This window comes from Plasmodium brasilianum, chromosome 13, assembly GCF_023973825.1.
Source record: "Plasmodium brasilianum strain Bolivian I chromosome 13, whole genome shotgun sequence".
In the NCBI taxonomy this organism is placed as follows: domain Eukaryota; phylum Apicomplexa; class Aconoidasida; order Haemosporida; family Plasmodiidae; genus Plasmodium; species Plasmodium brasilianum.
The window spans coordinates 2,031,898-2,271,282 of record NC_090126.1 but is presented as its reverse complement, the minus strand read 5'-3'; the positions used below and the strand labels follow the sequence as shown (position 1 = coordinate 2,271,282).

Here is a 239,385-nt window from a genome sequence, read left to right as displayed (position 1 = left end):
ATATATATATATATATGTATGAGTATATATATGAATAGTGCTTAGCTTGAACTAAATTTCTTTTAATAAACGTACATCTTTTTTTTCTTTGCTTTTGATTATCTAAAATAATTCCTTCCACTAACTAAAAACTATACTAAACCATAACTACCGCTACTGACAAACGCACGTTTCACATGTCCTATTTTTTCGAGTATGTAAATAGTTCAACGGAATACTGAATTTATGATATATAATAGTTATATTATATATAACTTGTTATATAGCATTTTATATATTATATAGTATATACGTTTAGTTATATATTATACGTGTATAGTTATTAAAATATAATACTATACAAACATATGATAATAATATTAGATAAGCTTACAGTAATATAATACCATATATTATATATATGTATATATATTATATACATGTATACATATATTTTACATATTCAAGTACCATTTACCACGAAAAGTAAATATGTAAAACTTCCAAATTGTTTCTTACTTTTTAATGTATTACTCAATTTTGATCTTTTTTCCTTTCCATTCGCGTTGTTAATAAAATAATATATTATATTATGTGTGTATAAAGTAATAAATTGTTACTTCTTTAAGGCGAGCAAAATTATACATAATATTATATACGTTTATATATATATATATATATGTATGTTTTACTATATTATTATAATTTTTTTTTAAGAAAATTATTAGTTATTTTATTGTTCTCTTTTTTTTTTTTTTTTAATGAAGATAAATATTAACGTTTACATAAAATAATAATATTTACATTTAACTCCATTACTTCATTAGAAAATTGTAGTAAAATATATTGTGAGAAAAATAGTAGTAATAAGAATGTTATGTTATTATACTATATCATATTGTTTAATAAGATGTGTAGTTAAAAGGAAAGAAATATATATGACTTAAAAGCCACAAGGATGTATGTTGTGTATATATATATATATACGGAGAAGCATATCCAAAGAGAAAGCGGGAATGGTATATTAAATATGTATCATTATTATATTTCCCTTTAAAAATAATAAAAAGTTCTTCCCTATATGTTAGTAAAATTTATGTTGAACTCAGAATATTAGTAAAATGAAATTTAATTTTTAAAGAGGTAGAATTTCTTACATGTAAAATTTGATGATTATTTGTTATTATATAAGCCCTCCTCTATTATATATATAGTATATAACTTCGTTTTATTGACCTTACGAAAATGTAGGCATATGTACATATACATATACATATATATATATATATATATATATATATATATATATATATCCACATAAGTTCCTCTGTATAGCATTGCTTATATAAGACATTTCATTGTTGCCCCAATGCACATAGTACGAATAAATGCCATTATTATTTTTACTAGCTTTTCAAGAAAGTTAAAATAACTACCCCCATTTTATTATATATGTTGAGCGAGTTTATTATATGTTGCTTATTAAATTTTACAAAGCGTTACGGCTAAAATGCATATATAAGTGCTTCTTATATATATGGACTTTATATTTATCATGCCCATTTCCCCCCAGGATAAGTCGAAAAATATCTATTTATTACTCGCACACACATATAGGAGTGTGCAATGATTGAAGGTCTTTGACAAAATTTTGCATAAAGCTTAACATAAATAATTCAAGTCCAATAGTACTGTTTTACCGTATGAATTGCAACAGATAATCGTAATCGTACGGATGATAAAATATTTCTTCCGTTATACCTTTTGCATTATTTATGCCATGCCCATTAACCACTTCATACCATGTTTTGTTTAACAACGTTGCATATTTTATTATTTTCTATTATTAATATTTTTTTATAGTTTTATATATATATATATATATATATATATATATATATATTATTACGCATAAAAAATGCGGATGTCATGGGCATAATGTTGATTATATATGTATGTATATAGTGTATGTATGTATATATATATATATATATATATATATATATATATATATATATATATATATATACAATATATACAGGTGTAACAAAATAATTATAAGTGTACTTCGTTACGTATAAAAAATCAAGGAAGCGTGTAACATGAAAAACTGCCATTGACTTTTTTGTAGAAATTTATAAACAAAAATTATCATAAAAAAAGAAATTTTTTAAAGGTATAAAAAAGGAAAGACGTTAACATCATTACATAAAAAAAAAAATAAAATAAAATGTATAAAAACGGGCATTACTTACTTCTGCACTAGGTAATTTCAAAGAGCCTTCGCTCAGCGGTCGAGTAGGGGGGTGAAGCGGCATGCGCAGGAGTATATATATATATATTAATATATGCACACATACATACTAATTACGCGTTCGTATTTATATAATACCTACTCGTATATATGTGTACAATACGTGCAAATATAATATATATGTATAATACACATTACTACTATATACCATCCACTATATTTTCACTATCTAATTATAGTAACTCCAAAACGGATAAAAGGAAAACAAAAAAGATTCACATACATAAACGCACGAACTTTTCTCACTTCCCCTCCACCACCACTTTTCCACCTAACAGTCATAAAAACTTTTCATCTTTCTTTTCCTTTTAGACTTTTTGGATGAACCATGAGTACTATTAGTTACTCTCTTTTTTTCTTCATTTAAAAATTCCTTTATATACTCCTTTTCCATTTGTTTTCTATATGCAATACATTGTTGTTTAACATTTTCAATTTCTTCATAAGTCATGTTTTTAGTAACTAGAAACCTTTTTGCTCTTCTTTTTCCTCCACTAACTTTATATTGTGCTGTCCAACTGCTTCTACTTTTTTCAAAATAAACACCTGATACTCCTGTAGGTCCAAAAACTTCTCTTAACTCTTCTTGATCAACACTTGTAAATTTCTCTAACTTCTTAACCCTTGGTGATTTCATATCATAACCTTGAGAAGAAACTTTTGGTACTACCCTACTACTTGTACTATTACCCTTTTGATGATCTATTTGTTGACTTTTTGTTAATTTATTTCTCCTTATATTTCTTAACTCTCTACTTGTTAATGTTTTTCCTGCATAATCTTTACTATTACTACCTTCTGTTAATATTTTATTTTTATTTTTCCCTATATATTTGTTTTTCAAATCAAATTTACTAGTTCTTCTACCTCGTCCTCCTCCTTCCCCTGCTGCTGCATGTGTTCCTGCTGTTCCTCCTTCTTCGCCCTCAAACATGCCATCTCCATGATTCATATAAATTATTTCATCTATTGCTCTGTTCATCTTTTCTATATCTTTCTTTTTTAACATATAATATTCTTCATTGGTCATATCACCATTAAAACAAATTTTATAATTACAATTATCATTTATATTTTCATTTTGAAAACTGTTTATATTATTACAATTACAAAAAAAATCGCTTTCTTTCATGAACACTTCTATCTTTTTATAATTATTTTCTTCTGAACTGTTCAGGTTATTTTCAAAATTATCATACTGAATACCTGAACATACTGAACAAAAGCTCCTGAAATCGACGGACGATATTTCGATGTTGTAGTACTCGTCCTTACTATTTCCATTACAGTTACCGTTACTATTACTACTGTTACTATTATTATTATTGTTATTCAATCTGCTATAATTATTGTAATACTCCTGCATACTATTCTTAATATTGCTGTTATTATTGTGGTATTCGTCTCTATTAATGCTCCTATAATATGCTGATTCTTCGTCTTCCTCTCCTCTTTCCCTTTTTAAGTTTTTATATATGTTACCTGCAGTTTCCTCCTTCTCCCTTTCTTTCTCATCCTCCTTTAGATTAAATAGTAAGTCCTTCCTTTGACCCTCTTCTTTCAGTATCATGTTGCTGTCACAGTAGTGTATATATCCATAGTTCTTAACGCCGCAATAGCTGTTACATACGTTGTTATATACGTTGTTACACACGCTATTATATACGTTGTTACACACGCTATTACACACGTTGTTACACACGCTATTACACACGCTATTACACACGTTGTTACACACGCTATTACACACGTTGTTACACACGCTATTACACACGATATTACACATGCTGTTACACATGCTATTACACATGCTATTACACATGCTACTACACACACTGTTATACACACTGTTACACACACTATTACAAATACTGCTGCACGCGATATTACTATTCCTGCTTGCAGCACAAGGTACTACCAAATGTTTGCTGTCTCTACTATTTTCCAAATAATCGTATAACTCATTTAAGTCCGTTATCAGTATATTTAGGCTGTTCAAAATTATGTTGTTTGGAAGATAGTTTTTATTTAACGTGTTCAGTCGTTTATAACTTGTGTTGTATACTTTATCATTATTACTATTATCATTATTATTGTTATCATCATTGTTATCGTCATTGTTATTATTATCATCATTATTATTATCATCATTATTATTATCATCATTATTATTATCATCATTATTATTATCATCATTATTATTATCATCATTGTTATCGTCATTGTTATTATTATCATCATTATTATTATCATCATTATTATTATCATCATTAATGCTATCAACATCATTGTTGTTTTCCGCTTCAGATGAATGCATGTTACTTTCCCCCATAAAATAAGAAGCATTTTCGTTATGACTATTCTTCCTCTCCTTAACTGCTTCATTTGTATCATCACTATCAACGCGATTGCAATCGCTATAGTTTGTTTTCATATAATTGTCACTACTCCCTAAATCATTGCTACTTCCTAAATAATTTGTACTTAACGCGGCATTGCTATCTAGATTATTATTGCTACTTCCTTTGACCATCTGAACTTCACTAAGTGCAACCATATCATAATTAACATTGTCATTAAGATTATCATTTGTTATTACTGTATCTTCACCACTTGCATTTTCATGAATAGTGCTTTTTTCAATAGACTCCTCCTCTATCATCCTTACAACACTGTTCTTACTAAATGCATATTCTTCCAAATCTTCTCTTAATTTTATATTGTCCTTTTTATATAGATTCCTATTATCCTCCTCCTTCTCCAACATATCACCTTCATTCATTTTATTATCATTACCTAAATATATATTTACATTATTTAACACTACATTAGTATTATAATTAACACAGCTATTTTTTTCAACACTCATACTGACGCTCTCTTCCTCCCTAGTCATTTCTACTACATTATATATATTATTATCATCAGTCATATTACTCATGGATATAATTTCTTTCCTTTCATTTTCATTTAATGAAAATAAACTATTCATAATTTTTTCTTTATTATCACTTGGAGAGTCGTAATTACTTTGTGCACCGTCTAATATTGGAACGTTATTGCCTCTATCGTTGTCATCTTTCACTTCGCCATCTCTCACTCTATCATTCTTTACCTCCTTTTCCTTTATATGCCCCTCATTCATCCGCTCTTTCTTTTGACTTTCCTCCCTTTTCTGCTGCATTTCCCCCCCCTTTGCACTGCTAAGTTCACAAAACGTTTCAACAAACGTGTGTATAAACTTTTCAGTACTATCTTTTTTAAAATTATCAAAGGATGAGAAATTCATGTTTTTGAACTTTTCGACAAATGAAGAAATTTTATTTTTATTTAAATAAAATGAATTCCATCTCTTTGTAATATTTATCATAGTAGGTGAATGAGTATTAATAAATAACTGCAATTTTTTTTTTATATCTGCCTGATCTTTATCAAAGAAATTAAAATAACTCTGACAAATGCTAATTTTATTTTCATGTAAATGTTTGCATGGGTCATATATAAAGTTTAGTATTTGAGCTTCTTCGTTTTTGTCATTCTCTTTATTCAATTCATATATCCTGCTATCACTATTACTATTACTGCCACTACTACTACTACTTCCACTACTACTACTACTACTACTACTACTACTACTACTACTACTACTGCTACTACTACTACCACTATTGGGATGTAGTAAATTATTCGCCCGCTCCTTTTCATACTTACAGTTTAAATTATTATCTTGGGAAAGGACACTACTACAACTGCTTTTTATCTCTTCAATCGGTTTCCTCTTCCTTCTATTTGTTTCAGAGTCTCCGCTCTGTATCACTGATTGATGATGCTTCGTTATGTGGTCAGTTATGTGGTCAGTTATGTGGTTTGTTAAGTGATTCATTATATGTTTCTCTGTTAAATGCTCAGTTAACTGCTCCTTCAACGGCTGCTTCCCTTGGTTACGTTTTTGTCCATCCTCTCTACCATTAACCCCCCTTTCGCCCGAGGATACACAGTAAGAATTCTCGTCTTTTTTAAACCCATCTTTGTTTAATCCATCTTCCTTAAATCCATCCTCATTCGATACATTATTTCGATTAATTATTTTTGTAAAGTCATACAAAATAATATTTTCTCCTCTGTTTGTGAAGGACGAAAATATTTTTATACTGACCAAGTTGAAATATATGTAACAAGAAAAAATAAATTTCTTTAACAGAAAAAAGTACATATATATATGATCTTTACTACATAATATTTTATATAAATGATAATTAAAATTTGACATAGGTCCATTGTTTGTACATATATATATGGAACACCACTTCTTTTTTTCTGTATATAATAATTGATATATAGTCAGACAGTTTTCTTTTATCATCCTAATATCTGAGTCAAAGGGGTTGGATGTATAAATAAAAAACCTACATGAATTACTTAACTTCTCTTCATAATCATCATATATACTTTCTTCTCTCATTTCACTACTTGTGTTTATAAATAAGGCATCACTACATTTCGTTCTTTTTTTTTCCCTTTCCCTTTCTTTCCTAATTTCATAAATAGAATTATTTCCATTACCATTACTATTACTATTGTTACTGTTACTATTACTATTATTATTATTATAATTATAATAATTATTATTATTATTATTATTATTATTATTATTATTATTATTATTATTATTATTATTATTATTATTATTATTATTATTATTATTATTATTACTACTACTACTACTACTACTATTACTATTACTATTACTATTACTATTACTACTATTATTACTATTGTTGTTATTAACAGTTCTAGTAGCAGTAGTATTATCATTATTACTACTATTATTATCTTTATTATTATTACTACTATTATTATCTTTATTATTATTATCACTATTATTACTATTATTATCTTTATAATCTTTATTATCGTCATTATCTTTAATATAATTATGATTATACCATTTTTCACATGACTGAATACCCTTACCCCTCGCTTCACTATTCACATCCTCCTTGCACCTGTTGTTATCTATGTTAACTTCTCTACCATAGTAGTAACTGGTTTCATTGTAATCATTGTAAGTACAAGCCACATTTGTATCTATATTTATAGATTCACTACTAATTTCTTTTGTTGTGTCTTCTTTATGTGCTTCATTTACTTCGTTACAAACTTCTTCATAATCTGTTACATTCAAATTGCTTGTATTCATTATGCCACAATCAATATTGTTGTTCTCTTTTTTGTTATCCCTTATGGATTTATCGCTAGACATACAACTACTACTGCTACTGCTGCTACTGCTGCTGCTACTGCTGCTACTACTGCTGCTACTACTGCTACTACTGCTACAGTTTATATTTAAACTCAGTGTTTCTTCTACTCTTCCTCTTTCTTCTTCCCCCACTTCTTCACCCTCTCCTTCTACTTCTTCGTTTTTCTCGTTTCTAACAACCGGGTCAACCCCTTTTTTACTGTCAGCTCTACTGATTTTTTCATTTGTCGAATTTTTATCATTCATAATACCCCCAACATTGTTCTCTTTTACCATTGTATTCACATTACTACTACTACAACTACTGCTAATAGTACCATCTTCACCAGTATTATTTTCTTCTAAATATTTCCCTTTAACACTCTTAAAAACGTTTAAACATAAATTTCTTAAATTACCTGATCCATTTATCATTGTTCTACACGCTTTGCATTTTTTTTTTTTAATTTGCTTCCTTATCAGATTGAATGAAGAAGCAACTAATTAAATACATTGGCGTGGTTGGGCAGATGAGCTCCAAACTTATCTTCTTTATATATATATATATATATATATATATATAAATACAAATACAAATATAACTACAGATACAAATGCCCACGGATGTACATACATATACATATATATATTACATATACGGTTACATTTATGCATACATATATATATGGTTATATTTATGTATATATAAATATTCGATTATATTTACGCATACATGCTTCCTTACATATATATATAAATGTATGTATTTGGTTATACTTCCGCATTATACATATATATATATATATATATATATATACTCATACGTTCTTATAGATATGTAGCATACCCATCAATGCATAATTCATTATATGTATTATTTATATAAAATAAATATACAAATAAATAAACTTCACAGGAAAAAAAAAAAAAAAAAAATTTTAAATGAAACCACAATAAGTTGTTTCTCCAATTTGTTATGCTACCTTATTTTTTTTATTTGAAATGTGAATATAAAAAAAAAAAATTATTCTGCTTGTTTCTACTTAAATAATTCCTCTCTTAAATCTTTCGGTTTAAGCAGCATCAGAACTATGCTACTAAATAATATTTTTTAAATGTAATAATATTTATAACCGTTATTATTAATTTTTTTTTTTTTTTCTTCTTTTGTTTTTATCGCTACATACAATTTTTAACTATTTTGGAGGGTGGAGGGGGTAATACATATATACAATTTTTTCTTCTTTAACTACATCTAGTTTGCTATATTATATACATATATATATATACCCGATGATCCCTCGATTAAATCTTAATTATATAATATATATATGTATACTATAGATGTTAAGCGTATCGTATAGTACATAATTCATATACATATATATGTATGTACATGTGAGTATAATTATATATATATATAAATAAATGTAAATATGAATGTATATATATGTATATATATATATATATATATATATATATATATATATAATGCTACTTGTTCACTGTTTTTTTTTTTTTTTGTTTTTTCATTTTTCTAGTTATTTAATTACTCCCTTTTTTCGCTTTAAATTTACAGATATTAATTGCTGTATCTATATAATAAAACAACTTAATTATATTAACTGTATAAATAAAAAAAATAAAACCTAGGTTATACTACGTGAAACCGCACGTTTATGTATACATATATATAATATATATGAATATTTATGTATACTTGTTTATACATATACCATATATAATATATATTGCAGTGGCAAAAAATACGTAGAATGAAATGCTCATATAAAGTTGTATCAGTGAGGGGGTACGAGGATCAGATAAAGATGAAATGCTAAAATAAAAAAAAGATGTAGTTAAAAGGTGATAAAATATATAACTATATGAATATATGTTTACATATGTATATGAATATATATATATATATATATATACATACATATATACTAAATAACAAAACGTATTTTACAAATAAACCTCAAAAAGGTGTTTTTAAAGCTATAACCACAATAAAATTGTATATAGTTATAAAAAAATTGTAATTTAAAAAAAATATATGCATTTTGAATCACTACATTTTTATTTTTTAAAACACGTACAGAGCGAAAATCGGTACATATGTAGTAAGTATATATATATTATATATATATAATAAAATAAATGTCGTTTTTTTTTCTCTTATAAAATATAGATAAAAAAGAATATATCTCTGTAAAAATAAAATATGTACTTAAATTGTATAAATTTATTATATTATTTTTTATTTCATATATTATTTACTTTTTTAATTTATATACATATATATATATATATATAATATATTTGCAGTCCATTAAATGTGGTTGCAAGTCTTTAAACGAGTAATTACCATTTTAATTAAAAAAAAAAAAGCATATAAAAGAAAGGTTATAGAAAAAATAGGCTTATAAAAATAAGGATATAAAAAATAGGATATTATAAAAAAGGACATAATAAATATAAAAAGGAAATATTAAAAAAGTACTTACTAATTTAAAGCTATTTTCAACAGTACGAAAAAGCACATATACCAGTTAGTATATAATAACATAAAACAAAATTGTATTATAAAAGATTACTTTGAATTTTTTAAAATTGTATTATATAAAGAAAAAAAAATAAATAAATAAAATAAAAAATAAAGTAAAAATGTGGACGTGATAGTATATTAAATATAGCAAAACTACCAGCTAATGCTTCAACATACTATGCATGTGGACATAACACCCACCAATTTTCAGTGTTTGTTTATATATGAATAATATGCGTATTGTATTTAAACCGTATGTATATATGCATGTACGTATATTATATACATGTTGTACACGGTACAACAAATAATTTTTCTCTAGTTTAATGTAAAAAAATAGAAAAAAATTTACATCCTTTTAAAAAAAAAAAAAAAATTTCTAAAAGGGTTCATGTGTAATGCATAACGGAGAAACGAAAACATAAAAATTGCAACATGGCATGCACTCATAAAATGTATGAGGACATATAAGTATGTATATATATACAAGCATATATATGAATTTGTACATATGTATATATATATATATATATATATATATATATATATAATACAAGGTGGATATATAAATTAAAAACCTGCTGAACTGACATTAACAAGTGAACAAGACGAAATATTAAGGAGTGTTATAAGATGGTATATATAAAAATGCATATAAACATGTATACAAGTACTTAGCACAGGTTATAAATAAACCTAGAGTAAATTCAATTACATTCGTATTTTTAATTTCTGTTATAATGATATATATATATATATATATATACGTTCAAATTAATTCTTTTAAATAAAATAGAACGTATACATACACATACGCAGCACATATAGCGCAATGAGTTTGCATATATTTATATGCATATATATGATATAAACATGTATATATTTTTGTTCGTATATATATGTACGTATATTTAAATGTATGTATACGTACATGATACTTTTAATTTTCAATGTCTTGATAGAACATTAGATATGTAAACTATGTAAGCTACTTCCCACACTAAGCTAATAAACATTTATAAAGAATTAAATTGTAATATGTGGAATATTATTTTTTCTTTTTATTTTCCTTCAATATCGATAGCTTAGATAATTAAAAGTACTCTTTCGAATATGAGTTAAAAAAATATTACAATAAAAGTCGGACTATGTAAGTATGTACGTAAATATGTATGCGTGTATTTTTGCATGTATGTAAGTATGTATGTATATATATGTGTATATATGAAAAAGTATGAAAAAGACCTCTTTGAATCGGTTAAACATAGGTGGTTAAAACAATAATGTGTACAATGGAATAATACATTCTATATGTTAAATCATGAACTTGGCAAAAATTCCTTTATTAACTGTATGCACAAGTAACAATCAACGATACTAGCGGAATTGTAATATGCTCACTTATGTGTTATTCGTAAGCATGCGTACTTACATAAATGCAAACATGAACGAGAAAAGGATAAAGAATATGTAGCATTAAGCAACATACAAATGAAAAAAAGCGCAAAACATATATATATATGTTTATATATATGTATTTATTTATGTATATTATGTATTTATTTATGTATAAATGTACTTATTTATGTATGTGTCAAGCTTTTAATAAAAAATAAAACATAAAATTGAAATTATGAGGGTACACAGCTATACATATGAAGATCCTTTTATTGATACCTATGTGATGTGTAGTATTCATTTTTATAAATTATAAAATAGCATCATGAAAAAAAAAATTATTTCCTCTTGACGTTTATTTATTATTATTTTCATCGATGTAGGACATCAAATAAATTTACAACTCATGAAAACATGCTTATGGTTATTCGTATGTTATTTTTTATATGGCACAAGAGGGGCAAAATTGATGTGCTAACTTTTGTTTTAGCATGAGTATATGCATATATATATGAATGTAAATAAATAAATAAATAAATAAATAAATAAATAAATAAATATATATATATATATATATATACATATTTTCATTACCCTCTCGATCGAATTAAATTAAAAAAAAAAAAAAAATTTGTGAAAAAAAGCTAAAAAAAAAAAAAAAAAATACTATATAAAAGCAAAATGTTATAAAAAAAAAGAGGGCAAAAATATTGATGTTAAAAAAGTATTTCCATACATGAGAGCAGTGTATTCTTAAAATTCTCATAAAGGCTGGTTATGTGTGCATGCATTTCTAAGCACATATATTAGTGTATGTTATGTATTACTACGAATATGTGCACATAAATATTTGTATATACGGACCGAAAAAGGGGTACTCGTTTTACTGGGTATACTCGAATTCACTCTACATAAGGAAAAAATTATACACTCATAATATTGAAGTTTTATAGTTTTCCTTTTCCACAGAATTATTATGAACGTAATTCAGACAGCGCGATTTTTTAATAAAAACAATCAAATGCAAGCGAAGTCTCACTAACGCACATATGCTTGCCCCTTGGCACGTTCGCTCTTTGCGTGTATAACATATATATTTACATTTATGTGTAAACTCAGATTTACATAAACTTTTACATTTACATGTTTCGTTAAGTACTCATTAATTTTATATGCACTTTCTCAAAGATGATGAAAGAGAGAAAATTTAACAAAAAATTGGCACAACGCTATATTTTAAAAAATAAAAGGAAAAATCATTTATAATATTAGTACACATTAATAGTATTTTTTATTTAATATTTATTATTATTTAAAATTTGTTTTGTTTTGTTTTTTTTATTAATTCAAAAAAAAAAAAAAAAAAAAAAAAAAGTATTATTATATATGACAGCTAGAAACATACTACTATTTAATGTTTTAATGTGAAGATGTTAATGTTCATTTATATTCTGAAAATTAAACGTCTATTCAAAGCAAGTGACGTCTCTTGTGGACGACCATGAAACGGGGGAAACATAAATATGTAAGTATGTACATAAATATATACTTGAATAGGTGTACATATAAATATGAACATATATATATATATATATTTTTATTATGCGCATTTACTTTTATGTCGTTCTGGGTGTTCCCAACTTTTTAAAAAAGTAAACCGATCCAAGTTGATTGTTTTCGTAACAAACAATAAACTGTTTAAAACTTAAAAGTATATAAAATACTTGAGGGTCGCTAATAATTTTGCAATTCTTTTATTCTTATAAATGATAGATCATCAGCTTAAATGGTGACTGTTTGTATGTGTACGTGTACATGCATACATATATATATAAATATGTATATATATATATTTATATATATATATATATATAAAAAAAAAAAAAAAATTCTCTTTTTTCACGTATATATGCATATGTACATATGTATGTATACGTAACTCATATAGACAATAGGAAGTTAATCATTTCACCCTTCGCGTTTTACAAAAAATATAGAGCGCATTCTTGCACAGATGTAAATATATATATATATGTGTGTATACGTATATGCGTATATATGTTTATGCACATGCGCGTACATATATATAAGTTTCTATCCATTAATGGCAAGGTGCATGTACTAAAAATAGCTTTTTTTTTCTTTTTCTTTTTCTTTTTTTCTTTGAAATACGTTCAGTTGTCTTAGTAGATATAATTTACGTCTTTTAAATTCTAAAATTACAGAGAGGGTATTTATACATTAAGCATTTAATATAAATATGGATCTTTTGCCTTTTATTAATTGCAATTATACATGAACATTCATTAAAAAAGGAAGTGTTTTCAAAAATAAAGTACATAGCACTTTTACTATTTGCTTTTTTATTACTACAAGAGAAAAAGCTCTTCTCATTGCATTAGGAAAGGTTTCTTTTTTTTTTTCCCGACTTATAAAAGATTATCACGTTTAACATTTCGTTTTCACACAATTTATTCGCTTCACTCTTGCGTTTTTTCGTTATTCGTTTATTTGCTTATTTATTTATATTTTCATATGTTCGTTTGCTTAAATGCTTGTTTATGTGCTGGTTTTTTTTTTTTTTTTTTTTTTTTTTGAGATAAATCACATTTTCTCATTATGTATATGCAAAATAGATTTTCGAAGAAAGATGTCCATTATGTCGTTACAATAATGCTATGTGAAGTTAAGTCAGAATAAAGGAAGACTTGCGTTTTTTTGACGTGATAAAAATTTCGAAATTTTAATAAAGAAAGGTAAGAAAGGATCTCTAATTATTATATATAATTCTTTCTTATTAAATAAGTTATGTAAAATTTGCACAAATCATTATGGTCATTTTATGCTCGTTGACTTCAGACATAATACAGCAATTTAAATGATGTGCGTATAAATACATGCAAAATGGAAGGTCTAGAAAAATAAAATAAAATAAAAACTACTAGAATACATGACAAAGCATCATTTTGATTGTAAGTATTTTGTTTATCATTTTTTTTTTTTTTTTTCCCAAAAAATTACTCCTCATTATTAAGGTATTAATATTTTAAACCAAACAAACATGGCAACATTTTTTCCTCTCATAAACTGATTTCACAGGAATGTTAACTGTATGTAGTTCTCTTAAAATATGCTATAATAAATAGTTAAACGAAATTGTAAGCCATTTCGAAAAAGCATAAAAAGATCGTAATAATTTACTCATAAATATATTTGCAGATATAAAGATACATACGCATACACATACAGACTTAAAAATAGGCAAATAAATTATAAATCTGAACAAAAAGGGTCCTTATTTCTCTTTTCTTTTACAGCTTATCATATTTTTATTGCAAAAATGATTAACCTCTTAAATTTTTCAAAAATCAGCTATATGATTGTCATCTCACTATTTCAAAACTATATTTCAAATTAAAAAAAAATAATGTATGTATAAAAATAACAAGTTGTGTGTACGTATTTTTTTATCCTAACATGATTTAATATTTTTTTTTTTTTTTTTTTTCTAGGGATTTTTTTTTTTTAACAACTCAGAAACGTTTTAATTTTATTTACATGAAAAGTCGTTCAATTCTTTTGATATGCATGCAGGGAAGAAAAGAAAAAATAAAACCGACAAATCAGATGGAAAAGACAAACCAAATAAAGCAAAAAAAAAAAAAAAAAAAAAGTAAAAAACATATTTTAAAAAATAAAGGGAAGCTAAAAATAAGAATCACTAGTACGTCAAAAAGTTCATATAAAAAATGCTAGTATTTGGTCACCACATATGTAATGTTTACTGGTAAATAATTTTTGTTTTTATTTTTTTTTATATATTTTCCACTTCTTTCCTTTTTTAATATAAGTAATGATATTATTTAAAACTTTGGTATATATATTGTACATGTGCTTTACCCTCATAAGACAAGCAGAAAATAACCCAGATGAACGAAGCGTTTAATACTGTTCTACTATGCACATATATATATATGTGGTAGGGTGTATACATGCAAACATAACATATAAGCGTTAAAATAAAGGGGCAGAGTTTGCCGTTATTATTTTGAGTTAATTTATGGAGTGACGGACGTCTCCTTTATACTTGGTCCTTTCGTCTGTTTGACTGTTTGTTCATATGTATATAAATATATATGTGTATTTTTTTTTTTTTTTTTTTGGATAAGAATGTTTGATCATCTCTGCCTATTTTTGAATTGAAGAATGACCTTCTACTTAATTAAAAAAGTTTGCTCTTTCGCTTTTTTCTATTTCAATTTCTTCGTCTCCTTCACTTTTTCTGTCTTACTTGAATTGGTAAAAGTTTTTTTTTCGATTGAAGAAATATAAGGAGAGACAGAAAAACAAACAAATTTTTTAAGTAAAAAATCATGTAATTTAGCTTTAAATATATTTTTTTTATACTTTTAATTTTTTATTCTTTTCAATTATGAGTCTGCTGATGTGAACGGGTTATTATATGTATATGTATGTGCAGGTGTATATATATATGTATGTATGTACGTATGTATGAATTTATGTATGTACGTATGTATGAATTTATGTATGTACGTATGTATGAATTTATGTATGTACGTATGTATGCATGTATGTATGTACGTATGTATGTACGTATGTATGAATGTATATATGTATGTACATATGTACGTATGTACGTATATATGTGTGTATGTGTGTATGTGGCTACATATGCATATACGCGTTCGCACTTGCAGAACAACTTTTTTGAGAATATTAAAAAAAAAATATGTTAAATTCCACCATTTTTAATTTTTTTTTTTCTCTGTAACAAAAAAAAAAAAAAAAAAAAAATTAATGGCTTATGCAAAAGGAATAACATTGCATTCATTATCAGAAAATAATTTAAGTTTAGAAAATATTACAGAAAATACTTTACGAGAAAGACAAAAAAAAAAATTTCTACAAAAGTACGAGAGTAACAGAGAAGGTAATGATGGAAAGGGGAAAACATACTTTTTTTTGTATGCCATTTTATTTAATATATATATATATATATATATATATATATATATATATATATATATATAATCCATATATTATTATTTGCGTCGTTTTTGTGTACACATGCGTAAGTATACACATGCATATAAGGGCACTTAAATGTAACACTATACTTGTGCAGATGCCCCCACACGCTACACGCAGATGATAATAAATGAAGGGGAAGAAACGATATTGACTATTTTTTTTTTTTTTTTTTTTTTTTTTTTTGTTACTTCATACATCACATTTTCTTTCTTTTTTTAGATATTCTGAGAAAAATAAAAAATAGTTTAAGAGAAAAGGAACCAATTATACCAACTAGAGATAAACTTCATCAAGTGTTGGCGCAAGATAAACCTGGAGTCATTTCCGCGCATACAAATGATAATTCATTTTATGAACAAGTTAATGCGTTATTCGAAACATACAGGTAAAATGCGCAAATAAATATGACCAGTTATGTGTTATTATCTACAAGTCGACCATACCCCATAAGTTCAAATGAGTATATTAAGAATTAATTTTTTTTTCCACTTTTTTTTTTAGCCTTCTAAGTTTATTCCTTTTATCCTTTATTACCATCTTTCTGATTTGTCTTTTCATACTGTTAATAAGAGTTATGTATAGAAAATATATAAGAAAGAGAAAAAGACGGATGGTAATCATTTAAAAGACTAGGAAGAAACAGTTCATTTGTGGTTTTATCGAATGCGCACTTTTATAAAAAATTGATCATTTGTCTGCTCATTTGTCTGCTCATTTGTCTGCTCATTTGTCTGCTCATTTGTCTGCTCATTTGTCTGCTCATTTGTCTGCTCATTTGTCTGCTCATTTGTCTGCTCATTTGTCTGCTCATTTGTCTGCTCATTTGTCTGCTCATTTGTCTGCTCATATGTCTACTCACTTGTCTACCCACTTGTCTCTTCATAATATATCTTCTCATTTGTCTTCTCACTCGTTTGTACATCCGCTCGTTTTGTTCTTTCTCTATGCAGCTGCGGAGTTACAGCGAAGTATCAAACATAAACGAGATAGTGTAATTTTTCACCTTCACCATGAAAGCGTTACCTCCCCTTTAGAAAATAGTACAAGACATATTTCATTTTCGAAAAAAAATAATTTATACAACAATGCACTGTTACGTTTATATAATATTATTAAATTATCTTTTCCAAAAGTGCTGTAGTATTTTATTAATTTTTTATGTATATTTTTTTAATAAATTTCATATATACACTTTTTTAAAAATATATATGTTATTTAAAAGTAGTCGAAAGTGTTGAAAATTATTATTTTTTTTTTATTTTTAATTTTACGTCTTTGAACACAATAACAGCAGTTGATATTTTTCACCTTTGGGTACCTTTAATAACCTGTTTAAATGCTAATTTTAATTTTAGCCTCAACATATTGGTTACATTTTTAGCTGACATTTTTTTTTTCTTTTTTATTTTGCATTAATATATGCTTATGTAATATGGAAATAGTAAAAGAAAAAAAGGGGAAAAATCTTACAATTTAAAATGTTGCGCTTGGGTAGATGAAAAAAAAAAAAAATTCCTGAAAATTGTGTTATAGGATATGCCACATTAATATATATATATTTGTTTTGGACACATACAAAAAAAAAAAATAATAAAATTAATAATACGATAAAATGATAAAAAAAATTGCTACTAAATTGATAATAAAATGTAAATTGGAAGCTAAAACGGTTAAAAAAAAAAAATTACACTTAAAACGCTTTATATTTTATTTGGTAAATTAAAAGATATGCTTGTACATATGGGGCTAATACAGTAACATGCACTTACGTACTTTTCCATAATTCGTAAAAAGGAAAGGTGTTTCAGAAAAAAAGCTTTAATTTTTTTATTTTTTTTTTTTAAAGCAAAAATGAACGTTAGTGGTGCCAATAAAAATTACCACAGTAGCAACAGTTCTCTTAAGCAAATCCTCCATCTACGTGGTATATAGAGGACCTCCAGCATGCATATACATATATACTCATACATGTACATATATGAATGCACATACACAAGGACGACATATATTTTTTCCAATTTTTGCACCTGTCAAGGGGCGGGTTTTGCACCGTGAACATTGCACCTACATATCACAGCTATATTGAAATTATTTTTAAAACCCTTCTTTAGATAATCTCAATTTTTTCTAGCCTGTAATTGTACACATAGTTCTCTAATTCATTAAAATTGTTTGCCCTTTCCTTAAATATCTTTTGAAGAATAAAAAAGCATTTTTCTTTTTCTTTTGCTGGGAAAAAGTTGTTAATCAGTCTAATTAGCATTTGCCATATATCTTTCAACTGTTGATCATTCATAATATCATTAAAAACTACGCGTGTCTTTTGTTTTTCATCCTTCCCTTGGAATGCGGCCCCATCTACAAGTACATCTACATCTTCATCCCCTGGCTGTTTTACTTTTTCCCCTTTTTTTACTTCAACAAAATTCTGAACGACCAACCCAAGTATGTTATTTATTAATATCTCATATTTATTTTCGTTACTTTTTTTCTTTGTATCTTTGATAAGCTCGAAAAATTTGTCGTATATCTCTTTCGATAAAATTTCCCTAAAGGATGAAATGAGCGACTTGGCGCTGTCTAACTTGGAGGTGTTTTCTTGTTCATGTGCTTTGAAAATATTTTGCTCCTTATCAATATGATTATCATTATGATTGTCATTATGATTGGCACCATGATTATTATTATCGTTGTCTATGTAAATACTTTTTTCCTGGTTTTTCCCCTTCGTTATATTTTGTATCATGCTAAGAATTTTAGGTTGATTTTTCATTTTTTTGGAAGGGTTAAAAACAAATTTACTTTGAGAAAAGTCATGTTTATTTTTATTCGTTTTTTCATTTTTAATATAACAATCTTGAAAATTTTTTCCTATTTTTCCCAGAGCACTATTTTTATCGTACTCTTCCCCCTTCTCCTTATTACTATTACTGTTACCAATATTATTATTGGCACAGTTCGTGTTGTTACTATTATTACCATTGTTACTACTATGCATGTCCTTATTATCCGTCGAGCTGTCGTTATTCTCCATCATTCGGTTGTTCATCCCTTTGAATAATTCAAAAAATTTATCAATATCACTTTGTATTTGTTCAATATCTCTATAAACACGAAAATGAGTCCTAACCCATTTTGAAATTTCTTTAATTCTTTGACTATTTGAAAATCTGGAATCCAAGAAAAATATTGAACCATAATCATTTTTATGCCTTATAACTCTGCCTATGGATTGGTTAATAGATCTCATAGCTTCTTCATTATACCACTTATTTCCTTTAGACGACACAGTATTGTATGAACTAATCGAATCAGTGGTAGAAGGAGTAGTAAGATCTTTATTTGTGGTCGAATCGTAATTAAAATTATCCAAAAATTCTTTTTTAAATATTATTTTACTATCATATATATTGCCATATGGGAGGCCACATATTATAACCCCCCTACAACAGTCATCTTTAAAATCAATGCCTTCTGATATTTTACCTCTACATACACCCATAAGAATAGCTCCCTTTTTTTTTTTTTTATGATATGTTCATACTCAGTCAAAATATCTTTCAAATCGTTTGCTTTATTTGGTTCCACAAATATCTTTTTGTATGAATTTATTTTATCAAAAATTTTCATCCTCTTCCATACATTCACTGTTTCAGTCATTGAGCTGTAGGAAGAAAAAAATATTAACACCCCAAACGGTATGCATATAATAATATCAAATATACAATTACCTAATGCTCTTATATAATTTTCATTAGTCCTATTTTCATATGTTGACAGTAAAATTTGATTGTTATAATGAGTCATACATCCAACAAACAGCTGATGTGATTTAATAACATGATCATTTTCTAAAATATGTTTAAAAGAAAAGTAATTACCACTTAGCTGTTTGGAAAATGGTTCAATAGGTGATAAAGTACCTGAGGTTACAATAATAGAATTAACTTTTTCTTTAATTATTCCACATAAACTAGCTGTAGCAGAAAAACATAATAATGATATATTTTTACACATGGTAAAATTCTGTTGATCGTACATAATTTTTGTTTTATTTTTAGAGAATTTCTTCATATTGTCAAATACTTTATTTACATCACTACATTCGGTGTAAGGCACTTTTTCCTCATTAATATATAGTTGAAAATATTCTATACAATTACTTACAATATCACTAAACAGTATACCCAACGATTTTCTTATACTATCTATTGAGGATATATATCTATTAACATTTTTAATATCCATTTGGGATAATTTGAAATCGTTCATATATTTATTTAACAGTTCAACCATAGAAGTTAATAAAGTATTAAAATTTTCGAAATTTTCCTTGGTTATATTTATACTATTATTTTGAAATATTTCAAATATATGTTTTCCTTCATATGTTTTATGTTTTTCTTTAATTTTTTTTCTTTCATTTTTTTCTAATTTTTCATTGTTTAACCACGTAATTAAACCTATTATACTTCTATTCAATATGAACAATTCATCTACATTTATTTTCTCTTTCGCTTCTTTATCGACATCATTCACCTTGTCCAGTATTGTCAATGTAGCTTTTATTGCTTCTAAAAATATGTTCAAATCTGAATCTCTAATTTTAAACGACACAGCATCTTCTGCAACGTTTTCAATGTTGTGTCCTTCATCTATTATTATGATACAATTCTCCAAGTCCAATTTTAATATCTTCCTAGTACTTTCTTCAAAGAGATAATTATAAGGTAATAAAATTACATGACATTCATTTTGAATTTCTCGAGTTGCATAGAATGGACAAAAATGAATATTCTGTCCAACAGAATTTCCTTTTCCTATTTCATTTAAGGCCTCTACATCCATTGGAGTAGTAAATAAATGTTTTATTTTATATAAATGCTTCAATCCATTGTGATATGTACATTCCCCACTTTTCCTTGTTCTCTTACACATATTATTTAACAATGTTCCTTTATATGTATAATTAATATTATGAACACATAACTGATCTCTTGAACCTAATATAGTTGTTAATAATTTATACTTTTCATTATTTTTTATAAAATACACATTTTTTAATTCTTTTATTACTTGCTTTAACTGACTATGGGTTCTAGATGCATATATAATTTTTGGAAAATCAGTCTTTACTATTTTATTTGGACTTTCTTCATTATTATTATTTTCCTTAAATTCAAATGATACATTTTTATTATTTTCACTGATATTTATATTTTCCGAAAAATACCCTTTTTTTTCTAAAACATCAACTAAGTAACTTATACTTGCACAAAGCAAACATAACGTCTTTCCTGTCCCTGTAGGTGATTCTAAAATTGCATTTTCTTTTTTTTTTAAGGCATTTAATACACTTAGCATATAATTATATTGACAATCATACAATTCGTACGGAAAATACACTTCTATATCGTTAATGGTATATCGGTTATTCACTTCTTCCTTCTTTACTATTTTGTATCTCTTATGAATTTTTTGCTCTACCTTATTCATATTTACTCACACTGATATACATTTACAAATATTTTCCCAGTGTCATCCTTTATTCTGTAGAAGCAACCTATAACGCGTAAAATTATCTCTTCTTACTGTCCAAAAGTTGGAAGGCATATCCCCGTAGAGTTAAGTCAAGAGAGATGTGCACACACATATGCATATACATATACATATACTATATAATATATATATATATATATATATATATATATATATATATATATATTTATGTGTTTGTCCTTATTTACATATCTATTTAGGTACGTATGACTGGAATTAGAAGTTTTTACTTAGGCGGCTTTTATAACTCTTGGACATGTACACGCATTGACGTTAACACTTACAGGCGTATACATACATACATACATACATATATGTATGCATATATGTAATACGCAGTATGTACATTATTATTCTCTCTGCGTCAGAGAGGGGAGGAAACTAATTTAAGATAATTTTAAAGCTGATTAATAATATATTAAAAATTAATTAAAATGTAGCCATAAAAATGTCGATAAATTTGCATATTGTCTTTTAAAAAAAAAAAAAAAAGGATGGAAAGACGCATAGTTCATACGAAATGAAGAAAGAAAGACTTGAATCCGCGTCTCGCGCTTAAAAAATTATGCACGTCTTTTTCTCTGTTCGCATGTCTCTTTCCTCTTTTCCCTTTTCGCTTATTTTATATTTTTTTTTTTTTTTTTTTTTCTGCACAACGTGCATAACAAATTTTCATTCACTTATTTCCTTCAAAAAATTTAAGGATATTAAAATTAAATAAAAGGATGAAAACGTTAAATAGCAATATTTTTTAATACTATACATATAATCATGTTTTGAGTGATATTTTAAAACAAATAAGTGCATTATTTTGGTATTATTTTAAACGAATTTCATAGATAATTATGAATTAAAAAAAAAAAAAAAAAAAATCGGGCCTTCAAAAATTTTCAAAATATTCAAGCTTCCCTCTGTTATATAGCTGCCCTTTCCTTAAAAGAATAAAAAAATAAATAAAAAAAAATTTATAAACAAATATACTTCTTTGTATTTGTAGCAAAAACATGGTTGTTTTTTCATCAAATTGGAATACTCTATATAATAAGCAATAAGATGAACAGAAGTATTTTCCATTCTCCCATTGTGAATATAAACATACAATCATAAATATGATTAATTCACGTTGTTGCTAAAATGTAAAGCAATCTATCAGGTTAATACGCAGCTAACTAAATATTCACGTACGAAGGTCCTCACACCGTCATATCGTTGGCTCAAATAGAACTCGGAAAAACAAATCATAAAATATCATAACATATAATAGCATATCATAAAATGTCGTAACATATAATAGCATATTATAGCATATCATTACATATAATAGCAAATCATATAATAACATAACAAAACAAAACAAATTTGCGTAAAACAAAGCTGTCCTTCAAAAAAATTCATATTATCATAAGAGCGTAAATAAAGGACGATTCATTAAAACGAACAAAACTGTATTAACGGTAGCTACTTTATTATTCAGCTTATTATTTAGTACATAAATTATTATGCGAAAAATGGGAAAACAAATAAAATCCTTTTTTTTTTTTTTCTAATAAAAATTGTTGGCTTGAGCATGTATGCGCTGAATATAAAAAAAAAAATAATGAGAGGGGTAGCTTTATTTAAAAGCATTTGATATTACGTAAAAGATACAAATATATATATATGTATTGTGTTTGTACATATATATATATATATATATATATAATGAATTTATTTTTTGATTGTTAAGTACGTTCTTCCAACTTTTTAAGATATAACATATTTACGTAGGTCATATCACTTCTTTTTTCGTAATTTATTTTTGACCTGTTTATTCGAAAATATTACATTCATTTATTTTGTTTTATTTTAATTTATTATATCTTTTTACACCTGAGTTGTAATTTTATTTGTCATTTTATATGATCTTGAAACATTTAACAAAATAAAGAAAAGAAAATCGAATATGTACAAAATAACTTCACAAATTCAAAAGCGCTTGTTCAGGCAGAATTTTAATATAACCTCGAAAGGGATAACACAAATGGGCGGTAGTGAAAATATTGACAACAATAATAAAAATATTAACAGTGGTAGCAATAGCAGCAGTGGTAACAATGGCAACAGTAGGGATGGTAATGAGGAAAATGAAGCAGGAACAACAATTAAAGGGGCTAATAATGACGAAAAGGATAATATTTGTCATAATATAGATTTAAAATCAGATAATATAACTAGTGGGTTAAGCAATATTATTCTTCATTGTGATGATGAATTGGAGTTCGAAATAAATAAAATGATTGAAAGAAATGTTGTATATTTAAATTTAAAAAATCATGATGAAAAAGTTCGTAAAAATAATACTAATAATAGTAACAATAAAACAATAAAACGAATAAAAAAAGATAAAAATAAGAGTAAAAAAAATTTTAAAAACAGTGAATTAAAACAATTAACACAAGCAGGAAAAGACTTGGAAAAAAAAATGCTAGATGAAATTAGTGAAAGAAGAAAAAAAAATAAAATAAAAAAAGAACAGAAAAAGGCTAAAAAACTAGAAGGAGAATTAAAAGTGGGAAATATGACTGTCATTAAAGATATTACAAAAATTCGAAAAAAGGATAAAAAAGCCAAAAATAAAATTTATAAATTGTCATCTGACGTGATACATAAAATTTTAAAAAGGAAATAAGAGATTTTTCAGGAATTAAAATATTTTTTAACTGAATTTTTTTTTTTTTTTAATTTATATATTTTCCCCTTTAGACGCAAATTGTGCTCCATGTGTACACTATTTATGTAAATACATGTATACATTACACCATTTCCAAAATGCACAATGTATTTGTATATTTTATCAATATAAAGAATGATAGTGTCCACTTTGTTTTTTTTTTCCTATACAAACTTATAAGACCCTTAACATATTTTTATATATTTTTTTTTAATATACTTTAATTTGTTATTAAACATATCCTTATTCGTACCATCAGTTATATATACATATATATATATACATACCCACATACGTACATATAGTATTATCAGTATATATTATGTATGATCAAAAAAAATGAATTGCCAAAAAATTCGATAAAAAGCATATTTAATGGAACATTAGATACACCCATTTCCTTATTACATTTTTATGCTCATGTTGATGAAACTGCTGAATTAAAAGAAAAAAACCCCTCAGCACTTAGGCATATTATTCTCAATTTAAACATGCAAAATAAACATGTTAAAAAATATTATTATTCAAAATTGCTACATTTTGCAGCTACTTTTTGACATCAGAATATATATATGTATGTATATATGTATGTATGTATATATATGCAATACAATTTCTTTTAACTTTTCCAATGTTTTTTTATACCCCACAAATCTGCTATTTCTATAATATATATATATATTATATACTTTGTTGTATATCTAATGAACGATTTACAACAAAGTACAATGAAAATTAGTAAAAAATGTAATAAGGAAAAATCTCTGTGTGGATCTTATTACGTAAAAAATTTAACAAGTTCACTCCTACTTTATTTTTTGTAGCCCATTTTAAATGAGCCTGTTAAAAATTTTAAGTATTCTGCAATAACACTTATTATTTTTAAAAAAAAATATGAATTGGTAGGTATATATGATATAAGTATATTATATATTCCCATAATATATATATTTGTATGAACATAATATTCGTAATTGCTCCTTATAGGCTGTCATCAGTCTTTAACCCCCTCAGGTTACTACTGCTCTTATTATCACTTTTAGTAACGCACTGCTTGAAGAACTTGCAAAAATGCAAGCATAGTAGTCATAATATATTATATCAATTATTATAAGCAAAACGAAATAAGAACAACTTTGCCAAAAGAGTATAATAAATGTGAGTAAAATACTTAAATTAAAAAAGTGCATTACCCTCTTGTAATTTTATATAATAGCTCTATATTTAAAACATACGTATTATGTGTATACATATACATAATTTACGTTTGTAATTATTTCTTGAGTGTACAAAATTATATATTTTATACACCTTTTTTGTTTTTTGTTTTTTTTTTTTTACTTAAAAATAAATTTTATCACATATATGTATATATATATATATATATACATACATAAGTAGGATACAATAATTGTATAAACATAAATTATATTACATATGATTTTACATCATTTGAAAAAAAAAAAAAAAGTATAATTTATTTGTTTTTTCTAAAATATTTAAAAAATTCAGTTCTTTTTTAAAATTATGAAATTATTTTATTTCACATTTTGAACGAATTTTAAAAAAGATTATTAATTTAAAATACAAAAATTTTAGTTACACCTTTTAACTTTTTATAAGGTAATAAGAAAAATATATGATTATAAAATATACGTAAAATTTATATATATAAAATGAGAGTATAATATAATAGAGAGTTAAATTTCAGTAAAATTTATTTATTGTTGTATATATGTATATATTCGAATAGTATATTCACATATATATATATATATATATATATATATATATATATGCATACTCTCGTATATATATTCATACGTATGTATGCACATATGTATGAAGCATTATACGTGTTATTTAACATTTATTCAAGTTATTTCTTATATAATGTTTTGTTCTTTTCTACTTATCTGCAAATAGTTCTGTGACTGTTCGTTTATCTGTTGTTTACATACAATATATGATTGCAAAATTAATGCTTATTTTTTTTAACCGCCCTTATAATTCAAAAATAAAGCGTAAATTTTTGCATATACTTGTAAAAAACATACTTTGAATATAAATGTACCATAACATATATGCATTTGTACATGAACGAAAATGTGCCTAGTTATTTTATATATGTTTATACATACGTACGTACATATGAACAGAAATAGTAAATAAATAAATATATATATATATATATATATACTTTTAAGTGTAACAGAAAAACGGAAAAATCATGTTCGCTTGTCATTTTAAGAGAATTATGTGCATATGAATTTATATGACTTGTTCGCAATAAATGAAATATATATATTACATGTTAATGTAAAGTATATTAGCATTATGCATATATATATATATATATATATATATATGTATATATATATATATATGTACACGTATCCACCCACATGCATACATATATGTATTTTTTTCCCCCTTCAGATGGGTATTAGCAGAGATGGTCGACATAAACTTCGCTTAACTGGTGGGAAAAAAAAAATTCACAAAAAAAAGAGAAAATATGAATTAGGTAGACCACCATCAAATACCAAGTTAGGCAGTAGACAAGTTCATGTTGTTAGAGGAAGAGGAAGGAATTACAAATTTCGTGCAATTAAGTTGGATTCTGGTAGTTTTTCTTGGTCTAGCTTCGGAATATCCAAAATAACTAGAATTATTGATGTTGTTTATAATGCATCAAATAATGAACTTGTCAGAACAAAAACATTAGTAAAAAATTGTATTGTTTTGATAGATTCTCATCCTTTTACGACTTGGTAATGAAAACATTTGCATAATTTAGGAAAAAAAAAGAAAAGAGGGAGAAATGTAAAGAGAGAGAGATATAGAAGAAATTAAAATATGGAATAGAATAACTGCACATTTGCGTTATAATCTTATGCATATTCATTTTTTTTTTTCTTCATAAATGATGATAAAAATATACACTGTTGAAATATCTTAAAAAAATGTTGACCAAATAAAATGTTTATTTGGTTGTTATTACCTCCACAATAAATAATAATAGAATAATGAAATGTGAAAGCATGCGATTTCAATATATTTCACTTATCTGAAAAAATGGGAACGATTGTATTAAATAATTTAAAATATTAACTTGATAACTGTTAATGAAAAAAGGTGTACGTAAAATATTGTTGTGCATGGAAGCGTATTTATATATATATATATGTATGTATGTATGTATGTACGTATGTATGTACGTATGTATGTACGTATGTATGCATTATATTTATGAACACTTATATTTGATGTAGGTACGAAAATACATTTGGTGTTACACTTGGAAAGAAGAAGAAGGTAAGATCTGACGAAGATATTAAAGAGGAGAATAAAGCTGATACTGAAGAGAATGAAGAAAATAATAACGAAAAAAAAGACGAAAAAACAAAATCATATTCAGTAATTAAAAAAATAGGAAAATCAAAGCAAATAGATCCAGCATTACTTGAACAATTTAAGCAAGGAAGAGTTTTAGCATGTATTAGTAGCAGACCAGGTCAGTGTGGTAAAGCTGATGGATATATAATTGAAGGAGATGAATTGTTATTTTATAAGCGTAAAATGGACAAGAAAAAAAGAAACTAACAAAAAATTATATATCTTAATAATAAATATTATTCCCCATCAGACACAGGCATATAGTGCGTGTATTTACATATATATATATATATATATTTTTTTTTTTTTCCTTTCTCCTTTTTAATAAATAACAAATGATATTATGCATTTACTTGCATAGTTGTTAACCCTTTTAATGGATACACAATTAAAACTTCTACAGTTCAAGAGAACATCCACGTCCAACTAGTTTTCAAAGTGAAAATTTTTTATACTGTATACGTGTATGTATTTATATATATATATATATATATATATATATATACAGGTATATGTTTATATATTTCTCAAAAAATGGTAAAGAAAAAGAGGGAGAAAAAAAAATGCACTATATGATACGTTTAATTTTTCTTCTTCCCCCTTTCTTACTAGCTAATGTAAATATAGAAGAGGAATGATTTTGAAAAATTTTAAAACGTCGTAGTTTATTTAAAAATATTATATAAACAAAAAAATATATGTAAATGTGATAACATAAATAACGAAAAAGTTATTACTGAACTGTATTAATCATAAATAACAGTTGCACACATCCTTCTTTTATGCTTAGACGAAACAAAAAAAAAAAAAAAAATTATGCATATGGAATGACAAAAAGGAGGTATAATAATATGTAAATATATAATGCATACACATATTTAAGTATGTACATATATATATATATATATATATATATATATATATTTTCCGTGAACAATGCATATTATTAATGATTTTATAATGAAGCAGAATTGAACAAAAAGAATTAATGCTCATCTGAATAACGAAGTTAGTGGTAGGTAAAATTTTAAAAGCTTCGAGGTATTACTTCCCACTCAGAAGATGGCTCATCCTCTTCACTAAAATCTTGTTTCTCGTCTCCCCATAAATTAAAGATATCTTCATTCACTGATTTTATTTTTTTCATTTTGACAACAATGTCTAAAGAGAAATTCCTAAATAGAAATTCTTCATAATTTTTGTTGTCCAATCCGTCTAAAAATGAGGTGTAGAAAAAAAAAAAAAAAAATGAGGACAACATGGAGAAACATTTTTGCAAAGAGATACAAAGCATACTTGTACGAAAAAAAATAAAATATAAGTAACAACAGCCACAACTGCTACTGCCACTAATACTACCGCAATAACAATAACAAAACAATAACGACTATCACAGAGATGGGTACAAGCTTCTTATTCTTAACATTTTTCAATCTTTCTTATTACTGAAAAAGTGAATGTTCAACGAACTGAACACCCCGGAGTTGTCAATCGAAAAACTATTGTCAGAATAGAAGGTAGCATATTTCTTGTTTTGAACATTTTTAACTAGAGATTTTGGAACTGCTCTAATTTTGTTTAAAGGGGGTTGTTGAGGCCCGACGGTTGTAATAAACCCTAGGAATACTGTACTTGAAAAATGAGCAGACGAGAGAACTGGTTTCCATATATGAAGGCACTCCTCTACATTTTTTATAGAATAATCTTCATGCCATAATAGTAGATATTTTTTTGGATGAGGGAAGAATAAATTTAAAACTTCTTTAGCAGATGCACTTGTATACATACTGTTTATAGATACATCTGTCATTTCAAGTATTGGAAAAGTATTATCCATTGCCTTATTTGATGCATAATGACCAAAAAGTATTTTGTGTTTATTTTTACTCATCATTCCTCTGTCCTTTGGATCCGTGTTTTCTGCCTCGTATATATAAAACTGTTCAGAATTATTTACAATATATTTCATGTTTCCATCTAACTCTTGCTGCTCATATTTACTATTACCTATATGGATACTGCTTCCATTGACATTGCTACCATTGATACTGCAACTATTGACGCTGTTAACATAAGCATTATTATTAATGCTGATAATATTGTTGTTATTATTGTGAATTTTGCTAAATCCAAATATATCGCTCAGCAAATCGTTCGTTGATGAGTTTTTATAAAAATCCTTTTCATGGGTACTGATACCATTATCATCGTATTTCTCTGTATAAGGAACCTTTTCATTACTCATTAAAATCGTCTCCTTTTTATTATCTAGAGCAATATCTTGTACAATTCTCTGATTGGAAATTTTACCTGACCATATCAGCTTAAAATAAGTATGATCTGTTAAGGAGAATTTAAAATTTTTTAAACACATATCCACTTCTTTTATGAAATCCTCATCATATCTTGCTTTTTCATCTACATATAGATCTTTCTGGAAATCCGATTTTTTCATATTTTCTGTTGGATTAAGTGAAAAACATAAATCTTGAAGAGATACATTTGATCCTAATATATCAAAGAGAACATTAACTGAATTATTATCATGTATATTTAAAAAGTCAAATAAAATTTTTATATCTTCCCTACTACATGTGTAATCTATATCTTTATCGAAAATTTCTTGCAACGTTAACTGTTTCTTTTTTAAGCTTTGTCTCACTTTTTGTTGCATAATTTTAAACGCATATATATCCCCATTTCCTTCGAATAATTTTTTTTCGGCAATTTCTAGTTCTACATTTTTAGGAATAAGCACATGTTTTTCTAAACTCTTGTAACTATAGCTTTTATTTAAATTTTCTTTCATCATTCTTCTTAATAAATATAACTCATTAAAATAATTAAATCGATGTTTTGGAGAATTAAAATTTAAATACTGTAATAGTAAGTTAACATGAGCATCTATAAATTTTCTATCCGAGTTAAAAAACTTACACACACTATAAACTATTTGTACCTGTCTTGATAAATATTTTCTCAAATTATTTTTGTCTGTAATTTCAATAGGCGTAAACCAAAAATGGTAATTGTATATATTTATATGTACATCTGAAAATAAATTTTTCTCTTCTGTTTTTCGCGTCCTCATTTTTTCCTTTTCATATATATCCAACAGTTCCAAATTGTGTGTTCTACCAATAACCTGTTTACTACTGCTATTCATTGCTACTATGTTAGAAGAGTTCTTCTTTTTATTTTGAATTTCCATATCTTCGAAGATTAAATTATCATTCGTACTGTTAGCATAATTAGCACTACTGATACTATTGCCTCCATTGTTACCACTAACACCATCCACATTATCCTTATCCTCCAACGATATGCTCGAAAGATTGTTGTTTAATCCCCATCCATCTGTTATAGATACATCATGTGATATGTAGTCCTTCATATTATTACAACTCTCTTCAATTTTCTCGCTGTTTAGGTTACCATCTGCCCCTATGTTGCTATCCCCCTTTTTGTCAAAAATGTCAAATAAGTTCATATCCACATTTGTTAAACCGATATTTGATGTATTATCATTAAAGGAGTTTAACACATTTGAACCCATGTTATTCTTTTCTCCTGTACAATTCTCATTTGTACGAGTTTGCTTCCATTCGTTATTCATTTGTATTCCACCATTTGTGTTACTTCCAGCTTCGTTAGTTGTGTAGCATTTATTTGAAGATAAACTTCTTTTGTGCTGGTTCATACATATAGCCCCTATATCATCGGCTAGGGCTTTATTTACCTTTTCCATGCTATACCTCTTATGAATGTAGTATCTCAATGTTTCTGCTTCTTGCAAACTTACAATTATATACTTTTTATTTTTACTACTAAAATACAATTCAAGTTGATTTAATATGAATGTAAAATTTACAAAACTTGCATTTTTATTTTTATTTTTTTCTAGATAATCAAGTATCAATTTTGTCAAATCGTAAGAATACTTAAAAGGGTTGATATCTAAAATGTTGAGAATTTCTTCCATATTATTTTCTTGTAATATATCCCATATACTTTTTAAAATTTCTTTTTCTGAGTATATATCATAATTATTATTTTCCGTAAAACGAATATTTTCAACTTCCTTGTGCGCACATTCGATTACAAGTAAAATGTTTTTTACCTTCTTCACCTTCTTTGTATTAATAGCATCCGAGTTTATAAAATTTTTAGATACATATACATACGACGGAAAATTTAAGAATATGTCGTTTACACACATTTTATTCAGTGGAATAAATAAAGGACTATCCCGAATTCTCATAAACGTTTCTGTAACTTTGTTATTTATTAAAGAAATAGTATTGTACGTTTCTTCCTTTTTATCATAATTTACTTGCTTCTTCCCCTTTTTTGCACCAAACAAATCAGTATTAATATCATCAATTGTCCATCTGTATAATTTATATTCATCTTTTTTATACTTGACATTTTTCTTTTTTTGATCTTCAGGTATTTTTTCCTCTTCTTTTTCCTTCTCCTTCTCTTTTTCCTTCTCTTTTTCCTTCTCCTTTTCCTTTTCCTTTTCCTTCTCTTTTTCTTTTTCTTTCTCCTGTTCATTTTCTAAACTGAACAGATGGTTATCTATAGAATTGTCATCCTCCCCATTGTAATCATTACAATTACTTCTGTAGCACTTTTTGAAAGACAAAACAGAGTTGTCCTTTTTTATCTTTTTTAGCTTTTCAAATAAATCTAGTATAATTTGGGGGAAATTACTTTTCATAAAATCCTTACGCGGAAAAAATGCATCAAAATACATAAAAATTGTTTTATTTGAAAAATCATAGTGTAAACAGAAATAGCGATATAATATATCTTGTAAAAATAGTTCATCTTCTTTACTAAAAATATTTTGAAATTTTTCTATTAACTGAACAATACATAATAAAGAACTACTTTTTGATGGCACCTGATTCTGAATATCAAAATCTATGCTCGTGTTAAATATATCTAAATAGTCCCTATAATTCAAAACACCAATATTTATATAATTGTCTATTAACATTTTTATGCTCTTCTTCTTTATAATATTCACTACTCCATGTACACATAAGAGTTCACTCTGTTTTATATTGTTATTTATATTATTTAAAATTAAGTAATGGGTCAACTCTTTTAAAACATCCCCTTTTGTATTTTCGTCCAAATAAATGCTATTATAACAATCAATCATCAACATGCACTCGTCATTCTCATTAATGAAATTGTAACTTCTTCTATCTCCATCCTCTCTTCTTCCTTTTCTTCTCATATTCATGCTAAAACTGTTTTTATCGTAACTATCTCTTTTCTCGTAACAACCATTGCTATAACCATCCTTGCTATCATCACCACTGCTCTCATAATCACTGCTTCCACTGCCCCCGCTGCTTCTATTGCTACTGCTAACTAAAATGGTATCGCTCATGTTGTGCTCCGATTCGGTCTGACTGTCCTCACTGTAATTTTTATTGCATGCTTGGAGCATTTTCTTCTTTTCTCTTTTAAATTTTTTAAAAACATTCTTGCTATAAATATCGTTAAGTGGCACTTCACTACTACGCGCATCGTCTGCATTACACTTCTTAGAGGAAAAAATCATATCCTTAAACAGATTAGTATTTATGTTCATCAGTTTAACTAAGCATAAGGGGATTAAGAAAAAAATTTTCTGATTGATACCTATAGACCTCAATCGAAAAACACCTTGACTAAATGACGAAATGTCATTTCCGATATTTACTGTAACTAGACTGTTTGCATTTACATACTGTTTTATATCTTGTCCAAAGGTATTTATATGATCAAAATAAATAAACCTCTTTTTAATCGGTACATAACAGTCCTGTAGAGGTATAATTTCCACGTTCATGTTGAAACTATTCTCCATGCCAGCACTTCCTCCGCTATTGTTATTACTGCCTCTGTTTTCCGTAATGTTATAATAGTTTCTGTTATTGTTGTTGCTACGTTTGTTGTACTTTTTCTTCATCCACATGTTTCTTTTTTTCTTTGCTTTTTGTTCCCTTATACATGCCCCTATTCTATTGTTTACACTTCTATCCGCCTTACTATTTTCTTCACCATTTTCAATAGATGTCTTGATAATTTCTCCTTGTGTAACCTCTTCCATTGCTGTAATCCCTTCCAAATGCTCCCGTTTTGGGTTTTCCTTGTGTAAGATGTGTTTGCTTCCATTTTTTTCCTCTCTTCTTCTACGCCTAGTTTTTCTTTTTTTCTTTTCCAATGGCAGCATGCACATATGCTTCCCATTGTCAATATAAATGCAACAATCGATGTAATCCAAAAATTGCAAAATATAGTATGCTACTTTTTTGGGGGAAATATTATTAATTAAATATCCTGTATCGATAAGGCTATTAAATTTAATTTTAGAATAACTCAAACTTTTTAATATTTGAATAGGGGAAATTTTGGATGGCAAAAAAATAAAATTCACAATATTTGTGTCATTCAAAATGTTGATAATCGATCCAATTGTTCCCTTTTCATATTTACATTTATGTATTTCTTCTGGTAGTATATCATTACTTGTTCCACTATATCCTATTACATATTTAAATAAGACATTATTTGTTAAATCCTGAGAATTTGAGGACAACTGCTTTTCTGTATGCTTTATATATTTTTCTAATATTATACCTAATAAAAAATAGCTAATTAACAAGGGGTTTTTACGTGTTAAATTGTATAAATCATACAGTGTTTCATTATCATTCAGATCTATTTTATCAATTGTGTCTACATAATTTCCTGACTTTCTTTTTATATTTTCTGTTCTCCTTTTTATGTTATTATCATAAAAAAAGAAATTATTATTATTTATATCCTTTTTCGTTTTTCTAATTTTAGCTCCACTCGTTTCTATTATTTCTTTGTATAGATAATACATGTTTTTTATATCCTTTTTTTCCCTTCTTTTGGTGTCTTTTCCTCTGACCTTCCTTCTACCATTTGCACTAATATCATTTCTGTCATTCTTCTTCCCCTCCTTAATGCTCTTATTTTTAGTACTATTAAAGTGGCCACCTTGTTTATTCTTTTTAGCACCATTTCTTTTACCTCTATCCTTATGTGATGCAGCATGTCCGCTTGCTTCTCTGTTAGAACAATTTCGTTTTTCATTTTCTCCATTGTTAGCCTTTCCCTCTTTGTGTATCAACCTGCTGCATTTAACCGATGTATTGGATGATTTATCGCTCTTAATTAGAATACTAGAATACGAGCTGTTTTCCTTAACATAACTTGTATTAGTATAACTACTGTCATCATCCATACTATTTTGACTATTTGTTTGTGCATTATTAGTATGTTTCTTATTTTTCTTTTTATGTATATCTTTGTTTTCCTTTTTCTTATGGTGACAGTAACTTCCTGCTACACTTTCCTCATCACTCAAATATTCAGAACAAATAGATGAATCATCTGATTCACTTTGAATATGTTCATAATCTTTTTCCAAAGAGTAATTATATAAAATGTTTTTGAGGGAGAGTATAAAATCAAAATATCTCATACCTTGATACCTATATGATAATATAGTAAAAGAAACAACAATATCTACATTTGTGTACTCAGACATATCGGAAGGGGTATCTTTACCTATATATGGCACAGCTAGAAAATACCTGCTTTTACTCATAATTATTTGGCACTTATTAATTTGTTCAGCGGATAAGATACCATAATGCACAGTATTAATTTTTGAAAACACGAAAGGTAATATGCCATTTATATATAAGCGACAGAGATTTAACATTTTACAGAATACATATTCTATGGCATTAATTTTTTCAAAAATTTTTAAGTGATAATCACTAGAGAGTATATGCATTTCACCCATGTTCATATTATCTAAATCAACTGCATAATTGTCGTTATTAGTGCTATACTTTGCATTTATCTTCTTAATATTCAACAGTCGTCTAATGGTGGAGTTACTTAAAACCGTTTGATTATTCGACTTATTGTTCACACATATATCATTATACCCAATACATAAAGGAATACATAAATAAGATTCAACCATTTTTTGGGATACTCCCGTAATTTTATAAGACAAAAGAAAATAATACACATAACGAGCAACTAACCAAATTATGTTATTATACCAATTAAAGTTAATAATATGAAAATGAGGTATTATAGAAATGTCATGATTATCTATACCTTTTTGTACTTCTTTATCAAAAATAAGTAGTAATTCTTCAATATAATCTGTATTAGTATTAAAACAAACATTCATAGGTATAGTTAATTTCTTACACACAGGATAAAAAAAAAAGTCAATTAATACCCAACTTAGTTTGTACCTGAACAGACTTAAGTCGATATGCGAGTAGCTATGATTCGTTTCTGCGCTGTTCACCATTTTCATAGATCCGTACTTACCCACAGTTTTTAAAGCACTATTGTTAACTACACTCAAATCATTGCTGTCTTCTTTCCTGTACGCATGTGTACCATATGAGATGTTCATACTTTCCATTACATTTTTACTCTTACCTTTTTCCCTAGAAAACGCGTTACCATCATACGCGTTGTAACTGCTGCTATTGTAATTGCTGATGTTGTAACTGCTGATGTTGTAACTGCTGCTATTGTAATTGCTGCTATTGTAATTGCTGTTATTGTAATTGATGTTGTTGAAATTACCACAGTTATTGTAGCTGTTCCCATCGTTTCCGCTATTATCGTGCGTGCAATTTACCCGGTTTGAAATATTTCTTTTTGTCTCCACCTCCTTTAACTGCTTAATATGGGCAGCCAAATTGCTCCTAACTTGGTTTCGGTTTACAACTGATATTTTGATATTCTTTATATCGACGTCATCATTTTTCTTGTCATATAAAAATTTTAAATATGGGTTATTCATAAATACATCGGTAAAATTCCTAACAACGTTAACTAAATCTATATCTCTATTTATACCATATGGCCAATGTAGCTCGCTTTTTAAAGGATGTAACACATTGTCAATTTCGTCTATTAATAATATACTTTTATTTAATATATCGAATATTCTTACTGACAAATCAAGTTGTTTTTTCAACATATTATAATCCATTGATGATGAACCATATCCACTGCTCGCTCCTTGAGTAGATATATTTCTGTTTGTGTTTCTAAAGGACACTACATTAGCTACACTAGTCATATTAGTCATACTACCTACATTTCCTAAATTCGCCACATTTGTCAAATTTGCTACATTCGATACACTAATAGAATGATCTTCATTTTGGAAACCCAAAAATTTTGTCAATGCGTCCGTGATATGCGTTTTTGCTTTTTGCTTTATGATATCAAATGTTTTAATATTATTCAACTCCTGAATAGTATTAACCAATTTTAAAAATAAGGATTTTATGCATGTTGGACTAGTCACTAATATGTACTTATTTTCTAATGCACTACATAAACTTATGTACAAATCTGTTGTAATATTATTATAACGACTAAAATTAAAATAAAATATATTCTTTCTTATGATTGATGAAAATCTTGAGCGAAATGTATTTATTGTAAAGTGTATTAACGGCTGTGGACACATATTAAATATTAAAAAGTAGTTAGAAAAAATTAAAAAATATAGAGGAGATAATACAGTCGTCTTACCTCCTCCCATTATTATTTGATAACAGTATTGCTTTTTCTTTTTTAAAAAATCTCTTTTTAACTTTTTTATCATCTTTACTTGTTTTTTTCTAATAATTAAATTGTTCGTATATTCAAATATTAGTAATCTGGGGTCATAAGTATAGTAACAATTATCATCTCCTTCTTTTATCTCAATCAAGCATTCTCCTTTTTTACTCTTCTGCTCTTCTTCACCCATTCCAAGATTAGCCAATTTGCATTGTGAAGAAGTCATATTTTTTTGATCCTCTTCATTCGTCCAGCTAATACCCCAATTTTCTCCCAAATTACTTGCCCAATTACCCAATTCGTCAATTGTATTTCCATCCGCTTTATTTCTCTCCTTTCCTTCAAACTGTGCCACCTGATCCACTCGCTTGGACCGTTCCACTCCCTCTTCATACTGATCGCTGGAAAAATAGCACGTAGATACATCGGACGAATCCGAGTCGTGCATCAAATTTTTATAAACTATTTTTCGATTTTTGCATTTGCTTCTCATTGTGAAATAATGCCTCTCTGTTAAGGTCAATTGCGTCAAATTCTTTGTTCCCAACTGAATTGTATTAATAGCTTTATTTATTATTTTCTCTTGTTTATTCATCAATCTGTTCAACAGGACATCTGAATTAACATCACTACTTGTAGTTGATTTTATATATTTCTCTTTTTGCTTTAAAATTTTTAATTTCAAATTGTATACCTTAAATATATTTAGAATGTTTATTACACTACTAATACATTCATGTAGAAACATTTTCCTGTTCATTATTAACATATACAGCAAAACGATGTTAATAAATTTTTCCGAGTTTTCTTTTTTTAAATTTGGATTTATCATAATTAAATATTCGTACGCATATTTTGACATAAAACAACTTATTAATATTTTCAAGTTTATCTCCTTTTCCGCTTTTCCTAATACTCCGAATTTGTATAAAAAGTAATTGGTATATGCCTGCGCATCGTCCCTTAGATGACCCCCGTCTAGCGTATTAAAAATGTTATCATAGTTATTTTTACTAGGATCGATAATATCACTGCTACTTACATTGTTATTACTACTCCTACCAGTATGCACACTTCCCCCTCTCGTATCATATACACCAACAGTGTTACTTGTAGACAAATCTGTAACATTACCGGCATAACTTTTTCCACTCCTTGGGTTCATATGATTGCTCCTCATTTGTTCACTTTCTTGACTATTGTTTACATAAAACATATCAACGTTTTCAGCTCTTCCCAAATTTTGATGGTGAATTTTGCTGTTCTCCATGTTCAATATGTTTCTATTTGCGTTTTCCGCTTCCTCCATAAATTCATTTATACACTCAAGTAATTTATTATCGCCTACGAATATTTCTAATAATATATCCTTTATACTTACAAACATATTTACATACTCCTTCAACTTTTTAATATTGCTAAAAGTCATTTTTATTTCATTAGCACTGAAACCAATGAATTCATAGTCTACTTTTTTTTTTTCATATTCTAGGTGCCTGTTATAGTCAACTTTCATATTCTTTATGAAATTTTTCGAATACGTATTTTGACAAGATAAATTATTCTCTTCAAAATCAAAATTTAGAATATTCCTTCTGTTAATACTATTCTTATCACAATTTTCTACTTCATTTTCGAGCTTTATATTATCGAACTCGTCCCCCCATCCGTCATCTCTATTATGTAAAGCGCTCTCACCCTTGCCCTTAGTGTTGTGCTTTCCACCATGGCTCCTTCTTCCACTTCCACCTCCACGACTTCTACTACTAGTACTACTACTACTACTACCACCAATCCTACCAACACAATTTCGTTTAACCTTCCTCAAATACTTGTACAACTTCTTAAAAGGACAAAAACATAACTCATTGAGTAGTTCACTACCCACATGAACGTTATTCTTAATATGGAAGGGATAAATAATTCTCTTTTCACACAAATAATCATCTACATTTATATTAATTATCAGACGGTACATAGTTACATCGGAGGTTGAAATGGTAATGTTATTGTCTACTACTAACGGAATGATATTTTTATTTATTTTTTTTTTTTTTTCTTTTTGAAGGTTTTGGACAAATTTAAAAATATCATTGAAAAAGGTAAAAAGAGAATCATTGGTTTTAAAAAAATTCAAATAATTCTTTTTTAATTTTTGATCATCAATTTTTGGTAACATACTTATGACTTCCTGATGGTTAATAATAAAAATAAATATGTAAATTATTTTACTATACTGACTAATATTATAATTATAAAAATACAAATATCTTGCCAACAAATTGCCATATAAAAAGGTGTTTTCTCCCTTAACCATTCTTATATTCAAATTATTCATAAAATAGTTATAGATAATAAAAAAATTTTGTATCCCTAAGGAGTTTATTAACGAGTTTAAGTAGGTTAACGCTTCCACATTATTTTTATCTTCTACTTTTTTATAACACATATTGTTAATTATATTACCTATATTGTCGTACAGGTTTATGTTCATAAAAATGTTTTCATCTATGTTGTTAATATATTTTACTGTTTCAATTTTCGGAATATTAATAGATACAACCAAGTGATCTTCCTTTATATGCTTTTCTTCTTTACCATTAAATGAGTTCTTCAAGTGGGTTATGTTATTTTGTATACTCTCTAGATTTAGCACATTGTTGTAAAGCTTGTTTTTCCACGTGTCATCATTCTTTTTAATACCATATTCATCATTATAACCACCTCTCTTACTATTAGTAACTATTCCTGTATTACTGTAACTAGTATCATCTAGATGCATATGTATCTTTTGATTCGCATAGCTGCTTTCAATTCTACTCCTTTTCCTATATTCAATTTGATACTTTTTCATCTTGTTCTGATTTTCTATTTGCTTCTTTTTTAATATATTGTAAAAGAACAATGGATTGCAATTATCACTGGTGAACTTGGACTCTATTATACTATTTAATATTATATATCTATTGTATATTAATTTATATTTATGTATATTAATACTACAATTTTGATATAAAAATATTTCTTCATCAATGGTTAATTTGCACTTTGCTTTAATGTATATTAAATTGTTTATATAAAATAAAATGTCTTTAACTATATCCCAATATATATACACATTTTTACTATTATCTGAGTTTTCATAATAAGCTGTATCCCTTTCATTATACGATTTTTTTTTCCCACTTTGTTGATGATGATCTTTTTTCTTACCGCTTTCTGCATTTCTTTTCTTCTTATTCATTTTGTTTGTATTACTTTTATGACAACTAGTGTAACTACTTTGATTTCTACTATCATAATTATTATTACAATATTTATTTATTTTATTTATTTTTTTTCTATTTCTTCTGCTCATGTTTTCCTTACCCCCGTCCTCATCCCCTACAATAATTTTTTCCTGCGCATTAAGTTCCTTTTTTTTATTCTCCTTTTCTGATGACACATAATTGCTATCATAGGATGAGAAGCTATTTGACGACGAGTAGTAACCACCACCCTCACTACTCCAGCTGCTTCTGCTGGTATCACTATTATCATGTGCATCGCTAACATTTCTTCTTTTCGTACTTTTGGATGTTTTACCATGTGAGAGTAGTAAACCCTTCATATTAGTAGTATCATTATCATCCTCACTTATATTCATATCATTACCACTAGAGTCTTCATTTTCTCCTGTTTTTTCAAAATACCACAACGATTTTACATAATTAAAAATATTATAATAATCATCCATATTCCACGCATTTCTTTTTACACTAACTCTATGTCTTTTTTTTCGGAGAGTTACTTTCGTTTGTTTTGATAGGGTCAAAAAGATTTTCAATCTGCATGCACAAGAATCTACATCTGAATAAATAGTATTATCACAATAATTTAATATATTTAATAAATATTTTATTTCTTTAATATCTTCTTTACATATACTTAAATTGTTACAATATTCCATTACTTCCTCATGATCTTTGTTCAGGTATTTATTGACAATAAAAAAAAAGCAACTATATAAATTTCGAAAATTTAAAAACAGCTTAGAACTATGAACAGACAGAATAATATATTGCATTGAACAGTTATTCTTTTCTGTATTTTCATTAAATACATCCACATTTTTTTTAACAGTTGTGTTGATGTTAAAATTATGGTAATAAATAGTAACGTACATATAATTCTTCAACAGAACATTAATATGTTTTTCTAATAATGTGCACAGGTGAATATTTTTCTTGTTGAACTCTTTATACAAATTTGAAATATTCAAAAAAAAAGGTTTATTTAATAAGGATACCAAAAAAAAGAGATCATTTTTGCTATTTTGTAATAGTACTGTGTTGTTCATCTTTTTTATTACGTTATAAATATACGTGTACTTTTGCATGCTCCCGTTGTACAAAAACATGTTCAGTTCCTCGAAGTAGTATTTGCAGCCGTCCTTCTTCTTGCCACTAGGGTTGGCACTTCCCCCAATGTTACCATCAGTGGTTCCATCGATTGTTCCACCACTATTTCCATTTTTACTGATTTCCTTGATGCCGTCAGTACTTCGGTTCTTGTTACCCTCTCTTTCTTTATTGCTGCTGATCTTTATGTCTACGTTATTCCTCCGCAGTGTTAAATTTAACCTAGGAATTTCGATTAAATCGACCGTAATAGGAACATTTTTAACAATACCACTGCAATGTGGTCTCCTCTTATCAAAGCTAACATCCGAGGGGGAAGGACCCTTTCGATTATCAAATAAAGGTGGAACGTTTAACGTATATATTAATATGTACGTTATATGATCAAATTTCATAAGAATGTTATAAAAATCATCATAAACTTGATTGTTTTCATAACTTAAAATATTAATAAAAGTTAAGGCTTTATAATCTTCATTTATCCTTAGAGATGTTATTTTTTTCGAACTTTTTGGTCTATTGAATATTCGTAATTTTTGAATAATACCATAAGGAAAATTATATTTCGGCTTCTTATCATGTTTGAACAACCCATTTTTAAAAATATTTAAGCATTTAGTTCCTTTGGTGTTTTGTTCATTTGATACGTTATTATTATGTTCCTCTTCCCATGCATCATTACTAAGATTATTAAAGAGCTTTATGTAGATAATACAATTTTTATTCTTTTTATTTTTCTTTGCATTTTTTATTTCTCCTATTAAACTATCATCATTATTATACCAAAAGTTGTAGTACTGAAGGAGAATATTAGGAACAAACGTAGACAGATAACATGGATTCAAATAAGTCTGTACTTGAATATTGTTATAAATATTTCTAGATATAGAAATAGTATATTTTTCATAACTCTCTTTACTGTTATAGTAGCAAAGACGTACATTATTATTTTCAAAATGGTAAAATAAATTCTTGCATCTGTTTATACTTGTTGAGAAATATATCTTTTTTACATCACTACAGTAGTACAACTTTTTTATAAATCCATTCATATTAAAATATATACTATAAATAAATATACAATCCATATCTTTTCGATAAATTATTTCTTTCAATCCGCATTCCTCCAAATCGACACTATTTTTTTTTCTATTTTTATTTTTTTTCTCTAATTCGTTTTTATCAATATTATTAATAGCACCTTTTACCTTACTATTCTGTATATTTTTATTATTATTTTTATAATATATTGCATCTGTTATTTTTACTCCCTTGACTGAACCACTTACCATATCATTCTTCTTTTTGTAATTAATATCATTCAAATCTTCATCTAAATGTGCAGAAATATCACTACATAAACTAGTCTCATAAGTAGCAGATGAGCTAGGACTGCTTCTAACCGATTTGGTTACTACCATTTTCTCATCTTTCTTATTATACTCAATGTTTTCATTTGATAGTACCCTAGTTTCGTCACTAAAGGAAGATTCCTCAGTAGTATTAATTAAACTGCTATCATACTGATTCTCTTCATATTTAAAATTAAATAAACCCTCAATATTCTGTGTTTCGTAATTTATATTGAATGATTTCAAATCGTAGTAATCTTTTTTGCAACTATTATCTTCATTTTTGTCCAACGCATTTTCCCTTGCTTTATATTCCTCTGCATTCATTTTAGCACCTTTCGTATCATGCCCATTAATTTTATTTAATTCATTCGTATTATATTTCCATATGATTCTTATATATATATCATTATTCTCCTGTTCGTATAGTACCCCGTTCTTTACCTCACCCGACAGGAAATTATAGAAGCTTGTCATATTCATACTTCTGTTGTTAAACTCATCTCCACCTTCCTCATCATTCCTATTCCTATTACTAACACTATTACCATTGTCATTACCGTTACTGTTACCAATATTGTTACTGATATTATTGCTGTTATTGTAACTGCTCATATTACTGTTATTGTAACTGTTAATATTACTGTTACCGATAATATTGCTATTTCCCAAACATTTCATGTTATTTAGAAGACTAGTACTTTTGATGTAAAATATTTTGGACTTGTCATATTCATAACTCATCAAATTTTTCATTGTCACTTTTTTCGAATTTCTCCATACTTCTAAGTTATGCTTTTTCCCTATAATATTAAATGTGCAGAAATTTTGGTAAGACTGAGTAATAAGCACTTTAATATTTTTTTTCATTTTATGTACTTTTTTTCTCCTGTCCGTGTTCATATAATTCTTGCTGTACATAAAAACATCTCTATAGCTTTTAAACTTCTTAATGTTTTCATTTAACGTGATAATATTATTATCTTTGTACGAAAAGGTAAATAGCTGTAAATTAATTAAAATATTCTTCTCCTTTAAAATTTTTTTAATATACGAAATGTACTTGTTATTACTTAAAATGCTATCCTTCTTCCTCCTTTCCTTTTTTTTTTTCCTCTTTTCATTGACCACAGAATTCTCATTATTTTTAAAAAACGAAGGAAAATTTAGTATATTGTTCTGCGTGTTGTTGTGCATAGATTCCGTATCGTGCAGCGGGTTCACCCCTGCATTCTTCCCATCACTCCCATTGTTGTTATCGCTACGTTTAGCGCTGCAGTTGTTACTATGATATATGTAACCATTGTTATTACTGATGCTATTGCCCTGATCTGCCCAGTCCATTAAATATTCGCTGTATCTTTTTTTTTTTCTACTCCCTTTAAATCTGATAGCCATCTCTTCCACCCCATTGTCCTTTTTGTTTTTCTCTTTCTTCATCTTATCATTTTCCTGCTTTTTAGAACATACTTCCTTACCTTTTTCCCCCACAACATGTTCATTATTACCCTCGAAAATAGTAATCATTTCACTATCTTTCATCTGTGTGCTTATAATGACATTATCATCATCCTTATTTGTTCCATCTCCCATCTTGTCAAGGGTGCCAGATAACCCTTCTCTTTTTTCAGCTTCATATTCTGGTCTAAGATCATTCCTAACTCTAGCATTATCGACAGAGAATGAAAATTTTTCATTCCCCTCTTCACCTACTACTTCCCTCTCCCCCTTCTCCACCCCTTTGGACATATAATCAGCATCATCATCATTGTTTCTATGAAACGATCTAAGGGACGAAGATGTATTGAACGTATCGACTGAATTCAACGAATCGAAGGAAGCAGACGAAACGGATGAGATGGTCGAGGATGGCGAAGTGGAGGACGTGAAATAGTAATTCGTGTTAGTCCCTCTGTTTTTATCCACCTCAATTTTATCTCTCTGTTTTTCCTTCACACGTGTAGCATTCATCTCATTATGAGCATTTTCTATGGTATAAATTCCAATGTGCTTAAATTTATGCGCAGGTAACCATTTTCTTATAACATTTTCATTTGAGTGAAAATTTAGGAAGATATTAGAATTGTATTTACTAATTGTACGATTATACACATTTTTATTATTTTCATGAACACATGCGCATATGTGAATAGTATGTTCAAATATAACATTTCGATCCATTTCATTTTTTTCCAAATATTTTAACAACATATTTCTTTGTTTATGTATTGAAATAAAGATATCACATTCACATAAGGAAAAGGTTTTAATCAAAAGAGAAAAAGTATTCTCCTCATTCTGTTTATTCGTATCATTAAGCATATCCTTAGGTGTCCTTTCATACTTCTTAACCATTTTTACAGTGTTCTCAACATGATCATTTGTATTAACAAAAAGGGAACCTAATCCATATATATTTTTTAAATCAGCAGAATTCGTTTCAGCAGTAAAATTATAGTATGTTAAGATAAAAAATATGGAGGATAATAAATTCTTTGCATTACTTTTATTTAGCTCTCTAAACTTTATGTCCTTATATATTAACAAAATACATCCATGATAAATACAACATGTGGTTATATCATTCTTCTGTACACATATTCTAATATATTTTAATAAAATTTCTATTATTTCATTTTCTAATTTTGTTTTTATTTTTTTATAATACGTATCTAGATGTAATAAAACCTCATCCGAACAGTATAATTCATTTTTTATGAGTTTTTTTCTAAGCTTATTCAGTGTACGAATTTTTCTTTTCATTTGTTTTTTCCTTTTTCTTCCCCCTCTTCCTGCTCTTTCGTTCTTACTTCTATTTCTACTTTTAGTTCTACTTCCACTTGGTTCCTTGTCTTTACCACAACGAGATAAAATCTTCTCTCTGTTGGCCAACCCAATCTTCACAAGTATATTTTTAATGTTTTCCAAATTAAATCTGATTTCCTTATTCGTTTCAACGATTAATTTTATGTACGAGTTGACATATGTACATATCATGATGATAAAAACAATATTAACTCTTCCGCTATTACTATTTTCCTTATCAAAACTGAAGAGTAATTCCAGATATGTGTAAATACTACATAAAATATTCTTTGGGCTTAGAATTAGTTCATTAATTAATAGACCGTATTTGGTTGCAAATATATTTCTATCCTTTGAAGGAATAAAATTATCCTCTTGAATAGTTTTATATTTATTTTTAAATATGTACGGTTCAAACAAAATACACAATAATAATTGTTGAATGTCAAAAGACTGAAAACTTTTTATTCTCTTTTTATCACAAAAAAATTCTAAAATTAATGGTATCCTAATATAAGGTACAGTCAAATATTGAAGCAAAATTTCTACATCCCTTAAATCTAAAGATGGATGAAAAAAAGGTAAATCGTTTACATACAAAACATCTAGTTCATTTTCAATATAAGTATTTGTGTACATATTCGGATTGGAATATGTTAATATGCAATTATTTTTTTTATTTTCATATGATTGCATAAATTGATAAATGAAGGAAAAGAAATTTAACTTGGTATCTTTATTCTGACACATATATCCACATATATCAATTTTCCTATTAAATACACTAATATATAATTTATTTTTATAAGTAAATTTCAAGTTAATATCATCATATTTATATACCCTTACAGGAGGTAATTTGTCAATATATGGACACATATAGGACTTAAATAAGAATAGCATATCTCTTAAATGATAAAACTCAGGTACTAATTGTTTAAATAATTGATTTTCTCCACAATAATATTCTATTATATTATTTTTTTTTCTATCTAATCCTAGATCTAAACTTATATTCTCTAATATTTCTATTTCACTAGTATTTATGTCCCCACTTTTTTCAAACAAAAACAACTGACTGTTCTTGTTAATTTTCTTTTCATTAATTTTGTAAAAATATTCAATAACATCTGATCTTATTATATTCAATTTAGGGTTTATTATTAAAATATAGTTACTAAAGCATTCTAATACCGATATGTCAATACAATAGCCTGACAGTTTCAGGGAGTCCTCAGTTTTATGCATGCATTCATCTAACGATGAGTAGCTATCATTATTGTTTGCATTACTTTGTGAATATTTGCCTGCTACGTTCAAACTTTTTACACGAGTTTGCACACCATGACCACTCTTAGAACTGCTACAAGGTATACTGATGTTTAACTTATTCAAATTGAAACCATTGCCATTACCATTACTAGTACCATTGCTATTGCTAATGCTACAACTTGGACTCAATATACCAACATTGCAGTCGTTAGCGGATCTTCTTTCCTTTTCTCCATGGATAAAATGTTTTTTATCCCCCATTCCCTTTTCCCGATGATTCTGCTGCCTATCCTTTGATCTACAATGGCATATAGGTCTACTAGGTTTAGACGAAAATCCGTTATAATGAATTGAAAAAATTGAACAAATATCAACACAAGGAATCCTTAACAAAAAATCGTATAAAAATAGTAACATGGAACAGTTAATAATTTTATACATTACTATTTGCTTATTTTCATTTATGGAGCATGTTATAAAATATATGTTATTGTGCATGTGATATATTTCATTAAAAATGCTTGCCTGTAAAGCTTTATTCATTGTGTGAAATTTTGATAAAAAAATAAAATGTTTAGGAGATGGTAAAACATTATTTATTATGTGACTAATAAAAGAAAAGGCTAACAAGTAACAATGTCTTATATATCTTTTTTGATTTATTAAAATATTTGTAATTAAATTAGTTTGATATAATATAATATATAAATCATTAAATGTATTAACAGTCCTTTTGGAAATATAAAAAGATATAGGAATATTAATATCTTTTTTAATTTCAATTTTACGATAATTTTTATGTAATTCTTCTTCAAATTTTACATACATAGGAAACTTTATAGAATTGTTGTAGTTTCTATTTATTATAATATCAACATTTAATGTTAAATCTGAATATAATTTTACTTCCATCTTGTTATACATATATTTCACAAATAACACCTTTTTCAATATATCATTCAAAATATCACTATTAATTATTTTCTTAATATCATATATACCTACTTTCATTTTGTAAAAATATATATGGAAAAGCACACACAACTTTCTTACACTCATATCCAGGAAAACAAAAAAGACACGATCTATCTTGCTGTTGCTACTCTTCCTTTCGTTGTTCCTACTGAAAAGGTTTTCTGCTGCGTGGGAATTGTACTCATTGGTATTATTATTATTTCCACCATTTCCATTGGGAAATCCTCCTCTGTTATTAACAGAATTGTAGCTCTGGTTGTTGCTGTAGTTATGGCTGTAGTTATGGCTGTAGTTCTGACTCTGATTGTAATTGTAAGTGTCGTTGTAGAAGTAATCGTTACTGTAATTACCTTTACCATTGAAACTGCCATAACTAATACTATCGTACACCTGATTGCTATCGTTATTGTTATTGCTGTTGTTATTAGTGTTAGTGCTGCTATATTTCCCATCACTACCCCTGCCTCTATTTTCCGCTTTTGCTTCTTTCCGTTCGGTTTGATCAAGCCTGAACAGGTCATCACATAACTTCAAAACAATACTATAATATATAAAAATTTTACATACCTCAATATCTTCCTCCTGAATGTTCAGAACTTTCAACATATATATTATAGAATAATATAAACTCATTGAAAAGGAAGTAAATTTATTTTTATATATATTAACATATATACCTCCATATTTATCATTTTCTTTTGTTGTCTTTCCTTTTTTCATTCTCTCATTTCTCGATCCGTAATAATTCATATGTTTATCCTCCCGCATGTTTCCATGTATGTTATCGTTAAAAATGTTATTAGTGAACATGTTTTTACCTTCCTCATTACTGTAAAATGTAGCATGCCCCAAATCAATTCCATTAAAATGGTTAGCAGTAGGATGCGTCTTACTATCACCGTTATGGTACACATTGCCAAAATTGTCCAAACCACTCATCTGATTAAAACCGTCCATTTTGTCAAACTTGTTCGTACTGTTTGCACTATTTATTGTTCTAAGCGCTACTAAATTATCTGTACTCTTCAGGCCACTAGATTTGTCATGTAGACCATTCAAATCGCTTAAGTTATATTGATTGCCATACAAAATGTTAGAATAATTAGCCTGGTTAGAAGTATTCCCTCCTCCTGGATTTACCGATTCATTGTAAATTTTAAAATTTGAAACTTTATTTGCCTCTATACTTGTGGTACTATCACTGGGGTAAATATCTTTGCTTAAGTCAGAAGATCCATCTTTACTACCTGTGTGATCAACTACTCGAACAGTTTTGTTGTTACTTAAATTCCAGTTATTTGTTAAAAACGAATTATTTAAATAGGGCAATAATATCTGATATAATATATCAACATTTTCTGTATTTGGAAATATATACAAACGATATAAACATAACCAAAATAATGAATTTGTTAAGTAATTTTTGTTAATATTTTTTATACATAATATGACATCTCTTAGTAGAACACCCAAGTTATCTATATCATCCACTTTGAACGAATGGTATTGAATACCATATATAGAATTGTTTAAAACAGCAAAACTATATAGATTATTTTTTTTATGTATAATATATAAAATTTTTACTAACAACTTTTCTTTTTGTAAATAAAATCCCCCTGGTAATATTAAGAAATTATTCTCATTTAAATTTTCAATTTTATTTATTATATCTAAAATGAATGAATACAAATTGTTCACATCTAGATAGCCATTTTTTCGATGATTGTAGGTATAATAAATAGAATATATTCTTAAAAACAAACTGTAATCACAATTATATAGCTGATTCTTAATAAAATTAAACACATCAAATAATTTCTTATAATTTAACGTATCGTTGATTGGACTATTGTTATAACTTATCTTACCTAACAGATTGTCTAATAACTGAACAAACATACATATGTGATTACTAATATTTATATTCAAATTCTCCACCTCGTTTCCGTCTTTCTTCCTTTTCACTATTTCATACACATTGTCCTTTGTACTTATATTTAAATCGTAGAAGTCTTCACTTAAAAACTCTAACGAATACGTGTTATTCCATATGTAGTTGCTCATATTTATTTGCAAAGTTGTTTTTTCAAAATAAAATTACGACATGTAAGCACACACACATACATGTACGTACATACAAATGCACGCTTACATGCTTACACTTAAGTACATATGCGCGCTTACATGCTTACACTTAAGTACAAATGCGCGCTTACATGCTTACACTTAAGTACAAATGCGCGCATACATACTTATACATACGTACAAATGCATACATACATACATACACTTACGTACATATGCACACATACATACTTATACATACGTACAAATGCATACATACATACACTTACGTACATATGCATACATACATACATACATACATACATACATACACTTACGTACATACGAATAAGTACATACAAAAACATTCAAACAAATACACATATATATTAAATAAAGGAATAAACAGATGAAAGCGCTATGCTCAAAATACATGCACGAACTCCTCTCGCGCTTTTTACTATTAGCATTTTAATGCGCAAAATAGGGAAATTATTAAGGCATTCCGATACCTCATGTGCTTTCACGCATGAGCACATACTTATGCATATAGTCAAATAGGCATATACGAACATACGCATATACTCACGTAGGCATATACCCACATTGGAATATACTCACATAGGCATGTACTCACATACGGGCACCCCCACATATATATGTAATCATTTTTTAAAAAGCCAAATTGAAACAAACTACATAAGCAGAACATGCATATGTACATATTCAATTATCACATGTTATACATTCCTGTAACAATTTGTTCATGTATGTATACATAATAACGTAAACATATGTGTATTGCTGAATAAACTGTGATACAGTTTCGATAAAAAAAAAAAAAAAAAAAAGGCTTTCCTTAATAGGAAGGTTTCACTGAAAAAAAACATAAAAAAATAAAGCAATAAAAGAAATTAAATAATAATGAAAATTATGATTCATAAATTTCCACATGAAAATCATAATAAAAAAAATAAATTACAACAAATAAAAAAAAAAAAAAAATTATGAAATAATCTTTATTTCTAAGACGATGAGTTCAATAAAACAGTATAAATTAAACTTCATTTAGCTTTATTTTATTATTTATTTATTTTTTTTGTAACTCTATGTGCTTACTAGTATATTCTTATAATTACATTGATTTAAACGTGCATACCATATATACATACGTACATACATACATACAAGTGAAAACATGCATAATCACGGCACGTAAAGATTTACTTAAAATGCACATAAAATTTTATTTCCTAATAATAAAGGAATAACAAATTCTTACGAAAATTATAAAAAAAAAAAAATTGAATACTAATATATGTACACAATTACACTAAAACAAACTACAAATACGTGTATTAATGCTTTTACCAATGCGTGTAAAATTTTGTGTATACATGTGTATGTACCACCTTTTTATTCATTTTTGTTTTTATCCTATTTATTCGGTTCTCATTTTATGCGGTTATTATTTCTTTTTTTTTTTTGTACCATTTAATTAATTTATTAGTTTTAGTATGCTATTAAAGAAAGATGTTGCATATGATTTGATAAATCTCGTTATGATGGTTTTTCATAAAATATTTTCTCTTTATTTAGGTATTTATTTATTATTTTATTTTTTATTTTATTATTTTTTTAATTCTAGTGCAACTTAACAATGTACTACTATTAAAATATACATAATAAGAATTTCCGAAACCCGCGTATATTTTTATACCCCATCTTTTCTTTAAGAAGTTTTTACTTCTTTTCTTTTCTTAACTTTATAATTGTACACACGTATGTGCTTCTTAGAAAAACGCAATTTATAAAGAAGAGATAACATTTAGAAAAAGCGCGTTTCCTTTTTCATTTTTTTTTTTTTTTTGTCATTACATTTGTATATTGTTACAATTATTTCTGTTAATGCTATATTAATTTAATTCTGCTTTTGTAATACAATTGAACATAATGCATTTTATTATTATTCCGTCTTCTTGCATATTCTACCTTTTGATATAAAAATGTAAGGCATATAACTACATTTAAACTTGACGAGAAAAAATGATACACTTCATTTATGTAAAATAGAAAATTCTGCTTACACTTTTTTTTTTTCGTAATTAGTTTTTTGTTTTAATAATAGAAAGCCTAATATTTTTTGAGCTCCTTCCTTAACTTGAACAGCAAAATAAAGAATAACAGAAAGGAATAAAATACAAAAATAAAGTAGTAGCAATAGTACCAGTAGGAGCAACAGGAGCAATGAAAGCAACAAAGAAAGTATAAGCAAACGAAAAGGAATTACGAATTTAAGACTGCAAGAAATTTAATTTATACTTGTTGGGTTGAAATGTCTTATTTGAAAAATGTACGTCTCTTCGCCTATATTTATAAATGAAAAAAGGAAATAACTTCCTTTTCTTTTTCTTTTTATTTCTCACGAGAAATTTTAAATAGAAGTAAAAATTAGCAATCCAATTTTATTATGCATAAACTAATTAAATTTCATTTCAAAGTATACATAAACAAGTTTAAGTTTTTTATGCATAAAAAGATAATTTTTAATTTATTAATAACAAAAATTGAAATTGTAAAAAAGTTCGGCCATAATTTGTTTTATATAACAAAATTTTAAGATAGTTTTCCTTTTTGCTTTTTAAATGTTCGCATTTGAGTTTTACGAAATTACAGATAAACATAAAGTAATATACGCACATATATATATATATATATATATATATATATATATGTAGAAGAGATGTACTATTATACGTTGATTAATTAAGAAAATTTCATCACAATGTATTTCTCTTTTAAAATTACATGTATCAACTTTACACACTTTCATCAAGCGCTTTCTTTTTTTTATTATTTTATTTTCTTATAATCCTATTTTCATATTATTTTATTTTCTTATTATTTTATTTTCTTATTATTTTATTTTTTATTAGTTTATTTCTTACTATTTTATATACCTAACATTTTATTCCTTACTATTTTTTTTTATTATTAATATTTTTTTTAACATATTCTGTGTCTAATATGCGATTTCACAAAGAAAGTATGAACCTTTTAATTTTACATAAACCTACATTTTTATTATCATTATAATTATTATTACCACCCATTATTATTATTTTTTCAGTATGTTCATAAAATTAAAATTATGCGCTTGAGAACCATAAAAAGTAATGTAGTGTTTTATGTACAAGTATTATATGTGCACATATATATATATACACATATACATACATAAATGAATAAATAAATTGACACTTATAGGCATATTGCTAACATTTTCAATAATATAAAATTTTTCAAATTTATTATTCTCCATATTTGCCTTCTTTACCTTTGTTTTGTATAAAATATATGCGAAGAAAGACTTTTGAGGTACTATCCGAAATAACTTCCATTAAAAAATTTGCTTCCTTTAAAATTATATCATTATTGTTATATTGATATCATGGGCAATTATAACTACGGATAGAAACACAAATTCAGTTCTTTCTCCTTTTTATATTATTTAGCACTTGTTCATTATTACAATTAACACAAATCAGTTTTTTTTTTTTTTTTCTTTTTTTTTTTTTATTAAATATGTAACACGAACATAATTATAAAAAAACACGTACAAAATGAATAAATACATGAGCTCAAGTAGTACCATTTTAAATAACAAAAAAAATGTAGAACAAGCTATTAAAAACAAGTTAGATACAGAGAAGAATGTTGAGGGAGGTAAAAACGAAAAAAATGGCGAAATGTATTGTGAGATAAAAAAGAATTTATTAAAACTAGAAAAAGTGTTTTTAGATAATGTGCTATTACAAGTTAAAAAGAAGACAGTTTCTAGTGCCAAAAATTCTGTCGAAAAGTCAGCTATAAATGAGTTAAATAAATATAAAAAAAATATTGAATTGTTGAAAAGTAAAGTAAACATAGAAGACAATACAGATAAAATAGTGAAGTTAGAAAACAAATTAAAAGAAAATGAAGAAATATTACTAAAATTAAATAATGACAAAGAAGGTTTAGAAAATATTTCAAAGCAACAATTGAAAGCAATAGATGAAATTTGTCTAAATGAAACTCAATTATCAATACAAGCAAAATATGAAGAAATTAGACAGTTAAAAGAAGACTTGATGAAATTAAAAAATACATATATGCAAAATGAAGACATTCTAAAGAAAAAACAAGAACAGTTAATTAATATAGATAACCAATTAAAGAAAAAAATATACTCAATTAAAAGCGTGAAAGGCACTAATAATAACAGTAACAACAGCAACAGCAGCAGCAACAACATCAATAATAACAATAGTAATAACAATAATAGTAATAGCAATAATAATAGCAATCTTTCAACGATGAATAATAACAAGATATTGTCAAATTATCAAATACAAAATCTTAAAGCCCAAATAGATATGATAAATGAGAATATAAATAGCGACACCCAACATTATGAAGAAAAAATAGCCGAGCTACAAAAAAGTATCACCTCCTCTGAAAATGACATAGAGTTTTTAAATTCACAAATAGAAGAAATAAAGAAGGTATCTAACAAAAAAAAAAAAAAAAAAAAAAGGTGTGCAATATTGCTTCAAAGAAAATGCCGTGCGAGTATTTCAAGCTGCGAAATTTTTTATACACATATGTACATACACATACAAATACACATAAACATACAAATACACATACACATAAACATACAAATACACATACACATACACATAAACATAAACATACAAATACACATAAACATACAAATACACATACACATAAACATAAACATACAAATACAAATACACATACACATACACATAAACATACAAATACACATACACATAAACATACAAATACACATACACATACACATAAACATAAACATACAAATACACATAAACATACAAATACACATACACATAAACATAAACATACAAATACAAATACACATACACATACACATAAACATACAAATACACATACACATAAACATAAACATACAAATACACATAAACATACAAATACACATACACATAAACATACAAATACACATACACATATATATATGTATATGTTTTAATATAATGTTTCGTTTTTAGAATATTGAAAATATCTCTTTAGACATAAAAAAAATGAGAAGGCAGAAAAAGGAAAAGTAGTTTTTACCAGAAAACGGCATCCTCTTTTTTTTCCATTACCCAATAACAGTAATATATTTCACGAATACGTTTTAGATTCATTACGGAGAACAACAAGAAAGAAAAAAACAAAAAAAAAAAATATAAAATACAAATATAAAATATAAAATACAAATTATAAAATATAAAATATTGAATATTGAATATTCAATATTGAATGCAAAAAATGAAAAAGTACGAATTTTTATGACAGCGAAATAAATATCATATGATTTTACATGTACCGTTCAGAATTTTTTTTTTAATTTTCAATATTAACCATATAAGTAGCTGTAAAAGTTCTGAAATATGACAAATAAAAAAAAAAAAAAAGCAAATGACGGACTAGCCAAATGTTTATCCTTTTTTAAAAACAAAAAAATTGTTCATATGAACGAGTTAAATAAAGCTGACATTGAAAATATCTTATATTAAAAAATAGGAACAAAGTTAACAAAAAAAAAATATAGTCAAACTGAAATAAATTACGCAAAGCATGGACAAATAAAGAGCTAAAATGGAAATACATCAATTAAAGCACCAACAAGTAATTCGAAAACATATACATAGGTAAGACAAGGTTGTTTCAAATAAATAAAGTTTAATTAAAACGTCGTAATATATATATATATATGTACATTTGCGTACAACTACGTACAGCTACGTACAGATGTGAACATAGCCACACAAACAAGCGCTACTCCCCATTGACGCTCTTCCTATATCTCCTGTACCAGCTGTGCGATGATTCGATTAAAGCACCTTCTTTCTTTTTTTCATTTAAAACTGCTTGAAAGTTTAAGTAATCATTTAAGTAGTGACAATTATTTAGTAAGTCTCGTAGATCGGTGTGTACTTGAAAATATTTATAAAGCATTTTGAATAGATGACCTTTTAAATATTTTGTATTTGATTCATATTTTAAAAATAAATCATAATATTCATTAACTATATCTACTGTGTCAACATTTAGATTTGAAAAAAAATATGGCTTTTCAAGTAAAATTTCAGCACACATAACTGCATCTGCTTTTGTATAATTTAAGCATTTCTCAATATCTTCAAAATGTTCAATAGATCCATTTGCTACTACAGGAATACTTAATCGTTCTTTAATTATTTTTATAATTTCATAATCGCAATGTTTTATATTTATTCCTTTCTCTTCTTTTGTTCTTCCATGAATTGTAATCATTTTAACATTACGACTTTGAAGATCATAACATAAATTTAAAGTCTTCTGATAGTCTTTATCAATTTTTCTAATCTTACAAGTAATAGGTATATCACAATTGTTAATTATATCTGAAACTAAATGGACAACTTCATCGTGTTTCTGTAATAAAAAGGCACCATAATTTCCTTTTTTTGCAATTTGTTGAGGGCACCCTAAATTTAAATCCACAGCATTTACATCATTTTTAATAAACTCAATTGCATTTAAAATAATATTCGAATTATTTCCACAAAATTGAGCTATTACAGGTTTATCTTTAACACAGCTTTGAAAGTAGCTTTTTCTATATTTTTCCTGGTCAACAAAATTTTTGGAGTGTAACATAGGGGTAAAAGTTAAATGACAATTGTAATTTCTGCAAAGTAATCGAAAAGCTAATTCACTTAAATCAACCATTGGGGCTAAAATATGTTTGGGCTTCCCAATTTGTTCCCAGAATGTTTTTTCATATTCTTTTTTTGTACTATATTCATTTGAGTTGTTAATCATTATTTTAAAGAAAATTATACCTCAAATAACAAGCGCATATGTGTTATTCTTTCGTATATAAGTTCTACATAAATATTAATACAATTCTTCACATTTGAAAGGAAAACATAAAACTGTTTAACTATTTTTTTTTTTTTTTTTTTGATTCTTGCCACTCCCGATGCCCATATACCATTTAATTGTGCTTTCGACTTTTTAATTTTCTCCTATAAACAATGGGTGTTATTCGAATATCTCAAAATAATTTTTTATGTCACAATTTCCTCTATCCCTCAATGTTCATTTTTAACTATGCCGTAAATACGTTGTTTAATTATGGAGGTTAGTCTAAGTTACAACATATAATGACAATATTATTAAGAATTAAATGTTGTATTTTTATACTAGAACTTCTCTTGGTTTTTAAAAGTGTGAGGAGATATAACAATAGGAATATATTTTGTACACAAATAATAATACGAACATATACATATACATTTATATTAATGTACATATGCATATATATTAGTTTTCTTGTGTATTTTTTCGTGCTTTAAAATTGACTAATCCGAAAAAAATGAAACGGATATGCAATTATTTTCTTAAAATTTCAAAGATGAACAGTAAAAGTAATATGAAAAAGATAAACATTTAATCCTTTATAAATGATTAGTTCACGTTTCTCTTAAACGTTTACCTAAATTACATTATTTTATTTTATTTTATTCTATTTTATTTATTTTTTTTTTTTTGACAATATATAATCCATATGAGGGGGGTGTTTATACATAAACACAAGTACAGACCGAAATAAATACGTGTACAATGAGAAACAATTTTTGTAAAATATTAAAAAAAAAAAGGAATACATAAAAATGGGAGGAACCTATTTTTATATATGATTTGTATAAAATATAAAATTTATGCAAATTACAAAATTTTAATGCATTCTTTAAAAAGAATCCAAATGGATTAATTATTAACAAAATAGAACATAAAGATGAAGTATACACTCCAAAAGTAACAGTAGATAAATCTAGCATTATAGTGGAAGTATTACGTTTAAGTGAAAAAATACCTAATTATATTAAGCGGCTTTATAGGAGAAGTAGGAGAGGGCACAATCCTCATGCTATGGTAAATTTATGTAATACTTAAGTACTTGCATACATAAATACATACATACATACATACATATGTACCTATGTGCATGCATATATATATAAATTTAATACGAATCACCCTCTATAGTTGTGTGTTTCCAGTAATTTATTAATCCTATATCTATAAAGAAAAAAAAAAAAAAAAAAAAAAGAATGCACAATGAATCAGGTTAATGAATATTCGATCAGATAATTGCACATTAGAACAGACTAAGTCATATTTATTAAGCAAGTTAGACTAATCACTAGCAATACAACATGCAGCACACGTAGTTCAACGCACAAGTAAATTGCATATGTAGAGATATAACTGCCTTTTCTGTTTTACCCATTTTTTCCTTGCCATCAAAAAAGGAGTGGTCATACGTAATCAACTCACCACCGAGCTGACCGTGTTCATTTAATTTTATTTGGTGTAAAGTGCCCTTATTTCTATCAGTAAAAAATACGACATATGTATTGTAAACATTTAAAAAGAGGAAGGATAATACATCATATTTTAAGGGGTAAAACGAGATATTCTCCTTGTTAAATTTTATATTACTATTTGTTTTACTGTCCATAATTAATGGTATTATTAGTATTCCTTTCAAATTTTCTATAGTAGCAAAGATGGATGAGGCTGTGTGATGATAATTTAAAATGCTTACGATAAATTTATATTTGTTCATGTGATTGGAATTGTTAAATATTAATTTTAATTCTATAAATTTTGATAAAAAATGAAAATCAAGATATAATGAATCGACAATTTCTTTTGTTTTAATATCCCACAAATGTAAGTAGCAATCCGCTGCAGCTGAACAAAATGTATGTTCATTAATTAAAAGAAGTGAAGTAATAAAAAGCTTGTGATTTAAATAAAAGTTATATATCTTATTAATACTTTTATTTTTTATTATTCTTATTTTTTCATCCCTATCACCTATTATTAAAAAATTCTTATCATAATACAAAGAAATTACAGCAGAATTGCATGTCATAATAGGGTAAAGCAAACATTTATTTTGTAAACATTTTAAATAGTGCCTTTCTAGTTTCTTCTTTACATTATTCATTTTATTTTTATCCTTTAAATTTAATAACTCATGGTTCGCATAGTCGTCTACCATTTCTCCTTCGGTATTATCCTCTTGCTTATTATTGCTTTTATCACTAAGTAACGAATTTTCTGAACATTCAGAATTATTTTGTAACATATGTTCAAAATCTTTCATAAAAAATAAATCGTCATCATTTTCCTGAATCTCATTTAACGCATCGTTTAAATAGCGCAGTTTGACAGTGCCTTTATCGTCTTCCTCCGTTTTCTCCTCTTTTTGATCATCCTCCTTCGACTTCTCTATCCGCAGGTGCCCATTTTTTGCACTCCTTTTTTCGTTACCTTCAACTGTAGCGCTATCCGTTGGCTCATCCTCCTTCCGAATGAGCGTATTTATATCATATATGTACATATCCCCATATTTGTCTACAAATAGTATTTCAAATTTTTTTTCTTCCCGTTGTACATATTTCAAGAAATATGCCTTAACTATTTTTTTTTTGTGAATTATTCTGTGGCATACTGTCCAATTTTCATCATATATTATAATTAATTTATCATCCCCCGTTGTTAAAAAGTATTTATTATTTTCATTTACATCCAATGATCTTATAGCATTCCTATGGTCTTGGATCTTCTTTATATATTTATTCTCCTTCAAACAAAATACTATTAAGCTATTTCCATATCCATATATTATTTTATCATTACATAAAAGTATTGGTGAGTTTGCTATACTTGGATAAATATACTTTTTATTCTCTTCCCCTATACTCAAATTTTCTAAAGCACGCGAAGAATTGTCTGAGTTTCCAATTCGTCTCTTCTTCATTTCCCTTCAGATATTCTACCGAATTTATGGAGCACGCTTGCCAATATAGACATAGATATAGATATGTATACGTACATATACATAATAATATATATGGGTATGCATAAATGCATATACTTGTGCCTATATACATATGTGTGATTTTACGTACATGTACTTCTGTTTATGTAATATTCCAATAATAAGTTCTAAGTTTATTTTTTATTTTTACTATTCGTTCTCGTAATGTTCTGCTAACCATCTTTTTATATGCTACTCATGCTAAGGCAAAAATACAAATAAGGAAAAAAAATGAGCAACAAATACTATGTCGTCTATAATTTTCGACTTACTTCACAGCTATTTTTATTTTTCCCAAATTATGTAAAAATTCCCATAGATCTGAGGTCTTTTTATTTGAAGAATAGCTCTAAATGGGTAAAAAATTGCCTATATATATATTGTACGTACTTATGTATGTGTGTACTTATGTCTATGCTTTTACGTTTATGGGCGCTTACCTATGTAGGTATATATATTCATCCAATTTTTTATATTAATTTCGTTTGAACATTTTTTCATCATATGTAGGTCAAATATTTTCCTTTTTTGCCAATTTAAAGCTAAAAATGATGGGAAGGGTTCACCTTTTTCCTCCTCCCATATCTAAGTTTAACAGGTATTTTTTTTCTCTTTTTTTTATTTCTTTCGCTTAAACTTCTTATATACTTCTTTCTTTCTTTCTTTCTTTGTTTTTTTCTTTTTACCCTCTCATAGTTTTCGCTTAATTATTTTTTTTTTTTTCAACATTATTCCTGTTTGTTCAGTATTTTATTCATAAGCAAATTCGGCAAACTCGAATTTAGGGGGGGTGGAAAAAAAAAAGAAATAAATTATATAAAAAAAATAAAATATACAAATAATAAAATAAAATAAAATAATATGAAATACAATAAAATAAAACAATATGAAATACTATAAAATAAAACAATATGAAATACAATAAAATAAAACGACCATATTAAGTCGAACTCGTGCGAATCTTGTAGTCCCAATAATCCACATATAATGAACGGAGGGGGAAATTAAAAAATATTTCCCGTGTTCATTAATATGCCAAAAAAGGACAAGTATTTTTATTAAGTGAATTCTTCATTTTGACCCATGTAATGCATTATATTTTTCAAGATGAAGTTATGGAAGAAACGAAATAGAGGATTGTAAAGAGGCATACCAACATATGCACCCAAGTGTTATTTGCAAGCAAGTAGGTACATGCGTATACGTATGAGTATGTTTGCATGTTTGTATGTATGTATGTTTGCACGTATATATGTGCATATTTGTACACATGTGCATACTCGCGAAGCGCATGAAAGCAAAAGGCCAGTACGGCAATTAATCTATTTCGGCTGAGCAGTTATGAAAGGGCAAACGAGTATACTCCTTGTTGTTATTCACACATTTCTCCTTTTCAAGGAATATTTTTGCCTATTAAAAAAAAGAAACTATTACACCTCAACATTCACTTCAACCTTCAACTTAACAAATAAAAGTGTAACAAAATTAAAGAGTGTCAGAAAGAAGTATTCATTGAGGAACACTACATTTATAAAAACTTTTAAAAGTCGTCTTACTAAAAATTATTCTACTTTTTGCTTTATTTGGAGTAATATTCTTTATGTAACACAAAAGAGGAGAGTGCCTAGTACGTTAGAAAAGAACAATAAATTATCAATTTTAGGTACTCCAACGGGTGGTATGACTAGCTTGGTCATATCAACAAAGGCGTACGCGAAAAGGAACTCTGAAGAGAAGAAGGAAAATAAACAAAAAGAAAAAGCGAGTAAAGAAGGGGAATTGCAAAAAGAAAAGGAGAACAAATCACAGAAGAGAAGAGGAAGAAGAGGTAGAAGTAGCACCATAAGAGATTCCCCAGACGGTGCTACAGTTTCTGCTTTACGCGCTGAAAATAATATAAAGAAGAGGGGGAGGAAAAAGAAAAAAACAGCTCAGAAGGAAGAAGCAGTACAGGCAGAAAATGAGGAAAATATGTTAGATGAAGAGCAAAAGGGGGAAGAATTTTATTATGACAGAGCAGAGGACAATGTTGAAAAAGAAGAGGGGATAGAAACCAAAGGGATATCGAAAGAGGAAGAAGAGCGACAAAAAGAACGGGAAAGAGAAAGGCAAAAGGAAAAGGAAGAGAGAGATAAAAAGATCGAGTTCATCAAAAAAGTAGAATTTTTACTAGAAGAAGATGAAAAAAATCATCAGTTGTATGAAGAAAGACCAGATATAAGTAAACTTAGATTCGGGGAAAAGCCCCCACCAGAGAGCCAAGATCTAATGAATGCAATCTTATCGAGTGTTCATAAAAATGAAAAGTTGGAAGAACGAGAAACAATTGACAATACGGACAAATCAGAACAACGGAGCAGCTTGAAATATAAGCACCTATTTTATGAGCTGCTACGAATTAGCAACTCGAATAGCTTTAAGACTCACAAAATATATACACATAAGGATTTAATATACGGAATGAAGTACCGCAAATTAGGTGAGAGCAACCTATGTGTAAGTGAAATTTGTATTGGGACTAGTATGTATGAAAATGAGAATTTCATAAGTAAAGACGATGTAAATGTTTTACTAAATATGGCTTTTTATGAATATGGAATAAATTTTTTTGATATTTGTGAATATGATCCATTTCCACATGACCCAGACAGCTACAAAAAAAGTAAAAACGTAAATATGAATTTATTTCTTAAGGATAAAAAAAGAGAAAATATAGTCATAAATTTAAGAATGTGTTCATCAAGGAATGTAGAAAAAAGTGCACATGGTGATTATTATTTAAGTTGGATAATGGAAGGTTTCAAAGATGATACTCCCAGTTTTTATAATATAGAACAAAGGCTAGATAAAATTTTAAAAAATTTAAATACAAATTATGTGGATATTTTAACTATTGATTTACCTGAACGATACATACCTAATAGTGTGAACGGAGAAGATACTTATGTATGGGGATATGAAAATTTAAACCTAGAAAATAAAAAGGTAATATCCATAGAGGAACAATTTGAAATATTAGAAAAGTTAGTTCTTAAAGGAAAAGTTAGACATATTGCTGTATCGAATGAAAGTGTATGGGGTATATATGAATGGTGTAATATATCAAAAAAAAAAAAAAAAAAAATATGAAAATTTTGTGTGTACAGAATTTATATAATTTATTACATAGAAATGAAGTAGAATCATCAGGAATGGTCGAAATGATATTAAAGGAAAATTATAATGTGCCATTAGTACCTTATGGATTATTGGCTGGAGGAATATTAACAGGAAAATATTTAGACCCAGAGAGATATCATACTATTGGTCCAGAAACATTACTAGGGGATGATCAACTTGACCATGATTTAGACGATTCAAGGGGAAATAAGGCGGAAGATTATGGGTATTTATCATATGGACCAAGAAATGGTAGATGTAATAAATATCCACATCTATATAAATCACATAGATGTGTATGGGCTCAAGATGCTACTGCAGAATATATGAAAATAGCTCGATCGCATGCGATGACCCTGAGTCAATTAAGTTTAAGTTTTGTTTATAGTAGACCCTTTGTAGCTTCATCTATTATAGGACCAAGAACATTAGGACAACTAAAAGACTCCGTTTTAGCATTAAATTATCCAATGTATCAACACACTGAATATGATATACATGAAATTTTTCTAAGATATAGGGGTTGTACTATGGATGGAAATACTATTTTAAATAGTCTTAAGGACCCAAATAAGACTAGTCAAAATGCTTTTTACAAAACAGCAAATATACCTATATTCAGTGGAGGATCATACTGGAATAATTATCCCTTACCATTTTTACCTAAACGATATGCATACACAGATTTAAAAGAAGAACATGATAGAATAAGATCAACATTTGGTTTAAATGATGAACCAAATGATTCAAATTTTATTAGTTCACGTATATGGATTGAAAGAGAAAAAAGAAAAGGAGAATATTTTGCACTAAAGGAAAGTATTTTATTTGAATGGGATAAATATAAAGTACGTAAAGGTATAATTACCGAACTCAGTAATACAGAAAAGACTCTTTATGATACTAGAGATTTTCATTTTTACTTTAAAAACAATACCATATCAGTTACTCCAACAGATGACGAAATAAGAGAATTTTATGAAAATAAAGAAAAAGTGAAAAAAGTTATCAGCCAAGCAATAAATGATCATCAGGAATTATATCAATATCAAGATCAGATAGGACAAGATATGCCTGACATTTTTAATAATCTGGATATTGATCTAATATATAAGCAGTTATTAAATAGGCACAATATAAATCCACTCGATAAAATGGAACTAGATTATATTTACCAGTACATCAAATTAACCCCATCAGAAATTAAAACAGAAAGCTTTTGGTATATCTACAAATACAACCCCTTTGGCACATCATTTGGATTTAGAACTGGTACCGAACCATGATTAATAAAAACTATGTCAAGTGGCAAAAATAATATTAAAAGATAAATATATCATTTATAGATACAATCCTGTAAAATACGATACTAAACATTCCCTTCAAAAAAAAATATGCCTAAGAAGAAAAACAGAATTAGACGGAGCATAAACAACATTAGTTACATTAAAACATGCACATGTTAAGGTTCACCCTTTTTCATCATGAAGAGAAAAATACATCCATAAGGAGTTTTTTTTTTTTTTTTTTTAATTTTTGAGATAAGAGATAAGAGAAAATTTTAATTCTTTTTCTTGACAAGCGACTTGAATATTCAATCTTTTGTATTATTTTGTACCATCTCCAACCAACTCGTACTATTACTTTTTCTTTTTTTTTTTGTGCATAAAAATTGCTAAGGCGAAATGCCTACCTTTACGAATTACACATGTAATTCTTTTTAATAACAAAAGAAGATGGTTTCCCGTCTTTTGAGCAAACAACAATAACATAAAAAAAAAAAAAAAAGATATATAGAGATAGATAAAGCAAAAAGGAGAAAAACAAATTAACAAGTGCTCAAAGGTACGCATTAATTGTAAATTAATAGGCCCATTCTGAGTACTATTTCTTTATCTTCTTGTTATAAGCAATATTATTAGAGTAATTATCGTACGGGAAATCGGGTATTCCTGAGTTTACTTGTTCTATTTCTTCCTCGCTCAAATGGGGACTAAGCATATCACTGGATAAATGTGGCAAGTCTTCGTATCTAAGAATAACATAAATTGCCAGAATGTTCCATCGGGTATATCTCCGCACATAAGTATGAATATGTATGTACATTACATGTACGTATTTATGTACACATTTGCAACTTTTTTCGCATTGTTATAGGTCACTATAACGTTATCTTTCTCATCTTTTTTTTTTTTTTTTTTTTTTTTTTTCATTCGCCATCATACATTAGGATCACATCCGAGTCGTATTTGCTCTTTTTTGTTATCTCCGTGGGAGAATTTATAACTTGTTCATTAAAATTTTGTTTGTCGGAAATATGTTTATTAATCTGATCGCTATTTTCTGAGTTATTACAAGGCCTTTTTGTTTTTGAATATTTTTCCTCCTGTTCTTCTTCTGCATCATTTTCACTTTCGTTATCATTTAAAAATAGTTTGTCATTGTCATCATCACTATGCTCCTCACTTGTGTTACACTCATCTGATTTGTTCTTTGCATAAATTGAAAATTGATTCTTGTGAACTATAAAATTCTTCCCATATGCACATACATATTTTTTATACGCTGTGTTATATCCCTTCAAATGACACAATAATATATGCGTACTTTTCACAGCATTTTTTATATTTGCTCGTCTGTCTATATTTAAAAAAAAAAAAAAAAAAAAAAAAAAAAAAGTAACAGACATAAAAATATTATAATGATTACTATTAAAATAAAGCAAATAAAAAACATAAAAGAGGGCATGAATTTAACAAATTTATATAGCGAATATATGAAACATACACAAAAGAAAGAGACAATCAATGCAAAAATAATTATAAAAAAAAAAAAAAATCACACTAAATGAATAATAATATCAGCGTTGAAACTTTTAAGTGTAACATAAAGTTAGTAAATGCTGCAAAGAATATACGAAGCTCCTGTTGCTGATCGTCATCTGTTAAAATAAAAAGATGATAGTTATACAAAAATAGGGAATTACAAAAGGGAAGCACAAAAAAGGGATGAAAAAAAATTATATATTCTCTGAACTAAATCTTCTTTTCCTCAATTTTGTTATAGTTTTTTTGTACTTTCTTTTTAAGGATTATTTAAAAAATTTTGAAAAACATACTTTTTGAGAAGAAATTTTCCTTAAAGAATAAAAATTATCATTAAATTACGATTTATACTTAATTAAAAATATATTTTTATACACCTTTTTAGCAGATAAATATTTTTAAAAAAAAAAGTAAGTTCATGTGCTTTTTCCACTTTTTAGTTGTATTTTACCTTGTAACGTAAAAAAAAAAAAAAAAAAAAAATGTCAAATATTTCAAATGCGCATACATACACATATATGTATTTTATAATTTTAATTAAACAGTATAATTGTATTTGAAATCATTTGACTTCCTCGGCATTTATTTTTCCGTCCTAAATTTTTTTCCAATCTTCTCATAAATCCTTACGTGAATGTGCGTGATGTGCTGCTATAATATTTTAAAACGCCATTTTATGAAACTTCACACAAATATACATATGTGCAAATATATAAATATATATATATGTAAATATATACATATATATATATGTATATATTTATGTATAAGTAAACATATATTTAAGTATATGTAATCTTTTATTTATATATATTCATACATCGTGATAATTTTTTTTATACTTCTTATTTATTACATTTTGCCTGCCAGCTTTAAGTTATGTTCACAACAGTTATAAGGAGGTTCATTGTAAGAAGCGTGTTATACGAATCCGGATTGTAAGAAGCAGAATATAACTAATATTATGCAGATCAAACAAAATACTTTAAAAGATAAGCAACAGAAAAAATGTGCCGCGAAATAAATTACCGTCAAATGAAAATACAATTATGTACAAATATTATAAAATATCTTATAATTTTTTTGCTTTTTGTTTATTCGATTATATTATATTCTCAAAATTAAAAAGAGACATAACAACATCATAACGATTAGGTGTGTACAAAAATAAAGTTTGCTAACTTATACTATAGCCCAAATACCCAAAATTAATTTAAAAAACCTTAATCCCCTTTTCATCAAAAAAAAAAAAAAAAAAAAATACTAGTAACGGATATACAATAGCATATGGAAAAAGCGTAAAAAGTGACATATGTTTTTTATCAAGTAAAATTGTGCATAAAATATTTTAAAATCTTTTCCTTACATTTATTCCGAAGCAAAAACAAAAAATAAATACCACAGATGCATGTATATGTATGTGTGTGTGCACGCATATTACTGCTTATCGTATACCATACATGAATTTGCGTAAAATTTAATGGGAAAATTTAATACACTGAACTCGCAATTTGTGTAACTCTTTGTAAAGATATAAACTAATTGACTACGGAACAATATATAAGTGAAATGTACGGTCTTATATTCCGAAAATGCAATCAGTAAAGGGTGTTACGTGAGCGTACAACATTTTTCACGCCAAATGGCCATGTTCAAAGTTGTATATATACACATATATACATACATACATAAATACATACATACATAAATACATACATGCATATATACATAAATACATACATACATACATACATAAATACATGCATACATACATACATACATACATACATAAATACATACATGCATACATACATAAATACATACATGCATACACACAGACATATAATGCTATATTTGTTTTAAAATTTAAATTAATAATATTTTATCACTAAAATTTGAAACTGTTTTAAAAGGGTAAAATAAAACTCCCAGAGCACAAGTTTCAGTGTTTTGTTTTTTTTTTTTCCTTTCCTCCTAAATAATTATGTAGCAAAAACGTACTGTCAAATTTTGTATTTATATCGTTTAGCACAATGTTATATTCATTTTACTCCTCTTCAATTTTTACCAAATGTTTTGTTCAATAATAAATTTTCTTTTAAAAAAGGAAAAAGCTTAAAAAAAAAAAAAAATTACAACTAAAGAGTATAAAAAACTTATTATAAAATAAGATTGTTTCACCGTTTTCTTTTTTTCTTTTTTTCCTACCACTAATTGTTTCGTATCAACAGTAAAAATATGTGTACATATTCATTAATAAATATATGAATATACATTTATGTGCATATATATATACTTGTACAATGTGAGAAAACGCATTAAGTACACGTACATGATACTTTTTCATTTTGAACTCTCTCCACTGAATATATCTTTGTGCCTCTTTTTTTTTTTTTTCTTTTTTGTATAATTTTTTTTTTTTTTTATTAAATTTTTTATGTATAATAAAATTTTATTTTATTGTATTATTTTATTATTTTATTATTTTATTATATTATTTTATTATTTTATTTTGTTATTCTATTTTGTTATTCTATTTTGTTATTTTATTTTGTTATTCCATTTTGTTAATTTATTTTATTTTTTTATTTCATTTTAACCTTTTATATTATTATATTTTTTCTGATCATTTGGAAGATTCCCTTTAAAATCCTTTGTTGCATAGTTAGGAATATGAAGAAGCTGATTAAATACCGAATTGAATATTAACTACAACATTTTTTGCATGATTCTCTTATCTGATGAGTGCATATAAACCTGCGAATAGCATACACCTATATAATTTTATACACACAAACGTATATACCCACGTGCATCTCGTACCTACATAGATCGTGCAAATATTTACAATGGTGTTCATAACTATATCTGATGATAGCAAGATAATAACGAGCCTAGACGTACATGAAGATACTGAAATGTTCACAATTATGAACATAATTGAGAATGATTTTTCTCTTAATATGAATCAAAATGAATTGACATATAATGGAAATTCTTTAAATAAGTTTGACACAATAAAAAAATTGAACATAAATGAAGGCGATTTGTTATTTGTTCGAAAGAAGTTGAGTCTTGATTTGATAAGCAATGGGCCAAATACCATTGAAGGGATAGGTGCAAACAATAATAATAGTAGTAATACTCCAAATAGTTCCGTCAATCCAAACCAATCTAACAACACCAATATTATGAATAACCCAACATTTAACGCCTTACTAGAACAGTTTCGAATTTTTCAAGAAAACGAATACATAAAAAAGGAAACGGGATTGTTGTTGGACTTAAAAAAAGATAAGAATAAAATGAGTATTCTACAATTACAAGATAAGACTTTATATGATGCTATAAATAGTGAAAATGTAGAAGAGATTAAAAAAATAGTGAAAGAAAAATATGAACAAGAAAAAAAAGAAAAAGAAAGAGAACAACAAATGTATGAAAAAGCATTAAAAAATCCTTTATCAGAAGATTCTCAAAAATATATATATGAAAATATTTATAAAAATCAGATTAATTCAAATTTAGCATTAGCTCAAGAACATTTTCCTGAAGCTTTTGGAGTAGTCTATATGCTATATATACCAGTTGAAATAAATAAAAATGTTGTTCATGCTTTTGTGGATTCTGGTGCTCAATCAAGTATAATGTCCAAAAAATGTGCAGAAAAATGTAATATTTTGAGATTAATGGATAAAAGATTTACAGGTATAGCTAAAGGGGTTGGCACAAAATCTATCCTAGGTAAAATACACATGGTTGATATTAAAATTGGAAATTATTTTTATGCTGTTTCTTTAACTATTATTGATGAATATGATATTGATTTTATATTTGGATTAGATTTATTAAAAAGACATCAGTGCCAAATAGATTTGAAGAAAAATGCCTTAATTATTGATAACAATGAAATCCCCTTCTTATCTGAAAAAGATATTATTGCAAGGTCATCTTAAAGCATCCACTTTTAGTTTATAAAGGACTCTGCAAGTAATTTGTAAATTATCTGTTCGTCAATTGTAAAGAATTTTTGTATGACGTGTACGAAAATTTATGTGAAGAGCTCATAATTTTTGCATGATTTTTTTCGCTATTTATTCTTGATTTGTAATTTTTTATTTCCTCCCATCCTTTGCAAAACATTCCATTTCATAAATTCGTTTTACCCATATATGTTCTCAAGTTTTTCAAGCTAATGATCCACGACATTTCACGTCTTTACCATTTGGCACGCATACTTATGAAATAATTATAAGTATTTATAGAAACACAGGTACGCGTGAGTGTACAACTGCACATACGTTTATGTATGAATACGTGGGTGGAAGAATACGTATATGTAAGAATAATTATATATATACATACATTTATTCCTCAATACATATATCCATAAATACTCATATCTATACATATACAAATAAGCGATGATGTATCCACATTCATATGCCGTTTGTTCAAACAGCTCGGTAACCCTCCTTTTACTTATTAAAGGGACAATGCATACTTTGAAGTAATTTAATTTTTATATTTTAAACTAAAATATTTGGCAAAAGAAAAAAAGAAAAAAAAATATATGGTCCGGAAAAAGAACAATTCATTAGTACTATACAGTTGCAGAGTTTACAATAAAAATGTTAAAAGAAAAAAATTAATATATTTGTATAAAATGTGCATTACATTGGTGCTATTTTTTGTTATATTTATATCCGCTATAAGTGTATTCCCCATTCTTGAACATGTTTATCGAATTTTAAATAGAATATAGAAATGCACAGTAAGATAAATGATGGCTATAAAAGATATTGCATGCTATTATCATCAGAGAAAATGCAGAAGCTTTACGTTCAGTAGGTGTGCAAATGGGCAAATGGGCAAATGTACACATATGTACATATATATATATTTATGTTTATGAATAAATGGGCATTTTCCCTTTTCCTCTCCTCGTGGGGAAAAATATTAGGAATTAAAACTATCCATAATTTTATTTGTTGTTAAAATTTTTTTATCAAAATATAAAACCTCGTAAAAATAATTTAATTGAAGGTTTAAAAAGAAAAACATATAATTTTGACAACTTTTCTTCTTTTGTGTTTTATGTTAAAAGGTGAATAAAAAAAAAAAAAAAAAAAAAAAAATTGAAATTTATAAAAAAATTATTTCACAATGATAAACAAAAACTTAACAGCATACAAAAAAATATTAATTCTTATAAAGTCTTTTTTCATATGTACGTGATGGTGTATATATGCACATATACAGCGATATGTGCCAACATATATAAACATATATATGTATATACATACATACATGCACCAAGACGTGTACAGAGGCAAACACATATATGCTGATACATGTACATTATTTATAAATAGGTCACAGGTCCGTTTATCCACTCCAAAAATTCTCTTTCATTTATGGAACATTTCTGGTGTTCATCCAAAGCATTAAAAATAATAAACAAATCTAAAAAGTCAAAATATATATAACCATTCGTATGATCTGAACACATTCTATTAAACTCTTCAAATTGCATTCCATGGTCAGGATCAGCTACACTATATTTTCTGTAACAATCAATATAAGCCCCCTTTGAAACTAACTTGATAGTTTTTTTTAATTTTTCTAATCTTAAAGACTTTCTTAAAGCTATTAAAAACCCAACAACTGCTACTGCTAATATGAAACTGCTAAATAAAACAACCCAAAAGGATCTAAAGAAAGTCACTTTTTTAGAATGTGGCCATAAATTCAGGCAGGACATTGAGCCTATTAAGAAAAAAAAAAAAAATAAGTACATTTTACGCAAAGAGAACACATGCATGCATATATATAAAGCGGGACTGGTACACGTGTTATAAAACAGTAACTACATAATTGTGTGTATGTATGTAATATGTAAGTATGCACATATTTATGGATCTACATGCGTGTGTATGAACCCCCTTAAAGAGATATCATTCTGCATACCCAAAAAGAAAAACCACACAGCTTTTCCTGTCAACCTTGTTAAAAATTTTATGTATTTTCTAATCATAATTCTGTGTTTAGCAGCCCATCTGGGGGTTCCTGGGATGTCTAAGATCATCATTATTAATCCCATAGTTCTGCAGAAAGGGAGATTAAAAAAAAAAAAAAAAAAAAAAATACAATAAAAAACAGAATTGAATGAAGTGTAAGTAGTTTATATATTGTAAATGTAAGCTGTTCCGCGTTCGCTATTATTCCCACATCTTTAAATGAACATATGGTGCGTGCACTAACTTCTTTACATGACTCGATTGATTGGCCAATGTATTGCATGCATACATCTACACAAGCATAAATACCCACGTATATAAATACATGTGTACATCTATCCATCCATACATACATACATACGCGTAGTTTCATATACAACGGACTGCACACTTTTGAACGATGTAAACTTACATTAAGAACGTAGAGACTACAAAATTAGTAAAATAAAAATATCTCAGAGATTCTAGTAATGATATGGTACCGCAAAAAACAGTCATAACCCCAGATGAAAAAAATAAGGTTTGATATCTTACATTTAATTTCATTAAAGTATTTTCAATCGTTTCTCCTCCTTTTTCAACCTTCTCGGCTATATGAGCCCCGTTACTTTCATCTTCTCGTTCTTTGCTGTTTAGTAAGCCTTGATATTCTTTAAAGGGAAAGAAAAAAGTACGAAATAGTATGATGCGTCAAATTATGTGAAAGAATGAATAAATTGATAAAAAATGGCAAATATGTGCATACGCAAATGAGCATAAAATATTAAGAACACAGAAAAGCTTAAAACAGAAAAGCTTAACACAGAAAAGATTAACACAGAAAAGCTTAACACAGAAAAGCTTAAAACAGAAAAGCTTAATACAGAAAAGCTTAATACAGAAAAGCTTAATACCGAAAAGCTTAATACAGAAAAGCTTAATACCTTAATACCGAAAAGCTTAATACAGAAAAGCTTAATACCGAAAAGCTTAATACAGAAAAGCTTAATACCGAAAAGCTTAATACCGAAAAGCTTAATACAGAAAAGCTTAATACCGAAAAGCTTAATACAGAAAAGCTTAATACAGAAAAGCTTAATACCGAAAAGCTTAATACAGAAAAGCTTAATACAGAAAAACGCTTTTTTTAAAATTCTACTTATTATTTTTTCCTTCCATTTTTCTTTTCTTTACACATTATATATACCCACACATTAATGTGCCTTCCTTATTCTTCATTGGTGTGTGTACGTATATAAGTATGTTTGTACGCATTTATATATATACATATATATATATATATATATATATATATATATAATAAATATATATATATATGTGTGTGCTCATTTCTTCTTACCTGAATCCATTTTATCGTATATTCTTGATATTTCCTCGTTCCTTTTTTTGTTTCCTATTTTACTTTTTTTATGTAGTAAACTTTTTTTCCTTTCTTAAATTATTCTTAGTAGAGAAAAATAATAGAATTCCAATGTATGAAATACAATTGTGTAAATTTTCCAAAATAAATATAAAAAAAAAAAAACAAATAAATAAAATAAATAGATAAAATAAATAAAATAAATAGATAAAATAAATAAAATAAATAGATAAAATAAATAAAATAAAATATATATAATAAATAAAATAAAGCAAAATAAAACAAAAAAAATAAAAATAACGTAAAAATGGAGTATAAAATAATTTTTTTTTTTTAAATAATAGCAGTAGGAGAAGTGATAATTAAAAAAAAAAAAAAAAAATAAGTTTTATGTTGTGTAAACATAATTCTTACGTTTTTTTTTTTGTTTTTTTTTTTTTTCTTTAAATTATATTATCTTTCCTATAAAATTACTATGAATAAATAAATAGAGAAATAAAAAAAAGATAAAAAAAAGGTTATAATAATGTTTTTAAAAGTTTTCTAAATATTTCTAAATTTTTAAAAAACTTGAGGTTTTCAAAAAATTTCACATAACTTTTCGTGTTTTTTAAATAATTTTACTCAGTGTTATATATAAAACAAAAGACAGTTTACTTTGCATGTTTTTATTGCAATACAAAGGAAGAAATGAAAAGGGTAATATAATGGTAAAACAAAAATAAGTGTATATAGTAAACTTTTATTTATTTCTTTGCTAATTTTTTAAATTAGAAAGAAATAATACATGAATTTTCTATTTAGAAGAAAAGTTCCATTTATTCGTAAATATCACGTGTTTATAAAATTACGCACACAGTGAAGATAAACGGTTAAAAAGTTTAGCGGTTAAAACGTTGACAAGTTATAAAGTTAAAATGTCCTGAATAATATATTTTTTTTTTTAACTAGAAATTTGTTTTTGTTCTACGTTATTGTTAAATGTACGTATGTTTTAGAAACATTGATTTTTAATTTTTGTTTTGAAAACGTCGTTTTCAAAAGAAGTCAAAATTTCCTATACACATTTTATGCGTATATAACGTTTAATTTCCTCACACTTTTCAATGGGGAAAGGAAAAATAAGAAAAAAATTGAAGCAAAAACGTAAAGCAAAAAAGTAAAGCAAAAATGTAATACAAAAAAATAATGCAAAACAGAATAAAACAAAATCAAAACGGAAAAAGGACATCAAAGAAAAATAAACAAAATTGATGAAAGGCGCAGAAAAACGATGAAAAACGATGAAAAACAAAGCAAATGTGCATGCCGTAAGAATTGCGAATTAAAATAGTGCATTAAATTTGAAGACAGAAATTTACAAAATTGTAAACTTCCTAACAACATTTGTCTAAATATTCACTTAAAAAATTCCTGAACATTATACTAGGAAAAAATAAAAAAATCGTCATGTTAATTCGTTGTCCAATCGTAGAAATTGCTTTAAAATTTAAATGTAAAATATACCATCATCAGGTGAATTTTCAACAGTACATATTTAAAAAGGTAAAGAAATAAAAAAAAAAATAAAAATAAATAAAACATGATAAAATAAAACTACTATTATAGAACAGTGAAAAACAAATAAATTAAACGCGCACATTGGATGAAATAAAATGGTTGAAGCAATTCTCCGTTTTTTCATTTTTTCCTTATTCTTTTTTTTTCTTATTCTATAAACACGCATATTCGTTCCCCTGCAAATGCAGTTTATATAAAACGAGAAAAAAAAAAAAAAAGAAAGAAAACAGTTTAGTAGCACCACCTATTAAATGTTAGTTCATTTTTAATTTTCTTCTACTTGCCCAAAAATAAACACATATAAATATATATACAGAAAAATAGTACGCTCCTAAGATGGAGCACATATTGCGGTAAAATTAGACAGAACGTTTTTACCCCTTCCAATTACCGAAATACATGCATCCCATTCCTCTGAAGCATGTTCTTTTCTGTTTTTGTAAAAAATTATATACACACCATTTAAAGTAGCTTAAAAAAACAGCTCACCTCTATTGTTCGAAGTGAAATAAGTAGTAAAAAATAAATAAAAATATAATCTATAGACATTTAGACAAAAATATACCTCTCAAAGAATTAGTACTATTCATTACATAATAAATGCAGGAGAAAAAAGCAGAAACGAGTATTTATACATATATATATATATATATGCTTATCTGTGAAACCACTGAACTCTTTGTTCGTATGCCTTCATTAATATAACACATTTTTATGGAAGCTAGTAACCATTACAGTAACTACTATATAATATACTTCTAAAGAGTAAGTTTTGAAATATGGTCCAAAATATAAGCTGTAGCTGTTACGTACTACAAAAGGAAGGTTTTTACTTAACACATTTATATATGTGAATAAAATAAAAAAAAAAAAATACAAAAGGCTTTAATTCTTTGTTAATTCAATGTTTTGTTTTGTTATGTTTTGATTTGCATATCTTACTTTTTTCAAGCTAGAACATATGTCAAATGATCATAAACAAAATTCTCATAGCCAAAATAAAAATAAAAAAGGAAATACCTCCAAACATTGTACATTTCGTTATATGAAAAACACACTCAAAGGTTACATAAAAATTTTTGCATTCTTCATATATGCTCCTCTGTAAGAAATGTACAACAAAACTGTATGCACGTAATTTCGTAAACGTGTTTAAAAATTTTTGAACAGCATGTATAACTTTTACATATCCAAAATCTAAAAAAAAAAAAAAAGTACATAATGTAAGACGTTAAAGGAACAAACGAATAAGCAAGAAATTGAATATATATTTTTCTTCTGCCATCAAATCATATCGTCTTCTATCACTGCCTTTTTTTTCTTCCGTTAAAATTGGTAATTTACATTTTTGCAAAGCGCGGATGGAAAAATGTTCAACAATTGGTAGTAACACCGCTTAAGTATTCGTCAGTATATGAATATAAACATACGAACGTATGTAAACATACAAATATATATATACATATGTATATGTAAAAATTACCGATCATTTTGTATTTACCGCTTTTCTGTACAATTTACTGCATCATTAAGAAATACGAAAAAAAATCATTTCTAATTTCATTTCCAACTCCAATTACAACTCCAACAATTTGAAAAAAATATAAAATTTTCTTTTTTTTTCATATATTTGTTCTTGCCAGCGTATATTTAAAATATTACGAGAAACGGTACAAGAAACAGCAATGTTTTAAAATATACGTAAATACATTAAGTATTCCTTCCATTATTATAAAATAAAATATTATTAGGACGTTTATTATAAATGGAGTAAATTTTTTAAATTGCTCTTGAAAAGGAATTTTTGAAGATTTTCTTTTTTCTTTTATTTGTAAGTACAAATTCGAATGAAAGGGAAAAAAAAAAAAAGGGAAATAAAAGAAAGAAAATAAAAGAAAGAAAATAAAAGAAAGAAAATAAAAGAAAGAAAATAAAAGAAAGAAAATAAAAGAAAGAAAATAAAAGAAAGAAAATAAAAGAAAGAAAATAAAAGAAAAAAAAAGAAAAAATTTTGACGTATATTTCGAGGAAACGCGAGTTAACGGATTTCCCATTTGTGCTATGCATGTAATGGTTTGAAGTAAAAACTGCACGAGGCAAAAAAAAAAAAAAAAAAAAAAAAAGAAAAAATAGTATAGGAAAAACGTACAATTTGGAATTTAAGTATATACACAAACGTACGTGTATATATATATATATATATATATATATATATATATATATATGTTCTTATGTACATAATTGCAAAGAAAAAACATGAAAAACTCCAGCACGCGCATATATATGTATGTATAATGTAAATATATATATATACATAAAATATATAAATGTTCGTAACGGGAAAAATACTCAGCAACAGCCGGGGATTTTACCAACATGAATATTTTCCATTTACATTCTTTTTTTCCATTTTACAAATGTGAAAGTTAAAAATCCCCTGCTACAATTTTTTGACCAAATGAATAAACTCTAGGAACATTTTCGTGCTCGTCGAAAATGCTATCAGAATTTGCGTTTTCGCATAGATGCGAGCACATATACATATGTGTATATATATATATATATGTGTATGTGTTTATGTGTAAACTTACTCTACTTCAGCACGTCCTGTGTTACCACAATTTTCATCTCCACATTTACCCTGCTGCGTTGCCGCGTGCGCAAGTGAATGGAAGGATGATGTATTTACTTATTTTTTATTCTTTATAAATAAAATTCAACTTTTAAAGATATTCTTTGTTTTATTTTTGTACTTATGTTCATAACATAACTAACAATTATTTGTTTATTCGTGTGTTTTTTATTTTTTTATCCTAACGCAGTTTTTTTTATTGTTTTTGTTTTATTTGCTTCTTTTGTATTTTTTGTTTTTTATTTCTCACTTTCACTTTTTTTGAATTTATTGTTTTTTATTTCCCTTTTTTGCCTTTTTCGTAGGTTTTTACACCCCCCACCAGAGTTCAAATTATTTGATACTGAAAAAAAAAAAAAAAAATGTATGGTAAAATGAGATATACTTTAAAAGATGCACAAGTACATATATACTTGCAAACTTCTGCACATTCTCCACTTTAATTAATGCATTTTGGTTATCATACTTGCAGTAAAACAAGAAAAGATTATGTATATCCCATTTAACAGCAAAGCAGCCGCTCTATAATATATTTTACAACAAGGAATATACGGCAAAAATATATACACATACACAAATACGTACATATACATATATATGTATATACATACCTATATGTACGTATTTCTATATGTGCATACGTATGGATAGGCATCAAAATAATGAAAAATGAGAATGGCGTAGTTTACAAGAATAACACGTGGACCTTACACAATGTACAAATACGTGCAGCATTCGTTGCATTAATTTGAAGCATTTTAGCTGATCGTAGTATATACTAAAATTAATTCTTTTTCGATATAATTATTTTGTTCAATATCATGATGTAATCAGCATAACATTTTTATCTAATTCCGTTTTTCCTTTTTGTAGAACAAGTCGAACGCGACTGCGAATAAGAAGAAAAGGTGTCTTGAGGAAAAAAAAAAAAAAAAAAATGATAATAAAAAAGATAGATACACATGCATCTCGTTAGTACTAAGTGCTAGGTTGTATTATACTTCTGGGCATATCATAATATTGCGCTAAGCGGCGAAATGAGCGCACTGTGATATGTGCGTCATATATGTATATATATATATATATATATATATATATATATATATACGTATGCATATTTGTATTTTTTCCCCTTTGTTGTAGCCGCGTTGAATACCTAACATTACTAGGAAATGGCAAACTTTTTGAGAATACGAAGGACCAAGATGAAGAGAAGAAAAACCAAGTAACTGATATGTACATTTATACAAGCAAAGGGGTTGAGAAGGTTTCCATAAATACTAGTGTGAAAGATAAAAAAAAAGAAGAGAACAAAAATAAGAGATATCAATACTTAAAAGACAAAATAACGAACGTTTTAAAAATTCAGGAAAAATTAAAGCAGAACAGTACTGAAGGGAATGTACTGGGCCAGAACGTTGTTCAGGAGGGATTTGATCAAGGGGGAGTACTGTTAAGGGAAGATGGGTTATGGAACGATTTGGACATACCCGGTTATACCAATGCAAAGGATGTTATTACTTTCGATAAGAGTAAGAACGAAATTAACATTTTGAGCAGTAAGAAGAGCGGCGAGTTGACGAGTAGAGATTTTTTCCATGATGTTCCAGCAATTATGTTAGGTGCCCCTGTAGTTGATCTTTCTTCAGCTAAGAGTACCACGAAAAAGCAGCTAAATATGAGTCGTAATGATAAAGATGTTAATGAACAGGCAGAGAGTATAACAGAGAAGGACTATATAACGGATTGGAATATACTTAATAAAAGGATTAGTAAGGTAGACAATCCGTTATCAGTTTATGAAGGAGAGAGTGTACTATGTAATGAGGAGAGTAATGATAGGGCAAGGAATGAAGCAATTCGTGACATGAATAAACAAATAAATAAACAAATGAATAACGATATGAATAAACAAATGAATATCGATATGAATAAACAAATGAATATCGATATGAATAAACAAATGAATATCGATCAGAATAAACAAATGAATATCGATCAGAATAAACAAATGAATATCGATCAGAATAAACAAATGAATATCGATCAGAATAAACAAATGAATATCGATCAGAATAAACAAATGAATATCGATCAGAATAAACAAATGAATATCGATCAGAATAAACAAATGAATATCGATCAGAATAAACAAATGAATATCGATCAGAATAAACAAATGAATAACGATATGAATAAACAAATGAATAACAATATGAATAAACAAGTGAATGAAGATATGATTAAACTAGCGAGTTGTGAAAAAAATTATGAAAGTACGAAGAACACAACTCAGGGGATAAACGAGAAAGAACAGAGGAATAACATTAATAGCAGTAGCTTTCCTAAAACAGTAACACATGATGAAGCTAATGATATAAGTACCTTTCAAAAAAGAGGGAACACAGAGATACATAATAATATATACAACTCAAAAACTGTACTGAATGGGAATAATTTAAATGTAAATGGAAACCCGTTAAGTCATAACAACATTGATGAAGTAAGTATTCTATATAACGAAATGCAAGTCCTTAGTGGTGAAATAAATAACATAAGAAATAAAATTAATATTATTAATAACAAGAAGTATGGAAAAATAAATATACTAAATAACAAAATAAACATGTTGAACAGCAAAAGGAGTGAAAATCAAACAAATAATATAAATAATTATATAAATAGTAATATAAATAATGATATAAATATTGCCAATAGTCAAATAGACATTTTATATGGTAAGAAAATTAATAAAATGTATGAACAGATAAATTATCATGTTAAATATTTACATGATCAATTAGATAAGAAGTACAAAGATGAGAAACATAATCAGGGGGATGTGTATATACATAATAAGATATATAGGCAAATAAGTAATATTAAAACGCAAATAAATAACCTGTATGATCAGGTAAACAATCATGTGTACATACAAAAAAGCAATAAAACATTTAATCAATTGAACATTCAGATAAATAACCTCCGCAATCAGATAGACAATCTGGTAGGAATGCATCAAGGCAGTCTAGAAGACAGCCTGTTAAATATTAGAACAAGTAGGAACGTAAATTATTACAAAGAAAGAGGTTTAAAAAAAAATGATCAGAATAACAGAGACGTGTTACCTATACCACATGATGATCAACCAAACGATGTAAAAACGTTATTGCAAATAAAAAATGTGAACATTAGAGAAGAAGGAAATTTACTCAACCATGACGTATGTGGAAATATGCACGGTGAACATTTGAAGTCACCTGGAATTAGTCAAAATGAAAACTATCAAGGAGGACAAAAAAATTATGAACATGTCAGCTATATTAGAGATGATGATGAATGTGTTCAGGGAGATTATGTGCACCCATTCATTGAACGAAGGACACATGTTGGGAAAAATTTAGTACAGTTGAAAGAATCAGAGAGGAAATTATTATATAAACGAAATCAAAAAAGGAAAAGAACAGAGAAAGAAAATATGTTTACATATAATTATTATGAGAAAAAAAAAACGTTAAAAAGTCTTTTTGGTATTAATAACAAGCAGGTGAAAAATGAGTGTCAAAATGATATTTACCAAAAAGGTTTAATAATGCCCCTCAACGAAATTACAAATAACAGTAGAACTGATCATAAATATTTTCATAATATTGTTACTTGTAGTTATGTACCTTCAAAGGACAATGCAATAAATAGTCAGCGTAATTGGGTTAATACGAATGGGGAACGTGATCCCCCAGGAGGAGTCGAAGCAGAGCAATGGGATCAGGCGGGTCATCCGTATCATTCGGATTATTCCCTTCTGTCGGATTATTCACATCAGTCATATCAGTCGCACCAGTCAGATCAGTCGCACCAATCAGATCAGTCGCACCAGTCAGATCAGTCGCACCAATCAGATCAGTCGCACCAGTCAGATCAGTCGCACCAATCAGATCAGTCGCACCAGTCAGATCAGTCGCACCAGTCAGATCAGTCGAGTCGGTTCAGCTTAGACAAAAGGCAAAGTTATAAAAGAAGCAACGAATCTAGTGAGGGAAAAGGCAGTGATAAAAATTATGATAGTCCTTATAATGACCAGAAATTAATTTATTTAAAAAACAAATTGATGCAGCTAAAAATTTCAAAAATGAGGGACAAACTAAAAAAGGAGAGCATCTTTGGTATTACCCCAAATAATGTGAATGGCGCCGAGAATGGGAATCCAAATGGATATGTGCATAGGGATGTTAGTTCAGATCCATGTGGAGATATGGAAAATTCGATTGGTGGGAAAATCCCTACAATTCAGCAAAAAATGAATGAACCACATGATAATATTAACAGCTTGAATCTTGTGAATGATCAGGTTGAACTAAGTGGTGATAAAGAAATTAGGAACATAACTACATTTAGGAATACGGAAAATGCTAAAAATGTAATTTTAAATGAACATAATGAGCATTGTTCTAATGATGATGCTCAAGTGTGTGTGAAATACAAAACGAGTGATAAAAATAGTAAAGAGAAAATTTTTTTTTTTAAAAAAGATGATAATACAAAAAAAATGAATTCTTTCTTACCTATGCTTCGAAAGCTAACAAATAGAATGAACAAAGTTCAAATGGGAAAGATAAATAATGATAATAATTGTAATAATATTAACAACTGTAATAATAGTAATAGTAATAGTAATAACAAAATATATAGTAATAATAACTGCTATTATAATTACAATTTTTGTGAAAGAGAAATGAGCGACTGCTCCGACATTACTGCTAATATTTCTCATCACTCTCATCATGAAAGTAACAAAAGTACGCAGAAAGAACAAGATCATAAAGAAATAAACAAACCGAGATATATTTTTTTCTTAAAACAAGAAAGCATTTACTCAAATAACGAACAAGCAAAACCGTACTTTGAAAAGAAAAATATGAACGAGGGGAAACGGTCAGTAGAGAATTACTTCTCATGTAATAAAGAATCTAATTTTCTTTTAGATAATAGGGAAAGAACAAACGAAAATATTGAGGATACAAAACGTCTATATTTAACTAAGCCCTTTACAATTGACCAAATTTATAACTATACGGTCAGTTATTATAACAAGTTCAATAAAGAAAATAGACAGAATGAACAGAATGAACAGAATGAACAGAATGAACAGGATGAACAGGATGAACAGAATGAACAGGATGAACAGGATGAACATAAAGAACAGGATGAACAGAATGAGCAGAATAAAGATAAACATCAATAAAGTACAGGCTACGATTTGTTGAAAAGAAATCCTCAGCATGGCCATAAGAAGGATTATGAATTTTATTCCAATAAAGAAGCATTTAAAGAAATTATGAAAAAAAAATACAATTTTTTAAACCCTAAAAAATGAGCCCCAAGAAAGGGATAAAGCCAACGCAGTGCAAAGTACATACATATATACTTACGCCTGTACATGCATATATATATATATATATGCTTATGCGGTTATTTACACGAACTTATATTTATTTGTGTAAGTCTTCCTGTGTTCATGTATGCTTGTATGCATGTGCGCATATATGTCTATATGTGTATGTTGATTCACATATTTTTCATTGGTATAGTTCTTTTTTTTTTTTTTTTCGGCGGAAGGATTAACATATATGAATAATGGCACAGTTATAATAAGCCTTATTTTGACGCAAGTGGCACATTAAAAAAAAAAAGAAAAAGAATAAAATAATAAAATAGTAAAATAGTAAAATAATAAAATAAATATATTCAACTCATTCCGCAGAATGTGTTAGCTGAAAAAGAGGACACAAAAACAATAGGGAATAAGGTAAATTGTATCTTTACAAGGGCAAGGGTTACAGCTCAACATATTGCTAATTACTCAAGCACGAAATAATTATTTTCAACAGAAATTTCAGAATGGAAGGCGTAATAAAATAAAACAAAAAAAACAAAAAAAAAGGTTGAAGAATAGACAAGAAAAAGTAAGGAGGGACAAAAACGTAAGGAATAGCGAAAAAGGTAAGAAAAAATAAAACATAAAAAATTTTATAAAAAATGCACAATATAAATAACATGTAAAAGTAAAACAAATGAGAAAAAAATAAAAAAAAAAAAAAAAAAAAAAAAAAAAAATATAAAAGTAAAATAATAAAATAAAATAATATAATACAATATAAAATATAATAATGCAATATATTGTAATTTAACGTGACGAATATAAAGCTGCGTGTTAGATGAGAAACGTAAAATAAGATTTATCTATAAAATACAAAAAAATTACAACATGTCGGAAATGTTAAAAAAAAAAAAAAAAATGCAATAAAAAATATAATAATGCATTTATGCAAAAAAGTACGAAAATGTCTTTTTCGCATTCTTCTTTTTCTTTTTCTGTTGCATTTGCTTTTTTTTGCTTTTTTTTTTAAATCCTTTGTAACATTGTAATAATCGCAATATTCATCTTTCACTGTTAAAAATTATTGGGATCTTTCAATTTTTTGCTGATACTCTTTGTTCCTGTTCATATGTTATATGAAATTTTTTTTCTTCCTACCCTGTGTTGTTTTATGTTGTTTCGGTGTTTATACTGTTTATACATGTATAACAGTCTTTTACATGTATGTATATATAATTTATTTCATATATTCCTAATACTTTTAATATTTCTAACATTCCAAATGTTCAACCAAAAAAACTGGCAGAATTTTTCTAAGAAAAATTAATAAAAAGATAAAACACGTATTTATTTGATATCCCTTTTAAAATATGCAAATTGTAGTAGTGCGTTATATACTTAGAGAAAGAGAATATACAAAAAGGCTTCTCCACGTTGCCAATTTTTCTAAAAAAGGACTTTTTTTTATTTTTGTGGAAGAATGATGTCAATATTGAGCTACCACTACGTTAAGGTTAAATTCATTTACTTATTTTTCTCGAAAACTTTTTAAAAAATAAAAAATATTTTTCTTTAGAACTAATATATTTGATGTGTTTGTTTATTTGTTTATTTGCTTATTTTTGCTCTGTAATTATCATACGCGCGTGAAAGCACGGTAAATTTTATTTTTCTTCTTTTTTTGTATATATATACGTACATACTTACATGTGCACGTCATACGCCCTTATATCCTTACGTACATTAGTATTCACATATACGCTACATGCATACATATGCACGAAACCTCTTCATGTTCATTTTTACGCTGACATTCATTTTTCCTTTGAAATTGTAGAAATGATTTTAAAAATAAATATATGCAATTATATATGTTGAAGTGTATATATATATATATATATGTACATGTATGTTTACATATATGCACATGTATGTTTACATATATGCACATGCTGCACTTATCAACTACCATTTTTAATTACATAAAATATAGTACGTTTTATAGTCTCCACGCTTAGAGTGATTACCTTAGTTCCCTTTCCGAGTAATTTGTATTTTTTTTTTTTTTAATTTTTTTCCTTTGTTTATTTCCTTCTTTCGTTTCTTTTTTATTTCTTTTTCAATTTTTTTATTTTTTTTTTTTTTTTTGGTATTACATGTACCTTTCTTAAGCATTTCACACATTATAATAAGAATAATGAATTTCTATTATTCTTTTATATATTCATTGTTTTGCTAGTTCAAAAATTAACCTTAAAAATCTAATAAGAAAGAGAGTAAATGCATAATTTTTGTAAGGACACAATTATGTGAAATACGTATTACTTCTATTACTGCTATCATTACCGCTACTGCTACTATTATTAGTGTCACGAATTCCTAAGTTATATCACCTCATTGACTGTGTGTTAGCCCGAATGTAATTAATAATAGTAATATATATGTATATATATATTATTTATATATATATATATATATATATATATATATAATATATATATATATATATTATATATTTATTTATATATTTATATTTATTTATATATTTATATTTATTTATATATTTATATTTATTTATATATTTATATTTATTTATATATAATATACTTATATAGAGTGACAAAATGCAGGTACACGTATTTTTTCTGGGGTTTTTGTTCATTTTGTTTATCACGAATGTAGTGTATGAGTATATTTACACTTTTAATTCAAGAAAAGAGAAAATAAAAAAAAAAGATATAAGTGATGATAAAAGACTCGTGCAGGTGTTTTTACATGTTCATATACTAAAAGATATTATGGTTGTATCATTAGTCAACTTTTTTACAAAAATTATGATATTCTTTCATTGCTTAAAGAGGTACTTGTTTTTTAATAAATATAATTATATCGGTTATTCGAACATCGAACAGGAGGATAAAAACAATATGAAGAGTACTATCGATGCTTACAACACGAGCAGTGTCAATAGTGGTATCAGTAAAAACAAAAAGGTGGAAAAGAGAAAAGAGAATGTTCAGGTGAAAACCATTTATTTTATAAGGCACAGTGAATCAGTATGGAATAACGTAGTTAACAAAAAATTTTCGATGAAAACTTTTGCAAATCTTATCCTAGTATTAATGTATGAGATATTTTTCTTCTTTAGTAAGAAATCAGTTTTAGTAGATTCCCCCTTAAGTAATAATGGTGTCGTGCAGTCCATTGAACTGTCAAATTTTTTGCAGCAAGAAAAAAATGCTAATAATGAAAATAATTTTTGTGATATACCTATGAACAAATTCAGTAAAGTAGATGATCAGATGAAGAGTGACCCACATCAAGTTATTGAGTTGAATGAAATGTGGAAGTGGGGCGATACCCGCACGAGCAACAGAAGAGCAAAGAATAATGATGAAAGTATTCATTATAATGGTAATCCTCACCATAATGGTAATCCTCACTATAATGGTAATCCTCACTATAATGGTAATCCTCACTATAATGGTAATCCTCACTATAATGATAATACTCGTTATAATGATAATACTAACTATAATGACAATGCCCAATATAATGACAATACACACTATAATGACAATGCCCAATATAATGATAGTGATCTTCATAGCGGATATGATGAACATCTTGGTAATGATATTAACAATATGAATAGTTGTAAACGAAATACAGTTATGCAAAGGAAAAAAAATGGGGAAAGTATTGCCGATAACATAAATAGCAGGAACAGGAATGATAACGTTATGTATAATTATGAAAGTGAAGATGAAAAAGGAAATAAACAAAATCAAGCAAATATTGGTAATATGAGTCTAAAAGAACATGTTGATATTCTTAATAGAAGTCCAAAATACAAAAGCACTATTTTATGTTCTGATTTAAGAAGAGCTATATCTAGCTGTTTTATTTCTTTTTATAATAGAATAAATAAATATAATGAACAAATTCATGTATTAAATTCTTTGCAAGAAATCAGTGGTAATCCAGATTGTGTTTCTTTATTTGATTTTCATAATAATAATTATATAAGTACTGATATTGAAAATTTCTTACACAAAGATGTGGAAGAATTATTTAAAAAAAATATTAAAATTGCAAAACCACCCCCTTATTCCTCATCTTCACATAATAAATTTTTAGATACATTAACGTATATATTTAATAATAATAATAATATTTTCATTATATTTGGACATAGTTTATGGTTTCGTCTTTTTTTTAATTATTTCCTAAAACAAGCACATAAGGTAAAAACGCACAAAATGCAAAACTCAGGTGTTGTTGTTTTTAATATGTTAAAATATAAAGAAGATAATGAAGTGAAGTATGAAATTGAAAAGGACAGCGTTCGGGTGTTATATAAGGGTTTGATTGAGAATGAGCATAACAAGATCGAATAGCCACAGGAGGAGAGAGGGATCAGGTGATGAATTGAAAAATAAAAAACAACTAATATAATAAAAAACAAAAAACAAAACAAAAATACGAAAAAATAAAAAACAAAAAACAAAAAACAAAAAACAAAACTACAAAAATAATACAAAATTTAAAATAAAAAATAAAAAACAAAACTACGAAAAAATAAATGAAAAAAAAAAAAAAATACGATTTGCAAAATAGGGGAAAAAAGCTACGAAGAATGAAAAACCCGCAAACGTAAAAAAAAATTTCTTAATACGATTTTTCTATTTTAAAGTTAAAGTAGTATATAAATAATGTAGTGCAATCAGTACATAATGATGAACCGCCAAAATATATGTTCATAAATAACAGCAGTGTTATAACGACAGTGATATAGCAGCTGTAACATAACAGAAGAGGTATAACAGATGTAACAAAACAGAAGAGATATAACAGCTGTAATATAACAAAAGAGATATAACAGCTGTAACATAACAGAAGAGATATAACAGCTGTAATATACCTGAAGAGATATAACAATTGTAACAAAACAGAAGAGATATAACAGCTGTAATAAAACAGAAGAGATATAACAGCTGTAATATAACAAAAGAGATATAACAGCTGTAACATAACAGAAGAGATATAACAGATGTAACATAACAGCAGTAATAATGCGATAAAATAAAACCGTAAATTTCTACTTTTAAATTATATGTAAATAAAAACAATAACACAAAACGATTTACTTAGAAAAGGTAAAAACGTAAAAAAATTAAATAAAATGAAAAAAAAAAAAGTTGTAACTGAAAATAGGAAAGTATATTTTAACAATTTTTCTTGTATCTTTTTTTTTTTTTTTTTTTTTTTTTGATTAGTTCCAATACTTATAGTATATATCATGTACATACTTTCTTATTTTAGCTCGCATGTATTTTATTTTATTTTTTTTTGAATTTTTTTTAGACTATTAAATTATATAAAAAATAATACTATATAATATTATATATACATTACAAACCCTTTTGTTTTATTTTGTACTATATATAATATTCTGATATATATATTCTGCTATATTTTATAATAAATCATTATTTAATATCAGTTTTTATTATTACATTAAATTATATACTGCCTTGTATTTTAATGTATAATATATATTATACCATATGCTGTGATAAATTGTATACATTATGTACCTATCTTTTATATGTACATTTAATATTATTTATTTTATGCGTATATATATATAATATAAGATACAGTAAGTATATATAAAAAAGAACACATATATTTAAATATTTATACATTTATTTTTCCATCGTGTTTTATAGCATATATATATATGTGAACCTATAGAAATTTTTATTTTATTGTGCTTTTTTAAATAAAAAATTTTTTTTTTTAGATTTTTTTCTGTTAACTATTATTTTAATTTTTTTTTTAATATGTTATATATGCATAAAACATAAAAAGGTAGATATATATATATATATATATAGATAGATATACATATACTTATATGTTATGAATATCCATATGAAAATCTAATCTAACCTCGGTAATTACATGCTCAAGTTCGTTGAAGTAATGCCCTTATATATATATATATATATATATATATATATATATATATATATAACTATACTTATGTATTTATACTTTGTTGTAGTTACTTTTTTTCATTTTTTAAAAGAGACGTTTTATTACAGTATTTTGTAGCTTAAAAAGAAAAGAAGAAATATAAACTTTTTCATCATCCTATTATTATATATATATATATATATATATATATATGTAAGTGTATATTTATAACTGCATCTATATGTACACATATACGTATATAAATTTGTTGCACGTACATGTATATGTATATATATATATGCGGATATAGATATATGTACGTAGATATATATACGTGCTTATGAAGCAGATAAGCGGTATTATTGTAAATAGAGAAAAGCAAACTTTTTTTGTATAACAGAAAGAAAAGATAGTTTCTTATAGATAATCATGTTTTACAAAAGAGGGTCCTAAGAAAGATGAGCGTTAGTATTGTTCCAGTGTTGTTCTCATCTTTCGTTTTTCTTTTATTTTTTAATGTTATAAATGACTATTTAAGTACGTTTAAGTTAAGATTAGAAAAATATAGGAAGAGAATTAATAACGAAAATAATAGTAGTACCAATATAGCACGAATTAAGGGACAATTATTGCAATTTTCTATATTAACAGATATCATGGTTTCAGCAGTAGATAATTCAGTTATAAAATTAAAATTAGCATTATGTTGTTTAAAACGATATTTGTTATATAATAAAATTAAGCATATTGAAATATCCTCCACAATCCCCAAAAAAAGAAGAAAAAGAAAAAAAAAATTAGCCGACCGAAATAATTATTATGAAAATGATGATAATGTTGATAATGATAATGATGAAAATGAAAATGAAAATAAAAATGATGTAAATAACAGCATAGATAAAAATAATAATAGAAAAAATGTACAAATAAAAACCATATATTTTATAAGACATAGTGAATCAATATGGAATAGTGTTTTTAATAGGAGATTAACAACAAAAAATTTATTAAATATATTATTAGTATTCTTACATGAAATCATATTTCTATTTAGTAAAAGGTCAGGACTAATAGATTCCCCTTTAAGTAAAAGCGGAATAAAACAATCAGTTGAACTATCAAATTTTTTAAGTGGAGATATTAACAGAAATTCAAATGATAATCTGTTGTGCAATTCAGAACAGATAAAACACATGAAAAAAATGAAGAAGTTGAAACTATTGAAACAATTGAAACAATTGAAACAATTGAAACAATTGAAACAATTGAAACATTTTAAACAATTGAAACATTTTAAACAACTGAAACAATTGAAACAATTGAAACAATTGAAACAATTGAAACAACTGAAACAATTGAAACAACTGAAACAATTGAAACAAATGAAATATTTGGAAAATGTTGCAAGGAATGTAGATCCTAGTAACCCTTCCACTTATGCTAAAGAGGATAGTAACACATCCACAGATGAAGAAGAGGCGTATCTTGAAGGAGCAGTAAGAACACGTGATAGGGGTGATGGTGCTATAAATAGGGTTAGGAATAATAACACAGAAAAATATAGAGAGGCACAAAAAGAAAGCACAATAAACGGGGAAAAAGTGGATAAAGAAGAAGGTACCAACAGTAAGGTGGATGAAGAAGACACATATAGTGAAATGGATGAAGAGGACTCGGACAGTGATGTGGATGAAGAAGATATAAATAGTGAAATGGATGAAGAAGATATAAATAGTGAAATGGATGAAGAAGAGACAAATAGTGAAATGGATGAAGAAGAGACAAATAGTGAAATGGATGAAGAATACACAAACCATGAAATGGATGAAGAAGGCTTAAATAAAGAAATGAATAAAGAAGATACAAATTGTAGAGTAGATGATACAAGAACAAAATATAGAGAAGGTGGTTCAAGAATGAAATGTAATAGAGGCCGTGTTGATAGAACTAATTATAGAGGTCTTGTTGGAAAAATACGTTATAATAGAGACCGTGATACATCCTCTGTACCTAATACATATGATGCATTATCAACTGATGGTGATAGTTATATGAATACCGATTGTGATGATGGGGATATGATTATGATAGAATTACCCAATGTAAAATGTAATGCTAGTTATAATAATAAATGTAATAAAAAGTATAATAAAAAAGATGAAAATTCACAGCAAAGAAAACATAGAATAGAGAGAAGAAATACGAATAGGAGTAGTAACACAAGTAATGAAATTCCAACGAAGGGGGATAATAATAACATCTGCACAGAAAATTCAAATGATGTAGAAAATGAAAGTTCCATAAAATGTGCAGTTAACGAAAAAGAACGAACGGAAAAATACAATCATGAAGATATAAAGAAAATGAATGTACAAGATCATATAGATATTTTGAATAACGCAAAATATAAGAGTGTATTGTTATGCTCAGATTTAAGAAGAGCTTTATCAAGTTGCCTAATTTCATTTCATAAAAGAATAAATAAATATGATGAACCTATTAATGTTCTAAATTCTTTGCAAGAAATTAGCAGAAATCCTGATTCAATTCCATTATATAATTTTTATGAAAAATTTGATATTGCTAATGTTAAAAAGTTTTTGCATAAAGATATAGTTGATTTAATTGATGAAAATGTAAAACTAAGAAGAAATTATTCCCAAAATAGATTCTTAGATACCTTGTCATATATATTTAATAATGAGAATGATATTTTCATTATTTTCGGTCATAGTTTATGGTTTCTAAACTTCTTTAAAATATTCTTGAACTATCCACACACGGCAAAAAATCGCAAAATGAAAAATGCTAGTGTAGTAGTTTTCAGTATTTATAAATATGAAGAGGATAATAGGCAAAAGTACGAAATCGATAAGGACAGTATTCAGGTTGTGTACAAAGGTTTCGAGCAAAAAGTGTATAACAAGGACTGAAAGGGAAAAAACGGGAGGAAGAGAATGCGAAAGAGAAAGAAGGAAAGAAAGAGGAAGTAAAAGAGGAAAGAAGATGAAAAAAAACAAATTGAAAAACACCAAAGCGAAGAAAAAGAAACGCGAAAATGCAAAGATTACAGACTAAGAATAAAGGAAGTAAATAATAAGTATTGATCAAATGATGTCTTGAATTACTACATAAGTAAAAGGGATTAAACGAACAGAAAAGAAAAAAAAATATATATATCAAAATTAAGAAAAAATGAAATGAACAAGTGCACATCTGATATACCTGTAATAACATTATCTCAAGCATTTTCGCGTGTATACAAAAGCAAAAACCTTTAGCAAGGAAGGAGAACAAGGATAAAAACAATGACATATGTGGAGCACGTGTTATATTTTTATGTTAAATAATATGAGAAATTAAAAATATTATTTTCCCTGCTTCCCCCTAAAAAATTTATAAACTTCCAATCTTGTATTATAAACTTCCAATCTTGTATTATAATCTTTTAATCTTGTAATATTTTTTTTTTTTTTAAAGCAAATTCTTTAATTCAAAAATCATGCTTTTAATGCTTATTAGTGAATGTTTACTTAAATCGTACCTACAAAAATAAAATTTTATTTTTGTTCTGCATATGTATATATGTACATATACATTACATACACATTACATATACACTATATACACAGCTACTTGAACAATTACAAACATATTCATTTTAATTCACATTTACATACACCTACACGTACACACTTTGTTGTACGTCAATATACCCTATTTGTGCATAGTGATGTTTGTGTGCATACATACATGCGCACGAGTATATTCATTATTTCATGTAGTATTCATATGTGCACATTATTAGTGTGCACAGTGATTTGATTATTTATTATATATGTCTTTTTACATATACATACATAATAATATATATGGTGTAAAGGTAAATCTGTGCACGTTCATGCCACATATATATACATATATATACATATATATATATATATATATATATTTTTAGTAGTACCTATTCATGTTAACTATATAGCTTGCCTTTTTTAAAAAATAATAATGCGTAATTTTATTTTTATAAAATAATGTGAGAAACTCACAACAAGTGAAAATATTAATGGAAAATATTCCATCACACAACTGTTTTAAAAGTAAATTGAAAAAATTATTCTTTCCCTGAATCATTCCCAAATAATCTAATGTTTTGAAAATGTATAAAATACTATTAGGACTAAATTTCAATTCTCTCTGTATTATTCTATGTTCTGTTATTTTTTTCATTTCATTAAAATAATCTAGTGAATTTTTTTTGTCCATTAATGTGCAAAAATAAAAAAAATTGGCTAGCTGTTTTTCTTTCAAGTAATAATTAAAAAAAAAATTTTTAGAATGCTGGAATATTTTTTCAATTTGTTCTTTTTGTATTCCAAACTTTTCATTTAAATATTTAAATTGTAATTTAAATGTTTGGGGGTTTATTAAATATTTATCTGATAAATAATTTACCTCCTTTTTTTTTTCATCATATATAAAGGTTATATCACTTTTTATCTTATTATCGTCATTACATATGCTGTTATAATATTCTTCTATTAATGAAGAGTTTTCATTAATTCTATAGTCACTATCATATATGTTTATATTTTTATAAACCATCAAATATATTATGCTAACATCTTTTAAGGATTTTATTAATTCATTATTTTTTATACTATTAACTGTTATAATTTTCATAAAATAAGACAATAAATATATAGGTATAGAATAAATCTTTTTGTTTATCTCTTTTACAAAATGAGCTTTTAATTGCTCTACTTTATCATTACATAACTTTGTTTCATATAATCCTTTAAAAATTAAGTATATTTGAAATATGCTAAAATTACTTATATTATATTTTATCTTACCATATAAAAAGTCGTTAAATAGGTTAAAAGAGTGGCTTAATTTTACCTGTACATTTTCCACCCCTTGTGTGCAGTTATTAATGCCTGTTATGTTCTCTTCATTGCTTCCACCAACATTTTCGTTTTTTTTATTTCTTTCCTTTTCTTTTCCTAAACTGTCATTATGACCATTCCGTTTCGTGATGATATTATATGGTTCTCTTAAAGTGCTGTATTTTAAAAAAGTGTATGTTACTAAACCTATGCTGTCCATGGAAGCTACATTTATATCATTTAAAACGTTATTATAAATAATTTTATAAATATGTTTGCTCTTCACTAATTTATCTTTTAATGAATAAAATAAAATACCTAGGTAGTTACTATCTAACAAATGACAATCTTTTTCTATTTTTCGAAATATATAATTCCATCTTAATTGTTGTCTACTACATTTAAAAATCGAATTAGAGAAACATAAAATAGAAATATGTTTTATATTTAATTTTTCTATATGATCATTTAGATAACCTGATAATTTGTTTATAACATCTTTGTTTCTTTCTTGAAAGAATAAATTTGTTCTATCTAATAGGCAAAAGACTAATAAAGACGAACACACAAGGTCAATTTCACTTAGACCTAAATCGTACTTACTAAACGTTTTCGCAATACTATCAAATAATAAATATGTGTTATTTATATTTTTAGAAATATGCGCACAATTAGAACTATCATTGGAATTAGTTCTATAATAACAAAAAAAAGAATTGACTATAGACAGAATATTATTAATATCAATATCATTTCTATTCAAGATTAGCAATGAACTATGCTGAATAATTTTATTATAAATTTCTTCATTGAAAAAATTAGAATTATGATTCATAGCGTACAATATGTTTGAACAACTTTTTATATTAAAAGAATATAAATTCGTTGAGATATTCCCAAGCATTGTAAGAAAAAAATAATGATTATAATAATCAGACTGAGAAGAATATTTAAAAATATAACTTAAAATATTTCCATTTATTTTATGAGCAATATTTGTGCACCTATTTAATAAACTCTTCCAAATATAGCTCTCACTTATATTTTCTTTTATACATTTATTCATAATTACACATAATGTTATGTGATCCATCTGTTCTATATATAAACTACCACCTAATTTGCTATGTAATGATATATTGGGATAACCGAAAAAATTTAAACTAGTTCTCTCGTTTATCATATCTGTATTTCCATTTTCTACTACAAACTGTTTATTTACATGTTTCTGTTTCCAGTACTCTCCCTTAATATTAATTTTGTGCACGTTCACATTTTCTGCTAATGGTCTTCTTGTTTTATATTTATCGTTCTGCTTGCTCCATTTCCTTTTACTGGGGGGGTTATAGTACCTTTTGTTAAAAAAAAGAAAATAAATTTTCCCCTTTACCGTCATTTAAATAGCCATAATCAGCTTGAAGTGGTATACATAAATATATAAGCATATATATATATATTTACGTATGGGCACATATGAACATGTACGCATATACAGATATGCACATATGTTTATTGAACAAATGGCATATTGCTATATAGGTGAAGAACTGCTCATGTATACTATTTAATACAATGCTACAGATTATAATAAAATGTTTTCCCCCCATCCATAATTACACACACCACAAAATGCGAGAAGCAATATGTTCTTACGTGCATGTAAAACAATTCAACGTGTCATAGTATATAAACTGGCATTTTTTTTAAGTCACAGTTTGTCAAGCTATAATATTTTTTGTTATATTCTTCCAATTATAATTTAAGAAACGCTACGATGATCTCCCAATACACGTGTTAACAGTAACGCTATTTTGTAAGTACAAAAAAATTACTTCAAAAGAGCTGTCAAACAAAGTCGGCTTAACCAATTTGTTTTTATCCATCGAATTTTTTATTTTATTCCATTTTATTTTATTTTATTTTGTTTTAATTTAAATTTATTTTAATTTATTTATGTATTTTTTTTTTTTTTTTCCTCTCTCATTTTTTCAATATTGCATGAACACGCAAGAAAAAAAAAGTCTTAATTTAAAAAGCTTGATTGCTGAAAAAAAAAAATAGAAAACCTATATTTTTATTGCACATATAGGTAATTAAACTATATACATTTAATCACATGAATTTTAAACAGGAAAAATAAAAGGAAAAGGAAAGTATCACAAAAATAAAATTCAAGAAACTGAAATTTAAAATAATTTAAAAGAACTACAATTTATTAAAAGAACAAGAAGAAAACAGAAAAAAAAAAATAGAAAGATGGAACACTGACACATCTTATTAACAGTTCATATATATTATTCGTATTTCATTTGGTGTTGAAGTTACTCTTTAATAAAATTATATTTTAATAACACTGTGCGTTGTTCAGCTATATATTATGAACAGTTAAACAGAGGTACTAAGAATAAATAAATTTAACTTTTGCAGAATTTAACAATAATGATTTTTTCAGCATATACCAAATCTTGGAAAAATTCTTAATATTAACTTTAAAAATATTTAATGACATATGTGGTTCAAAAAAAGCTTGGAATGTATAATATTTATACGTAATTATTATATATCGATTTATTAAAAAAAAAGAAATCCCCTGTGTCTTATGAGACCTATTAACACATATAAAAAGAGGCAAAATTTTAATTTCTTTTCCACCTAATTACAAAAAATTAAAGAATAATGTTACGAGCAACTATGCAATACTTTTTCATAAACTTAAATGGGGTAAAAAAGCATAATAAAATGAAGAATAACTGTAATAATAATAAGAACATGAGTAAGCGATGAATATAAAACATTTCTCAAGTGTGTTTTGTCCAACGTACACTTTTGCTTTGAGAATATTATGTCATTTTTTATTTTCCATATCATAATTTAAAATAATTTATATTTAAAATTTTAAACGAAAAACATTCATTTATTAGACAAAATTTTGTCCTGTAATATTGAATACTCATTTTTTGAGAATATTTTATAAGACCATAAATAAAATCTTGCAAAAAATTACATTAAATTATATATGTGTAACTTTCATAAGACAAGGGGATTAGAATAGTTACAAAATTAAAAAAATAAATTAAGATGAAAATTGCTTTTACGTTTAAGAGGAAAAAAATCAAAAGATCGAAAGACGAATCTTTCAATTTGTAATAAAAAGGCACATATAAACATATGTATAAATATATGTACACATACACATGTACATGTTTTATGCTACATAAGATAAAACTTGTCCTCTATAGTAATGCATTTTAAGTTGAAAAAGGTATGAAATAAGGATAAAACAGGGATAAAAAAGGAAAAAAGGGGTATATACTATAAGACGTATTAAAGAAAATAATAATTATTTCCTTTCTTTTAAATATTAAAATAGCAAATTTATGCACTGAAATTTGTAAATTTCCATTTTTCCTCAATATATACATAATGTAAAATTTCGTCAGCGCATATTTAAGCTGCTCATTTATTTTATATTTTTTTCATTTCCAGACTTACAATTTTGCTTTGTAGTTCACTATTTATTTATTAATTATTATTATTATTTTTACTTTATTTTCATTATTAATTATTTTTCTTATTATATATTTCGAATGTATAATCACGCATTAATGTAACCAATTTTTTCCTATATATTTATGTATTATGGTTTTTGAATGTCTAAAAATTATCCATTTGAATGTGTCCTTTCATTGGGATTAGTTTGCTTTTATTAGATATATGCACACAACACAAATTATAAAAAAAAAAAAAAATTAGTAAGGGGTGCAAAATGACAAAATAACAACATGCAAAAAATAATACAATAAGGCTACTAAAAAATAAATAAAACAAAGACTAATACATGATTACAAATATAATTAAATTAAAAAAAATTGAACATGTTTTTTCAATTATTACATTTATAAAATAAAATATTTAGTACGTATGCTTATGTTAAAAATTACTAAATTGATTAACACATTTTCCCAACTAAAAAATAATAGCATTATTATTTTTTTTTTTTTAACATATTTCATATTATATATATCTACTACAGAATATTATTATATAGTTTTTCCTTTTTAAGTATACTATATTTTATAATTCATTGTAACAGTTTTATGTGAATTCTTTTTCTATATATTTTTTTCTTTATAATATTTTCACTGCTTATCCTTTTTCTTTTTTTTTTTTATTCAGTTCTTTTCATTAATCATTTTATTTTCTATATTTTTCTTTTTTCCTTTTTATCTTTTCCATTTCCCTAGCACTATCTTTTATTTTTCCAAATCAAAATTGAAGATGTAAATATACCCGGGTGTATTTAGTTTCCTTATTATATTATTATATTGTTGTTTTTTTTTTTTTTTTTATACATCTCTAAATTTTTAATTATTATTTTGTATAACAAAAAAAAGTTTATAATATTAAATTAAAATGTAATATATTCATGTTGCCTTGAATAAATTTCGATGTACTAAAATTCCTGATATATAAAAAGTTCACTGGAAAAAATTGAAAAGCTATATTTTTTTTTTTTTTTTTTCTTTTTCTTTTTATTCTATAGTAATTTTTTTTATTATTTTTTAAATAACATATTTAAAAAAGGAAAAAAAATTAATTTTTTAGCCTATTTGATGGAAATTTTGCCTTGAACAATAAACTGAAAGAGTAAATATTGGGCAAAACTGCAATATATATACGAGATATATTAGGTAAACGAACTTAACTATATTTTAAATAAATTTAGAGTTAATTTAAAAAAGTAAAAAAAGTTTGAGTATTCCAAAAACAAAAATATCCAAGATGTGAAAAGAAAATTTTGTAGTAGTACAAAATTCTTGAATATATAATAAATGATATTTTTCATTGTTAAACAAGTTATTAAGTACACTAATTAATACGTTCATTAAAATTCTTACAATATTTATATATAAAAAAATAAAATAGGAACTTTATAAAAATAGTATATCCTATTTCATTTAAGTAAGAAACTTTTCTATCAAAAATTAAATAGATAAATTTTAATATTAAGTAAAAGGGAGCAGTGTTATGGTACCTAGTTCATAGTGTGTTTATAATATACATATTCATGCAAGTACAAAAAAAAGTTTCAATGAAACTAATTGACTTTTGCGTTTTCCCATAACACTGAAATGGTATAACACGAGAAAATAATATATTTCCTGGAATAATATCAAAAAAAAAAAAATAATAATAATAATAATTTATTGTTAAGAACAGTTATAACATTATTGCACATGAATTATGCCCTAAGTTATCTTCCAAAAATTTGATGGAAATCATATTTTGTTATTATATTATAAAAAATTACATTGCACATCAAGAGAAAAGCACCTTTCAATGAAATTTATACGATCCTTTTATAGCAATAAAAAAAAAAAATTGAACAAAATTGACTAAAATTAGAGGAAATAAATAGGTAAAAACAAAGATAAAACATAATGTAATAAAAATTATGCCAGGTGCAATGACCGCATCGAGCAATAGCAGTAATGATACTACTGATATATGCTTTTCTAAAGATAGTGCTAAATTAAGATAATTTTATTTCATACATAGTTATTTAAATAAATATATAAATTTGTGAGTAGTAACATACTAAAGTGCCTGAATATATATATATATATATATATATTTGAATATGTAAATGTGCTCACATGTACGTATATATATATATGTATATGCACCGTGATAGGTAAAAAAAATTCATTTTTTTTCAGAATTCATATTTAATGTTAAATTATCATTGAAGAAATAAAAGAAAAAAAGGGCTATTTGCTTAAGGGAGCGAATCGACATAGAAATAAATTTGCTTTTTTGCACAAAAGTTTAGGAAAAGCCTTTCTCCTCATTTTTCAATGTAAAAAAGGTAGATGATAACATTGCATATAACATAGAGAGCATGAATTGCATGAAATAGGATAAAGCAATTCCACCTCCCAAACTTTAATATTCACTTGTACTGAAATGTATATAAATACTTAAGTGTACACAATAAGAGTTATATGCAATATGTATATATATGCTACGTACATAAAAGGCAATATGCACATATACACTACGTATACATATATATATAAATATATATATTTGCATTGTACATTCGTCAAAAGTAATAGTATAAAATAAACGAGCAGTTAACATTTCTTACAGATTTCAATAAATACAAAACTAAAAAATGAAAAAATAAAAAATGAAAAGATTATAATAAAAGTAAAAAAACAAACACATAAAAACAAAAAAAGAGGAATTAATCAAAAAAAAAATTTAAAAAAAAAAAAAAAAAACACAGTACAGCACATAAAGAAAAATATAGAAAAAAAAAATTTTATCTTATGAGAAAAAAGTTTTTCCATTTAATAATTTTTCTTCACCAAATTATTTTAATAATATACATAATGTAATAGCAGTATTATATATATATAGATATATATATGCAAAAGAATGTACTTAAAGCGTACCCTTATGAAATGAAAATTTTGTGTAAATAATTTATGCATATTTTAGGATATATATTTTTAAGAGTATTCTTTCTTTTCTTTTCTTTCTTTTTCCTTTTTCCTTTTTCCTTTTTTCTTTTTTCTTTCCTTTTTTCTTTTTTCTTTTTTCTTTCCTTTTTTCTTTTTTCTTTTTTCTTTCCTTTTTTCTTTTTTCTTTTTTCTTTCCTTTTTTCTTTTTTCTTTTTTCTTTCCTTTTTTCTTTTTTCTTTTTTCTTTCCTTTTTTCTTTTTTCTTTTTTCTTTCCTTTTTTCTTTTTTCTTTTTTCTTTCCTTTTTTCTTTTTTCTTTCCTTTTTTTCCTTTTTCATTCTTTTTTAATTTTATCCTTTTTTCATCTTTTTTTCATTCTTTTTTACCTTTTACATTTTTTCATGTTTACTTTCTTTTTGCAAATTTTATTTAAGTTATATTCATATATACGTATATGTATGCACGTATATGTGTATGCAAGTATATGTATTATGTATAAGTATATGTTTGCGTATATGTATGCGTGTGTGTATATGTATGCGTGTGTGTATATGTATGCGTATGTGTATGCTTGATTATAAATTATGAGCTGCAGCATGAATACTATGAACACATTGAACAGCAACACACAGCAATATTGCACTGAGAAAAATGAATCTTCATATAGTGAGGCAAGAATAAGCGAACAGCAGCATTGTAACTATCAAATGAACAATAACCCATATAACCCAGCACCGTCGATACCTACAAAATTATTCGTTAGCTCAATTCCCAAAAATTTAACGGAAAACGATATAAAAATTATATTTGAAGAATATGGAAATATAAAAGATGTTGTTTCTATAAAAGATAAGAAACCTAATACAAACAGAGCAAATGTATTTGTGTTAATGGAATCTATATACTATGCTCAAAAGGCAATACAAGATTTACATGGGAAAAAAGTTCTATGTGAAACGTTAGGCCCTTTAATAGTTAAGTTTGCAATAGGAGAGTTAGAAAAGTATGGAGTGAATATGAATAATGCAAATGAAAATGATTCGAAGTTATTTGTAGGATCCTTACCAAAAGATATAACAGAAGAACAGATAAGAAATATATTTAATCGATATGGAAATGTTACAGAAGTTTATATAATGAAAAATTCGAATGGTGTTAGTAAAAGGTGTGCATTCGTTAATTATGCTTATAAAGAGCAAGGAATATTTGCCATACAAAATTTAAATGGAAAATTAGCTATTGAAAATTCCGAAAAACCTATTGAGGTCCGATTTGCAGAAATGAAAAATCAGCAACAGGAAAAACAGTTGTTTAATAGAACATTATTAAATCCATTAAATAAGGGAAACCTCAATAACAATAATAATGGCAATAATAATGGCAATAATAATGGCAATAATAACGGCAATAATAACTATAATAATGGAAACAATGGTAACAACAATCCAGGAAATAATAATAATAATAATAATGGTGCATATATACAGACCCAACAATTTAAAAATATGCATGTAAACTCTTTTAATAGATATCCCCTACATATGAACTATAATTTACAAAATAACGGAAACCGACAAAGAAATACAAACAATACAGCGTCCTCACCTTGGAAACAATATTTTTCAAAAGAAGAGGGAAGACCCTACTATCATAATGAAATAACTGGACAAACCCAATGGCATAAACCTAGAAAAATGGATGAAGATTTTATAAATCCATTAAATATGAATGAAGTATCAGGACCTGTAGGAGCAAATATTTTTATTTTTCATATTCCAAATGAATGGACACAAAATGATTTATTAGCTGCATTTTCTCCTTTTGGAAATATTATATCTGCACATATCGCTACAGAAAAGGATACAGGAAGAAATAGAGGCTTTGCTTTTGTTTCTTATGACAATGTGGATAGTGCAATTAATGCAGTGAAATATATGAACGGCTTTTTAGCTCATAAAAAGAAATTAAAAGTTACTATAAAAAAAGGAGAAGAGCAGTATGTGCAGGCTTTGTTAAGTCAAAGGAGCACATTAACAAATCCAGAAAATAGGAGAAACTTTATGAACTCACCAGCCCATACGTAGATCCAGTTTTGGAAGCTGCTGGAATAGTACGCTTTTTGTGGTATGCATGTTTCAGATATGTGTTCCAGATGTATGGATCCACATATATAATCCTATATGTATATATATATATATATATATGTATATGTATATGTGTACATATACCAATTGTGAAAGACACAATTGACAGCAAGAATTTTTAGAAGTAGAACTGCGCAAACATAGACGAACAATATGCACAAATAGAGTTAACAAAGTCAACATAATATGAGATATGGAAAAGAAAATTTGAGCATGTATATAATGGCCACAAACAGGTTAAACGCACAGACTTTATATGCCTTTTTCATGGCTTCTTATTTGATTACATCCATGAATTTTTTGTAGTTCCACTATGTAATGTGTACTGTGTACACGTATACATGTACATACATACATTAACGTATATTTATATGTACACTTATACGTATACGTATAAATGTATATGTTACGTACAACCTTAATATGAATATTCCAATTTTGTACATCCACAATTAGATTTGCACAAATCTGTTTATGGGCACGTATGCGTATATACTAATTACGTATATACACATACATATATTACGTACATATATATACATACATACATACGTACGTGCACACTTAATTATATATTCATTAATGTGCAAACATTATATGTGAAACACTTTTCATGTATAGTTTATGTTATTTCAACAAATATCAAAAGCGTAAATTAATGTGTGTTTTGAAATTTATGAAAAAAAAAAGAAAAAAAAAAATGAAATTGAAAATGGGTTTGTTGGCATGTTTAATATGATATTATAATTTACATGCAGTTTTAACTTTTTTTTTTTTTTTTTTTTTTTTTTATTATATTTTTATTTTTTTTATTTTAACTTGTGCACGAATTCATAATTTTTTGTAAAAGTTGTTAATGCCATGTTTCATAAAATCATGAATATTAATCCATGTGCAATGTGTATCATTAGCTTTTGTTATCTAGCTATATTATATTTCGTTTATTTTTTAATTACATGTTTAAATGTGTAATAACAATATTGTATATATTTTGCATATGTACATTAGTACGTGTGTATGTTTAAAAGTAGATTTTAATAAAGCATTTTTTCTTTTTTTTATTAAATGATTTTTATAGTATAAAGCATAATATATATATATATATATATATATATATATATATATATATATATAATATATATTAATAGTATTATATACAATATATAGTGCAATATATAATATTACACATAATTTATATACGTTCAAAAATGTGAAGTTAAAGTATTCTTGTTCAGTTACATCCCATGTATATATATGTACCCATGCATATACACAAACCTGCGCATTTACATGTACATGCACACATATGTATTTACATATATATTTATGCATTCAGACATACATGTAGGAATATATGTAATATGCATGTACATGCAGACAGATAAGTATATATAATGTGCAGTTTAAATTCCTATAAACAGAAGGGTGCAATATTTTTACGTACTCAGCTGTTTATTTATTTATTTATTTATCTACCAATATATCATTTTTTATCATTCTTACTGATGAAATATATTTTCTAAAAAGAAAAGTATTATTTTGAAAACTTACCAGAAAATGTACAAAATTAACAAAAAAAAAAAAAAAAAAATACTTAAATATATATTAATCTTATTTAATAGTGGAATGTCATTTTAAGAAAAAATAGTATGTTTAGTGTTTAAACAGGGTTCTGTTAATAATGTAAATTCTTATGAATGGAAATAAACACATTATAAGTTAGCTCTTCCGTAATGCATATATATAGATCCATGTTTACACAGAACATATTTGCAAAATAAAGAGAAGTTTCATGGATACATTTTAGGTGTACATTCGCACATATATACTTAAACGCATATATCTACGTGTATAAATATGTGCACGTAGATAGAACATGTATGCGTATATATATATATGTACATGTATGTTCTCATGTTAGCTCACTTTCACCTTCCATTTATGTTACTCCACATGTCCCATAGCACATCTTTATTAAAACAAAAAGTGGAATTACAAATATTTTAATATAATAATAAAATTTTAAATTTTAGAAAAAAAAGCACAAAAATGTTTTTAAAAAAAGGGGTAGATGTGTACATCCTACATACCGAAACTTGTACTCATTGGTATGCATTAGTTATAGCAACCCTGCTTCTATATATTTACGGTGTAAATTTTTTTTTTTTTATTTTTAGTAACATATACTTTAAAATAAAAATAATTTAAAAATGGATGAATTGTTTTTATTATATTTTTCTTTTCTTTTTCTATTTCTCCTCTTTTTTTGGATTGAAAAAATATTTTTATAACAAAATTTTCCTTTTCAATATACACATGCTCGTAAACTTTTTTTTAAAAAAACATGAACTATATAGTAATCTAACGAATTCGAAAAAAAAAGTACTTTGATACGAAGAATAACATTTTACAAATTTTCCTTTAACGTACACGTATGAGAACTTATTACAGACGACGTGCTTTTCTCAACCTCGTTATGTATATACATTACATAAATTCATTAACTCATTAACTTGTTAATATATTATAGTACAAATGGCACATATAACAAGAAATTTATAAGCTCCAAAAAACTCTGCAAGTTACACATATAAAAAGATATATATTTAAAAAAAAAAAAAAGTAGAAGCTAAAAGTGAATACATTTATTTAACAATACTAGATGCATTTCTTCGTTATAATTTATAAGGTTTCAACAAATATTTAATTTTCTTAATTCAAAATAAAAAAGGTACTTATATATATGTATATATTCGTAAATGTTCATACATACACATTTAAATAATGAACAAAACTAATTCACAATATAATTAAAAGAAAATTAAAAAAATCATTATAATTATTAAACTTCTTAAAGCATGATAAGCACATAAAAAAATCTTCCTAACAATTTTTTACTACTCATGAATTAGCGTCTTTTTCTCTTTACTCATACACACGTTTGTAAATATTTATATCTATATACATATATATATATATATATACATACGTATATACGTACATTTATATGTGTATTTTTTACGTATGTGTTTATATGTATAAACATTCCTTTTTTTTTTCTCTTTCAAGGAATAAGTACATTGCATATATGTTTGCAGTTCAAAAATATTTTCTCATACTTATTTTTTCTGAAAAATTCTTTTATATGATAATATATACCATGTTCCTTCAATGATTGTCAAATCTTCCATCATTTTTTAACATTTTCGTAACTCCTCTTTTTTATTGGCTTATTCTACTTTTATTGTGCTTTTTACTTTTTCTTTTACTTTTTTTACAGCATCTTTTTTTTTTAATTCTTGTGGCATTATTTTATATGAATCTTTTACTGTACTGTTTTTATTAGCTTTTTTATTTTTTGTGTTTGCCCTTATATATGTACATACTGTGATATGTATTTAATATGTATGACATGATATGTATATTGTACGTACTAAATGCTTAGGTAAAATATACATATGAGCGATATGTACGTACGATAATTGTATGTACGATAATTGTATGTACGATAATTGTATGTGCAATAATTATATCTACAATTTAAATATGTGCGTAATATATATGTACTTATGTTTATAAATTTTGTTCTTTTACTGTTAAATGCATTTTACAATACGCTATTAACTTAAGTACGAAAATTAAAATGACATTATTTTACACAAAATATATAAATTCATACGTACATATATATATTTGTATATCCTTTTGTATCTTTAATTTTTTATAAAATTCCAATTTTCACTTTTCATTGTTCTTTTGAGCTTCATAATTACATTAATTTTTTTTTTTTTTATTGTTAAAACTTACAATTTACATATGAACTGTTAATATGTGATTAACAACAAAAGCAAAATTTCGTATTTTACGTAAGTTAATAAAAAAATAATTTTTTTTTTTTGAATTTTATATACCTTCTTTCCAAAACTATAAAAATAATAAAACAAAGCTGCATTCCATAAATTATTAATATATATATGTATTGTATATATATATATATATATATATATAGTACATGTTTAATTATCGAAATAACAGTTTTTATCGCACAAATTTAGGCAAACGTTTTTACATATTTACATATATACATATTTACAGGTGATGTACCTTTTTGTAATCAATATTTCATTTATTTTATGATCCTCCTTTTTTCTTTTTTTTTTGGTGTGAGGTTTATGTTAAAGAATGATAAATTATTGTGTATAACTAAATAAATAAATGAACGTACATATATATATATGTATATACATATATATTATATGTATTTCTTTTAAAAGATTTCTGTTTATCAGTCCATTTTTTCAATGAGTTTCAATCGAATTACATTTTGAGGTAGATATGAAATTCTCCTTTTATAGTGTACGTTCAATTTTGACAAAAAATCCTTGTGTGTGATTAAACAAATGTTTATATAAGCATATATATAAGCATATATATATATATATGTACGTACGTGTATATATATATATATGTAAAATATATGCGTGAACATAAAAACATATATAAACATGTAAGAAATAGATGGAAACGTATATAAATGCATGTTCCCATAGAAACATATACGCAGAGAATATAAGTGTTTATAGTTATAAAAAAGTACGTGACCACTTGTGCCATTTTTTTAAAAAGCGCTTTGAATGTACCAGCAGTAGTCTCAGTACTTGTGCATATATATAAATGTATATGTATGTATGTGTAACGTTGAGAAGATTTAGACTACTTCTTAAATGAACGTAGTTAATATGTAAGATGGTTTAGTACAGATAATTAAAAGGAAACAATGCAAGATAGAAATGAAAAGAACAGGAAAAATAGTACTTCTACAAAAGGTTCTTTTATAGAAAATATTAATGAGGAAAAAAAAAAAAAAAAAAGGGAAGAAAAGATAGTCGAGATGATATTACTGAGGAAAAACAAGGTCCCGTTAAAAGAACAATCAAAAATAAATATTGCAAAAAAGATTGTACAGAAGATGACGTAATGATAATGGCTCCTAGTAGTCCTATAACTACGCATAACTATAACAATAACGATGAGAATGGCAATGATAATAACAGTGACAAAAACAATAACAACAACAGTAACAGTAACAGTACCAATAATGCTGGTAAAAAAAAAAGAAGTACTGATGAATTAATCGGGAAGAATGTACTCACAGAAGATTTAAGTGTGAACAAAGGTGATTCGAAAAATGAAATTAAAAAAAAAAAAGTTTATAAAGATATGAAATATTATAAATATATAAAACAAATGAAAGAATACATTAATATGAAAAATACAAATAGTAGATTTACGAATTTTATGAGATTTTATGGTTATTATAGAGGAGCACATAATTCTAGTAAATATAAAACACTTATTACTAATCAAGATGATACCAATAATAATATTAATAGTTATGCACCAAAAGAAAACTCAAAATCGAAATTAGAAACATTTAAAGTAAGATTCATTTGGTCATGTGTTATATTATTTTTTTGTTTTTTTATATTAGCCTTGGGACATTTTTATTTGTGTATACTAGTTTTATTATCGGTTACTGTAGTATATAATGAAATTGTATCTTTAAAAAGTATAGAAAATAAAGATAAAAAATTACCTCAAATATTTTATATAAGATGGTATTGGTTTATCTTAACCATATTAGCATGGGGAATACCGTGGGCATTACCAAGATTAAATCATCAATTTCGTTTGTTTAAATATTTGTTAAAATATCATTCGATAAATATGTTTATATTAGCATTTTGGGGGTTTGTTTGGTTTATATTATCCTTAAGAAAATTTTCTATGAGATACCAGTTTTCTCAAATAGGAATTATATTATTAACCTCCTTACTTGTTGTAACTCAATCCTTAATGCATATTGCAAATATTTATTCTGGTTTAATTTGGTTTTTTATTCCTGTATCCTCAGTTGTAGTAAATGACACATTTGCATATATATTTGGAATTTTATTTGGAAAAACTCAATTAATTGAATTATCCCCTAAGAAAACAGTTGAAGGTTTTGTAGGTTCGTCTATTATAACAATTTTATGGGGTGTATTTGCAACCCGGTGTTTACAGCATTATAAATATTTTGCATGCCCCCAAAATAATATTTCTTTTATCCCCTTTTACACAATGTTTACAAGTGATTGCGAAGATAATGCTATTTTTCATCAAAAGGTGTATATTTTACCGACCCATTTGTCCAATTACTTACCAGTTGATAAAATTTATTACACCAAAATGACTGTACATGGATTAGTTCTCAGTGCATTTGCCGCTTTCTTAGCTCCCTTTGGTGGATTTTTTGCTTCAGGATTTAAAAGAGCATTGAAAATTAAAGATTTTGGACAAACTATTCCAGGGCATGGGGGATTTACAGACCGATTAGATTGTCAGATTTTTATTGGTATGTTTACATATGTTTATTTGAAATCATTTGCAAAAATTAAAAGTAGAGTTCATTATTCGTATGATGTACTTATAGATTCAATACAAAAACTAGATCATAAGGAAATTATGCGTCTTTTTAATCAATTAAAAAACATGATAGACAAGAAAAGGAGGAAAACAATCAATACGAAAATAAATCAAGAGAAGTTTGCTTCAAAAGATCCAGTACGCAACGATGACGAGATATTGAGTTAAAAAATACATGTGAAGTTGGAAAGTTGTACAGCAATATCATATATAGTATGGTGACCTATATAGTACGCATTATAAGAGTATCATATATATTAAATAACATACGCAGAGCATGCGAAATAAGAAATTAGCGCAAATTTTTTGTTTTTAATACACTCAAATAATTTTGAACCCTTACAATCAGGACCTTGTGTATATATATATAATACATGGATATATGTTTTTTTCTTTTTTGTGCACCTATTTTTATTTAAAAAAAAAAAGAAAAAGTGCAATCTTACAAAATTTAAGAAGAAAAAAATTATGGAAATTTGTATTTACATTTTCATATATAGCATATATTATGTTAATCAGAAGATAGATCAAATAAATGTGAAATAATTATTTGCTGAACTAATCCATGCTTTGAATAATCATTCTCTTTGCAATAAAGCAGACATATGCACAATGCGTGTGCACATGTAAGAATACATATATATATATATGTATCTAAATATGCACACACATTTTTCTCACCGCTTATATTAAGAATGAATTTAATTAATAGCCTTGCTTAGAAAAAAAAGTGAAAAAAGAAAAAAGTTCCATACGCATAAAACGTAATTGTTAATGTTAAGCTAGCTATTTTTTATTATGTATTATTTTTATTATTATTTTTTTTATTGTTATTATTATTATTATTATCATTATTGTTATTATAATTAATATTTATTATTTATTATAATTATTTTTTTATTTTATTTTTTTTTTTTTTATTTTTTTTTTCATTTCTTCATTTTGTAAAATTATCTTTCTATAATTTTAACTATGTTTTTATTAAATGTAATACAGTAATAAAAAAAAAAAAAAAAAGAGACAGAAAAAGAAAAAGTAAAAACTGTGTATATTATGCGTTTTTTATATAACATATTCCTTTGTTCCTTTATTTCATTAAATTCTTGCATTCACTTCTATATATTTCATTAATAGCATATCACTTTTCTTTTTATTTTTATTTCAACGTTTTTAAAGTATATTTATAATGATTCAATTTTCTTTTTTTTTTTAATGATTTTAAAATTATAAAAACAAATTTCCTATGTTTAATCTGCAAATTTATTCAGTATAACACTATAACAAATAAAAAAAAAAAAAAAAAAAGTACAAGAATTTGAAAAAATATAGTCTTTTAAACGTAATTCTGCCTTTTGCGTTAGTAACCGTTTACACAATTTTTATGTATTCTGGAGTACTATATATGGCTTACGAAAAATAGTTTATGTAGAGGACTTCTCATTTTAATTAGCACGCACTGTTTTGTTTTTTACCAAAGAAAGCATAGCAAATGAGCTTAAATTAACGAGAATTCATAAGGAAAATAGGTATTTCTACTTATACGGAATAACAATATTGGAAATTTAGTACTTAAAAAAAGAGGTACATGAAAAACCAAGAAAAGCAGGTGTAAAATTGAAGTATAATAGGAAAAATAAAAAATGCTTAAATTCATTTACTGTTAATATGTACACTTTTTTGAATACATTATTAAAAGTGTTATAAAATTATAAAGTGTGTGCAAAATGAAAGGAAAATATGGTTACATCAGTTAAAAACGAAAAATAAAAATATGCCACTAACCAGTATAAACAATGAAAGAAATTAAAAAAAATTGTAGTAATAATGACTGCTGCAGAAATGGCAGCAGTAATAGCAGCAGTAATAGCAGCAGAAACAGCAGCAGAAACTAAAGCGGTAATAATAACAGAACTGCAAATATGTGTACGAAGAAATATTACTTGTGGTCATATGCACAGTATAATAAAAAGGTGTTTAATTATGCTTTTCATTTTTCTTCCTTTTTTATTAAATTTTTTCCCCCTCTTGACTGCAACAGATTCACTTAAGCATGTCTCTTAACTCATTCAAATAATCAAGAATAGTATTTTTGTATATAAGGTCTACCTTTATTTCACTATATAAACTATATAACCTATTAATACAGTGTATTGTTAGGATGATGTCGACATTTTCATTTAATAATTTCGGTTTTCTATTTAAATATCTTGTTATATTAAGAATTATAATGCCCCATAATCCTCTTAAATTATTACTTTGTAATTTAATAGCTAAGCAAAAATACTTGCTACTTAATTCTAATTGATTAATTGTATAATGTAATTCTGCACATGTTAATATATAATATAAATTCGTAGGAATGTGTAATAAAATTTCTTCGAAACAAAATATGGCATAACTATATAAACAATTTATTATATATATTTCCCCTAATTCATGCCATGATTCTATATCTACCGGAAACTCTTTTAAGTGGTCATTTAATAGTTGTATAACTTTATTTATATCTTTTTCTACTATTTTTTTTAAATTCATAATTCTTGCTCTTATCAAAATATCACAAGGATCTTTTTTAAGAAAATTCTTATAAATATTTAATGCTTCTTCATTTTTATTTGTACATTCACATATCATTCCTTTTAATATATTTAATTTTTTCCCATCTATTTTACCGAATTTTTCTTTTAACTTGTTAAAACATATATCTATAAATTCATTTAAATTTAATTCAATTGATGCCTTTAAAATATTTTCATATAGACTCCATTTATATAACTGGTTCTTTGCTTTGTTCTTTTTCATTAATTTCATTCCATAAAAAATTATTAATTCTTGTATATCCTTCTCCAAAGAATTCTGATAGTGCTTCTCTATCATGCTCACATTATTTCCTTCATAGAACAAAATGTTCTCTTCATCCATTTTACATTTACACGCATATAAACGTAGATCAGAAAAAAATATATAGTAAAATAAAATAAAATAATAAAAAAAATTAAAATTAAAATTAAAATTACCCTATTTTGCTTTTTTAACACTGTTATTGCGTCCTGCTTACGCCCAACGTAGTTTTATTCTGCAAATTTATTCGTCGATCGCCGCACTTGTCTCTTCGTACGTTTTCATGTATACTTATAACAAATATGTACTTTACATTCCGTTTCTTCCAGCTTTCCCTTTCTTACGTTGTTAATGTTGTTCTATATAAGTAGTTTGTACTTCTCTTATTTGTTATTTGAATTTTAAAGCGAATAATTTTCTGCTTTACTCTGCTTTCTCTGTTCTTCTTTATATCTTGTTACTTCTTTTTTTTTTTTTTCTTTCTAGCTCTATATATATTTTTATTACTCGCTTTTATTTTATTCTTCCATTTATTCTTTATGGGTAACTCATCGTTAATTAGTTATATTTCATTATACATATAAATTAAAAAAAAAAAATTACATGATTAAATTCCTAATTTATTTTAATTTTTTATTTTTCTTTACTGAAAGTGAATTCAGAAGTAACTATTTTTGCATATATTTGTTTTATCCCTTATATGCTACCTTCTCTTATACATTTCATTGTATATTTATTATATCCTCTTTATGTTCTATTTGGCAAATTATTTAATTTAATTGATTATATTTAATACCACACATATATATATTATTTTTGTTTTATTATGAGGAGTTTTCTTATTCCTAGTTCGCCAATACATGGAGTAAGGCAATATATGATATGCACTGTGCGATGAAAGAAATGGTAAAAAAAGGTAAAGTAACGAAGAAAATAAGATTAAAACAAAGGACACAAAAAAAATTGCCCGAAATTATATATTTTTTTTTTATTTATTTTTTTAAACAGTACCTTTTTATATTTAAAAGCTAGATGACAAATAAAAAGGTACCTTTTTTTCAAATTCACTGATTTTATATCACAATATCTTTAAAGTTATAAAAAAGAAAAAAATTAGGTAGTGCATTTTGTGGAATTACGAAAATTGGAAAAAGAGTAATAATGAGCTTTCTAAATATTTCCTTACGAACTTGCAAGATGGTGATAAAATTAAAGTCGTATTTTACGCTTTTTCAAGAAAGTGTAACTTGCACAAAAAATGAACACATAAATAAAAAAGCCCTCAATTTACTTAATATAGTATATATTCAGAATGGAACGACATAACTAAATTATAGTTTTTGTACAATATTCGTATCATTTTGTTGTGTCAAGTATTTTTAAAACCAAATAAAATTAAAATAAATATAATAAAATAAAACATAAAATTTTGTTTTAAATTTATCATGTGTTAACGTGTATTTTCTTTTCCTAATTAATGCATCAAAGAAAGAAAATATTGTAATGTAGACATTTAAAAAAAAAAAAAAAAAAAAAAAAAAAATATTTCAGGTTTCTCATTACACATTTTTTTTTTTTTTTTTTTGTTTCATTTCTTCACAATAATTTAATATCGATTATACTCCATTTTATAACTTGCTTACTTTTAGTATATAGTTAAAAAGGTCAATTCGCTAAGTGCAGATTTTTAAGAAAATAAAGTACAAAATGTTAAACATCAGCTGCTACTGATAACTCGTTGATTGAGGAATAAAAATACTTCCACGTTTTGTAAATTGATATACTCAAATATAAAAGAAATATGCTATATTTATTTGAATGAAATTAGTATGTACAGACATGTGTGATATACATGCATGACACGTTTTTATAGCTATTAAAAAAGAATTTGAGAAAAATGTTTGAAAAAATAAAAAAAAATAAAATAATAAATATAGCTTATCTTAAAACGTGAAGATACGTCACCCATAATTAGATTACATTTGCAATAATATGTAATTTTATACATATATAAGTTTAAATCGTTGAAACAAACTGATACTTGAGTATATGTTTGTATATACATGTGTATATATGTGTGTATGAGTATATAAGCATATATGGGTACATAAGTGCGTACGTGTATATATATATACTCAATTTCTTGCAATTTTTAAATTAATAGAAAATGTGTCACCAAGACCTTATCGCACATGAATATATTACGTGCTGTAAGGGGCACACTTTTATAGTTTATTCAAAGAATTTACGGATAAATGACGATAAAGAAGTAGACTACTCTATACCAACATTAAATCAGAAAAATGATTCACCCAATAATAATGTTAATAAAAAGAATGTAGTTGTGCTTCTTTTACATGGGTTAAATGGTGGCACGTACCAATTCGAAAAATTATTTACGTCGCTCATTCGTTTTAACTATCGGTTTCTGTCCCTAGGTTATGCACATGTGTACGTGTGTATATTGTATATATATTTATATGCATATGTGTATGTATATACACATACTTGTGTACACAAATAATATAACCATTATGCCGTTAAGAAGGCCTTGCAAATGACACGTCATACCTTTCACACTTAACAGACTTTTATGGCCATGGGAATAGTAGCTTGTTTGAGAACCTAAATAAATTTACTGAAAAATTATATACACAGCAAATATATGATGTTTTAGAAAAAAAAAATGTTTTAAATGAAAATTTTATTGTCGTTGCGTTTTCCATGGGATGTATTATTGCCGGTAATTCATTACGTTGTTTTGTTTTGCCTTATTTTGTTTTTCCTTGTCGTGTTTTATTTTATTTTACTTTTTTTTTTTTTTTTTTTTTTTTTTTACTATTTTGTACTTTGTTTAATTTTTTCTTTTTCTTTTTAAAATAGCTGAAAAATTGATTGGCGTTTTTTCATTTGTTTTTTCTGTTAGCTCACCTTTCTGTAGATAGTAAAATAAAAGTAAAAAAGTTTTGCTTAATTAGTGCTGCTGGAATGGCCAAACCTAGACATCGATTCTTAATGTAATTTTTTTTTTTTTTTTTCATTTCCTCATGAAATGTATCTATGAATATATGCTTATAAAATATAACATGAACAGTTGTAACAGTAACATGTGTGTATGTCCCTATATAGTAACACCAGTTCTTAACATCGTAGTATATATTATATGCATAAACATACAAAGTCAAGAATCAATATACATGCTTTTTATTTTTTTCGTAGTTTCCTCTTAAAGCATAACAGATGCCTTTTTCTCAGACTAGCAAAGCGATATAGCCGTTCGGTTATTTCGGAGGATACAGTTAAAGTTATAAAAAAATATTTAAAATTGCTATATATACTTTTGTAAAAATATATATATTATTTTTTCTTTTATACTATTTTTTTTTTTTTTTTTTTTTTTAAATAAATTAGAATGATTATTACAACTTTGAGAACAATTTAGAAGACGCAACAAAGCGATATTCTATTCTTAAGGAAAATGTAAAATTAGAACATTTTGATAGCACCTCATTTTGTCCTTTCTTGTATATATTAATGTTGTATTGTTTGTAAATCCATATATATAAATATATATGTACTATATGTATTATGTGTATTATGTATGCAACCACAAGTCTACACATGTTTATTTGTGATATTGGGAAAAATATAAGAGTACATGTACATATATACATATATTTAAATGTATATGTGTGCTTGCATATTTCAATATTTGTTTGCTTCAAAAAAAAAAGAAAAATTTTTGATTGAAAATCATGCTTTTGGAATAGTCATCTGACTACTATAATAATACACAATAACCTCCATTCATTTGTAATTATTATTTTTTTCTTTTTATTACATAGCAAGAAAAATTTATTGAGACATTTCTGAAGGTACTAATTGGATTAAATATACAAGACTCTAAGAAGCAGTATTCTGCATTGTTAAAATCAAACGTTGACGTTCTTTTCATCTACGGGTAAGCGTACATCCGTGCGGGTATACTTATGTAAGTACGCATGCAAGTATGTATATATATAAGAATGTATGTATACATATATATATATATATATATTACACCGCACTCGCATGTCTCATATAAGACTGTACTGTGCGCTTTTATTAACATAAAAATAATATTTTTTACCCAACCCACGCAATTACATTGAAGCATAATAAAGTTAACCTTTTTTCATTTCGTTTTATGCGTTTTGCTCAAAAAATATTTTTCTATAAATTTATAATGAATACAAAAATTATTCTTCTACTTTACAGTAGGGAGGATAAAATAACTCCGTACGCGCACACCATAAAGTTTTTAGAAAAAAAAAAGGAATTCGTTAAAAATGTGAAAATGATAATTTTGCCTGAATGCTGTCATCTTGTCATTCACGAAAAGTTTAACGAACTAGTCTATCATTTGATGCATTTCTTGGAGTAAGTTGTGGTACGCATACAGAGTAGTTATGCATAGGTTTTAATTTTAAGAATTAGGAAAAATTAGATTAAAAAAAAAAAAAAAAAAAAGCCGTTAAACACAACACTTGAATTGAATAAAGCTAAACTTTTTTCTCACTGCTTTTTCTGTTTGCACTTTTTTAGATATATTTTTTTTTTTTTTTTTTTTTTTAAATATTATCTCAAATAATAATTGCGTGCGGTAAACTGTAAATATCCTTAAATTTGAGCTTAATGTTTTAAAACATCTTGTGCCCTTGTACATATCCCCACTAAGTAACCACTTTAATAAACGTACATACATACATTGTGGTAATACATGCATTTTTCATATTAACATCTTAATTGTATACAACGATTTATTAATTATTACGTAGGTCTAATTTCCATCTCTGCTAAATTTAACTCGAATTATATTGATACATAAAAGCATTAAAAAATGAACATTTTATATATAAATAACACGTATTTTGAGATCATATTCAAGCATATGTACTCCTTTATCAACAGTTGTTAATTTTATTTTATATATTTCATTTTATTTTATTTTACTTTATTTTTCTTCACACAATATCTTTATTTGTAGAAAATGTAAGATAATACTCTCGTCTTTTTTTTTTTTTAATTTAGATATTCTCATAAGAACAATACAAGAGATACTCCTTCGCTTTAATTTGTTTTGATTTATTTTATTTTTTTTTCTCTTCAAACTTCTATCAATGCCTTTTTTTCTATGTATGCGTTTTATAAAAATATTGATATACACAATTTCTTTTTGCGATTTATACAAAAGGCTAATATAAAAATTAAGAAAGAAGGATAAAAAACTGTTTATTTTGTTTTTTTATTTTTTCACTAAAACAGTGACATATATGTATATTTATATATATTGAATACTAATTGAAAAAATAAAAAAAATTAACGTAAAAGAGCGAAATTTAAATCTTTTCGCTTTGTATTTTATATCTCCAAGAAGAGGTTTACTTTTTTCTATAATGAATATATGCACATAAAAAAAAAAGTGCAAAATTAAAAAATTTTTATGAAAGTATTTTTAAAATAATCGAAATGGGCGCAGTTGTTCTTTTTTTCTGCTTAACAATTTTAAAAAAAAAAAATAATAGTCAAAATTTTAATAATACCTACAAAGACGTATACTAATTAGTAAAAGAGCAATAATGAGAGGGAAGTATATATATATGTATATATATATATTACATTATACATACATACATACATACATCGTACACATATATTCTCTTATCCCTCATCCACAGCTAGTTAAAAATTGAATTGTGCTAAAAACGCTTGTACGTGATGATAGAATTATATTATTTTCATGTTATATTTAAATTTTTTGTTCTTTTTGTTCTTTTAATTATTTTTCCCTTTCTTCCATTTTACCCCTTATCGTTTTTTAGTACATATCTTTTTTCACTTTTATAGTTTCACACCTATGACCATTCGGTTAACTTTGTCAATTTTTATTTTATATTAATTTATGTATGTATAATTAATACATTTTAAGTATGGTACAATTACGGCTCGAATTATCAGGAATTACAAAATGACATCCTATATATACATAAACATATATATGTATATATTGTATATGTATGTATATATATAAGATGCATATGAGCTATTTATACATAATATTAACATTAGTAAACTAAACTTTTATGTGCATATATTGGGTTTATAATATAATACATGTGCTACAGTATACGTTTACCCCCAGTTTTTATTTTTTTTTTCCTTCTTAAAAATATATATATATATATACATACATACATATACATAAAGTATATGCCTTTTCTCCTAATTAAACATGTTTCAAAATTTCAAATTTTAATTTCTTACAAATTATCAGCTTTAAAATTAAACGATAAAATGGAAAGAATCTAACGAGAATTCTTAATTGCCTTCGTTTATCTTAAGAAATCTGCATTTTCAAAAATAAATTGAGAATATTCATGTATGTATATAAACATAAGTATATATGAACATAAGTATATATGAACATAAGTATATATGAACATAAGTATATATGAACATAAGTATATATGAACATATGAATATATGAACATTCAAATATATATATATATATATATATATATATATATATATATATATATATATATATGAATATATACATGTATATATGTACATTTGTACGTGTATGTACATATGCATGTATGTTTTCTTGTCAGCACTAATTAAAAAAGAACTACTTTTTATTTATATAGTATCCGTTCAAGAGAATTAATTATATATGTGAACAACCGGTATTATATTTCATTACAGCCAAAAATTTTTAGTTTAAATTTTATTCGTGTGAATTAACCTAATGTTATGGAAAAATAAACAATTACAGTTATTTAGGAAATATTCTTGTAAGCAGGAATAAATACCTAAATACCACCCCTTACAAGGCATTCTATACGCGTCGTCGCGACTATTTTTAATACTATTGCCGTTATTGAAACCATTACCACAATTACCTCTACTGCCACTATTATCGTTATCGTCTCTATTATCGCTATTGCCGGAAATATCTCTACGGCCGCTAATATCATATATCAAACGAGAGAACGTACAGCCTACTTCTAGCACCCCCTGCTTGCATATGTATTCGAAATGGCATCACTAGAAGATGAAAATATAATAACAAAGTACATCATTGTGACAGGGGGGAATATGAGCGGGTTGGGTAAAGGAACAGCCATGAGTAGTATGGGAGTATTATTATTAACAAAAAATATTTTATTGACTACAATAAAAATTGATCCTTATTTGAACATAGATGCAGGAACCATGTCACCATATGAACATGGAGAAGTATATGTATTAGAAGATGGAGGAGAAGTTGATCTTGATTTAGGAAATTATGAAAGATTTTTAAATATTAAATTATCATATAAGAATAATATAACTTCAGGTAAAATATTTGAACAAGTTATTAAAAAGGAAAGAAAAGGAGAATACTTAGGTAAGACAGTTCAAGTAGTACCACATGTAACAGATGTTATACAGAAATGGATAAAAGGTGTTATTGATGAAAATATAAAAAAAATGAAAAAGGAGTATGATATAAATTCAAATAATAATAAAATTCCATGTATTTGTTTAATAGAAGTAGGAGGAACAGTAGGTGACATAGAATCAGCTGTATATTTGGAGGCTTTACAACAATTAATCAATAACTTAAATTCAGATGATGTATGCTTATGTCATTTGTCCTATGTACCAATTATTGGAAACTTGAGAGAACAAAAAACGAAGCCAACTCAACATAGTGTTAAAATATTAAGAGAAGCTGGACTTAAACCAGATTTTATTTTTTGTAGATGTGAAGAACCATTAACAGAAGAAGCTATTCGAAAAATTTCTCTTTTTTCACAAGTCAAAAATGAACATGTCATATCATTACATGATACATCAAATGTATATAAAGTACCCTTAATCCTAGAACAACAAAATTTTAGTGAGCATGTTTTAAAAAAATTAAACTTGCAAAATATTGTTTTAGAAAATAAATTAAGTATATCTCCTTATTCCTTTAGTACATGGAAACAGTTATCAGACCGATATGAATCTTCAAGTGAACATGTTGTTATCGGTATTGTGGGAAAATATACTGCTTCTAATGATACATATTTGTCTATTATATCATCCCTCGTTCATGCTTGTATAGAATGCGGGTTTAAGCTAATTATTAAGTATATCAATAGTAGTCATTTATCATTAAAGAAAAAGAGCAAAAAGAGAAATATAGATTTAAAAAGAAAAGCAAGGAAATACTCTTATGATACGTTTCAACAAGTTAACACTATGCAGAACCATCTTTTTGTTGATGACACTACCTCTGATGAAGATTATGATAAAAAAAGAAGAATCAAATATGAACGAGCATGGGAAACATTGAAATCAGTGGATGGTGTATTAGTTCCGGGAGGATTTGGAACAAGGGGTATTGAAGGAAAATATTTATCTTCAAAATATTGTAGATTACGTAATATACCATATTTAGGAATCTGTTTAGGTATGCAAACAGCTGTTATTGATGTAGCTAGGCAATATTTAAATAAATATGCCAATTCAGAAGAATTTGAGGATATTCTAGAAATACAAAGTAGTAATTCTGATGAAGATAAATTTCATAAAAAGAGAAGAAAATTTACCAAAGGTACTAATGAGGAAGGGACAATGGAAAAATTGTCCAACCATAATGGGAAAAAACATAATTCCGTAGTAGAAATGAACAAAGATTTTCTTATAGTTAATGAGAGAATTACATCCCCAGAAGGCATTATTCTAAAGGAGGAGTTACACAAACATGAACCGCATCCTATTCAACAGGATGACAATTATGATAATAGTGGTGATGATAACACTCTACTGAATACAAATCAAAACAAGTTGACACTAGAAGAACATAACATTTCTTTATGTAATGTGAAAGCGGAGCATGAAAAAAATGAGCCTTCTACCATGAATAATAACGTAAACGCAAAGACAATGCATTACATTTATGGTAAGAATCATTCCAAGGAGGAAAACATGGCACTGTTCGATGACGTTTCATCTATTTTTGACGATGAGTATGGGGGAGGAAAAAATACAAAAAAAGCAGGTAACTTCGTGCGAACAAACAAATGTATAGAAGAAATCCCTAACAAGTTACTCAACCCAGTATTACAGGAAAAGATAAAATTAATGGGTATAAAAGACTATTATAAAAGTATTGACGAAATAGATAATAACAATGTTATAATTTATATGAGCGAGTTTAAAGGGGATGATAATAAAGGAGGTACTATGCGCTTAGGTGTTAAGCAATCCAAAATAATTGATAAAGATTCATTAACATATAAATCATATGATGAAGCAACCTATATATTTGAAAGACATAGACATAGATTTGAAATTAATCCTAAGTATGTGCCATTACTAGAATCGGTTGGTTTAAGTTTTGTAGCAAAAGATATTCACAGTGTTCGAATGGAAATTTGTGAAATCAAAAACTTAAATTTTTATGTTGGTGTTCAGTTTCACCCTGAATTTACATCAAGACCTTTTAAAGCTAATCCAATATTTTTGGCCTTTATTTTAGCTTCAAAGGGGAAATTAAAGGAACGACTAGACAAGTTTGGAAATAAGTTGTGCTCAGGAAGTCTCTATGCTTAGTTGTAGAGGTAATATTAAAAAAAAAAAAAAAAAAATGAAGCAAAAAAAAAGGGGTGTGTATTAATTTGCTTAATATAGATAACAGAAAAGATACATTAATAAAAATATGTGAAGTATCGAAACAATGCAGAGTTATGGGAACACATATAATACATACGCAGTATAGTGCGCTAAATTGTACATAATATCATGTATATACCATTTGTACCCCTCACACGTGTGAGTAATATGTGTCCTTAAAACACATTTAAAAAACAAAATATCATTTTAAGGACTTTAAAGTAAAAACTACCGGCGCATATTTGCCATTTAAACAAATAACGTAAACGCAAATATGCGCAGGGTGTTTACTGTTTGAGGGGGGGATTTTACCATAATACAGAAGTGTATATATATATATTTTTAAATGAGAGTATTACATTTTAATGTTTTAAAATGCCTAATACTGCAAAACTGTTTACACTTCTTCCCTTTTTAAGGTAATAATGAATTTTTTATTTTAGTTCTTTACCATTTTTCTTTTTTGTTCATTCATCTTATGTATACATGTATAATTGCACATGATCCATTTGGCTCATTTCCCGTTTTTTTAAAATGTAAATTAGTAGCAATTTGTGTGTTTGCCTTTTTTCAGTCCTTTTAAAATAAATTAGCTTTGTTTTTGCTCCACTTTTAATCTTTTCATAATAATAATATTACATTAATTTTTACTTTTTTTCATACCATTTTTGAGTTATTTATCATATATAGTAAATAATTAACCCCTTTTTTATTTTACACCTGTAAGTTTAAATATCAATTAAAACAATAACACAGATATGCTTAGCGGTAATGAAAACCGCCACTCTTTGTAATCCTTTGTGTTAAAAATTTTAAATAAAAATATGAAGGTATACATTAATATATATATATATATATATATATATACATTATGCATATAACACTTTTATGCACAATAATAAGATATTTAGGAAAATGCAATTTTTTAGGTTTATATAAAGCGTTTAAAAAAAAAAAAAAAAAAAAAAAAAAAAAAAAGTTCATTAATCAAATGTGCTTAAGAAATATTACTATCAAATGTGTATAATAAGTATGCATAAAATAATTACAAAAAAGATGGTGCAAATTATTCACTACTTTTTAGGACAAAAAATTCCACTAAGTGTTTCATTGCAAATTGACCATTTCGGCAATTTCCTGTCAACTCGATTTAAATTGGTGGAAAAATTAACTGAACAAAAGCTTTAACAGACACGTAAGCAACTTTGTTAAGCACTTAATTTTATGCATCTTTAACGCATTTTTTTGTATGGATATGAAGAAAAAAAATAAAAATAAAAGGAATAAAATAAAATGAATTAAAAAAACATGTACAAATAAAGAGCGTGTTCTGTCTATTTCCAAAAGCAGAACTTCCTGCACATTTTATTTGCGCACATATTTTACCTTTTAACAGACGATATAACATTTTATAATTAAAAAATAATAAAAGCACAAACAAAGAAGTAAATGTTAAAAACCTCTCAATATATGAACGAAAATCTTAATCTACATTTTCGCATAAAAAAAATTATGTATGAAGTATTCAGACAAAATAAAGAAAAGATTAATTAGCAGGAACTTTAATTTAATTCATTTTATAACGTAAAAAAAAGGGGAAAAAATAAAGAATACGTACTTTAATAATAATGAAAATTCAATTTATAACAAAATGTAATGTTGCTGAGTAGAACTGCAAAAACAGTTATTTCAAAATTATTATTTTTTCCTCGTACGTATATTATATCCAACCCGGCAATGAAAAAATTGCTTTCATCATCAGTATCTTTAGGCTTACCAACAGGCAACCTTTTGAGGTTATAATTTACATTATTTACTACATGTTTTTTTATACTGCATGAAATGTCTTTGTTGAAGCCCTACAAAAAAGAAAAACAAAAATTACAATGAAGTAGAATATGTTAACATCCATACAATTGTAAATGAACAAAAATGATCCTCACAACATCATATATTTTATGAGAACATTTTATTTTGTTTAAAAAATAAATAACTGTACGTTTCCCCCCTCTGTTCATGTGTACATTTATTTATATACAGGTGGTCTTGTATATACAAGTACATTCAAGGTATATACAAGCATTTAAAGATGTGTAGCTACTGGGGGCAGGGATCTACTCGTAAAGTGGATCTATACAAATATATTCGGCAATCCCGTATATATATGTAATCATAAGCATGTGCAACCATTTTCACGTCAGCGAACAGTCGTACATATATATACATATATATAAATATGTACGCATGTACGTATACACGTGTATGTGCATGCTCGCGTGGACTGAAACGCTCCCTTTTTCACGTTAGTTATCTTAAGTTTTTGTTAATTCCTTACCGGTATGAGTTCTTTTCCTATGCGTTCGGTGAACAAGGGTAGAGAGAAGTAAGGTATGAGAAAGTACGAATTTGTGTAAACACACTTGTTTACAACATAAATGAATATGGTATTACTATACTGATTTGCCAGCAGTACACAAGATTTTTCATAAATAATTTTTAAGAAACTAACTCGTGATGATTTAAAAGCTGATGGCAATTTATGTTCTTTGGGCAAAGATTGAATAGATATGGGAATAAATTTAGTTGTAAAGAAGTTTTTCGTTATTTTTGTAAACTTAACTTTCAGTAAATACAATTTACGTTTATCTGCTGATAATATTAAGTATTCATTCAGTTGTTTCTTTTCTGCTTTATTAACTACTGGGTAAAAAACATCTTTATTTTTATTTACGCAACAACATAACTTTTTCCCTTTTCTTTTTTTGCCTTTCCTTTCTTCCCCATTACACATATGCGAATACAGATATCTTAAAGTAGATATATTTACCATTAGTACATTTTGTTCATATTTGGGTAGTAATAAGAAAAATAATTTAAATGTTGAACTCTCATATGTAATATTCGAGATGTTCAAATGTTCACCATTGTAATTAGGTAAAGTAAATTCTTCCAGTATACTAGGTGTTATTTCTATCCTTTTTGGGTTAAGAATATAATTTCTTATTTTAATTATATCTTCATATATTTCCTTTCGGGTTAGTACAAACTTTTGATTATTTTTTTTTTTAAATAAATTGTGCGTTAAATGCATATAGAAAGAATATTCTTCCTTTGACATATAAGAATTTAATAATTTTTTTTTCTGTTCATCAATTTTCGTTTCATAGGTACTACTACTGTCATCCTTATGTAGTAATTCACAATTTTTTAACGTAACTAAATAAAATATTTTTGCAACCTTTCTATTAATATAAAAGTTGTTATTAATATATTTTTCTTCAAAAATTAATTTTCTAACTAAATAATTCCTTAATTCTTCTACATTTACTCGTACGATAAAAATAATTGTTCTTGGGTTTTTAAAGTTTAAGCCTTTTTTGCCGTTGCTATTGGTGCGACTTATTCTCTTCTTATCCTTGCAAATGTGTATATCGGTTTGGAATACAATACTATGCCGCTGTCCATTCTGATGTCCATTCCGTTGACTACTCAACTGACTACACATATTACCATTATGGTGCACTTTCTTTTCCCCTGTGGACTGATCATTCTTGTAATCCCCATTCTTCGCACATGTGCCTCCTCCATTTTTCAATTTGTTCTTCATTACATATTTTACGTTAACTATGATTAATCCTTTTCCACAAAATTTGTACATATTTTGCAAAATATTTATATTTTGAAAATAGTTAATTTTATAATTTTCTTTTTCAGAATTCAAAAAGCATATATTATAATATTTATTTTCCCGAAGCAAAATTTCTTTTAAGTCTCTCTTCTTTAATGAGGGCTTTTTATCGTGATCATATTTGCTATATTTCTTACGTTTTAACTGTTTCAATTTTTTCATCTCTTTTGTCTTTCTTCCTTTCTTTTTTCCTTTCCTTTTCCACTTTTTCTGCTGAGCTTCATTTACATCCGAGTTGAAGGAGTCCGATGAATAAAATTCTGTCTTTTCCTCCTCTTCAAAATCGTTAAAAAAATTTTCAAGAATGTCATTTTTCGTGTACTTCGTTCTTTTATCTTTAACGCCCACATTTTTTTTGTTCGTGCTCATATTGCAGCTATAATTACGGTTACTATCTATATGATTTCTGCTACTACTTATATGATTTCTGCTACTACTTATATGATTTCTGCTACTACTTATATGATTGCTGCTACTACTTATATGATTTCTGCTACTACTTATATGATTGCTGCTACTACTTATATGATTTCTGCTACTACTTATATGATTGCTGCTACTACTTATATGATTTCTCCTACTACTTATATGATTTCTGCTACTACTTATATGATTTCTGCTACTACTTATATGATTGCTGCTACTACCTTTGTAATTTCCAGTCACCCTGGTGCCATTATTGAACATGTTGTTCTCCTTAAAATACTTGTAATGATTAATAATTCTGTTCATGTGAGACAAACTGATAATATTATTTATAACATTGTGAAAATTTGCTACGCTACTTTTCATAATAATAGTGTACCCTTTACTATTTGAGAAGCTCTTATTCTTGCTATTGTAATCATATGCACTGTTCATACGCTTATTATATTTGTTTTCTTCCTTCTGATTAGTTGTAGGAAACATCGATTTTTTCCCTTTCCAACAACTGCTTCTCAAATTGCTTAACAATCTTTTCTTTTTTATCAGCTTTAAGTAGGATTTGAAATGTTTACTAACCCTATGCATGTTACCATGAACCATAATACAATTGCTAATACCACCATTACTCCGATCACAAGCAGCCACACCACTGATTGTTCTGTCTTTCCCACTAAAATAAACGGAATAATTTAATAAAATTTCATTTAATATTTTGGACTCTTGATAATTCCTAGTTATGTGAAAATTGAAATAAAGATCTGGCTTCGTGGCCTCATATTTATTTATATGGTTAATTAATATCTTCCTCTTTATATGATTATATATATCTTTGCAATATTTCATATCTGCATACTGATTTATAAGTTTTTGAAAAATTGGAATCCATTTTCTCACCTCATCATAATTTTTTCCTATTCTTGATGAAAAATTTGAACTAAAGTCATTTCTTATCTTTCGGGCATATTTATAAAATAGTGAATTTTCATATTTATTTCTTTTTATATAATCATCATCTGATTCATCCGAGTCTAATTTGTTGTACAATCGATTTGTCTTTCTTTTTGCTTCATTATGCATGGGGTATGCTTGATTATATGATATATTACTGTTTTCAAAATTTTTGTAAGAAGAAAAAGTAAAACGCGGTTTTTCTACTTGCCCTGTTTTGTAACTTATCATATGAGATAATGAATTTTTTTTGTACGATTTTTCTTCATCATTAAAATTTTTCAAAGCCTGTTCATCGTTACTGGAAAAATCAAATTCATAGTCAGTTAAGATACAAGAATATGTAGTAAAATTTTCTTCCTTCAATTTTATCTTTTCCATTTCATAACAATTACCATCATGCAAAGGATAAATTAAAAGATAAGGTTTTAGCAAATTTCTGGAAACATATTTCATAGCTGAGTATATTCTTTTTATCTTTTCTTTCGAATAGCATGTATCGGAGCAATTATTCCCTGTTAATATATCTAATACGCTTTTTATAGTACTCTCTTCTACACATTCTGCTTTTTTCAAGTTCATTTTATACAAGTATGATGTAAGATTATTCAAATTAACTGCCTTATTTTTATTAATACTATTAAGAAAGGTACACCTAAATAATTGAAACAACGAATACTTTTCAAAAAGGGGTAAAAAATTGTTAAAATCGATATTACTAAATGAAAAGTAACTTGAATAATTAAATTTTGCACCCAAATAAAATGTCTGATTCTCAAAAAGTTCAACCAATATATCAAAATCGCTAATATATTTTTTTACAATAAAATCACCACTCCAACCCATTGATTTTAATTTCTGTTTACATACAATATTGTTCTTTTTTTCCTTTTTCATTAGCTCCTTTTCAATATTTTCTTTGTACATTTTCGTCTCATGGAAAGGTTTTTCAAAAATGGTTTTCCTTCTCAAGCAGTACGTTTTGATTCTTCCCCTCGGTAAGCAACCCCTCAGGTGGCAGCTGCTCGTTGAGAAGTAATTATTCTCATTTCTAATGTTATTCCTACTCCTAACGTTGCTGCTTCCTCTGGAGATGCACCGGGGATTATCTTTCCTTCTCACATTTGGGGGGAAGATGTAATCGTATATGTTGAAGCTTCTGTCTAGATCATAATTTTTGACATTGAATGGATTCCATAGGACTAGACTTTTATCAACTGAACATGATAACAGAAAATTATCATCTGGAGAAAATTTGACACAAGGTATATTATGTTCATGATGTTTTATAACTATTTCGTAAAATCGTGAAGATGATTCAAAAAATAGTTTGTACAGTATATCATACCAATCGGCTGTATAAAAAGTAACATTAGAAAATGTCCAGAAAATTTCATTTAATAACTGTTTTAATGAATACGCTGGACTACTTCTTAATTTATTCAGAAAACTTTTTTTCAAAAGATTACGTTTATTCATATTATTAATATTATTACTATCATCATATGGAAAGTACTTAACATATTTCTCATCGTAAAAATAATTTCTTACTTCTTTTGCCTTATAATGTATAAATGAGCTAATATTTTGGTTGTAATATTTTTTTATTTTCCTTTCACTAAAATTTGAAGTTTTTTCGAACTCTGTATCTTCTTTTAAAGCGGTATAATTGTTCCTTGTTAAGTCATTATCGCGAGGGAGTTGGTTAGATGTATTATTATCATTATTCAACATACCTTTTTCATCTACTTCTAACGAATTCACGCGTTTCATAGGCCGATCAGCATGTTTGGAATTGTAGTCATTTATCTCCAGTTGTCCTTTGTCTTCTTCTTTCTGCTGTGTCTTCACCTTCTCCTTTACGCTCTCTTTCACGTTCTCCTTTAACTTCTCTCTTTCCTTCCCCATTACCTCATCTTCCCCCTCGTTATATTCGTACCAATTTTCCTGTAATAGCACTTTTTGTAACCACTTCGACTTTATAACAGTATTGTCATTTTCGTTGTTGTTCTTTCTCCCTCTTCTATTTAATCCTTTATTTGTTCCATTTGGAGATAAAAATATGCCCTCCTCCTTATCATTAGAATATTCATTCGCACTATGATAAATGGGATCAGGCTGAAAATCATTTATACGTAATGTTACAATATTCGTGTTACCATTAAATTTTTTTTTCCTTTCCTTCAAAAATTCTCTTTTCAAACAATATTTTGTTATCGGTCCCTCTTTATTCTTTTCTATGCAAACATTACAATTGTTGGCATATAAAATTGAATGTTCCTTTTTCAAAAATTGATACGCTGAAGTAAAATTTATTATATTACTTTCTTCTAAGCAAAGATTTGAATATTCACATTCAGAACATTCATCAGCAGATTTTATTATTTCATTAAAATCAGAGTTTGTATTACTTGAACAGGAATAGTAAGATTCATCAGACAATTCTAACACGTCTACACTTAAGTTTGAGAAAGTATTTTTTAAATTTATTGTGTTCTCACCATTATCTAAAAACGGATTAATTGTGTCTACTTTTTTCTTTATCAGATAACAATTTTGCATGTATTTGTAACTCGCACTATTATAACTCAATTCAGTCCCTTCATACACATTGCTGAGATCACTATTACTTATGTAGTTATTTTCATAATTCGGAAAAGATGGTTTTTCAAACGGAGTGATAGCAGATCTTATGGATTCCGAACTACGAGAAAGAGGCCCTTTAAACTCACTTCCTCCCATAAATGAATTTTCATTTTTTATTTTATTTTCCTCGTGTTGTGCAATTTTCCGCGTTTCCTGTGCATATTCCACTTCTTCCGCTTCCTCTACTTCCTCCTCTTCTCTACACTTTTCATACATTATCCCATTTTTTTCAAATTCTTCCTCTTGTGCCTTATCAACGAGGTATTCTTCATTTTCCGTATATAAACCCTCGCATATGATAACAAAATCGTAAAGCACTTCTGAATTATTGATACAACTTAATAATATATCATCTGCGCTCTTTGACAAGGTGTATATATACCTTACTGTTGCATCATATTTCTTGTTTTCACAAGCAAGTTTCAAACTAAATGGAATTTCATAAAAAAGTTTATTCTGATTTCTCCTTTTGACTTCTTCCCTTTCTTTGCATTTTAAACTCTCTAATTTGTTCTCATTTTTTATGTTGTCTATATACAATACAGGTCCGTTTCTAAATGTTCCATTAAACAGATTGTTATTCAAATTTCTGTTTATATTAAATTCTTGAAGCAAACCAGCTACATACAATTCTCTACTATTCATAACATTTCCATCAGCTGGCATATTGTGTGTGTCTACAGATGTAGAGGACGTATTCCTATTTGTAACTCCTGTATTTAATGTATTGTTATATATAATGTTCAAAAACATAAAATCGTTATCGCTGCGAAATTCGAATGCATTTTGCACGTTACTGCTACTGTTGCTGTTATGGCTACTATCGTTATTGCTACTGTCATTATAACTAATATCATTATTACTAATATCATTATTACTAATATCATTATTACTAATATCATTATTACTGATATCATTATTACTGATATCATTATTACTAATATCATTATTACTAATATCATTATTACTAATATCATTATTACTAATATCATTATTACTGATATCATTATTACTGATATCATTATTACTAATATCATTATTACTAATATCATTATTACTAATATCATTATTACTAATATCATTATTACTAATATCATTATTACTGATATCATTATTACTAATATCATTATTACTAATATCATTATTACTAATATCATTATTACTAATTTCATTATTGTTAATTTCATTATTATTACCCCCATTATTATTACTACTATTGCTGTTATTATTTACAACATTTGCAACTACATTTGTGCTCGTGTTTATATTATCAAGATTATTCGCATTTATCGCAATCCCCAATATATCTGCATTTGATTCTCTTCCATTTAAGCTAAGTCTTAAAATGTTATTTAATATTCTATTAGAATATAAATTATTATGAATAGATGGAGTTCTTAAATTTATACTTCGAACATTTGAATTTCTCAAATTTATACTTCGAACATTTGAGTTCCTCAAATTTATGTTATGAACATTTGAATTTCTAAAATTTGAATTTACATTATTAGGAGTTCTTAAACTAAAACGATTTGAGTTGAGTGATCTCGCATTTAAACTACCCATATTGAACCCTCTCAAATTTAATATTTCCGAGTTAGGAGATCTCAAATTTGAACTTCTTGAAATGGGAGTTCTTAAATTTGCATAATAATTGCTATGAGAAGGATTCATGTAATCTAAATAGACATCCATCTCTATATTAGTATCATTTCTTCCAGAACCATTACGATCATTTCTCGAAGCGGCATTGAGTATATTATCTAAATTAACACTTGGAAGATTACTTAAACGAGAACTAAGAATATTGCTTAATCTAATATTCGGAAGATTCGTTAAACTAACACTAGTCATGTTAGAGGCATTATAGGCATTTGACGCATCAGGAATGTTAGAAGCATCTAGCGCGTTTGACGTATCAGGAATGTTAGAAACTTCCGCAGCACTGGAAACATTATCACGATCATTAACACTATTTGGAGCCCTTATATTGTAAGTGCTCAGAGAGCTGTTAATGTTTAAAAGATTTTGGGTAGCGTCCACCATCGTACTTATAAACCGATGGGTGCTCTCATTTATAATATCATCCGTAACATTATCACGAGCGCGATTAGGTCTAACATTATTTCGTATATTATTTAAGAAATTATTTCTCAACATTCTAAAATTATTTAATGCTCGAACAAGAAGACGACCACTATTTGAAACATCAGAATTATACCCATTTCTTATAACTCGGTTACGCGTATGCAATAAATTTTCGTTAATAATTCTATTTAAATGACTTGTATTTTGGATACTTGTATTATTTATGGAAGACGAATGAAAGGCTCTGTAATCCACGCTGTTATTAAGTTGTTCTTTTTCTTCAGATCGTTCAGATGAATCACTATTATCTGATTCTTCCTTCGAATTTAATGAAGAATTATAATTCAATATTATACTCTTTATTTTTTGTTTCCTTTTCCTTTCTTGACTAATGAAGTTTGAATAGTTTTCATTTAATTTATTTACCTCCATCTCAATAGTATGTTTTATTATTCCACTCATATGCGTTTTATTTGCAATGATACTTTCTAAAGTTTTTTTTCTTTTCTTTTTCTTTTTTCGTTTTTGTTTATCTGAACTGTTCATATTATTACTCATTAAACCTTTCTTTCTTTTTTTCCTTTTCTCGTTATTTATTTCAGCCTTATCATATAGAAAAGAATAATAAACACAGTTCTCTTCTCCTAATTGGCCTGATGGGCTATCAGATAAGGTATCTGAGCATTCCTCTGCTGTTGCATTTGTTAAATGTATGGTATCTAACATGTTATTATTATGATCTCGCAATTCACATATGATTAGTATTTTTTTTTTTTTTTTTCTTCCTCTGTTTGTTCTCTTTTATTATAACCATTCTGATTTTTTAAATATAATAAGCCTGGTGTTGTGTGGCTTTGTATATATTTTATTACATTTTTTAATTCATTAATATATTTGGAAGAAGTGTTCTCATAATGATACTTTTTGTTTTCTTTACTTCTCTTTTTGTCTAGAATTATATAAATAGATTGTTCATTTGAGAACAGTTGGGGTGTATTGAAAAAAGTAAAATTATGTCTGTCTTTAATAAACTTTCGAAATTTTTTACTTATACTTTTTAGTATCATATTAGCTCTTTTGTAACTGTACATGTACGTAAGACATATTATTTTTTTTTTGCACTCTGAGAAATTATTGTACAGAGGCACATTATTATATATATTATGGTGCACTTTATAGGACGGAAGTAATATATAATATCTTTTTTCTATTTCCAACAAATTATACCTTTTTTTTGAGCAATATATTCTACTTTTATCCTCATTATTAAATGATTCTTCACCACTACTCTTGTTATGCAGGTATAAATTCGAATTAATTAATTTAATCTTTTCATTATACACCATTTCGTTTTTCTTATAAACATCTCTTCCTTTTTTTTTTTTAAGGTATTTACTAGCTTTATCCTCTTTATTTATTCCGTCTTCATTTGAGATTAGCATATACTTCATTTCCTCCATCGACAAATTTCCCCGTTTTATCATTTTTTCTTCTCTTCCAGTTCTACTTTGCAATGAACCTTCATTATCATTTAAATAAAAAAAATTTTTACATAAATATTTCAAATACCAATTTTTTAAAAAATTCTTATTATTAACTACTAGTGCATCACGACTGAACAACTTTATATTAAAATATTCATTTGAACCATATCTTTTTAAATATACCCTTTTCATTTTATTTATAATCAATGAAATATTATCAGGCGCATTCAATTTCTTCGTATAAATATTTTTTGCCATACATGCTTCTTTTAAGAATATATGAATTGAGTCACTTGGAAAATTATAAGATATGGTTAGTAGAATATTTTTCAAATTTTCTTTTCTACTAGTAAAAAAGAGGGTTAAATCGATCGGAATTTTGCTCTTCTTTTTAAGAATGTTCCTTATCATTTTATTTACGTGCGATTCGTCATATTTTTTGTAAGACATATTTGACATTGTAAAATATGAACTTTTCTTTTCCGAATTATCACCAACTCTGCTGTCATGCAATGTGCCGGTATTCTTTCCAGTATTGTTTTTTCCGTATTTTTGGTCATTTTCTAATTCCAGCTCGTCATTAAAATATTTAATCTTTAACTTTCTGCAAATATGTATATAGTCTTCATGTAATGAGCAATTCAGGTCCTTGTCATTTGTTACCGCGTTAACCGCTTTCACTGCTTTAACTTCATTAGCACAAGGAAAATCATAACAATCAAATGAGAAAGGTGATACTGCACGCTGGTCTCCTTTTACTTCTGCACTTTCTTTTCTTTCGTAATTTTCGTATATATCATCATTCTGTAAATGATAATTGAAACCCTTTTCTTTTTTTCTTTCGAAGGGAAAGTTATTGTCCAAAAGGTCGTAATTATTTCCATTATTATTATTATTATTATTATTATTAATATTATTTTTCTTATTTGTATCTTTTCTTTTCTTTTTTCCCCCCCCTCGCTCATCCATAAGATCCGATAAATAATTACACACGCATGCATTAATATCACTGTCCCATAAATTTTCACTCGATCTACTTAATCCTCCTTTTTTTCTTTTTTTCTTCTTATACTTCTTATCATTTTGTAAAATATTATACGATAACTGATTTTGCGTATTTGAGTCACGAATATTTTCTACATCATTTGAATTATTTTCAAATTTTTTTCCTTCATAAAGATTTAAATATATGACCTGTTCAGAATATTTCATATCATTGTTGAACTGGCGCAAAAAATGTTCTTTGTTTTCATTGTTATGTTTGTATTTTTTGTTTTTTGTTTCTATTTTATTATTTTTTTTTTTTCTCTTTTCTCTTTTTTTAATCAAAAAGCTTTCTTTTTCATCATCACTACTATTAAAATAAAATCGATCTTTATCATCACGCGGAAACAAATTACTTACTTTAAATTTATTATACACAAACATATTTTTAAAAAAATTATATGCTTCATCATAGTCATACCTTTTCCTAAAATAATAAAAATTGTTCAAATTATATATATTTATGTTATGTGTATTCGATCCAATAGCTAGTAAATTTCTTGTAAAATTAAAAGAAATGGCCCACGTAGAAGTATCTGATTTAGCATACATTTTGTTGTTAAATACAATGTCTGATTGTAGGTATATATGATTATATTTTAATATTTTATCGTTATGATCAACATTAAATAAATTGAAAGTAAATATATTAAATTGTTTCCATATACGGTTATATTTTATTTTAGTGGACGGATCTAAAAAAGCTTCCAGCTTTTTACTGTATTCTTCATAATACTTATGTTTTATATATAACTTGCAAAAATTAACAAATTTTTTTCTTTCTTCTTTTAAAGTATTTAATCGATCTATATATAACATATATTTCTTAATATTTTCATTTAAATATTCTAATTTAATATTCCTATCATCACCTTTATATTTTTTTATATTTATTTTGTACTTCTCTGAGGGGATATTAAAATTTTTATTCCTACCGGAAGTAATGTTATATGTAAGGGGGCTACTGCTATCGTCACGCATGGTTCTATTTACTTTTGTATTTCGTTTTTCTCTCTTCCTGGGTTTGTTCCGCTGCACCTTCTTTTTCTCCTTCTTCTTCTCTGTCTGCTCCCCCTCCGCCTGCTGCTCTTCTTCTTTTTCCTCTTGCTTGTGCTTCTTACATTTCCTCCTTTTTTTCATTACCAAAAATGTATGTGCCTCTTTATGCTCACCAAGTTTTATCCCCTTTCTTTCATTTTTATGTTTACGTAATTTCGACTTACAATTTGTAAGACTATCATTTTCATCATCACTTGATGACTTAATATAACTGTTAACAAATTGATTATCCTGTCTAAAAGAATTTATATAATCATTCTGTTCATTTAACTCTACGTTATTTCTTAAATTATACCCTATGTAAACATTATTAAACATTTTTTTATAAAAATTAATTTCTTCAATTTCCCCTCTTGTATCATCATCTAAGAAGTAGTTATAATAATGTTTTTTAAAATTTTTCCTATTTGTTCTTTCTCTCAAATGACTGTTCTCTTTTTGGCGTTGTCCTTTTTCCTCTCCTGCTCCTTCATTTCCTTCTTCCTCTTCCTCTTGTGTGCTTTCAAAACTGCTATACATATCTGCAATCTTAAATTTACCTCTTTTGGTCTTATTGCGTATATTTTTATCTATTTTGCTATTAAATACATTATAGCTTCTATCCTTTGGACATTTCAACATACATTTGCATTTAATTCTGTATAGACCTTTTTTATGAACATCATTCGTTAATACTCCTTTTTCACGCCTCCATTTTTTATTGACAATTTTTTTAGATACATTTTTGTTTTTCATTTGTACAAAGGGATATTTCACGTCATTCCTTGAATTTGCATGTACATTTCGATTACTAGCTATTAATATTTTATTTTTTATTTTTTTTGATTTTTTTGTTTTTTCCATTTCTAATTTGTGCAAGAGAATTCTTCTCTTTTCTTTGACCTTATTTTTCATGTAGTCAAAATTAGTAACACTTTTCGATAACTCAAACATATCAAGGAATTCATTCGAGTAGTTTTCCGTATATTCATTATTATATATTAAATTTAAAATAAAATTGTTTTCATCTATTTTCAACTTTTTTAAAAAACAGTATGGGTCATTAAGAAAACTATGAAAATTAGGGTTATAAGGAAAATATGGATAATACAGCTCACGAGTCATAATTTCTTCATATCTTTTACAATCATAAAGCTTTTTTTCTAATATATGCTTTAGCTTTTTTTTAATATTTATACATTCAACAAATTTTTCAACATAATATATATTCGTATCTTCTGACCATCCAGCAGATATTAATATACTTTTATCGAAATTTTCTTTTTCTTCACATTTTATATTAACATATCCTTTAGAGTACATATGGGGTGAAAGAATTAAACAAGGAATTGGAACATTCAACTTTTTTAATTGTAAGTCTTTTTTAATTTCTTCGTAAACGTATCTTATTTTATTCATATTTGTAAAACCGCAGTTACTTTTTCCTATTTCCTTTTTATTAAAATTTCTAAAAACATAACATTTTTCTGTGTCATATTTTTCATTTATATAAATATTATTATCCGTAAAATCTTTTAACTCAAATATATATATATATTGACCGTAAGATATAAATATCAATTCATATTTCTTACTTACGCATAGTAAGTTCAGTGCAAATGAAACAAATTTGTGTTCAACACTTTTACTTAGGTCGAATGAGGACCGCAAATGTACGTTGCACCTTTTCAACGTCTTGACATTTTTCCAAGGGTTGGCTCTTCTTTGTATTCCTGTCATTTTGTGTGCACCCTTTTATAGCTTTATTTCACCGTTTTGTTATATCATTATTTCTCTACTCACCTGATTTTCCCGCTCTTAAAACAATCATGTTAATTAAAGAAACTGGAGAAAACAGACACATCTATAGACTTTAATACATATACATGTAGCACATATGTACATATGTATATATGTAAGTATATATATATATATATATAAGTATACGTAAATATACATGTACACTTAAGTTTCTTTTCGAAAATATGCAGAAATTTTACTTGTAATTAATTTATAATTAACAAAATCAAGCATAATAAAGATAAAACTGGCAATATGAGATAAAATTCCATTCACATTTTTTTATAAATATGAAAAATGTTCCTAAGAATTTTATGTGTACTTTTTATTTTTTTAGAGGACTGAATCATAAAAATTTATCAACGCAAACTCTTAAGAATACGTAAGAGCCGGAATAACCTATTTTTTTAATTTTTTCTTTTTTTTTTTTTTTTTTTTGTTTTTTTTTTTTTTTTATTTTTTTTTTTTTTTTTTTTTTTTTTTTTCACATTTGTAAGCTTTGTTATTTTTGCCCCTATTTTTTCTTTTATCCTTTCTTTAACTTATCTGTTTTGAAGAAAAAACAAAAAAGTATTGTATCCAGTTAACATCATGTTCGAGGAATATACTTTTTTTCTTTTCGTTTAGTCATTTAACGTGTATATGTGTACGTATATGTGTATATATATTTATATGTGTGCTAAAAATTAGGAAATGTATCTAATTTTTCTTTTTCCTCTTATCATTTAAATCTTATTTAAAATAATGAATAGAGGTTACTTTATTAATATATTTTCTTTTCATTAAAACACACAAAAAAAAAGAAGGTATTTTCTTTTGTGATTTTTCCAAAGGTGAAGAGATAATAATTGTGATTCGTTCAAAATCACATACATGTATGTATATGTATATATGTATATTTGTATATATGTATATATATATATGTATATATATATATATATATATATAGATATATAGATATAGATATATAGATATGTATTGAGTACGTATAAATATACGCAAGCATATTTGTACACTAGTATATAAAAATATAAAATGGTTACCAACAAAAAAAAAAGAAAAAAAAAATTTGTAAGTTCGTTATTTATTGGCACGTGTGTTCTACTGTGTATGGTATATAAAAATAAAAACCACTTGATTCATTTATATAATTTTTTTTTTTTTTTTTTTTAACTTGTTCATACATAATAATTTGTATATAATAACAGAATAGATTAATCATGTCCTGCTTGAATAATAAAGGGATAATGGTTAGAAAAACTGTAACACCATTTTATTACACTGTTTTTATTTTATTTATTTTGAAAAAAGAATTATTTTTTCCATTTATTAAAAAAAAAAAAAAAAAAAAAAAGAGGGAGAGAAGTAATATGTTTTATTCATATATATAAGTAGCATGATAACATTTGACGATGTTCTTATTACTACGTAAATTTAGCTTTATTAGAAAAATTTATATCTTAAAAAAAAAGGAAAAATAAGTATCCTCTTAAAATACATATTAATGTGAGCAACAGTTACATATATAAAATAAGGTTTTTCACAGTAAAGGAAAATTTATAAATTACCCTGATGTGTTTGCATGCTTGTATCAAAAAATATATATATATATATATATATATATATATATACATGTGTACATATATAGGTGTACATATATATGTATACATATATGAGTTCATCTGTATATATTACCGTCTTCACGTGAATATATGGAGCTAACACTTTTAGCGAACTTAATGAAATACCATAATGTATACATACTCAGCAAATTTTTTATATATTTAATTTAAACTTTTTTATTTCTTCTTGAATGAAATATGAGAGTTATTATGATGTTACTAACTTTGCGTGAATTGTACATGTAAATATACAAATACATACGCAAATACTATGAAAGTAGAAAATACATATACTTTTTTGGAAATCACAATTAGCCTTAGTACAACTAAGTTTCCCATTTGGCAGCACAATGAAATATGTGCAACTATTATTATGAGTTCCTTTTTAAATATAGAAAAAATAAAACGACATTAATTATGGAATAAATGCAGTATATATATAAAAATATTTGCATTCTTGAGTTTACAATTATGGGTGCTTATATTTTTGTATTGTTCACCAAAATGAGAAAATTATAAAAATATATGATGATGATATTACATATACTCCTTTTTATCCGCTGTTTTTTTTAAAAACACAATTTTCCTCCAAGTTTTGGGTTTTTTCATTTTATTGTTAATAAAAATTAAACTCAATTTATTTTGGAAAATATGGAATAATCAATTTTATTTTTATAAAATGCTAACGTACGCATCTACACATAAAATAATTACACAGTGTTCTGATGGCACAATAAATAGTTCAAGATATTGATAAGTCATGCATTTTAAAAAATGTATATATATCTTATACTACAACATTAATTTTGCAATAAAAATAAAAATATTAACTTTATGAAAAATATTTAATATGTTGGAACATATTGCATAAAATAATAATTTTTACTTTTGAAAAAAATAAATTTTTATAGATGTAAAAAAATTTTTTTCCCTTTTTTTTCCAAAATAACGCTTTTTCTAACAGTCTGAATGCTTACAAACCGTAATGTTCTCTAAAATTACTTTGGCGACAAAGGTACATGTTAATATAGTCAAGTACAAAATATAGTGTAGTCACCCGCATATGGCTTATATTGTCTGTTCCACATATTAAAACTCAATAAATATTTCGCAAAATCCTTTCATCCATTAATAAAATTGGTTTCCTTTTTTTCAGGAGCAACATATTTCACATGCATACGTAAGTATGTACGTACGTATATATATATAAATGTACATATATATAAACAAGTATATGTGTACATTTGATTGTTTATTTGTTCACATACATACGTGTATATATATGTATACTCACATGTACATGCATGTCATTTTTCTGGTACTCTTCCAATTTTCCCTTCTCAGAGGAGAATAAAAAAAATTGGTAAAATTTTAAAACCTAAGAAATTTACGTTTTTATATTTTAAATACGAAAATAGATAAGTTATTTTATGAATTTATGCATAAATGAGTAAAGCAAAGAAGGAAAACTTTTTTTTCTAAAGATTCATGCACTTTATGGCATAGAAATATAGACTATCGAAAGTAAAAAAAATAAAAATAAAATAATAAAAAAATTGTTATAGTATGTACTATATTCACAACTTTTCGCATATATTTATGACGCTTCATTGCATTTCACAGTATTGCTATTTGTGTCAAGAAAAAAATATATTTTAAACAAATTTTGCTGTTATCTCTTCCATAAAAAAGAGGAATTAATCACTTAAGTTTCTCTGTATGTGGTGCATTATAAAAGTAATGAATAAAAATTTTTTCTATGTAAACTCTAAACAGTGAGAAAAAAAAAAAAAAAAAAGTAACACCAATTTTTAAAGTATGCACTATAAAGCAGAAACGCGATGTCATACCAATTATACCGTAGATTTACAAGCGAAAAGATGGAAGGTATTACTACCAAGTGTGTAAGGACATAAATACGTGTATGTATGAGTTTAAAAAAATAAAATAAAATTTACGGTAAATTGTGTTAATAATTTATTTGTGTAAATAATTTGTGCGAAACTCAATTAAGTGGATATTCGCAACACTTGAAAAGTTACAATTTTTAAAAACAGATGTACATATATATATATATATATATATATGTACATACATATCAGTTTTATATATGTATATTTTTTAGTGTAAAACTATAAATGAGATTTGCTAAATTTTGGTTGCCATTTTATTTTTGTTCGAACGTAGTATCCGTCCTTTAATTTATTTTGTTGCATTTTTTTATATTTTGTTGCATTTTTTTATATTTTGTTCCATTTTGCTATATTTTGTTACATTTTGCAATATTTTGTTTCATTTTGCAATATTTTGTTACATTTTGCAATATTTTGTTTCATTTTGCAATATTTTGTTTCATTTCGCCTTATTTTGTCATATTTTGACTTATTTCGTTTCTCTTCACCTCTTTTTATCTTTCACGATTTACCTGTCTACTCCTTCGCATTTGTCACAAAGCCACATGGGTTATGATTAATTTTTGTTTTTAGACTTTTCATAATATAATATTTTTAAAATTTTGCATACACACGTGTGCTAGTACTCATATATATGTATAAGTTCTTATTTTAATACACATGCCGTCACGCATATGTAAATGTATATAGGTGTTTTATGCAGGAAACTCTTTTAGACGAATAGCAAATTTTTTTATATCCAAGAAAAATGCTTATTTCCACGAGCTGCATAGTAATACTTGTTCATGTGCTGTTCCAAAACTTTTCTAGCAGTTTAAATTTCAATGGAGAAAAAAGATTAGAAAGGCCCATAGTGTCTGACAATTTTAATACTAATGATAATGTGGATTCATGGAATAATTCACATAATGATAATTTCTCAAATAACAGAATATCAAATGGATCAAATATTTCTTATTTAGAAACTAAAGCTGGTAAAGATGTTTCTGGAAATAATTCTGATTCTAGTGATTCACATAGTGCAAGAGGTAGCAACTCAAGTAGTGATGGAAATAATCAAAAAATTGGAGGATCTGCTGGGGATGGCAAAAGTAATAATTCTCATGGTGAATGGAATTTTATGTCTACTCATAATAAAGATAATTATTCAGATGATAGTACAAAAGTTCATTCAAATGAATCAGGTTATAGTTCTATGGGCAAAATGGGTAAAGGTTCTGAAGGATATTTAACAGGATTTGAAGATATTGAAAGTTATTCCTCTTTTGCTAAGGCTAATGATTCTGCCAAAAATAATTTCGACAGAGAGCTTTACGAATTTGTTAGTCAACATCCCATGGACAAAAGGATTCAAGATGTAAATGTACTAAAAAATGAATTTATAAAATTCAAAGATGAAGAAAATAAACAATTAGACGAAGAAGAAAAGGAAATTGAAGAAAAGAGAGAAGAAGAAAGAAAATTGTTAGAACAAGAAAATGAAAATGCAAAAGAGGAAAAAGAAAACGATACTGAAGCAGAAGGGGAAAAAAAAAATAGTTTTCCAGATATAAATGTTAAAAATAGTTTAATAGGATTTTTTAAAAATTTGAATCCTTTTAAAAAAAAGGAATTAAAACCAGTTAAAAAAGAGATGCCTACAATTAAATATACACCCGAAGCTTTAGTTGATGGTGAAAATGTTATGAGAGCTCTTCATATCACACACAAACATGAGACATACAACCAAACCGTTTTATATAATTGCCCTAATAATAATTTTGTATTTGATACTACAGATTCTATAATATCCGAATTACAAGGATATGGAAACAGAGATTTTATGGCAACTAAAATTTTAGATCATAACAATGAATGCTTAAAATCTATGGGCATACTTGATTTTGAGTTACCAGATAATAAAACAAAATTTGGTAAGGTAATTGGTACCTTTGGAAATTATCATATTAAATCTGTTGATATAGAAGCAGATTTAGTGAAATATCATCCAGACCTGGATTATGTTACATTAGCAGATGATTATAAACTACCAAAAAATGAAACCTTATATTTAGAGAATTTAAACTTTTGCTTATTAAATCCTAAAAAATTAGAAAATTTTCTTAAAAAAAGCGATATTCAGCCATTAGTAGGTTCTGATTCTACAGCATATGAAGAAAATTTTACCAAATATATGACGGAATCTATAACTTGTCATATAGAATCTTTAATATTTGACGATCTTGAAATGTCTCAAGACTACAAAGTAGTACTTCAAAATGTTAAAGCAAAATTATATTTATTACAAGACGGTTTATCATCTAAAAGTAAAAAATTGGTTAACAAAATTTTTAAAAATATTCAAAATAATTCGGATGAAGTTTTTCAAAAATTAAATCTCATTTATGATAATATTCATAATATAAAAAAAGATTATACTTCTTTTGCTTATAGAAATTTATGTGATAAATATTTATCTCATTTCAATATATTCACCAGTATGTATACAGTTACTATCTTTTTAGCAGAATATTTTAGGTACTTTTCTTCATGTTTTAAGAATGTTATCATATATAATACAATAATTTCAGGTATACATGCACAAATGAAAAACTTAATGAAATTAATACCGAGAAATGGTATTTTAACAGACGTTCACTTTAAAGTACTTTTAGAAAAAAAAGGAACAAATATTACTCAAAAGGATTATGTTCAATATGATTATGATCCCACTGTCAAATCTTTTGCTTTTACTCAGTTAGAAAGAGAACCTATGGCTGCTGTTATCAATGATTATTTTGAATTTAAAAAAAAAGAATTGTCAAAAATGGTAGCTGAAATGAAATTGGATTTATTTTCTATTGTAAACGAGGATATAAAAATACCCAAAGATAAAGGAACTAACTCAAAATTAGTACTCAAGTTAATTAAATTATACAAACAAGAAATCAAAAATTTATTCATACAAATGCGTAAGGACTATGTTGATATTATAAAGACCCGTTATAAGGCACATTACAAAAAGAACTACTTGTTATTTAAGCGATTGGATTAGGCCTCCTTTACATAAATAGTTACCCCTTCTGAGGGTAGAAGCACTCACATACGCACACAGGTGTGCATATGCTTCTATAGACATATGTATATACTCATGACCGCCCCGTTTTGAAAGCACACCCCTCACTGTTAACTTCAAAGGAACTGCACAGACTACTACCCTTTAACTGCCTTTTTAAACTGTTTTCTAAATATCGTTTTTACGTCCTAAGGAACATATAACCGGGAAGGTTAATCTACAACATCATTTTTTATATATTCAATGTTTTATACTGAATAAAAATTACTTTTCTGTATTTTTTGTGTTTCCGCTTTAATTTTTTCAATTTTATACGCACGATTTTTTTCTTGTTTTTTTTCTTGTTTTTTTTCTTGTTTTTTTTATTGTTTTTTTTCTTGTTTTTTTTCTTGTTTTTTTTCATGTTTTTTTTCTTGTTTTTTTTATTGTTTTTTTTCTTGTTTTTTTCTTGTTTTTTTCTTGTGTTTATTTTTTCCTTATTTTTTTATTTACTTATTTTTTAGTTTTTTAACTTTTTTAAATTTACGTTGCGTTCCCGCACTTTACGCATCGGTATATATGTACATAGGTATATACACATGTGTGACATACCAGTGCACGTATATATATGCTAAACTAGAGACAGACGGTATCATTTGCAATATATAACTCTTTCATAAAAACGTAAATAATAAGCATCCGTAATAAGTAATTTGAAATGCTCAACTGTTCCTCGTTCGTAGATTATACCTATTTTTAAAGATCTTTATCTCGATTTTGTATGAGGTAATATTGTTTCTAGAGAGATCAAATGATGCACATAAATATGCTACATAATTGCGAGCTTCGTCTGATATATTTTAATTTAATATTATAAAAGGTGCTTAATTGAGCTATGAATTGTTCTTTCCCTCTGAAGCAGTTATTTGTATTATAAAAATACACCTTTTTTTTTTTTTTTTAAAAAAAAGAGAGGTTCTTTTTAACTTATATGCCTACTAGCATTTTTTCCCTTTTTGGCTTAAAATGGTATATAAGCTTGACCTTTTTTTTTCACCCTTATCGAGGCATTATATATATGTACTTGTATAATTTTACTGAAATGCTAGCAATGGGAGAAAAAAAAAAAAAAAACCTCCAGTCGAGGTCTTTTACCAGTATAGCTATATTAAAACGTTTGTCATTTGAAACTGTTACAAGTTAATGCTATATTTTGATAGGGTGAAGGTAAAGTTAAGATAAATAACGCTATAGTGTTAACAAATAGGTGAAGACTAACGAAATTTTTTTTAAAAACCCATGGATAATTAGCATTCCTCCAATATTTTATGCCCTTTTCTCAGTTTCAGAAATTTATATTAAAAAGAAGAACAAATGATTAAAGCAAATACTCACACGAAATTCTTAAAAAAAAATAAAGCAGAATAAAGAATTATTTTTAAATATAACACAAATTAATTTTTATTTTTAAGCCAGATATCATGTTTTACAAAAATCATACAATTTTTTTAAGGTGTTATATTTCAAATTAAGGTAATTGTTCCTTATATGCCTATTTTACTTCCCAGTTTTGAAACGTTTCCTAATTTTTCTAACAGAGCGACAGTCTGGGCGTGCTCCATTATTTGCCTGAAAAATGAAAAATAGTAAAAATATTAAAAAAAAAATTATAAAAAAAAAGAAAATTACATGGAAAAAAACATGATTATATATATAATAATAAGAGTAAAACATACTTTTTTAGGATATCTTGCACCAGGGCTTCTATTCCAGAAACGTAAAATTTGTTTTTCCTTTCTTTCAAAATCCAATTTTTTATTAAATATATTTTTATTACTAATAATGATGTAATCATCATTAAAAAATAAGGAGCAAGTATAATCTTTCATTTTGCATTTTTCATCTTTGTTTGTATTAACCGGATTAGTTAAAATTATTTTTACTTTTTCCCCATTCTTTTCACATTTTTCATCTACGAAGGGTATTCTTCTTGTGTTTATATTTGAAAATAATATATCCCTAAAAAAATTATTCTTCCATATGTTATTCTTTAATTTTACTATTCTATTCATGTTTACAAAAGATGAAAATGTATTTTCTCAAATGAGGAAGTCCTAAAGAGTATAATATATCACTAATATAATTTTTCAAATCGAAGAAAGAATGTCCTTTACTTATATATATAGCAGAACTAAAAAAAAGAATATCCTCGTGGCAATATAGTACCTTAAATCTGTAGGGGAAATTTCAGACAAAGTGATCCCTATGTTATTGTTGCTTGTATAGGTATCATTAAAGTAATAAATGCCCTCAACTATACATACATGTATATGTACGTTCATGTGTATATATATATGGGCATAGGATTATTTTAAAATGAATGGTTATACGCCGATATGCCTTACGTTCTCCTATTTTCCCCTCTGCAGCATAAGACAACTTGCATTAATAAAACATATATTTTTCTGTTGCTATTTATGTAAAATAATACTAAACGTTCAAAAAATAAAAAAAAATATGGATATATAATTAAATAAAAAGAACAATACAGAAGATAATATATGTTACGTAAAAACTCTATCAAACATAATAATAAATCCTCATATCACTTTCTTTTTAATCAAACATAATAGTAAATCCTCATAACACTTTTTTTTTAATCAAACATAATAGTAAATCCTCATAACACTTTTTTTAAACGTACGTTTTGCCGAAAAAATCTTTGAATTTCTTATACTTTTAATAAAAAATGTTTAAAGTGCTTTTGCTGTATCTCAGATTTTATGTAAACTCTTTTTAACAGAGGGGCATATATGTAATGCTTATATATATAAATATATACATAAGTGCATAATAATATAAATACGCCAACTATTTGCATATCACCGTTATATAAAATTTGCTCTATAACATGAGCACAGAAACGTTGAAAAGATTGTTCTGTATAAAATATTCGTTTAAAACACAAACTAAATATTGATTTACTATCTTTCTTGAGCAAATATGTTTCTGCATTATATATGCATTCCTACATATACACATAAATATATGTATGTATGCACTATGTATTTATTATGTATGTATGTATTTATGTATATATATATATATATATATATATATATATGTACACAAACGTAGCTTCGCGGGTAATTATTATCGTTGCTTCTTAAATACGTTTAGAAATAATGCTCCTCCCTTTGGTAACTCTTATCACATTTGTGGTTACACATATAAAAACATTCTTGAACACGCTGTTGCATTATTATGAAGTTATCTATTTAATGAAATAATCTTTTAAATACAAAAATTAAAAAAAATAAAAAATAAATTTTTAAAAGTTATAAAGAGGTAATTAAGATTGCCATTATTTTGGGGGGTAAAACGTTTACTCTTATTTTAAGTGTTAGTTCTTCAACATATCCTCTGAACTTTTTTTTTATTTGTTTTTTCACATATATAGCCTGTATTAGCTAAATATTTACGTACTATGTATTGTGTGCATTAATAAATACCACATCAACCACCTCTGTTTAAAATTTTTTGCAACGGTAAATTATATTATTCCCAGAATAGTAACCTTAAAAAAGTTAAAAAAAAAAAATTATTACCAAAAAATATATATATATATATATATATATATATATAAACATATACAAGCACAAGATGATGTAAAAAAAAGATTTAAATTTAAAAAAATAATTAATAAATATGGTATAATGAACTAAAAAATAAGAAAAACTAAAAAAAAAAAAATTAAAATATATAAAAAAAAAAAAAGATGTTAACACATACATAAGCATTACAGATATGAGAATAAAATTTCTTTTTATGTATACATATATACAATATTTGTATGCGAATTTATACATACGTTTAATATGAAAATAAAAATTAGCAAATAAAAGAATTAAATTTTTGGAAAAATTTATAAATCAAAGAAAAGCGTGATTTGTGGATTAGGTATTTAAATAAATAAATATATATTTAAGTAAATATGTATGCATATATATATATATATACGTAATACAGCTTAACACAATACAAAAGATTAAATTTCACAAAATATAAAATCAAATAACGTAAATACCGAAGCAGCGTAAATAACAACATATGAAGTTTATTATCCTGTGAAATATAGCGAAGAAGGGCGTAGAAAAAGTTAAAGTTTAATGAGAAAGAGTCACGGTTATAAAAGAACGAACAAACATAATTTTACATATTATATATATATATATATATATATATATATATATATATATATATATACCTATTTATTTATATAAGTATTTATTTATATACGTATTTATTTATATACGTATTTATTTATACACTTATTTATTTATACACGTATTTATATGTATTATGTATATATACTTTAATTTTATACGTGTTTGACCCTTGTGAATTATCTGTACACCTGATTAGAATAGAGCGAAGAAATTTTTACCAAAAAATATTAACCTAAATAAATATTTTCAAAAAGTAAAAAGGTGGGGAAGAAGAAAATAAATTTTAAGAAGTTAAAAGTGTTTTATAAATGTACAAAAAAAAATTAATATTTTATAATAGGGAAAATATGTACCATAAATTAACTACATGTTATTTTTGTAATATATCAGATATTTCGATTACATAAAAATATATTGTTTGAGATAATTTATGTAATGAATAGCACGTATTATAAATATATAGAATGTTATCATATATACATATATACATCTATATGCATACATATGTATATACTTAAATATATATGTGTATATTACAAATCTTCGTCAGTTCTTCTGAACACTAGCGCAATAACACATAAGAATATTTAGATGTAGTACATGTATAGCATATATATGTATACACATAGAAAGTAGAAGGAATATTTTTATGTACATACATATTTCTATATATGTATATACGTATATACGAATTGAGAAAACACAAGACATATATATAGAGTTAAATTAATTTTGAGGAGTTCCAATTATAACTGTATTTAAGTTTTCTGTTTAACCTACTTAGGAATTTATATTATAAGCATTTATTTGTGTAAATTTTTAAATCTAGATCCGATTTAAGTATCCCTTATCCCACATTTGCTGTGTATGTTTTTTTTTTTTTATTGATTTCCCTTTTTTCCATTATTGCATATTCAATAAAATGAATGTTAGTGAGAAGGATAAATTGGCTGAGCAAAATTTAGAAACGTTAGATGTAACTAAATTAACACCATTAAGTGAAGATGTAATAAGCAGACAAGCTACAATAAATTTAGGCACAATTGGACATGTGGCTCATGGAAAATCAACCTTAGTGCATGCTATTTCTGGCGTACATACTGTTAGGTTTAAACATGAAAAAGAAAGAAATATTACGATAAAATTAGGTTATGCAAATGCTAAAATATATAAATGCACAAACCCAGAATGTGAACCACCTGAATGTTATAAATCTTATGAAAGTAGTAAAGAAGACGATCCTATGTGTCCACGAGAAAACTGTAAACATAAAATGAAACTATTAAGGCATGTTTCTTTTGTCGATTGTCCAGGCCATGATATTTTAATGGCTACTATGTTAAATGGTGCTGCAGTTATGGATGCAGCTCTTTTACTTGTTGCTGGTAATGAATCTTGCCCACAGCCACAAACATCAGAACATTTAGCTGCTGTTGAAATTATGAGATTAAAACATATTTTAATTTTACAAAATAAAGTAGAATTAATTAAAGAAGAACAAGCATTAAAACAACAGAAAGAAATAAGAAATTTTGTTTCAGGTACTGCTGCTGATAGGGCACCTATTATTCCTATCAGTGCAGTTTTAAAATATAATATCGATGTAGTATGTGAATACATAGTTACACAAATAAGCATACCGAAAAGAGATTTTATATCGTCCCCTCATATGATTGTTATTAGATCTTTTGATGTTAATAAACCTGGAGAAGATATTGAAACATTACAAGGAGGAGTAGCAGGTGGTAGTATTTTACATGGTGTTTTAAAAGTAGGTGATAAAATTGAAATACGACCTGGTATTATATCAAAAGATGAAAAAGGAGAAATTACTTGTAGACCTATCATTTCACAAATACTGTCTATGTTTGCAGAAAATAATAATTTAAAATATGCTGTACCTGGTGGTTTAATAGGTGTTGGCACACGAATTGACCCAATTTTGACAAGAGCGGATCGATTAGTTGGTCAGGTAATTGGTCATTTAAATAAATTACCAGACTGTTTTGCAGAAATTGAAATTTCTTATTATTTATTGAGAAGATTATTAGGTGTGAAATCTCAAGATGGGGAAAAAAATACCAAAGTTGCTAAATTAAAAAATGGAGAATTTTTAATGATCAATATTGGATCGACATCTATTGGATGTAGAGTCACAGGTATCAAAAGTGAGCTAGCCAAATTGGAATTAACGGGACCTGTATGCACAAAAATTGGAGATAAAATAGCATTAAGTAGAAGAGTGGACAAGCATTGGCGTCTAATTGGATGGGGCCAAATTAATAAGGGAAAACCCTTGGAGCTGCAAGAGCCAATTTAAAAAAATGAAAAAGAAAAAATATGAACTTTTCATATAGTGAAATATTTGTGCATATAAATGTGTTATATATATATATATATGTATGTATATATTTACTTATTTACTGTCCATATATAATTTCATATTTTGTTTAAATTTTTTTTACTTAATTTTTAATGTACATCTAATGATTTTTATAAAAATTTTATTAAATTCTCTAAATATTTAGTATCCTGAAAGGAGTAATTTATATAAATATATATACATACGTGTATACGTATGTGTGTGTATACATTTATACATATTTTTATGGAACATTCTGAGTATTTGTTAAAAATATAAAACACTAGTGCATAAGATTATGTGCTGATTTAAATTTTTAAATTAAAGAACGATTTAAATTTTTTTCTTTTTTGTGAAATAATTAAATCCATGAAAAAATATCACAAATGGACACATTTGTGAAAATCAGTGAAAATATATTCAAAAAAAAAAAAAAAAAAATTAAATAAAAAAATAATAATAATAAAAATAATAAAATACATAAGTTATATGTATACCCCATGTATTAATTATAAAATGCCTTCGTGAAAAAATCCTTCAAAAGGTATCATAGATATACATATATATATATATGTATATACATATATGTGTTGTTAATATGTACTAATACAGCAAAAAGCAAATATAAGCGTAAATGTCACCGAAAACATAAGCTAAAATTATAAATTCATAAAAACTAAAAAACGAAATGTAGAAATTAAAAAGAATAATTCATAATTATTATAAAAAATTTGCTTCATTCTATTCTCTTTTTTCCCTATAATTTTGTAATATATGTTTACTCATGAAATAGGAAAATTGGAACAACATGCACATAGAAAAATAAGGTAAAAACTGCAAAAAATAAACATTTTAAATGAATATGTTTGTAAAATCTTTTTTCTTTTTTTTTATTTTCACACCAATACATTTCACGCAAAGATATATAAGACAAAAATAATAAACATATAAATTATAATACTTTTTAATTCATTAGATTATATATTTAAAAAAAAATAAATAATATAAAATAATTAACAACATAACAATATAATTTACGCATATGAGCAGATATAAACATTATGTCATTAAAAAAAATAATAAACATGAAAAAGTTCTGTCAAATATGAAAGTAAAAATACAGGTTTCTAATATATTTTTAATGCTCTTTTATGCCAGGTTAAGGTCTTTTACTGAATACATATATGCATGTTTGAATGCATGTACATAAGCAAATGCTGTTTTGCTATTTCCGTTCATGTGAACAATGCTTTAATTATGTGATACATACATGAATATAATTCAAATTATAAGGTATTGTGTACAACACTGTAACACATATTGGGTTAATAAAACATTAAAAAATAAATTCACGCTTTAGCGTTATTATTGACTGCATTGGGTTTGAGAATACAAAATTAAAGAATAAAAAATATTTATTTGATTCATTAACTTTGTCGAATGATAAGTAATTAAAATGAACATTTCTGTCTTTATCTATTTTTACGCTAAACTTCCTGTTTGCGCTCAAGTTATCATATATATACTCATAAGACCTGAGGTGCAAAAAAAAAAAAATAAATAAAACGAGGAAGAGGGTATTCATGAAATCACAAAAAGAGAATATTAACATACACACATAAAAATATATACATGCAAAAATATGCATAAAACTATACATATCCAAATATACACATAAAAATATACACATGAAAATATACACATAAATATATACATATATATCCATATACATATGCAGATATACAAATACACATTTGCATATGCAAATTCTTACTTGTCTTTAAAATTAAAAATGGGAGTAAAAATGTTATTGTTATATTTCAGGGACAGACAAACCGATCCATTGTAATCGTTAGTATTGTTCCTTTCAATTATTACTTTGTTGTTGAAACTAATGTTATCACCATATTTATTGTAATATTCATATAATTTGCTTTCTAAATTTACAAGAGCTTTTTGATTTTTAAAATCATAATTTGCATTAACATAAAAATTTTCAAAAAATTGAAAAAAACTTATTCTTTTTATTAAATCTACTGTATTGAACTCCCCTTTAATAATTGTATTGTAAGCATTTGCATACGCATTTACATACACCATTTTCGGAAGCTGATATACTACACTTGCACCTAAATTACTATTTTTTAACACCGGAATATTAATATCTAACCCTAACTCATCAACACAAAAAAAATTATTTTTATTAAATTTTAAAAAATTCGTAAAAATTTCTTGATGTAGAACGTTCCTATTTTTCTCTTCCTCTCCCTCTTTATTTTCTTTTTCTTCTACTACTTTAACAGGTACATCTTCTCCTTTTTCTTTAATGCTAATATTTGCATAAACACTTAATCTATTTTTGTATAATCTTTTCCGAAATTTTGTGTACAAATTAATTTTTTTAATGTTTTCTTTTAAATATTTATCGGACTTTAAAACATTTAAAGTGTTGTAAAAATCTAGAAGGTCTTTTTTAATTTTATTTGAACTCAACGTATATTTTTGACTTCCAATTTGTAAATTTATACATGATACATTATTCACCAAAAAAAAAATCACAAAAACCAAATATACTATGCACATATTTACTATCTGCTGTAGAGAAAAAATATGGGTAAAAAAAAAAAAAATGTTGGCAGCTTGAGTCCTTTTTACTTTTTGCCCTTTTGTCCTTTTTTTTTTTTTTTTTTTCTCTTTAGTATCTCATAACAAATAATTCTTATTTATGTTTTTCGATGTATACTTCAAAAAAAATGCATTTAATGCAAAATGAATAATCATACATATATATATATTTTTTTTTGTTACATAGTGCTTTTTACTTAAATGATAAATACGACTTGTTCTTTACTGAAACATAAGGGACAATAAGGAAGAATAAGAAAAAATAGGGGAAAAATGAACGAAAAACGAAGCATTAGTGAAGAAATGGCGAAGAAGTAATGAAGAAATAATGAAGAAGCAATGAAAAAAAAAAGTTGAAAAAATGATAAAGTAATGAAAAAAAATAGTAATATTATTAAAAAAAAAGAATTGTGTATAAATTTACAATTAAAAAAGTTAAATGAAGAATTGACTGTATTATCCATTTACATAAAAATCTAAAATATGACATAAAATTTAAAATAGTGTACTAATATTAATACAAATATTTATGTACAAATATATGTATTTATATGTATGTATAATATTCGTACATAATTTTGATGCCATTACTTAATTCCATTTCCCTTATTACATATCTTTACATACCCTGTATGTTAATATTTTCTTTGTTTCATTGTAAGAATCTATATACATTTATTATATGTTATGCAATATTGTGTTTATTTCATTATATTATATTTTTTTATAATAAATTTTCTTTTTTTTTATATTTTTTTTGACAAACCAAGCTCAATTTTCAATTACATCTTAAAACAGTATATTTTTTTTAAGTGTTACAAATGTGTTATTAACAAAGCATTACATTATTTAATATGTGTATGCAATATATTCACATTTATGTATGCTTAACGTATTAGTATATATGTATATAAGTATAAATATAGTATAAGCATGTAAGCATATAAGCGTATAAGCATGTAAGCATATAATCATATAAGCACGTAAGTATATAAGCATATAAGCACGTAGGTTATATAAGCACATTTATAATTGTGAATATATATCGTATTTTGCATGCATATCTGTATTTTTAATCTGTTCGTTACATATGTATTATATGTTATAAGTATATTCTTTGTATATTAATTTAAGTACCCAAACGTTATATTTTTTTAAGTTACTCTTAAAACATTTTAAGTTATTTAGCATGCGCTATTTGTGAAAATAATAAGAAAAATATTTTTAAATTTTAAGATAAAAATAAGCTGTTTTTTTCAGAAAATACAATGTAATTTGTACACGCAGCATATACATAACCTCACATGTTAAATTGCAAACAGCATATACATATATATGTATGTGCACGTATGTATGCGCAAGAATATATATAAGGTACAGTTACTGTTTAACAATTTTTCAGCCCAACAGACGGCATTATTTACCATAAAAGTAGAAAATGGTTTATAACTTTTGGGATTTGCTTGACTATTCTTATTTTAATTATTATATGAAAAATTATTTCCTAAATTATAAGTAAAAATATGTATTAAAAGAAAAAGAATACTCAGGTGAGAGTTAACTAAAAATTTATTTTGAAAATATTGAAAAGTACACAAAGAGCAGTATGTACAAAATATTTTTGTTTTTATTTTTATTCCCTTCGAAACCAGATGTCCAAACATTTCCCTTTTTTTGAACAGAAAACATAAAGTTAAGAATTAAAATATGATATATTATTCTCCAAAATTATTGGGTGTATGCAGGTGTACATTCGCTCACGCGAAAATGTATATATATGTAGATAGATTATAAATAAATTTACAATTAGTTCCTTATCAACATTTAGTTTGTCCTAATAAAATGTGTTTCTTTATATATATATATATATATGAATAATGTATTTCTATGTAAATATACTTTTTTCCGTATACGTGAAATATATATACAACTTTTGCGGAAGTGAAATGAAGAGAAAAATAAAGAAAACCAGAAAAAATGTACAATTTTCACATTTTGTGTGGAACTGTTTTTTTTTTTTTTTTTTTTAACTTTTCAATACATTTATATATAAATTAGGAAAAAGTAACAATATTCGATGAATAAAATATAATTTACAAATGCAAAAAAAAATAATTTCTTAGTATATTAAATGTGTGTAAAAGTTAATATATAAAACCATACACTCTAAAAGAATTATAATGTGAAATGTAGCTTGAAATATATTGTGTACAATATGACGTAAAATATATCATAAAATATAGTGTAAAATGTAACTTGATGTATAACATATGGTTTAATTTCAAATATAACTTGAAACATACTTTCAAATATTTTTTATAATATGAAATAGTGCAAATATTGTGGAATTAAAGAAAAATTATTAAATCGTTTAACGCTAAATTGTATTTTGAAGTTCTATTTTATTTATGCTAATTTTATTTCTCTATCAACTATTTAGTCTTTATATTTTTTTATTATTTTTTTTTAATTTAAAGAAATCGTACACTATTGTATACTTCTTTTCAACAATCCTAAATCAGACACTATTGTTACTATTTAATGTAGTTATGGCAGTAATTTAAAACTTTTTTTTTTTTTTTTCTTTTTAAATAAAAATTTCTATTCGTGTACCTATGTCACACAAATTATAAAAAAAAAAAAAAAAGATACAAATTGGCAAACATTTATAAAGGATTACTTTTAAATCAACAACTACAATGGTTTAAACCATTTGCCCATTTAAAACATACAAATGCAAAAGAGAAAAAAACAAAAACCTTCATATTATTACTAATTTTTTATGCCTTTTCCCTTTTGTCTAATTGTATAGTTACATGCGCGTTTACATTATAAATTCACACATCTACGCGTAAATATATATATATGAACGCTCCTATTATTGCTTCCATCGTGTGTAATATGAAATAGTTTGTACCATTGTGCTTACACATTTCTACTTTATTTCTCTCTTTCCTTTAATTATAGTGCCTTATATTACTAATTTATAGCACCCATAATTTCATTTTATTTTGGTCTCTGCACATCTATACATATATATAGTTTTACACACACACATATACACATATGAACAAATTCGTGCACTGTTCAAACAGCATCTTTCGAAAGCTAATCATGAAAATAATACATATATAAAGGGGATGAAATTAGTGTAACACGTTACAAAATAATTGTCTAAACTTTAATTAGTATTTATATTTAAGTATAAACTATAGTTTTTTTTTTTTTTTTTCACATATTTTTTACTTTATTTAATGAGGTTCCTTTTTTATTTCCAAAAAAGATAACTTCAGTTTATCTTTTTTTTTTTTTTTTTCTTTCCCCTCTATTCCCACTTTTGGTTTTTTGTTTCTCTTTTATAATTATGTTTAATTATGAAAGTATATTTATTGACGAAGACGGTTTATCAGGTAAATATGTAGTTAAAAAAGCATACTTTTCAATACATATTTCTTATTTTTAATTTAATTTAAGCTATTTTTTTTTCAATTTTACAATTTTTTTTTTTTTTTTAATATTTGCTTGTGTCAAGACATGACCATAGAAGATGTAAAAAAATTGAAACCATACTGGAACGTACAAATAGCTAATTTTAAGGAAAAGTAAAGAGCTTAAATAAATAATCGTCCTTGTGAAGACGTACATATTTACGTGTACACTGTGTTGTTATCAAATCAGATTTTATTTAAACATTGCTTAAATCATAGAAAAAGCTATAAGTATATTCGTTCTTATAAAAACACACGTTTCCAGGGCTTTTATGCGCATTTTAATATGTACATACATGTATATATGTATTTATGGATATATATATGCATGTATGAGTGTATAAATGTATATATGTAAGTATGTGTGTATAAATGTATATATGTAAGTATGTGTGTATAAATGTATATATGTAAGTATGTGTGTATAAATGTATATATGTAAGTATGTGTGTATAAATGTATATATGTATATTTTTATTTTCCCCCCCCCCAATTTGGCAGTGCGAACGAACCTGTTTTCACTCTTTTGCAAATGGCGATTATACTCAACAAAAAAACGATCGTGGGGTATTTGTTGGCTAGACGAGGTTTAGATATTAATGCCCTTAGTAGGAACAACCAAACAGCTCTAATGATTGCTTGCGAGAAAAAAGTAGGAAACATGTACTCTTAAATGAGCATACATATATGTATGTCAACATGTATGTCAGTATATATATCAGTATGTATATCATTATGTATATGCTGTATATATGTCAGTATGTATGTCATTATGTATACGCATATATATGTGAACATACATGTGCATAAGTTGAAACGACTACAGAGAAATATTACACAGGTGGCAAATTTTCTTTTTAAGGTACCTCTTGATTGGATTGAAGCAATTTTACAAAAAGGAGGCGACCTAGGTATAAACATAAAAGACGATTACGAGGAAACCGCTCTAGATAAATGTGATTTATACTCAAAAAGTATAAACAAAAAAATGGCAGTAAAAATGTGTACATACATATATGTACATGTTATAGTGCTAAAAATTTCTTCCTTAATATACTTATTTCATTATATTTTGCTTAAACCAATGATCGTATTTTAATCTATTTAACTGTATTAACTCTCTTCTTTTTTTTTTTTCCTTCTCAGCCTATCAATTACTTTTAAAATATGGAGCTATAGAAAATGTAAAATGATAAATATAAATATATCTCCATTTAGAAAAGCACACTATTATATTAAGCAGTATTATATTCATTCATTCATTTCTTTTTTTTTTTTCTTTTTTTTTATTTCTTTTTTCTTTTTTCTTTTTCCCCATTCATTATTTAAAGAGGAATGCCTTGAAAATGAAAGACAACATGGTTAAATTAAAATCTCTCATAAATGAAATTAATAGATGAAGGAAAGAAATATTGCAAAAAAGAAGGGCATACAAATGTACTCGTGTATACGTTCAAATGAATGTACTTTTGCAAATGAGCACACGCACATGCACACACAAATAAACGCATATGTACATGCCTTCTTTTTTTATACAGCCTAAACAATCGAAGTATGGAGGAAATTTATGGTTTAACGTTTGCGGATGTGGAACAAGATATTATAAATAAATTAATCCAAGTTAAAAAAAAAAAAAAATCTTAATTTCCTATTTTAATGTTATTAAAATAAACATCCAAATATGTAACTTATCATTCCCTATCTCTTTTTTTTTTTTTTTTTTTTTTTTTTTTCATTATTTTGATATAAATTTTTAATTAAGGTCTTTCCCTAAAGGAACATTTGAACAATATTTTCATTTCAGTTTCTTTTTTCTCTTTCCTTTCCTTTCCTTTTATTTTTTTTTTTTTTTTTTTTTTTTCCCATCTCTTTTTTTTGTTCATGAATGTCTTTACATAAGGTATCCATATCAAAATTCTGAGAGATATAATACTATTATTACATATTACAATATGGTTGCCTCATTGGTGAAGTTTTTAAGACGTTTTTACACATACATAATAAATTATGCAACAATGACTTTTTACACTTTTTTTCCTCAATTTATGAAATGCGTAATTCTTAAGAAAATTAATTTTTAAACATTAAAAAAAAGATAGAAATAATTATTTTTATACATAATAATAATTTATTTTCTAGTTTTCGTAAAATTTGTTATTTCTTATCAAGTTACGTTTTTTTTGTTTTACATTAGCATGTAGCTTTTTTCTTCGCACATACATGTATAACACTTAAGTATGCATGTATATATATATATATATATATATATATATAATACACTATTTTTTGAATTTCCGGCATATAGTATAGTGCACACAGAGATAAATAAGGAGATGGATTGAATAAATATGATCTTAATAAAATGTACTGCTAAATAATTTCCAAAAACAAAAAAAATGCAAATCAAAATTTTTAGATGTTAACATTTTTTATCGTTCTTCTTCACTCTTTAACTACTCTACTTCAAAAAAATAAATTATATAAAACTCATTAATGCGAAGAAGCAACAGCGTATATTTATAAATTACACATAAGTATGTTTGTATTTATAAACATATATATATATATATATATATATTATTCATACATATATATTTATATTTGCATAGTTATACATTCCTATGTACATATATAATATATAACAATTTTTTGAATGATAAAAAAAAAAAATATATATACATAATATAATATTGAAAAGAAGTAAATAACGGAACTGTTTTATATTCTTAAAAAAAATATATATGCAAAATTAAATTATTATTAAAAAGGAAAAATTATATTTTTTAACACTAAATTAGGGATTTATAATTTGAAAAAAATAAAGCAACTAAATTTTATCTGTTAAAACTCAAATTATATATATATATGTTATATCAGTTATTTATTATGCATAATATGATATTACGAAAAAATTTGTACATATATGTATATATACATAATAATTTAAGTATTGTTAAAAAAAACAAAAACATTTAAAATATGTAACAAACTTCCAACTTTTCCTGATTTTATTTTATTTATTTTTTTTACTCAAACATAAAATATACAAGCTGTAATGGTACATTGCCTTTTGAGGAATATATATTGTACTTATAAACCTGTATATTAAAGCTTTTATTAATGTACGCATATTAACAAATGCATTAACTTATACAATGTCATAAAGAAAAACGCATAAACGGACGCGTGAGTAAGTTCCCACGTACGGACGTGTATTTATCAATGTATGAATAAAAATAAACAAATAAATAAATAAATATATATATATATATATGTGCACGTTCTTGTTAACCTGTGAACCCCTTTCCAACTTCCCCCCCCTAATTAATTAAAGTCTACTTCAAATATGATATAATAATGGGGGCGCTATTTCAGCCGATAAACCAAGTAAAGTTTACAAATGTTGCTATAGTTAAATACAAGCACAAAGGGAAGAAATTCGAAATTGCTTGTTACAAAAACAAAATTATTGACTGGAGAAATGGTAAGAACATTTTTTTTCAGAAACATTTGAAAAAAATACCTGTAATAGAAGTAATGTATGCACATGTCTTACAAAATGCTTTCGAACGATTAACTTTTTTTTTTTTTTGCCTCTTCCCCATTCATGTTGTTCATATTTTACGACTGCTTTTTTATTCTTTTAAAGGAACCGAGTTGAACATAGATGACGTTCTTCAGTCTCATTTAATTTTCACAAATATATCGAAAGGGGAGATAGCCAAAAAATCGGAATTGAGCGCATGCTTTAATACTGATAACAATTATGAAATATGCAAAACTATTTTAGAAAAAGGTACCCTATATGAAAGATACAAGTGCATAACAATGTTTTATTTTCCTTTTCTCCATGTATATTGCGTCGTTTTTGTTGCACCATTTTTCATTGCTACTTTTCGCTGTTCCTTTTCGTTGCTTCCATATGTTCAAACCCTGGCATTTTGATCGAATGATTATTACTTTCATTGTTAGGAACGTTACAGATAAGTAACAAGGAAAGGACGATATTAAAAGAAAAAATTTACAAAGATATTATCGAAATTTTGCACGAAATGAGTGTAAATCCGCAAACGGGTTATCCCCTCTCAACAAATATGATAGAAAGTAAAATTTAAACAAACAAAAATTAGTTCATTCCAATGTAACCAAACATACCATAAATATATACATACGTATATGCATACATTGTGGAATTGTGTATTTAAATTTTACCATCCCATGTGCTATATTCAAATTCTAATTTTTCAGGTATGGTCAAAAATCTTGGCTATAGTATAAATATAGATGACAGCGCAAAGAAACAAGCCCTCAAAGTTTTTGATATTTTAAGTAAGGAATATGATGAAATAATTCAAAGAGCATTTATGAGAATACAAATAATTTGTGATGATATTGTAAAGGATGAAGTAATAAAATTTTTAAATAGCAATAATGTAATTATAGAAGAACAAGAAGTAACCAATAACATGAAAAGTGGAGTAGATAATGTAAATATTAAACATAATCATGAATATGAACATAATAATGTAGAGGAAAATATAAAAAGAGAAACTAATACATATGAAAATAGCATGGATGGACACGAAAATGATAGTACATGTGTTGAATCTCAATTAAGTGTACAGGAAAATGGTGAAGTTATACACTATAATGCCGAACCTAAGAGCGTAAACATGAAAGGGGAAGAAAAGTATGAAACTGAAAATAAGGATGGTAATTATAATGATGGTTATAGTAACTGTAACGGTTACAAATATGAAGATAAATTTGATCATTGTGAAAACCCCAGTAATAGTAATAACGATACGAATATTCGTGTAAGCAAATATACTACCAGGAGAAAGCAAAAAGATACACAAGAAAAGGACAAGCCAGATGAACCGAAAAATGTGTTTGATATAAATGATACAGCTTACAATGAAAGAGATGAGAATTTCTCCAAAAAGGATAAGAAAGAAAAAAATGTTTTACTACACAATAACAATTTTATGGAAGAAAAAAAAAAAAATCTCAAAAAGGAAAATAGTGTACAGAATGATGATATCAAAGCGAGCGACTCTTTTAGTGATGATTTGAAAATAAAATTTAAACAAAAAAAGAATAAACAAGATAAAGAAAGAAAAGAAAAATTTTCGGGAACTCATAAAATAGTATTTTTATGTTACCCTTGTGTTTATAGATATATTCATGATTTAACAAAGAAATATAAAAAAAATTGTTCTAGTAAAATTTTAAGTAATAATGTTAAAATAGCCACTTTTAATAAAAAGAAAAAGAACGATCGGGACATTCCTGTAATTCTGGATGTACACATTGAAAATACTACGGAAAAAAGTAAAACTAAGGGAAATAAAAACATCTGTAATGGTAACACTAAGGGGAAAGGTAAATGTAGAATCAACCAAAGTGATAATGAGAAAGATGGATGGAGTTATAAAGAAAATGAACAGGAATTCAATGGCGGAAATGAGAATAAGGAAGGCATCACAAAAAGTGAGTTCAACAGTATTAATAATAGTAATAGTAATATTATTCTAGCTAAATCGGGCCAAAAGCTCAATAACGAGATAAAGGATAACATAAATGGCGCAGATATAATAATGTGCACAAGTTGTTTAACGAGAATAGAAAAAAGTAATTACAAATTACATTGTAGGAGTGATTTTCATGTATATAATGTCAAAAGAAAGTACAAAAAATTACCCCCCATTTCACTTGAAGAATATAAAGAAATCGACTTTGACGTTTCGCACTTTCATGTTGATATGTGATCTGTGCTATTTTTTTTTTTTTTTTGTTTCTTATTTGTAAAATATTTTAAATGTAATTTTATTTACTCATATAGGTGTATATATATATATATATATATATATACATATACATATTATATGTTTTATTCAATATTTGCTAATTTTGTTTGTTTGATTTTTTTTTTTTTTTTTTTCATATTTGTGGTAAAATGTACATACGTATGTTTTAATTTTTATGTTACCCTTATATTGTGTGTACATACTGCATACACATACTTATATACATGGGGCATGTTTGCATATTCATTCGTAACAGTACCAAAATACACACAAGCGCTACATTTATAAGTAAAAAAAATAAAGTAATTAAATAAAGACTAAACTTTTGAATTGTTTTATTATGTTACTGCGTCAATGTATTATAATTTTAATGTCTTTTCATCTTGATTATTTTTTTCTTTGTAATGACAATTTATTTAAACACTTTAAACCCTGTAACTTTTAAGATCACAATAAAAATAAATTTTTTAATAATAAAAACAAGAGCAAAAACTCATATGCGATTATTTGTATTAAATTATAATTTCAGATTTTTTAGCTTGTATATATTTTTTTATTTATAGATTTTTCACCATATATCGTTTAAGCTTTTATCTATGTGGATATCCTTCTTTTTGTTGTTTTTTTTTTTTTTTTGTTTTTCTTTCTGTTCTCGTTTTTTATTCTTATGTTACTTTTATCATGCTATTTTAACTCTTTCAAATATATGAACTTTCTCATTCTTTTCCTCTTCAATTTAAAAAGCAGCCGCATATATTCACTTTGGAAGAAGAAAAAAAAAAAAAAATTTCGTGAAATGTTAATTCATTCTTATATTTACAAATGCGTATAAAAATAAGACGAATTCACGCAGAATGCATGCCAAATGACACATTCCTGCTTATGTTCATGCTTAAACAACAAATCCACAAAAATTAAGTGATATTTAATCTCAACCTTTGAACTAAACTTTGCACACATAGCAATTTAAATTATTATTATAGTATATTAAATGGCATTAACATATATGATCATTTATTTCAATAGTATGTTACGTTACCATTGTTAATACAGTAACTGATGTTAGCAGCACTTGACTGTGCTAAAAAAAAAATTGCAACAAGTACTACTTTCACGTGGTCATTAAGATTATTTTCGAGCGAAAAAAAAAAAAAATACATTTACGCACATATATATAATAAGCATATGAAAAAGAGCTGGAAATTTCCTTTATTTTTTCCGTCGTTTGTCTTTCTTTTTCTTTATAATTTTGATTCTGTATATTTTTTTACGACACGTGCAATCATATATCCTCGCAAGTACTACACACGTGTAACGAAGCCCACATGAAAATTTACATGCAAGCTCATACGACATATATATATACATATATATATACATATATATATACATATATGTATACATTTATATATATATATATATATATATATATAACTTGTTAGGCAGAAAGAGTCTTATTCTTGTGCCTCCCAATAATTTTTTCAAAACGTACACATCATCAAATGGAGATAAAATTAAATACAATATTCAACGACATTTTGCTACTTCAAACTGATGAGCACAAGATAGAAAATCATGATAAATGCTTTGTTGATAAACGACAGAACATACTATGTGCAGAGTGCATTAACAAAATTCTTTTTAATAACTGTCCTTTATATAAAAAATATTTATTATTTAAAAGTTTAAATGATATATATTCAGTGAACAATTGTCATGACTTTCGTCATCATTTTTCTTTTTTTCTACTTGATCACACTTTGTTTTTATCAAACACTTTCGAATATTTAGAAGGTACAACTAAATTAAATGAGCAAGATAATGATAATAATAAGGAGGATGATTATGCTTATTCTGTTAACAACGAATTAATAATCCTAGCAACTAACGCATGCAAAGAATTTTTAAATATTTGTTCTGAAGATTTGTGTAATATTTTTAAGGATGCAATTTATACTTGTGTACTTGTTAGATTAAAAAAAATTTCATCGTATAATAAAAAAAAAAAAAATTCCTTTATACTAAAATTTTTAAAAAATTTAATAGATCATATAGAAGTTATACACACAACTTTAAAAGAAGAATCAGTAGTCATTGAAGGTTTTATGAAATTATTTATTCAAAATTACTCAATTAATGAAAATTCCAAAAATGAAAAACCAAAAAAAATTTATTTTTATCCTAACCAATTTTTTTTAAATCAACAAAACGATAGTATTAATGTAGATGATTATAACAACAAAGAACTTTTACTAACACTTCAAATAATTTACAGCCTTTGGAATGAAAATTCTCTATGGCAAATAAAACATGACTTACTAAAAAACTTTTTTATTATCCTAATTAAAAATTTTAAATATATTAATAAGAACACTGATCTATGTAATTATTGCATAGAGTTTATTTATTTAATTACTAAAAATCTTAATGATATAACCTACTTTTTCAACACAATCATTTTTCACTCAGAAAGCAAAAAGGGCAGTCAAGAAGCCATAAACACACCTACCATTGTTAGTGGAGACAATATTAACAGTAATAGTAACCATCAACAAACCCTTTCCTCAAGCATACACATTTCTTCTAACCAAAAAGAACGAAATTGGAACGACCTATTTACAAGTCATTATTTGGGTAAAAATAATGTTAGTTACGAATCTGGGGATGCTAGCAAACCTGAAGAACTTTGTAGACGTAGCGAGTATAATAAGAATGAAATACTTTTTGAAATCTATAAAGATGAAGGTGAAGAAAGCACTGAGAAAGGTAAGCTCACTTACAAACGCAAAAACAGTGAAAAAAAATATAATGAAAATTATACGAAAGAAGTCGAATTAAAACATATAAATTATAAATTCCGGCAAAAGGAAAAGGCATGTACAGGAATGTTTATCCAGGAAAAAAACAAAAACAAATGTAAAGATAAATATAACCAATCAGAAGAACAGACAATACTCGTGCACAATTATAGTGACGAATATGAACTCATATCATCCGAAGAGGAAAACATTAGTAAATTATTAAAAAGAAATTATTATAAAGAAAAAATAGGCTTAAATTTATCAAAAGAAAGTAAAAATTTCATGAATAACTGTAGTGAGAACTACAAAGGAATCATAAATATCTCTACTAACATTTCTGGGGAATATAGTAATTACGGAAAAAAAGGCATTGAATGCAATTCCAATTTCTTTAAAACTAAAGAGAATGCTGATAATATAAACATGGAGTCGTTACAAATGAAGCAGGAAAGTAGCAAAAATCAAGGCAACGAACAGCACTATTACCATGATCTAAATTCAAGTATATATAGTATTATTAGCACCACAACAATTCCAAACGAGTTTGAAATCGGAAATATTAAACAGAGTAGGAGCAACGAAGGGATTTCTAAGTCGAGTGAGAATAAAGAGGTAGAAGAAGCAGGCTTGGGAGAACCAGAATCAGACGAACCATATTTGGAGGGGTCATATTTGGAAGGATCCGATCGGTGCAATGAGGATTTGGAACAATTCGAAGAAATCATAGTGCAAGAAGAATCTCAATCTATACATTCTCAGTCAATCTGCAAGGAAAATAAAAGGATCCATAACATGAAGAATGGCTCAAAAGAAGAGATAAAGAATAACGCATACGTATATTTCAAAACACGTGATATTAATAACACCTTATCTTATGGGGAATCATATTATAATTCAGGTTCAGAAGAAAAAAATACCTTGGATATAAAAATAACAGAAAAGTATGAAAATATACACATTTTTATAATTTTGTGTGATAATTTACAAGAAGCATTACTAAACAATATTAATAGAGATATACAAATGAAATGTTTAGACATTTTTTATAAATTTTGTAGTATTGATGAAGCAATTGTTAATATTATTTTATCTCATACGTCACTTGTTGAGTGGATATTTGATTTTATATCAAACACAAAATATGAATGTTTAAGAGAAAAAGCATTAAATTTTCTTGTTACCTTTTTTTTTAATAATTCCCTTTTTTCTCATACACATGCCCACTACATGCTTGATGTTCTAATAAACATAATTTCAAAATATGTAAATAGAAATAGTGGTATTTATAATAATGTAAGTAGTGATTATTCGATCTTCTTTTATTTTTTAAAAGCTTTGGACATGCTTATTCATATTGCTTATTCCTCTATAAAAATACTTCATATTTTCAAAGTTATTAATATAATTTCCTTTTTAGTGGTATCTCCTAATTCTGCTCCTACAAATATTAAAGATATTATTTCTTTTTTTGAAAATCTCTTATTAAAAAATAGCAGAATAAATACAAATGTTTATCACAACTCTAGGGGTTGCAATGTTATTAACAAAAATAATGGAGAAAGGTATGAATTAAAAAAAAACGAAATGAATTTACCTATACACAAGAAAACGTTCTCTAATATATATGACGAATCTGTTAAGGGGAATGACTGTGCTCATGATTGCTTCCTTTATAGGGGTCCAAGAATACATAAAAACGATTTTCCTTGTGCTCACAATAAGAGGAGAACCGGTTTGAAGAATGGCATGAAAAGTGAGGTAACAGAGCATATAAGTGGTAAGATTATAAGAGGAATTAGTGGTCACGCAGAGGTTATAACCCACACGATCTCATGTAAAAGCGAGAGCCGCACAAAATATTTCACAAACGACATAATAAATAAGTTCTACGTTACGAACATTTCCTCTCTATTTAAAGTATTAAAAACAGTATTAAACATTATAAAAATTGTAAACAAGAATAAAGAAGATATATATGTGGAGCTGATTTATAACGAACCAAATAACTCTTTAAATGAATTATGCTTGGCAATAATGAAACTGCTTTTTTCATTAACATACATTTTAAATAGAAATGATAATTTTTTGATAAATGAGGAGATAATTAACGAAAAGGATAATTTTTACACTGATAATAACAATAATAATGCCAATAATAATGACAATGACAACAATAATGACAACAATAATGACAACGATAATGACAACGATAATGACAGTGATGGTGATAATGATAATGAGCTTCAAATTTTTACCTTTATAAAAATAATCCTATATTTTTTTATAGAACTTCATTCATTTTTTAGAAATATTATGAAAGAAAGAAAAGACACTCCATTCGAAAAGGACATTTTAAACTTTATTAAAATTTTATATCTTTCTTGTATATATATTTTCGAAGATATAACTGAGAGGAAAAAGTTGTTTAACAATATAAGCACTAGTATATGCTTCTCTTCATTTTTTACTCCTTTTTTTCATTTATTCTCGAATATTTTGACGCACGTAGAGGAAATTTCTGCGAGCTATTTACATTGCTTTGAAAAAGATCCTCATAATACAGCTCAAAATCGAATAGAGCAACATGTAGATACAAATGGTGAAAACAAAAATGATCAATTAGACACAGATAACTATAAAGAGCTAACCTCTGTAATTTTTGCAGAGTACAAGAAAAGAATAAAGCAGATCCTAATAAAAAACAAGCCGTTTACACTATTCTTTCAATATGTGCATAGTAACAATTACAGTAATGGAAAGAGAGACACAAATAGAGGAACGTGTATGCATATGTAGTGTTGACATACATGTATGTGGTTATGTGTTTGTATGTGTGTATATGGTTATTTGTGCGTATATACGTGTGTCTGTACGTGCGTATATATGCATATGCTTACACGTGCGCACATGTGTTCCGTTTCCCTTTTTCTGGGTTAAGACCCCGAATGCTACAGAATTTTGGAGCTCCTAATTTATGAAGAAGGCGAATTGTTCAAAGAAAAGAAAAACAAGAAAGATATATTGATTGAAATAATAAAGAAAAATGATTTCTATTTTACGAAAGTTTTGTTATTTAATTTTAATGATAATGAAGATCTAATAGAAACTGTAATATATATTTTTTACCTATGCTTAAATCATGATAAGAATTTTATTGAAAAGAAGTTGAATATCAGTAAAGTAGACAATTATGTGGAAAATATTTTTTCACTTAATGATTTTGAAGTGAATATTAACCCCCTTTTTTTATTTATGGCTTTATCTTATTCTTATTATTTTATAACAAAAGATAAAATATTATCTCTTTTTACGTGCATTAAAAAAGAAATGTATAAAATAAATGTACCTCTATGGTTAAACATCAAAAAAATTAAAAATATTTACTTTGCTTTTGACTGTATTTTTTCCTTAAAAATAAATAGCGGCAACTACAGCCTTTATATCTCGTTCATTATTTACATAATAAAGTTAGAATTATCTTTGTATTCATCAAAACAGGCTGATCAGGTCGACAGCAGGTTGTATTTGTCCATTTCTAAAAATAACGTTAGTCAAAAAGGAAAATAAAAAAAAAACGAAAGCACAAAAGAATGACAAAATAATGTTGGAACAGTGCTTAAAAAATTAACGAAAAATTTGCAAGCAGAAGTAATGTAAAAATGTCATCATCCAGTAACGCATTTTCGTTGATTACATTTTTCGCGAGTATGAGCGGGGAAAACAGGAGTTATTCTTCTCTTAAGGGGACATTATATATTCATATATATATATATGTATCTATATTTATGGATAGATTTCATTTCTTCCACTCTACCTTCTCTGCATCTCCAGTTATAAATGCTTATGTATATGTATTTATTTGCAGGACTTAGTGAAAAGGATATTTGAAAATGTAGAAACAGACAAAATACCCAACAACCATATTATATATGTATACTATTTAATAATAAAATTGAGAAAATATTGTGTAGAACAATGTAAATCTTTGAGTTTATATAAAATGATGAACACTGTGATTAGATATATGAGCACAGCTGTAAATACAGCAGAAGAAATTAATGATATCTTCTCTTTCTTTTTTATATTTTTTGAAAATTTGGAAATATTTGCACAAACAGATATATTTAATATAATAACACTGTTACAAAAATTATCATTTTATGTAAAATCTTCAATGAAAGAATTTTTTAATAAAAATAATAATTTAAAGGAAGTAGACAATAATGAAATATTACCCAATTCTCTTAAATTTGAAAATTCCTTTTTTTATTTTATATTAAATTTAATTTTATATTGTAGAAAATATAATCAAATACAAAATATAAATGTATTATCTTCATCTATATCATTAATACAATTATTAATATATGCTATACAATTCACCAACAATCATTTTAAGAGTTTATCAATCTTAATATTATCATTACTTATTTTACCTATGCCAAAAACACCAAAAACAGTATCTCCATTACTTATGAAATTATCAACGTCATTTGATAAATGTGCTGAGGACATACTACTATTAGATAGCAAAACATCTATGCCTACTGAAAGTAGTAGTAGTACTACTAGCAGCACCATGAGCAATCATATTAGCAGTAGTAGAGAAAAATATGTAATTAGAAAAAACCTGTTTTTTCCCTTAGTCAGTAGTACGCATGCAAATATTAGACTTTCCTCTTTGTCCCTATTATTAAGTTTATTATTAACAAATGTAATTTTTTTTTTTTTTTTTTTTTTGCATTTTTTATCTTGCTGTGTTTTCTTCATCACTGCATGTTCTTCATTCATTGAGTCCCTCCTTCAATTTTACTATACATGTATGTATATATATGTTTGCATATATGTAAGTATATATATGTGAAAGTACGTTTTTATGTATTTATGTATGTATATATTTTGCTATTTTCCCCCTTTCTATAATGTTTTGCTTCCTTAACCCTTTGACAGAATATTGTGTTACTCGACGAGGAGGTCTTCAGCTTTTTTATTTTCTTAATCAATAGCTCCTTTTTAAGTGTAAGAATATGGTCATATTACGTGTATATGTATGGAAATGTTTGAATATTTATGAGGACAAGTCTACATACATGCAAATTATATTCTTATACTACGATACTTGTAATATGCATGATTTGTATTATTTGCATGATTTGTATTATTTGCATGATTTGTATTATTTGCATGATTTGTTTTATTTGCATAACTTGTTTTATTTGCATGATTTGTTTTATTTGCATAACTTGTTTTATTTGCATGATTTGTTTTATTTGCATGATTTGTTTTATTTGCATAACTTGTTTTATTTGCATGATTTGTTTTATTTGCATAACTTGTTTTATTTGCATGATTTGTTTTATTTGCATAACTTGTTTTATTTGCATGATTTGTTTTATTTGCATAACTTGTTTTATTTTCTTAATTTTTTGTTTTTTATGCAGGAATGGAATGACATTCAGAATGACTTACTATTCGCCATAATTAACGTCCTGTTACTTTCAACAATCTTAAATTTAAAAGCTAAATCATTTTGCTTTAACTTTATATACTCATTCAGGCCTTTTTTCTTAAGAGGTATATTACGTTTAAGTAGAAACGAAAATATTATCATTCACAAGCTGTTTTTCCTTCTTATAGTAAGTGCACATATACATACATATACACGCGAGAATAATTTAGCTAATTCCGATTATATATATATATATATATATATATATAATTGATTGAACGAAAAGTTGTAAATGTTATAACAGGTATCAGAAATTAGACCCATATATATGCACTTATATCTGCATACGTACTTCACTCCTTGTATGCACACCCAAACATAAGCATACTTATTTCATTTTAACGTACCTTTTCCACAGACGGTTAAAATCAAACCATTATGGTTTGATTTGAAGAGTTATAGCGAAAAGGTGACTGGAATAAAATTATTATAATCGAATATTGTGTATAAATACTAATATATACACGTAATACACATAATTGTAAATTTTCCTACGACAGATATTGAAAATCTTATTGAATATTGTTACAAAAAAGGATCTAGATATCATGACGTTTAACTGTATATCCTCCCTTGCATATGAAGTATTTGAATATTTAAAATTATATTTTTTAATTTCTGCATTTTAAAGCCTATAATTTTCTTTTCTCTCTTCCTTTCCTGTTTTGCTAGACTTTTACTATTAATAAAAATAATACCGAGGATAGTAGTAGCAAGGAAGGTAAAAATAAAATATGTAAATAATGACAGTAATGCTAGTAATAGTGATTATAATAGTAATAATAATAACGATAATAATAATAAAATAATAACAACAGTAACTACAGCAGTAACAACAATAGTAACAATGATAAAACAGCTTTATATGCATAAATAATTAATGCATTATCCTCAGGCGTAAATAAATGTGTTATTGGTAATTTAGAAGAATATTTAGAAACATATAAAAAAAATATAAGAAATAATGATGGAGACGTTTATTGCACCCTGGTTTTCAACAAATTTAAATGTACAACGTAAAAAATAGAAGAAAAAAAAAAAAAAAAAAACCTACGGTATGCAGTTGTTTTCTATATATATGAAAACTTAATTTTCTTATTTTTTTAGGTGAACATATTGATTATGATGCAGTTTTGGCTGTATTAAATACGACAAGATTATTATTATATAAATAAAATTATGGACAAAAAAAGAAAGAATTATAACTTAACATACAATATTAGTTTTTTCAAAAAAAAAATAAAAAAATGAATTATTTAAACGTTTTATACTGATAAACGTTTAATACTTTCAAGAACGTTATTTAAAGCAAAAGATGCATTGGTAGAAGCATGCATTTGTGTATATAATTACGCTTACACTCAAATATATATATATATATATATAGATATAGATATATGTATATATAGACCGAAACGTCTAATTGTCGTTTATATTGTTGTACAGATCTACATTCAGCTCGTCGCTGCTTTCGTCAAATTTCCTTTTATATGTCAACACCTTTTTATAAATGATTATAAGAAAGAATAACAATATTAAATTGATTAATCTGTGAAAAAAAAAAAAAAAAAAAAAAACTAATATAATATAAAACATTACAGAATAATATAACACAACATAACGTAACAGATGAACTGCACAGAAAAAATAAGAACTTTCGAATAACTCTTAGCACACTTTAACTTACTGTATATATAATATGAACGCGTTTCCTACTTCATCGTCATAATATAACGATCCGTAAAAAAGTATTAGAAAAAATTCAAAAAAACGAAAATTTATCAGTAATTTACTAAGTCTCACCACTCTTTCATTACTGTAATTTCTGCATATTTAAAAAAAAAAAAAAAAAAGGAACATAAGAGAGAGAGAAATAGTGAATTTACACAAGTACTTTATATGTATATATATACATAAGATTTCACATATATATATACGCACGTATTTATGTTTATAGTGATATATCTACTTTCCATTCTGACCTATTTGTTGAGAGTAAAATAATGGATAAGGGGGAAACCAGAATTGATGATATACCAATAATTATATTTTTAAAAATGTGCGTATCAAAAGCTATACATATACATATTGTCATAATCTGCATTCAAAGTAAAATAAAGTGAATTATATTAAAATGTATTGAAGCAATTTATAATGTAATGAAATAAATTAAAACAAAATGAATTAAAAATTTCAACGAAATACAAAAATATTAGTACACATATATGCGTGTTCACTTTATTTAATTTTTTTTTTTTTTTTTGAACCTGAGAGAATATAAAAACAAATATTTTAAATGGGTTAACTTCATACGTTTCTATGATAAAAAGAAATGTAACTATTCTTAATTGAGAATCGATCAGATAAAACAAAAATACAGATACTGCAAAAAAAAAAAAAAAAAGGGGAAAATAAATGCACCGCTGTGTCTAAGTGTTCATATAAATGTACGTATGTATATGAACACGTGTATATATATATATATATATATATATATATATGTATGTATATATGTATGCATATATTTTAATTGTGGCCTTCTTCAATTTTACAAAGGTATTTTTTTGTTTTGCTATTCGATAGCTTGAGAATAGGATATGTTCTAAAAGTGTTTTGTATATTCAAGACCATTGAAATGATAAAAATGATTGCTATTGATAAGGAGCAAAATATTCCTCTCAAAAAATTCAGTACTATTAAGGAACTATCATTATAAGTATAATCTAGTGTGCCTTCAAAAAAAAAAAAATTAAAATAGGTACATTTAAGTTGTAGCATTACTCCAATAAAAATATACAAACAGTTAATATCATACTCATTTAAAGGATTCAATAAATGCAGTACGTATTCATTTCTGTTATGTGTATTAAGCATGCTATGTATGTTTGCACCGTATGTATATATCTATATATAGATATACGCATATTCCTATTTCGTTAAAACTTAAACAAAAGATCAATGTATTATTACTTTTTATGAAAACACTATCATACTGAAATATGACAATGTCATAACAAATGTAAAGAAATGGTAGGTGCGAAAGAGCAACTGACATAAAATGATATTCTTGAATTTCATCTGATAAGAATAGCTTGTCACAGTTTTGGTAACACTACAAAGGGCGAGAAAATAAAAATAAAATAAAATAAAAAACATATATATATATATATATATATATGCATGCATGTTTGTACTTGTGTGTACATATGTCTACATAAGTGCGTCCACATATGCACGCACATTCATTAGTTGTGGTTTTAGAAATTAATATTTTTTAAATACTTGTGTGTATAAATGAATTCCCAAAAACGAAGAGATCGAAAAAATATATTTCTGATCATAAACATTTAAGATTGCTAAATAAGACCACAGGCATGTTTGCGTTAAAAGGAATAGGAATGCCGTTACATTATATGAACTGGAAATAACATGAAAAAAGAAAAAAAAAAATGAAGGATAAAAATAAATAATACGTATAATGAACAAAAATGATGAATAAAAGTCAAAAAAATAAATAAACTATAATGATTCACGGTTTGGTGACAGGTAACCGTACATTCGTTTTTATTACCAAAGATAAAATTTTATAGCTAATACTAATGTAAATATAAGGCTTAGTACATTCAATATAACAATCAATATAATTAAAAATTTATTAATTTTTGTATGCTCTTTTTTTGCGCTCGTGTCCAAAGTGTTATCATTGAGTATGTTACTTTTTATAATAAACATTTTATTTAAGAAAAATATTGTAGAAATTATGTCATGGGCTTGTATGCATATGCTTCGTGCGTCTCCAGTGTGTTTTATGTGTGTACCGTGTGTAATGTGCATGCATTACACATATCTGTTGTACTTCTGTTGTCAGGTTGTTACTTAGGTATTATCATATGTATTATCTCGTGTACTATCATATATATATTACTGTATGTATAAACACATATATAATGGCAAGTATTGTCACACGTACTATTACACGTATTATGTATCCATGTAACACATTAGTGAAATATATTAAAGCCCCATTAACGGCTTCCTTGCAACTGTGCTAAAGGATAAAAAAACAAATTTCATAAATTCATATACGTATGAAAATATTGTCTTTTAAAAGTCGCTTTTAGTTCAAAATTATATTAGAACTAAATTCATAACTGCAAAAATAAACTTCTGTGGAATAAAAATATAAAAAACAAAAAATAAATGTAAAAAATGCAAATTTTTCTATTTATTTATAAAATTTATCTGCTAAATAATTTATTATTTTAGAACCAAATCACAAAAAATTAACATAAAATTAAAAAAAAAAAAATAAAATAATTTTAATTAAAAAAAAAATAAAAAAATATAAAATAAATTAAAACAAAATAACGCAAAATAAAGCAAAATAAAATAAAAATAAAGGATCGGAAACATAATTCGTGAAGGTTAGATAAAAGGAAAAAAAATAAGTGAATAATTTTTAGCGAAATCTTGTACAGGAATTAAACATAAATTAGGGGGAAAATGTTTTTTAAATAAATGTGTTTAAGCTGCTGATATAATATAAAGATATTAGCACGTTAAGTGTAAAATAATAACCTATAATAATCTTATGCATTGATTCAAATAAAAAAAAAAAAAAAAAAAAAATTATAAATATAAATTTACAAAAGCATTAGTCTTTTATATAAGAAAAAAGAAAACAAGTTCCAGAATAAACATATATGTATATACATATGCATATAATAAGAATAAGAATATGAATATATATTATCCCAATAATTTTCAGTAGCCCTTTTTCCTTTTTTACTTCTTTTTTAAATGTTTTATTTTTTCTTAAATGGTATATATATATATATATTACAAGTAGAAAATAATTTGTGTACATGCTATTTTTGCATCACCTCATCCTTTCAACTGCTTACAAGGCATTGCCAATATTTATGCACTAAAATCTTTTAACAGCGTTCTATATATGCTTAAACAATTGAACTAAAAACGATTATATTTTATGAGTAGTTATATATACCTTTAAAATAATTTACAAGATAGAATAAGGAAGAAAAATGTGGTATTATAAGTAAATTAAAAAAGGCGAGAATCAAAGACTGGAAATTTATGTAAGTTTTTAATATAATTTTTTTTTGTTGTCACATGAGGTGTAATAAGAAATGGACGTATGTATTATTAATAAAAACAGTATGATAATTGTGCAAAAGCAATATGGCACGAATAGTATATATGGGTATTTATGTATGCACTTATTTATATATTATTTTCCATCATTAAGAAAATGTATAGCATAGAGAACGTAAAAATAGCAATTATAAATGAAAGTAAAAACTTACAGAATAGTAGGAGGTATTTCTTTTTTCGTATCCATATTATCAGACATTTTATAGCTTTTGACATTTGTATATACATTTATGATTGATACATATATATATATATATATATATATATATATATATATATATATATTTCTATGTGTATATGTATATGTATATAATTATATGCATATATGTATATATTTATATGTATTATTATATGTAATAAGAGGGGTAACTTATATAACCGTTTGGCTTATCCCATTGAAAACAATAATAATTCGTTATATCATTAAGTTTATATACCCATTTGAAGATAATACAGCAGTTTTAAATATATAACACTTATATTTTAAAATATATAAAACGTAGGCACATGATCACACAGTTGTTTATTCTCTTGTATAGTACTGTTGTTGTTTTTTTCATTGTATTATATAAATTTGTTTTTATATTTCTTCCTTTTATTTGTCCATTTATTTTTGCTTGTGACCTCGTTAATATATCTTATTTGAATTATTCACTGTACCTTGTTGATGCATACTTGCAAAATAGAGTGATTTTATTTGTTTGGGAGAGGATATGCATAAATAAAAAGATATACAAATAAATATATGTACATATATATATATATAAACAGCTCAATATATAACAATTATTACATTTGGCACAAGAATTAAATTATTTCGTTAATTACAATATTTTGTTGGCTAACCATTTGAGTCCATCTGTTCATGCTTAATAATAAAATGAAAATTATTTCCAGCAAACACAATTTTTGGAATAGCTTTATTAAAGAATTATAATAAGAGGGGATAATAAAGTTACTATATAATAATGAAGGTAAAACTGGAATATATGCAAATATAAAATTTACTGTTTTATCTTTTTCTTTATAAGTATAGCCCCAAGTTTTAACAAAAAAGAGGATGATACTAAATCTATTCAGTTTATAATACTGTAGTTTTTTTCTAAATAATTATATATGTTTCTAAATAAATATATATATATATTTATGCATATTCGCTACTTTTCCGGAAGAATTAAAAATATTTTTAATAAATAAATAATCATAATTTTAAATATGAAAAATTACATATAAAAGTTTACATTAAAGCTTATTTTATTTTGAAAAATGTAAATATATAAAAAAAAAGCGTATTATTAATTCATTAATCTAATAGTAGGCAAAAAAAAAGAAAAAATATATAATCAAGACAAACTTATCTTTTCCTTTATTCAAACAAAAAAAAAAAAAAAAAAGGAAAAAAAAAGACAAAAACATCTTTATCCTAGGTACATATCATGCTTATATAATGAGTACACATGAATATATATAATATGTACATTAAAAAATAATATAAAATTTGAAAGAGTTATTACACGCATTTATGAGGGGGGAAAAAAAAATCTTTAACATTAAAGAATACTTGTATAATTAAACCGTATCCATTATATATATTATATGCACTATTTATATCAGTTTTTTTTTTTTTTTTGGTTTTTCTTAATTAAATGGATCGGATGAAAATTAATTTCCTTTAAAAAATTTAATTTGGACATTTTTGGACAACGTATGTTGATATATATATAGCAGCACCTAAACTTGTTATAAGAAACACTAAGGATAAAATTTGAATTAATAAATTATTCTTCAAAAAGTATTTCAATTGATTACGTTTTAAAATTACGCCAATTAAAAATCCTACGGAAACGGGGAAAAAAAAATTGTCAATACAGCATGTGTGTGTATATAAGCGTATGTATATACATCCGTATTGATGCCTATATATATACATTACACGAATGAATACAAACAAAAATACACACATCAACAAAATACATACATAAAAATTATTACCTCCCAGGAAACCAAAAAAATGGCTATAAATATTAATACTGATTGTGTTTAAAGAGAATTTGAGAAATAAAAGAAGAAAAAAAAAACAAAATAGATGTACACTAATACTAATTTTATCTACATTAAAATTAGTCATCATTAAAATTTCGGAAAAAAATATTCCAATAATTCCGGCAGAGCTGCTACTGCTTTCAGTTGTTGAATAGCAATACGTTAATGGAGAGGACAGTATTATTCCATATATACCTACAAAAAAAAAAAAAAAAAAAAAAAAATTAAAATATAATAATAAGTATGTTACACGTACCATATGCAGGCTCATGATCATATCCTCATATACATTCATGCCTAAATTTTCCATTTTTCAATAACATATTGTGCTTTCTTTTTTTGTTTTATCCTTTTCATTTCTCATTTTTCTTTCCCTAACCTGCAAATACATATACTAAAAAAACAACATATGTTCCATAGAGATATTCTAGTAAGAAACCAACTGTTAATTGAACATACGTATTTGCACAAATATGATTAAAATTTGAATGCAAAAACAAGGCTGTATAAAGGCGATAAAACTCCGCCTTCTTAAAAATATTATGTGGAAAATTACTACCAAAATTCTTTAACGAATCATCTAAAAGGAGGAAAAAGAAAAAAATTTTTAAGTAATATATGCTCGTTCACACTCACACATATTTTATGGACTTATTTTACGCTACACATAAAAAAAAAGGAGGGAAATAACACTAAAATTGATATTTGCGTCTCCCCTTATACATAAGTATATACGAATACAAATGTGTGTGCGGAAAAGGATAAAAATACACATACACATATAAATATGTATACCCATATATGTAATATTAGCCTATGTGTGCATATATATGCTTGCGCATACACACGCATGTACAAAGACTCATGGGTTTGTTTTCTAATTTTTTAAAGTATAAATACTTGAAGGAGTTAAAGAGATATCAGACTTCACAGATATAAGTAGAATAAATACTATCCATTGAATAAATGTAACATATAGAATTAAACTGAATATGGAAAATTGCGGAAATATTCTATAAATCATTTTTTTTAATGTATTTTCTTTATTATTATAAAGATATATTTTTTCTTCTTCTAAATTATCCAAATCATTTTTATGAATAGTTCTATAAAAATGATCGTTAAATTGACCATTTTTAGAAACAGTACAATCATTATTTAAAAATATAATTATTTTTTCTTTCCTTTTTCTTATTGTTTTTTTGCGAAATATAAAATATCTTCGATTACAACATAAGGTGCTTTTAATTTTACTTAAATGTTTTACAAATTTTCCTTCCAATTTACTTGTACTTAAATAATCTTTTAGACGCTTTTCATCTTTCATTTTCCCGCTTTTTTCTGCATCTTGTAAATCACTTACATGTAATTCTTTACTGTCCGTAAGAAAATGTTTTATAGAATTTTTAGCGTTTGTTATATTTTCACTACTAAACATGTCTTCATCTTTATTTTTCTCTTTAATATCTACTACATATTCATCTAATGTTCCTTTCATATCATGCTTTTCTTTTTTTATTTTAGCTTTTTTCTGTTTTCTTCTTCTAAAATTATATCTTTTAATATTTTTATAATAATACGGACCTTTTTCATTATCATTTAAAAAATTTAAAAACTTCGCATTATCTGTACATATACTGCTTTTATTTAGTGTTCGTTCATGTTTATCATTCATTGTCATAGACAGAGTCGATCTTTTTTTTGATTTATCATAATGACTTTTTTTGTTAATTTTATAACTTACTTTTAAAGACATATATTCATGATGATCTGATGACATTTCTTCATATGTACTGCTCGTTTTAAATTTTTTTCCTCTTTTCATGTAATTATATTTATATCTTCCTCTTTCTAAATAATTATCACTATGATTTTTAACCCTACTTTTGTCATTCTCTGACGTGTAAAACTTTACAGTATTGTTACTGTTTAAATTTAATAATTCATCCTTTCGACGTTCTTTTTCTTCTTCAGAATAACCATAAGCTCGGTCGTCTTCATCATCTTCTTCTTCATCGTCTTCATCATCTTCTTCCTCTTCTTCTTCTTCTTCTTCTTCTTGTTCAGCTTCTTTCTTTTTCTTTCCTTTTTTTTTTTCTTGCGAATTTTCTGTATGTTCTCCCTTATTTTTGTTATTTTTATCATTATTACGTTTCTCGTCGTTATTGTTTAACGAATTTTTGTTTTTTTTTCTTTCATTCTTTTTTATTACATTTTCACTATCATCATCGTTTCTATTGGTATAGTTGTTGTTACTAGAGTTTCCATTAATCTTTCCAGTGCTTCCTTTCTTTTTATCGTCCTCATCGTCGTCGTCGTCTATTTTTTCTCTCTTATCTTTTGATTCTAAAAATGCCTTTGCATTTGCACCAGACTCTTTTTCCTCCATTCTTTAGTTATATACATATATATATATAACACCTTTTTCTCTATATGTATATTTTTTTTTTTATTTTCGTATACCTAAATTTTTTTTTTATTTTGGTTTCATAAATTTGCACAAAAAAAAATTAAAATAAAATACATCAACATGGTAAAAAGGTGTGCACAGTCTATTTTCCATTAAATACATATAATTAATAAAAATTATGTAACGTACAAATAAGGGGGGAAAAAAAAAAAATTTAATTTCCTTATAACACCTTTACTATTTTATTAAAATGAAATGGCCATAACAACTATGTTCTTCATTTATGTTTACTTCATCAAATAAATTTTTCCCATTTATGAAATAAATATAATTTTTATGTTAAAATGTATGTATTAAAGTGTACATATCAAAATGTACATATCAAAATGTACATATCAAAATGTACATATCAAAATGTACATATCAAAATGTATGTATTAAAATGTATGTATTAAAATGTACGTATTTAATTATACGTATTAAAATGTATGTTTTAAGGTATACATATTAAAATGTACCTACTGAAAAATGTACATATTAAAATGTATGTAATAAATTGTACATAATAAAATTCACGAAATAAAATATACGAAATAATATAAATACATATATTTATTAAAATATATATATAAAAATATAGATATCAAAACATACATATTAAAACATCCATTTTAATAATTTACTTATTAAATATAAACATAATACATAAAATTTGCGTAAATATATATATTTCTTTTTTTCGTTTTCTTATTTTTTATCTCGTTATATAAGTGTACGCATATGTATTATGCATATATATGTACACAGATGAATCATATTTTTTAGTTAAAATTTTGTTCAAAATTTTCATTATTCAGTCATTTTCAAAATTTGTGTAACCAGCATGACAATATTTATTTTTTGCATTCTTAATAATTTAATTTTAAAAATTTATTAAAAATAAAAAAATTAGGAAAAATAAAAAATTTATGTATCAAAACAAATCAGTTTATTAGCAAATAGTGTTATTCAAAATTTTAAAGTCTTTATTAAATAAAAAAGTGAAGCACAAAATTTAAAAAAAAAAATGGAAGTTTTTTTTAAAAATTATTATAAATACTATAAAACATATATTATATAGATATATATACATTTATATTTTTATATAATAAATTGAAGCTGCGAATTTTGATTTAATTTTTAGGCAATTTTTCATAGATTAATTAAAAAAAAAAAAGTTAGGGTGATACTTCAAATAATAGTTACCCAAAATCTCTTAACTTTAGAAATATTTTTTAGAAATTTTAAAAATTGGTTATGGTTATATTTTTTTGTCATATTCCATATTCCTTTAACAATTATGTGTTCTTACGTTTGTTTATTATATATTTGAATTACGTAATATATAATATGGTGAGTTGTTTGTACTGTGGTGTAATGCATATATATATATATATATACTTATGATAAATATATATTTATATATACTTGCATAATTGTATACCTGAACTAGTACATATTTTAATCATGATTTTTTTTGTAATGTTCTTATTTCAACGTAAAATTTTTTTTTTTCTCCATTTGGTACGCGCATATATATTTTATTTTTTAATTTACATTTTCTCTTATTCATATTTTATGCATTATTTATTTAACTGCAAATGTTTTTAAATAACGAAGAAAAATCTATGTTACATAAAGTAAAACGTTTTTGTTAATGTTACAAAATTATGTATATGTTTATACATATAAATCGTATCACATGTGTAAATACTTTCCAGCAGAATAAATTAATCTGTAAATTGTTAAATTTATTTTTATATAAATTAAAAAAAAATCAACTTACGTGAAATGAAAATAAATATGTAGAATGTGCATGGTACAGTACTACTACCTCTGATATTTCTCACATGTACACTCGCATTTCCTTGCTACGCATTATAACATAAAAAAAGAAGAGTATAATACAATTAATGGAAGGAGCGAATTTAAATGACACATACGAGTATTACTTCTCGTAGCTAAGAGTGATATAATGCTCGTTTTAAAATAGAAGTAAACAAATAATGTATACTTAAAAAAAAATATAATAAATATTTGTTATAAAAAGTTTTTTCTAAAGTTATAAAGAATTAATGTAGAATTTTAATTACTCTCCTTTTTTTATTATAAACAATATATATTCAACAAATTTTTACATAAAACACGGTCTGTAGAACTGATGTTTTTTTTTTTTTACTGTCGCTCCTTTATTTTCTTCGAGTTGTAGTTCTGTTATTCTATTAATTTGAAGTTTCTCAAAACTTAGCCATATGCAATTGTTGGGTAGAAAAGAATAAATATATAATTCCTAACTCTACTACACTTTTTTTTTTATTTTTTTTATATTCATTTTTAGTTTAAAATATAGCTTGTTAATATTTGCAACATTGTTTCCGTATGGTTTCATTTAATGTTACTCTTACTGTTACTGTTATTGATATTGTTTCTTTTTTTTTTTTTTTTTTTTTAAATAAAATATGCCGCATTTTTATAATTGAATACAAAATAACACCGTACAAGCAGTAATAATATAGAACAAAAAAAGTGCATTCAAGTATACATGTATGCACATATGGCTACTCCACTGTTGTGATAAAAGGTATGTCTCACATGTCCTTTTGTTCTTACATGTGTTTGTTTGTATTTTTGAAATATTTCTAAATGTACCTTTCCTTTAAGATACAAAATTTAAAATAAATAAATGTGAGGCTTTTTGTTAAATCCCTTTAACACATCCATGAAAATAAAATTGGTTTATTATTTCTATAGTACAATAATAAATTACAAATTTTGACTTTTTAGATACAACTAACAGTTTGTATAAATGAAGTTTTATATTTTTTATGTTTTCCTTATTATACCTGTTTAAATGTTGGGTGGTGAGCTAAAATTTCATTTCTTCTTCATAAAGTAACTTATTTTTTATATAATAGGGGACTTAAGATCAATACATTCCGTATATGTGAATATTTATTATAAACAAACGTGTATACATACATTCATAAATGCATGTTGTCATCCTTTCAGATTTCATGCATTCACACATTTGTGTATACGTACTGCACACGGACAACGTTTATTAATTAATTCCTTTTACTTTTATTCAGAGCATCAGGTATGCACAAATTGCTTAGCTATTTTTCCAGATGTTCATTTTTATCAATCTTTTAATTATTTTAATGAAAATGAAAAGGTTTAATATTAAAGATTTAATTCTAAGAATGTCAGATATTAAATTGAAGTCGATGATAAAAATATCGTAAATGCACCAAAAATTTTTATCCTTTCCTTTTTCTTTATCTCTTTAACACGTTCTTTTTGTTTATTTGCTTATATGTTTATATGTTTATTTCTTTATTTCTTTAATTCTTTCTTTTTCTTTTTCTTTTTCTTTTTTTTAAAATTAAAACATTTAATAAAAGTTATAAAAATGAAATGTAAATAATATTAAAAATGGATATTAAATTCAAAAAAATGGCATATAAAAAAAAATTTTGAAGGTAATGGGAAAAAGAAAAAAGAAAAAAGTGTCAATAATTAAAGAAAAAAAAAAAAAAAGGTAAACAGGCAGGAGCAAAAAAAGCAACAAGCAAAAGGAGGGAAAAACGTATTAAAAAGGATGCAGAATATAGCTAAAAAGCCATCAAAAGGTAATTAAAAAGCAGTTAAAAAGCCATCAGAAAGCAGTCAAAAAACAGTTGAAGTGAGAAGCCATAAACTTAACAAAAGGACATGCTAAAAAGCAAAAAAATGCATATGGGAAAGAGTTGAAATGGATTTTTTTTCATTAGCTTCAAATTTGCAGCAAATAGCCATTGGAGGAGTGAATTTTGTTAATAACAAATTACGAAAGAAAAGTTCAAATTGTGAATGTAACTACGTTACATATATAATTATAGGTGAAAATGAAATACAACCATATGATATTAATATGTTTTTCTTTCCATTTAAAATGTGCACAAAAATAAAATTGAAGGAGTTTAAAGAATACTTCCCTTTTAAGGGTAGCATTATTTTTCGATTTAAAATTCCTTTAACAGATTTAATTGATGTTATAAATGAAGGTATAATAAATAACGTTCCTCTGTTAAAAGATAAAGGAAATAGAAAAAACTTAGATGAACATATAATATCTGATGAAAACGAAATAAAAAATATATTAAGACAAGATAATATAAATCATGTGTGGGTAGATGTAACAAATGAAGAAGCTTATATCCCCACATTCCATGGAAATATTGTAGCAAAAGTATTGTTTATTAATCATGAAAATTATAAAAATTATAATGATATCTACATAAAAAATTTTAAGAATTATGAATGTTCTTCGCAAATTTATAATGTAAACGAAAAAAGTATGTGTTCATATAAATTAATAAAAGAGAAAAGTAAAAAGAATGATGCAGACCGTTGTGATATAATGAAGAATGAAGAATTTAACGAAAAGGTAAAAACAGAATCACGCCAAAACAACCTTTTAAACTTTAATTATTCTATTGATAATACTGTTAATTTTCATAATGCCATGAGGAATTATGAACAGAATGTTATTTCCAATGAAGAGTATGAAAATAAGCGGATGCAAGAAAAGGAAAAAGAAGATACTGATGATAATAATTTGGAGGAATATAACATTTTTCAAAATGTAAATAAGGAAAAACATTTTTTAAAAGAAAGAAAGAATAGCCATATTTTAAACACTTATTGTGAAGATAATCGAATAAGCAGATATAATCAAAATGAAAATATTAAAATGAAAATAAATAAGAAAGCATCCCAAGAGAAAAATAATTTCAATGACCATATTTTAGAAAAACATAGTTACACTAATACACCTAAAATTTTTCTATCACCATACAACACGAATAATCAGAATAATCAGGTTGATATTCCAAAAATGAATTACAAAAGTGTTAGCACTGATGAAAAACAAGATGCTATTAAGGAAAACGTTAGTAACCGCTTGCAGGAATTAAAAGATTTTAGACATCAGGAGGAAGAAAAATTTAAAGAAAAAGTTGTTATATCTGAAAAAATTAAAAAACAAATTGTTAAATGGTCGAAAAATTCAGATGATACTTATAAAGATATAAAGGTAATGTTAAGCACTTTAAATGATGTCTTATGGGAAAATTCCGAATGGAAACATGTACCTATGTCAGATTTAATTACAAATACGTTAACTGTTAAAAAAACGTATAAAAACGCTATATTATTATGTCACCCCGATAAACACAGGGATAAGTCAGTTGAGCGTGTGGTAATGCCATATTTATACATATAAACCTACGCGTTCATTCGTGCATAAATATGTAGATATATTTATGTCAATATGTGTAAACATATATACGTAAAAATGTTATTTGTTTATATACATATTTATGTTCATCTAAATAACGAACTGACTAAACAAATTGTACGTCAAAAAATATTTAACTTAAAAAAAGAAGGGAAAAATAGAAGAACGCTTGAGAAATTATTGCACATTTAAAAAAAAAACAAAAAATACAGATAATTAATAAATCTAAAGAATGAATTGACAGTTAAAGAGTAAAAAATAAATGAAAGTATTTCATAATAAAAATATAAAAAAATTAGTAAATCAGACGAAGAAAAACACATATGCATAAGTATATATGTACCTATATGTATGAAAACAAGTGTGCATTTTACAAAAATGAAATTATGTTCGACCGCGTCAGAATTATTATGACAAGCGCAGCAAAATAACATATAAGTATATATATGTACATATGCATACATAACACATGCACTCATATATATGTTCTCCTTTTTCAGCTTAGAGCAGAAATGATTTTCCAAGCATTAAACAATGCCTATAAAGAAAAAAGACACATCTAACATTATGGACAAGTGCAACTACGAATGTATACTTTACATGCATATAAACATTATAAGCAGTATATAAAAAGCTAATAATTTTATTTTTTCGCAATTATTTTTTTAAAATGTACAAAAATGAAAAGTGCAGTAATAGGTATCACTGATTGATGGTTTTTATATATTTGATCGTTTTACTTTTACTTTTAGTTTTAGATTTAATTTTAATTTTTTTTCCTTTTTTTTTCTTTTTTTTTTTGTATAAAATGTTTATCCATGCATTATAAAAAGCTACTAGCTTTGGTACATATGCATATGAATAAACATATATTAATTTATAATGATATTTATATCCATTTCAATTTTATGCTTTATCCGTTGTCTTTTCATTTTCCTTTTATTGTTGATATATGATGGTATAAACATTACAAACTTTTTGAAACAGTCTTGAAAATTAAACATTTTGATCAAATTTATTATTTTAGTAATTTATTATAAATGAAAAAAACAATGTCTTTTTTCAAATGGACAAACGAGCGATCGCTCTCGACAATTTAATTTAATATAAATTAATTTTTTTCTTAAATTTCAAAGTTTATTTTTTCAGATAATGTTCTAATTTTTGGTGCACTACATACACATACATTTATTTCAATATATCACAGTTCATTCATAATTTTCAGTTTATCCATTTAAATGGTATATTGCTTTATACATATATGTTTATCGTCTCAAATACGCTAGAACTATTTTTCCTTAATTAGGTTTACCTTTCTTTGCACCTAAACATTATGAAACTTCTTAATAATTAGTATATATATATATATATATACATTATACGTACTAAATTTAGTCTTATCATCTTTTAATTTTACGCAAGGTCACCCTCATTATTTCATTACAATTCGTAAAACTATCTGTTTTACAAAAAAAAAAAAAGCATACCCTGTGGAACTCTCATTCCACTTATTCAGCAAATAACTTCATTATGATTCTATTTAATATTGCATTTTATCGCCTAGTTACTTATAGCCCATTTCGTATTAAAAGATTTACTAAATGGTTACCCCTAAACCGTTAACAGGAATCTCTAAATAATGAACATGATAATCCAGTCCCAAACAAAGCATACATAATACGGAATATTACGTACGACATATTACATACAACATATTACGCACGACATATTACGTATGACATACTACATACGACTTATATACCAAACCCCTTTCAAAACAGTCCTTACAAAACAATACCAATCAATGATTTGCTTATCCCTAAGTCCTTCTAATCCTTGGAACCCCAGTTTTGAGCTATTTTGGCCGAAACTTCGCATTTGACCTTTTTCAAAAAGAAGGAAGCAGAATTTTCCATTGATTCTACCAAAATTTTTAGGGCCTCTTCTTGATTTTTTCTATCAACTTCGATGATAATTTCATCATGCACACAAAGAATTATTTTGCCGTTAATATGTTTTAAATTTTTATACAATTCCACTAGAGATAACTTTAATATATCAGCACATGTTCCCTGAACAGGATAATTCAAGGCTTTTGTAAAAGAAAAATATGGAAAAACAACCTTTCTATTGGATAAAGTGCAGTATTCTAAAGCTTTGGTTTGTCTTATTTGATTATGCCATCTATATATACCCTTATAATGTTCAAAAAAGGAATTGTAAAAATATAAGCATTGATCTAGATTCATATTTATATTGTAATAAGTATTTGCATAATTTTTTAAATTTACATAATTCATACCATATATCAACCCAAAATTAATAGCTTTTGCTATATGTCTATCCTCTTTATTTATATCATCTATTCCTTTCTTCGTTATTATACTAGCTGTTAAAGTATGTAAATCAATATTATTATTATAAGCCTTAAGCATAATATCGTCATTCGTAATTTCAGCAGCAATTTTTAACTCTATCTGTTTAAAATCCGCTATAATAAATACATTATTCTCATTAGGAATAAAAATTTCTCTAATATTTTTTTGCCTCGGTATTTGTTGTAAATTCGGTTTTTCACTACTAAATCTACCTGAAAAAGTTTTTAGCTGATTAAACGTTGTATGTATTTTATTCGTTTTATTATTTATATGTAAAGGTAATTTTAAATAAAATGCTGAATATAATTTGTATAATCTTCTATAATTTCTTAATAAGACAACTTCTTTATGATTCAAAAAATTTTTCAAATTAGAGTCAGATGTATTCTCAATTAGCTTATTAGAAATATCTCTGACATTGTTATTTTGTAATGCCTTTAATACTTGTTGTTGTGAATTAACATTTATTTCATTGTCTTTTAGTTCTGCTTTTAATTTACTCTTTTCTTCATTTAATTCGGCCAATATTTCATTAGTACTTTTATTTAGGCTTTCTAAATCAACTTTTACCCCATTTAGTTCCATGTCACAGACGGGTAAAATGCATTTATTTTCTATATCATTTACTGTGTCCATACTTTCTTTGTGTATTTCGTTTTTTAATTTTTTATATAATTTTAACAAACAGCTAGAATCACGTGCAGCGTAAAATAACTGGTTATTATTTAAAAGCGAATTATTCCACACACTATTTTGTTGCTGCTTATCTAGACTAACATTTAAGTACTTCTCAACAATATTATTTAATTTAAAGCCGAACATATTTATATTTTTATCTAAGAGTTTACTAGCTATATATGTATCAAATATGTTTTCAATTTTTAAATTGTTATACATCAAAAATTTTGTGTCAAATTTTCCATTCTGTATAATTTTTACAATATTTACATCTTCTAACATTTCCTTCAATCCATTTAAAATTTTACTATTACTTATATTAAACATATCATAAATTATTACGGGATAATTTTCAACTGCAATCTGAATTAACCGAATTTGTTCATCAAATACTTCCAATCCTGTTGTTTCAATATCTAACCCACAATATTTTATATTTTTATATATATAATTTATTTTTGCATTATAGTTATGATCATTTATAATAAAGAATCTTGTCTCTATATCATCATCAAATTTTTTCTTTGGTTCATAATAATCAAAATTTTCGTTCAAAATTGCTTTGTCCTCATTATACAACTTGAAAGCACCATTTCTTCTTACTATATTATTATCAACGTTAATTATATTATCATCAATATACATTTTCGTAACTTCCTCTCCATATATAGCTTCCAATTCCTGGGAATGTGGTTCACAGTAACTACGAAGCGTTGTAACATCAGTTGGGGTACTACTTATACTACTTGTACTACTGCTCGAATTATTCATATTACTGTTACTATTCACTGTACCACCGTCAAATGGGCATATATCCGTCCCGTTTTTTGAATATTCCGTATTTAGTATACAAGGAAAATTGTCTCTATTATATGCAGTTTCCCTTTGATAACTACTATTATCAGTTGTAGTACTAATATTACTTACCAGTGTTGCAGAGCCCTTATTTACACTACCACAACTATTATTTTTTGTTCCTTTGTGTGTGCCTTGTATTTTATTTCCTTCATCATATGTAACTGTTATGTACTCCTTAGGAATATTTTGTAAAATATTTATAAATATGCCAATTTTTTTTAAATTTTTCCCAGCCGTTTTTATGTTTAACTTATTTTTCTTAATAAAATTTCGAATATCTTTTATCGTGGAATTATTATGTATCACCAAATTTCTCATCGATATGGTTACTACTCTATTCTTTGACTTTTTGTTTTTATCATCTTTTATTTCTTCACATAATTTTATTAACCTCTCTTTACTTAATTCGTAGGAAGGAATTATATCATTATTCTCACCTTCTACTGCACTTTTGTTTTTGCTCAAATGTTCGGTTGTACGTGAAATATTACTAGAATCGGTATGACCTGTACTATTATTTGTTTCTTCATTTTTTACGCTTTTTTTTACATTTAATAATAAATCCTTCGAGTTTCCATTTTCTGGTGGTACGTTCTTATTTGTGTTACTTGTATTTATACACTGTTCCTGGTTATCATCACCTTTATCGTGTATGTTCATTTCTTTTATTTGCTCATCATCCCTATTTTCTTTGCAATGCGTTAAGTTGCTGCCTTTATTTTGTTTATTATTACTTGAAATGATTTGTGAGCCACCTTCACTATTATCATTTTTGCTACTTTTACTATTAATTTTGTTATTTAGTTGATTATTATCTATCATGTTTGTTACACTTAGATCAACATTACTACTAGTGCGAAGTTTTTTTATAGAATGTTTTGATTGATATTCATCGGATAGATGTTTCATGTATTCGTATTCATCGCAGAGAGTAAAATTTAGGTTACTACTAGGAGTACCAATAGGATACATAAAATTAGAATTCGAAGATGATATATTCTTTGAGACATAGCTATTACCTGAAAATGAATCATTTAAATAGCTAACTGGCATTTCTTTTATGGTCATATTTTCCTTATTATACAGGTAAGGTATTCTGCCTAAACTCCCTTTAAATCTATTTTTTTTAATATCTATAAAAAATATAGTTTCATTAGTTTTAGATACATGTCTTTGAATAATAAACACATTATCTGCTTCTTGAGTAGATTTTACACTACCAAAAACTGAAGAAATAGTGAGTAAATTATTGTCTTCTTTTCTTGGATGCACTACTAAAGTAATATGAACATTTTTATTTGTACTAAATGATCTAAAGTTATCAATAGCAATATTTTGTAGTTCATAAATGTCTGAAAACTTGTTAATATTGAGCATAAACTGTAAATTATCAATAATTATATGTTTGACATCGTAAGCGTACACAGCATAATCCATAGCATCTAGTACTTGATCAATATTTGTACTACCATGAAATTTTAAAAATTTTAAAGGTAATAATTCAAATTTATCTGCATATATATCAAATAAATCAATATTTTTTTCTAAATTTTTACCACAAAATTGATTTAACATTACCTTGCCTAATTTTATATTATTTATTTCAAATGAGCCCCATAGGGTAGATACACCCTGAATACAATAATCTAACGACAATTGAGAGAGAAGAGTAGTTTTACCTACCCCTGTTGGTCCTGTCCATATAGACAACTCCCCCATTCGTAATCCATATAGAAATTTATTTAATGAAGGAATTGTTTTACTTTTAATTCCATTTATTCTATCAGGATATTTTAGTTCTTCTAATATGTTTTGTCTTAAATCATTAAAATTTAATATTTGACTATGTTTTACTTTCTCACTATTATTGATGAAAAATTTTATATCTATATTGTGCTTCAAGCAATCGTTTGCATCCTTTACTACTATAGTGTTTGGTATATACATGATGTTATTTTCTATAAAATATAAGTTATTTAGCCTTTCTTCCTGGACATTTAATCCTTCCTTTAAACTTACATTTTCTTTTGGTATATTTTTTGCAGTTTCCTCCTTTCCACTATCATAGCTCCTATCTTCATGCTGAGGTTTTTCCATGTTCAACATTGTACTATTACTCAAGATATTGTCTGAAGAAAATGAATGCCTTTTTCCTTTTTCTTTATCTACATTTGTTGCATTTTTCTTCGTGCGCAAATTTTGAACGTTCGAAATTTTATCTCCATGGTCATTTCTCCCACAACTAGCTACGTCACTCTGCATACATAATGGATTACTCTGAGCTGAAGAAAGTAACAAGTTTCTCTTAATTAACATTTCTTTTTTTCTTTTTTCAAAAACTTCTTGATTTAAGTAATGCACATTTGCATCAGTTATTACATTTGTTCGTCCTAGGCCTATTTTATTTACAAAATTGAAAACACTTGTCTTCCCTGCTTTGTCAAAATCTAACCACATATGAATTTTTTTAAATTTCTCTAAATATGGCAACAAATAGATAGGCAAAGATTTTGAACCATTAGGTAAGGATATAGCAGAATAGTTTGTTTCTTGACTTACAGTCATAGCATCAATTTCACCTTCAGTCAAGACAACTTCATCTGCGTCATTAACTAAATGGTCGCCAAAGAAAAACAGCTTCATTTCCTCTTTAACATTTTTAGGGTATAATCTCATATATCCTTTATCTTTTAAACTTCTAACTTTTATTCTAATTACTTCGTAAGTATCTTTTTCATTCATATTATTTTTATTTCCATTTAATAAATCCATTGATTTCATATCATCAACTTTTTTTATAAAGGGAAAGATCAAACATTCATGTTTTTCAAATTTACCTGAATTGTCAAGTGAATAAAATTCCATTATAGAAAATCCTATATAATATTTCTTTATTGTTTCCATAGTTAATTTTCTTTCGTTAATTAAATAATCCCTTGCTTTTTCTGCTTCTTTTGAATAAAGTAAATTCATATTATACACCTTAACATCATTGAATGTAATTTTTTCTTCTTCATATGTATTGTTTACAACTGTATTTTCAAAATTACTAGTTACTAAATCCCCCATTTTTAATTTAAAATCATAGAAACTTCCTTTATATCCACATCTATGACAGTAGCTATTCCCTGTATTTTTAAAAATTTCATGTTTATACATATTGTCATATTTATATTTATGTGGAGGACAGAACGGGCAATATTTTAACGTTATTTTAATATCTGATTCTATATATTCATATTTCTTCCTATTTAAATAACTGTATACGTCATTTATATTTATTTTGTAATATTTTGACACAAAAGTGCTTGTAGCTTTTAGCTCATTTTTATATCCATTCTTATTATTACACTTACTCTTAATTTTATTCCTTTTACATAACTTATAATGTGGTTTCAAATAAAACTCATATGTCCCTACAGTCCTTATAAAGAACTTCTTTAAATTATTTTTTCTTTTCCTTACAAATTTACAATTACTTTTTAAATAAATGTCGTTTATTATTTGTCTATCTTTTAACTGTATTCCTAAAGACAAATGCACAAGTATAAGGTAAAAAAGGTAAAAATGGTACCGAAACATCTTTGCATAGGAATCATTTTAATGGTGCAGTAGCGCGACAGCTCCTCCCGAAAAGGAAAAAAAGAAATGAAAAAAGGAAGGCGGCTATTTGCATATAATCATGTAATCATGTAAGTGCGTACACTTGTACGATTAGATCAATACACTTATATATGCCCATATCTGATTAACGTACACATATGTGTACAGCACGTGTTGCCCACTTTATGTAAGCGACGTGCGCCATGCATGTTGCAAAGGTACATACATACGTACACGAATATGTGCATGAATACTTACGTGAATACATGCATGAATGCAAACATGAATATTTGCAAGCATTATAAGTTACAACATTAGCAAAGTCAAATGTAAGTTACGCTTTTATACAAAATTCAACCATTCAGCGGCATACGTTAAATTTTTTATCTATCGTACATTTCTCATAATGGATAGACATCCTAATATACCTCTCCACAAAAAAAAAAAAAAAATTTACACAAATATGTAAAAATCTAAAAACTGATAGAGCGTCATACATATGTACACAAGCATATGAAAAAAAAAAATATATACATATATAATTTATCCTCATATTTATAATGGCTATAATCAGCTGGTTATACATTTACAAGTATAAATTAGGCTTACCAAAATTAACTGTAATGTCTCTATATCTACATTTATTTTACAATTTTAATAATTTATATAAAAATTATATATGAATTGTTTGTTTATTAGAAAAAATGTTCACAATTCAGAGCTTATTTTTGTGGTACCATTTGGAAATGACAAAAATACATACATCTATCTTACATTTTAGCTATCATTATATATGTTTACACGTAATTTATATATATTTATAAATAATTATAAATAAATATAAACGTAAATAAACATATATAAACATAAATAAACATAAATAAATATAAATAAATATAAATACATATAAATACATATAAATAAATATAAATACATATAAATAAATATAAATAAATATAAATGTATATAAAAATTTTTACATATATATATGTATATATATATATATATGTAATATTACCACAAAAAACAAGAGTCATAGAAAGAAAATTTAAAAAGAGAAAAATGGAAAATCGCTCATCTTTGTTATTAAAATTATGCATGGAGAGCTTTCATTTGCTTGTCCTTATAAGGTAATGACACATTTGCGTTTGCATTTTGTATTCGTACATTTTATGCCTAAAATGTATGCACGAAGTATATATAAAAGAAATATATATGTATTGTTCGTACAACATATATATATATGTGTATGTGTATATGTTCACATGTATACTACTTAAAAATGTACCTTACGTTTCTAACTTTTCGTTAATGAGACTATTGTAATTAAGGTCACAATGGACCCCCCCAAAAAAAAAACAAACGGAAATTTTTTTTTTTTTAATTTCTTTTAAAAATAAATTGATTTAATGTTCGTATTTAAAAGATTTTATAAAAAAAAATTCGAAGCTGTTATTTCGTTATAAGGTTCTTTCATCTGCTTATTTTTTAGGACCTTGTTTTTCCAACATTTAAAAAATTCATTCGTTATTTTTTTCTCCCGTAATCTTATATTTAACTTTCGCAAGATCCATACAAATAATATATTAAATAAATAAATTTAAACCTTTTAGTTGTAAAAGAAAAAAAAAATTTTAGCTGTTCATATGAAAAATAATATATACAATAAGAAAATAATGTAAGAAAGAAGCAAATTCCGCACCATAGTGTAAAATTTATACCTTTATAATATATAATTATTATAGTATTACAAAAAACTTTTATGTCATTATTTATTATTATGTAGAATAATTAGAAGTTCTTGTTTCTTAATTCTATAAAATAAAGTATCTTATTACTGTTTAGTAATTTCAGGATATATTATGTTTGTTTTAGCAAAAATACCATTATCCATGAAGAGCGGTAAAAAAAAAAAAAAAAATACAAATAAATACATATACATATATGTAAATACATAAACATATATATAAATACCCATCCATATAAATACATATACATACATATATATACGTACGTATATATGGGCATATTTCTGGCTCAACCAAAATATTAGCTAACGTTTCCTCTAATTTTTATCTTTATTTTCTTCTTTGACTCTATGCAATATGTTGACTCCATCTTTTCAATTACTGAATTATTTTATCGCTTCCTTATATTACTTTTTTGTCGTCGTATTATCACAGGTAGTGCTTTAAACAGAAAAGATCAAAGAAAATTGGCAAGAAAACAGAAAAAACAAAAAAGGCTGCTTTTTTCAAAGAAAAAAAGAATTTTTAAAAAGCAAAACAGTTCTTTTGAAAGGATAAATCATACTACAAAGGGGAATCTAAAGAAACGGAGTTTAGACGAAGACGCAAAATGGGAAAGGAAGGGAAAGGGAGTACAATACAGTAGGAAAAAGTTAAATGTTAAACCAAAAGAACAAACATTATCACTACATAATGACAAGAAATATGATATATATGCCGAACAGGAAAAAGATGATTTATTATTATTATACTTATCGAAAAAGTTGAAGCTTAACAGTAATAGAAATAATAATAAAAATAATGAAGAAAAACTTTTTAAAGATTTAGAAAAAGATGGATTTGACTCAAATTTGTTAAAATTAACGGATGTAATATTTAGCGAATTTCAGAAAAATTATAAAAACAAAGACGAGACGAAAAAAAAAGACAAAAATAGTGGTAAACAAAAAGATATATTGTTACGTGGGACAAAAAACAATCAGGAAAACTCAGCTTCGGGTGAAGGTGATGTAACTAATGATATAGTTAGCTCAGTAATAAGGGGCAATACAGAAATAAAGGAAAAACTTATTAGTAAGAAAAGGAAAAAGGAAGGAGGAGCGAATCAAGTAAGAGAAATATACGATGATGAAGAAGCAAAAGATGAGAAAAAAAGAAAAAAAAAAGGCAAAGCTAAAGCCGCATCAAAAGGTAAAACTAAATGTACGGACAAAGTAAAGCAAAAACTAGGAGAAATGGGCATTTCAAAGGGGGTGAGAAATAAAGAAATGGAAATCATAAAAAATTCAAATGATAAACAGGTTAAAAAAGGAACACATGAAAAAAGGAAAGAAATTGTGAAAATAGAAAAACAGAAAAAGAAAGAATTATACCCCTATTCTGAGGAAGTGAAAAAAATGGATAAATTTCTTATAATTTCTCTGAATAAAACATCAGAATTTAATATAAAATGTATTATACAAGATATTTGTAAATATTTTCATGAGTTAAAAGATTTGAAGTTAAAAGTTACATTTAACGAAGTTTTAATAAAAATTATATCAAATCATTTTAAAAATGTAAATATTACTGATACACATATATGTATATGTGTAATAATCATATGTATTTTAAATAGTCTGATATACCAAAATTTGATGAAGGACTTTTTTAATACATTAACAGGTATTTTTAAATATTACTATGAGAATAATATAACTTTGATGAAGAAAATTGAGAGAGAAAATGAATTTAATAGTAACAACCCAAATATTCTCCATAGGGGAAAAAATGATACAGATACAGCAGTTTTAAATTTAAACGAATTGTATAAAAGGGGTGCTAATCCAGAATACTTGACTCATGAGAAGGAGAAAAATAAAATGGAAAATAGCATAACTAGTAAAGAGGAATATGAGAAATACGAAAATTTGAAAATTATTTTTAGAAATGTACTGAAATGTATTAGCATGTTTTATGCATTAAATTATTTAGATTTTGATTGTATAACTGATGTAATTAATATATTGTGTGAACAGATGAGTGTTAACAATGTAGACAATATTATTATCATATTAAAGATTTGCGGTATGAAACTGGAGAGCGATGATATTTCTCATCTAAATTACGTTACAGAGTACTTAAAAAAGCAAATTGACCTCTATGTGACTAATAATAATATATATATCGAAAGAAGTAAACTTAGATTTTTGATTAAAGATATAGATGATTTAAAAAGGGGAAAAATGAAATTTTACTTTTTAAATAAGTTTGAGTTCCTTTTTAGTGTTTTAAAAGAATTTGAGTGTAAATATAACTTTAAAAGGAAGGTTTTGTCTTTCCCATTCCTAAACGTTTTCAAAAGAGCTAAATTCAGCAGGGGAATCGGGAGCAGCGATATGAAGGAAAAACAACATACGCCGCAACAGAAGATGAAGAAGAAGAGGGAAAACAAAATTGAAAAGCAAGATCATCTAAATAAAGTAGAGAGCCCCCTCGATGTTAAAGATGATAAGACAACTAATCTAAAGAATGTTGAAGCACTTGCCATAGAAGGAAAATTTCACAAACTAAACTATTTAATGGTTGCGGACGAAGAGTATTTCAACCAATCGTATTTTAATAAATTGTTAAAAAAATATAAAATTCAAGGTATCTTACCAAAAAAGATATTTTTAATTATTAAAAATAGTTTAGATGTAGATGAATGTGTTCATAATTTATCTCTAATTTTAAAAGAAAAGAAAAATATTCCTTATGTTATTCAAACAGTAATTCAAACGCTCTTATATGACAACAAATTCAAAGTTGCCTATGCAAGAATATTAAGTAGTATTTCTAATTTTAAAAATAGGGTATTTTTATTTAGCCTAAAAACTATTTTCATTAATTATGTTAAAAATATTAATAATTATGATTTAAAAAAGGTCCTTTTTTTAAGCAAATTATTTATTTATTTATTAAAAGAAAAGTTATTAAATTTTCAAATTTTTAAATTCATTCAAATTGATGAGGAAGAAAAAGTAAAGACTATACAAGAACAAAATTATTTCAACACCTCTTTTTTTTTTAAAACAATTTTTATACTAATTTCGCTGGACGATAATTTTGACGACAGAACCTCCAATAATGAGTTGTGGAATCATATTTTTGAATGTATACTAAACAAAGGGATAAATTCTTCTATAACATATTCCTTTAAAGGAATTATTAACAAATACATATTTGATGAGGTAGAAAACATACTGTGCGTGTACCCAAATTTTCAAATAGAATATATTCAAAAATTTTACAATTTTTTAGAGAAGCAGAAAAAATAATCTTATTCATTTTGTTAAAATGTCTTTTATTTTATTTTATTTTTATTTTTTTTTCGTTAAAGTAGAAAACCATTGTAGGTTCTCCTTACTTTGAGTATATAGTGTTTCAGTTACGTAATACATAATATCTTATCTATTTTTTACGTTATTTGTGTTCTTTTTTTTTTTTTTTTTATCAAATCAATTTAAGTGAAATATTTATAATTTTTTTTTTTTTTTTTTGTTACACTTTTTTTATAACTTTTCTTTTGTTGGTATTAACAAATCATCGTGTCACATTTATGACACATTTTATGATCTATTTTATTTTTCAAACTTCTAAATTTAAAAGCATACAAAAAAAAAGAAGAAAAAAAAAAAAGAAGCGGTTATTTAGTTTTTTTGTATACACACGTGCGTATTTATATCTGCGGACGTATATATGCATGTTAGTTACCTTGAAATATTTACCCATATAGTAATGACACGAATTTCTTTAGTTTTACCTTTTCCTTTCTTTTTTTTTTCCAGCTTCTAAGTTGATTATATTTAATTTTTCATTTGTTCCTATATTTCTTCTAAAAAGGTGGCTTAGGCTTTTTTAAATGCCGCACGTGTTCATCTCTGTGTAGAGAATCCAAGGGAGAATAACTTCGTTTTATACTCAGATTCGGAAGTATTATTAGAATGTTTGAAATGAAGAAACTTACCTTTTACTTGCAATTTTGAATAAAAACACCACAAATTTGTATGTTTGCATGTATATATATATATATATATATATATATATAAATGTATAAATTCATATATTTGGGTAAATTCATACATTTGGGTAAATGCATACATTTGGGTAAATGCATACATTTGGGTAAATGCATACATTTGGGTAAAAATATACATTTGGGTAAAAGCATATATTTGTATAAATGCATACATAACAATCATAGTTTAAACTACCCTCAATTCTATGCATTAAAAAAAGGAACGTTCAATTTTCACGTTCAGAAAAAATATGCTTAGAGGTATAATCTTGTTTCTCTTAATGGTATACCACGAAGATGTTATTATAAAAAGTATTCCTTGTAAAACTTTAAAGGAAAATGCTATGTTTTTGAATGGTTCAAGATGCAGAGAGTTTGAAGAACGAAAAACCAAGAAAAAGAACTATTTGGAGTGCATTAAAAAGATGATAAAGAAGAATCAGTTTCATGACAGGTGTATAATAAATGTGAAAAGTGGAAATGGAGGTGATGGTATATGTTGTTTTACAACATTTTCTCAAAAGAAGAATAAGAAGTATGCATCAGGAGGAAGAGGAGGAAAAGGAGGAGATATATATTTAATTGGTAATAAAAAAATTGATAATTTTTTAAGTGTTAAATTAAAATCTTTTTATTATGCTGGGAATGGAGGTAAAGGATGTAACAATAATCAAAATGGAGAATGTGGAAAAGATGAATATATACATATACCAATAAATACAATTATATATGATGAGGACAAAAATTTTATTGATTTTATTTACATAAATTGTCAAAAGGTCTTAGTGGCAAAGGGGGGAAAAGGAGGAAAGGGAAACTATTCCTATAGAACGAAAAGCTTGAGAATACCTTTTGTTTGTCAATATGGAGAAAAAACAAAAGAAAAAAAGTTATTTTTGAAAAAAATATTTTTTACAGACTTTGGTATTATTGGCTATCCTAATGTAGGTAAAAGTACACTATTAAATAAAATTACAAATGCAAATGTAAAAATAGCAAATTATAGTTATACATCGAAATTTCCAAATTTTGGAATTTTTAAATGTGAAAAGGGAAGTACACAAGAGGTAGGACGTACTTCGGGGGGGCCAGATGATGGGACCGTGGAACAGGTGCAGAGCACACAATCGGATATGAGTAATAGACCAGATAACGAGTATGACATTCTCGAAGAAGAATTTAGGGACGAAGTAGTGTGTGAAATGGGGGAAAACGAGAATGATTCAGTAAGCAATAATAATGGTTGGGGTGATAATACTGGTTGGGACGATAATGATGGCACTTTACGAACGGCTGAAAAAAGCAACTACACAGTGATTGACTTTCCAGGAATAATAAAAAATTTAGATAAAAAAGAATCAAACATTTCTTTCAAGTACTTGGAGCATTTAAAATATAGTAAAATATTAATCTACATGTTTGACATAAATAGTAATACTATAATTGAAACTTATGAAAATATAAAAAACGTTCTAGTCCAATACCATAGCATCTTTAAAACTAAGAAGGAAGTTGTGGTTTTAAATAAAATTGATATATATAATAATAAAGATAAGGAAAATATAAATTCGCTAATAAATTATGTAAGGGAAAATATAAACATCGATAAAATATTTTGCATATCTGCGCTAACAGGAGAGAATGTTATAGAGGCGATTAATGAAATGATTCTATACATTGATGATGAAAATACAGTAAATGAATTTATAAAAACTTTACCAAAACCAATGGATATTGAGAAAATAGAAGATAGCGATAATTTTCGTCCATCTGAGTATGAAATTCATAAATATGATGAACATATTTTTATAATAAAAGGAAAATATATAGAAAATCAGGCAAATATTTTCAATTTTTCGAAGTGTGATAGTTCAAAAGTATTTAGAAAAATACTAGATGATTTAAACATAAACACAAAGCTAAAAAATGTTGGAGCAAGGGATGGCGATAAAATTATTATAAGCAACTATTCGTTCGATTTCATTCTCGAGTACTGAGGAAGCCTTTTACTTATGGGAAACCTAAAAGTGCTCCGTGGTTTAATAAATGTAATAATAGCGCATATTTTTACGGTATTATTTTACTGTTCTGATATTTTTTCATATTTTTTGAAGATTCATTTTTGATATGTAATATATGCTATGTGGCATGTAGCAGCTTGCGTAATTTTGCCTTTTAAGGAACGACGAAAAAATTGCTGACCAATGAGTGAACGTTTTTTTGTCAATTTTACCTGTCATTCGTGCTTCATTTTACTTGTCATTCGTGCTTCATTTTACTTATCATTCGTGCTTTATTTTACTTATCATTCGTGCTTCATTTTACTTGTCATTCTTGCTTCCTTTTACTTGTCGTTATTCGTTTTTGTTTTGTTTTTCCCATTTTTTTGTTTTTAACTTCCACCCCATTTTTGCGTATTATAAGCGCAGAAACACCTCAAATATACAATCTTTCAAAATGTGTACATTTTCGAAAGGCTTAATTTTTTTTGTGATATCCCTTCACCTGCACAGTTGATACAATTTTTTCCTTCTGAAATGATCAAAAAACTAAAAATTAAAAAGGGGGGCAATTTCAAATCACAGCCTCACAAAAGGAGCCCAAAATGGGGGATGAAAAAGAGTAATCATAGCTACTACTTTGAAAGTAACTCCAAATTAATGCATGATCGAAATATACATAAAAATAATTTTATTAATTTTGAAGAATTAAGTAAGAAGTATCCTTTTTTAAATATATTTTTGCACAAAAGTAAAAATGGGAAATTAATATACGATTTTGAGAAATCTGTAGCCGTTTATTTTTTAAGTAAAGCTATACTGAAAGAGTACTACTCCATAAATTTTTACATGCCATATTATAATATTGATAGTGTTGATGGAATTGATGCATTATTTGATAGTATTTCATTATTATATCATAACACTATTCAAAATTTTGTTTTTGTAAACACGAACGAACTAATTAATAACTACAAAGAAGTTATATTAAATGCTTATAATGAACACAATGATAAGTTATTAAAATTAGATTATAAAAATGATGAATATGTAATAAATGAACCATGTGATGAGTTAAAATATGAGGACACAAAATCACATAACGAATTTACGGGGAAAAAATTTTTATGCCCATGTATTCCTGGAAGAGTTAATTACATTCATTACTTAGCAGATCTTACTAGCTTAAATACTATCGCAGAAGAAGAGAGCGCAAAAAATTTTGAACGTTGCGAACATTTTGAACAATGCAAACATTACGAACGCTTAAACATAATAAACAGTTTTGTAGGTAGCGAACATACAATGACTTCTGAAGTACTACATGGTAATATAATAAAAGTCTTAGATATAGGAGTCGGGGCGAATTGTATCTACCCGCTTTTGGGTAATAGTGTTTATAACTGGTCCTTTATTGGTGTTGACATTAATTTAGATTCTTTAAAATATGGTTATATAAATATTTTGTTAAATAATAAAGAAAAGGATATAATACTGAAATATCAAAAAGATAAGAAGAAATTATTTGTAAACGTAGTTAACGATACAGATTTGTTTTTTTTCTCCATGTGCAACCCACCGTACCACAGTTTTTTAGAACAAGTTAACAGAAACCCTTTCAGAAATTTAGAAGCAAATGTGGATGAAGTTGTCTATTTTGACAATGAAGAATATATTTCCCTTGATGAAGATACTTCAAAAGAAGTAGTTAATAATAATATTAAGCTTGGTACCTTATATAGTAAAGAAGAAGAAAGCATTGTTGAATATAATAAAACCTGTTCTAGTGCCAACGCAAGCGGTACTACTATAGAACGGTGTGAAGAAGTGTATTATAAACATTTTAACAAAAATGCACTTTCTAATGAGTTCGAAAAGGAAGGTGAACACATGAACGGAAACGAAGTAAAGAGCCATAAAAATTTAGGAGGAGAATACAGTTTTATTATAAATATGATTATCGAAAGTAAGCTTTATTTTTACAATATAATATGGTTTACAACGTTAGTCTCAAAATTTAAAAATGTTAAATTAATAAAAAAGGAAATAATCAGATCAATGAGATTATATAACATGTATAAAAAAAATCAGGTAGATTTTCTGACTACTATTATAAAAAATAATATACATTTTGAGAATATTTTTTTTTTTAGAAATGTGAAAAAACCATCTTTTCAAATGCATATATGCCAATATAGAATTTTTGAATCTCATACTAGCAGAATAACAAGATGGATAATTTGCTGGTCATACTACACTGAAGAACATATCCATTTTTTAATAAAGTTATTTCGTGAAAAAAATTTTCATGTCTGAAAGTGAAAGAAGTAAAATAAACACTATTAGGAGCAGTAGTAGCGGTATTAGTAGTGGCAGCGATTTTAATTAATGTTTATGATAATAAACGTGCAGTTACACTTCAAACAGATATAAAAGAGAACATGAAGAAATACGGAAAGAAATAACAAAATAGGGAAAAACAAAATAAATTAAATAAAAAAATACGTATAATTCATTTGAAGCAAATGTAAAACGCTTATTTAAGCGTTAATTGTTATGTAGGCTTTTAGGGAAGAAGGAGGTAGAGCGGAAACGGGCACACGCCCTAAATAAACGGAGCGCATATATACATAAAACATAAATAAATAAATGAATAAATATATACCTGTGTGTAATTCACGTATGATTATGTACTGATATATATATATATATATGTATTTGTATTTTTGTGCAGTCAGAGGGGCGTATATTACTCAAATGAATACGTTTTCTTCAAGAAATGTTCACTAGAATTTTGAAAAAGGAAAGAATATCTAAGTTATTAGCTTTTTCATATTGCCTTAAGGAGCTTTGTATGGAACATTCTATATCATCATATTCATTAGAATCCATAGAGACATTTTTGATACATGTTACACTTATATTTATGGTGTTACTGGAGTAGGAAATTTCCTTTACTTTAAAATTGGCATTGTTTATGGAATCAAAAATATAGTTTTCTATTTGTCTAGTCCATTCAAAATTTTGAGCATCGTTTGAAAATTTTTCATTTAAGTGTCCTATTAATACAGACTTTTTAATTATTTCATTGAGTGTTTCATTATTTAATTCTTTAAATAAAATATTTTCTCTTAAAATAGAGAGACAATAATTATTCATGTCACATATTTTTTCGCCCATTTGTTTTATTATTTCACTAAATTTTACTTTTTTCCCTAAAAAAAGGAGTATAACTTCTCTAATAATTTCTTTATATTCTTTACTTACTTTTTTAAAATTAATAATATTACCTATTTTTGAACTATCATTATTCATAAAAGTACCAAATAATTCTTCATTCTGTGCTTCTTGATTCTGTGCTTTATTTTTTATTTGTTCTAAAGTTAAATTCTGATTAATCAAAGTTGAGACACTGTTTTCATTTTTTTTTATTAAGCGTAAAACATCTTTTTCTTTTAAATTTAACTCTACCATTAACTTTTTAAAAGAAGCACAATTTATAAGTTCTTTACTTTTTGCTGGAGTTAGTTCGCTAACTAATGTATTATCTTCATGTGCCTTGAATTGATTCAACAAATTAAAGTTTTCATCTTCTAATTCGTTTGAAGTGTCACTTCTCGTATTTTGTGTTTCATTTTCCTTGATGTTATTTAATAAATCCTTATTTATTATTTTACTTTCCTTCTTTTTACACTTTTCCTCTTCCTTTTCCCCTTTTTCATCTTTTGCTTTTTCTATTTCTTTTTCCTGTTCTTTTTTAATTTTTTTCCTTTTTCTTTTTTTTTTTTTTTTCTTTAATCCTTTCTCGCTATCACCCATTTTTCCACGAAGATCTTTGCCAGTGTTTTCATCATCCATTCTCCCATTTTTATTTTCCCCTAAAAAAAGGTCTTTTTTTTTCTCTCTCTCCAAATTAGTGTTGTTATTATTATCACCTATCAACAAGTCATGCTTACATCTTAACTTTAAACTGTGTCCTTTTAAGAATTTATTCCTTTTTAATATAATCGTTGTATTTAATTTTTTCCTCAATTTTGGTTCATCCTTCGACATATATATTTTCAAAAAATTGACAACTTCTACTTTTCTTCTTACACTAATACGGGTATATTTGTAAGACATATTTTTAGAAATTCTTGGAATAATACCATCAGTACGTACATATTTATGTACATGTATATTACCTATTATCAACTTATTATCATTTGGTGAATGTTTACTTCCAATCAAATGACATTTATAATATTTAAATGTGTTCGTTATTATAATATGCATAATAAAATTATAAAAAAGCAAACATATTAATTTCATTTTTGTCAAATAACTGATTTAGGTCTGTATGTAATGTAATGTCCTTAAATATCTTTTTTTTTTCCTTCTCCATCGTAATGTTTACTTTTTTTTGTCTCTTATTAACATTTCAAAAGTAATATATACAGATTTGCATCTATTATACTATGACATATCCTATATATGATCATTTCTTTAATTTGCTTTTATGCTCGATTCCCCCGGGAGCTTTGCATATTTAATTTGTTCTTTTAATATCATGTTTATGTAGGTGCTTCTGCAACGAATTATTCTTATTATTTCTTTCTCTTCCATCCTTTCTTTCTTCCTTTTGTTTATTCTTTTTTTATTTTTGTCATTCATATATTTTTGAAGTTCTAAGAATCATGTTTAATAATTTTTTTTTTTTTTTTTTGTATCTTTCTTTCTAGTGTACACAATTTTTCATTCTTAAAAAAGATAAAAATATATTTTTTTACATTTCTATGATTATTTCATATGGCTACTTCTTTATTTATTTATTGATGAATGTATAAAATGCAAAATCATTTACATTTTCTCAATTTTAAAAATATGCACATTTATAGTGTCCTCAGGTTATATATTATACTACATGTTTGTATTAGTATTCATTGTACAAACGTAGCACATTATTACATTACTCTAACCCTGAAAGCGCAAAGTTTATGACGAGTATAATACCATTTGTCGGTTATATTATTCAAATACTTAAACACTTGCTTATTTACCTATCTATTATTATTGTTATTATTACAATTTTCATATTTTGCCTTCAATCTTTTATAAAACAATCTGCTCACAACAAGATAATAAATTTTTATTTTCTCATTCTTATGGTAACTACAAAGAGTATTTTAACTCCACTGAATTTTTTAAGGTGTTACAAAGTAGGCATCTTTTTAAACATCTTCCTCAATTATTTAGTTTAAAATTTTTGTTTATTAGAGCTGGATATTAATTCATGTATTATCATGCTCATAAACATCATGTATACACACTTATATATAATATAAATGTATACGTGTACATATACATACATACAAGTATATCCTTATATTTGCACATTTCAAGTGCTGTTAAAACCTTAAGAATTTTTTCTCAAATGCAGGAAAAAATTAAACTTTCTTTTTTTTTTTACTGTTTGAGACATCTCACAGTTCGTTCCTAATTTTTAATTTTACTATATCACAGCTTATTAAAAAAGCGAACGCACATACGCATAGATATACCTATATATACGTATGTGTAAATGTGTGTGTGCATATATATATATGTACGCACGTGTATGCCTCTGTATCCACATCTTAACCCGGGGCAATTATAACTCGACGCCAATGAATAAGGAGACAGTTTGTTACTTGCTATTTTTTCTTATATTTGCTAAAAGAATTACATGCTGGTCGGATGAAGGGCATATGCTATCAACTGCCATTGCATATGAAGGACTGACTAAAGAAGAGAAGCTAATTTTAGAAAAAATTTTTAAGAATTACAAAGAGGATAAAGATTTTAATGATCCTATATACGCCTCTATATGGGCTGATCATATAAAACCCTTTGATATTCATTATCCTAATAATATAAGAAGATCAGGAGGTATAGACTTAATGAATAAATGGCATTATATTGATACACCTTATAACCCACTCAATGTTCGTATAAATATATTTCAAGAATATTATTATAAGAATACAGACAATGCATTAACAGTATTAAAACGCATTTTTAAGTTGTTAAAAAGTATAAAAAGAAAAGAAAATTTCGGTACTTTTTTTTCGTATAATTTTAATTTAAGGTATTTTATTCATATTTTTGGTGATATTCATCAACCATTACATGTTATAACTTTTTATAATAATAATTTCATAAATGGAGATAATGGAGGAAGAGACATTAATATATTATATAAAAATAAAGTAGAGAATTTGCATTATTTATGTGATTGTGTTTTTCACTCAAGAAGAAAGAAATGGCCAACAGTAACACCAAAAGAAGTAATAAAAGAAGCAAAATCTTTAATGAACCTATATCCTCCTGAGTATTTTGGAAATAGATTAAAAAATGATTTAAATGAATATGAATATCTTGATTTTATAATAAGTGATAGTTATAATAAATGCGTTCATAGTATCTATTATAATTTCCCACATGAAACATTAAATAAAAATACTTCATATGATGTAACAAATTTTTTTGTCGTTAATTTAAAGAAAACTTTGAACGAACAAATTGTGTTAGGTGGATATAGATTAACACATTATTTAAAAGTTATCATTGCTAATATTCCCCCAGATCTTGTTAATACAAATAAATATATGAAGTGAAAGAAAACTTGCTTACGCATGATGGTTTTTTTTTTTTTTTTTTTTTTTCTTTTTATCCTTATCTCTATTTCGATTTTGCACCTTTCATTTGGTGCATTAATAATTTTATGTAGGTTTACTCATTGTACTTCATTAATGTATCATTTTTTATGTGAAAAAATAATTTTATTTATTTCCCCAATTTTTCTGCTTATAAATGTTTTACCATTTGTGTAGGTATGTATAATATATATAACATAAAAAAAAATATATATATATATATGTACGTTTATATGCATATATCGACCCGTTTTATTTTGGTGGTATACGTTAGATTTTCGTTCATCACTTGCATAACGTTTAAGTAGCTTTGTTGTGGAACGTGCATACATATGCACGCACCTTATATAATATATGTAAACAGTCGGTTACATAGAGGCATACATTTATTTATTTATAACTGAGTTAAAGTTGGAAGTAGAACAAAATCATAATTTCCAGAAATAACATAAATTGTATCTGTAAATATTTTTTTTTGTTTTACTCAATATTTTGCCTGTTCATTTATATATATGTGTGTTCTCTGCCTTCCTCCGTTTCGGATATTTCTAAAAATTGTTATCCCGTTTTAATTGCTCTATTTTGAAATGAAAGTTGCAAATTATTACTTTAAAAAAAATAATAAAATAAAAAATAAAAATGCAGCATTCGTGTAGTCGTATATTCAAAAAATTAAATACTTGAAGGAATTTTTCCTAATTATAATCTTAATACCACATTTCGGTGAAGTAATTTTTAAATCGGGTATAAAGATCAAAAAGTAAAACGTCCGGAAAAAATACATGTGCCAACACCATTTAGATTTATGTGCGCCTCTATGCATGGATACATGATTAAACATTTGCACATATGCACAAAAGTGTGTATACAAAATATTATGAAATGTAAAATTTTTCCTCTGGAAATGCAAGATTTATTCTTTTTGGAAATGTAAAAGAGAGTGCACAAGTTTTTTTTTATGTATCACATCTAAAATTTGGTGCACGTATGAACACTTTTTAATGAATATATTTTAAGTGAGAAAACATATTTTTCTGAGATGTTCTTTGGACTTTGGTGCACTCGCTATTTTTCGTGTTCATCGATTTTACTAACTACACTATTATATAGATATTTTTGTTTCAATCGATTTTGTTTTTTCTCCTGGTTATTATTTATAAAAATATTTTTTAATTTAATTATTTTATTTTTTTTCATAAATATAATTTAATTTTTTTTCCATTTAAAATTATAAAATACATACGTGTCTTTGTATAAATGAATTATTAGAATATATTTAAAATTTTAACAAATATTATGAATTTAAAACAAGAATAAACTTTTTTTTTTGTAAAATTTCATTAATACAAAAAATTGTACATTGATGTTTGAATATTTGCGTATTTACACATTACTACTTTTGAACATTTTGTATCATTATACATACAAACATATGAATATATGCGTGAATAATATATATTTTTAAAGACATGTGAAAAATGCTTCTTCTTTTTTTTATATGAATCATAAGGTGTTTTAAGATATAACAGTTCTAATGATAATTTTTTTTTTTTTTTTTCCATAAATAATACGTTTTAAATTTAAACTCCTTCAAAACAATTTTCACAGTGTGCCCCATATATATACATACATCTATTTATGCGTATACATTAATGCATTTGTCTGTTTAAAAGTTTATATTAAGTTTGATCGTTTAGATTGAAGTACAATTTTTGAGTGACGGCAGCTGTATTGCACAGTTGAATTTCTATTTTTTAAAATTTAACTTTCTAGTTCTAAAGGTGTTCCAAACCCCTTTTAAAGTGAAAAATATATATACGTGTGTGCATATATATATGCATATATACCCCGTCCGCGTAAACGCTTAATCAATGTTTTGTGTAAGAATCATGATTAGGTTAGTGTTGCTTTATGGAATACTTTTTATTAAAAGTATAGCTGGCTGGTCAGATGAGCCTCACATGATAATAAGTCAAATTGCGTATGATATTTTAACTCCTCATCACCAGAGCATTCTTGATAGAATTTTTGAGAAAAGTTATGATGACAAATTGAGAAGTCCAATAACGGGTGCAGTATGGCCAGATGCTATAAAACCAGTAGATCCCAGAAGAGCTCCTTATCAATTCAGTGTTAGAAGAAATGAAATTTTAGATATTTTTAACGACTGGCATTATGTTAAGGAGCCATATAATCCTACCGGTATATATTTAAGTCCTTATGATATGTATGCACATAAAGGAAAAAATACTGCTTCTGGTATAACAAAACATATCTATAAAACTTTAGTAGGTGTTGGAAGAAGGAATCTCACAGGAACATATTATTCTTATAATTTTTATTTAAGATTTTTCATTCATGTATTTGGTGATATTCATCAACCATTACATACAATAAACTTCTTTAATTCACATCTAACAAGTGGTGATAAGGGAGGAAACCTTATCACTGTAACTTTTGGAAAACTTGTAGGAAATATACATTATTTATGTGACAATGTTTTTAACTCAAGAAAAAAGAAATGGTTTAATTCTACTCCACAAGATATAAAGAAGTTAGCAGATCAATTAACGACAACTTATCCACGTACTTTATTTCCAAGACAGTTAAGAATTCCAAGTGATAAAGTATCATACATAGATGAAATAGTAAGCGAATCGCACCGTTTAGCCATTGATTATGTTTATAGACAATTACCAGCCCCCATTTTAACTAAATGTAGGCAATTTCCAATCCCTAAACATTTTATAACCCAATTAAAAAAGATCTTGAACAAACAAATTGCTATAGCTGGTTATAGATTAGCAGAGTACTTAAAGGACATACTTGACAACGTTCCCAGTGATTTGTAAAAATGATCTAAAGAGAATATGAATGCACAGTATACGCATAAATACATATATGTATATATATTTTATCAAATTTGAAATATGTAAATGGGGTCGTTTTATACACCATATGGTATACTTTCATGACATGTGTAAAATTAAAACTATTAATATGATCTGCATTTTTTACTTCTAATTTTTGCATGTGTTTAATTCTTTTAAAGTTCTACATCCTTATTATCTCACATTAATATAATTTCATAAATGTTTTTTTTTTTTTTTTTTTTTGTATTCTTATTGCTTTGCTATTATCTTTTTTTGTGTGTGTTTTTTTTGTTATGTGTTCTTGCTTTGTGTTTTTGTGTTTTTAATTTTGTTTTTGTTTTTCATATAGACTTTCAATTTTAGAAGGCACGTAAACACATTTCTTTAAAAATTTTTAATAATTCTAACCGGTTTCTTATAAAATATTTCGAAAATAGTCCGAAATGGGGTTAAAAAAAATAAGTGTAAAATTTTTGTGCTACACACGTTTATATGTGTATCCATATGTATTATATATATTTATAATTAATAATGCTCCGTATGTCCTAATAATGTTTTTACTTCCTTTTTATGATGCTTTGAGCTTCTAACGTTTGGAGGACGCAGGAGAATAAATTTATCAGCGAAAGTTATTTTAGCTAATGTTACAAACATAAGCAGGAAAAGTAAAAAAAAAAAAAAAAAAAATGTAAATGAAATAAACAAGATATAATAATATTACGATGTAACATTATTATGACATAATATTCTTATAATATTATAATAATAAAAAACAATAATTAGATTATCCCATGGTTAGATATATTATTATTAACATATAATATGTTTACTGCATTTACTCCAGTTTGTAGCATTTAAATTAAATGATTTTTATTCTCCCATTTTTTTCATAAAAATTAATAAAAAAAAAAAAATTTGATTTGTTATTCTGAAATGTTAGAGTAAAGAAAAGTTAAAGCATATATATATTATCCTTGTAAGCATTAAATAATATATATACACATAGAAATATATGTAACTTTCATTATGCATAATATTAAGTAATACTTTCACTTGAACGATAGCCCCATTTCTAAAACTGAAATAACTAATCATTTGAACGTTTTTAATAAAACGAATATTTCTTAAATTATTATAGAATAAATACATCAATATAGAAAAAAATATGTATATTAAAAATATATAACTTTCACTCTCGAAGGGGTGCTAAGGGATGCAAAAAAAAAAAACTATTATATATATTTGTATATATAAATACATCAGTACGTCAATACGTCAATTCATACATACACATATATATAAATATATATGGGTACGTATTTATTCATATATGTATACATGTGTACACGCGTACGTGTGCTCGCACATAACAAGTAACAAAATTTGCAAGCGATCATTATCGTGTGAAAAATAGATCTTTATATATAAAAAGGAAAAAGACGAGGAGAAAAACATTTTAAAAAGCAGATGACACAAAAAAAAAAATGACTATTCCTTGTGAGAAGTGGTTTTTGATTTAAAAAGAAGAATACAGTTCCAATAAAAAAAAAAAATAAAGTGATACATAGGTATGTATGAATATGTATCTATATGTATACGTTTATGCGTATGTTTTGTAAAATAAAAATTTTTCAAAGTTTATACACGCATACTTATGTGTCGCTTTTTCCCCTTTCACATTTTTCAAAATGAACGTATTAAAGCAAATTGACGAGTGTTTTATGAATTACACAAAAATATATGGCAATGAGGAAATTGACTCCTACTGGGATGAAGGTATTGTAGTCAATAAATACATAAAACTTGGAAATAATCGAAAAAAGAATGAAGCAGAAAAGAACGAAGGGGGTCATAATGTAGAGATAAAGCACGTAGAGGCGAAAGAAGTAGTAATGAATCAAGTGGTGAAGAACGAAATGGGAAAAAGCGGAGCGCGGGAAAATTGCGTACACACGAAGGAGGGGGATCAGTGTAGTTTCGCTGAGGAACCTTCCTTTGTAGAAGAATCAATGAATTGTAATGAAAAAAAGGGTACCAAGTCAAATTTAAATGAGAAATATTGTTGTACGAATGAGTTAACTTCGAAAAAGGACTCGCATGGGATGAATGTTAAAAAAAAAAAGGAAAATTTATTTGTTTGTAGCGACTTAGTAGAAAGATGTTTGTGTATAAATACCATTGAGAATTTAGAAGAACTAAAAGATGCCACTTTAGTTAGGTGGACCTGTATGGTTCAGCAAATTATTTCACCAGAAAGTTATTTAGGAATTTATAAATTAAGAAATAAAATAAATGGAGAGCTTATATTAAAGAGCTCAAAATATAAAGACTATATTGATACGGATGATAACTGGGAAATAATAGAAGATAATGGCAAAAAACATATAGGGGAATATTACGAATTAAATTTTGAAAAATGTTATAGAGAAGAAGATGCCAAATTGAATAAAGAAGTAGAAGAAGGAGCAATAAATCAGAAGGCATGCGAGAATATGCAGAATGCAGAGAACAAAAAGACAGACGTAAATATTAATGATAATCAAAAGAAAGAAGATTATCTAAAAAAAGATTATGCTTTCCAAGATTATAATGATACCTATTTTTATGAAAACGATAATAATTTTAAAAAATACTGGAAGAGGTATTTATTTTTAGGTACTAATATTCCAGGTAGTAAAAGCTCTTGGTGCAAAGAATTGTATGAGTATTCTTCGTATCATAGTAATTGTGAAAATTTTTTAAAAAATAAAAACGATTTCGTAAAAATTGAAAATGCTACAAATACTGAGAATATTGCGAATATTGAATGTATTTCTAATTATAATACCTGCTCAAATTCTTCTACTGATATTTCTAGTTGCCTGCACAGTAATAATTGTAGTCGCAATAGTAGTAATTACAGCGGTGCTCATAACATAAATCTGTTACAGGAAAAATATATTTGTAGCAGTGAAATGTGCAATTTGGAAGAAGGCATAAATACACATTGTAAAGAAACTAAAGAAATTATCTTAAATAGTAGTACACAAAGTAGGGAGGAAGAACCAGAAGAAGGCGATTTTACGTGTAAAAGGAATAAAATTAGATGTATTCTAAAAATATACGATGATAATAGCCAATACAACGGAACAAATGAAAAAGATTTCTTAAAACTGAATGATGTAATTGAAGTGATCGGAATATACCGTAAACGTCAAATTAAGGATTATGATGATTGTAAAAAGAATTTCAATTTTTATTTTTATTATGACCAAAACTTTTTAAAGTATCCTTGTATTCACGTATTCCAATATACGAAGATTAACTATTTCAACCCGATAAATAATTGTATATTATTTACTAATGAACTCTCAAATATTCTAGAAAAAGGTCCATTTAAAACCGTCAGTGAGCTAAGGAAACACCTGCTCATCTATATTTCCACTTCCTTATTTCATGATTTGTTGGTTTCTCATTACTTTTTCTTCTATTTATGTGGTAGTTATATAAAAAATAATAAGTTAAAGTTGGGGAAAATTAGTTTAAACCTTTTTAACATATCATCAAATGAGGGATCAGATGTATCGCCAACGGGATTATCAGCTCACCCTAGAACTAAGGAAACAACTGATGAACCAACTGATTTGAAAAATGATCAGAATAATCAATTTTCGCAAACTACTACAAAAGAGAAGATAATTGAGAAAGAACTAAATGAAAAACTTAATAATCCGGAACGTGCGAAAAAGGTGTATTGTTCCCAAATAAATGAAAGCAAATTACATGCAGAAGAATTTAAGAGCGAACAAAATAATTCTTCTTTTGACAGCTCAAGAAAATTGAACAAAATGAACAAAATGAACGAAATGTACAAAATGAACGAAATGAACGAAATGAACGAAATGTACAAAATGAACAAAATGAACAAAATGAACAAAATGAACAAAATGAACAAAATGAACAAAATGAACAAAATGATTAAAAGCTTAGTTCCCCTCCATAGATACATCCCCCTTTTTCTAAACAAACTAAGCAACGAATATTTAGTATCAGTCATGAATCATCGTAATGGTGAGTTAAAAAAAGGAAAACTTCAATTAGCAAATAATACTTATGTAGTATTTGATGAATGTGTGTTAGATGCTGGTAAGCTGAACCACATTAGTAAAAAGAATTTTCACTGTATAGAAAGATTAGTCACGTCTCAAGAAATTCCTCATATATTTAACACAGATATTACTTTCGAAACTCAGTTTAACATATTAATTTTGTCAAAAAAGAAGTCCATGTTTTCAAATTACGTTGATATAACTATTCCTATATATCACAAAAAAAAGATGGAAAAACTAAATGAAAATAAAAGTAACCATTATTCTAGTAGGGACTCGTATGGAAAGGAAAAGAATAATTTAAGCAAAGAAAATATTGGAAAAAACGAAAATGATACAAAAAATATAATTAGAGATAATAAAAATAGTGAACATGTGTACAATTATGAAGGACACTCGAATAGCACCTTTTCAACTGAATTTATTAACACTTATGAGGATTACAAACCAAGTGAAAGTGAACTAATTCAATTTAGGAGATACATAAATTATATATTATTAAAAAATGATTCTGCAAAAATTCATGAGGACATGACAAATTACATTACTGATTCTTTTGTTGCCCTTAGACAGAAAAGTAAAGACATAAACCAATTCGTTTTAAATTCTTGGATATGCATGTCTAGAATTTTAGCCTTTTCAGAGGGTTGCAATGAAATAAATAAAGACCATTGGAATTACATAATGAAACTGGAAAGTGAAAGAAGATTAAGGCTCAGTCATTTAAGCAAAATTTATATTTAACTTCTTTTTCGATCTCATTTTCGTTTGCATTCTCTTTTGCCATTTTAAGACTAGCTTACTACTTGTATTTTATGTGTGAATATATATTTTTTTAAAATATATTTAAAATATCTCGTTTGCATTTGGAGCAAAAACGTTGTATAACAGGGGACTTACAAAAGCGGGCACATTCATGTGCACACTCTGAAACATGCATGGAGATATGAAAATTGGCATATTTGCATGCGTACATACAAATGTGTACATGCGTACATACAAATGTGTACATGCTTACATACAAATATATCCATGCTTAAGTACAAATATGTATATGCGTACATACGAATATGTCTGTGCATGTATATATATATGTATATACGTTTATTTAATTGCGTGTATTTATATACGTCATCTTAAGCTTCTTCATTTTTAAGTATTCCCGCATTATGCGGTATAAATATTTGACTAGAGGTGCTTGTCCACTTATCATCTTGTCAAATATTGCATAATCTTTTATGTTATTTCAACTTGGAGATATCATAAGTTTTAATTAGCTTTTAAGTTTTTCCCATGCCTTATCCCCTTTTTTACATTTTAAAACATAACAAAATGCAGTATACTTTGTATAATGAAGAGTCATTATGATTTTTTTTTTTTTTTTAACTGTTTATATAAGAAAAATAGTGGTAACTACTCAATTACCACAAAGAACAAGTTATTTAAATATAAATAACTGCTAAATTTATTTTTTATTAAACTTTTTAAATATTGTATATCTTTTGTTTCATCTACTAGTAAATCAGTAATCAGGAAGAAGTTAAGATTGCATTTCTGTTGGAATTCATTTTTATTTAAGTTGTTATATTCACCCATCCAGGAATGATTAGTAGGATCTTTGTATGAATTATTAAAATCGAAGTACAGAGGTGTAAAAATTTCTTCAGGATGCTTGTTCTCTGAGCTACCAAAATAGTTCTCTAAAGCCCTGCAGAAAAAGCATATGACGCACGTACATTTGTATGTATATATATCAGCAGTTTTTCAAATGCGAAGGCACATCCATTAGTGATACATTAACGGTGTTCTACTAAGCATTAATAGCGTACTACTACACATTAGCGGTGTGCTGATATGTTTTGTGCCCCTAATTTTATTACCAATAATCGGGTATCTTGCAATTTCGTAGGAGTAATTCGCTAGCTAACTTTTCATGTTTATTTATGATGTTTCTCATATTTAAGCTAATTATGAATGGATATTTCATCATCAAAGATTTTTTTATCTTTCTCTTTATCATATATGTGCAGGATAAATTACAGCTGGTTAATTTATGCAAAAAATTAATGTCTATTTTTATTTTTTCTATTTCATTTTCAATTTGTTTATTAATATTAGTTGAGTAATCATTTTGTTCACCATTAGTGTCATTTATGTCTATGCGTTTAGAGTTCGTTTGTCTGTGGGGGATTAATCCTTCTTGTGTATCTTCTTCTTCTACATCCTTAAGTATTTCATGTTTTTTCGGCACTTTGCTTTTTTTGAGAATATATTCTTCTTTTTTATCCTTACTCAAATTTATATTATTGTCATTATTTTCTGTCCCACTGGACATTATGGAGTAATCACTACCACTGTCTTCAGGTTCCACATAAATATTTAAGTATTTGTTAATTAAATTGTGTATTTCATTTCTTTTAATTTCTTCTGAATTGAAGCAATTATTATGGTTCTCCTCACTATTATTATGATAATCACTTGTGTTAGTATTATTATTACTACTTTCTGAACATGTTTTACGACTCTTTTCACCCTTTGAGGAATTTGATTTACTCGTACTTTTTATGTACTCCTTTAACATACTTCCACTAGTACCTTCTTTACTTTCGTTTTCATTCAAAGCAATATGATTCGATATGAGCTCATTATAATTATTTATATCCTTATCAACACGTCTATCCATTTTCATACGTGAACTTCTAGAAATGAATGATAAACTGGAGAAACTAGAGGAGTCTGAAGTGGCATTTGTGTCAGATGCACTTGAAAAGTTAAGTGCGTTAGAAACACTACAATGGTTGTCCTCTTGAAACTCTTCAGAATTACTAGAATGATTAGAATCAATAAAATTGCTGTTCTCATTTTGGATTTTTGCATTAGTTAGTTGGTCATCAAAGTCTGAGCGAGTAGAGTTTTCGGATAAAGAAGAATTATACTTATTGAACCTTGACTTCAAACATGCTTTTCCCTCTTTTTTAATCTCTTCCTTTCTATCTTCTTTTTTTTCGCAAACATTATTTTCAGAATCATCAAAAAGTAAATGCTGCAACTTCATATCGCTTATTAATTCAGCGGAGCTACAGTAATAACTTAAAAATATAAGTTTAGACAAATTAAAATTGGTATATTTCTCCGTAAACTTTTTAGAGCACATAATGAAGGGGATTTTGTTAAAACTGTATTTAATTATATGAGCAATTTTTTTCAAATTAATTTTTAAAAAATCAAAAGGTAGTAAAATTAAATCTATACCATCACCTCCATTATTATTACTATTACAACTGCCATTACTACTGCTATTACTGTTGCTATTTCTAGAAATTATATTCGTGTTTACCATTGTAGTTTTACTACTCCTTCTTTCCAACTCAAATACGTCAACCCATTCACCATAAGAATTCATAAACTTGTTATTATAAAACGCACCATCGAATGTAAAACTCCTATTCCTATACATTCCTTTACCATTCATAGAATTATTAAGCCAATTACCTTCATAAGTAGAACCGCTATTCTTCCATTTAAAATAACCCCAACCATTTCTTAAATTATTTTCATAGTAACCAAAATATATATTTTTGTTTAAAAATATGTTAAGTCCTAAACCACTTTTTTTGCCATTATTCCAGTTACCGATAAATTTATTTACTAATATTTCTTCATTGGAAATGTTTTTGCTTAGAGTTATTAAAATTCCATACCCATCTTTTATATTTTTATTACTTATCTTTTTCTTTTTCTTATCTGTCTTTTCTTGATTATTTGATGCGTATTCTTTTGTTTCAGTTTTTTTGATATCTTTGCTTTTTTTATTTCGTCCTTCGCACTCGTTTTCTTTTCCCCCGCAATCTTCGTTCTCTCCTGCAGGTACCACAAAAAATAAAGCAATATGCGCGAGCATACATATATATATATATATATATATGTATGCGCGTGATTTCGAATCAAGTAATTAATTTTACTTATAATTTTTTCTATGCTATCAATGTTTTAGCGTTTTTTTTAAAACGTGCAATTAGCTATTTTTTAATAGATTACTATGAATTACTAAAAAATACTAGAAATTTAATGTTAAGAAAATTATATATTTTTTTTTTCCATTGTGTGTTAAAACAAATTATCAGATGATTCACACAATGCATTATAGAGTATATTGTGTACTTGTGGTTTGCCCAATATAGATATAGCTAGAGGATTTATAACATTTTACATTTTTATAATTAAATATATTTAAAAATTCTTCTTCTTCGTTGATTATAAAATGTAGGGGATCCTTTTGATTCCAAGTATTTTCCCTCATTTATATTTTTCTTAAAAATAAGGGCAATTTTTTAAATTACATAAAGGTATAGGGGAAAGGGGGGGGAAATAGAACTTACGTATGCTTTTGTTGGTAAAACTATGCTGTTTTTGTGGGTAAAATTATGCGATTTTTATGCGGAAAACTATACTATTTTTGTGAATAAAACTACGCACTTTTTACTATGAAACAATTTGCAAATATTTACTAACAAAAAAAATGCGTTACCATTTTCCTCTTTTTTTTCCTTTCGCATGATAAATTTACCTTATTTTAAATATAAGATTGTAAAAAATGGAAAGGTATTATAAATAATACTAGTAGACAAAAAAGTCATCACAAGTATTTTTTGTCTAATAAGAGATGGTACATGTATGTACATAATTGTACGTGTATAACGTATTTGTATGGGTATAAACATATTTGTATGCGTACATATTTGTAAATGTATAAACATATTCGTGTATGTATTAAACATGTATATACTCGTATAACATATTTATATATGTATATTCATATGTATATGTATGTGTGAATACATTTAATTAGCACTTGTTAGAAATGCCTCCCCATTTTGAAAAATAAATAAAAGAAAAATTGTGTCTGCTTTTTCGTGTGGCATTTGCATTTTCGCTAAAATAAGTCTTAAAGGCAAAGGGTAAATGGAACATTTTCTTTAACTTTTTCTTTTTATTTGTGTATTTCTGGACAAATATATATAGGAATGAATTATATTGCACAAAAGGAAAGGAAAAACTGTGGAATTTATACACAGTAAATATATGAGGTAATGTATATATAAGGATATGTACACAATAGGTACACATAAATTAAACAAAACTGATTGCCCATGAAAATTTTCCAAAAAAAATTAAAAAAACAACACTTATGTGGGTTAAAATATTTAGGCATAATTATTATACTATTTGTAAGCACATTATACACACACGTGAGGATAAATTTTCGCTCACATACCTAAAAATAATATAGTAAATTTTATAACATCCTTATAAATTTCATAATAAACTACGCTTAAAAAAAAAGGGTACTATATAACTTAATTACATTTATATTACAAAATAATATATATATATATATTTTTTTTATTATGCTAAAGTATTACATCATACAATTATATAAATGGAGGATTACAAATTAAAATAAAAGAATGATGTTACATTATTTCGTACATTCGTGTATTCCTTTCCATTGTAAATTTCTTATTTAGTCTTTTCTGAGTCAACTTATAAGATTAATATCTTTATAAAATACAAATTGCAGATTTATGAAAAACTCTAATTCATCATTTCTTTTTTAAGTATTTCAACAAAATGTTTTTGGAAAGGCTATTATTATTTCTCCCTTCAAAATGGAAGGTTGCTTCAAATATAAACTTATTTTAAATTTAATATATTTTTTATGTATCATTATACCATTATAGAGGAAAAAAATATTGAACCAAATCATATGCGTGTCTATAAAGTTTATACGTACATATATGTATACATATATGTATGTACACAATATTAATTGCGTGCGTAGATGAAACATTTCTTTTCTATTAATAAAATATAAAATAATATTTTTATTTTTTTTTTTTATTCCTTTCTAATTGCTCCTAAGACTTACCTTAAAATAATATATATGAAAATGAAGCAGAATTAGACATATAATAACCATAAATAGAATAAATAATTAATAAAACTATTAAATTGCTAAATAGTTAAACCATTAAAATGCTACATTGTTAAACTGTTGAATTATTAAATTGATTCAAAAAAAAAAATAAAATAAAATAAAAAAAAAATAATTAATGAGATAAATTAAGATTTGTATAGATGAACTGAAATAAATGTAGATAAACTGCAATATATGTAGATAAACTGAAATCAATTTATATAAAATGAGATAAATAAAAACTTAATAACAATGTTCCCCCTCATACTCTATGCCTTAAGTTATGTTCACTTAACTAATGCAAAACCTGAATAAGTCATTAAAAACTAAAAAAAAAAAAAAAAAAAGGAAGGAACGTAAATAAAAGAATATGAATATGGATACGAATATGGATATGAACAAGAACAAGATTAACCATATGAATAACTATACAAACAACTATATGAACAAGAACGAGATTAACCACATGAATAACTATACAAACAACTACATGAACAAGAACAAGCTTTATACGTAAAAAGCACATGATATATCAGTGCAAAAGACATAAGTACATAATAAAATAAATTGTTACTAAAATAGCCTCCACTAGGTAAAGGGAAAAGATGAAAACTTCTAACGAACTTTAATGGTTTATTCTCTTCAATAATAATATCTCCACATACTAAGATTAATATTCCGTTGTTTGGAGTTGGTTGTATATCTAAACTTAAACATTTATGAACCACTGTTGGAGGCAATTTATTCAAACGTTCTATTATTTGACTTGTTCCTCTACACTGGTCGTTTTCAAAGCTCATCATACTAATGTCTTTATATAACGCGGCTAGTTCGTTTCTAAATACAGGGGATAAATGCAATAAACACATTTACATGTGTGTATATATGAAAGCATGTATATATATATATATACATATACATACGAATGTAAACTTTGCGCAGGTTAACATGTGTATATACATATATATATGCGCTAATTTAGTCTAGGAAAAAGGCTATATATTAATGGTAGGTCAATTTTTTTCTTTATTTTGTTTATTTTGTTTATTTTGCTTATTTTGCTTATTTTGCTTATTTTTTTTACTAATTTCAAATTTTTATAACCTTCCTGTATTAAATAACTGAAAGTAATGGTTCACAAATTCCTTTCCGATCTCTTCGAATTGTGGATTTAGCATATCCATTTTTTATAAATAAAAAATAAAATAAGAAAAAATAAAACGATTAATAGAAGGAAGTATAGTTTTAATAAACAAAACTGTGCTCGTATATTAATATTTGCAGAATGCAGCGATGAAGAAAAATAAAAAATGGTATGTTCTCTAAAATTTTATATAAAATTTGCTTAATTTCGACATAATATGCTTCTTATTTTTTTTTTCTCTTTCTTCGATTTTTTTATTTTTAAAATGTTATATAATTTTTAAGTAAATAAAAATATATGCTTTTTTTTTTTTTTTATTTCTTGAATTTTTTAAATTTTATTTACTACATTACGAATTTTCTTCTTTCGGGTTATAATACTGAAAAAGATGAGAAAGTGATAGATAAAAAAAAATAAAAAAAAATAAAACATGCTACAATGTAGTGTATTATATTATATATACATATGATACACATGTATGATGCGAGTTATCATCTCTTTATGTCACGCCCAAAGAAATTTGAAGGTAAAACACTTCAACTTAGCACCTTTTAATATGACAAAGAGTTGTAGATATAAAAAAACGTTAAATTAAAAAAAAAAAAATTTCTTTTCTTTTTTTTATTTGCGGTGCAGATGGTTCATTAAAAAGGATAAATCGTGTTTATATTATTTCATTTTAAAAATATATATATATACAATAAATATTATGTACATTCGTATAGCATATACTACGTACATACATACATACATACATACATACATACATACATACATACATACATACATACATACATACATACATACATACATACATACATACATACATACATACATACATACATACATACATACATACATACTTAAGTTTCATAACCTCTTGTTTTTGTGTGCCTTTTTTATATTCTTTGAGCTTATATATATATTTACAAAAGGTCAAATACTTGTAAGCAAATAAATAGTACACTTTTTAGCCAACATGTTTTAAATATTTACCTTTTATGTTTTTATAAAATATTGTGTAGAAAACATTATAAATCATAGATCCCCTAGTTCTTATAAATCTATTTCAAATTAGTTTACAATATGTATATTATATATGTACATAATAAAACTGTGCGTGTGCACAATACTAAAATTGCAAATGCAAATTTTAGTTATGGAACATATAAAAAAGAGAAAAATAATAAAACAAAAGAAAAAAAGATGAACTTTCAAGCTGACGTCATATAGAAATATTATTTCCTTTTTTTTTTTTTTTTTTTCCCTTTATTTTCATTTTTTACCTTTCTGATTGCTTTCTTGAAATGTGCGCACGCTATTTTTGGTAATATAAATATTGCCTAGTAATATATAATATTTATGGCACACGTATATGACCAAGATGTGTTTTATAAGCTATTCCTACTAGCAGTACTAGCTACTTGACAAAGATAAATGGAACGCTATATTTTATTTTTTCATCACAGCTATGTTATATATACATAAGCACATATATATAAGTATATACATATATAATATATATATATATATATATATATATATATTATAATTTACCTGCACTTTATTCAATGTATGCACTTATAGCAGTCAAAAAAAAAAAAAAAAAAAAAAGAACTATATATACAGCCAGTACGTACATACATACTAACCATTCGTTGTAACGAAAAAATTCATTTTGAATGTATAGATTTATGCCCTATAACATTTTAGTTATAAGGAAAACTGTTTTTAGATATATTCAGAATTTCATCCACTAATAAATAATATACAACAGAACATAAATGTTATGGATATTTTTGAAAAAAAAAAAAAAAAAACGAATTAAACATATGGTGTGCCATTTTGAGATACGTCAATAAGGCAGTGATACATCGTTACAAAATTTTTGTTTTTCTCTTTTTATTTTACTATAATAAGAAGATACCCTATCTGATACTTATCACACATTTGTTATTATTTTATTATATTAACTTCGTGTGTGTGTGTGTATATATATATGTTTGTGCATATATATTCATGGGTGTGCGTGTGTGTGTACCTTTTTTCTTTTTTATTAAGCACAACAAACCTTTTACATCATACACCACTGAACCACATACCTTCATACATTGTAAAAAATTACAATAATAAATATAAGTCCATAGGGCGATACTCAAAGTCAGCCATAATAACGTTCTTGTATTTTTTCCTTATTTTTAAATAGTTAAAATTGGTTTAAATATAAATAAATAAATACAAGCATAACTGTATGTCGGAAAAATGCGTAATATTTCAATTAAATGGGATGAAACATATCAGAGTTATATTAACAATACTAAGGAATTGCAAATTATGAAAAAAAAAAATAAAATAACACACAAAAAATCAAAGTGAACACAAAAGACCTAGTACAACACTAACAAATAGCAGCTGTCCAACTGTCCAATTGTTCAAACTTTTGATATATTTTATAGCAGCAACGGAATAATACAAATATTACTGTACGTTTGTGGAACAAAATTACAAGATTTATATAACTCCAAATAACAAGCCAAAAAAAAAAAAAAAAATGCAAAATAAAATTAATAAAATATATACAAAAACAATTACCTCGTTAAAAAGCATATACATTTATAATATAACATATCAGCCTTTTTTATCAAAAGAACAAAAATAAACGGCAAATGGTAACAAAGCGTAACTTCATATAAATACACATATTTACAACATGCGGTACAGATTGCAGGCAGTGTGCTGTTTTAAAAATTTACAAAAAAAAAAAATAAAAATAAAATATAATAAAACAAAATAGAATAAAACAAAATAGAATAGAATAAAATATAATAAAACAAAATAGAATAGAATAAAACAAAATAGAATAGAATAAAATATAATAAAACAAAATAGTGTATAATAAAATAGAATAAAACAAAATAGAATAGAATAAAACAAAATAGAATAGAATAAAACAAAATAGAATATAATAAAACAAAATAGAATAGAATAAAATATAATAAAACAAAATAGAATAGAATAAAATATAATAAAACAAAATAGTGTATAATAAAATAGAATAAAACAAAATAGAATAGAATAAAATATAATAAAACAAAATAGAATAGAATAAAATATAATAAAACAAAATAGTGTATAATAAAATAGAATAAAACAAAATAGAATAGAATAAAATATAATAAAACAAAATAGTGTATAATAAAATAGAATAAAACAAAATAGAATAGAATAAAATATAATAAAACAAAATAGAGTATAATAAAATAAAGGGCTATTAACCAATTAGAAACGTTTCCTCCATTCAACATGTGGATCTTCCCATTTTTCACCACCATCTCACATAACTTTTCTTGTGGCTTTGGCTACTTATTCAAAACGAAGAGAAAATAGGACGGAATATACAAAAGGATTTGTTCTTTTTTTCGGCGCCTTCCCCTTTTGCATTTATTGTTAAAACTATTTTCACAAATATTAAAAATGTTAAAAGCATCTAAATAATTTATATTCGTATAATGCATATTCACATCATTCATTTCCAGGTACACATTATTTTGAACATAGTAGGAAGCATTTTCAATTTTCAATTTATTTTTTTGTAAATTTTTTAAAATTTTTATTTGAAATTCAGAAATTCTTTTATAAAATTTCTTTTTTAATTTCTCAAATTCTGCTTCGTCAAAGTAATTATTTGAACTAAAAAAATTTGAGTTCATTTTTGAAATACCCGGCATGTAACTTGCCAAGTCAACATTCCCCGAGCAGTTAGAAAAACAAATATTGTTCTTGCTAAAGGCTGGGAAGAGGTTATCAATGTTGTTACCACTTACTGTGTTTCTACATGCTGTATTGCCAGTATTACCATCATTATTGCTACTGCGCAAGGCGCATTGCTCCAATGTGATGTAAGGTAAAACAATACTATGCAGATATTCGCTATCTTCATATATTATATTAGTAGTCTGCTCCTTATTGAAATAAGGCATGTTGCTATCAATGTTGCTACTATTATATTTTATTGCTAACATTTTTTGTTCATTCCTATTAGTATCACATATGGTCAATACCTTTTTGAGGGAGTCTGAATATACGTTATATGGGAAGAAATTACAAGTGGTTATATTTTTTAAATGAGAATAGGGATCCGAAAGATGGATATAGTTTTCCTTTTTTTCTTCATTATTTTGTATGAAATACTCTTTAAAGTAATAACTTAAAAAAATCATAATATTCTTTTGGGAATAAATATTTTTAGCAAAACAGTTTTCATGCAATAACCTATTATTGGAATTAAATAATTTCATATATACATAGAAATTGGTATAATATCTTATTATTATATTAAAGAGATTATAAAAAAAGTACGTTTTGTATGGATGACTTTTATCTAAGGTTACCACTGGAAATGTGCCCTTACTATTACCTATTTTAAAAACAATTTTTTTTTTAAGAGAATAAATTGGAATATAATAAAATATATATTTTTTAATATTACTTAAGAATCTTTTTTTATAATATTCAGACTGTATAATAGTTGGTCTATATCCTTTTGTTAAATACAATACACTTTTGCTGAAATTTTCTACTGATTTGTCCCATGTATATGGTCTTAAATAATCAATAATTTTAAAAATTATTTCAAAATTTGATATATCTATATGTATAAGTAGAGAATAATCCATGATATCTTGAGAACTTAAAAAGTTCGTATCCTCATTTAATGAATCCATTAAATATTTATAATCATTATAGTCTAAATTAATTACCTTAGATTTAATAAAATCCCTAAAGTTATCATCAAATAGGATGGTATAACCTTTTAAAGAGTTGTAATTATCTATTAAAAAATTGTTGTATTTTTCTATTGAATTTAAATTGTCAAAATTTTTGCTATCTGTAGATTCTTTATTTAAAAAATCAAACGTTCCTTCTTCATATCTCTTTTTATGATTTACTTTACATCTCTTTAAATTGTCTTTACTTAAAATATATTCTTTTTTCTTTGTTAAAAAATGTAGTGTAGCCTTCATACCGTATAAGTACTTATTCCTTAATTTCTTTTTTTTACATTTTATTTTATGTTTTTTTTTGCGTATATTTTTCTTTTTTATTAATTTTAGTATTTTGTTATTTAAAAATAGATACATTCTTATATCATGCACAATAGCGTTTAGAAAAATATTCCTATTCTCCTCTTCATCATCTATCGTCTCTGTACAATGCTTTCTTTTTTCCTTTTTTTTCCTATTCATCAATAACTGGGCATTTTTTCGATTATTCGTTAAAAATGTGTATTTCTTTAATTTGTCCACTATTAAATGATGCCTCTTTGATGATTCCTCATTATAGTATAATCCATATAACATTTTTTTCCTCATGTTTGCATAAATACTTTTCATCCTTTCCTCGTTATTTCTTCTAATCCTGATATAAGCACTTCTTTGTTTTTTATCTGTTTGCACCGTTGGATATTTTTCCTTCGGCTTATTTTTCTTTTCTTTCTGTTTTCCTACGTCATTTATCTTTGCTAGTCGCACAACGTCCTCCTTCTTCTCATACTCCTCCTCCTCCGCCTCATTTCCATGTTCACCTACTTGTTCTTTGACATCCTGTTGTTGGTGTGAACTCTTTTTTTCAGCAACAACGTCCTCATCATTTTTTTCCCCTTTTTCCTGTTCCCTTGCCCTGTCAGGATTATTCAGAGAAAGGAACTTCAAATAATTTTTTTTACTATAAATCACACTTGCTTTTTTTACCTCCGTTTGTTGATCTTCCCCTCTATTGGGAATGCACTTAAAGTTTACTTGCTTTTCCATTCGAAGATATTTGGTAAAATATTTCATATTGGCAGATATGCCAGAAGAGTTATCATCCAGAATGTCTTTTTTTTCAGTCATAATTTTAGATGTATTCAGTGAAATGGTATCATCTTTTTCAAAAATAAGAGGCACACTACTCTTTTTGTTTTGCTTCATTAATTTTTGCAAGTTTTTCTTTTTCCTTGCACCTTTAATATCAAAAATTAATATTTTAGAATTCGTATTTTCAATTTTAACATTTTCTAAAATAATATATGTTTTTATTGTTTTTCTATTTTTTTTTTTCATTTCGATTTGATATAAACCGTACATAAAGCACAAGAGGGATTTTTTGAATCGGAAAAAAATGTCTGAGAAGTGTTGAAAAAATTCTTTGTATCTACTAATGAAGGATTTAAATTCATGTTTATTTATTTCCTTTATAATATACCTATCATCATAACTCTTTACAAAATGCCTTTTTTTATGATCAAAATTTATGTAATTACTTTTTGTAAGAGATTTCAAAAAAATGCTTTCCCTTTTGCATAATAATTTTCGTAAATAATAAAATTGTAAAGGAAAATATATATACACTGAAACATTATCATTTAGAACAATTATTACGACATCATTATTTTTGCAATTTAAAAAAACATTTATCCGATTATTCTTAAGAAAGTGATTTGACAGTTTGCTTATATTTTTCTTTAAAAATTTCTTAACATGTGCATATAGTACTTCAGCACTGTGATTACTATTATTTAGTCTCTCCCTTTTATTCGCATCATTTTTCTTTTTTACAACTACGTTTTTTCTATCATCCTCACGGTCAACTTTAACTTCATCCTCATCTTCATCTTTATCCTCAACTTTTCCCATTTCATTCATTATTTTTTCATTCTCTTTGTCAAAAATTTGCTTCAACTGTGTCTTATAATCATCCGATATTAAAGCGTTAAATATCAAATTGGATATATCACTTTGGTTATATAAAAAGGCGCAATTTTTTTTTTTTTTTTTTTTTTTTTTTTTCCCTTGTATTTTTCGCTCCACTTTTTGCCGCTGCTCCATGTCCCGCATTTCCCCATTTTTGTTATACCACTCTACTTCATTTTTCGCCGAATCAATTATCTTTAATATGTGCATATAAAATAGTTTCTTGTTAGAATTTTCAAATTCCTCTTTGCTCATATCATCTATATATTTTTTTTTTCGATAACTCTCTATATTGTATATGTAATAGGATTCCTTCATATATAACATACGAACGTCATACTCACGAACGAAGTAAAAATAATTGTCCAATTCCGATTTATTTCCACTAAATTTTTTAAAATATGATAAATTGGAGAAAGAGCGTTTTTCCCTTATTGTACATAGCTTTGCATACTTCGTTTTTGAGTCCTTCCATTTTTTTACCAGCTCTTTTTTACTGTTAATGTATCTTTTGTTCATCTTGATCTTACGCATGGGGGGATGTAAGTTCATCCGCTTTTGCTTCTGCTTTTGCTTTCTACCCATTTTGGTTGCCCATTTTTTTTCTATCCTCTCTCTACCTTTTGCAAAAAAGTGCAAATACCGCAAATTTTGTTTATCCATTAATTTTTCCATTTTTTCGATATCCTTTTGAATTTTTAAATTTAATTTTTCTAACATCATAATGTAAAATGAAAAAAATATTTCAATGTCTAAGAAAAACTGCTTCTTTTTTAAATACACAACAGCGTAAAAATAAAAAATGACTAGCACTCTAATTAAATATTTCCTATAACGTTCCATCTTGTTTTTAAATTTCCTGTATAATATAAATTGCTTTATTAAATTTTCTTTAATACGGTTAATGTTGTTTAAAATATATATATTATGATTACTCTCTATTGGTTTGGAGGTAACTACGTTTGTACAAGAACTGCAAATTTCCACTGCGTCCGTTTCTTCACCTTGGTATTCTGACTCCTTTTGATTTCTATATAATACTACCCTCTCACTGTTCATATTTATTGTATGGGTATAAACATTCATATTATTTATTTCTCTATCTGCTTTGTCGTTGTTCTTCTCTTCATCTATAACACTCTTTATTAAGCCATTTTTATCCTGCATACAAATTTCACTTACGCGACTTGCTCTAATGCTGTCCAAATTCGATTCTTCCTTTCCCCTCTTTTCTTCACTTTTGTTAAAGTTCTCTTTTATAAGTAGAAAATTATCCTCAACAAAATAATATCTATTATTAACACAATAAAATATTTCATTAATTTTAATAAACATATTCTTGTTTAGTACACCAATGAGGAAATTCAATGAAATATAAAAATTATAAAAAATTCTTTTTATAATAAATAAGACATTAAAAAATCCTAAGGTAGAAAAGTTTGAAATTTTTATGTACTTGCATTTTTTGCATTTATTTTTAAAGTACAAAGGGGAATAGGGATTATAAAAATGTTCTTTCTTACGCCTTGTTCTGTGTGATTGTACATATAAGTGTTTGTTCTTCAATCTATAATATTTTATTACACAATTATAAATTAAATATTTTAAGGAGCAATACATTGGTAACATTGAACTAGTGAAGAATGGAAAATTTTCTATAATGTTATAAAGATTAAAATTTGTATATACATGCTGTTCCTTTCGCTTCTTCATATTCTCGTATTTGCATCCATATCTTCTTGTCACACATTTACAAGGGAAATAGTAAAAAACATTATTATATATGATTCTTTTTATATTTTTTTTAATATAATTTCTTATCAATTTTTTAGTTGCGATCCTACTTTTGCATTTATATTTTTTCTCGCTCACACATAACCAAACATTACTACTGAATCTCCCTGTGCTCTTATCTCTATTATTGTCTATTCCTTTTTTATTCTTATTTATTGTCACATCATTATTTATATGACGATGTATTATACCTGATTTGTATGGAAAAATAGTCTTATATATATCGCTATCATGTATATGAAAACATATTTTTATATTTTTAAAATTCAGCTCATAACTGTTGTTTCTGCCATTATGGTTGCACTGTACATTGATACAATTATCAGAATGTATAATACTTAATAAAAATTCGCTAAATGAAAATTGAATGTTTATTATCCTTTCTTGCATCACATTACACTTGGTACATATGATGTTCATAATGATATCATCTCCTAGGTCCTCCTTATTTTCCTTTTTAATTAAAATGAGCACTCTCTTCAGAAACACCTGGATGCATATCTGGTGATAACACAGATAATTTCTGCACAAATCGAAGGGGCACGTCCTGCATAAAAAAAAAAAAAAAAAAAAAAAAAAAAAGGTAAAGCATCCTATGTACTGTCGTCTCTACTTGCGGATGTGCACAAACACAGGCATACATACACACATGCCCACAGGTAAACATGTCCGAGCGCACTGGGTAAATTCCCATCAGCCCATCTTATTTTTCCTCTTACAAATGGAAACTCAAGGAGTAAATCACAAAGACAAACTGTTGAAGCGAGATATCGAATATATATTTATGATTGAAAAAAAAATTGAAAAACAATTTTTTGCTGTTATAGTTCCGATTATCGAATAAGTATATGTTTATATTGTTGTACACATTATTTATGAACATGTAATTAGGGCATATAAAATAAGTTATCATTTCTATGTTCTTCACAGTCTCAAAATTATAAGAATAAAATAAAATATTTTGCGCAATTATTTTTTCCACTTTTTCATTAATTTTGTTTTCCACTGTAATAGTATCACTAGTAAAGTTTGGATTAACTAAAATGTTCGCATCGTTCAAAAGATCTCTCTCTTTTATTATAATATTTTTTTGGCTATAATACAAGTAGGTACTGTTTACAATTTTTAAGTAGTAATAAATATAATGGTAGTTAATATCACAATTTTTCATAAAACTGTTGAATATGAAATAATTTACAATATCTATTATTTTATTTTTTTCAATATTAAAAAAGCAATGTTCAAAGTTGCTATATGTTTGTTCCTTAATAATGTTCAAGGTCTTCACTAAGGAATGGAGTGTTTTCATTCGCTCCCTCGTTAAGGGATTATTTATATTTATTAAATGAAATAAATTGTACATAAAATTTATTGGCGTAGTTTTAATTTTTTTACTATTATTGAAAAAAAAGAAGAATGAGGAGTATAATATGGATTTACTAATTTTATTATATAATTTATCCCTTACTATATTTGTACTTATATTTTTGTCAGGTAAACATATACATATTCTACCCATATATGTATTCAAATAGAGTTGTTTATAAATATGAAAACTTAAATATATGCAAAACCTTAACAACTTCTTAACCTTTTTAATTATAATTATATTTTTTAAATGACTTATTAATAACAATTTTTTTTTATTCTCTTTTTTTTCTTTACCTGAAAAATTTATTCTCTTTTCCTTATTTAAAAAGTAATAGTCCACAATGTAGTCATCACTCTTGTTCTTATAATATACTTGAAGAAAATTTTCAAAAATGTTTTCTTTCTTTACTTCTTTTTTAAAAAGAATTTCAAATATATTCTTATTTTTTCCTTTATCTCTTACTTCATTTTTACACTTCATGTTACTTCCCAATTTTGCTGATGGTGGTATGACAGACTCATCATACTTTTTTGCTAATATATCGTGTCTAATTTCCTTTTTTCCAAAAATGCATATGGTTAAAAATTTATTATTACAACAAAGAAAAATATTTTTTACATTTTTTTTATATTTTTGAATTTTAAAATAATTTGCCCTAGCTATATAACTACTATCAAAATTCCTAAAATTATCATAACTTAAAATTTTTGTGCGTAAAATATTGGAAAGACGAAATATATTTTTTTTCTTTATACTTGTAAAAAAATATATTTTTTTATTAATTAATAATTTCTTAATATAATAGTCAATTTCTCCATGAACTAAAATAATATTCAAATTTCTATTTGACACTTTTTTCAAAATAAAATACGTGTAATTATAATTCTCGTTATAATAATCCTCTAACGTTTCGAACTTTATCTCTTTTTCTGAATCCAGCAATAATATTTTTGGATTTTTTATTTCAACATTATCGAAGTATATGGAACAATTGCTGAAAACCAGACCGTTGATGTAAAAGCTGTTTGAGATATTTTTATAGGGGAAATATTTTATCTGCACAAAGGGGGGAAGAGTAAGGACACACGTGTAAATGCGCGTTTATGGGCATGTACTAGCACATACATACGCACAAATGAACAAACGCAGAAATGCATAAACGTACAAATGCACATAGACATATAGGAACATACGCACATACATACACACAAACACGTTTTAACGTTTGCGTTAGCACTTCTCCCTACTTTTATGTTATTCAGGATATCGTAACCATAAGAGTAGTAATACTTCGAAACTTCGTTTATAATATTTAAAATGATGACGTACACGTCCTTCTTTATTCTGTAGTATTTAAGTTGATTTGAAATGACTTTATAAAAATAGCGATTCAGTTGTATGTTCGTTTTTAAGGAAAAATTTATACTATTGTGGTATATATTTTTATTTATGTCTTTTTCAAAAAAATTAAAAAAAGGGTTATATTCTTCATTCAATAATAAATCCTCTTTCTTATTTATAATTGAGCTTGAAGGAAAAGGGGGGTACACATACCCTTTAATGTTTTCTTTTTTTTTTAAGTATCTTTCCTTCACTTTTTCAAAAATTTTTTTTTTTTCCCTTTCCTCATTTAATCCATCATTATAGGTGTTATATATCTTTTCGCTCTTTTTTATTATACTTACATAAAACTTGTTATTATTTATTATACTATAATCTGATAACACAAATATGTAGTAAACCAAAAATAAAATTATATTATATTGTATTATACTTTATTATATCGTATTATATAAAATAGAGAAAGGGAAAAGATACATACATTTGTATAATATAACATAACTTACAAATGAACAGAATAGGGTTAAGTTAGCGCAGGTCACATTAGACGGGTCAACACACAAACGAGGGTGGTACATAAAGAAGAAATTTTAAATATGTGATTTTTTTATGTGACCATTTACCCCAAAAAAATTTGCACATATTTGTATATATATATATATATATATATATGTATGCATATTTAATGTGTTTATGTTTTCCCATTTAATTTTAGACCTTTCACAAAGTGTGTTAAAGTGTTTTATTATTTTATTTTTTTTTTTTTACCATCTTTCCTAATTTGTTCTTTAATTAAATTCGTTGTCAGTTCATTCGGTTCCTTTATACGAACAATAGCCTCCTTCTTTCTTTCACTTTTTCTCTTTACTAATATGTGAGGCGGTTTTGCACAAAAGGATTCCCTATCATTCAGGCAAAGGATACTGAAACGACTGGATAAATTTCTATTCTTGATTTCTTCAAAGGGGAGAAAATAAAAATGATGAGATGAGTATAACGTGTCCACATTTATGTATTTATTTACTACTTCGTTGTTGTCTTTTTTGTTATCATTTTTGTTGTCTTTTTTGTTATCTTTTTTGTTATCATTTTTGTTGTCTTTTTTGTTATCTTTTTTGTTATCATTTTTGTTGTCTTTAATGTTGTCTTTTTTTATAATTTTTAATTTTCTCTCTCGTTTTTATAACTTTTTTGTCTTTTTTGCTTCAATTTCTCCCTTGTATAGGCCTAGCTAACCATTAAAAAGAGGATAGTTGAGGATCCACTCAAAAAATTTTACAGAAGTATTGCACTGTTTTGTGTTGTCTTTAAAACTAACATATCCCTCTGACAATGTTTCCTCCATAATTATTTTGTGTCTTTCTACATATTAATTACAATACTTAAAAAAATTTTCTTTTATTCTATAGTGCACTGTATTATAAGCATAAAAATTTACGTTCCTCTTCCTTTCTTTTCTCTTTTAATCTTTGCACCTTTCTCTTTTTTATTATTTTTATTTATTTTTTTTTATTTTCGTCTTATCTTGAATCGTTTTAATCTTATTCCCGCATTTGTTCACATACAAGTATATTTATGAATAAAAAATAGGATATATTTATACTCGCCAAATTATTATGTGTGAACATATGTTATAAGTGTAAATAACAAAAAGAAATAAAAAGCGGTAATCTATTTTTTTGAATTATATTAAATAAGCTAGAGTTTTTTAAAAATAAATTTAGTTAAGCCAACATGGATCAATTATATAAGTACATATTTATTATACATGCAAATTTATGTGTATTCGTATATATACACATATACAAATAAGAATGTTATCATTCACTATAAGAAATAATAGTTTAGTGAACACTATAGTTACGATTTGTTATATTTCATTCTACAAAATTTAAAACAAATTCGTACACAATTACAAGAGTTTAGAAAAAAAAAAAAAAAACAATAAAAATAAAAATGAACTAAAATAAAAATGAACTAAAATAAAAATGAACTAAAATAAAAATGAACTAAAATAAAAATGAAATAAAATAAAAATGAACTAAAATAAAAATGAAATAAAATAAAAATGAAATAAAATAAAAATGAACTAAAATAAAAATGAAATAAAATAAAGATACAAACTAAAAATCAAAACAAAAACAAAATAAAAATAAAAATAAAAACAAAATAAAAATAAAAACAAAATAAAAATAAAAACAAAATAAAAATAAAAACAAAATAAAAATAAAAACAAAATAAAAATAAAAACAAAATAAAAATAAAAAGATGGTACAGTGCCATATTCCATTCAATAGCAATCCATTAAATATTATAAGCTTCTTGGTAGGAAGTTACTACGTATTTTATGATTTTTTTACATGGCTTTTTTTTCTTTTAAATAATATTGGTTTAAATATGCATATTATATGTATATATGTATATATTTACATTTGGGCATGGATAATGCGTACTTAAAAAACGGGCTAAAAGAGTTAAGAAATTTTATGTTTTCAAAATTGACACATTTTCTAGAGATAAAAAATACTATTATTTTTTTCCCCTTTTAAATTCTTAGAAAACCAATCTTTAATTTTGGACAAAAAAATTTATTTCATATATTTCTGTCGAATTATGCAAGCTCTCCTAGTCAAGCATGTTATAAAAAAAAATAAAAAAAAAAAAATAAAACACCATTTTTTAATACATTTTGGAAGAAAAGCACTTTATATAAATAATTAAAAAAACAGAAAACATAATTTTTTGAATTCTCAAAATTTTAAATATAAATAGAATATATGACAGTTAAGAGGGAACAATTAAAATAGAACAAATGAAGCGGAAAAAAAAAAAAAAAAAATTTATGTAGGGTTATGAAAAATTATAAAAAGGAAAATTAACACATTGTTCTTATGTAGAAAAATATTGGGTAGAGTAAATATTACGGCTCAGTAATATATGTGGTATTTTTATAAGCATTTTACCAAAAAAAAAAAAAAAAAGAAAAAAGTAAAAATATACATTTTTGTATTTATATAAACATGCAAATAAATCTTTATACATTGACATCTTTTTACACGCCAATTTTACATCATTGTCACATAAAAAAAAAAAATGTGTATCTTTTTAAAACACACATATTTTAAAAATACAAATATGTGCAGAGAAAAAAATAAACATGTACAAAAAAAAAAAAATATTTATTTACATATGTACGCATATATACATATGTATATACGCATTTAAGGTACACATCCATTTGCCTGTTAATCTTGATGCGTATTAACTTACTACAAAATGGTATAATTATTTAGCAAGTGTATTTCTAATGTGTCTTATGCATTTTTTAGCAATGTCCAATTTACCAAATATTGTATAGAGATGTTTTAAAAAAAAAATGAATTATAAAAAAAAAAAAAAATTACAGAATCTATAGCTTCTTCCATACACACATATTTTTAAGCCTAACTTCGTTGAAATGATAAATTCTCCTTTCTTTTTCTTTTAAATACAAAAAATAAAGCTTCTAGTTTCTGCAGTTTTTTTTTATCTTACGAAATGCTCTTATAATTTATTTTGATATGTACACGTATGTGTACAAAACACACTTGCATACATACCTATAAAACGCATACATAATCATTACCATTTATTTATACACATAAAAATAAGCTTATTCCCCTCTATTTCCTTTTTTATTTTTCAGGCGCTTTTTATTTCTTTATTACATTAATTATTATTCACTATTTTTCTCCTTGTTTTATATATATACATTTAATATTTTAACAAAATTAAAAAGATCCTTTTTTTTTATTAGTACTTTTCCACGTAAAAAAAAGAAAAGGAAGAAGAAAAGTACAACACGCATAACAACATATATTTACATTCATATACGAACATAAATACAATGAGAATATTTCCGCGTATATAGGATGTAGAGCATATAAACAAAAAATCACGACGATTTTATTATGTAAATACTGTGTTATACTGTGTTATACTGTGTTATACTATGTTATACTATGTTATACTGTGTTATACTGTGTTATACTATGTTATACTATGTTATACTGTGTTATACTGTGTTAAACTGTGTTATACTATGTTATACTGTGTTATACTGTGTTAAACTGTGTTAAACTGTGTTATACTGTGTTATAATATGTTACACTATGCTTCACTATATTACCTTATACCACATTATGTTACACCGCATTATATTACGTTATATTTAATTTTTTTTTTTTATTAATGCTTATAATAAGCTTTAACGCAATTTTAAGAGAAAACTTGGGGTCAAATGCTTCGATACTATACTGACTATTATTTTTAATTTTTTTTTTTCTTTTTTGGTTCAATGAAAGTTCTATTATTCCTAATAGTTATATTTTTAATTTATTAGTGTTGATATTTTTTAAATTTACATGAGTTGAATAGTAAAGGAGTTTACACGTGCGCATGTATGTACGTACGCTTGTACACGGATACGTATATTAAATGTACATTATATAAATAAGCCGACGTCGTTCTTTAAATTTTATTTTTCGAAGAAAAAAAAGAAAAGTATTTTAGGGTTTCACTGTAATATTTTGATTTAGTTAGAGGAAAAAATATAAATACTAATTAGAGAATAAAATATAGGGGTAATACAATAAGGAAAATAAAATAAATTAATTCGCTGAGTGTGAAAAAATAAAAAAAAAGATAAAGATATTAATGCGGATTTGTTTTGCAGGTATATGCATGTATGCACTTATGTATGTGCCTACGTATACATGTGCCCATGTACGTATGTACATACGTGTACTCATATTTGTACGGATGACATATATTTAAAATTTTCCTCATTATACATCAACAGACAAGCATTTTTCATTAAGCACATAAGAAAGGAAGTTAAGTAGTTAATCATCTAAGAAGATAAGAATATATCCCTTTATATAATAAATTAAAGGAAAAAAGCAAGGTATAGTTAACTAACGTACTTATTTTTTTTTTTTTCCAGCTTGTTAGTAACTTCATCAGCATTGTGTAGTAATTTGTGTATGTCTGAAATGAGAAAAACGTAGAGCGTTCCTGTAGGGCATAATGTACATATAAATACATATGTACGCACAATTGTTTATATGTAAAAATGTATGTTCGCCCATTGTTCATTGAACAGAGCTATGGAACTCTATGCATGTGCAACATGTTTATGCACGTGAAGTTTAGTGCACTCCCATATACGCTAAATGTATATGTGTTATTATACGTATATCTGTATTTATGTACATCCATATACTCATGTATAACTATATATGCGTATATACATGTTTATGCATTTCTTTTCATTCTCAGATGACAGAGGAGGCTGTAGCTTTAGTAGTAGATAATGGGAGCGGGATGGTGAAATCTGGACTAGCTGGGGATGATGCACCTAAGTGTGTGTTCCCTTCAATTGTTGGACGACCAAAAATGCCAAATATTATGGTAGGAATGGAACAAAAGGAATGTTATGTAGGAGATGAAGCACAAAATAAAAGAGGGATACTAACTCTAAAATATCCAATAGAACATGGTATTGTAACCAATTGGGATGATATGGAAAAAATATGGCATCATACTTTTTATAATGAATTACGAGTATCTCCTGAAGAACATCCTGTTTTATTAACAGAAGCTCCTTTAAACCCCAAAACAAATAGAGAAAGAATGACACAAATTATGTTTGAATCGTTCGATGTTCCAGCCATGTATGTTAGTATACAAGCTATCTTATCCATATACGCTTCTGGAAGAACAACAGGTAATGGAATAAAGCCGTAAAACGAGGAAACAGCGAAAGGGTGAAAGGGGCAAAAGTGCTCAAGTATATATATATATATATATATATATATATATATACATGCACATGCTATTATTTACGCATCCTATTATGTGCACATCCTATTATGCGCATATATGCGTATAGCGGCAGTTATGCCTGTTCCCCTAATTGCGCAAACAGTTTTTAAATAATTTTTTTTTTTTTTTTTTTCCCCTTAGGAATTGTTCTGGATAGCGGTGATGGTGTTAGTCATACAGTACCGATTTATGAGGGGTACGTATTACCCCATGCCATAAATAGGATTGATATGGCTGGACGAGATTTGACATATCATATGATGAAATTATTTACAGAAAGAGGACACACATTTACAACAACAGCAGAAAGAGAAATAGTTCGTGATATAAAAGAAAAATTATGTTATATTGCATTAGATTATGAAGAAGAATTAAAAAGGTCCGAAGAACATTCAGATCAAATTGAAGAGATTTATGAACTACCTGATGGAAATTTAATAACAGTAGGTAGCGAAAGATTCCGTTGTCCAGAAGCATTATTTAATCCTACATTAATTGGAAGAGAATGCCCAGGTTTACATATCACAGCTTATCAAAGTATAATGAAATGTGATATAGATATAAGAAAAGAATTATATAATAATATAGTACTAAGTGGTGGT

At 25.9% G+C, this 239,385-nt stretch overlaps 46 protein-coding genes across 46 annotated transcripts in view; 26 read left to right on the top strand and 20 right to left on the bottom strand.

The window, feature by feature from the left end:
• Nucleotides 1-2,564: 2,564 nt before the first annotated feature.
• On the bottom strand, nucleotides 2,565-7,970 carry MKS88_005138 (AP2 domain transcription factor AP2-G2; the record flags this gene model as incomplete). The annotated part of the gene is made up of 1 exon (XM_067218374.1): nucleotides 2,565-7,970. One exon carries the CDS (start codon nucleotides 7,968-7,970, stop codon nucleotides 2,565-2,567), a length of 5,406 nt encoding a protein of 1,801 aa, XP_067071513.1.
• Nucleotides 7,971-16,302: 8,332 nt separating this feature from the next.
• MKS88_005137 (uncharacterized protein) lies at nucleotides 16,303-16,925 on the top strand (the record flags this gene model as incomplete). Its single annotated transcript, XM_067218373.1, has 2 exons — nucleotides 16,303-16,435; nucleotides 16,756-16,925. The coding sequence occupies 2 exons, from the start codon at nucleotides 16,303-16,305 to the stop codon at nucleotides 16,923-16,925; spliced, it is 303 nt and encodes a 100-aa protein (XP_067071512.1).
• A 131-nt stretch (nucleotides 16,926-17,056) lies between these two features.
• MKS88_005136 (uncharacterized protein) lies at nucleotides 17,057-17,924 on the bottom strand (the record flags this gene model as incomplete). The annotated part of the gene is made up of 4 exons (XM_067218371.1): nucleotides 17,057-17,095; nucleotides 17,208-17,351; nucleotides 17,396-17,486; nucleotides 17,845-17,924. 4 exons carry the CDS (start codon nucleotides 17,922-17,924, stop codon nucleotides 17,057-17,059), a joined length of 354 nt encoding a protein of 117 aa, XP_067071511.1.
• Nucleotides 17,925-18,643: 719 nt separating this feature from the next.
• Nucleotides 18,644-22,032, bottom strand: MKS88_005135 (FANCJ-like helicase; the record flags this gene model as incomplete). The annotated part of the gene is made up of 2 exons (XM_067218370.1): nucleotides 18,644-20,024; nucleotides 20,081-22,032. The coding sequence occupies 2 exons, from the start codon at nucleotides 22,030-22,032 to the stop codon at nucleotides 18,644-18,646; spliced, it is 3,333 nt and encodes a 1,110-aa protein (XP_067071510.1).
• Nucleotides 22,033-24,037: 2,005 nt separating this feature from the next.
• Nucleotides 24,038-24,763, top strand: MKS88_005134 (uncharacterized protein; the record flags this gene model as incomplete). Its single annotated transcript, XM_067218369.1, has 1 exon — nucleotides 24,038-24,763. One exon carries the CDS (start codon nucleotides 24,038-24,040, stop codon nucleotides 24,761-24,763), a length of 726 nt encoding a protein of 241 aa, XP_067071509.1.
• A 2,481-nt stretch (nucleotides 24,764-27,244) lies between these two features.
• On the top strand, nucleotides 27,245-28,411 carry MKS88_005133 (40S ribosomal protein S8e; the record flags this gene model as incomplete). The annotated part of the gene is made up of 2 exons (XM_067218368.1): nucleotides 27,245-27,579; nucleotides 28,081-28,411. The coding sequence occupies 2 exons, from the start codon at nucleotides 27,245-27,247 to the stop codon at nucleotides 28,409-28,411; spliced, it is 666 nt and encodes a 221-aa protein (XP_067071508.1).
• Nucleotides 28,412-29,231: 820 nt separating this feature from the next.
• On the bottom strand, nucleotides 29,232-50,723 carry MKS88_005132 (uncharacterized protein; the record flags this gene model as incomplete). The annotated part of the gene is made up of 3 exons (XM_067218367.1): nucleotides 29,232-29,419; nucleotides 29,651-37,662; nucleotides 37,744-50,723. 3 exons carry the CDS (start codon nucleotides 50,721-50,723, stop codon nucleotides 29,232-29,234), a joined length of 21,180 nt encoding a protein of 7,059 aa, XP_067071507.1.
• A 3,623-nt stretch (nucleotides 50,724-54,346) lies between these two features.
• On the top strand, nucleotides 54,347-55,879 carry MKS88_005131 (uncharacterized protein; the record flags this gene model as incomplete). The annotated part of the gene is made up of 2 exons (XM_067218366.1): nucleotides 54,347-55,270; nucleotides 55,820-55,879. 2 exons carry the CDS (start codon nucleotides 54,347-54,349, stop codon nucleotides 55,877-55,879), a joined length of 984 nt encoding a protein of 327 aa, XP_067071506.1.
• Nucleotides 55,880-56,594: 715 nt separating this feature from the next.
• MKS88_005130 (tRNA-dihydrouridine synthase) lies at nucleotides 56,595-57,623 on the bottom strand (the record flags this gene model as incomplete). Its single annotated transcript, XM_067218365.1, has 1 exon — nucleotides 56,595-57,623. One exon carries the CDS (start codon nucleotides 57,621-57,623, stop codon nucleotides 56,595-56,597), a length of 1,029 nt encoding a protein of 342 aa, XP_067071505.1.
• A 1,207-nt stretch (nucleotides 57,624-58,830) lies between these two features.
• MKS88_005129 (WD repeat-containing protein) lies at nucleotides 58,831-60,639 on the bottom strand (the record flags this gene model as incomplete). The annotated part of the gene is made up of 2 exons (XM_067218364.1): nucleotides 58,831-58,886; nucleotides 59,094-60,639. 2 exons carry the CDS (start codon nucleotides 60,637-60,639, stop codon nucleotides 58,831-58,833), a joined length of 1,602 nt encoding a protein of 533 aa, XP_067071504.1.
• A 1,401-nt stretch (nucleotides 60,640-62,040) lies between these two features.
• On the top strand, nucleotides 62,041-65,144 carry MKS88_005128 (aldo-keto reductase; the record flags this gene model as incomplete). The annotated part of the gene is made up of 2 exons (XM_067218363.1): nucleotides 62,041-63,741; nucleotides 63,846-65,144. 2 exons carry the CDS (start codon nucleotides 62,041-62,043, stop codon nucleotides 65,142-65,144), a joined length of 3,000 nt encoding a protein of 999 aa, XP_067071503.1.
• A 598-nt stretch (nucleotides 65,145-65,742) lies between these two features.
• MKS88_005127 (uncharacterized protein) lies at nucleotides 65,743-66,799 on the bottom strand (the record flags this gene model as incomplete). The annotated part of the gene is made up of 3 exons (XM_067218362.1): nucleotides 65,743-65,890; nucleotides 66,084-66,498; nucleotides 66,745-66,799. 3 exons carry the CDS (start codon nucleotides 66,797-66,799, stop codon nucleotides 65,743-65,745), a joined length of 618 nt encoding a protein of 205 aa, XP_067071502.1.
• A 2,733-nt stretch (nucleotides 66,800-69,532) lies between these two features.
• On the top strand, nucleotides 69,533-70,639 carry MKS88_005126 (DNA damage-inducible protein 1; the record flags this gene model as incomplete). Its single annotated transcript, XM_067218360.1, has 1 exon — nucleotides 69,533-70,639. The coding sequence occupies one exon, from the start codon at nucleotides 69,533-69,535 to the stop codon at nucleotides 70,637-70,639; it is 1,107 nt and encodes a 368-aa protein (XP_067071501.1).
• A 1,409-nt stretch (nucleotides 70,640-72,048) lies between these two features.
• Nucleotides 72,049-74,052, bottom strand: MKS88_005125 (uncharacterized protein; the record flags this gene model as incomplete). The annotated part of the gene is made up of 4 exons (XM_067218359.1): nucleotides 72,049-72,452; nucleotides 72,654-72,790; nucleotides 73,116-73,353; nucleotides 74,043-74,052. 4 exons carry the CDS (start codon nucleotides 74,050-74,052, stop codon nucleotides 72,049-72,051), a joined length of 789 nt encoding a protein of 262 aa, XP_067071500.1.
• A 4,865-nt stretch (nucleotides 74,053-78,917) lies between these two features.
• MKS88_005124 (uncharacterized protein) lies at nucleotides 78,918-83,497 on the top strand (the record flags this gene model as incomplete). The annotated part of the gene is made up of 3 exons (XM_067218358.1): nucleotides 78,918-78,971; nucleotides 79,129-79,244; nucleotides 79,399-83,497. 3 exons carry the CDS (start codon nucleotides 78,918-78,920, stop codon nucleotides 83,495-83,497), a joined length of 4,269 nt encoding a protein of 1,422 aa, XP_067071499.1.
• Nucleotides 83,498-86,256: 2,759 nt separating this feature from the next.
• Nucleotides 86,257-88,032, top strand: MKS88_005123 (histidine phosphatase; the record flags this gene model as incomplete). Its single annotated transcript, XM_067218357.1, has 1 exon — nucleotides 86,257-88,032. One exon carries the CDS (start codon nucleotides 86,257-86,259, stop codon nucleotides 88,030-88,032), a length of 1,776 nt encoding a protein of 591 aa, XP_067071498.1.
• A 2,043-nt stretch (nucleotides 88,033-90,075) lies between these two features.
• Nucleotides 90,076-92,550, top strand: MKS88_005122 (histidine phosphatase; the record flags this gene model as incomplete). Its single annotated transcript, XM_067218356.1, has 1 exon — nucleotides 90,076-92,550. One exon carries the CDS (start codon nucleotides 90,076-90,078, stop codon nucleotides 92,548-92,550), a length of 2,475 nt encoding a protein of 824 aa, XP_067071497.1.
• Nucleotides 92,551-93,571: 1,021 nt separating this feature from the next.
• Nucleotides 93,572-95,902, bottom strand: MKS88_005121 (uncharacterized protein; the record flags this gene model as incomplete). The annotated part of the gene is made up of 1 exon (XM_067218355.1): nucleotides 93,572-95,902. One exon carries the CDS (start codon nucleotides 95,900-95,902, stop codon nucleotides 93,572-93,574), a length of 2,331 nt encoding a protein of 776 aa, XP_067071496.1.
• A 5,656-nt stretch (nucleotides 95,903-101,558) lies between these two features.
• MKS88_005120 (CUGBP Elav-like family member 2) lies at nucleotides 101,559-103,058 on the top strand (the record flags this gene model as incomplete). Its single annotated transcript, XM_067218354.1, has 1 exon — nucleotides 101,559-103,058. The coding sequence occupies one exon, from the start codon at nucleotides 101,559-101,561 to the stop codon at nucleotides 103,056-103,058; it is 1,500 nt and encodes a 499-aa protein (XP_067071495.1).
• A 5,043-nt stretch (nucleotides 103,059-108,101) lies between these two features.
• Nucleotides 108,102-109,754, top strand: MKS88_005119 (cytidine diphosphate-diacylglycerol synthase; the record flags this gene model as incomplete). The annotated part of the gene is made up of 1 exon (XM_067218353.1): nucleotides 108,102-109,754. One exon carries the CDS (start codon nucleotides 108,102-108,104, stop codon nucleotides 109,752-109,754), a length of 1,653 nt encoding a protein of 550 aa, XP_067071494.1.
• Nucleotides 109,755-111,626: 1,872 nt separating this feature from the next.
• On the bottom strand, nucleotides 111,627-112,508 carry MKS88_005118 (ER membrane protein complex subunit 2; the record flags this gene model as incomplete). The annotated part of the gene is made up of 1 exon (XM_067218352.1): nucleotides 111,627-112,508. The coding sequence occupies one exon, from the start codon at nucleotides 112,506-112,508 to the stop codon at nucleotides 111,627-111,629; it is 882 nt and encodes a 293-aa protein (XP_067071493.1).
• A 2,086-nt stretch (nucleotides 112,509-114,594) lies between these two features.
• Nucleotides 114,595-117,540, top strand: MKS88_005117 (alpha/beta hydrolase; the record flags this gene model as incomplete). The annotated part of the gene is made up of 8 exons (XM_067218351.1): nucleotides 114,595-114,865; nucleotides 115,015-115,170; nucleotides 115,354-115,444; nucleotides 115,647-115,731; nucleotides 115,839-115,907; nucleotides 116,273-116,388; nucleotides 116,685-116,846; nucleotides 117,498-117,540. 8 exons carry the CDS (start codon nucleotides 114,595-114,597, stop codon nucleotides 117,538-117,540), a joined length of 993 nt encoding a protein of 330 aa, XP_067071492.1.
• Nucleotides 117,541-119,507: 1,967 nt separating this feature from the next.
• MKS88_005116 (CTP synthase) lies at nucleotides 119,508-122,057 on the top strand (the record flags this gene model as incomplete). Its single annotated transcript, XM_067218349.1, has 1 exon — nucleotides 119,508-122,057. One exon carries the CDS (start codon nucleotides 119,508-119,510, stop codon nucleotides 122,055-122,057), a length of 2,550 nt encoding a protein of 849 aa, XP_067071491.1.
• A 1,679-nt stretch (nucleotides 122,058-123,736) lies between these two features.
• MKS88_005115 (WD repeat-containing protein) lies at nucleotides 123,737-137,219 on the bottom strand (the record flags this gene model as incomplete). The annotated part of the gene is made up of 3 exons (XM_067218348.1): nucleotides 123,737-123,976; nucleotides 124,453-132,698; nucleotides 132,725-137,219. The coding sequence occupies 3 exons, from the start codon at nucleotides 137,217-137,219 to the stop codon at nucleotides 123,737-123,739; spliced, it is 12,981 nt and encodes a 4,326-aa protein (XP_067071490.1).
• A 4,343-nt stretch (nucleotides 137,220-141,562) lies between these two features.
• MKS88_005114 (rhoptry-associated protein 1) lies at nucleotides 141,563-143,848 on the top strand (the record flags this gene model as incomplete). Its single annotated transcript, XM_067218347.1, has 1 exon — nucleotides 141,563-143,848. One exon carries the CDS (start codon nucleotides 141,563-141,565, stop codon nucleotides 143,846-143,848), a length of 2,286 nt encoding a protein of 761 aa, XP_067071489.1.
• A 1,557-nt stretch (nucleotides 143,849-145,405) lies between these two features.
• On the bottom strand, nucleotides 145,406-145,920 carry MKS88_005113 (uncharacterized protein; the record flags this gene model as incomplete). The annotated part of the gene is made up of 2 exons (XM_067218346.1): nucleotides 145,406-145,477; nucleotides 145,585-145,920. 2 exons carry the CDS (start codon nucleotides 145,918-145,920, stop codon nucleotides 145,406-145,408), a joined length of 408 nt encoding a protein of 135 aa, XP_067071488.1.
• Nucleotides 145,921-148,999: 3,079 nt separating this feature from the next.
• MKS88_005112 (eukaryotic translation initiation factor 2 subunit gamma) lies at nucleotides 149,000-150,397 on the top strand (the record flags this gene model as incomplete). Its single annotated transcript, XM_067218345.1, has 1 exon — nucleotides 149,000-150,397. The coding sequence occupies one exon, from the start codon at nucleotides 149,000-149,002 to the stop codon at nucleotides 150,395-150,397; it is 1,398 nt and encodes a 465-aa protein (XP_067071487.1).
• A 1,378-nt stretch (nucleotides 150,398-151,775) lies between these two features.
• MKS88_005111 (uncharacterized protein) lies at nucleotides 151,776-153,739 on the bottom strand (the record flags this gene model as incomplete). Its single annotated transcript, XM_067218344.1, has 3 exons — nucleotides 151,776-151,974; nucleotides 152,214-153,034; nucleotides 153,692-153,739. The coding sequence occupies 3 exons, from the start codon at nucleotides 153,737-153,739 to the stop codon at nucleotides 151,776-151,778; spliced, it is 1,068 nt and encodes a 355-aa protein (XP_067071486.1).
• Nucleotides 153,740-156,428: 2,689 nt separating this feature from the next.
• MKS88_005110 (ankyrin-repeat protein) lies at nucleotides 156,429-158,162 on the top strand (the record flags this gene model as incomplete). Its single annotated transcript, XM_067218343.1, has 7 exons — nucleotides 156,429-156,474; nucleotides 156,597-156,666; nucleotides 157,054-157,204; nucleotides 157,415-157,526; nucleotides 157,699-157,736; nucleotides 157,884-157,913; nucleotides 158,091-158,162. 7 exons carry the CDS (start codon nucleotides 156,429-156,431, stop codon nucleotides 158,160-158,162), a joined length of 519 nt encoding a protein of 172 aa, XP_067071485.1.
• A 1,747-nt stretch (nucleotides 158,163-159,909) lies between these two features.
• MKS88_005109 (ribosome maturation protein SBDS) lies at nucleotides 159,910-162,323 on the top strand (the record flags this gene model as incomplete). Its single annotated transcript, XM_067218342.1, has 4 exons — nucleotides 159,910-160,036; nucleotides 160,202-160,348; nucleotides 160,525-160,656; nucleotides 160,801-162,323. The coding sequence occupies 4 exons, from the start codon at nucleotides 159,910-159,912 to the stop codon at nucleotides 162,321-162,323; spliced, it is 1,929 nt and encodes a 642-aa protein (XP_067071484.1).
• A 1,541-nt stretch (nucleotides 162,324-163,864) lies between these two features.
• Nucleotides 163,865-171,847, top strand: MKS88_005108 (uncharacterized protein; the record flags this gene model as incomplete). Its single annotated transcript, XM_067218341.1, has 10 exons — nucleotides 163,865-167,945; nucleotides 168,102-168,709; nucleotides 169,029-169,877; nucleotides 170,114-170,182; nucleotides 170,605-170,799; nucleotides 171,031-171,081; nucleotides 171,173-171,256; nucleotides 171,345-171,393; nucleotides 171,568-171,681; nucleotides 171,780-171,847. 10 exons carry the CDS (start codon nucleotides 163,865-163,867, stop codon nucleotides 171,845-171,847), a joined length of 6,168 nt encoding a protein of 2,055 aa, XP_067071483.1.
• A 244-nt stretch (nucleotides 171,848-172,091) lies between these two features.
• On the bottom strand, nucleotides 172,092-174,404 carry MKS88_005107 (uncharacterized protein; the record flags this gene model as incomplete). The annotated part of the gene is made up of 8 exons (XM_067218340.1): nucleotides 172,092-172,221; nucleotides 172,360-172,497; nucleotides 172,655-172,770; nucleotides 172,940-173,055; nucleotides 173,225-173,404; nucleotides 173,643-173,784; nucleotides 173,955-174,090; nucleotides 174,244-174,404. The coding sequence occupies 8 exons, from the start codon at nucleotides 174,402-174,404 to the stop codon at nucleotides 172,092-172,094; spliced, it is 1,119 nt and encodes a 372-aa protein (XP_067071482.1).
• Nucleotides 174,405-177,528: 3,124 nt separating this feature from the next.
• On the bottom strand, nucleotides 177,529-180,279 carry MKS88_005106 (rhomboid protease ROM8; the record flags this gene model as incomplete). Its single annotated transcript, XM_067218337.1, has 4 exons — nucleotides 177,529-177,683; nucleotides 177,948-178,085; nucleotides 178,270-178,470; nucleotides 178,791-180,279. The coding sequence occupies 4 exons, from the start codon at nucleotides 180,277-180,279 to the stop codon at nucleotides 177,529-177,531; spliced, it is 1,983 nt and encodes a 660-aa protein (XP_067071481.1).
• A 3,814-nt stretch (nucleotides 180,280-184,093) lies between these two features.
• MKS88_005105 (DnaJ protein) lies at nucleotides 184,094-186,183 on the top strand (the record flags this gene model as incomplete). Its single annotated transcript, XM_067218336.1, has 2 exons — nucleotides 184,094-185,581; nucleotides 186,121-186,183. The coding sequence occupies 2 exons, from the start codon at nucleotides 184,094-184,096 to the stop codon at nucleotides 186,181-186,183; spliced, it is 1,551 nt and encodes a 516-aa protein (XP_067071480.1).
• Nucleotides 186,184-187,449: 1,266 nt separating this feature from the next.
• MKS88_005104 (plastid replication-repair enzyme) lies at nucleotides 187,450-193,116 on the bottom strand (the record flags this gene model as incomplete). The annotated part of the gene is made up of 1 exon (XM_067218335.1): nucleotides 187,450-193,116. The coding sequence occupies one exon, from the start codon at nucleotides 193,114-193,116 to the stop codon at nucleotides 187,450-187,452; it is 5,667 nt and encodes a 1,888-aa protein (XP_067071479.1).
• Nucleotides 193,117-195,235: 2,119 nt separating this feature from the next.
• On the top strand, nucleotides 195,236-198,184 carry MKS88_005103 (uncharacterized protein; the record flags this gene model as incomplete). The annotated part of the gene is made up of 1 exon (XM_067218334.1): nucleotides 195,236-198,184. The coding sequence occupies one exon, from the start codon at nucleotides 195,236-195,238 to the stop codon at nucleotides 198,182-198,184; it is 2,949 nt and encodes a 982-aa protein (XP_067071478.1).
• A 991-nt stretch (nucleotides 198,185-199,175) lies between these two features.
• MKS88_005102 (GTP-binding protein Obg1) lies at nucleotides 199,176-200,921 on the top strand (the record flags this gene model as incomplete). Its single annotated transcript, XM_067218333.1, has 1 exon — nucleotides 199,176-200,921. The coding sequence occupies one exon, from the start codon at nucleotides 199,176-199,178 to the stop codon at nucleotides 200,919-200,921; it is 1,746 nt and encodes a 581-aa protein (XP_067071477.1).
• A 540-nt stretch (nucleotides 200,922-201,461) lies between these two features.
• Nucleotides 201,462-203,313, top strand: MKS88_005101 (methyltransferase; the record flags this gene model as incomplete). The annotated part of the gene is made up of 2 exons (XM_067218332.1): nucleotides 201,462-202,999; nucleotides 203,211-203,313. 2 exons carry the CDS (start codon nucleotides 201,462-201,464, stop codon nucleotides 203,311-203,313), a joined length of 1,641 nt encoding a protein of 546 aa, XP_067071476.1.
• A 383-nt stretch (nucleotides 203,314-203,696) lies between these two features.
• On the bottom strand, nucleotides 203,697-205,046 carry MKS88_005100 (uncharacterized protein; the record flags this gene model as incomplete). The annotated part of the gene is made up of 1 exon (XM_067218331.1): nucleotides 203,697-205,046. The coding sequence occupies one exon, from the start codon at nucleotides 205,044-205,046 to the stop codon at nucleotides 203,697-203,699; it is 1,350 nt and encodes a 449-aa protein (XP_067071475.1).
• A 1,523-nt stretch (nucleotides 205,047-206,569) lies between these two features.
• On the top strand, nucleotides 206,570-207,559 carry MKS88_005099 (p1/s1 nuclease; the record flags this gene model as incomplete). The annotated part of the gene is made up of 1 exon (XM_067218330.1): nucleotides 206,570-207,559. One exon carries the CDS (start codon nucleotides 206,570-206,572, stop codon nucleotides 207,557-207,559), a length of 990 nt encoding a protein of 329 aa, XP_067071474.1.
• Nucleotides 207,560-209,487: 1,928 nt separating this feature from the next.
• Nucleotides 209,488-210,450, top strand: MKS88_005098 (p1/s1 nuclease; the record flags this gene model as incomplete). The annotated part of the gene is made up of 1 exon (XM_067218329.1): nucleotides 209,488-210,450. The coding sequence occupies one exon, from the start codon at nucleotides 209,488-209,490 to the stop codon at nucleotides 210,448-210,450; it is 963 nt and encodes a 320-aa protein (XP_067071473.1).
• A 1,709-nt stretch (nucleotides 210,451-212,159) lies between these two features.
• Nucleotides 212,160-215,303, top strand: MKS88_005097 (mini-chromosome maintenance complex-binding protein; the record flags this gene model as incomplete). Its single annotated transcript, XM_067218328.1, has 1 exon — nucleotides 212,160-215,303. One exon carries the CDS (start codon nucleotides 212,160-212,162, stop codon nucleotides 215,301-215,303), a length of 3,144 nt encoding a protein of 1,047 aa, XP_067071472.1.
• A 102-nt stretch (nucleotides 215,304-215,405) lies between these two features.
• On the bottom strand, nucleotides 215,406-218,859 carry MKS88_005096 (uncharacterized protein; the record flags this gene model as incomplete). The annotated part of the gene is made up of 4 exons (XM_067218326.1): nucleotides 215,406-215,486; nucleotides 215,985-216,267; nucleotides 216,440-218,420; nucleotides 218,721-218,859. The coding sequence occupies 4 exons, from the start codon at nucleotides 218,857-218,859 to the stop codon at nucleotides 215,406-215,408; spliced, it is 2,484 nt and encodes an 827-aa protein (XP_067071471.1).
• Nucleotides 218,860-220,823: 1,964 nt separating this feature from the next.
• MKS88_005095 (nuclear transport factor 2) lies at nucleotides 220,824-221,720 on the bottom strand (the record flags this gene model as incomplete). Its single annotated transcript, XM_067218325.1, has 3 exons — nucleotides 220,824-220,862; nucleotides 221,091-221,373; nucleotides 221,641-221,720. 3 exons carry the CDS (start codon nucleotides 221,718-221,720, stop codon nucleotides 220,824-220,826), a joined length of 402 nt encoding a protein of 133 aa, XP_067071470.1.
• A 3,319-nt stretch (nucleotides 221,721-225,039) lies between these two features.
• Nucleotides 225,040-234,263, bottom strand: MKS88_005094 (uncharacterized protein; the record flags this gene model as incomplete). The annotated part of the gene is made up of 5 exons (XM_067218324.1): nucleotides 225,040-230,752; nucleotides 230,925-232,633; nucleotides 232,801-233,294; nucleotides 233,687-234,064; nucleotides 234,155-234,263. The coding sequence occupies 5 exons, from the start codon at nucleotides 234,261-234,263 to the stop codon at nucleotides 225,040-225,042; spliced, it is 8,403 nt and encodes a 2,800-aa protein (XP_067071469.1).
• A 3,974-nt stretch (nucleotides 234,264-238,237) lies between these two features.
• Nucleotides 238,238-239,385, top strand: part of MKS88_005093 (actin II) — a gene marked incomplete at both ends in the record, with an annotated part of 1,370 nt that continues 222 nt past the window's right edge. The window contains 2 exons of the mRNA XM_067218323.1: nucleotides 238,238-238,685; nucleotides 238,925-239,385. The exon at nucleotides 238,925-239,385 is cut by the window's right edge and continues 222 nt beyond it. Coding sequence (XP_067071468.1) covers nucleotides 238,238-238,685; nucleotides 238,925-239,385 — 909 coding nt within the window. The remainder of the gene's footprint in view (nucleotides 238,686-238,924) is intronic.